This window comes from Thunnus maccoyii, chromosome 14, assembly GCF_910596095.1.
Source record: "Thunnus maccoyii chromosome 14, fThuMac1.1, whole genome shotgun sequence".
NCBI classification, from domain to species: domain Eukaryota; kingdom Metazoa; phylum Chordata; class Actinopteri; order Scombriformes; family Scombridae; genus Thunnus; species Thunnus maccoyii.
In genome coordinates this window covers 19,063,836-19,352,193 of record NC_056546.1, presented here as the reverse complement: position 1 = coordinate 19,352,193, position 288,358 = coordinate 19,063,836, and the positions used below count along the sequence as shown (strand labels likewise).

The 288,358-nt window shown below is 39.5% G+C and overlaps 11 protein-coding genes across 25 annotated transcripts; 5 read left to right on the top strand and 6 right to left on the bottom strand.

Moving 5' to 3' along the window:
• Window positions 1–12,083: 12,083 nt before the first annotated feature.
• Window positions 12,084–17,881, top strand: agpat4 (1-acylglycerol-3-phosphate O-acyltransferase 4 (lysophosphatidic acid acyltransferase, delta)). The gene is made up of 10 exons (XM_042433214.1): window positions 12,084–12,698; window positions 12,788–12,833; window positions 13,699–13,882; window positions 14,086–14,255; window positions 14,359–14,520; window positions 14,626–14,779; window positions 14,904–15,006; window positions 15,138–15,213; window positions 15,682–15,880; window positions 16,570–17,881. Exons 3-10 carry the CDS (start codon window positions 13,705–13,707, stop codon window positions 16,659–16,661), a joined length of 1,134 nt encoding a protein of 377 aa, XP_042289148.1. The 5' UTR covers window positions 12,084–12,698; window positions 12,788–12,833; window positions 13,699–13,704; the 3' UTR covers window positions 16,662–17,881.
• Window positions 17,882–20,071: 2,190 nt separating this feature from the next.
• Window positions 20,072–43,234, bottom strand: map3k4 (mitogen-activated protein kinase kinase kinase 4). Of its 4 annotated transcripts, none has more exons than XM_042433211.1 (27): window positions 43,101–43,234; window positions 35,973–36,163; window positions 34,441–35,861; window positions 32,467–32,727; window positions 32,132–32,284; window positions 31,794–31,951; window positions 30,928–31,044; window positions 30,722–30,821; window positions 30,484–30,567; window positions 30,113–30,382; window positions 29,876–30,025; window positions 29,284–29,445; window positions 28,626–28,759; window positions 27,426–27,504; window positions 27,231–27,309; window positions 25,891–25,984; window positions 25,410–25,532; window positions 23,559–23,659; window positions 23,384–23,464; window positions 23,059–23,250; window positions 22,902–22,972; window positions 22,687–22,803; window positions 22,421–22,580; window positions 22,189–22,311; window positions 21,654–21,760; window positions 21,073–21,252; window positions 20,072–20,470 (listed from the first exon to the last, which is right to left on the bottom strand). In XM_042433211.1, the coding sequence occupies exons 1-27, from the start codon at window positions 43,217–43,219 to the stop codon at window positions 20,450–20,452; spliced, it is 4,848 nt and encodes a 1,615-aa protein (XP_042289145.1). In that variant the 5' UTR covers window positions 43,220–43,234; the 3' UTR covers window positions 20,072–20,449. The 4 variants fall into 4 exon arrangements, with proteins under 4 accessions (XP_042289145.1, XP_042289147.1, XP_042289144.1 ...); XM_042433213.1 differs by lacking the exon at window positions 43,101–43,234 and adding an exon at window positions 41,716–41,958; XM_042433210.1 differs by lacking the exon at window positions 43,101–43,234 and adding an exon at window positions 41,426–41,593.
• Window positions 43,235–46,870: 3,636 nt separating this feature from the next.
• On the top strand, window positions 46,871–54,535 carry kcnk1b (potassium channel, subfamily K, member 1b). 2 transcript variants are annotated; one of them, XM_042434380.1, is made up of 4 exons: window positions 46,871–47,082; window positions 47,263–47,499; window positions 49,711–50,106; window positions 51,380–54,535. In XM_042434380.1, exons 2-4 carry the CDS (start codon window positions 47,319–47,321, stop codon window positions 51,634–51,636), a joined length of 834 nt encoding a protein of 277 aa, XP_042290314.1. In that variant the 5' UTR covers window positions 46,871–47,082; window positions 47,263–47,318; the 3' UTR covers window positions 51,637–54,535. The 2 variants fall into 2 exon arrangements, with proteins under 2 accessions (XP_042290314.1, XP_042290313.1); XM_042434379.1 differs by having other exon boundaries at window positions 46,871–47,499.
• An 8,754-nt stretch (window positions 54,536–63,289) lies between these two features.
• On the top strand, window positions 63,290–114,854 carry slc35f3b (solute carrier family 35 member F3b). Of its 3 annotated transcripts, XM_042432789.1 has the most exons (9): window positions 63,550–63,568; window positions 63,925–63,960; window positions 64,560–64,774; window positions 103,235–103,577; window positions 108,391–108,610; window positions 111,061–111,186; window positions 111,732–111,924; window positions 112,082–112,171; window positions 112,463–114,854. In XM_042432789.1, exons 3-9 carry the CDS (start codon window positions 64,564–64,566, stop codon window positions 112,702–112,704), a joined length of 1,425 nt encoding a protein of 474 aa, XP_042288723.1. In that variant the 5' UTR covers window positions 63,550–63,568; window positions 63,925–63,960; window positions 64,560–64,563; the 3' UTR covers window positions 112,705–114,854. The 3 variants fall into 3 exon arrangements, with proteins under 3 accessions (XP_042288722.1, XP_042288723.1, XP_042288724.1); XM_042432788.1 differs by lacking the exon at window positions 63,925–63,960 and having other exon boundaries at window positions 63,290–63,568; XM_042432790.1 differs by lacking the exons at window positions 63,550–63,568; window positions 63,925–63,960; window positions 64,560–64,774 and adding an exon at window positions 91,782–92,559.
• A 79-nt stretch (window positions 114,855–114,933) lies between these two features.
• Window positions 114,934–118,372, bottom strand: LOC121911384 (5-hydroxytryptamine receptor 1D). The gene is made up of 3 exons (XM_042432787.1): window positions 118,037–118,372; window positions 116,515–116,675; window positions 114,934–116,384 (listed from the first exon to the last, which is right to left on the bottom strand). The coding sequence occupies exons 1-3, from the start codon at window positions 118,197–118,199 to the stop codon at window positions 115,068–115,070; spliced, it is 1,641 nt and encodes a 546-aa protein (XP_042288721.1). The 5' UTR covers window positions 118,200–118,372; the 3' UTR covers window positions 114,934–115,067.
• A 78-nt stretch (window positions 118,373–118,450) lies between these two features.
• On the bottom strand, window positions 118,451–132,526 carry tarbp1 (TAR (HIV-1) RNA binding protein 1). Its single transcript, XM_042432783.1, has 29 exons — window positions 131,468–132,526; window positions 131,282–131,379; window positions 131,113–131,182; window positions 130,350–130,498; window positions 130,174–130,226; window positions 129,981–130,078; window positions 129,755–129,890; window positions 129,567–129,663; window positions 128,898–128,987; window positions 128,657–128,792; window positions 128,279–128,545; window positions 127,383–127,480; window positions 127,140–127,298; window positions 126,815–127,041; window positions 126,474–126,717; window positions 126,140–126,328; window positions 125,822–126,021; window positions 125,672–125,743; window positions 125,436–125,556; window positions 124,940–125,050; window positions 124,645–124,794; window positions 124,465–124,551; window positions 124,150–124,355; window positions 123,976–124,057; window positions 123,698–123,869; window positions 123,424–123,609; window positions 122,633–122,757; window positions 121,124–121,260; window positions 118,451–119,121 (listed from the first exon to the last, which is right to left on the bottom strand). The coding sequence occupies exons 1-29, from the start codon at window positions 132,384–132,386 to the stop codon at window positions 118,947–118,949; spliced, it is 4,854 nt and encodes a 1,617-aa protein (XP_042288717.1). The 5' UTR covers window positions 132,387–132,526; the 3' UTR covers window positions 118,451–118,946.
• Window positions 132,527–132,659: 133 nt separating this feature from the next.
• On the bottom strand, window positions 132,660–143,069 carry zgc:172136 (uncharacterized protein LOC566376 homolog). Of its 2 annotated transcripts, none has more exons than XM_042432784.1 (14): window positions 142,910–143,069; window positions 140,029–140,221; window positions 139,788–139,878; window positions 138,043–138,122; window positions 137,773–137,849; window positions 137,346–137,541; window positions 137,028–137,183; window positions 136,487–136,552; window positions 135,883–135,951; window positions 135,602–135,776; window positions 134,778–135,062; window positions 134,334–134,459; window positions 134,132–134,196; window positions 132,660–134,027 (listed from the first exon to the last, which is right to left on the bottom strand). In XM_042432784.1, exons 2-14 carry the CDS (start codon window positions 140,104–140,106, stop codon window positions 133,752–133,754), a joined length of 1,740 nt encoding a protein of 579 aa, XP_042288718.1. In that variant the 5' UTR covers window positions 140,107–140,221; window positions 142,910–143,069; the 3' UTR covers window positions 132,660–133,751. The 2 variants fall into 2 exon arrangements, with proteins under 2 accessions (XP_042288718.1, XP_042288719.1); XM_042432785.1 differs by lacking the exon at window positions 142,910–143,069 and adding an exon at window positions 142,018–142,227.
• A 1,543-nt stretch (window positions 143,070–144,612) lies between these two features.
• On the bottom strand, window positions 144,613–160,222 carry fam135a (family with sequence similarity 135 member A). 3 transcript variants are annotated; one of them, XM_042432945.1, is made up of 21 exons: window positions 159,968–160,222; window positions 157,807–157,936; window positions 156,247–156,326; window positions 155,416–155,555; window positions 155,144–155,214; window positions 154,851–155,024; window positions 154,481–154,607; window positions 153,318–153,471; window positions 152,615–152,692; window positions 152,149–152,198; window positions 150,732–150,887; window positions 150,560–150,633; window positions 150,240–150,394; window positions 148,162–150,118; window positions 147,899–148,059; window positions 147,705–147,796; window positions 147,363–147,460; window positions 146,796–146,947; window positions 146,569–146,679; window positions 146,347–146,460; window positions 144,613–145,742 (listed from the first exon to the last, which is right to left on the bottom strand). In XM_042432945.1, the coding sequence occupies exons 2-21, from the start codon at window positions 157,881–157,883 to the stop codon at window positions 145,537–145,539; spliced, it is 4,227 nt and encodes a 1,408-aa protein (XP_042288879.1). In that variant the 5' UTR covers window positions 157,884–157,936; window positions 159,968–160,222; the 3' UTR covers window positions 144,613–145,536. The 3 variants fall into 3 exon arrangements, with proteins under 3 accessions (XP_042288879.1, XP_042288877.1, XP_042288878.1); XM_042432943.1 differs by having other exon boundaries at window positions 150,732–150,890; window positions 159,968–160,221; XM_042432944.1 differs by lacking the exon at window positions 159,968–160,222 and adding an exon at window positions 159,573–159,663 and having other exon boundaries at window positions 150,732–150,890.
• Window positions 159,741–180,283, top strand: col9a1b (collagen, type IX, alpha 1b). Of its 5 annotated transcripts, none has more exons than XM_042432950.1 (34): window positions 159,741–159,808; window positions 166,211–166,294; window positions 166,970–166,990; window positions 167,412–167,474; window positions 167,569–167,604; window positions 167,695–167,757; window positions 168,872–168,925; window positions 169,345–169,380; window positions 169,497–169,520; window positions 169,650–169,703; window positions 170,781–170,834; window positions 171,058–171,090; window positions 171,180–171,236; window positions 171,337–171,390; window positions 172,945–172,998; window positions 173,121–173,174; window positions 173,321–173,374; window positions 173,467–173,520; window positions 173,619–173,672; window positions 173,765–173,818; window positions 173,940–173,993; window positions 174,619–174,663; window positions 174,759–174,812; window positions 174,905–174,958; window positions 175,049–175,102; window positions 175,672–175,743; window positions 175,917–175,952; window positions 176,052–176,096; window positions 176,205–176,237; window positions 176,347–176,493; window positions 177,871–177,925; window positions 178,821–179,009; window positions 179,090–179,167; window positions 179,251–180,282. In XM_042432950.1, the coding sequence occupies exons 2-34, from the start codon at window positions 166,226–166,228 to the stop codon at window positions 179,445–179,447; spliced, it is 2,055 nt and encodes a 684-aa protein (XP_042288884.1). In that variant the 5' UTR covers window positions 159,741–159,808; window positions 166,211–166,225; the 3' UTR covers window positions 179,448–180,282. The 5 variants fall into 5 exon arrangements, with proteins under 5 accessions (XP_042288884.1, XP_042288883.1, XP_042288882.1 ...); XM_042432949.1 differs by lacking the exon at window positions 159,741–159,808 and adding an exon at window positions 165,020–165,081 and having other exon boundaries at window positions 179,251–180,281; XM_042432948.1 differs by lacking the exon at window positions 159,741–159,808 and adding an exon at window positions 165,431–165,856 and having other exon boundaries at window positions 179,251–180,281.
• Window positions 160,406–165,321, top strand: LOC121911454 (collagen alpha-1(IX) chain-like). 2 transcript variants are annotated; one of them, XM_042432953.1, is made up of 6 exons: window positions 160,406–161,886; window positions 162,034–162,107; window positions 163,091–163,177; window positions 163,938–164,070; window positions 164,452–164,848; window positions 165,012–165,321. In XM_042432953.1, exons 1-6 carry the CDS (start codon window positions 161,870–161,872, stop codon window positions 165,072–165,074), a joined length of 771 nt encoding a protein of 256 aa, XP_042288887.1. In that variant the 5' UTR covers window positions 160,406–161,869; the 3' UTR covers window positions 165,075–165,321. The 2 variants fall into 2 exon arrangements, with proteins under 2 accessions (XP_042288887.1, XP_042288886.1); XM_042432952.1 differs by lacking the exon at window positions 165,012–165,321 and having other exon boundaries at window positions 164,452–164,914.
• A 5,081-nt stretch (window positions 180,284–185,364) lies between the features above and the next one.
• On the bottom strand, window positions 185,365–280,620 carry LOC121911328 (collagen alpha-1(XIX) chain). Its single transcript, XM_042432693.1, has 53 exons — window positions 280,525–280,620; window positions 277,531–277,652; window positions 277,111–277,185; window positions 276,924–277,023; window positions 271,528–271,651; window positions 271,118–271,393; window positions 270,369–270,449; window positions 269,698–269,817; window positions 269,005–269,049; window positions 263,101–263,145; window positions 259,748–259,792; window positions 247,476–247,511; window positions 245,686–245,715; window positions 245,553–245,579; window positions 244,995–245,048; window positions 227,839–227,883; window positions 225,980–226,015; window positions 222,076–222,129; window positions 221,957–222,001; window positions 220,091–220,123; window positions 215,992–216,030; window positions 215,802–215,846; window positions 215,139–215,174; window positions 214,608–214,652; window positions 213,521–213,565; window positions 212,987–213,040; window positions 211,949–212,020; window positions 210,206–210,247; window positions 209,643–209,720; window positions 209,237–209,272; window positions 208,991–209,035; window positions 208,692–208,745; window positions 207,875–207,916; window positions 206,067–206,171; window positions 205,835–205,888; window positions 205,309–205,362; window positions 204,420–204,473; window positions 204,196–204,249; window positions 203,335–203,379; window positions 202,149–202,199; window positions 201,921–201,965; window positions 200,883–200,909; window positions 199,646–199,699; window positions 198,845–198,889; window positions 198,476–198,520; window positions 198,316–198,378; window positions 197,841–197,876; window positions 196,163–196,207; window positions 195,484–195,627; window positions 194,295–194,361; window positions 194,029–194,166; window positions 190,494–190,571; window positions 185,365–187,775 (listed from the first exon to the last, which is right to left on the bottom strand). The coding sequence occupies exons 2-53, from the start codon at window positions 277,616–277,618 to the stop codon at window positions 187,672–187,674; spliced, it is 3,300 nt and encodes a 1,099-aa protein (XP_042288627.1). The 5' UTR covers window positions 277,619–277,652; window positions 280,525–280,620; the 3' UTR covers window positions 185,365–187,671.
• Between the last annotated feature and the right edge of the window lie 7,738 nt (window positions 280,621–288,358).

Sequence of the window (288,358 nt, the reverse complement as noted above, 5' to 3'; positions counted from 1 at the left end):
ATATTTTTGATCAAAGAGCAGTGTTGACTCCCAGGAAACATGCATTTTCCCTTTCTTCCCGGAATCCAAGTGAAATCAGCTTTAGTGTTCCCACCGGCTCCTTTAATGAGTGAACCTATGCTGTTGCTGAACAAAGTGACTGCGGGGCTGCCAAAGGCAAGTGTGCTAGTAAAGAAGTGGGTCTGTCAATTGAAATAAAGTAAGTCATTTATTTCAGGGTATGAGTTCCTCTAGTCATTGGGAAAATATCCATGGTCCTTCTCGCTGCCAACCTCAGGGGCGCACACTCATTGCTCCCAGAAAACAGAGTTGCCAGAAGTGTTGGGCTGCAGGCTGAGGTCCTGCAGCACACGGGCTCCAAGCTGTCTGCGTGAATCCAGCTCTTTGATATTACTCATGGATTTGAGATGCTTCACTTCAGATGCTTTAAATGACTGACATCAGAAAGTGGTACAGTGGTCAAGAAGCTAGAGAAAGTAGAGAGAATTTTCAAGTAGAAGAGATGGAAAAGAAAGACATTTTTCCAGCAAGCAGCAGTAATTATATATAATTATATATAAATTATACGTCCAAACATATATGTTTGGACATTTGCTCAAATCCAGGCTGAAAAAGGCACTCATCTTTAGGGATGTACTGTACATATTCAAGACAACCAAATGGAACTGCAGTTTTTTGTTGTTTTTTTCACCGAAAGTATGTATGATCCTCAAAAAAGCCCAGGGTGTCAGAGCGAGGCTTGTTTCCACTTAGCTCTTGATGGCACTGGTGTGAAACTGAGAACAGATGCATTGGGTCCTGTTAAATCAGGTTGTGAAGTCTTGGCCTGGCAGTAACCTTGCACAAAACAAAGCCAGGCAGTGCAGATAGCTGCAGACACTGTAACTTCTGATTTATCTGACTTACTAAAATAAACTCAGATCAAATGCAGCCTTCATATCTTCAGGAAAACAGACACAATCAAGGTATCTCCTTGTTTCCCTTTGCTTAAATCACCATTATTTTGTTCTTAATGGTATTATCCAACAATGCAAACATCCATTAAATTGTTAAATAATGTGATACTGGAGTCACATCAACATAACAGGAGGTTCAAATCCCCAGTTATTTGAGGTAATCTGGATGGAGTGACTCAGTCTGAAACTGTGCCGTTGAAGTGTCCTTGAGCAACGCACAGCCTCCACCTGCTGTAGTCAACTGTTCAGGTTAAATGAAGGTCAAAATGAAACTGAACCACTCTTAAATGAAACATAATTTGACATTAACAGCATGCTGCAAACACAGAGATCACACAATTTCCTGAATGTGCAGCGCACCTAAACACTGCGTCCGAATGAAAGTTGAAATGTATGTGACAGATTCATAAGTTCCAGCTGGGAAGCAGACCTGTGCCATGCTCGGTGATGGGCGCAGCAGTGTGTGCTGTCCACAGGAGGCATGTGGAGGAGTGTCAAAGCTTTTGGCACACATAAACACTTTTACACAGTCCAGACATCACATTACACACCACCTGCACCTGAAATAACAGTCAAGTGAAATCTGCATGTTGCTGAAGGCTGTGCCTGTTTGCTGCTTAAGCTGTAAACTAAAAGCACTGAGAAAAATAAATTAGACATTACTGTTATTTTGCATTGATAATCAGTATAAAATCACTTAAAATGGTTTATAGAAAACTACAGTATAATGTAGTTGTAAGTGTATAAATAATTAATGAATACTTAATAGCAGAGTGTAACATAGCTGAAAATTTATTTAATGATAAATGATTACATACATGAATCAGTCCTTCCATTGTGTAATAAATCATATTAACATATACAAATCACTCACAGACTGGTTTGATATACTTTTAGAAATGTGCCCAAAGCTCATGAGGATGTGAGGAGCTTGAAGATTCATTCTTGACATCAGAAATAACAATTTTAGAAAAGGTCCACTTACTAGATTTCTTCCAGACCTTTCAGCCACATCTCATGGCCTTTCAGTAACCAACATGGAGCTTGCTCAGCTGTCACAGAGTGAAGATGTGTAAGTAAATAGATATGTAAATAAATGAATAGATAGCATTTATAATAAAATACAATAAAACTTCTCTCTACCACATTAAATTATATTATCAATATATAGATAATACATAGATACGTCATAGTTCATATTCATTTTATATTATTAAAACTGTGTTTTACTGTCAACTATTTGTTATCTGTTCATACATCTATTGTTATCAAACAACTTTTTTTGAACATATACAAACAAAAATCCAATAATAAGCACAATGGCACATATGTAATACAGAAAACTAATAAAACTATACAAAAACTTAAAAACTGGACAAGACAAAAGATTAGTCTTAAGAGATTCAGAAAACATATATGGATACACACACACCAAAAAGGATATTTAATTTGATATTTCTTTTTTTACAAATGCTAAGAAGTGTGACCAGATAGCAAACTACTTTTGGCAACAGCAAAAGCTGTAGATACCACTTATTATGTTGTTTATTGGGAAGTCATACATTACAAATAAATAAATACATTAATAACGCTAATAACAATAATGTCTGCTTACTATTACATTATAGTGTGTTATAAACTATTAATTCATTATTTATATACTACTTATAAAAGCTACATAGGGCAGTGCTGAAATTGTCATCATTTAACCTTCTTTCTTCAAGCATATTCATGGTTTTGTTTAGAAATCTACAACTAAAATGAGAGTTGTGTTACTGTTAGTGTCAGAGCAGCAGAGGCATTGTGATAGAAGATGAAGGCAGTGCATCGCCTGCTCTTTATGAGCAGGACTACAATGCTACAAGCTCCCCTCCCTCTTTCACCAGTGGAAACAAGTGATCACACCATATCCTTTTACATCTCTGATGGCTTTTTCAGCCATGTTGCGCTCTGCAGTAATGGAACATCCACTCATGAAAATACACATGGCAAGCTATTTAAAGATATCAAACTTTCTCTCCTCTCTCCTTTTTTTTTGCCATTTACCCATTACACAACCGCAGGAAAATCTGAGTTTTCCACACTTCATGCCAAAGTAGTTTATTTTGATAATGCTTGAAGATAGGCAAATGAAAATATGTTTCCAACACATTTTAATCATTCTCTTCACCTAATAACTCAGTCTTTAGAGTAGGCTGTTAAGAAAAGACAAACCAGAAAGAAAAAAGCTTAACTTTACCATATATACAACATGTTTATAATATTATTCTGAAGAAAAACTTTTTGTTTTCAAGACAAGATTAAATTCCTTTAAGACAAGAGATGTGTGGTGGAGAGGACAAGGCAGTTACTCCCTCAGGAGTTCTTTTTGATTGACTTTATTCTTAAGCTCCTCATAGAAAATGCACAAAATCTGCTTGAAACTCAATCAACTTACCCTTTAAGTGATAAGAACACAGACAGCACTTAAAGTGGTGTTAACATTTTCCATGTGTCCTCAACTGACTGTTCACTTCACTGCCAACACTTCAGTTTACCGCAAGTTGATTGATTGAAACTGACTTATCTCAAAAGTGAGAAAATGAGAAATTGTAGCAGCTTTCAACGTGAATAATTCATCTTAAAGAATATGTGGTGAAATCTTTGACTGCACTCACCGCTGTGCCAGCTTGCACCGCCTCCAAAACTAATGATATAGCTGGATAGGCTGGCTGGTCGTAAAGTCAAGTCAGGTTTTTTTTATATGTTAACAGTCTTCCGACTTCTGTGAGAGGTTTGTTGGCTGCACACATGTCCAGAAGCACAGCTGGTGTTGGCATTGTCTGAAACAAAGCAATGTCAGAGTGTGTGTGTGATGAAAATTTGTCTGGGCAATCCTTTCATTACTGAGCAGTTGGAATACTCTTGGAAAAAAAGATTTGATGGCCTTTTTATGCTTGTTGGAGCAGTAAAAATAGCCCTGATAACTCCAGTTATTTGTAAGAATGCTGACACAGAGCTACAGGCTCACTCACTGTGTCTGGTGGTCCAGCAGACTTTAATATTTGTGAGAAGGAAGTTACTCAATTTTTATTTTTGGATTAACCTTCACTTCATAAACTAATCATCACTTGGAACTGAAGGGCTAAAGTAAAACGAAAAACAAAAAAACTCTAATGGAGGTTTTCTCACTTTGCTGTGTTGGAGTTTTTCTGTTTTATACTGTTTTTGTAATCTGTGATATAAATGAATGTAACTGTAGCTGCGCATAGTTGTATTTAATATGCAAGATTTTTCATCTTTCACATTTACATCCTAATTATGCTTAATGTGCACAGTCCCTGATAATAAATCAATACAGGCAATAAAAAAATTAAACAAAACATACTTATATTATGTCAGGATTTCATATTATAGCCTATTTCAGTGATTTAAAAATGGAAACTGATCTACTAACCATAATAATCTCCCCTCTACAAAAATATATCTTTCAATATTCATCATTTCCAGTTGTGGAAGTAAAAAGATCCTTTACTTACAGCAATGTAGAAAACTCCATGCCATTTGCAAGTAAAAGTACAAACAGTTGCCTGATTACACATCCAGCTGATGTGTAACAACATTATTCATTTGGAGTCATGTTTCTGGCCACCTGTCGAATGTAGGTACAATATTTGCTCTCTCTGTTTGGTCTCCACCAACTCCTCAGAGAAATATCTGGCTCTTTAGCTGCTAAATACTCCACTATGTCCACCAGCTAGTTGCTAACTTTGTCTGTCTGCTGTTTGGTGCTGGGCAGGTAAGGTACAATGAATTTATCAGAGCTTTTTTCACCACAAACAGCTGCCTTCTGCATCTGGATATGGCGATGAGAGCAGTGGCACTGGATCAAAAAAGTAAAGGTCTTAATGTTTTTTTCTTTCCTTTTCCCTCTCTTTCCCCCTCTACCATTTTAGTTTATAGGCTCAGTACTGTTGGCATATTTCATTTCATCTGGCTGTTTATTTCATTTTAATAATATAATAATAATATACTTTATTTATATAGTACTTTTCTTAAAAACAAAAGAAAAGCAAACAGAGATCATAAAACTGAGGGAAATAAAATGAAGTTACACAAAATATAAACTTTCAGAACTGGGATAATAAAACAGCAACAAACAATCATAAAAGCTTACCGATCAAAAAACGTTTTAAGAAGAGATTTAAAAGACACTAAAGATGTTTCCTGTCTGATCTTGATAGGCAGACTGTTCCACAGTTTGGATGCTCTAACAGTAAAGGCTCAGTCACCTTTGGTCACTGGCTGAGACCTGGGAATAGCTACCAGAGTGCCATCCACCGATCTAAGTGAACGCCCAGGCACATAGGGGGGTCAATAAGTCCTTGATGTAATTTGGAGCAAGGCCATTTAATGCTTTAAAAATGATAAGTAGAATTTTAAAATCAATGTGGAGTGTAACAGCCAGCCAGCAGCCAGTGTAAGTTGGCAAGTATCCGAGTGATATGTTCATATCACTTAGTGCCAGTTAAAATCCAGGCAGTAGCATTCTGTACCAGTTGGAGTCGGTGAAGGGAGCTCTGACTGATACCGGCATAAAGTGCATTGCAGTAGTTGAGGTGAGAGAAAATAAATGCATTTATGACCTTAATGTGAATTAGTAGGAGACAGAAACAATCTGAATTTTGAGATTATTTGAGTTGAAAAAAGGACAAAAGGATTGGACAACATTTTTCACTTTAGCTTCAAAACAGAGATCTGCATAAAAAATAGCAGACTGCTTAATGTTTTTGGTCAAGGGACCAAGCTTACGGTGAAGCAGGCTGGTAGAATTTGTGGGACCTACAACTATGACTTCAGACTTATCACCACTGATTTTTAAAAAGTTTTGGGACAGCTAACATTTAAAATCACTGAGGCAGCCAAACAGATTTATTAAGGCTGCTGGGATTGTTGGTTTGAAGAAGAAGAAGGGACATATAACTGTGTCATCTGCTTGACAGTGGTGGGAGATACTATGGTTCTGAATGGTCTGGCTGAGAGGAGGAAGCACCTTAGATAAAAATGATAATTTAGAAATTGGTCTGTAATTATTAATAGGGGATCCAAATCAGGCTTTTTCAGTAATGGTTGAATGATTACATGTTTAAAACATATGGGAAAATTGCCAGAAGTTAGAGAACTGTTAATATTTAAAAGAATAAAATGACCAACAGAGGGGAATATCTCTTTAAAAATCTTAGTTGGGATAACATCTACACCACAGGTAGAGGATTTCATTTGAGAAATTGTTTTGTCTAGTGCTGAGATGTTAATGGTTTTAAACTGGGAAAGTGAAGCAAGATCATCGTTGGAGGTGGGTAGATTTATTTTTTATTTTATTATCAACTTTAGTATTATTATTATTTATTTTTATTTTATTTGTTTAATTATCTTGTTAATTTCCATGCTTTTTTTGTTTGTGTTGAAGGACCCCTTGAAAACGTGGTGCATCTTGAAGGTATTTTCCAAAAAAGTTGCATTTTGACATAAAATAAACTTGTGCTACATAAAAACCAAAACAATGAGCTGAAAGATGCTAAAACGCTCTGTGGAGCTGAGGGGAACTACAGAGTTGATTATAAGTTCTTTTTAAGTAAAAGTACTAATTATGCAGTATGACCACATTCAGTGTTGTTTGGTTGTATATAAGGGTATTGTTTTATTATTAATGTGTAAGCAACATTTTAATATTTTATTTGGTCAAGCTGTTGCTAATGTAAACTATTTTAGATACTGTTGGCTGGTTTCATTTGTAAAAATGTATCATAATAAGTCGATCATATAATAAGTCGTAAGTTAAATATTAATCTGCAAATTAAATGCCTGCAAATACTCAAGTAAACTACATGTACAGTAAAATTGTACAATACGTGAGTAAATGTAGTTATTTTCCACCACTGGTCATTTTGAACTACAAAAACTACAATGAAGAAATCTTCAAAGGCCCATTATGCATTATATGTTTATAACATATAAACATATTCAAATGGCAAGACAACAAAATGCATGCTTTACAGCTCTCTTGCCACTTAAGTGTGGTTCAAGCCAGCTCAGACCAAGATGACTTTCCACACTGGAAAATCCAGACACATCCCTTAAGACATTTAAAAACCAGATATCCTCAGGTATTATCAACACAATATTCTGTTTGGATTGGCTTGTGTATGTTTTCTGTACAATATTGTGTATTCGCACAGCGCTGATCACTTTCACCAGGTGAAACCTCTTCTGCTCTTGCACTGCCCTCTGAACTGCTGCAATTACACTATCACATTCTGAACACTAGATTACCATCGCAGACACATTATGTTATTCCCATTTGGATACGTTACACTGATGCCACAAACTGCTCTCACACATGTGCTGTGACCAACATCCAACATCACATGTGCACATGTGACCTCATGTTGAATCCCTTTCTCATTCCTGAGCAATCAAATCCCAATTCTGACATCTGTCAAAGAAAGCAGGACTAAAAGTTGAAAAAGAGGACATGCAATTGCATAACCATGCAGTATCTTCTTCATCTTTGTGATGGCATTATTTCAAATAACTTCACTCAGGCCAGTGCTTTTTGGCACCTGAGTCAGGCCTCATGCATGGACCCCAGAGAGCAGCGCAGTATGTGTCTCCAGAAAAACCTCCCAGTGTTTCACTGACAGTCGGATGTGTCAGTGGGGCCCACCCTTACTTTGTCTAATGGACGAGGCTGCAGAGTCCAGTCACATGCAGGACAAACAGACACTGCATACATCAGGATCTCATTACTGGCTTACTGCACATATACACTGTGTCAAATAAAGTTTAGGCCCCAGGCTATGTTGTCATTTTTTCTGGTTTGTACTTTTTTCCTATATGTCCAACAGCCTGCATTCAGAAAATCTGAGCACACCATCTCCTTTCATGACATTCCAACACATAATCATCAAAAATTACTTAATCAGATTCTGTGCCTTATTTACCAAAGCTTGCACAAAACCTGAATGAACACAGCTTTTTCCATTTTTGGGTTCTTCCTGATTTATTTAGGCCATCTGCATAAATGTAGTTAGTCACAGTTTTCCAATCAGAATACCAACTAATGCAGCTGACTGTGATGTCTGCACAAATACTTTGCACCATGTATGTGACTAAACTCTTTTCCTCATACTTTCAAATCCGTTTTTACTATTACCTGCATATCTGTTACTGAGCCACACATCTGTTTTTAAACCACACATTATACTATAATAAATAAATTGACTGCATTATGTGGAATATGCACATAAGCTTCCTCACAGTGAGACCCAAACCCATTTAGTGACGGCTGATAAACCTCCACCAATTGACCTATTATTTTCAAGAGCTATGCAAAGGGTTTGAATGAGTGTTAATTTGTTTCGGGAGGAGTGAAAGCCAGTTACAGTCTGTTGATGCAGAATGGCTAATAAATCACACTTATGCAGTGATTTCACTTAATCCTCTGTGCATTCTTCATACAGCATGCTCATCCAAATCACCCCTGTGTTGCTGAGCCAAAAGTATAGTTCTCTCTAGCTGAAAGCTGTTGGCTTTGGCCCGTTGCATCAACCTGATTCCATCTTGACTGAAAAATGTCAGCTGCAACCACTGATTTTTATAAGAGTAAATATTTCATTTCACTAAATAAATAAATAAATACATAAATACATAAATGGAACAAGCCTCGGCTATTAAAAATTTGCTCCACGTCCCTAACAGGGTGACAGCAGAGAGATTTTCAAGATGAAAGCGGATGTTTTGATGCTGAGTTGGCCGGCTTTACCACACGTCAAAGAAGCATGTAGTCCAGCTTCATTACATCTGGTCTTTAGTTTGATCTAGCAAGGAAGCTTTTTTAAATTATTTTTTATAGCCTCTCTGCTTGATTTAACAGTGCACAATAAATAAGAGTAGGGGGATGTCATGCAACAAATGTCAGGAGCCGCACTCAAACTCACGACATTGCTCTTATATGGTATCCTATTGCCTGCAGTACCAAAGAAAGGCCCTAGAAGGGCGACTTTAACAGTAACACATAACTCATTTAATGAATGCTGACATTTCTTGGAAAAGGCTAACTTCTTGTGGTGAGGAGCCCCCGCAACACATCTTTAATTCCAGCAAACCTCATATCAACTGCACTTTTCCACTAAAGAGTCAGTGAAATGTGAATGAGGCCTTCCTGGCTACCCACTTTGAGTAGCAGGCACACTGATGGTTAGTCTTTTCAGTTCAACAACCAATTTTCAAGACGTACTGTATGTTTTAACTGTGATTTACATTTTCCATTTAACAGTCGTTCTCATGTGCTTTCCTCTTGCTTCAGCTGTGTCCTGCAGTGTTTCAGCTACGGCAGTTCTTAGAGTTCATCTATAAGACAGTCAGATATTGGATGGCTATTTCTGTTTATTTCAGTTACCTGCATTTATAAGCTTTTTTCATATTGAGGCCATGAACCTAGGACCACACTTTCATTTTATTGTAATGAAATGGGTGCTTGTGCTCCCTGATCCTGCACAAATGATTCTCTGTCAGTTTTATTCAACATACTATAACACATACTCCTGCTGATAAAGTAGTAGTTGTATGTATGTGCTTGAAACAAGAAATAACACATTGCTACTTGTGTCTGAATCAACTGTGTCGGCCAAATATGATGACACATTTAAGGAATTTGACTCCGGTTCTCAGTAGCTCCTAATACACAGAGCGCAGAAGACAAATTTACAGGATGACAGAGACAATATTCAGCTAAACAAAGATATGTAGGTCAAATAGTTACTACTCTATGTACAGGGTTGTGGTATAAATAGTGAAAGAGTGCAGCCAGTGTGAATAATCCTGGAATAAATACTGCATGGATAATAGATTACTCTGTTTACAAAGGTGGATTAATACTCCTATATGAAAATATATATACAGTATATACAGTTTGCTAAGACATGCATGTGGCATCCATATATTCACTGTCTATGTAAACTCTGCCCTCTCATCTTGTCTTCTGAAGGCAGTATATTCCCATTCTTAAAGGAGACTGTAACATCAAGATGATGACCTGGCCCAAGTAAACCAAATGTGAATGGTGTCTTTAATCTATCCCCACTTTTGCACTCACAAGTAGATTGAATTATACATCATCATCACCATCATTTGCACCCCTAAAACAGGATTTTGCCCAAAGTAAAGAAAAATCCAAATGTTACGTGTTTAATCAGCATTTCACTTGGCTGTAGAGATGATTACCTTTGACTAATCTCATTTTGTCTGACTGAAGTATTTGTCAGATGGGTGTCTTAAAGTTATTCAGATACATCAGTGTTGACTTTGGCGACTTTGTAAAGGTGCTACGGGATTTGAAATAGTTAACACATGTACTGAAACTCTAAGTGAGTCTAGTTTCTCTAACAGTTCAGTTCAAAGTGTAAAACCTGCAGTGCTCCATCACTTCTGAAGCTACAAAGAGTACTTGCACATAATATACTCACTGAACGTTATGTTATTATCCCCCTGAGCCCCTTCACACTCTCTGTCTTTGGTATTTGAACATAAAGAGCTTCCTGAGCTATTTTACTGTATGTTTGGACCTCTTCAGACATGCACGTCCTCTCTTCAAGGTTATTTGGTCGTAAAGGGCATGAGGACTAAAGCACTATGGGACCTGTAAAAAGAGAGCTTGAAAACACTTCTCAGCAACCCCCAAGGTGGAGCAGTCACAGGATCCCATTAACCTCCTTTTAGGGGTCTCTGAGTTAAAAGAAAAATGATCAAATAATGTTTGGTTTGGTTCGAATGCTCTATAAGGTAACATATCATAACAAGGTCTTTACTAACGAAACAGATCATTTTGTTATTTATGTGCAGGGATATTTATTGTTTCGTTTTTTGTTTTGTTTTTTTTCATTGAAATCATCTAAGGGAGCTGTTCTCAGTGAATCTCTATTTCCCTCTAGTGTTGGGAGGAGGAAATTGTCTGAGATATTCTTTTGACAGCGGATGTCTCTGTGTTTAACATCCACCCTTACTTTGATTAGTTTGTCAGTGAGATAGTGAGAGGAGCTTTTTGGTATTATTTTTTGTGAGAGGAGAAAGTCTTTCTAATCCATTATTTCTGTTTCTGTTATGAACTTTGAAAAACCTGATTGATGCCCTGGAGTTTGACTCACTTGAATGTGACTTTTAGGAACTCTATTGTTTACCCTGTTAATGTTACTTGTTTACTTCATGAATCTTGCTTTTATCAAAATTGACTTCATATCCAGAAAATGAGTTTTATACATATAAAACAATGTAACACAAGAGGCAAAGCTTTCCTGATTTTTTTTTTTTTTTTAATTTTAAATTTTGATTTAATTTTAATAAATTATGTAACAAATTGTGCAGAGGGTGTATGTAATGTTTCCATTTGAGATATGGTGCATGCATGAAAAATATGGCATCCTGGGTTAAGCATCATCAGTTGAACAAGGGCACAATATTTAACTTAAACCTGGACTACTTGAGAGGAACTTTGAAGGAAGAGTTTAACAGGATAATGAGTCCAGTAGAGGAATGACTGTAAATGGGATGTGTTTTGTAATTTTGGAAGACATAATTCTTACAGAAGTCATCAAGTACCAGCCTCTATTTTTTATTTTTTATTTCTTTCCTTCTTTATTTTTGTACAGTGTTTTATCCCCTTAACCTTACAGATACTAATAACCAAATCCTGTCATTTTGATTAATTACTGACTGCATTTTCATTTTGGGGTGAATTGTTCCTCTTAGGTAGTTTTACATTCTCTATTTTTTTTAAAACATTTTTTAATCGTTTTTAAAAAATCTTTTTTTAACCCTTAATGTTAATTCTAGTTTTAATACCTGTGTATTTATGTTACCTTTTCACCAAGTCCAATGAAACACAGTTTCATTTCTTCATAGGTAGAATTTGATACTGACAAGTAAACATGCAACTGTAGTGAGATTACAATAAAGGTCCTTGAATAAATAATAATAATAATAAATAGTTATATCAACTTTTCTTACGCACATACAATACATAACCAACAGGGGTCGCTGTCCACAAATATATAGCGCTGTTTACCACAGTTTGAATAAAACAGAGCAAAGACGAAGCTACTCTGCAGCCGTGGTCATTCAGATTTAGTCCAAATTATACAGTGATGCGACGTTATTGCTCAGACAGCAGTTATGTTTATTCTTGCTGAGATACTTTATTGAATTTAAGAAGAAGAGACCACTGTGCATGTGTCCCACTCCCAATTTAACGCCCTCGTGCCTTTCCTGTTACCAAATAAAAAGAAACGACTGAGAGGAGGGAAAATATTAAGAGGTCTCACTTGCTCACTATTTCGTGTGAGTGGAATAGCATTGCATCGGAATATGTTGCAAGATTTATGGCATCCTGTTGTTGACCATAGTTTTTCGTTTACTGGTTTACTTGGACCAAATTGCCAACAGAGTATATCCTGAGATGAAATGAACTGTTGTTTTTGAGGCTCTGTTGTTGAGAGTGATTTGCCATATTGGTCACCATGGTAACAGAGCGGCTTGCGGTTGGGGTGTGAGATCAGTGTGTGAGTGTTACGTGCGGTCTTGCTGAGCATAAACGATCTTTGTAGCTACCCTGGCTCCAAGGCTCATACAGCCTACAACTCTCCATCGGGTCTAGGCGTGGCTTTGAGATGGGTGTGGCACCTTGTGCCGGGAAGTTTTCTGTCAACAGTGAGTTGTGATTGAAATCTAAAGAAGAGCAAGACCTCCAAGTGGCATGGACATAAAGTAAAGACTGTTTTCTTTCCCATCTTTGAAAGGTTGAAGGTCTCTGAGGCAGGACAGCTCTCTGGAAGACAGAGAAAGGTAAAAGTGTTGAAATTAAATTCAAAGTTGGTATCTGTCTTTTATGTTTGTTACAGCCTAGGTGAGTAATAACATGACCTTTGTATTTAGCAGTCTGTAGAAATAATATTAATCATATTTTATATTTATTATGATAATTTGTTCAGCTATAATTCCTTCTAATCTCACCACCTAAATGCTGCTATAAGTCTTAAATTTCCTGGTGTGTGTGTGCGCGCGAGGTATTCTTCATGTTGTGTATTCTTCAAGTCCCCACATGACTTTACAGTCACTTGCCTACTTTATGGGGACAAAAAGCAAGTCCCCTTAATTTTAGGGTGAATACTTGGTTTGTGTGTGTGTTGCCACTTATTTTTCACACTTGCAGGCCAGTATTTTCACATAAAACCTTTGGTGGTAAATAATAAGGATAGTGCTTCATCAGTGTTGTGTAATAACTGAAATGGGACACTGTATGATTGACCTGACCTTTTAGAGCATAACGATCTAATAACACAGAGTATGGATGTAACATGATATTACCTTGACTTTTAGGAAATGCTCTGACAAAACTAAAGCACGTAGGTATGGGCTGGTCAATGAATAGCTGAAAGATGGCGTCTCAAATCTATGAAAAAGGGTCATGTGTGCTGTCAGTAGCAAACGTTTGCCCTGTGACTGGCAGTTTATGGTCACTCCAGCTCAAAGGCTCCATTCAGGAGTCTAATCAAAGGAAACCTTTATGTACAGAGCAGGGTGAGTGCTGTCCCAGCCCAGGGCAGCACTAGCTGATAGCTTTGTTTGTCCAAGCCAAATGATGAAATATGCTGTCTCAAGTAAGGTGTGTGGGAGAAGGGTTGGTTGCTAAGTTGTGCAATTTTTACAGGACAATATGAGCCTCCTGCAAATGCTGAAATCCCAGTTCTTGAGCCATCTGATCATCTGCTATGTGTTCCTGGTCAGCGGCCTCATTGTTAACCTGCTGCAGTTCTGCACTTTACCTCTATGGCTGGTCAATAAGCAGCTGGCCCGCAGGGTCAACTGCAGACTAGCCTACTGCATCAGTAGCCGTAAGTACTGTTCTTACTCTCTGCCACATAAATGACAGTGAAGTCTGTTAATATAGTTTGTTTTGCTGCTGGCAGGAAGAAAAGTCATGTTGGTGATCAGTTTCTTGCACTGATCACCAACATGACTTCACAAATGTGGTCAAACTACTCATTGCTCACAAAACACTGACTTGTCTACATCACGGTGTCTTCATGATCCTCAGAGATGGTAGCAGCCTTGGAATGGTGGTCTGGAACAGAATGCACGCTCTACACAGACCCAAAGAGTTATCCACTGTATGGAAATGAAAATGCAATTGTAGTCCTCAACCACAATTTTGAGATAGACTTCCTGTGTGGCTGGACCTTCTGTGAGAGATTTGGGGTTCTTGGGGTAAGAGAAAGTGTCCCAGAAAAAAAAAACAATGCTTTTTTGTATTTAGTGCCATTCATTGTTTTTTTAATATACATACCTTTCAATTTTGATGTTTTTCCAGAGTTCAAAAGTGTTGGCCAAAAAAGAGCTGGCTTATGTACCTATCATTGGTTGGATGTGGTACTTCCTGGAGATCGTTTTCTGCAAGAGGAAATGGGAGGAGGACCGGAGGACAGTGACTCAGAGTCTCCAGAACCTGCGAGATTATCCAGAAAACTTCTGGGTAGGTTTCACCCTGTTTTAAAGTCAAGACAACTGAGAGAGTGATATCACAGAGATCATTTCAGAGTAACACCGTTAATGAACTAATCTAATTTTCCGGGGCTAGTTCTTGCTTTACTGTGAAGGAACACGCTTCACACCACAGAAGCACGAGATCAGCATGCAGGTGGCTGAGAGCAAAGGTTTGCCCAAGCTGAAGTATCATCTTCTGCCCAGGACCAAAGGATTCTGGGTCACCGTCCAAAACCTCAGAGGAACTGGTGAGTTGTTGTTACCGTGGCAACCAGTAAATATCAGATAGAGGTGTGCTGGGTGTCTTTGAGAGGGGAAGGCACCTGATTTGAGAGTATAGTTAACTGCTGCTGTGTGTCTTTCCTTGTGTAGTTGCAGCTGTATATGACTCCACGCTGAACTTCAGAAACAACGAAATGCCAACCTTGCTTGGAATTCTTAAAGGGAAGAAATATCACGCAGATTTATATGTGAGGTACAGCGACATGTTTTGCTGTGAGGATGGTTGCAGTACAAGCAACCTTTTTATATCCTCTTAACTTCCCGTTTGATGTTTTTCTTCTTTATGCTTTATCTGAGAGATCTGACTTCCCTTCTTGTTTGCAGGAGAATCCCTCTAGAGTTGATCCCAGAAGATGAGGCAGAGTGTGCTGCTTGGCTCCACAAACTCTACCAGGAAAAGGTTAGAGTCTGTTGAAGGTGGAAATTTCAGATGGATACAGGGTTTCTGTGGAAGTCAGCCACCCCGATCCCAACGGCCTAAGCAGTAGTCATACTTATTAAATATGTGGCATTTACTGTGAGGAATAGTGCCTCTGCTCCTTTTCCCTTAATGTTAGTGTTTTATTTCATGAAAAGTTTGATGGATGTAAGTAGGATTTTAGCAGAGCTGGTCTTTATTTCAGGCGAGGTGGACGTCCATTATAAAGTAGAACCTGGACTATAATGTGTATTTTGGTGAATTTGGCTCAGTTCTGTAGCTTCTCTCATTACTTTTCTGGTCATGCACTTTAAGTAACTCATTAATTTGAAGACTCTAATGTAATACATTATAAGAGGCCGTTATATTTTGGCTCCAACCACTTTGTAAAGAACTTGACAGCAACATTTATTTCAAAGAACAAACATGCTAATTTGAATGTATCCACAGGACAGCTTTCAAGAGCACTACATGCAGACAGGGCGTTTTCCAAGTCCCATAGTGAACCCCCCATGCCGGCCCTGGGCCTTGATCAACTGGCTGTTCTGGTCCTGCCTGCTCCTCTATCCCCTAGGCCTGCTACTGGCACAACTGATCAGCTCTGGATCAATATTGACCATCTTATCTTCTGTGGCTCTCTGCACTGCAGGTTAGTTTCATGCATTCAAGCCCAAGGTGACGTCACTCTGAAATGGGTATGTAACAGTCCGTCCTTCAGTTTAACCAGCTCCTCTTTGTCCAAACGTTCCATAAAGCAGCAAATTTGACAGCTCAAATGTAAGTTAACTTTTTTGGAAAATATCAGTCTTGGAAGCATGTCCTTAACAGCATTCAGGCATGCCCTTAAATGTGTTTACAAGCAAAGTTCATCCATCTTAATAGTTTCACTGAGATTTTAAATGGAGAAATGATTTTTTTAACAGCATGGGTTCATGAGGAGCATGTTGCATTTTCCACATAAATGAATGCCCGTGTTTGTGATTGGGGTTAAATTGTCAAATTCTGACATCAACATTTTCACTTAAATTGTAACTACAGTAAATTCTGTATAGCATTGGTTGCTTCCAATCTCAAAGTAACAGATTACCTCTGTGATAGTTGATGTGTAGCACATGTATGACACTAATTTGGGCCTATATTACAGTCACTTCTTCTGACTTTATCTATTGCCTGATTTCAACTGCACAACTAAATTCAGATTGTTAAATGTCTTCATAAATTAACAATTTACTGTGGAAATAACCATGTCCTGTAAATGATCTCAAAACTGTCAGCACTTCTTTGTTACTTGCTTCTTTGTAATATTCTAAAAGTACTCTCTGCATCTTTCCCTCACAGCTTCACTGGCAGTTCGATGGATGATTGGCCAGACTGAAATTAACAGAGGCTCAAATTATGGGAATAAGGAGGCTCCTCTAAACAAGAACTAAGGGATCCTGACTTACTCTAGAGCTGCTTCTTTACACAGCTACTAATCTACAAACTGCCAAACACCAGTCTGACAGGCCTCTGATGGACCAACAAGTGCAAACATGCCTCAAAGCACAATGCAGACTGGGTGTTCTCGTATGGATACACAGCGCCAGAAGCTCAAGATATAAGATCATAAAACTGGACAGTGCTGAGCAGCTTATGTTCAACTTGCTTTGGAGAAATAAAAAGGAATGTGAGATAAGATAAAATATTCTCCTCAAATCAAATGCAAATATTTGAATAAAAACAAGACAAACATTTTTAGTGGTAATTCAAACTGAAATTGGAGTTCACTCAAGTGAAAAATGAGTTAATGAGTCAGTTTGTACATTGCAAATACTGTAAGAGCAGCAGAGAACCAGTTGTGTGTTGTGTGTCAGCGTCCTTGTGTCAGGGAGGGAGAGCAGGCTCTGTTTTTCCTCTTAGCTGGCTACGCTCCAGTCGCATGAACAGCTCGACAAACCTTGAAAATTGCTCCAAAAGCACCCGAAAGCTCCAACCTAACATTTACTTCACAGCAAAGGCAGTGTCTCATCTTAACAAACAGGTGGTGAAGCAGCACGCTCACTGTCCAACATTGTTTGGTTAGCTCTCCTTTTGGTTAGTCACAGAGAAAGCCCTTATCTTCTGCAATCAGCTTCTCTGGGATGTTTTTTTTCCCAACAACTTTATTGAATTGAATGTAAAACGGGAATATTAGTGAGAACAGGCATAAACACCAAACAGAATAAATACATAGCAGTTATAAATTAAAAAACATATTAGGTGCATGTTGTGATAAACATGAGGAGAGAGTCAACACCTGAGTCATTGCTGTGTGGTTTTTAGTCTTACACATACTTCTGTTTTTTGTGTAGTAAACTTCCTGAAGGGGTAAGACAGGAAGGGAAAAATGAAACCTAAAGTATGCGTAGCAAACATTTGCCTTGAACATACTGAACTGTCATTTTGTTTTGTGACTTTAACGGGTTTGTTGAAGGAAAAAACACCTCACAGCCAAACTTGTTTTAAAACCTGATTACTTTACACAGGTGCCATGTATGCTAATGAAGAAAAGATAACCTCAAAATCACAGTTTTGTATGCAGTGATACATAAATGATGTGGTTTAAACTATACAGGTCTGAGAAATAATAATAATTGTGACAAATATAACAATATTAATATATAATATGGATGACATTAATATATGAAAATGGTGTTATACAGTATGAAGCACTGAATAGTTGTATACATGAAAAGAGAGCATCAAGAGAGTGCTACAATTCATGCTAAATATATAATATTTTCAAATGTTTTATCACATGCTCAGCACCAGGACTACACAAGCCCACATATGCATTAAAAGGTAACTTGTTGGCTGATATTCAATGGAAATAGGGCCAAGAATTAAAAATATCAAAAATATAGTGACCCCTGGTGGTAGCAGGCAACCAACACATACAAGATTAATGTTTTTTTTACCTGCTATTCCAAGTGTGCTCATCACCATCCTGTCAATGTGAGTGTTGTTCCTCAACATGCCTGAACAGCCAAAGTAATACAGCTAAATCAGTTTGGCTCCTTAAAACATGAGTTAAATTAATGAACACAAAACTTTTTCAAAAACATCATAAATGACCATAACTAGATTATTCTGTTAGGGGGGCCTCCATTATAAAAAAAAAACAAAAAAAGTTGCCGTTGGACTTCTTTGCCTCCCTTGCCTTTGATGTAGGTACACCTTCCTACACCGGCCTCACCTGTGTTCATATACACATATACGATGCCACTGCCTGTATGTGTGTTAAGTTATGGAAGATTTATAACGCCTATATAATCAGATTAGAAGACAGACGAAACATTTAGCAGGTGTATTGTTCATCATTATTGTTCAACAAGGACCAGCAAAGACCATGCCAAGACTAAATGCAATACTGAATTATAGCCTGTAGGTGGACTGTTGATTTATTTTTTTTTTTGGTACAGACAATGAGAGCACATCTTGTAAAAGAATCAGCCCCCACCCATTTTTAAAACTAATGATGATGGTGTACATTCAATATTAATTGGTTTATGTTTATGACAAAACTTCAGTGCTATACAGTGTTTTTTCTGTGACAATCAAACATATCACTGTCCTATCACTGTTACTATTTTTGTTAGTTTTTATTCCATCTTATAAGTCCCCAAGAAAACTACCTGCCATCCAGTGAGTTTCTAACATTTTTCAGTCATGACCTCAACCTGGGCTTCGATCTGCTTTGATTTTGATGTAGCACGGCAAAGTCAAGTCTCACTGAAGAACGATTCATTCAGTTATTAAAGACAATAGGTTAAATAATTGAACCTAGTTGAGCCAGTCTAGTCTTTATTTCAGGCAAGGTAGCCGTCTCCTCTATAAAATATGTGGACTGTAACATGTTTCTGATGGATTTGGCTCAATTCTGTTGTTTCTCTCATTACTTTTCTGGTCACGCACTCCATAGGCTAAGTGACTCATTAATCTGAACAGGCTAATGTTATACATTATACAAGGTAGTTGTATTTTAGCTCTTACCAGTCTCTAGAGATACCGACAGCAACATTGCTTTTTAAAGAGTAAACCTTAATTGCCACGTTCTTTTGGTATTGAGTACCACTTTCTAATGAGGCACCATTTATAACAGGAATAAGTTGTAACAATTGGCTTTATTAATGGTTGATTAATCTATAACTAATGCTTTATAGATCATTCATAAGCCATTCAACAGAACAAGTGATGGCAGATTCTTTAAAAAAATAGAATACAAATATTTTCACTGTGTAATTAACAATTCTTATTTACCTCTTTGTAATATGTACATGGTGGAAAACAATAGACATGCCACTTTTTTTAAAAAAAAAGATTGGTTTATTAATATTGTTTGTACATAGCAAACACTGTAAGAGCAGCAGAGGACCAGAAGTTGTGTTTGTGTGTCAGTGTCTGTGTCTGTTGTGTGGATGTTTTGTGTTCAGCAGCAGGGAGGGAGAGCAGGCCCCGTTTCTCCTCTGAGTTGGCTACGCTCCAGTCACATGAACAGCTCTTCACCAGCAACTACACTTGAACATTGCTCCAACTTGACATTTACTCCTTAGCAAAAGGCAAAGAAAAATACATTAAAAAATCCTTCCTAGTGCCCGCTCTTGCCAAATGACAAGTGATAAATTAATTTGAATATTTGGATGGTGTTCATTTCATCAGGTAAACCATCTTCTCCTTCCATTCAGTGAGGCTTACCACACCTTTTTCAGCCTAAAAGGGTGACTGAAATAAGATTCCTCCCTCCTCTACTCAACTGCCCCCTTGGGTAAACAGTTTAAAAGTGCCATAGATTATGTCCCCCCCGCCCCTCCCATTTGTTAAAAAAAAAAAAAAAAAAAAGTATTCCTCAATGCCTTTTCAGAGGTCTCTTCACCAGTGAGAACAACAAATGTGGCAATAATTACTTTAACTTTACAATATTGTTTATACAAGAATTAAAGCCAATCCTATTCTTACAGTATGTACAATCTCCACCCCGCCCCTCCTCCCCCCAGTCCATGGGTACATAAAGACATGACCCTATATACTCCATAGGTCCAGTTGTCCTCTGAAATGATAATGTATTAGTTCCTCAGTTTAACTCCATGTGCCTTCAGCCGAAACTTCCACTTCTCTGCGTCCACAGTTCTTTTTTCTTTTGCCAACAGCATGTACAGTAGTGCTTTAATTTGTAAACGTAAAAGCCACAGAGGGGTTCCATTCACTCTTCATCCGTACAAACCTAAAAATAGACAAGAGACAGCAGCTGTAATGGGAACTTGTTGCAGGATCATTTAACCCATCTGTCATCAGTTTATACTCAGACATTAAAATATATTTCCTTAAATGTAGGTGCTTTGCTTTCACTACAAAGTTTGAAACTCATTTTACGCCACGATAATTAACTGGTGAAAGTTTTAATGATTTCACAAGGATTTAGTCAAAAAATGCTTTAAAAGGTACAGTGTGAGGAATTTAATGGCATCTAGCAGTGCAGCAGGCGCGTTGCAGCGCAGTTGCTTCCCCCCCCAAGTGTGTAGGACAACCTATGGTGGCTGCAAAACACGTGAAAGGCCCTCTCTAGAGCCAGTGTTTGGTTTGTCCATTCTGAGCTAATGAAGAAACATGGCGGTGTAACATGGCAGGCTCTGTGGAAGGGGACCTGCTCCCTCTGTAGATATAAAGAGCTCAATCTAAGGTAACGACTCTTATTTTCATGGGCTAATACACTAATCAAAACATAGTTATTATTATTTTATTCCATTTCTGCCGAGTCCGTTCCACTAAATGCCACAAAATTCTACACACTGCACTTTTAAAATACATGTGATAGTAGTGCCTCACCTTAACAAACGGGTGGTCTAGCAGCATGCTAGCAGTCCAGCGGCGTTTGGGTTCGCTCTCCAGACAGTGACCAAGGAAGTCCTTCCCCTCTGTGCTCAGCTTCTCTGGGATGGGGGGTTTATGGCCCATGCCCACTTTGTACATGATCTGAAAGTTGTGCTCATACTCATGCCAGGGCCTCTGCAGATTGAGATAAGGAAGTGAATAACATTATTTGCTTGTGGTTTTTCCTTCCCACACATTATTCTTTTTTTGGTGTAGTGAATTTCCATAGGTGGTAAGAGGGCAGGTATAAATTTAAGACCTCACACATGTGGGCACAAATTTGCATTTAACTAGCCTAACTAGGTTTCAGTTTTGTTACTTGATGGCTATTTTTCATAACCCAAATAAACCACTAAAACCACAACATAAAGACTGGATGTGGGAGCCACAGCTGATCTACAATGACTCCTGTTTGCGTTAAAAACAGAGCTACAATAAAAAAAAGAGAGTGATGCAAGAATTTCAGCCGGTTTTCCCTGTTCTGTAACTGAAAACCAAACAGTTTTTTTTTTTTTTTTTTTAAAATCACTCCTCACCTTTCCAGTCACCATCTCAATGAGGACACAGCCTAAACTCCAGATGTCTGCTGCTCGTCCATGACCTTCACCCTTTGCTCTTGTGATGACTTCAGGTGCCATGTATGCTGATTAAGAAAAAAAAATGGAGAAAATAACCAACAGTTACGACTGTAGAAGTTATTAAGCAGTGATACAATAACGATATGACACAATGCAGCATGTATACTGGATTGAAAAAAATATATTGCTGCATAATCACATATAATCATATGTTGTGACCAATATATTATTATATATATTATTATTATTATATTAATCATATGCAGTATGAAGCATGAAAATATATAAAAATGAAAAAGAAGAGTATATAAACATGCAGTTGTTTTTATTCACAGGATGTCCAAAATTTGCATCACGTAGTCATCACCATGACTACACTACACACACAACAAAACATGTGGGTGGACATCCAATGGAAACGGGGCAACAATAAAAATAACAGACGACAGTGACCCCTGGTGGTAGCATGCTGACACAATATATAATTTCTTACCTGCTGTTCCAAGTGTGCTGTTCACCTCCCCAGGCATGGTGTGAGTGTTGTTCCTCAACTTGACTGAACATCCAAAGTCACCCAGTTTAATCAGGCCTGATGATGTTAGAAATATGTTTGCTCCTGATATGAAAAGAGGAGAGATGGAATTACAAGCGGATTCTGAGTTTTAGATACACTTTCGAATAAAATGCACGAGGGAAAGGTATGAAAAAGAGTATTTGACTCTGACCCTTGATATCACGGTGGACAATGCCGTGTTCATGGAGGACATTGATGGCTGTAGTGATCTGTTTACTGTAGAGCCTGATGACATGTTCCTGCAGCCCCAGTCTGGACACCTCCTCCAGTGTGCCCTCGTCACAGTACTCCATGAAGATGTACATCTCCTCCTACAGGTGCACACGTGGAGATTAATACCCAACTGCTTCACCTGAGCCATCACCGACTGAGGAATCACACGTGTTGTCTGAACTGACATGAATATACGCCTCTTACCCGATGGAGCTCAACTCCGAAGTAACGCACCAAGTTTGGGTGCTTAATGCCTTCAAATATTTTCAGCTCGTCTGCTGTCTCCTTGATTGTTTTGTGATCATTTGGCTGGAATCGGATCTGGTTGAAAACATGGGAAATAAAATATAAGTTAATTCTATCTGCAGAAGTCATGATAATTCTGAAAACTATTAAACTGGTCTTGCAGGAGTACATACCTCCTTCATGGCCATTAGTTCTCCAGTGTCTACATTGATGCAGGTGTACACTTTCCCATACTGGCCCTCTCCTGTTATAATACACATGAGCAAAACATCACTTCCTGTATGTGCGTCAAATAACCCACGTCAAAAAACAGTCAGTAGTGAGTCTTACCTATCTTGTTGCCCCTCTGCCACTTGAAAGTCACCTTCCTGAGCCCAACGTGCATAACATTGTCATAGGACTTGGGTGTGTGACACACTTGGCCAATGATGTTGCGCTGCTTCATCACAGCGTAGCGTTTGTCTTCAAACTTGCGAATGGAGCGGCGGACGGCCTCCATGGGGCTTTGCCGTGCTGCTGTGTCTGAGATGGGAGAAAGGAAACAGGATTTAGTATAATACATATAATATATATTAGTTATTAAAAAGGTTTAACAACATTCCTCACTGTATGTTGCAGTCTATATCTAACATGCCACATTATTCAATACTCTCACCCTTGGATTGGCTGATGAAGGTGCGGAGCTCCCAGCTTCTGCGTGTGGCGCTGTTCGGGTCTCCCTTAGGGTAGGAGGGTTCTGGAGAGAGAAATCACAAGAGAAAATTCAGCCAATCAGGTGGATTAACATGCACAATATGGATTGTACTATGCAGATCACTGACTGCACCTACCTTCTCTGTCCTCTGTGGGGCTGGAATGACGGCTCAGAGATTTGAAATGCAACTCTGCTGCAACCGATGACAGACGGTCATTCTCATGAAAACTTGAACCCCTGCAAAGATGCGGTTGAAATTAATAAAAAAATGTGGTTCAATCAAAAACTAATCAATCAGATGGCATGTTTCAATTTTGGGATTTTTCTATTAATGGCCAAAATAAGAATTAACTCAAAGTGCAATCTTTGTCAAGCCTGCACTTTGTATGATCTCAAAAATACTATGTTCTGAAGGGGACTGAAGGTATTTTAAGACTTCATATGAATTTTAAATGTCTCGTGAAGTGCTAAGTGGTCCCTTTATGCTGAATTGTTTGTGGAAAATTACATAGTGCATGAACTTGTTTCCTAAAAGCATCTCAATGCAAAAGCTATCCCATATAATGGGACAAAGATAATCTCAAGCTAAAGGTGCTTTTAGGAAAAATAACAGACCTGCACTTGAAGTATTAAATACATTTAATAAATACTGTAAATGACATGAATCATACACTTCTATACTGAAAAGTCAATATTAAGAGTTTCAAAATAACAAACAAAAGTGACTAAACCATCTGACCATTCAAGGGAGACAGAGATTCACCTCATCCCCAGTATGAATTTGAAACCCATTAACAGTTCAGCAGGCATCAGAGTCATTATGCTGTTTAAACACGCTTGAAAGGTTAGATCTCTAGAGTGCATGTACTGATTTCAAAAGCACACAAATAATCCAAAAATCGAATTGCAGTGAATCACCAGCATCAAAGCAAGATTGATGTTAATAGCACTAAAAGCAGAATACCATAGCCCATTCTTTCAAAGAGGTAGTGTGTGTGTTTTGTTTTGTTTTTTTAATTTTCACACCATGCACAACAATCACAGTCTCTTCCTTTGACCAGTAAGACGACTTGTGTAAGGATATTGTTCTGATTTGGTGACAGTTTATGGAGTTTGTAAAAGGTATATTAACACTTTTAAGACTGAAAATAGTGATTTTAAAATTGTTGTTTTTGTTAAAATTAGATTTTAATAGGAATATATTTTGTATCTTACATCAATGCCATGCATATTATTTAGTTAGACTACAAGTCTACAGTGAGTAAAATAATCATATCTGAACTGCTATAAACGTTTTTGAATATGGGCGTGTGTCATAGAATTTGAAGGTTCAATAATCTAAATTGTAAATACTAAGATTAAAAAAAACAAAAAAACAAAACAACTAACTAGAGCTCATCTAGATTTACATCTGTGATGTGCCAATATAGAGCCTGGAAATGCTCAATATACGAATAATGGCGGACTGACTTTATGCATACAGCAGTTAATCCAATTTCTGTCTTTATTCAAATGTATAGTATATGTTTGGATGTAATCAGAAGACTAAAAGCAGGAACTCAGCACTCCATCAGTGAAACCTTTAAATCAAAACTATTCATAAAAACGTAATAGAAGTAGATAGAAACGTAATGTAAGAGAAACCTATGTAATATAAAAATATGGTCCTGCTTTCATAAGCACTATGTTTTATTCTTTCCATCTTTTGAAAAATCATTGTTAAAGCTATACATTGGCAAGACATCACAGATTTGATAGGAGGGTAAAATACTTTTTGGCTCTGGGCTCGTGCTAGTAGCCAAAAAGGATTTATTGAATCCTCTTGGATACAGAACAGTGTGTTAGGGCCTGGAATAACATTTTTCAAATCTTAAAGTGAAGCATTTCCATCTCTGGAAGCTTTCAAAATTAGCACTGGCTTTTGTTTTTGTATATGGGCCTGTGTTTTGCCAACATCTGCTACCAGGTGACTTGGGGGCAAGGCTACCTGACGTCATTGGGGGTGCTGCCGGGTGCTTTGGTGTGGCTGTGTTCCCCTGGGCCCTGCGGGACGGGGCGAGGGCCATTGGGGAACAGCTGGTTCCGGAGGTCACAGGGGAGACTTCGAGAGCTGTGTAGTGAAAAAACAAACTGAGGAGCTCTGCCTTGGGAAGTCGTTTGGCTTGAGTTGGATGTGTAAATATGTTTGTGTGTGTGACAGGATGGCTGGTTGAGGGACAGATGCACACACTCACTCACTCACTCAGACATCACACAAACAAAGAAAATAGAAGGAGTATTAACTCTCACAAGCATACACAAACACACACAGAAGCTCACATCACACACAAGCTACATCAGGACATCAGAAACCACAAAAAGCAAAGATAATGAAGCACGAAAAGCCATGCAGGACAGAGAATTAACATATTAAAACACAGTAGCACACAGATTATTGTAAAAACTTCAGCAGAACTGTCATCACTAACCTGAAACCTTCAGCATTAGGGATGAAAAGATTGGGGTTTGGAGGGTCACTATGGCAGCGAGGGACTTTGACAGGACGAGGGCTATTTCTGGGAGCTGGAAAGAAAAACACAAATGCTTAATTTAATCAAGAAGCATAAAAACGAAAAATACCTTGAACAGGCTATGTATTGATCCAGTGGAACTCATGGGTATAGACAGTCAGCAAGCTACAGTAATGTATAGCAGTACAGTAGGGTACCACTAGCAAGAATGCAAGCTTTATTTATATAGCATTTTCCAAAACTGAAAGTTTCAAACTGCTTCACAGAAAGAAGAAAAGAGAAAAACGGGAGAGACACAGAAAACAAGGAGAGATGTGATCAACCAATGTTTAAGTTATAAAATCAAGACAAAAGCAAAGAAAACAAATGCATTTCAGGAAACTTTTTAAAGATATGCACTGATTTGGCTTCTCTCAGACTTTGTGGGAAGCTATTTCAGTGTTGAGCAACTACTACACTAAAACGTATCTTAATTAGAACAGGTTCCCATTATCAAAAGGACTCTAGTCCACAAAATCATTATGCCAATAGCTGCCCACAAAATGCTTTTAAGAATTAATTATAAAATATTCTTTTATATAATTTTTATTGTAGTTGTGGAAGAATACATAGAAAAGAGACATAAGTTTGTCTCTAAGGGTGCTGAAGTGTTTTTACAACCACATACATTTGGTGCCAGGTGATTAAGTAACCACGTGGAAGCAGTGTGTTTTGTTGCTTTACTTAATCCGACCCCAAAACGGATGAGTTTTGACATTTAGTTCTGTGAGGCAATGCTGTAGTACCGGTTTGTGGCTTTCATCCTATTTAGAGCCTTTCCTTTGGAGCCATTAATTTTTTTTGTCTTAATTTGGTAGTCATCACTGTCTTTCATCAATTTCGATAACATCACTTTACTTTTGTGGTTGCATGAAATAGCAGGGACATGGCTGTGTCTGTCGTTCTTCAGTTGTCCTGTCTGGTTTAAATAATCTTTCATTGTTTTACCCCTAATAAAATTGCACAGGACAATCACAGTTTTCTACTTTTGGGCACAGAGCAGCAGCAGATAGTTGCTCAGGAGTCTGACGGGTAGCTGGAATTCTTCCTCAACAGTGAAGGGACTAAAACTAACAACACACATGATCCTTTGCTATTCTACAGGAACTGAATTGTTATTTAATTTCCTTTGTGCCTGCTTTGTGTAACAACCATGACACCCAGGTTATAAACTTGCAACAGAATGTAGACGCTGATCCGAATCCTGAACTCCAGATATGGAAGTCACTAGCAGTTCTTATCACAGAGGAGCATCTTACCAATGTACAGGCCGGTGACTGGGCTGTGAGGTTTTCCAATCACATGTCCAATGCATTCATTCATCAAAGCTTGTAAATTCTGCAGCAAAAAAAGCCAATCCAGTCAGTAGATAATACATAAATCCATTATATTTCAAGCATTCTCGTTGTGCAGTTTGTAAGCAATGACAATGGACTCAAGAGAGGTAATTTTACCAGGAAGTCATCCTCTGGTAATGCTGATATGAAGGCAGGTTCAATAGCCTGAAGAAAATCAAAACCCTGAGTTGCCCACCTGTGAATGGAAACACAGCAGTAAATCAGTGTGTCCTAAAACTCTCTGCTGTTCATTTCTTTCTTTCCTTCTCTACCATTTCCATTATAGCAGGATGTGAGCAGAAGGACAGAAAAAATAAATAATACTGAACACAGCAGAAAAGGCAAGGAATGAGACATTGGCAGAGGGGAGATGTCACTTGAGGTTTTGAAAACACTTCTTTGGTCAAGGTGTAGCAGCCAAAGTTTTCATCACTGTTCATGTAATGAAAAGCTAATATACAGATATGAAATGATAAAAAAAACATTTTTGAGATGCCATTTATGGTTTTCTAAGAAGAATGTCAGTTAATTGTGTTGTACAGAGCACTCGTCTAATGGTTGTAATTTATCATGGAACAGATTTGAGTATCCTCATCCTTCAGGACATGTTCTTAATGGTTCCTTGCCTCCTCCACAGTAAAACCAGTGGGTAACATGGTGGCACAGTTTTAAATAATACAAGAATGACAACTGACTCACTGATAAGTATGCCTATTTTTGTTTGCATAGTGGTCAAACCAGTTTTGTTCCATTAACCTGAAGACCTGACTATTATCATAATACAATGTTGCCATTGTTTCCCGTCACAGCACAAGGCAAAAGCTGTTGACAAATAGAGCCAAATAACATATTTTAATTAAAGCTTTTGCTTTTACACAGATGATAAATATATCTGGTTTTGCTGTTAATAATAGTTCTGAAAATAGCAAACAGAAGGGTAAATGAGGACTTTATCACACAAACAAACCTCCATTATCTACTATGAACATACAAGATAGAAAAAGCTTTTATCATACTAAGTTTGTTTAAAGTTAAGGGAAACATTGATTCTTGGCTTTTATTTTGATTAGATTAACAGTTCTAGTAGGACAACTTATTTTTTAGTGAGGTAAATGCCCCAGTCAGTGAGCCTGTCTTCAACTTCCTGTCAGCAAAAGCATCGTCGAGCAACATAGTCAAACTTTTAAATGTTCCCTTGGGACGCCACACTAAATGACTGACCCTGCGCCCCAACCAGGGCCCGAAAAAGAGAAGTAAATGAAGAATGACTTCATGTGTACTGTATGTGTGCTGAATTAATGGTAAGTGATGCTTTACCTGGGCTTGGTGCCCCTGCCACTCTCACACTTGGTTAGGACGTAGGTCATCCACTTGCGGGCGAAAGCTATGTAGCGTTCGCCGATCCTCTGCCTGAACTCCCCTGACATCAGGCGCACCACCTCCTTGTGGTACTGTGAATAACAAAAATGCAAATGAGACAAAAGTTTTATTTTTACAGTTTCACCTCCCACCCACATCAGATGACTTTACAATTAACTCAGTCCTCCTGCACCTGTATTTGGCTTTTGCTAAGTGTAACTTCCCTTACTTTACAGTGCCGACAACAGCCTTAATGTGTATTTTCGGTTTCACTGATATATTTGGTAGATGTTGCTAGAACCCAGTTGCTCTTAATCCGATGTAGGAAAATGTATTTCTGCATCTAATAAGTATTTGTCAGCCTTTAAGACTAGAAACCAACTATATCTCTAATTTGTCCATTTCTGATAAGCAGCTGTCATTAAATTACATGTATTATAACATCCTGACCTTTCTCTGAGGTTGTCTGAAAATTTAAACAATAACTGTAATATGTATTTGGAAAATCTTTACATTATTGCAAACCACAACTGGCCTCAGGTGCTAGCATGTATTACTGTAATAAACACTAATGCAGTTTTGTTTTGACAGCCCTCTGAACCCTGCAGGCTCATACCTCAAAGGCAAAATTGTAGCCCTGTATCATTGCCTCTCTGTAGTACTGCTGCAGAGTGGCTAACTCTGACTCCTCCACCTCATCCTCAAACTCTGTGGTGAACATGTACTCCACTCGGTCAATGGCAGTGCTGATCTTAATGCATAGCTGTAGTGCCTCATCCTGTAGTAGAAGAGAGAAAGAAAGGGAGGTGACGCAAGAGTGTGCAGGAGAAAGATAGAGAGAAAAAGACAAACTATTTTTACATAAAAAAGGTACTGTAGAGCTGTAACGAAACCGCAAATTCAAAGCAACCAAAAAAAAAAAAACCCAAATTAATACCATCCATGTGAGAAATTGCATGTGGTATTGGGTCTCTGACTGAGAAAGTTTTCAACAGATGAGAAAGTTTTGTGATTTCCCTTTTGAGAATTACTTCTCAAATCTGTTCCGATAGTGGTCTTTTTTTGAGGCAGCAGAAATTCCTGGTAACCGATAGCAGTTTCAGAAAAGAACAGAAAGTAGGACACCAACATGCACCTGTCTGTACAACAACACGAAATAAACCAGTGTTTTAAAGGTTACAAACCATAGCGTGTGGTTATGTGAGTACCTTGAGCTCCTCCAAAGCACTTGCGATGAGAGGCTGACTAGATGTTTGCTCCCGGCTAAGAGTGAGCACATCCTCCATGGATTGCTGAAAGGCTTTCCGCTGGGCCACCAGATGAGCCGACTGCATCACTATCAAGAGCATGTTCTCCACCTGAAAGCACAATGGATCAGTGGGAGGTTTGTAAACATCAGTCACACACATACGCACTCACACACCGAGTTAAAAAATGTCACATACCTTCATGGCCCTCAGCGTGTCGACAGTTTCCATTTGGGGAACCAGTTTGAGCAGCTCTCCATCCCACTGAGCCCAGTCAGAATCAGTCGTGGAGTCCCCTGCTCCGTGCTTACTCATGAGCAGGTAGGCCTCATCCTCTGCAATTTCATCTGGCTCTTTGGAGCAGTCTTTTCCCGCAGCAGCATTGAGAAGCTGCAGGATTAGAGGCCGCTGATCCTTCAAGCCACAAGGGACAAAAACTTGCAGCTCCTCCAAGCCTGGAATCTGAACCTGGATACAAAAGGAGGAAGTTAACAAGGTTTGATCCAAAAGACACAGGAGAAAGATCAGAAATATGAAAACAGAAATGTGCAAAATTCCCTGAAACACACTTTGACATAGTTTCTCTTCTTCAGTGCTTCCAGGAGACAAGGCACCCCGTTAGTGATACTGAAATCCGCAGCAACCTCTAAGTCCTGCAGAGAGGGAAGCAAGCAAAGTGTGTGTCAGGACACACAGTCCCAGTTCTTTATTGAGCAGAAAAAAAACAGGGTCACAGATAAACTGCATAGTCAGTGCTGTTATGGCTTCCTGTTTCAAGGGAATAAAAGTTCTTCTGCAGTCTCTCACCTTGCGAAGCATTTTGGCAAAGCCGAGAGCCTTGGACGCTCGTTCCCTGGCCTCATGGAACAACTCTTTAAGTGACCTACTGGTCTCAATAACTGACCGCCTTAGAGAATCAAAGTTTTAAAGTTAAAAACACCTCCAACAGGACAAACAATTTTTTAACACTGACTTGAAAAACAGAAATCTAATAACCATGTTATCGCCCTTACCTGATCTCATCTGAGGCTGTGCTGTCATCTGCACTTTCCCAGAATTCCCTACCACTCTTTTGCAGGCCAGCATCAAGGAACTCTCCAGTTGATTTGAGCAGCATCCCAGCAATGTCACTGCAAAGGAAGAACAGTCTTCAATTTCATTTAAATAATTAATAAGCATTTAACATCCTTAAAAGTGCAGTGTGTACAACTTAGTGGCATTTAGCAAAACAGACTTGGCAGAAATGGAATATAATATTCATAAATATGTTTTAATTAGTGTATAATCACCTTAAAATGAGAATCGTTTTGTTTTTGTTATCTTAGAATGAGAACTTTATATCTACATATCTTCCATGGAGCCCACCAGGTTGCACCACCATGTTTCTACAGTAGCCCAGAAAGGACAAACTAAACACTGGCTCTAGAGAGGGCCTTTCATGTTTTTTGGTTTTTCAAGTTTCGCAGCCAACATAGGTTCCCCTACATGCTTCGAAGGGGAAGGGGAGAGAGAGGGGTTATTCATTGGTTGCAATCTGCAACCTCACCACTAGATGCCACTAAATTCTACACACTGCACCTTTAAACCAAAAAAGTATTTATGTCAGTTTGGTTTCCAAGTACGAGATGTGACTGAAATGGGAATGGAATTTTTAACGATTTTTTTTGTATTTTTGCCTTTATTGGACAGTGGACAGCAAAGAGGCAGACAAGGAACAAGGGGAGAGAGAGATGGGTATGACATGCAACAAAGGTCCCTGGCTGGAATCAAACCAGGGACGTTGCGGTTATGTGGCATGCACAGTAACCATTTGGCTACCGGGGCGCAGGAATGGAATTTTTAAATCGATACATGCAAGATGGGTTGCAGAGCCACTGACCAGAAAAGCTTCCCGGACTGGGCCTCTCCTCCACGGATGTATGGAGTGATAACCTTGGTGAAGTGCCACTCCTCCTCTAACAGGTTCTTTAAGCTGTGAGAGGCCTGAGGCAGCTGCTGCAACATCTGGATCCAACTGTGCATGTAGTCAAAATAAACCTGCAAGAACAGTGACAGATGTTAGATGGATATTTCATTCACAACTTAGCTTCCAATAATGCATAAATTCACAAGCTTTTCTCTAACAATTATTATACACTAATGGTAAAAATGGTAATTTAATCTTTATTCTAACTATAGGGAATAACAGTGACAAGGAAGGAAAGTGAGGAGTCTTACCACAAGCATCTTGTGAAGATCTTCCTCGAACTCATCAATATTGGCATTAGTCTGCAAGCCCTGAGCATCAGCCACCACGCCACGCAGCATGAACTGATAGTACTGCTTCATCAGAAGACCACCTTTAAGAACCTCCTTACACTCACGCACCAACTGCAGAGCACAAACAACACAGACATTAGCACTTCAAGACAGCCCACCTGTGATGTAAACCATCATCAAATATAGTACAGGGCAATAAAATAGGAAATAGCATCATCGCATGACATGACAGCTTTTCATTCAATTCAATGTTTAAGGAAGTACTTGTAAGTTGTGATTTAATAGCTGCTTGCCTGTTTGATACTGAGCAGTGAAGGCTCTCCAGCAGGCCTCTGTTCAAGTCGCAACTTAAGGCATTCGTGAATGACGTTGAGAAGGACTCTGCAAAGCACGAGGAATGCTGGTCGGAAGGATGGGAGGTCCATGTCCAGCAAATCCTCCCAGGACACCTGGTCTGCTCCGAGTTCTGGTTGAGCCGAATCACTGCAGGACACGTGACGCGACAGCTCTGGCAGGTAATCACTGTACAGCATAGGGTCTGGGAATTCTGCAAACTGCAGGTGGAAGATAAGTCCAGTAAAATTAATTCAGCATGTCTCATAGCACAACATAGCTAACCAGTAGTATATTTGTACAAATTCCTTGGCTTTAAAGTAAAGTCAAATTTATTTTTAGTTTTGTTTTGGTATTACATAAATATAATTATTGTAGCTACCCAATCTCCACCAGATGGATATCTGTCTTGCCCCAGAGGGATACAAAGATTCTGTAAAGATTCATCTCTTTTGCATTGCATAACACTGTGAACATTACCAAAACTTTGACCAAGCCCAGAATTGTGCAAAGGCAGACTGCTGTTCCCACTTACTCTTGCTACAAAGTCACTGTTGTACAGCTACAACTTGTGTCTCCTCCTCATTATTTACTCCACAGCTTCTGAACATAATCACATTCAACAAATCAGCAGTCCAACAAGTGTTCACATTCCTCGTTCATTTCGAGGAAGGCAGTTCTGTACTTCTCTTGAACTCTCCATTAAATGGTCAAAGCTCACCATTCCTACCACCCACATGAGCTGATTATCCATTGCAATAAACTCAATAATGATCCTCTCTCTTTCCCTTTTTACTGCTTTTTTTCTCCATGTTTTCTAGCCTTTTCACTGTATGCTTATTGCTTGGCCTCAGACTTCTTGTAAGCTACTATCTGGGAGAACTCCTCCTAATACTGTTTCCTCAGGTGACTCATTTATTTACTAATATTTGCATAGCAAACATTACAAATAGCTGTTTGACTTCTTTTTCTCTCCACTTTACAGCGAATCCAGACTGTAGTCATATTGTAAATATTTTGACAGATATTGCTATTGCGATATGACACAATTTTAGAGCAAATGATCATTTTTACATCATGAGTTTCATTTTCTCTGAGAAAAAAACAATTAAAAACATGATGATATGATCTTGTTGGGGTCAGTGCCATACAAACATGTTTTCTTACATCTGAAGAATACAATTTCTTGGCCAGGGCATCTCTGTAGTACCACAAATGGCATTCACACATTTACCTTCATCAAAAATTGTAGTTTCTGCAATTTGGATATTGCACATGGACACATTGCAATTTCGATAATATTTCAATTAATTGTTCAGCCCTAGACTGTAGACAGGACTGCAATATAGCAGTGCACCATATTACCATCATAACTAGGATGTTTAATGGCAAATATTTAACATAAAGGGGGTAGTTGTAAATAATTACATCTATAAATAGTTGCTGACATATCTAATTTACCAGAATTGGCTTAGATTTTGTTTCTGTTTCTGAGCTGGCTGTTAATCATCTGTAACTGATCTCATGTGACCAGTAATACTGAGACATAATCTCCAGGGACAGAAACCTTGAAAATATTGAAGGCCCCCTGTAGCAAAATATCAGTAATAGTTTGTTAGTTTACCCTGTACGTGTATGCATGTGAGTGAGAGGGAGTACAAGAGTACTGAGAAGGAGCAGTCTGATTATGTACTTCTACATGGTCAAAGGTCAACAACACTCAAACAAGTTTTTATCTTTAAAGAACGACAGAGCACCTTAGTCATATATATATATATATATATATATATGTATATATATATAGAAAGTTTTATGAGCTTTTTCACACATATCTGTAATAATATTATGTTCCTTTTAGTTAAGTTGAATGCAATATTATTTAGAATGAAGTATGGTAATCATTAAATGCACAATTAAAGATATAAATTTCTAACCTCCAGTGCAGGAGTGTGGCGGAGCAGCGCTGCCCTGGACCTCTGAAGAGAGCGGTCCATCAGTTTATGCAGTCTTAGGATCAGTTTACGCAGTCCCATCTGCTTCAGAGCTTTATCCACAAAAGGTCTGTAGATAGCTGTGGGGCAGAATACGCCGCCACCCCCGGATGCTTCTGCAATAACTGCTGTAGCAGTTGGGAGAAATTCATCCTCTGACAACAATCGGGCAAATTTAGGAGTCAGGGAGGGAGACAAATCTTCCTCTGCTACATGTCCCACTCCCCCCTCCTCCTCAGCATCCCTGTCCTCTCCATCGCTTTCAGCTGTGAAAGTGGCTGTTGAGTCATTCTCCTCATCCTCCTCATTCTCCTCTTCGTCATTGCCGCGGGAGCAGCGAGGTGAAGGGATCTCAAACACAGGCCACCCGATACGGGATAGATCATGCAGGCCCAGCACAGTGGCCATAACCCGCAACTTCTGGTTGAGGTCCTGGGTGATATTGAGCCACAGACAGAGCGCCTGCACCCTGCCCTGGAAGTCTCGCGCTGCATACTTGTCATAGTCCTTTTGCAGGGCCTGCAAAGACGGGTACAAAGCTTCCACAGACTCCAGCAACTCCATAACCCGCTTGACCTGCTCAAATGCCAGCCGCTGCCGCTGAAGGTGATCCCTGCAATCAGCACCAGAGCCCAGAGGCTCTGCTGCATTCATCGCAGTCGAGGGGCAGGCACTAAAGCCCCAGGGATCTACTCCACAGTGGTTGGTCTCTGCTACAGCAGGCTCCCTCTCCTCACCACAGACTAGATCTGGGACAGTGTGATAGTCCCCCTGGATTGTTTGAGACCCTGAACATACTCTCAAGCTATCGTAGTTGACCTTAAAGTGCAGCACCTCACTGATGATGTCAGGGATGGCCTGGCGGGCAGTGAAAAGAAAAAGATCTTGGTCACCGGTGGAGCGTCGTGCATGCCACGCTTGCAGCTCCAACCAAATGACCTCATTGTTGTGACCCATGAAGGCCATGTTCTCCAGGCCTCTCTGCTCTTTCTCCTTCCTCTTGGAGGACATAGACGTGAGCTTGAGCAGCAGCCGCAGCGTCTCAAAGAACTTGAGGCGGTCGGCGGGACAGTCTGTCCTGGAGGTCTGTCGGTGAGTCCGGGCAATATGCGGCATAGACACAGGAAGTTTACAACTGCTGCAGCCCAAGCTCAAGTAATGCTTCCTGGGATCCATGTTGAGGGCACCGAAGGGGCTCGACTTTGAGAGTGGATCCAGCATGAACGAGCCTTCAAAGGTCTTCTTGTGGTCTCTTTCTGTGGAACGCAGGGTAGCCCTCTGCTTCTTGCCGTGCTTGTAGCTGTGCTCCTCAGGGGTCTCTGCCGGCTTTGGACTCTCTTTCAGGACAGATGTGCTGAGGTCCGCTGAAATACAAGCACACATTTCAGTCAGTAGAATGCAGGTAAAACACATTCACATTTTTTTTTTTTTTTTTTTTTAAAAAGCTATATTTTTTTCTTGCTCTACTAACATACTTTTGTTGGGTGAACGACCAGTACTCCTTGCCTGGCTGCTTCTTTGATGTTTGCCAGACATTCGTTTCATCTGACGGGGGGTACAAGGAGGTGATGTGCCATACAGAGCCTCCTCTTCCTCACTGGGAGAGTCCCAGGATTCATCCACTTCAGAGTTCTGTTGGGATGCATCTTCCACTGGCTTGGCCTGCCTATCAACAACAACACACAAGAACAAAAAGGACAAACTATTGACATGGGCTACCTTTGCATCTAAATAATAAGCGCTGTTGCCTGGAAGAGATGTCAAAGCAAGGAAATGTTTTGGCGTTATGAAACTATTTCAATCATTTCACAAGGAAACGAGAGAAATGTGTGAACAAGGTCATACAGTGCTTGATTGTATGCACCCATAACAGAGTGTGCAGCAAATCTCCTTTAATGCCACTGCAAACAGGTTGCTAAACTGCAACTAGACTGAATGTCTGCTGCTACCTATAGCAGACTGACGAGTAGTCTGTCCTTAATTGGAACCTGACTGACTGTCAAGTGTACAGCAGCAACGCTGTATGCATGGCCACAGCCGTCCAGACGCAGGATAATAAGCTGTGGGTTGTCTACTGGCACCCTTTCTTGGGCCAGGTAAACATAATGGCACAACAGAGAGAGAGAGAAAAGTAACTATCATTAACACTGTCTGCTAAGTCATAAACCAAACACTGAGACTCACTCACCCAAAGTGTGTAGAAGTGGTTAGACTGCATGCAAACACGGTGTAAATGCAAAAGAGTATTTCACTGACATGTGATTAAGGTAAATATTGAGCAACAATATTTACCTGTTGAAGACTTGGATACCATGGTAGCTTAACAACATATGTTGCCTTTTATTAACAGACAGACAGTGAATTTCAGCTAAGGTAAGGACACAGGGGAACATGATGCATCTAGTTCTGCAGAAAGAAAATGCCGTAATCACTAGAAACACTTCCTTCTGGGAAAAAAGGAAAAGGGAAAAAAAAAGAAAATCTGGAGTGCAAACGGCACGCCTTTCCAGATTACAATGTCAGAGCTTTGTTCCATAATGCCTTTCTGAGGGTTTTTTTTAATAGGATTAGAGAGAAAGGTTAGAGGGTCTGACCCTGCCAACGAAAACAAAAAGAGAAAGAAGAGGAGAGGGCATGAAAACGGGCGTCATTCTATATGCTGGCCACCATGTGTCCCTCCATCGATCATCTGACTGAAAGACATTCCCCCACACGCGCCTGTTAACGTCTGTGTAGACGGAGTTGAAAGGGGCACGTCTGTATCACTTTCACTGGGGAAGTGAGTGTGAGTGTTAAAGGAGGGGGGGTTAAGCTGGAAATCACTTGCTTAAGCTTTTCAAGGAGCCACATAGAGAGAGAGAGGGTGAAGACTTCTATTGCCCATCTGCCCCACTGCAGAATCTGTCTCTATACCCCGACACACACGTACTGAGTCCCCTGGGAGCAGCTGTGAAACTACATGGAGAGCAGACAGACACCTGCTGCAGATCCTTCGAATTTACATGCAAAGAAATTCCAGATGCAACGAAGACTTCATGAACTAAACATACTGCAAAAACGTTGTCAAATAGCGCAACCATCTTAACCACGACAGTCTTGAAATTACAGAATAACTCTTGCATAAAAGAACACTGGTGCCTTTATGAGTGTATTGTATGGGAAATTGTGAAGGGGCTTGTTCAGCAGGAGCAGGATACGACAGCGATCTTTTCAGTATGCAGGCACAAAAGGCACAGTAAGCAATCTTGCGTGTGACAATAAGGCATTTATCACAACATCAACAGACATATCACTGTGTTTTAGCACTGCAAAAAAAAATTAAGACAGGTATCAGGAAACCGCATAAAGAAAGCAGATACAGTAAAACGGTAAAAGCTAGAGCAGTAATCTATACCTGCAATAATGCAATTGAGTATTTAAAAAGAACTTTGCAATCAACCTCCCACTAGGTCTGTCACAAGTATGATCAGATTGTGCGTACATTTGTAAACATTCCAAAGCATGCTCGGGTGTGTGGTGTCTGAGGACAGAAATAGTACATGCATGAGAGAGGGAACGAGACCAAGTTTTAAAAAGACACTTCTCTACACAGAAGAGCATGACTAAATCACTCAGGAATGACAGCGGAACCAATGACGCCATCACTGCCAGTTGTTTGTTTGGTTGCCATGAGACACTTGAAGCACAGATTGTGCAGCAGTAAAGGCTGCACAAATTCCTCCTCTGAATTCTTTGCTTTTATCCTAAACCTACTTGCAGGCCGCGCAGAGAAAGTTACTGGCCTGCATGCCCTGCAGTTAACCATAGCAGCACCACAGTCTTCAAGCTGGCTGCCACTAGTGAATTATCACTGCAGATGGTGTCTGGCTGCTCTCAATGGCTCATCTGATGGCTCATTGGGGCTCCAATAAAGGCCTGTGGAATGCTAGAGCCCCTAGGCAGAAACACTGAGTGCATAATAAACAGCACAAAATCGAGAGTCTTTTCTGTATGGCGACTGAAGCAGTGATACCAAGGGCTGCCAGAGTCAGGGGGGCCTGACCTTTGACACCCAACCATCCACACTATTGTACCAGGAAGGGGCACTCTATTGTATAGTTGTGACACGTGGCCCGTGAGGCCCACAGCTGAATAGCACACAGCTGGTTAGTGAGCACGCTTGCTCACAATGCCCAAACTAAGGGGATTTTTTTTTTTAGGGAGAGGAAAAGGAGGAGAAGTTGGCCGAGGTTTTGTAAGAGCACACTTTCCACTAATTAGGTCATGCTGGCATAACTGATGCACGGTAGGCTAAAGCCAGATTTTGATTACCCCCCATTGCAAAAAAGGATGTGTCTCCTGGCTACTAATTTCAGCCCACAGTTAACTGGTGAGGCAGTAAGAACATAAAACCTAATCATACACATGTGAAAGTGTAGCTCAGGCATATAACAGCATGCATCTCTGATCAGCTGCCAATCCCTGGTAAACATGCAGAGCTGATCAGAATTTGTACCATAGGCTGACAGAGTTCAAAATCAACAAACACAAAGTACTTGACCCCACCCTTCTCTGGAATAGTGCGACACTGCCAGGATTGGACCTCCCAGACTCTATTACATGCAACTGTGCAAAGCATACTGTGCATGCACAACAGGAATTTTTTCCTTTGCAAGACATGGAACTGTATGCAAACGGCCACTTTGTGCATTTTAAATGTCTGCTGTGCTTTCTATTTGACCTTATGAATTACTTAACACCAGGGAACATCCTCAGTCTAAGAAAAGACATAGACCTTACTGTACCAGTGGCAGCTCATGCCATTAACCACAAGTCACGTGATCTAAATGCATCTAAATGTAGACACTGCTTGCAGACTGTGTGCCAGAAGTAAACAGTGTAAATTACATGTTTTTTCACCTTATGCCAATTGCACCATAAATGCAGTGCAGGCAGCCGTCTGCTCCTCCTTTTAAATATAATCTGAAATTGTAGAAAGTGAGGGGCGAAACCGTCATCAGCCTCAACTTGCATTTCAGTTTCTTTTGTGCTAATCATGAATGTAAAATGAAATGGTCGAACATGTTATTCTGCAGTGCTTAACCATATTTCCTTCCCTTCTCTACCATCTGTTATCTCACATGAACGTATTCCGGTGGCATTTTAGCAGCATCAATTGCCACAGTTTTAGATTTCAAAGATCCTATTGTTAAAAAGGAAATAGCGGATGAGAGTGACAGAATGTGAGAGCTGCATTAATTTCTCTAAAGCAGGTGTGGGCAGAGACAGGACGCAGTTCGGAAATGCTAGAGGACAGTCCATCTGTATTCCACAGCCTGTGCTTCTGGCAAATGCAGTCATTAATGACTTCTAGCCATGAGCGTCTCCAGGGCTCCAGGCAACTATCCACTGTGCACAGTACACCACATCCTGAAATCTCTGGAATGCATGTGAGCCACAATGTCTTCAGACTGACTTTGAGAACAAGACATTATTGACAAAGGACCTCTGTGCTTGCAATGATAGCGATAGCCTTCAATTGCCACACAAGTGCCTAACTCATCTTTCTCAAAAAAAAAAAAAAAAGTCAGCGTAAACTAACTTCACATTAGTATGAAGACAAACACTCAGGTGAAAAAGCAAATCTATCTGTCTGTTAATAAAAGGCAACATATGTTTTGCAAGTTGTGCAGCCTGTCATACCAGTCTGAAAATTGAAGTTTAATTACAGAGATATGCAATCTCAACCGAGGCTGAAGTAATGTGTTCCTGCAACTCTGGCTCTGTTTTGTATACCCTTATTGTGTACAAAAGATTGGTACATTTCTAATCCCATTACTATAGAAATTACAAGTCCAACATATTCTTCCATTGAACCAAATTTGGGCTCACTGTAACTATATTCTTTGCCAAATGTAGGCACAGATTTGAAGTCTTTAGAGCATGCTTTACCTTCCACCCCAAACACTGTGCACACACTAAATACACATGAACAATTAAAGTCTTGTATTCATGTCAACTTGAGATACAGACACGCCTCCAACAACAGCAGCAACAAAGTCATAAGTCATGCATTTTTCTTCATGCAACAAAACCGGACAGCAACCACATTAACAGGGCCAGTATTGCACAATCATGCGAGCTGTTCGTGTCCACTTCGGACTGAGTGGCCACAATGGTGCAACAGCAAAACAACTGGCTGGAACTAAATCATGGCTAAAATAGTCACCCAAAAAAAGTAAAACCGGGATTATTGCAGATGTCAGAGCTGACCCAACACGATAAATGCCCTCAAGACTACTCGCTCTGCAGGCAAACAACTGCATGTTAGGAGAGGGGAGGACAGGGGAAGACATAACAGCAGATTCCTGGGGTCTGTCGCCAGCGGTCAGGGGCAAACGGCGGCGTTTCGACTAGCAGATGCGCACATAAAACAATAACATTTTCTCAATGTCTGTCTGTACGCATTCCCCCGAAAGAAATGTAGTCGCTGTAACCTTGTTGCATTGCGAACACACATATCACGAAACATTTGTCGCTGCTCGTGCATCTGCAACGAAGTTAAACCACCTCCACGAGAAGAAAGAATGATAAAAAAATACGCTTAACGTTTTACCATTTACACAGTGACAACAACAACAACACGAGCGCCAAGTCTAGCTCGAGGATTAACAATAAACAGTGGAGCAGCATGCTAGCTAAAGCCAGTGAAGTTTGTGCCTCGGTGTTGTGGTGAAATGCATGGTCTGGCAGTCACAAATAATCCACAAAACACACCTTCACGTCCACCTTACGGGCCAACAATGCAAAACTATCTCCAGCTCGGTCAGACTCTGTTAGTAAACTTGCGGGTGAACAATAAACTGACAAGCTAACAGTAGATATTAGCTAGCTTGGTCTCTTGACATGTTGCACTGTTACAGCCGTGAATAACCGCTTGTAATGTTACCTTCTCATGTGGCGAGCATTTTTTGCCTCTCTTCCAAGCGAGCGGAAATCAAATGAGAAGCAAATATCTATTAAAAGAATAAAACACGCCAGAAAATGTTGCTCCAAAAAGTTTGCAACTCCCACTGTTGCAAATGCAGTAACTGCACTCGTACCACTATTTCGCAGGAAGTCGGTTTCTGCGGGATGCGCAAGCGCTCCCATAGAGCCGACTGCAGTGTCACGTACAGCTCTCTATTTGGCAAGTGCGAGGTCCTGATGGTGTAGTGTCTGTTCAACAAATTCGCATACCTGCTGGGCTTGTTACGATCCGGAGGCTCCATAGCAAAGCAGTGGCTTCTTCTTCCTAGCCGTGCATGGACTAAACCATGTCTAAGCGATATCAGACAGACTTTGCACCGTTAAACGTTTGCAAAAAAATGCGGATATTAGTCTCTTTGAAGCACTTTCTATCCGCCGGCACAGTTGACTCTCGCCTGTGCATATGCCGTCGCCATCTTTCCAACGTTCATTGAGGAGTGCCACAGTAGGCTATTGCATTACTACGGCAACTCGGATAGGTCATCTGCGGTCATAGCTTTTGCAGCAGGGCCCCACAGTACTTGTTTTCATCCACAGAGTACACAGTCACAGATACAGTCAGAGTGAATCAGTTATCATATGGTCACCACGTGGCTGCAATAATGTATTATAATACTATAAATCACTTGTTGTGTGGTGCAATGTAACATTTAACGCCCCCCTTTCACTCAAAAATGTGTTTTTCTTCTTGTTCCCACAGTTGAATGTTTGAGTTTCATTATGCAGAATGATGAACGTTCAGAATTAAAAACTAGAAGATTGTTTTCACATTAATCTGCTGTAAGTGGAAAGTTTCTCTGTGCTTGTTGAAAATCCAATTTTAAAGATGCTTACCAGACATTTATTAAGACATATAAAAATACTCTGCTGGGAACAATAATGTGTGTCTGATATGGTTTTTCCACAAAAAAGTATCATTTCCATGTATAGAATCTATAAATATGCAAAATTCAAATGTTTAACTGCTGGACACAAGATGTCTCATATTTCACTGTAAAGTTGAATATTGGATCAGGATTTGCTTCCAAACTAGTTGTGAAGTAACAAATCATGCTCATAGTCCCGCCGCTTAAAATTTGATTTACAATGAGCACAAAGAAACTTTCCACTTTCAGCAGATAAATGTGAAAACAGCCTTCTAGTGTCAAACTCTGCACATACATCTTTCTGTACAGTGAAACTTAAACATTCAACTGTAGGAACAAGAAGAAAAACATGTTCTTAAGTGGAGGGGGACTTTAAGGGGTGGGCCTATGAGCATGATTCGTGACATCACAACTAGTTTGGAAGCCACTTGTGCCAGTATTCAACTGGCACAAGTATGATGTGGAAACTTTAAGCCTCCAGTGCACATACACTGAGAGTGGACTTTACAGTGAAGTGGGAGACATCTTGTGTCAGCTGTCATACAGCATATTTTGCCGGCTTAGGCCATTTTGGGTTGTTACACCCACAGATGCTGACCGCAACACATGTTTGTGCAAAACACATAAGAACACACAACTCATGGCCAATGTCCTATATTGTCAACCAAAAGCATTGAAAATATGGCCAACTCAATCATGTGAGATTCAAAATCGAAAGCATGTGCTTACAGTGAGTGTGGGGAGTGCCTCCTCAATGCATATCCATTCCTTAAACAACCTGGGGAAACAGAGGTTGGTGTGGCCCAATGGACCACAGAAAGGATCCATAAAGAAGAAAAATCCTCCATGATCACAGTTAAGAGAGATCTTGTAACAGCAGGGTCTGACCTGGTTAGCCAATTTCAGAAAGACTCATCAGATTAAAAAAACACATCTTCAACATCAGATGGCAATAAACAGCCTACAGGCAGATCACAGATATGCTAAAAAGAGATGAGTGCATGCTGCACATTGATTTTAGTGGAAATTACTTGTGCAAATACAGCAAAGAAATTCAATTGTTCCACAACAGGCAACTCTCCACACACGTACTTTACACTGCTGGAGACCAGTCACCTCTTGCCTTCTGCTCCATTTCTCCAAGTCCATGGCATTACCCTGCAGCTATTTGGGCCCACCTTGACCCAGTGCTTGGGATGATAAGGCCCTGAAGTAAAAAAAAACTTAACTTCTTGAGTGATGGGCCAGCCACCCAGTATCGGCCGAAAAAAAAGATCCACAGAGCCATATAAACTAGGATTTGAAATTGTCAACTGGAATTACTCTGAGGCAGGACACTGCAAGGGGGTACCAGATGCTGTTGGTGGAGCGCTGAAGAGATCAGCAGACAGTGGAGTTATTCTGCATAAGTGAAGATGATGTCGAATCAAAGCCAGAGGTAAGAAAAGAACCTAAATGTACTTTACAATTACCAACCTATATACAATTACCAATGTACATTATATACACGGATTTATTCATGTCTGATGAAAATCAATTCAGAGTAAATGAACTGCCTATATATTTAATCAGTTAGATCTGTTGAAAGAGAATAAAACAGAAACTGACCTACCTACTTATCTATGTACTTACCCAGGTAGATACTTTGCACTTTATGTATACTTTGCACTTTACATATTTTATGTAACAGTCCAATGTTTTTAATGATTTTAATCCATGTTTATCTGTACTTTTATTACTTTATTTTATTTTGTTACATGTGCTGTGCACTTAGAGGGTTCTGCAATTTTCTTGTCTTGAACAATGACAATAAATCTCTATCTAGATAAACTGAAGCAGAATAAAACAGAGAGTGACCTAGCTACCTACCTACCTACCTATGAACTTACCCAGTTAGATAAACTGAAACAGAACCTACCTACAGTACAGTATGTGCTTATCCAGGTGAGTCTGCAGAAAAAAGAACAAAATAAAAAATGAATTACCTACTTATATACAGTGCTTATTCAAGTAGAACTACTGAATCAAAATATAAATACCTACCTACGTACTAGGGGTGTGCCCAAATACAAATGCATTATTCGGCAAAGCACAAATAGTGATTTTTTTTTTTTTTTTTTTTTTACATATATTTGTTTCATACAAATATTTTTAGAATTATTTGTTTTGGGGAAGAAAAAAAAATCCATGTCAAATAACAGTAATGCAGGTCGGTTACATCGCTATCTAAGTCTCTCTCCTCTGCTCTGCTGTTACGTCTATGTGCTACATGACACACATTTCCCTATGTGGACATCACTCCCAGATTTGGGGGTGTTCTCCAGAGATAAAGCTGAGCTACTGGCACATGTAGGTTATTCATGAACACTTATTGTAACACTTTAATTTTCTAAAATTAAAAGCGTAATAAAAAACAAAAACAGGATTTTTAAGCCTCTTTCCACTTTTATTCAAATACAAATACAAATAAATTTTGCTGCCTCAACAAGTATAGATACAAATACAAATACTGGGCTCTCTGCACATCCCTACTATGTACTTACCTGCCATTGCTCCAATAAAAGGAACAATGAGGGTGCATCAGGTGCTAAGTGTGTCAAAGGACAAACTCAAATCACATGACATCACATGTCTCTGCAAGAGAGGGGCAGGTATGTTGGACTGTTCCTGTTAGAGACAACTATGAGTGAAGAGGATAACCATGTCCCTGCATCTGACAGCACAACCAAAACCAGATGGCATCCAGAATTCATTGAGGCGAAACACATCGGAGAATGGTGTGTTTTGTATTATGATGACAAAGCCTATCCTGCATGGCTCATTATCACTGAAGTGGAAGAGCACAACATAATGGTAAAGTGCATGCCATGGAATGGGATAAACAAATTCTTCTGGCCCGGTCCCAGAGAAGACGTTAACTGGTATGCAGATCAACAGATTCTCTGTTACTCCAGAGCCACAAGTCTTCAATGAACGCTCTGTACAGGTGGACAAGGCTTCATGGAGGGATGAAGAGCAGTTGAGAAGAGCAGAGGAATTCAGTCTGTGCCCAGCAAGGTGCAAACTTTTTTTATTTTTATTTTTTGAAAATGCAGTACAAATTGAACGATTGTTGTGTTTTTTACAGCTCTATCACCCCACTATAGGTTAATTTATACTTCTACGTCAACTTCACATAAGCAACATGAAAGCACGTGTCCCACATGCTAAGCCTCCTCTCCCATATTCTGGTTGATCTCACAGATATTCTGCATAATTTGACTGTCTTTATAATCTTGAGATGAGGAGCTGTACAGATGGCTGTAACGCAGAACGTCTTCAGCTAAGCATTCTTTGAAATGATTTATTGTTTGTGAAAGTAGGTTTCTTCTCAGTTTCTCTCTGGTGTTTACCTGACTGTTAAGATGTACCTCTTCAAGAATGTATGTTTATGTGAATCATCACATAACCTTTTTATACCTACAAATAAATTCTAAAATGAATAAGCATGGGGGGAAATGATTAGTTTCAAATAGTTTGAAAATGTACTCATTTTAAAAGTTGAACAAATGTGTCCATCCTGTCGTCTTGATATTTTTAAATAATAAGTCAGTCATACTGTGTGTGTGTGTGTATATACATATATATATATATGTGTGTGTGTGTGTGTGTGTGTGTGTGTATGTATGTATATATATATGTATATATACACACACACACACACACACACACACATATATGTATGTATGTATATATATACATATATATACATATATATGTATATATATACATGCACTTTATAGTGTTAATAACACATCAGAACATCTGTCATAATTTATGCTGCTAATTTGTTGTGACCACGAACACTATAAAAAAAATCCCCACAAGAGCAGCCCTATTTAAATTATTAGTTTTAATGTCTTTCATCTGCAGCTTGATGAGCCAGTTCTCCCAAAATCACGACTAAACCTGTCTCCACTCCCCAAATGTATCTGATTTACAGTTATATCGGGACGTTTCTACTTCCTCATTTTATTACCTTCTATGGTGACAGACTAACAGGGAGGGAGACAGTAACAAAAGCTCTCTGACGTTTTTCGATGCTTTCTAAGCTATTGAAACCGAAAGACGTCTGAACCGTCTACCTGGGAGGAGAGAAAGGGAAGCTCTTACGTCACATGGCCCTTGTCACCGCCACATCACTTGCTGCCTTCAGGTAACACCGGAAGCTCGGAAATACGGGTACTACAGATTCAGGGATTTTTCGCATTCATGTTTTTGATCGGAAATAGCATCAAAAATGCATCCAGAAGGCTGAAACAAATAGTGTACTTATATCCTGTGTCATTTTTAGTAATGAAGTCTAAGTGCACTACTTTGTAGCCTGATATAGCGACAAAAGAAGAGCACTTAAAGCAGGGTTGCATTCGCTCCAGTGAATTAAATTTGAATTATTTTTGTAACGTTATCTTGCATCTAGTACTAGGTCCCTTTTATCTGCATACAAACAATTTCACACCACAGCTTCACAATTGGACTATCACGGATTATTCCCAGCCTAACAAGGCTACTCTTGTCATCGTGAAATCAGACAGCACCTGAATGCCTCAAGTGCTACAGCAGGTTTCGCGGAGGGGGTAGTGTATCCTCATTTCTGCTTTGTCTTTATCAACATCCCTCCGTGTGGGATATATTTCGGCGATAAACCACGTCAGGCGGTAAAATTGATAAGGTTAGTTTACAGGGTTATCATATTTATTTAAATCTGCTGTGGTATAGGCTATCTCTTCAAAAATGCTTCAGTCTCTAGCCAGCAATTCGTGTGTGCGCTTGATACAGAGTCACAAATCGACGTGGTATTTTGTATCACTAGTCTTGGGGTATTTACTTTATCTTATATTCGGCGCTGTAGTCTTTTCTTCGGTCGAGCTGCCCTATGAAGACCTCCTGCGCCAGGACCTGAGGGCCATGAAAAAACAGTTCCTCCAGGAGAATGAATGTCTATCCGAGGAGCGTCTGGAGCGGTTTCTAAAGAAAGCCCTTGATGCCAGTAATTATGGGGTTTCCATCCTCAATAACGTCTCAGCTAACTGGAACTGGGATTTCACCTCTGCGCTGTTTTTTGCGAGCACCGTGCTGTCCACCACAGGTGAGTCGTTGCTGCTTGAAGGGTTAGACTGGACAGTGCAGGTGATGCTGCAGGTTGGAGTCTAGGCTACATATTCTAAACCGTCTTTGTGCTTATTGGGATCCAATTTTTGACTTACTTGTGTCTGCATTTCATCATGTTTGCAAAACACCATTTCCTCTGACTTGCAGGTTACCACTAGGCCACACAAACATGGCCTGCTTCACTGTAAATGGGCAGGTTGTGGTGCATTTCACAATGTAATAATTGGTGGTGATGTGGTAATGTAGTGTATGTTCAGTAAAAGCCCATCTAACGTCCCCTCTTTCACTATTACTATATTCTATACAGCACTGCTTATCCCAGGATCAGACTATAAACCTGTTTGTATCATCTTCAAATGAATAAAGTGGGTTATCTTTGGTTGTTTGTGTACAAAAGCTATAGCTGTATGCTTTCTTGTCTTATATTTATGAGCACAGTGAACATTTCTTTTTCTGCCAGCACATCTATTGGTTATGATGACATTTCTGTAATCTACATCTGTTTTTTTCTAGACGTAAGCAAGTTTATCCCCAATTTGACTTTGACATTCTCGTCACCTTAGTCTAATATGTTTAGGCAAATCCTTTGAACAAATTGCTTTGTTTAGTTTGTTTTAAGGCAATGGGACTTGCACGCCAATGAGAGCAGAGGTTGTTGTCTTGTGTTACCTAAGCAGTGCACAAAAGTACATGGATTGCAGATGGTTGTCAGTCAGACTACGTGAAGAACTTTAGTCTGACCACACGGCAGTAATTATCTTTGAGGTTTCAACATACATAATTATGCAGATAGCATGTACAGATCTAGCTGTCTGACTGCAGGAAGCTCTTTGTGTCTTGTTTTTGTCTCAACATAACTGTGTTGATTGCTAAACAGAGACATCTAGATCAGACAGAGCCCTGAGTCTTTGTTATAGGTTTGGCTTATTTTAGACTCAAACTATTTTTATTTATCTCAGTGGCATTTCCAGAATCATTTTGATCCTCAATACTAATAATGATAAAATAAACGCCTGCTCTTGATTATAGTTGGTTATTTTTTATCAGATTGGTTGCGAAATACACAACTCAACACAATTAATTAAATTCTCACTCAAAGAAAAAGGGGTGGGAGTCAGTGTGTAGCAAAACATTGATCTTATTCCTAACAGAAGCATTGCTTTTACCAAATACCTAGCAGATGGTGAAAATACATTTCTTGGGTGGTTTTAAAGACGTATATCACAGACAAACATAATTTCCTCATTTGCACGCTCATGTTAGAGGGCTGTGGTATTTTTAACACTCTTGTTACGTTCACTTCTCTGAACTAGAACATGTGAGGTTTTAACAGCAATACCACATTCATATCAACGTGCAATAATGTAAAAACTGTTCTACTCATCCTTAAGAAAAACCGCTTTAATTGAGCATGCTTATTGTCTGCTCATCTGTTTAATGACTCTTCTGTTTAATTAATGACTCCATATGTTATAATAGTTCACAGTGTATTTGTTAAAAGGACAGTGCTATAAAGAGCACTTACGTTTAGCCAACATACCTTGTATAAAATAATATATACATGGCTTCTGTTATTGTATAGTAATATAGTCTATATTATATATGTGAATTGACTAATGGATTAGAATTCACGCAAACATAATGGAGCAAAGTAGGTTCAGAAGAGTCATGAATTACAGTAGGGCTGCAACCAACAATTACTTTCATTATCAGTTAATCTGCTGATTACTCTCTCGATTACTTGATTAATCTTTTTTTGTCTATAAAGTGTCAGAAAATAGTGGAAAATGCCTGTTGCTGCTCTAAATGAGTAAGTAAGTACTTACGTGCTTACAATCATGATTGTGATGCAATCTTCTTCATTTACTGATTTATCCTGGTACAGCATGTAAACATTAAATGAAAGTCAAAAGTTTGAGTTTAATAAAATTGTACACCTACGATTGAGTGTTTCAAAAACTAAATCATATGTGTACAATTTCAGATCTGAATCTATTTCTTTCTCATACTGTTTATTGTTCAAACAGTACTACATGAGATTTTGGAGTGAATACGCAGAAGATGTGACAGTGTGATTAGATAGTTGAAAAGTTCAATAGAAAAGTGTTGTACCTCCATGGAAATGGCTCCCACAGCAGCTTTCATGCCTGTAATCAAAATATTTTCTGGTATGTGTGTTTGCCTACAGGATATGGTCATACGGCACCACTGTCGGATGGTGGCAAGGCCTTCTGCATTATCTACTCTGTGATTGGCATCCCCTTCACCCTCCTTTTCCTCACTGCTGTGGTGCAAAGGATCATGGTGTTCAGCACACGGAGGCCGATCATGTACATCCATACGCGCTGGGGCCTGTCCAAACCTCTGGTGGCCATTGTTCATGCCACTCTACTCGCTATGTTGGCCGTCTCTTGCTTCTTCCTCATCCCTGCCGCCATCTTCTCATCCCTGGAGGAGAACTGGAACTTCCTGGAGTCCTTCTACTTCTGTTTCATTTCGCTCAGCACCATCGGCCTGGGAGATTATGTACCTGGAGAAGCTGCTAATCAGAGGTTCAGGGAGCTCTACAAAGTGGGCATCACTGGTGAGTGCTGCTTTACCGTCTGTTTTCATCCTGTGTTTTTAATGGTAATATGTGTTGCACTGTAAACAGCATTTATGATTTCCTGACTACATGTGATACTGGTGGTTTAATCACTGTAACCAGAAGAGATGATAAAAGCTGCGACTTGCAGGCAGTAGTGCTGTTCTCACATTTCTCGTTATCTTTATTGCTTCCTGTTTCAAGGAGGATGTTAAGACTTGGTTTGTTTGTATTGGAAGAACAGCTCTCTCTACCTTATATAAACTATAAAGCAATCCAGCAGAAAATATCCTACAAAATCAAATCTTGTGCCACAAAGTGTAAAAAATGCAGTGTAGTGCAGTGCAGGAGAAAAATTGGGCCTTTGAAAGCAGAAAAAGGCATTGATTGATTCTTCTGGGTGACCTGTGCAGCTTTCTGTCAGCTGCACTGCCAGGACTAATGGTGACTTGATAACAGTCAAACCCAATTTGAACCCATGGAGTTTTGAGAAGCTGTTGGTGTGCGTAAATGTTGCGTACTACTTGAATGAACTGTAACCTGTATTTGTGATAGGGGTGGGCGGTACGTATCACCCAGAGAGACGTCATTCAGTAGGCACAATGTGTCAGCCTGTAGGAGGAGAGAGGACTATGACAGAGTGTGTTTTTGTGCACAAACGGCACCCCGTACATTTGTACAACTTCCTCTGTGAGAAATTACACGCAATGCAATAACATTTGGAGCATATAAAGAGAAGATCTAAGCACGGTCTGCCACAAATAATCATCAGTTTGTGTCATTTACTGGAGTGTAAACTCACATTTGTATCACAGACTACAGGCTCAACATGCCTCTGATAGTGCTGTAATGCTACCACTATTTATGCAAGTAGTAGTAGTAGTGCTAATACAGTAGTAGTATTGCACTTTACCGGTCTAGACACACCTTGGTTTTTAGGGGAGTTTGGGGTAGTTTCACAAAGAGGTTTTTTTAGTTTTGTTTGTCAGGGCAGTGCAAGATCTTACTGCTGGTCCTGAGTAACAAGCATTTACATCTGAATGGGGGATTTCCAACATTGTCCGAAAATGTTCTCCTCCATTCTCACCATTCAAGGTTAGCTATCCACTGCCCTCTTGTGTCTGTGCATAAAAACAACAGGTTTTGTGACAATAATAATTCTATAAGCCTGGTTTCTTGTGAGGGTTATAGAAAATGCATGCTTATGGTTTGTTTTCAGCATTTAATCAAACTACACACTCATTACTCACTCTCTCTCTGTCTCTCTCGTCAGTCTACCTAATCTTGGGTCTGATAGTCATGCTGGTGGTGCTGGAGACGTTCTGCGAGCTGCAACAACTGAAGCAGCTGAGGAAGATGTTCTACCTGAAGAAGGAGAAGCCGCACGACCGTCTGGCCATCTTGGAGCACGACCACCTGTCCTTCACTACTGTGTCCAACAGAGCTGCAGCCCACTGTGAGGACAAAACCCAGCCGTTTGTTAGTGTCCCAACTCTGTCCTCTCCCAACGATGACCCCATGATCCAGTAAATAGCGACAGAGCAAGCAGCTATCGAAGGATCAATAAATCAAAGTAGGGGGTAATGCACACAAGACTAGATAAAATGTGTAGATCATAAATCTAAACTCTAGGTATCCTGCAAAGCTCCACCCTGCAAATTTTAGTATGTTAGTTGAGACAATCCAGATCAAGCAAAACTATCCTCTTTACAGGAACCACAATAATGACTATACAGTACTATGCAGCAGAAATAAAATGTATGTACATTAATAAAGGGAAATTTAATATTTTATCAGTGACTATAAAAACATAGTCACTGATAAAAGAAAAGCCTTCTGCTGTATTTATGACTCACCGGAGCTAAGCTCCTTTGTGAGCTGTATTATTTATAGCATATGTAGGAACATTTTAGAAAGTAATTGGTCTCTTAAAATCTAGCTAAAATATAGGACAATTCTCTGTAGTCTGTCTCAAAAATAGTACATAAATTACTTATGTATCGTACAGTATAAATACTTGACAGGTATGTGGAATGTGTATTATCAGGTAAATGTTTTAAGGTGTACAGTATAGTGTCATCTAGAATTAAGACACCTGTTAATGATGAGCAAAAGTAGACAAAAATATAAAAACAACTTAACTATAAATCAGAAATATTGTGACATTATTATTTGTGATATAACTTTGAAACGAAAACTTTGTAATGTATCATGGCATCTTTATTTAAATACAGTTTTTGGGAGCAGAGCTTGCTGCAAACTGATCAAAGTTTGTTGGTGGTTGCGCTCTGTAATGCTCAAATGCACACTTGTCAATTTAAATGCCTTCTATTGATTTTGAGAAAGTTCCAGGAGCCTGCTTTCTATTGCATGATAATGGTGCCTAGTTGACTGAAAGTGAGGTTGCAGTCAATGCTTTACAGAGCACATGAAATAATAGACAATGAGTTTTATGGTCAGTAAGTATTTGTGAATATGAAAGTTTGCAAGACAACAGGCTTTGTTTAAGAAACTGTCAAGAGGTTTTGAAATATTTTACTTTAAATTTTAAGCAGATTGTTTTTAAAAATGTTGTATGCCTTGTTGCTCGTTTTTGTCGAATCTCTGGCTCATCTTTAATTAAGGTGTTCAGTATTCTAGTTGCACTCCACATTGTCACATTTCATTGTGAGGGAACATATTTGTCTTCATGTACTGTATGTGTATTTTCTCGGCATGTCGCAGTGCTGTTTCAAAGTTGTCCATCTGTGATGATAAGCACTATAACTTATTGACTTGTCTGAATGGCCTTATGTGTGCTGACCTGTTGTGAAAAGGGAAGTGAGGTTAGCCCAACCTAAAAAGGGAACCACGAAGGGCTGGCCCATTTTACTGTTGATACAGAGAGCTTAATTTGCACATGTACAGGAGCCAGTCAGTAGTACAGAAAAAGAAAACAACAGTTTTGGATTTCTCTGAAACAAAGGAACACTGTTCCAAAGATTTCATCTGTATTAAAAAACGGGAGATATTTTTAATGAAACAGGTAACGTTACTTTTGTTGTGGATGATCTGTAAAGGCTTGACATTTGCTCTGGGCAAGAAAAGAGCAAGGAGAAACTATTTTACTGTTTGTAATTTGAATGTAGAGATGTATATTTTTAAATATGACATGAGGAAGGTCTTCAAATTTTTGGTAATTGTGTACTAGAAACGGTATATTAGAGAGACTTGACACAATGAATTAAAGCAGTAGGAGTGTAGCTAAGCATTCCACTTCTGATCATCTAAAACAGGTTTTCAATCTGCTCATCAACCAAGGCTTACTCACAATAATTGAAATTTAAATCAGTGCATGTACTCTTGCAAATTTATAAACCACTCCTCTATTTTTAAAAAATATTTCTGAAAATGTTCAGACAAAAATACTGATTTCATGCCATTATCTGTCCTCTAATATTCTGTTTGGCGCAAAAGGACGCCCACGAAAAGTGTAGCATTTCACATTGATACAGACTTATTTGTCACATATACTATTTAGTTCATTAAAAAGAAACACACATTTTTTCTTTTAACAATGTCTCAGTCTCTGTATGGAGCTGAAGTTCTGACCTCATCTTTCTCTGCCACAACGCCACATCAGGACACGGTCGTAGCCTTTTATGAAGTCTTGAATGTAATGTTTTTTATTATGCTGTTTGCTACAGTGAGATTCAAGGCCTGACCAGAGTGCAGCATCTTTCCCTGCTGCTCTACTGGCTCTGTTAGTTTAGTAGTGTCATGTTTATTGGAAATAGTGTGTACAGGTGGCAAGGTGCCTGCTTGCAAAATTAGCTATGACTGTGTCGCCATCTGAGTTACCGATCTCCAACGCTGTATTTTATACATCAGTGGGATTTTAGTTCATTTTCCTCACCAGTCTGGGCCTTCGTGTAAACTGTGAAGCATTGATACTGTGTTCATATTGTCTGCTGAGAAAAAAGGAGAACTTGAATTTTGCCAAGTTGGGTTTTCTCTATTACTGTAATATGTTTCACTGTTAAGTAGATACATTGAATAGATTGATGTCAAGGCTTTGACCTTTCAGCGTTACTGTGTTCATCATCGCTCACACACAGTTTGTCTAGAAAGTGAGAGCTGTCAGGTGAAGTAGTTGTCTAGGGAGTAAATATTGTGTCGAGGATTACAACTGGAAACAAACTGACATTATTTATTCATGCTGACAAGACTTTTGAAATATTTGGAATTATCTGTACATATCTCTTCCTTTGTTCTGGTGCATGGGTTCATATGCACATTGGAGTACTTTAGTGTTACAGTATCCATATTGTTATACAGGATTGTCATTGAGCAACCATGGAGGTTGTATGTGAAAAGCATTTCGTCAAAAGAGCTGCATCCAGGAACTGTATGATATCAGTGTGTCTTAAATAAAGTGTTGGTTTATTAATCTGACTTCTCATTTCATCAAAACCGGTGTGTGTCTGTTTTTTGATCTGTCTGTGGTGTAACTGTTTACACTCAGATTCTTCTTCAATGACTTTATTCCTCTTTTATCCAGAACTCCTACTGCACTCACGCTGAATGCTAAAAAGTATTGACACTAGCTGACAGAGTGGTGGCTCATGGGTGTTATGTTCTAATAGCAGTTCCAGCTGTCTGCCAGCAGCAACATGTGTGATTATATAACAAGTATTTACCATGAAAGTGTAATTCAAGTGAATGCAAGTAAGGGCGAGGGTTGTGGACAATTGCCAGGCTTTTGTACACACACACACCACTTGGGTGAACTAGAAAGAAGAGCAGTAAGAATGACAATGAATGTGATCATCTGTAGGGTTTTGGGTAGCTTTTTCAAAGACAGAATCTAATTATTGGCACTTGAATACACTATTACGGTCATTCATCTCCTCTTTGAATATGAAATGGATCTGTGTTTAGTACGCCTCCCACCACAGAAGAGAAATAATTAAAGTTAGAGGTGAACAAGAGGCTCAAAGATATCCCAGCAAGTGATTAACAGGAAGAGAGCATAAAAAGCAATGATTTGCACATCAGACTCATTATATGTGCACTTTTACAAGAAAGGACATTGTCCGCTAGTGAAAGAAACTGATTTATAATGAGAACCTCTGAAGAACATGACCCAAATCTCTTGAATTTGTAGGATATATTAGTGGCTTTGGTTTGACTGTGCCATATCTGGTGCAAGGATATATTTATAATAAAACTAATGGAAATGAAAGGAAAAACAAAATAAAAAAGCTCCTATCTAGCTATAAATATATATATTTTTTGTTTCTTGATCTGTCAATTATGCCTTTCAACCTCTGTATCCAGTACTACAGTATATTGTGTTTTATGGCCACAGGCCATAATGTCTCTCTAAGTAGAGTCAATCTTAACTGGGCTCCTCGCCTAACAAATTTTAAAGAAAGCCATGCAATGATTTTGTTTTATTCACCAGCTGTATTTCTTCTTGAACAGAAGTTTAATTACCTCTGACATGCAGGCAACTCTCACTGCAGAACGACTAAGCCAACATCCTTGTTATCAAGTTGAACCACCTGAATAAAGATGAGGTGGAAGGCAGCTCCTGGCAGAGTATTTATTGGATGCATGTTGTGAGAACACAATTTCCTGTGGGTGCACAATAATTGGAAATAGCTGTTGAGGATGTTAGCCAGTGTGATACAGTACAAACCTGCCATATTCAGAGACAGCAGTGCATAGTAATCGTGCCTGTTAATTTACATAATGTGATTGTAACAAATCACTGTAATCAGATCATAGTGCTTGTTTTAAAGAATATAATCTGAGTTTATATTATGGACTGTGCATATCTGGGAGTTCAACTTTAGAAAACCCTGTTGCAGAATAGCCTCAAAATACAACAACAGAACGACTAAAAACTGCATGCAACTGACGTCACGCCCTCATTCAATTTGTGCACTATAAATAATCATTTATATCAATGCACTGCTTATGTTTGAGCAGTGAAAGTATTGAGACACAGGAAAAGTGGACATGCTACATTCAGGGGTCACCATAAAGCTGCAAAATACTCAATTAATAAAATTTTGCTAAATTAGTGCAGAGCTAACTGTAAGCCCCATCAAACTTAATACATTCAGTAGGACCCAATCCCATAAAAGCTAAATAGACAACCTTCACATAGACAATAAGTGCATGCAATAATATAAAGTATAATTCCCCACTTAGATGTGTTTGATATATCAAAAAATATAACACATAATAGTTTTAAAAACTCAAAGAACACATTGACTCTATGAAGAAGGCTAATCCATACACTCCAATTCACTTTTTAGAGCAGTGGTCTCAGTCTTTTCGGAAGTTGTATTTATTTTTTCAAATGTACATTGTACAAACTTAAAATATAGAATATGAACATAACCAAACATAAAAAATAGCTATAAAAAACTGCAGTTATAACACCCATTACCTGCAGGTGGCAGTGTTGCTGCTGCCATTGCTTTCTTTTCCTGTAGGTGGCGCAGGTTGACATGTAGAACTACATTACAGTGCTCCCTTGTGAGAATCTGCAGCCTGCTAAATGGGAATATGTTTGTAGGTTTTAGGGTTTGTGGTTTGTGAATATGTTCCAAGGTACTTTCACAATATGGTTCCTATGTAAAGAAATGTTTTTAAAAAAGAGAAGAGAGGATCCCCTCATTGGAAATTAAACATCATGCTGCATGCACAAGCAAGGTCTGTACTTAGAGCAGAATGAGATTACATTTGCTTACTGCAGAGACTCCAACAAAATACTTTTCAGTGTTGGCATGTGGCCAGTTTAAGTGACCTCCACTTCAGGACAACATATTTAGTAATTCCCCACCCATCCTCGCCTTTACTTGCTTTCAGTTTGTTATTGCACATACTGTAAACACATACATGTACGATTGTCAGTAGACTAAGCCAGGCTGTCAGTCAGGAGTGTACTGGGGCAGAACAGGACTATCCCCTGAAGGCCCAGCTCTACACAGCAAACTGAAATGTACCAGCCGCTTTTTGTCATTAATATTGCTATTTGATCTCTCAACATGCGAACAGGAAACTACCTGAGCCTGAGCGGTGAAGATAAAAATAATTCAGCCTTATGTTTATACCTGGCAACAGGGAGGATTTCTAGAAACACATCATTACACTGAATCTATTTTTTGAGGAATTCTGATGCGGTTCTAGTTGCGTTATTGTACAAATTACGCAAGACTGTGTTCTAGCTTGTTGTGCGTGCATCAAACCCTCCAGCAAAGCCTAAGAGTAACACACACTACAGAAACGCCCAGGAGTGCGCAGTGCAATGCTTGACATTTCATCAGTCAGGTCCATTGTTGCAACTTTGGCTTCTCATATGCTAGTGCACCAGGGGCTTAGGGGTCATCCAGGACAGGGTTGTGGATTGGGACTGAGGCCACACTGGCATCTACCCTATAGCACTGCTTTCTGATGGTGGAGCAATTCTATTTATATCCTCACACCCACACACACACACACACACACACACACACACACACACCCACACACACTGGGACTATGGGAATGCAGGAGGCCTCAAGCGCAAACATTCCCCACTGCCAACTCTGTAACCACTCTCATTTGCTACTGCAAACATGATGCTTTAATATGTAATGGGAGCATTGATTAATATAGATTTGCTTATATTAATGTACCCAAGAAATAACTAATGCAAAATATGGAATTGTGCATTTGAGGGCCTTTTAGTCATGAGGGTTGTCCTATGTGCTTGGATAAAAACTGTACATATTTGTAGAAACATGCACACTGCAGACACTTAGCAGGACATACACACTGCCCCATTTAACTCTGTCTTGAATATGTAATAAAATGTGAGACAAACTGACAGGACCAGAAGGAGAGAGGAGAGGGAGGGGCGAATGGTAAGTGGGTGCTGCAGCCGTACTGTAGGCAGTCTCTCTCTCTGCAGTGAAACCTCCCTCTCTGCAGTGTGTGAGGTTTCAAGAACATCAGGGCTCACAGTTACCTCCCCTCATTCTTCTTTATGTCAGAGGGTTTTTTTCACTGAGGCACGAGCACATCCAATTAGTGTTTTTTCTTCAGGTGATGGATAACAAACATGAACACTGAAACAGGGTAACAGAAACAAACCTTGTACTCTGCTGTTGTTTTCCCAAGTGTTCAGACTTCCGATGAAGAAAGTAACAGGTTGAAACAACATCAGTCATGCTGAGATAGACGAATAAACTCTGCAGTCTGTCTTTTCCACTTTGTAATCCCACTAAAGATGACACTCAATCAGATCTGACTTAGCAAGCAGGTGAACATGCTGAGAAAAAGTCAGTCAGTCAAATAGCTTATGGCCAATACAAAATATAACCAAACATATCCATATGAAGGCTAAATAATGGCTTATTTAATTGCCATGTCGATTACTTTTTGCTATAAGAGTGCCTTTACAATAACCTCCAACTGGCCTGATCCCCCATGTCCATGTCCTTGCCAAGTCTTCACACCCAACAACTCACCAAAAATAATTGGTTATAAATATTCAAAAGAAGCAATCATTTGTTTCAAGTGGCAAATGTCAGACAACCTTCAGGTCTTCAGGAGAGGCATGGCACTGAATCGCCCCTCGTCAACATGGGGTGACCAATTACTCCAAATCCCTCTGGCAAATTGGGCAACAAAAATGCAAAGCAGACATTTATGATGGGAGACATGCACACTGCCGCAGACACAAAAAGCAGGAGGATTTACATATAAAGAACAGAGGACAGATTTTGAATGTATTAAAGGAATTACCCTATAATATGGCATACTTATGTGCTTTGTAAAGGAAGGAAACCAAGAGCTGTATGTCAGTTTTCATAAGATTTCTTCTATGCATTCATATTTATAACAACATGGCTGTGAATGTCTAATGGTCAAAAGTGATATGTTTCAATGGAGATGACCACTGATTATATTTATTTGATGGCTGTATGCAGAGCAGAGTTCATCATCTATGTGTAGATGAAAACATTTTACAAACTTTCTATTGTGAAGTCAGCTGAAAAGCACCTTTGAAGTGCCATTGTCCTGGTATTTCAGAGGTGTCTTTCAATATTAATAGCGACCCAACAGAGGACGGACTTTGCAAAGATACCTCCAGAGCTTTAATCATATATTTTTGACGTGTTTTCATTTGTCAGCACATCTAAAAAGGGATTATCTAAGAATGGAAATCAGGTCAGTTAAGGCTGGCCAGAAGAGAAGACAGAAGATACCAATCTTTCCCTCCCACTGGACCTGTTTGCCTGGGTTGCTAACTGGTTCATGATGTTGACACATAATAGCATCAGCAGGTCCTCTCATCCATAGAGATTCTGCTGGCTACTCCCCAGCTGTGTGTCAACCTTACCAATAATGGCAGCTGAATAACAAATATACCCTAAAGAAATCACACAGGCCCTTAGAACAACGGGGTGCCGATTTCATAAAGGTTATGTTTCAACAGACAAGTCTGTCTTCATGCAGATGTGTCTCTTTGAATTATATCAATACATTTCTCCCCTCATTAGCATATACAAATACAAAAATCACCAATCAACCACTAAGTAATGAGAAATAAACTGTTGTACTTAAATACACAGTAATGAATGTGACCTTTTTTACTGGCTCAGAGTTTCACTTCTCTTCCTGCATCAGCCAATCAGCAGTGGCTTGTCACACTGTTTCCAGGCTGAGAGCTGCATTAAATATTAATGGTAAGAAGAGCGAGGATTTACATCATACTTTTTTTATACTTTATGAAACTGAACACAAGAGGATATGAGAAATAATGGAAATGACTGAAAGTAAAAGTAAAACAAGATTTCTAATATGCTGGCGTTTGTTTTCTGACAAAGCACTGAAGTGTGCGACTTTTTGAGGTTAGAAAATAGCTAAAGAGGAGGTTAAAATGAAGGATTGTGAAATCTATTTTCACCATGACTACAGATACCACAAGTAAGCTGGAGCCCTTGCACATTGACATCCCTTGACATCTTGGGAATATATTGATGAATTCTCACAGGACCATCATATATTCAGAGAGAACTCATGCTCCACTGAGAAATGTGCCATATGACAAGAAACCTTTTGCACATAGGACATTTTGACATGTCACAGTAGAAAAAATACAGTTGTAAATAATGAAATTAATGATGGCTGAATTGCATTTAGCTGCTTCTGTTTCAGGGTCCTGTCATCGTGTATACTGGCTCACACTTAAATGAGAACAAAGCCATCATTAGTGTTATTTGTAACATCTGTGCTCTTCTTACAATAAAGAGCACAAAATGTCATATTGTGAAAAGAGCCACCAACAAGTTACTGCAAGAACTTGTTATTTTCAAAGAGTATTTCTATACTTTTCATCACAAACACAGTTTGATGACGTTACAATCAATTATAATTTAGATTTAGATTTTTAGAAATTAATTCCTCCAACAAAAATCATCATAAATCAAATAACTTATTTTTATATTAGATATAATTGATGGACAACAATAAATATGCTTTTGTAATATTAAAATTATCACAACACCAATTGAAATTAACAATCCAAAAGCTACATAGTTAAATTCTTATAAAATACAAGATACAAGAGCTTAAATTTGAGCAAAAATTTAAATGGGGCAGGTATTATGTGGAACTACATGTATAGTTTTTTTTTTACTTTTCACAGCAGGAAAAGCACAGGTGTAATTAATAACATTAATGATGGCTCCGCTCCTTTTAAATGTCTCTGTTACTCTGTTGTGGGAACACTTAAATGGAGGGCAGCTATTATACTGTTAACGTTATTACATGTGTTTAACAGGTCAACAGCTGTGAGAGATGTCTATAGAATTATTTCACAGCATCAATTTTAACATATCATAGCAGGAAAAGCACAGATATTATTAATAATATCAATAATAGCTGAATTATATTTAGATGAGTCAGATCTAGGCTCTGGTATGAGCATGCTGGTTCACTGGGATGACTATTGGGACACTTAATGGAACTGAGCCATCCATGATGTCATTAGTTACACCTTTTGCTTTTCCCGCTATGAAAAAAGTAAAAATGACTGCTGTGAAAAAGGTCCACTGGAACTACTATTTTACTCAATTTCTTATGTGTGAAGCAACATGTGGATCAACCTCACTGTGTTCATTTTATGATTCTTGGCCTTGATCTTTGGCTCTCAGCTCATCTCTGATCCATATTTAGAAAGGAGTGCAGTGCCCTGTTGTTTGGGGCACCAATTACATTGCTATTAGCAGCCTGCTGAAGTGGAAGATGATGTGCTGTGGATGGCTGTGAATGAGCTGAATATATCAGCACCTCCTTTACATCAGCCGTTCTGATTTTTATGAGTTGTATCTCCAGGCAAGGTGTCCACGTTATTTGGTTTTGGCAAAGCAGCAAGTTGAGCGGTGAGAATTGATTGGACTTTGGCTGAGCTATGAAGTTGAGAGGTGCATTATGCAAGATGAACCTGATACTCTCCACCCCATAAGGCTGTCGATGGGAGGTGTTGACCCGCTTATTGATGACTGGACTCCACTTTTTTTTGCTTGAGTAAGCACAGGTTCCCCTCCACCGTGTGGACCTGTGAGGTGTGGCTGGTCATTGATCGATGCAAAACCTGTCTTCGGAAAACAGTCGGTGTATTTGTGCTGCTCACTGCTCTCCATAGAATGCCGACGCAATGCAGGGAGTGGACCACAGACCTGGGACCTATGGGCAACACCACACTCACGCAAGGTAGAGCTCCACTCTTCTTGATAGCTGAAACTGCATGTACCGGGTACTGTGTAGGTTTATCTAGGGACAGAAAAAAATATACACTTTATCTAAACTTTTTGTCTTTAGATTATCTTTAGCTTCGTTACAACCAGTGCAAGGGGGGATTTCCCATGCTACAAATTTCACAATCATTTGAATACCTTGACAGTCATACGTTTTTAATCATGAGACAGCATGAAAAACTGAGTGTACTGTCATTGTTGCACATTTCGCACTTCTGAACACATGAGACAAAGACAGTCACCTGATTTCCAAGTAGATATAATCACTACCAGTGCACATAATTACGCCATTACTGGAAGCATTGCTCTGATTGGACGCAATCAACTATATCCTAGTAATTGTCTTTGATTCTGTGGGATTGAACAGAAACAAAATTTCTGCTGTTTCATTTCTACCATGCATTTCTCTGTTCACCCTCACCTTAGAAATACAGGGCCTCTTAAACTGACTGGATTGTGTTTTCAATAGTTCTGTGATATCCTGCACGATAATGAGGAATAACAAATAAAGAAAAAGTAACAACAACAATAGAAACACCAGGAAAACAACCTCTCTGGCTTTCCCTCTAAATCATTCAAGTGGGATTTGGCAATAAAAGAAAAAAGTCTAACTGATTCTCTTACAGAAATGTTCCATAATTTAGAAGAGGATAAATGAAAGTGATTTCACAAGAGATAAGCAGGGGTGTCACTGTCTTACAGATGGTGATATCATCATCAAGGCAATTATCTGATGTCTCTCTGTCCCACATTACCAAACCCTTTCATGCTTGATATATTTTTTTTAATAAAAACACCCAAAACTGTTCTGAGCCACAAATATTTTTTAGCATAATCAGATTAAAAATAAAACACTTACTCCACACTTCAGAGTAAGGTTATGCATGTATTTTGTTTTTTTCATCCTGAGCCAGTGAGACTTGCTGTGCTTGTCTGAAAATGACAGTTAAAGGGGGAAAGGAAAGAGCTCATTTGTAAAATGTGACTGCTGCAGATTGGCGTGTGCTTTGCAGGTTAGTCGTTGGACTTTTTGAGAGTACAGAGCCCTCAGAGACATAAAATTTCAGACATTTGAGACCAGCTGCAAGGGAGAGAGCTGAGTCAGGTGAGGTGCAGACTGCGATTGAGGGGTTCCCTATATTGCTCCAGACAGCAAAATCATCTTTATCTCAAACTTCACCAAAGGACACCATTGGAAGCCTCAATTTTATATTTTTGGATGGCCTCGTATAAAAATGTCATAGATGATAAGGCTCTGCTTTGGTATTTCAGATATCTGAGGCTCAAGGTATGACATTTCCTTTTCTGTATCTTAGACTCAGAATACCCACAGAAAACGATCATTGTAGATGAATCCGGCAGATGGCGCTGTTGCAGTGCCTCCAGCAACCAGCAGCATCCAGAGCAGCGCGCATCCTTTACTGTTGAAACAGTCTGTATTGAAGCTTTCCACTTCAGCATATGTTTGTAGGGGTGAGAAGGAGCAGCACGATGGTACTTGTCTCCGTCAACCCGGATGAGGATTTAGATTTACAGTAGCAGCCCCGCTCAGTGGCCTTAAGGATGTACGGGGATGGAGAGGGCACTGTGTGGGACCGGGTCGGACGGCCCCACCGGGACTGTATGTGCTACCTTGGACCTCCTACTACTTTGATGCCCATGTAAGATATTTAAACTTTTTTTTTTTTTTGAAATGCATTGCTGCCGAATGACAGAAGTAGGGACACCTGTTGCGCGCATGATTTTGCAGGTGCATCGATTGAGTAAATTGACTTTAATGGGCAGAGGTGTTGTGAATACAATTAATCTTTTTTCCCCAATTAATTTGATTGATGTTTTTAATCTAACTGAAGGATATTGCCTTATAATGTTTGCTTGGACTCCACTTTCGTCCACTTCTGTAAAAAAAAAAAAAAAAAAAAAGAGCTACGATTAGACAACGATATGGCAGCATTGGGTAACATTTTACTCACCGATTTCTCTGAGTGGTTCAGTAAAACATCTTCTGCTTTCACAGGTTGACGCTTTCATAACACCTGTGAGGTTTTATCAGGTACTTCAGAGTTTTATTGCTGCATTATTTAACGAACCTTTTTTTTTTTTTTTTTTATTGTTTTATGTTTTATCTCACCTGCTGCAAGCAAAGACACAAGTAGCCTATATATCTCCTCTCCTCTCCTCTGCATGACCAAAATGATATCTGATAGGCTGCTGTGTAGTATGAGCAGGCTGGGCGCAGTTTTGTGCTCCAGTGCCTACACAGGAAGCCCGGAGCTGTCACAAGTGTTTCCTCTCCATCTCTACAAATCACTTATGATCGATTCATTAGTTTCAAATTCCTATAAGCCTATAATATGAGTTGCACAGAACATAGTAGGCCTATACAACAGTTGCAAGACCAGTCACTTTCGTTTAATGTCTTTCTTATTGTTGCTCAGCGGACTCAGGTCCAGTGAAGGATGATGAGAGGCGCTGCAGGGGCCCTTAACGCTGGTCTCTGTGGATCATACAACACTGACTTCCCTGTTTTAGCCAAGGAGAGCTCTTATATCACCAAGTCATATTCAGACTTTATAGGGCCCCTTTCCCCTTTTTTGCCCAGAGCTCTCACTTTGTCTTGTACCACCGCCACCCCTTGTTCTCTCTTCCCAGCGGGATGCGCAAGTCGCCCGACGTGAGCCCCAGAAGGCTTTCGGACATCAGCCCTCAGCTCAGACAGCTCAAGTACCTGGTGGTGGACGAGGCCATCAAAGAGGACCTCAAGTCTTCCCGCTCAGTTGAGGACATCAACAGCGCGTCCATAGAGGAGCGGATTTTGCGGATCACCGGCTATTATGGATATCAGCCTTGGAGTGCGAGCTACAAAAGTGAGTCCAGCAATGTTGCAACACTTAACATGCATGGGGTTGTTAACTTCTGGCACTGTAGAACATGCAGTGTTATATGCAGTGGCCAATGAGATTTCAGGTAGCCTACATAGTCTATTAATGCACTGTTGGATCATGCAGCCAGGACTGGGAACATAATAATTGCATATAAAGTGTTTAAATCTGCACTAGTCTATGGACAAGCAATTGCAGGTTTCACACTGTTACTGTAAGAGTCCATATAGGATAATGGAGATCTCCCTGTTCTATTCGTTGGCCAATTAGAGACAGATTTAGACAATTTAGGGCCCCATGATGTGTCCCCCTGAATCCCAGCACTCAACTTTTTTCGATCTGTCTTTGGATCCTTTATATTAACTTGAATTAGTTGTTTATAGAAAGCTTTCAAGAGCAAGATATCTCTCCTAGATGAGAAAATAATGATGTAAACACAATGTCAGTCACCAAGATTTGCACTCTCCCTTGACTCTGAGAATTAGTTGCTAAAGCATCATTGTTGCTTCTGGTTGCCGCAGACTGTGGAGCTAATGTTTGCTTCAGTGGAGCTTATGGAGCTTGGAGTCACACAGTGGAAATGTTGCTGGGAGCAGTTGATTCTTTGAAGAAAAAAAAGGCTGTCGATGCAGCTTCTATTTCCCTCTCTCATTGTCTTTGTCTGCATCACTTCAGTAGATTTGCATCATTCTTTATGCAAAGCAATAAATGGCTGAGCTGTAACTGCTACTGATTCTGGCTGTATGGTGTGATGGGTACAGTCGTGCTTCACTTGTTTTGTGGCCATATTTTTGCTGTGGTGGTGTCAGCACAAACCACAATCAACTGTCAGTCTTTCGTTCATTTGTTTGTCATTGCTGCTCTGATGTAAGTACATTCAGTATGATTTTGCCAGCTGACGACCTTTGGCCATGAGCTGCTGGCAAATTTTGTGAATTTCATAAGAGAGACTGCAATATTAAACAGCTGCCAGGCTACTTTAAGATTCATAGACCTATACCTAACCTCTGAACACTGCAGACTTCACAGGACATGTACTGCCCAGATTTTAATTTGACTTAACTTTTTTCTTCTCTACTGATGACATGTTACGGGAAAGGATAGTCAAAAAAGGCATAATATTCCACATTAAGTATGACTCAGTTGGGGGACTGTGGGGACCATGACTCAATACTAAAATACTTTTTATTGTAAAAAGAATAGGGATATATATTCATTTTAATTTGATGAAATATAAGCATATAACACTTTATTCTGTCCCCTCTCGGGCCATCTGGGTGCCAAAGCAATGGTAGTCAAATATACTTAACACTATTGTATACATATTTATTAAGGTCTTTTGATAGACATAAGTACTTTTCATATTCTAATATACTGAACTGTTATTCAAGAGGGGCATAAGAAGCCGGGCTGTACTTCAACGGACATCCGGTTAGTCGTTGGTCACCAATACCGCTGAAATACCAAATAGATCAAATATATGAGATTTTGTTTTATTGATGTAAGCAGTAATAATCTGTTTAACCATCTAGTGTGTTTATTTGATTAGTCTGCCTAAATTCAAGCATGGAACCATGGCCATTTATCTGCAAGTCATTTACACTTAAAACTATGGTTTGAAATGATTCAAGCAACTCATTATCTATATAGCTGTTATTTTCCATTTAGCCACAAAATCATATTAGCTGTTATGGAACAGACTTGCAGTAATAGCGAGTATTGCTTGTTAGAGTGGGTTTTTATTAAACTGAATGACACAAGTGTCCATTCTCCCAAAAGCACAGACACTTCACCGTTAATGGGGAAAATTGGTTTTATTTAATTCTAAAAAACTCTGTCCATGTTAATGTTCACCTGAAAACAGACACTTCTTATTTTATATAGTCTAGTCCTTCCCCTTTAATACTGCTTTATGGAGTCATGTTGCCAATTAAATATTTCATGATGAGTTGCACTGTTGTATGAGACACTTCTCTGTGTGCATGGCCATCAGGGAATATGTCACTTCTCAATTAATTGATGCTGCATTTGCCTTTCAGGAAATGTTTGTTCAGCTTACTCCTATTTCAAATAAACTGAACCCAAAGCAAAATGAAAATCAGCCAAATCGGTTCACCGTGGCCCACCTAGTTGCAGCTGTGCTTTGTCTCACTTGTCACACATTGCACACAATTGCGTGCCATGTGTTAAACAGAAGCAGCCCACAGCCCTCTCCAACACGCAGGACCTGACTACTCAGGACCCACTGGCAACTGAGTAGAAAGCAATGGCAGTAATGGCTGGAGAGTGGAGGGCTGATGCTGAAGGCAGCCAATTTCAATAGAGGTGGGAGGCTGAGTACTTCCAGTAGAGACTGTTTGTTTCATTTACCACTAACCTTTTCCTGATTGGTGCACGTGCTCTTTCACACAGGAGTAAGCAGAGTGAGAGTGAGAGAGAAGCTAGATAGCCATGACTGAGGTTGAGGATGAAAGGTGGCTATATAGCCTGGATTTAATGTGCAACTCATCTCAATATCCTGAATACTGCAGGGATCACAAACGTGCAGGCTGCTGTAGAAGCCACCCAAGCATAAATGCATGTGTAAAAGAACCAAATACAACATGAAAACCCTGCTAGAGTGAGTCGCTTTCAAATGAGTAGTGTGCATGCAAACTCAAAGCACAATTAAGCAGGAGTTTTGCTTTTGATATGATGATTCAAGATAGGAGTTAATTATACTGCAGGTTTGTCCCTTTCATCCCAGAATGCCAGAGTTCTTTCTTCAGCCTGTGTTAAGCACATTTGGACCCGAGTATGTATGTGAAAGAAGCATCCTGCTGTGTACCTGCAGTGTCCTGGGTTTGAGTCTTGTCTGGGACTCACACTTATCTCTTTATCCATGGCAGTAAATCAATTGAGACAGAAATACAGCCAAAATGCCAATAATCAATTCTCTTCTCTGTGAGAGAAAAACTCAAAGAGGTCGTAGGTGGAGGCATTGATGTCTATATCAAAGAAAAGGTCACTGGTTACCGAGGAAAGGTTACTGGAGAAAAATATATTAGTCTACAATATCTATATGTCATAAAAAGCAACTTGAGGCTCATTATTTGATCTAGCATTCTTCTACTATCTTGTTGAACTCCATGGATAAAGATTTGTAGTTTTTTAGTTCAATCAAAGAAGCAGTTGACTGAGCAACTTGGAGCAAAGCTCCTCAGCACTAAAGCTGACTTTCACTGGCCAGCTTTGACCTAAAGTAGCAAGAAATGAAAGCAGTCCTGCAGAAATTCTGAGATAATATCTAACTCATTTATGTTCATCCACTATGGGGGATTACTTCCCCAGAATTCGAACAAAATGTCATCTTATAAAAACCTACCCATGACATGTTTAATAAAACATGAATTAATGTTCTCTTCTTAAACTGATTAGAATTTTGCCCGGACAGAGATTGAATTTATATATTGCTGCTGCGGGTTAACTATTACAGATACGAAGGTGCTCTTTTCACAGGCAGGGAAAATGAAAAGTAAAAACCTGTTTCAAGTTGCAGGAATGTCATCAGGTGATGGGACCGCTTTAAATCACCTGCAATTAAATATCTTTGGGCATTGACCTGATCTTGAAAAATGGCAGGGACAATTTAAACATTCTTATATTTTTTACAGTGCAAAAAAAGATGATTGTCATACCTGAAACAGTTTTTGTTTCTTTTGAATATTTAATGTTACTTGCATAGACAAAACTTTTGATTGTGTGGTATCCAAAAGTGAAGTAAAGTGTATGCTTATAGTTGCTCTTTTGGAAGACAACATAACATCAGGAGAGCTCTTTGCCAGTTGCATCCTTAATGCACATTTTAATGACAGAAGGTAGGTTTTTCAGTCATGAGTTAATTCCACGGTCAAATTTAGGCTGAAAAGCTTGTTTTACTTCTGATACTCATAGAAGAAAATGCTGTTTTCTAAGATTAGGCCTTTCTGAAATTGTCCCTTTAGGTTTGTCAAGTTCCACTGAGAAGCGAAACATTTGTCAGACAAAGAGACTTTGTTCTTTTCCTAATTTACTCTCACTATGTATCACAAATGTAGCGTCCCCTCTGGTGCAAATTTAGAGCTTCACGAGGCATGAAATGAGGTTGGATTCTATTTTGAGCTCAGGGTTTGGGCATGGTGAGACGCACAGCGGAGCAGGTTGGAGAGAGCCTATGTACCCCATATACACATTCACTGCTGGCAGTAGCAGGACAGCTGGGAGGGAAGGGCAAGGTATGGCCGACTGCGACTGAAAATGACTCCTTTAAACGCAGCTGGAGTGGAAGAGAAAGAAGGGAATAGTTATGCAGAAACACACTCTCGCTTGCTCAGTTCCTTACAGACAAATCCAGCTTGCAAAGATCATTGGTTACAAATTCCACAAAGTCAAATAGTTTCCTCCTTTTTACACCTACATCATTGAAGATGCAGAAATGGTAGTTTTTTTATTGACCGTATATCCTCAATAGACCACAGTGCAATGCAGCCACAAGATGTTGATTGCAACTGAAGGGAAAAACTAACCTTTTCTCACATGGAAGGACTGTTGCTCTCTTATAACACACAGCAGAGTGCAACACGCTCAAGCATGTTGTCTGAGGGTTGTGGAAAGGCACTCTGGGAAATGTTTTCAATCACATGCTGAAATAGATGAAAATTAGTGGAAAAATGAAGAAAGTGCACATAATATACAAAAGAAGTCACAGACTGATGATACATATCAGTGTAAGCAGGTAAAATTTCTCTTAATTTTGTAGCCTTGGCATTATTCAATTGATGATGTGTAAATGGTGCATTATATGAGAGAAATACTAGCATTTCAGCTGTGTCATCAAGTTAGTGGAGGATAAAATTGCAGTTTTATCCTTTTCTTTCTCCTTTTCACAGTGTGTATTAGATTGGAAGTGAAATCTCTCCAACCTTCATCAACTACATCCACATCTGTAGGCTTTATTCAAGCTAAGTGACTGCAGGCACAGGTCTTGTCATAGGCTGATGTTCAGTCAAGGGGCTAGATCACATACGTAGATACACAGAGTCAATATAACACACACACACACACACACACACACACACACACACACACAAAATGTTTCCATGCTCACATGCACGCGTTATTCACAAGGAGACAGACATTAAGGAAAAGGAGACAGCAACATTACAGTATTAAAGTAAACAATACATTACCCTGAAGAGTTTCATCTCTCCAGTGCTTCTCTGTCTTTATGCATACATTTTTAAAACACTGCTACATGTTTTAGTGATATGCATAACATACAACATACTAAAGTATATCAGTACCCAAAGGACTTGAACATCATGGTGTGTTTAATGTTTTATGTAAATGGGTTATATGACAGCGGGACACATATTTATGAGTTTTGGGTATATATCAAATCCATATGGTGCTCATTCCAATATCTGACATACTGGCTGAATGGGATTATTTAGACGTGCAGTTCTTTTTCACTTGTGGGTATTTATGTATCAATAAGCGTGTTCTCTCTGAACCCATCGCCAAAGGAGCTGAGGCATCGTCTCTATAGGAGTAGAGCTACTGAGCAGCAAATTATCCTGCTTCAGCTCACAGTCTCAGTCGACCAGAAGGACTTGAAAATCAGCAGCGAGAAGAACAAGCTCACAATTCAGTGCGAGAGATATTTCCGATGGTATCCTGTGAGCTTATCCTGATTTAAAACAAAAGTAACTACAGATTCAGTGGAACACTGCGAGCATTTTGGTCCCGTTCTGTATGAATTTAATAGGAAAATATTTTCAATTTGGTTCAACAAGATTAATAAGAATTATTTATTTCTGCAGTGTATTGTTACAGGTGTTACCATGTCATTAAAAGTTACCACTGTATCAGCACCAAAATCAAAGAAAGAGCTTTTAACTCCAACCAGTCCTCTTATTATTTCCCATGTTTCAAAAACTGTTTGAGCTGAGTAGTTTCATGTTTTGTCCTAGCGGTGCAAGCAAGGCTTCTCTGAACAAGTGTATTTTGGGCTTTTTTGTTGCCATCTCCAGTACAGAAGAAGCAGCTTCTGTTGCATAACATCACATCTATAATTGAATGCATAGATCATCACACACCTGCTACAGAGGTCCTTGCTTGTGCCCAGTGGACTGGAGGATCTGCAAATCAGCCGTCTGACTCTGAAGAAAAAAAAAACCCCATCTTGTCTCTTTTAGCTGCTTGTCTTTGCTGTCAGTGTCATCCAAAGTGATGGAGATTACTGACGATAGAGGGGGGCGGCTGCAGAGGAGCAAATGAGACAGCCAGTTCAGAGAGGGCTTGGAACAATATTGTAGAAAAGCTTTGACTATTTCTCAGAGGAACCTTTTGGTATTTTTTTTTTGCACAGGGACACTTTCCTTGATGGAAAGCAGAGTGGTAAATATATTGCATGCATGGACTTGTGGAGCATCTTTATATCTTATGTAATAGTTGAGACAACTGGTTGCCTTAGCCTGGTATTGTTAGTGCTTGTGTTTCTCAGAATTAATTCTGAAGACAATAGTAGTAACTGAATTGCAGCTGTAATGCTTCGTCCTCAGCGCTCGCTCTTCCTTGAAATTGAAATCCTGCCAGTTTATTGCCAAATCCTGTCCTGCTGTCATCCCTCTCTCCTCCTCACTTCTTTTATCTGCTGTTAATTAGAAGTTGTGAAGTGATGACTCCTACCTCTGCGTAATTAATCCCTGGTCTGCTGTGGCCATACACAGCACATCATTGTCAGTGTTGGCCACAGAAGAGCAGTACTGAGGAACAGAGTGAGCAAAGTGTAAATGGGGTTGTGCTAGTAATTAGGAGGCTTATCTGGACATCTTGATGGGAGAGGGTGAGTATTGATGGCAGCTAGCAGCACTGATACACACAAATGCAAGTCCTCACCTGCTGCGATTAATTAGTCTGAATCTGTTGGCCAGTTATTAAATTTTGAATATAATTTCGTGTCCATTATGCAGTTAGAACTAGTGCAGACATCGTTTAATACAACAGAGAAAAGGGTTCAAAAACTAGGCATTCTTGACGCTTGCATTTGTGCCAAGTGTGGAAAGTGTGGAAAGAGTAAAAAAAAGAAAGAAACAAAAGTCAGCTCTATATTTAGCTCAGTCATGTAGTTTTAACATTGGTTTGGGCAAAAAGTATCAACTGACCTAGTTATGAAAAGTTTGGCACCACTTTTCAAGATTAACTTTATTGTCATTCACACTATACACAGGACAAGTGCACAGCAGAACAAAATTATGTTGCATCTGGCTCAAGAATGTAAAAATTAAACACTAAAAACTGACAAAAGTAAAATATAATAAGTTAATCATATAAACATAATGTAAACAACCACGAGTGTATTGCACACAATGAATAAAATGGCACATCACTGAATAAAAGCAGTTACTAGGCCAGGACAGTCTGAGTGTGCGTGCATGAGTCAGTGGATGCACGGATGTGATGTGGCGGCGAGGGGGGGAGGCTCTGGGAGAACCTGGCAGTTCTGCACCGTATGCCATGGTATCTCTTGCCGGAGGGCAGAAGGGCAAACAGTCCATGATAGGGATGAGTGGGGTCCCCGGCAATGTTGGTGGTCTTGGTCAAGCAGCGTGATTTTCTCAGCTGTCCTTACCAATCTCTGCAGGGACTTCCGGTCTGAGGCATTGCAGTCTCCATACCAGAATGAGATGCAGCTGGTTGGTACACTCTCTAAGCAGCCTCTGTAGAATGCGGTGAGGACGGGAGGGGGGAGGTGTGCTCTCCTCATCTGTCGCAGGAAGTACAAGCGCTGCCGGGCTCTCTTGGCTAGATATGAAGTGTATAGGGTCCAAGTCAGGTTGTCTGTAATATGCACTATTTGCTAGAGCAAGCCTACCCTTCTCCATTTCAGATTTTCAATCATATTAAACCTTTAGAAAAAAATTTAAGCATATTTTGCCTTTTTATGCCAGTTTTGCATATCCCATCACCATCACATTATCTTCCTGCGGTTATATTGCTTTTCATAATCTATATTCCCCAAGCATTATGTAGGCTAGGTGTCAAAACTGGTGCATGACCGACGGCTGACCTTTTTGCTGCATCTGAGCCTCAGATGGTACTGAATCCAACACTAATCCACAGGTGTTAGTCACACTGTTTCTTTTTCTGATGATTAGGAGGCATTCCAATTAGAGAGATGGAGTATGGCTGCACTGAGAAAACATTAGAGAGTCGATTGGCAAACAAGTTGTTGTGTAGTAGGCAGTTATACTGAGAGTACAGTTATACTTGATTTCTAACTGTTTTATTACCTCACTAGTGTTTGTTAAAGCCACGTTACTCAATATTTTTATATCATTTTTGGGTCAAATTAGTGTGTGTAATGGAAGAGGGGTCGTACGTAGTGGCAAACTGAGAGAATTACAGTGCCTTTTAGTGTATTTCACCTCATTGTTTTGATTTTACAGCCACGACTTTAGTCGTTTGATTCACTCTCACTACTCTCATCCATGTCATTTACAACTGGAGCAAGGCTGTTGCTTTAAGTGAAAAAACTCCTATCAACGCACTGTGTGCTACCTGCCCAGCACCAAACAGCAAAAAGACATAGTTAGAAACTAGCTGTTCAAGCTAATATAGTATTTAGCAGCTACAGACCCAAACATTTTTCTCAGGAGTGGGTGGAGATCCAAAAAGAGCTAAAAGTTAATATTGTCAGGTATTGTTCAGTGTTATTGCATGTCTCTTGGATCTGTAGGGAACTGCTGGCTAAAACATTTGTCATAAAATTTTTATAATGGGATAAAATATCAATACTGTTCTAACAGCTTGTTCTGCTGACCCAACTGCCCCTCAACCCAGAAAAAAACAATCAATTAATGGTGCTTTTAGATTTATCAGATGGAAATGAGTGAGCCACTTCTGAACACGGCCATTTGTTTCAAACATGCGTCTACTGTATATTAACGCAATAAATTATGTGATATATTGTTGTTGTGAAGGGGTCTTGTAGTAAACATTACATTACATTGTTTTTCACAAAGTGTCTTGAAAGGATTCTTGTACATCTTTTGAAGAATCTTTATGCACTCTGACTGATGTTCTCAAGCATTACAAATATATCAAATACATGTAAAGGCCAAACATTGGCGAATAGAAGCATGAATGGTTTAACTGCTAAAAACATTACATAACATTAAAATAGACAAATGTTATTACAAAACACACAAACAAATATATTCGGGAATGGGACGTTAGCAAGAAAGCAGCTGGTGATTCTCATTGGTAGACAGTTTGATGATATTAGTGTGACTCAGACAGTTTGAACAGCTGAGCACATTAAACAAAAAACCATGTAGGAGGATGTACGACTGCCGCAATAAATATCACACTCGTTGTACACCCCATGAATCATCATACAGTCCTTCAGATAATCAGAAAATAGCAACCGCAATATAATCATTTCTCAGTAATGACCAACATCAGTCAATTTTCCACCTTCAAATCAGGAAACAAGGCAGTAAACATATTGTAAACAGTGAGTAAACATATTGTGTATGGTCTGCCTCCTCCAGGGTCAACGCTCATCTTACCAGCATTAGTGATTCATGTTTTTTCAGAGGCTGACAGTAAATAGGTGGTGACTAATTCTTGGAGTGTTAATTCATGTTTGTTTTAAACCTGACACTTTGTCCTTTTGGATAAATGATGACGAGAAACAATTGCACAAATAGTTCAGATGGAGGAGGGATGCATTGATTGACTCATTGACCTTAAGTTATGTTGACGCTTAAATTTATGTGGGTGAAAATTACTATTATGCTTGATTGTATTGTCAGCAAACTGCGCAATGCTGCAGATTTCTGTCCAATGTTCAATGTTCCTTGATAGATGATTTGTCTGTGATTAGGCTATCTGCTTGCGTCAGTTTAAAACCAGGCAAATCACTATTAAAACGTAGTTACATTAAACAGATTCATAACAATCAAGACTACTGTATATGCAGTAAATGCAGTGATTTTTAAATATATATCATGACTTTTTTGAGGTATTGTTTTGTATCAAACCACAATATTTTCACATTTTTGATTCTCATACATAGATTGCAGTTTGGTATGATACTCTAGTTGGTTCAATGAATACAGTGAAAATCAAATTACTTAAAATTTTTGAAACAACTTAACCATTGACCCACTGACAGTAACTGCTGTGTTGCACCACACAGCATCACTTTATGATACCAGCGAGCATTGCATGCTAGGATTACATACGGTCCAGATACAAGACTTTGCTGGTAGCAAAGATGCAGAAAGCCACAGTCACAAATAGTTTAGCCTTCAGCAGCACTCCTTGATCTTCAACTGTTTGCTTTTTTCCAGGTATCCCATGTTTGACTGTCCTCAGATCCTTTGTGTAGGCTACAGGAAAATAATGAAGAAGAATATAAAAATATTAGACTTGCAAATCTAGTTTGATTCTCTACTACGATCCTCTTTGAAGATGTTCTATTATTATCCTCTCTTCTTCCCTGCACAGTCATGCGACATCTGCTCACGCCAGCTACAGTATCTTCATATTTCACACACTGTTTGTCTGTTTTCATTTGTCCGAGTGGCATTTCCAATATACTGTATGTGGGACTGAATTTTTGCAACAGGGTGAGAGTGGTAATCCATCTGGTGCATACTCTTCAGCTTAAATCTATTCCAGTCCCATTCTCTGTGTCCTTCTTTGCCTCCACTATTTGTCGTAGTCACTTTCCTTTTTAAGGTAAAAGCAGGTGGGGAGGTGGAGAAGAGAAAGTGTTCTGCCGCCACTGCAGCAAAAATTGAGCGGGCTCAGCATGTGGCTCTTGAGATTAATTTGGAAAGGGCCTCTGTTGTCTAAAGCCAGAGAGAAACAAACAAGAGCAGCCATGCATGGCGGGTGGAGAATAGTTCTGTGAAGCAGCCTCATTTGTGGTTGTTTACTTAAAAGTCGGTATTAACTGTTAATGATGTAAATTTGGAAAGTGTTGCAGACCTGAGCTAAATTTTCAGCCCACAGTATAATACGGTGCTTTAGGTGTGTTGGTTCATGCTGTGGTTGGGAGAAGCATGTTTTCAAGTCTGTCCTGGCAATGATATATAAATGCAGTGCTGTTGCTAATGAGGTTTATCAGGGTCAGAGCTGTGCAGAGACCTTTAGAAGGGCAGATGCTCAAAGTTAAAGAGGGGCACATGGAACAAGATTTTAAAACACCATACAACAACATAGTTTACAGCATAACCTGTTGAATTATAGCAACCCATATTCAAACAGAATGTAACATGGAATAATACAACAAACCACATCATGTGACATCATAGTCCCCAACCCAGTGGAATCAGAGGGGGACTATGATTCGCTTTCTATTGTGTGTGTGTGTGTGTGTGTGTGTGTGTTCTGTTGGCACCTATTAAACATCTCACAGCCAAAGGCAACATTCTCTGCAGGCTGGATGAGGCACACTGAGAGCTGAGACCGATAACGGCCACAGTATATATTATAAACTGTGAGGTCCGAGGTTTTTTCATTGTAAGGGTGAATGAATGGCAGGATTAGCCCAAGGCTTCAAATATTTTTGTCTGAAGGACTCAGTTGGTAATGTTTGACTGAATGGCATATAAAACAATTTGCTTTCAAAATCAAAAAACTGCTGAGTGGTGAAAAGGCTGGTCCTTTAAAGATATTTAGCGCATATTGTTTCTAAACAAAGAATATACTTTTGATATGGTGACAGTCTCTCTGATCCAGAGCATAACATGTAGCTCTTCAAATCCCATATTTACAGAGACATTTCAAAAAACTACAAGGCATACAACAACTGGGATGGAAAGGAAAATGAAAATGGAAAATCTTTAAAGACTATAAAATATGGCTAAAAATAAGTTAAAAAGTAGTGCCAGAGACAGTTAGACAAAACCACACAGCTATAAAGTCTTATCTTTAAAGAAACCGCACAAGTTAGGTGCAAGCACCTCATGGCTGCCATTTCATAATTTATTTTAATTTAGGTCTTTGTTTCTGCAAAAGTAAGAAAAGATTCTGAGATCTATATTTATCAGTTCCAAGCAACACAGTGGAAAAATATTTATAAATCCTTGGACATCAGTTGCTGTATTTCAGAACATGTTTTGGCTGAAATACCTTATTGAATGTTGGAAATTTAATTGTTCTAAAATGTCACTGAATAAAGACTCAACTTTGTAGGATTCTTTAATATACATTTTTCCAACCAAAATGAGAGCAAAATGAACTGTGATATATACAGTGCTTTTCTGCTACTTCTGATTCTAGTCAGCATGTATTCAAGGTTTAAAACAATAAGAAACATCCATTGAGCTGGGATGTGTCATTCTCAGCTGTTACCAACATACTTTTGTCAGGAATGGGAAAATGGTCTCCCAATTTTTTTTTTTTTTTTGCCAGTGTTTCACCTATTTCGTTAAGATACAGTTACTGAGGTCAACAACCTTTTAACAGCTTAAGAAAACATCATGTTACAATAATAGTAGTAATAGAGTTGTTGTGTAGTGTTAATATCTATATTAAAAGAGCTCTAAGTCCTTTTATAACAAGTTTCAATCTTGTCCTACCAGAAGAGTAATTCATCTAGATACAGGTGTAAGTTCCTTACCAGTTTTCTTACTTTGAATTTGTTCATGTCTCTCCATCACCTGACACCTGGGTTGTTTCACATGTGCTTCTCTTTCCTCCTTAAACTTTTTCTTTAAATCTTGAGTCAGTCTTTACTTTCTCCTTGTTTTTCTTTCCACACCATTACATCCTGCAATTCTTCCTCACTTCTGTCTCCTCCTGATTCCTTCATTCACTCTGGAAATGTGAAAAGCCTTCCTTTTAAAAAACAGACAGAGCATGAAACAGAATTTTAAATTGTATGGTATAATTGTGATTGTGAATGCATCAGTAGTCAAGCTATCTAAACTATCAAGCTACATTAACATTATGTAATGTAAAGCAGCAACACCAGATAAATTGGATGGTTAAACAATACTAATGTCAATTTAAAAAACTTCTGCTCCACTGAAGAGTTTTTGCTTCTTACCTAGTTGTATTTTGTCTAACAGATTATTATTTGATGCTGCACATGTTAATGTCATATATCATCCTCTGAGCTCTGATTCATTCATCTGTCTCATGAAAGTGGATCCGGTCTGCCTTCTAGCTTTAGCACAGAGGGTTTGTTTGTTTGTAACACCAGCGTAGCAGGAGTGGGTGGTGGTTTGTTGGTTGCTCCTTGTTAACAGTAACAGCTGCCTCCATGTTTCATACGAGGATACAATGTTCAAACGGAAAACAAAATGAGCACTCATTTTGTTACAACAACAGAAGCTACAACAGAAACTGTGGTAGGAAGCTGATCTAGCCACAGCTATAAAGCAATGGACAGTCTGTTTAAAGCTAAACAAAAGGGCAAACATCAAGGGGCAAAGGGGCTTGATCAGGGTTTGTAAGGGAGGAAGGGCAAAATGGGGGCGGAGGGTATGCCCCCAAGACACAGCTTGGTGGTACCAGTGGAGGGTCAGATATGTTTTCTCACAGAGCTTCCGCACTGTCATTCTGCATCACTCTTCATTGCGAAGCATCTTCACTATTTTGTCACTGACTAAAGCCTGGGATTGACCAGGCGATGTGATTTATGATGTGATAGATTGACACACAAGCTACTGTACATGTGTGTGTGTGTGAGAGTTTCCTCCTGAAAGAGGTAAGGAAGTCTGAACCGATCTGTCAGAGAAAGAGGATGAGGCTCTGAAGAACAACAAGAGAACCAACTGGATGATAGAGACCCCCATACTGCCTCTGTAGTTTGTGTAGGCTGTGATAGGCCAGCTAATTGCTATGTCTGCACAGAAAAAAATTATCATCGGTGAATATTGGTCTGTTTTCTCTGAAATTGTTCAAAGGGGCGTATTTCTCACTGAACACTGCAGGCACTTTAATCCTTCTTGAAAGTTATCTTTTGGTTTCATGGGCTGGTTAGACTGAAATTTAATTAACATGGATGAAAATTTGGACTACAACCAGCTGTAGATAGGTGTCACCAGTTCAAATCACAAGAAATGCGAAATTGAAATACATAATATTATTATTACGTCAATAACACATTTGTAAGTAGTGCACTGTTGTCTAGCACAATCTCTCAATCTCTCATTCCATCTCATAGATTATTGGTGTGCTCGCAGGAGTATCACTAATGACAGTGAGAATATAAGCATTCAATTTCATTTGTAATGCAAAAGCCATGAGCAAGCGCATCAGACCATCTCTCTGGTTCGTCACTGCATGGAGAGTTTCATAAATAGTGAACAATGGCACTGTGTAAGCATGGAGAACTCCTCAGCTGACAAGTTTTCACAAGTCCTGACTGTCTCAGATCTAAAGCGGTCTCTATGCAGTACACTACAAACTGTTCAAGATGATGAGCAGGACATGACTTAAAAGATATTTTATGTTTCCCCTTTCATGTACTCGTTCAAAGCAAAACAACTGTCAGGAAGATATTTAAGTTTTGTGAGCGAGATGCTGTTTAGTTTGTTTTTGCAAATGTCAACACGGAAGAAAAGGTGCATTTTAGATTTTTTATGGTTTTATAAAAAATGACAAAGTAGAGCTGGGCAGTAATTTATTGTTATCATTTATCATATTTTAGTATAATCACATCAAGATCTGATGATATTGTCACAACCCTGGTGTCAAAATTGGAAATAAGCAATGCATGTACAGGAATATAGCTACATAATAGTATGTATTTATACGTAAATATATAAAAGAGTTGCAACTAAACTATTATTTTTAATAACTGATTAATCTGCTGGTTAATTTCCTAATTAATCAATTACTAACTGTAAAATTGTAGAAAATAGTAAAAAAAAAAAAAAAAAAAGTCCAAAAGACATTTCATTTACAGTTTGCAGCTAATTAGTTTTCTATCAATCAACTATATGATTAATCAACTAATTGTTTAAGCTCTAAATTACTTAATTTATTAATTGAGATTAATTTTCTGTCAATAAAGTTGATTAATTGATTAATCAATTTATCATATCAGCACTAAAAATGTTTATGATTGTTGTGATGGTTGGTTTATATCATATCATATCTCTCTGTCCCATGAAAACAGTTTAGTTTTCCAGATTTTCTCATTTTCCTACATCTGAATAGAAGTGAGTAAAAACGTCCCGCTTCATTTTGCACTGGTTTCATCTGAAAGTTTTGGTGTCACATAGTCTTACAGTCCTGACACAGACCCACAATCTTTTCTGTGAGAAGCACAGTTGTACGGCCGGATATGAGGATTTAATTTAAGTATTAAATCAAGAGCTCTGTGACGGGGCTGTAGTCAGTCGGTGCGAGTTGTGATAGCCAAGGGAGCGAGTCTTCCCCATGCATGTCACTATAAGTCATTATTATAACCCCCAGCCCCCAGTGTACAAAGTATTCAACGTGGGTCAAGAAATCAGGCAATTAAGGGAGCTGTGGACATGGATGAGAGCCGACAGCCAATGGGGGAGTGCAGAAGGAGCCAGGAAGGCTTGAACCTCCTCTCCCCCTCAGGGAGCTGACTGGTCCACATCCCTCATCCCACTACATGTACAGAACAACCACTTAATCACAATGCTTATTCAAATCAAGCCAATGCACAGGCCTCCGTTTGCTCAAGTACTGACTTTGCACAATCTCTTCACAGTTTAAGGACAGTACTATGATAGGACTGTTGATGACTGAATATTGTATTGAACATTTAAAAAGCTCTGTAATTATAATTGATTTTTTGTCTCCAGTGGCTGCTAAAAATATGGGGTTGAAAGCGCTTTTACTGTCTTTGACCCAGAATAAACATGGTCACTGTGACAATATATTACTTTAAATATTAGTAGAATTAATTTGGGTGTGAGGGCAAGTGTAATGTTTCTCACAGGTTATTGAGTTCATTATGCTGTCTACTGTAAATAAGAGTTTTCTTCATGCACTCAGATTTTAAAGGCTGATTCTATTCCCTGTCCAAATGATGCAAACGAGCTCAGACACAGACAATACACAACCTTTAGATGTAGAGCACCTCTCTTCTTTTCCTGAGTGTGAATTCAGGGTAATTACTGTGGAGAACGGAGAATGTCTCCAGGTGACATTTGACACCCATATTGCTTACACCACACTTATTATAAGGAGACTCTAATGAGAACAGCTCTCATAGGAATGATAAATTGCCTGATTTTTGGCGATTCCATCACCAGCTGATGAAGAAAACAGCTCTTCCATAAACCCTATAACAAGTGCACAAAGCTATGCGTTCACGACTTTGGCAACGCAAGGGCATCAAGTTCTATTTTTGTCCAACACTCGCTGCTCACTATTTGCCTGGGTGCTCTAGCTGTTTGAGGTTGGACTGAGAAGTGGAGACAGAGGAGAGAAAGAGTGTGAATTTTACACTACTGACAGCACACACACCTGCTCCTGGCCTTTTGAAGGGCCTCCAAACACCTGCTGCTGTGGTAGATGGAAAGATAGATTCGCTAGTGATCAGAAACCAGCTTGATCAGTGTTGAAAGCGACTTGGCTGGACCCGGCATCCAATTGAAACACTTCAAAGACAAGAGCTAACAGATCTGGAGCTCAATGAAAACGTGATTATACAATGCAGAATTAACACCCTTTTTCCATTAGGCAATCAATAAATACCATTCCCCTCTGAGAAAGACATTCATATTGTTATTGCTGCAACTGCCAACTGTATTTAACTAGTTTCTTTCCTGGTGTTTGGACCTATTCCCTGGCTTTGAATTATTTACCACAAACGGCAGAGTCCTATGTGCAATTTTTGTCAGTCTGCCACCTTAATTATGTTCAAGTAAAATGATTCATATCACCAAATTGCTGCGTAATTGAGGGGTAGAGTCCCAGGTGTATTATTTTACTGTTATTCACTGGTCACATTTGTGTACAAGATGTTCACACAATTCTGTCAGCAGTCTCCATGGCACCATCAAAGATAGAGATTAGTTGAATCCCTCCTTTAGGGTCTCATGTTGCTGGCAGGGAGATGGTCAGGCTGTTTCTGAGTAAAGGTGGCAACAGGTCCTCTTTTTCCGCAGTAGGATACTGGGCCTGGTCTCTGCTCTGTCTCCGATAATGATCTTTTCATCGGGTTGTTTAGGTGATTTAATGAAGAGTTGCAGGATGGCCTGGCAGTTAGTGAGGTTGTTTCCAAACTGAGGGATCCCATGTGTAGCCATACATATTAAAGTACCTTTCATCAACATAAATAACCACTCATTTCTTCACTTACAGCTGAATAATAACACTTTTATTAAGCAGTAACGCACTAGCTTTTCAGTGCTGCATCCCAACTAGAGAGGGGAAACAGAAGATTTCCTGCTTGAGGGATCAATAAAAGTATATCAAAAATTCAGAGAAGAAAGAGATTTTGTGCAGCCTTGTGGATATTCTTATTGCAGATTGCTGTTCATGTTAATTAACCTCAGCTAACTTCCTGGATGTAAAACAACCTGCAATGCACCACTACATAAAAATTGCCTCATCCTCTGTGATAAATGCAGACATTGCCCTGTAGATGCCTCAGACATGCAGAAGGTAGATAAAATACACATTCCAAAAGGACTTAACTTTGAAGTAAGTGCATCATTACAACACATATATAACAGTGGGTCATAGGATGAAAGCATATAATCCCCTACATCACTTTTCCCATGTTTCCCATGCAGTTTTACACATGATTTGGAGCTCCTTTTGAAGCTTGATTATCAAAGTACTTCTCATGAAACATGCTTTTTAGCTGACAAATATTGCTAATTGTCATTCAACCTGGTGTAACCCACCTTTCTAGCAGTGTTTTTTAAATTAATTCGAATTCAATTCAATGTTTTAATTTAATTTAATTTTAAAAAGTTATGTAAAGATAAATGTAATTTTCCATGATATGATTCCATTTTTTACACACACTGTACATGGCTGCTAATAGAGTTGTCAGTGCCTTTTCAGGTCCATCTGGATTTTCTGTAGCCTTTTGTCACCTCAGTATGAAGGAAAAAAAAACAAATCCCAAATCAAAAATGGGAGCGAGTGCCTCACAGTGTGACCCAGCGCTAACAACATCTTCTGAAAGGATAAGAAAGAGAGGCGAAAGTGAGAAGTGATCACAAAGAGCTGCCACAGTGTTTGTTAGTATTTTCCACCTCTGTGTATGTGTGTGCGTGTGTATATACTTTAGTGGTGTGTTCATCTGGGCTATATATATATATATATATATATATATATATATATATATATATACACACACACACATATATATACATATACATATACATATATATATATATATATATATACATATACATAGCTATAACGGTATTGTATATAACAGTTGTGTTCTTCTATGTGTCAATGTCTGTTTGTGTTAAAGTGTACTGTGAAAGTCTGTGTCTGTGTGTTCTGTATTTACTGTGCATGTGGGTCACTGTTTCATCACCTTTCATTACTGCTGTCCCACTTTTTGCTCTATTGCTGGGGTGTAAATTTGATTTCTTGGTCATTTTTCATCCAGACCCTGAGCAAGGGTCTTTATGTCAAGTTTTCATCAGTAAGTACATGTGGTCACAGTGCCCCCTGCAGGCAAAATGAGGCTCTGCAGTGTCAGAATATGTCATTTACAGAGATGTGTTGAAAATTGTAGATAATTAGACACAGCAGCACCACACATAACTACCTTTTATTTCCATTTTCTAATGGATCATATGCTGATAGCAAAAAACAGCAACATCATACGTTACTTTTACTATTTTTGACATGGTAGTGTTGTATCTACTTGGTGCTCTGCTATAAGAGCTAGGCATAACTAGAACAAAATGTACCATTCAGGAGTGTAATTTTTTTGTACAAGAATGAGAAGAATATGCAGAAAGAAAAGATTATATAACATAATATGTTAGAACTCCAAGCTTTTCAGACTCAGGTAATAGCTTGATATAAATGCAAGTGGCAGCGAGAAGCTTTTGGAAATGCTGCCCCATAATTACAGCAATTGAGAACAGTTTTAACAACGTTAAGTACAGTGAGATAAGTGCTGTTTAAAGAGGAGCCGATTCAGCAAAACAGCTGGAGGGGTTTTTCTATTTCAGAACCACAGACAGACCCTCACCCTCTGAATGTTAAGAATGCATAAAGTATAGAGGCAAATATTGGACAGGTGCAAAATGAAAATCAAATTTACAAAGAAATTACAATTACAATTAAATTAGTTTTTCAGACTATATTGCCTGCCGAGTAAAGCCTGTTAAAGATGAAATAGTCATTCTATAGCTTGACAACAGAGGGAGCTGGCAGCATTTATATTTTCTCTATCTCATCTCTCATCTTGCTGTTTTCATTATGTTTGTCATTACCATAACAGTGACACTAAGTGATGTCTAAGGAAATCAAAACGAGTACATAATGATTATGGCTGCATTATTGTCCACTGCATTTACTGTACAAAAAAGCAGTGTATGCACTAGTGTATGTAAATAATACAAGAGGTAATCTGTTTCTTTTGAAGGTGGGTCTCTGTCATATTTCCTAAAGATAAGGTTCACAAGCAGCCTCCAATTTGCCTGCCTATGTGTCAAGTCCAATTTTGACTCCCTCTTGTTTGGTATCATTGCATCAGGTACTGGTCAGAATCATTCTCATCTCAGTTTCAGCATCTCTGCCCTCACGTCTTTCAATAAACAAGGGCCTCTACTGTACCACAGTTGTACTAGAAACATCTGCACACAGAACTTTTACTCATCACATGTTGTGGCTCTGAAATGACCTTAATTGGAAATGGGAAATGTGCTGCCGGGGGAAGATTCCTCTAGTGGGATGTAAATTTAATGGAGACTCACTCTCCCTGATTAAACATGAGCCACCGGGATAGAGTGTGATTACAAGGGCTATCACCAGGTATTAGAACTTGACGGCATTTAATAGATGCTGCTGGACTTTATTAGCTGTGGTTGTAATTAAGAGGAATTCCCGCATTACTTCATTTTAAAGCGGCAGCCAGTCTGACTCCTTCTGTCCTCCTCCTAGACAGCTCTGTGCTGTGCTTTGAGTGGGAGGAGGTCACAAGCTCTGTGACCTGTACACTCCTCTGTCAAACAAGCACCCAGTCAGACTGCTTTGGGGTTGTTTTTTTTTTGTTAGACTGCATATGCGGAAAAGTCAATGTAGGAGCTGGAACTATTAGTTGATTAATTGCTCCATCAATCAACTGAAAATGAATTGACAGCAATTTTAATAACCAATTAAGTCGTTTCTTAAGCAGTTCCAGCAATTCACTAGTACCAGCTTATAAAATGTAAATATATGATGGTTTTCTTAGTCCTCTATGATAGTAAACTAATTATCTTTGGGATTTGGACAGCTGGTTGAAAAACCTGGATGCAGAGACTTTCTGATGGGCATTTTTCACTATTTTCTGACATTTTACAGAGCAAACAATTAATCAGTTAATCAAGAAAATGATGTTCAGATGAATTTATAATGAAAATAATTGTTAATCTGTGTGAGCGTTGATGTTAATGTGTTGTTTTTTTAGCATCGCTGATACTTTATGTAATTACCATGTGTAGTTTAGTGAGCCATCCTGCCTTCCATCTATGGAAAGTTTGGAACTTGATGGAGCTGCCACTGATACCTTACACATCCAGCAAATGAGCTAAGCTACTGGAGGCTAATTTTGTTCTCAGCATACATTCAGGCCGCACAAAAAGAACACACAAAAGTGAGTTTGTCCCATCCTGAGTACACAGGAAAAATTTAAATTCGCCCCCAAAACATAAGATTTCTTTGATGCAGTGTTTGTTTTGGGGGTTGACCATATATACCACCAACCATTGTGGACAGTGACATCACCAGAAAGTCAAGCATAACTTGATTAAACTGGAATCCCTTTGAGTGCTTTAACAGCGTTTTTACCATCAAGCCATATATAATTTCATGCTGTTCTTCTCCAGGAGAGACAATTTATTACATCAATGCACAGAGGTTTCCCCCAGACAACTAGGAATGGATTTGCAAACAGTTTTCTTGATGATTATATTTTATGTGGAAATTCTCTTTTGATCACAACAAAATTTCAGCCTATATGCTAAAGGAATTTCACTATGAGATCATTATTGCGGTTGCAGTATAAGTTACAGCTTCTGAGTATAAGGTTTCACATGCGTTTGAAAGATCAATACAAGTGTAGGCCACCATGTACTGTAGCTCTATAATGTACCTAAAATGAAAAAGGTGTTTGGCAACTATTTTCTCCCTCCTACCCCCCATGGGAACCCACTGAGGCTATTAATCCAATAAACTGCTGTTGGTTGCAGTACCTTGACAGCCGCTTGCCTCCACAGATGAGCTGCGTCTGCTGTGAAGATGTATGGGGCCCAGGGAGAGGAAAAGTTAATTTGACTTGACCTTTCTGGTATTTGAAACAAACTGTTATTTAGGACTTGATGCCTCACTTCTCACGCCCTGGGAGCTGTTATTAAGTGTGAGGGCAGCCAGACAGACTCCTCTTCAGTTTTGTAATGAACCCCCAACTTTCATGTTTATTGCTCTGCCACCCGTTTTCCATGCTGAGCACGAGCCAGAATTGAGCTGGACTGGAACAGTGGAGGAAGAGATGGTAAAGATGAGATTTAAACTTAATTAAAACTTTTTTTCTAGAGAGATGCAAACACTGAAAATCTCTCTTCAGTTTACTTAAAAGAAAACACTTCCGATATTTGGTATTACTGTAATATTAATATACTATATAATAGTATATTCATAGTTATATTAAAATGTATTGATCTATTTTGTGTACCTAGCCTCATCATCTTTGCTTATAGTGCCAAATCTGATTACATCTGATCACTTTAATGAATTGGGAAAAGCCTAAATAAGTAACCTAAAGCTGGTTCATGAGTATTCATACAGTCATTATATAAGTCAACCACTTTGGTTCATACTGAAATATCTTAACAACTAGACATTGATGGTCCCAAGAGGAGCAACCCTATTGACATTGGTGGCCACATGACTTTTCCTCTGGCGCAAACAGCAGGCTAACACTTTTCGTGGAATATTTTGACATATACTGTAGATGGATAGCCAGGGAATTTTGTACAGACTTTCGTGGTTCCCTGATGATGTTTCCTAATGACTTGTGTGATCCACTGACCTCTCCTCTAACGCCTCCATGAGGTTAACATTTGTGGTTTTTGGTGACATGTCTCAACAACAATTGGATGGACTGCCATGAAATTTGGTACACATGTAGCACCATCATCATGTAGTGTCATCATCAGCTAAATATATATAAATATCAGCATATTAGCATTGTCACTGTGAGCATGTTGATGTTAGCATTTAGCTCAAAGCAACACTGTGCATATAGTCTTAAAGAGCTGCTGCATCTTAGTCTTGCTTTCTGGAATAGACATTTGAAATTGGTGACTACTGAAAATGATGTTATACAGTTACAATTGTGCCCATTTTCATTTATCTAGAAAAAAGGATTTTGTGTCGCCCACTGGCCAAAACATTCAGAGAGTAATAACTTGTTTTACTTTAACTGGTGCTTTTGTAAGGAACCTTAATTTCAGCTGAGTAAGGCTCACATTAAGTAGTTCTTATTGGTGTTAGACGAGGAATTGATTTGTTTTAAATCAGGATTAGCTGTGTCATTGAATAGGAAATGCCAATAACAAATCTGTTTGGCAGAGGTAACTACAACAGCTCAGACAGTCTGTACCAAACAGCCAACAGCTGTACACAAATTAAACCAGGCACATTTACTCACATTAGCACTATTGGTTACTTCAGATCAGACAACAAGAAACCCTTAACTCTCACACACACCTTTTAGCACTCCAAGTCAATCATCTTCAACTATCAAGAGCTCTGTGCAGTCTGATTTGCAGCTGAAGCACTTTTATACATAATCAATAAAATAGATTTTCAGACCACCTCATTTTCCTCCTTCTCATTTTGCTCTGTACGATTACAGTAAACAGCTGATTTGTAATATTGAAAGTGGTGAATACATTAAGTACAGTACAAATATCAATAGAAATATAGCTATAGAGGTTAGATTATCAAATAAAGCAATTGTTACCTCCAATTACTCAGTGGTGTTGGAATGACAATGTCTGTTGGCCTATTGGTTGACCCTTTTGGTCCAGACTGAAGCCTTTGGATGATTGCCATGGTATTTTGTATAGACATTCATGGTCCCCTGAGGACAAATCCTACTGACTTTGGGGATCCTGCGACTTTTTCTCTGGTGCCACCATGACGTTTAGTTTAGTTTTATTGTGAAATAACAACTATTGGATGGATTGTCATTAAATTTGGTACAGACACTTATGTCTCCCTTGTGACTTGTCAGTACTTTGGTGATCTGTAAACACTTCATCCAGCACCGTAGTTAGGTAAAAATTTATATTTGTCCTTCATGACCAAATACCTGCAAAACGAATGACATTTCCATCAGCCTCAACTGTACTACACTAGTTTAGTGCTAACTAGCAATGTGCTAAACTGAGATGGTGAACATGGTAAACATTACCTGCTAAACATCAGCATGTTAACATTGTCAGTGTTAGCATGTTAGCATGCTGATGTGCTGACTCTTAGTCTTAGTATAAGAGGCATTCTTTTTAATGCCTTCATTTTTGTTTCAGATTTGGAAACAAACGTGACAGCAGCACAAACAACATAACATATATCAAATAGCTTCCCTGCTCAGACTTACTACTATTCTTATTTACACCAATTTTATTATCAAACAATTATGTTTTGCATTTCTATGAAACATATTTCATTTAACCTTCAAGGTCTACTCTTCCATCAAATACATTTTCTAAACAATATCAAGCAATTTCCTGTTGTATCGTTTCTGCTGGCTACAAGCTAAATGTTTGTCAGGTATTTAGTTTAGCCACCCTAATGATCCATATAGGTCCATCACAGCACAGTTGGTTGGAATGGCATATCACATAATGTCTTTTATGGTTGCATTTACTTTGTCCCAGAAACCCCAGAAAGATTGTTTGACCTGGAAACTGGCTACTCTAGCGTCCCTCATTATTCAGCATGAATAAACATGTAAGAAAAGCACAAGCCTTTCTTTGCGGTGCACTAGAACATTCACTGTACATGGAAGACTAATCGCCTCTCCTCCGGATCAGCGTCTATCAGTCTCTGGGTAGAAATAGGGATTCAAAAGACTGCACTGATGCAGGAACCTCAAAGGATACCTGGTTTTTGCACTTCTTTATTGCTCATACACACTTATCTCTATTCATATACAGCATGTGAACGTGTGTTAGAGAGAGAGAGAGTTGTCATGTGGTGTCTTGGAGCATGGACGAGTTTGATCCTCCTCTGTGTTCACAGATAAAAGTCTATGAGTCACTGACTGGGATCTTTTAATGATCTCACCCGCTCCACCTATTTCCATCTCCCTGTCTTTCTATCAATAATAGCACACTCTCCGACTGAATCTTCATGTTCTTACCATACTAAGCTACTGAAAATTGACTACATTAGTTCCCAAAAGACAGCTGGCAGCTGCCGAGCCCAAATGGGACTCACGCAGACACACACAAATCGTGACATGGAACAATATAATTCATAAGTGACATGTTTCTAATGTTTCTCCATCAAACATCCTGTGCTGCTCTTTTAGCTCGTTCACTGTGAGCTCTTGCACTTCATCCATTACCTCCCATCCGCTGCTCCTGACATTTCCCATTCTGAAACCCAAACACATGAGGAGTGGGAGGCAATGGAAAATAGTCAAGGATCCAGTGAATTTGGTTGCTGAGGGACGTCAGAATGGGTGTAGGCAGAGAGTGTTTTTAGAGCTCCCTGTCCTAGTTAGGTAGGGCAGGGGATTCTAGCTTGAGTGTGAGGTAGAGTCTAAGCAGTGAATTATTCAGTGCGGATTCCTTTAGGCATGCTCCCACTCAGCAGATTTTACACACACACATGTATGTCTTTAAAGACATTAAAGCAGGGTCACAGGGACAGCAGAGGCATTCTCGGATCAATACTGAGCGGCCCAATCTGTACCACTGACAGTGATCTGCTTCCCTCTGATGTATGATCTGTATGTACATTATGGCTTTAGCTTGGCAGTTACACGTGGAATGACATGGCAAAGCTATACATAGAGGGTGTCAAGCACAATTTCAGTTGACCAGCTGCTACCAATGAGTGTGTTGGACAGATCTCTCAGTTTGAGAGGGTTATGAAACTCGATGTGAAGCTCTGAATTGTCACTTCAGGTTTCAAAACCAATTTCTGTTGTTGGTGGAAAAAAAAAAGACCTAGCAGAGAAGAGTCTCGGGACACTCAGCAATGCGTTTTAGCACCTCTCACTCGCCTCATGGATGAGCCTGAAAATGTTGCCCACTTCAAAGCAGTGCAATTTGAACTGTGATGACTTTGGCAAAGTCAAAGACAGGACATGTAAACAGAAGAGGTGATGTGAAACGTAAAGTTACCAGAAGCCTTACCTGCATGTCAGTCAATCTGTTGGTCAATCACTGGGAATTTAAGTCTCAATCACTTACAGCTGACAGGACACTGAGACACTGAACAGCTGAGGTACTATTATAAAGATAATTGGCAATTTATTGAGGGCTGTATTGAATTAAAACATAACAGTTGATGATATATATTTGCCAGGTATCATAGGACCATAAGAATGTGTAGCGTCTCATCATTATCTCAATTATTTCAATAAATTACACCCCAACACAGACAACACTTACAGTAAACCGATCTTTGGCATGTTTATTTTACTCTCTACATTTTATTATGTCAGTAAATTTAATATGAGAATTATAATTTGATTATATTTTCTATATCCACAGACTTATGAAGGAGCCTACAGGCCTATGAATGTGAAATTGCATTATTCTCAGTGATTACTAATGAAATTTTGACCACTCTGCCTTTTATTCAGTTTTGAATTACATTAGATTAGTTTTTCAACCACATCATGAAATAAGCAGCACATGTTAAAAGTAGAAGATGTTACTGTGATACAAAATAAACAAACAAACAAACAAAATGTACAGTAAGAATGAATGCAGCTTCTGTTAATCAAAAAGTCTGATTTATTTGCCATAAAGTATGTATTTTTGATGTATTTGTGAGTAAAGCAGATTGCATTTGATCTCATGGGTCATTCTTTTTATGTGGATAATATTACCTGTTGAGTTACAGAGCCCCTCCAGACATGTTTTAAGATGTCTATAAAATACTCTAGTTTGAATGATCATTTGTGTCTAATATGTTTTTTCCACAAAAAAGTTCAGTTAATATTTTTTAATCTACTCCTTCTATCTCACTAAAAATGCCAGAATCTATGAATATGTAAATATTGCTCATTTCAGAAGTTGTTGCTGTGGCCAAAATATGTCTCCTACTTCACTGAAAAGTCCATTCTCAGTGTCTGTGCAGCTTCGAGTTTCCACATCACACTTATATAATTTAAATACTGGACCACAATTGGCTCCGAACTAGTTGTAACAACTTATGCTTGTAGATACAAGCCTTAAACTCAGTGCACACAGAGAACCCCATCAGCATGATGAATGTGAAAACAGCCTTTTAGTGCCAAACTCTGCACATACATCATTCTGCACAGTGAAGCTCAGCATCACAGTGAAGGAACAAGAAGTAAAACACATTTTTGAGTGGAGGGGTACTTTAAACTTAATATTGCACAGGAACATCTTAACACTCTATACACATCCAAACATAATAGAATACATGTGATCTGCTGTATATCTCTTTGATAACGAAATCAGCATTTTCAGAAAAAAAACAGTGATGAAAAACTGTTCAGGTACATTTTAAGTCTCAAACAAAAATTCAGGAACATAAAAGTAGGGGGGGGGGGGGGGGGAAGCCATCAATAGGCTGGATTACAAAGTGGGCTCAGGGGCCCTTAAATGAGCTTAAATTGCAGGGTTTCCACGTGGTACCCTAATAAAAGAAGCACTAGTTAGTGTCATTATTATTTAATTCACTTGAAAACACTTCAATTAGAGTATTTAAGAGCTATCAATCCCCTGCCCCACAACACCGACCCCCAACCTCAACTGCATCGGTCCCATCATATCTGTCACAGAGTTTGCTTGCACGCTGCCAGGTCAGTGCATCCGTTCCGTCAGTCCCATGCGGAGCTTCTTTTGCCCCGGAGGGGGGATCACACGGCCACGGGGAGGTCGGAGAGGACAGCCGGGCTCACCAGCTTCGGGACAGGGGGGTTGGTGGTGGGAGGTGGTTGTGATGCTGTAGGTGGACTGATGGATGTGTGACGTTGGCGAATTGCAGCAATTGCCAAACTGTACGTGAGGAGAGACCAGCCAGGACGCGCTGGATACAGCAGATTTGGGGAGGGAAGGCAAGTGGAGGAAAGGGGGTGGGGGGACACGACAGAGGAAGGAAAAAAAATCATCAACAGGGAGTTGGATGGAGGCGAGGGGACAGAGCGCAGGAGACCGGTCTGAAAACATTGAGGGTCCCATCAAGAGGTCTGGTGTCTGCACCAAATCAGCTTCAGGGATGTAGTCGAAGCGGTTTCGAGCTCAGCCCATCCGAGCTCATCACCATGAAGAAACACTCCGCAAGGGTTGCCCCGCTGTCCGCCTGCAACAGTCCGGTACTCACCCTCACCAAAGTGGAAGGTAGGGAGAGTTCATATCGATTCAGACCGTTTGCGCTGCGCACTGGGGCTGATGTGTCTGTCTCTTGGGCCGCCTGTAATTGCAGGCTGCACAGAATACCCTAAATTTAGAAACCTCCTTCTGTTGATCTGATGGGGGATTTCAGTTGAAATATTTCAGTGAATGCTACTCACGTTTCTCTTTCAAGCCTGGTGGATTTTTAGACAGAGATTAACTTTTGGAAAAATCTTACAGTGAGGAAGATAAAATAGAGTAAACGAAGCGCGCAAGTTACCGTTAAATCCATTTTGGCGCGGGTAGCCCAACATTTACGCAAACAATTTGCATCGGACACCACCAATTTTCTGCATGCAAATTCCGTTAAATCTCATTATCTGTTTACTGTTTCCTGTCGTGATGTGATGTGTTGCTGAAAACACAAAAAATGAAGCCCTGAAATATTCCTGTATTCTCCAAATTATGTTATAGACGCATTGATTCTTTTGACTCATGCTTGCCTGATGAATACTGTGCTAAATTTACTGGTCAGTAGGGAGGATCTTAAGTTGTTATTGCAGCAGGGATTCCCCTCACACTCTCCACCCTCCACTCAGTCACTGGCTACAAGAGTCCCAGCTAAATGCCAGAGCATCACGCCAGAGCAGCCAGGACAGGAACACAGCAGTAAACATGTTAATGGTCCCTGTAAATGACTGATCTTCAGTCCGCCTCTGGTTGGGTCTCCCTGCTTTGTCTGATCCGCAGGAGCACAATAATGAAACTGACATTTCCTGCTCACATCATTAGTAGGGACACCTCCTCTCTTCTGGTGTATTGATGATCCGTGTGTGTTGGTGCATCACCTCCAACACACCTGTCCTGACATCTCAAACGAGTATTGAGTCATAGCTTCCTTTCTGGCTGTACAGTGCGGCTCTTCCGATCTCCTCCTCAGCCTTATTCCTTGCAAAGGGGGCGAAGTTATGCATTTTTTAATCTACCCCTCAGCACAGAGGGCTACTGAATGTCTCAGTGCTTGACATAAGTGCAGAGTAAATACTGAATCACAGTGGAATTAGCTGCCCTTTTCACAACGCTCTTAAACAGAACAATGTTATGCCTTGCATCTAAGAAATCCCAAACTCATTTGCATCTCTTTGGGGGCCTTAAGAAAAAATAATGAATTAATAAATTATTAATTAAATAAATAAATAAAACGTGTATAAAGACACATTCTTAGCATGCATTTACTTCTACAGCTTTTATTATTTTATTATTTTTAATTACACGTCATGCTACATGAGAATAGAGGTTATGATGACTTACAGGTAAAATTACAGTTGCTGTTATGGAGATAATTTGCCAAAATGTCTGTGTGGCCTCTATAAAAACCTGTTTTCAAGTTAGATTTAATGTAAAAGTTAATTATGAGGACGAATATCATTTACACAGGTGAAATTGTTTACTTCTCACCCACTGTTACAGGACTTCTGGTAGTCTGAACTTAAGCTTGCTGACTAAGACCTGTCAGTGAAGCTTACTGTCTGTCTGTGCTCTTGTTGTTTGGGATATTAATGTGAAATTATCTGGAAGGTACTTCATTATTCATAATTTATGACTAGACCAGCTGCTAGAATATGAATGAAGCATTTCCATCCAATTTCACAAAGCACTGCAAAAATCTATCAGATTAATTTACAAGATTTTGCAGTAGTTTAAACTGTGTTGCATGTTTTCAGTCACTGTGAGGCCCCCGAATAATCACTACAGCTTTACCACCAACGATTGTAAGCTTATTAGCGTGAATGTCAGCTCAAAATATTTTATTTCCAGAATGAGATGGCAGGCTGTTATTTTACAAACTTAAATAGAGAGTATTAACAGAAGCAGCGGTGCAGTGACACACGGCTGGGGATAGAGAAATGATTGTAAATGTGTGTTTGTCGGGGGGTGATACAGTATTGTCAATTGTTGAAGGGAGTCAAAGCTGTAGAGTTTATGATGTGAGCGTTCGCCTCCCCATTTCAGCAGCTGCTTTGAAGAAGGAGGGAATCACAGGGGGCCACAGCGGATCAACACACAGCTTTTCAGAGACTGTGCTGCTTATGTAACACCAACTCCAAAACCTCTGTTCTCTGCACTAACAACATGCGCCTGACTGTCAAAGTTATTTTTTTTTTCAGTTAGGGATCTTCAGTGGTCCCCTTTTTTTCTCCTTCTTTCATGTGTCCGGTTAACATTCCCGGTTCAACATAGAATCAGTGTCTTTAAACAGCACATACAAGGCTGATGTCACACCAAATTCAGATCACAGGTTTTCTTACATCTTTGGTGCTGTGACTTCAGTTTCTACAGGAAGTATCAAGTCAAGATGTGTTTGGAGAGAAAGGTGGGGCTGCCACCCAACAATAGTGACATCAGGCTAAGTGACACAATTGCTACCTCGCGGCTAGTTACACAACAATCTATCATTCGGCAGTTGATTCTATTTTCCGTTAGTGTTGGCTGATTTTTCTTTGTAACAAAAGTCCATTTCTGGTCAGATGCTGCTGTCTCTTTCAGCCACAAGTTTGATCCATTGTCTTCATCTAGACTATTTATCTCATCCTCTATGTGTTCTTGTGACAAATTCACCCAACCAGCGGCCCATGGAAGATGATCATTGATTTCTCTTCAAATGTGTTTTTAGTGATGATGTCCGTGGGGAATGTCTTTGTTGTTCCTGTGCTGTCAGTGGCAGGGGTAAGAAGTTCATAAAAGTCCCTTTAATCTCTATAATCTCATTAAAATCTTTGAAACAGAGCAGGCATCTTTTACAAGAGTGATTTGGCGTGTGTGCATCTCCCAGGAAGCTGGTTGTATTTCACCACACCAAACCTTTCCCCAGGACTCCATATACCTTGAATGACAAACATATGTAGAGCTCTGGGTCAAAATGTCCAGATATTGAAACCATTTAAGATATTGAATCTTAGTGAAAAAGTGTTTTCCAGTGAGGTGATGCACATTACCTGCATGTTTCTTTAATTAAACCAATGCAAGAATTCTTATGGAGGATAGTTATTCTCTCATGGACAGTCCAATTTGCTTTATCCTGTCTGCTTCAAGATCTTAAAGATGTTTTGAGAAAAACAGAACTTGAAAATGATTTGTGTGGATACAGCTTGAAGTGATGGATGTAACGTTGGTTATTGGCCTCTCTGCCCTGCTCTTTGTGCACAGTTAATGATCGTCAAATTCATCTTAATAAAATATGAGCATTTAGCAGCAGGCCAGCAGCATTTACCTCTAAGCAAGTGAGCAAAAAGCGAATCATTCAATATGAATGATTTTGTCCATTTGAGGTGCAGAACACACAAACCTGAATCATCACAAAAGCAGTATGATTTGGGTACTTCATGTACATTCACAAAGCGCATAAACTCAATCTTGTGTGTACATTTGCATGTGTCTTATTTGTATGTAGATTTTCACTAAGGCCTTGTGTGAATAGCAACAACCTCAGCATGTAGATGAGGCTGCATCGAGGGTCAAACATACACACATGTATCTTAAACCTTCATTACTTGTGTTAAAAGATCACCGGAAGCAGTGAAGACGTTACATTTGGAGTTTTCCTCTCTGTGCTCTATTGATATGTAGGGTCGTACTTTTATCTTTTGAAGATAATTGATGTTGACTTTCATGATAGTCAAAGGACTAAAAGCGAGGCTTCTCCTTCAGTCTAAATTCATTTTAAAAGCAGCTGAAACAGGCCTCTCTTGAGCTGAATACACAATGACAGGGCTTTTACTTTATTAAGAGGTGAGCTTTTGCTCAGGGTAACCAATGTAGAGTGTGTGCAGAGAACGCTATCAGTTTACATTGGATTGAGAGAGATTTATTGAATAGATGAATTGATGTTTAGTGGTGATGTGAAATGCTAAATTGATTCATTGTATGAGTTCATTTGTGGTTAGCTGTCATGGCTTCCGTGCTGCATATCTCATTTGTGTGTTTCGCACAAGAAATGCCTTCTGTGACACTGTAGTAGTGTTTCATCTTTGAGCAAAACCCCCTGCAAAAATGTGTAAAGAGGAAGCTCTGAGCTATAATCCTAAATTGAGGGAGTTGATCTGAAAGCTTTCTTCACGTTGCCTATCCTCTCCAGATTTCAAATGCAGCCAGCAGACCAGATGGTACAGTTGTGGTATACCTACTAGAAGGCTAATTATTCCAAACAAAATATTTCCACCATGTCTAATGCCTGAAGCTTTTAGTAGTAATTGTGACCAGCCTGGAAAATATGTCAGCACAAATGTGTGCTGTGTGCTTCATTGCATTTCATCTGTGAAAATCACTGACTTAGCAGTTCATTCCATCTAAATCTTTTTTTTTTACTTTAATGAACTTCCTTTTGCTTTTGATGCCATTTAAAAACTAATCAGTCTTCAAACTGTAATGGTCATCTTATATAAGTGATGTAATGGGTTAAGATGTATCTGAAAACAGTAAAGTCCTAAGTCAGGTTTATGTAATTCTGATAGAATCCCTCCCTTATCAGTGGCCTTGGGGGAGGGAGTAAAACCGCTGTTTTTGGGCAGACACTCAGAGTACATCTGCGGTGGTTGCCTATCCATTACTTCAACAGGGATGCTGTGGCCAATCTTTTAAATATTGATTTGTCACGTTAAGTGCCGGGACTCTTGCCAGTCTGTTAAACTGCAGGTCCATCACACTATATTCACTGCTATAAGGAACTGCAAGAGAGAGGAAGGGATGCTTGGGGGACATACTGTTGGGCAGTGTACCCAGTGCCAAATATGAGTAATCGTTATTGTGCTGCTGTAACACACAGTGCATGGACACGCACAAAACATTCTGGGTTGCTTGCACGCAGTGTTTTGGCGTGTCACTAACCAATGAGGCACCATGGGGCGGCAGCGTTGACCTGTATCATGAGCATCTGTTGAACCAGCTGGGCAGGTCAGGACAGTGACAAACAACAAGTCCTCTATACGTGGTGAGGAACTCGCTCCGTTGTCCTTTGAGGTTGAAGGAGAAACCGGTTCGGGTATTAAGGAGAGTGGGATCAGTAACAGCTGTCCCGCCCTTGTCTGCCCTCCTGGGCCTTTGTCCTGTCAGCCCATGTGGTCCCACCTATCAGCCGGGTGAAGCAGCAGGGTGTGTTTTCCGCCTGTCTCTCTGGTGTGTTATTGAGCAGGACAGGCTCGTCAGATGAGCCTGCTCTGGTGTGTTGAAAGGCCTCCGACTGACAGCTTGGCCTGACCAAGCTGTCACAGTCAAGTATCACAGGCTCCCACTGTCTCTCAGGCATTAGAGATTACAAAGACAGTCACTGCTGTCTGTCTGTGTGCTGCCTGTCTGTCTGACCTGTCTGCCATGACCAAACCACCACCCTTCCTAAATATGACATCTGTAGTTCACAGTTCATAACAAATCGCTAGAAATTGTCTTACTTGGTAAACAAATACAGACTGTAGGTCTAACAGCTTTTAAAGCTCAGCCTTTGACTTGCATGTCAAAAATGACAAACCACATAAGTCATCATGGGTTTGAAGGATTTATTTTAAGGTATTGATTTCACGATTGATGTTGTGTGACAGCCAGAGAGTTGAACAAGTATTTTGCATTTCTATCTTCCATTTATGTAAAAAAGCTTTTAGTTTTTTTATCGTCTGAAAAGGCTAATTTATGTTAACTGTGCGTGTAGCCAAACGAGGACTTCACACCATAATGATTTATTATGAGCATGACAAGGTGAGTAAGATGCCCTAGTCAATTCATATTCATCACCAAGCAGAAGTCTAGTAGACAGTAAGACAAGTAGAGGAGTTCCTTTGAAGTGTGTATCGGTGATTGATCTGTTTTCGCTCTTGAATCACTGAGGCAGAGCGCTGCAGTACACTTTTACTCCCACGGAGGTGTCGCCAAACAACCAAACTGACAAACCTCTTTCTTTCCTAGTGTCTCTTAGTTGAGGTCCAAGCAAAGCCCTCCCAACACTTATATGACCACCCTGGCAAACCAACACTCTGCTCAGCAGCTGAGGCAAGCCTGATGCTATCCTCACTGCTGCCTGCGAGGATCTTTGTTCTCGCACTGGGAGAGGCAGGGCAACAGAGAGTGAGAGAGTGGGGGAAAGCGTGGGCGGTTGCCTGTTCAGGGAAAGAGGGACATAGCGGGGCTTTCTCGGCCTGTCATGGCCTGGTTCTGTGAAGTGTGAGAGCAGGCAGTCAGGCAGAGCTCTGCTGGCACGTTTGGGATTTGCAGCTATCAGCAGGAGAGATCTGCACTGCAGAGACTGCAGGGGGAGGGAGGAGAACGGAGTGGGAATGACGGTGGACGGGAAGCAGGGAAGCGTGGACTGAGATGGAAGAAAACTGGACAACTGGCTAGCTAATGGGCAGATAAATCTCAACACCAATCGGAGCGCTTCGACCCCACTGGAGTGGGACATATATTCAATACCCGGCCTAGGAGGTGCTCAGCTCAGTGAACTAAAACACTGGATGCAGACAAATGACCATATAAGATAAAGATTGATTTACTGTACCTTTAGTGGTAAAGAATTATCTACAGCTTTTCACACAGGGAGAGATGTCACCTCAAAGAAGCAGATTTTCCTCCTGAAATGTTAATTTAAGAAAAAAACAGACGTATGGTTAGCTGTGATAAAGACCCAAAAAGGCTGAAACATTGTCCTTTCTGTCAATTAATGCTTAAAGAATTATAGAAAAATCTTCTTTCTATAGTCTTGAGGCTACCTTTACCTCTGCATATTGAATTCCATGGCACTAGGATACCTTAATTCAGCTGAGTGGTTGGGATGAATACATTTCAGGAGGCAACAAGGAGAAGCCGTAACCAGCTGTCAGAGTGGATCCCAGGCCGGTCCTACGAGGATGCCAAACACTTCCCCCCTGTCTACAACGATTTCACAGATGCCTTTTAGTTTCATTAAGGTACATTTGGACATTGAATGTGTTGAATGAGTCAAGATGTTTTCATCCTATGTTAAATCAACCATCTTTGCTAGTACAGTAATGCACAGTTTGAGCCTAATCTGCTTTTGTATGCAATAGGCTCAGACAGTCTTTATTATAAAATGATATAAAAATACATGAAATGAGAGTAAGGATTGCATTGCAGTCACTGTACTGCATTCATCTTGGTGTCACCAGCTGACCTTGACAGTTGACATTTGATTAGAAACCGTTAAGGTTAAGAGCTTTCAGTTAATCATTTAGCAGTTACAGTAGGAGACTCTTTCTGGGTGTTTCAGTCATGGTAATAACAGCTTCAAATGTCATTAGTGGGGGAGCCTTTCTATCTCGCTCAGTCACTCCACTGACCCAGCTCTCTCACACTGATGAGTTCGGCGGGGCTCCATATTGTTCATCACCGGCAGTCAAGGTTCATACAGTATCATTTGTCACCGTCAAGCTATGTGTAAAAGAGGTGCAATCCCTTTAAATCATAAATGCTCCAGTGAGTAACAAATTAATATACATTGATGCCTCAGCATTTAATCATAGCAGCTTTAAATAATAATTTATACAAATGTATTTTATTTAATTAAAGAGAGAATGTGTTATATGTGAGTATCATAGTAATGCCTTCACTGAGGAGTGTGGGCTGTGTGACAGAAATATCACTAATGTTGTCGTGACACTTCGCTAAGTGTGTTGACATATGCCAGAACTGGAAATGCTTAGCTGGGCCCCAGTGCCTCTCTGGGGGCTGATTGGCTCGGCCCATCACTGCATTTGGAAGATTAAACCATACTGCAGTACGGAGCAGTGGCCAGGGCCACGGGATGTGGGATGGAGGCCCAGGAAGGACAAAAACTGGGCAGCGTAAACAAGAGATGACCTTCAGAACAAGACAAAGAGACTCGGAGCTCAAAATAGAGAAACTCAATTCTCACTCTTGTGTCCAAGACTTTGATAGACATCTGTGTGTGTCTGTGTCTTATGGGTCTTTGCTGATTCATCATTTTGTTGCAACAACAGACAATGATCTTGAATCATCTTTCATTGCTGCCAAATTTGCCTCAGGACTGTTAGTGCTGTCAAGTGCTTTTGCCACAGCAGAGAGTATTGTTAAGGGTGCCCAAACAGTACAGTATAATTTCATCTTAATTGCAACACGTTTTCTTTTTTTTTTGTAATATAAATAGAAAATGAATCTCTTGTGCATTCAGCAGAGAGCCCGGGGAAGCCAAGGCATTAGCATCGAGGGTGATAGTCATCAGGGAAGTTAATCTGTGAAATGATGAGACCACCTGGCAAGGTCATAGGCAGCTCTCCCTGGAAGAATGAGCCGCCTCATTGGGTGTGATGGATGCCCTCTTATTCAGCTATTTTGTAAAATGCACAGCGAACCTTATATTAGATAGTAGGTTTCCCTTTGATTACACGGATCGCCTCAACATGAAGACAGACTACAGAAGGTATGGAGCTAAACTGAGACAGGACAGCTGAATAATATATTAAGGTTCAGTGTCTTGCTGATATGAGTCTGTGCCAAACAATAATCATCTTCACAGTGTAAGGCCACATTCACACCGAATCTGGCAATGCAGAAAAAACAGCAGTCCCCCCATTCATTTGAACGGGGGTAGTGCATTTAGGCTGCGGTAGTGGGGACTGCTGGGGTTCAGCAAAAAAACGCAGCGGCAGTCTGGCAAGAAGTTGAGCTGGAATCCACTTTTGCTGAAATGCAACCTAACACTGTGATGGCCAATCACGTAAGCTGGCAATCAGAGTGAAGACGCCCATGCGAAGAAGAACCTTGTTTACTTGTTGACTTTGTTATCGGCTTCCAGACTCATTTTAAAAAAGATGAGAGAAACAGAGAGAGAGAGCATGAGGGAGCTGAGTGCACGAGAGAGAGAGAGAGAGAGAGGGAGAGAGAGAGCAGCGGTGATCGAGCGAGCTAGAGAGTGAATGAAAAGAGGGAGCGGCGGTAGCAAGAACAAAGCAGTGAATCAGAGAAATAAAACGTTATTTTCTGATTGTTTCATGGCGGTTACTAAAGCACAAATAAACACGCGCACACATCCGCACACCTCCGCACACCTCCGCACACCTCCGCACACCTCCGCACACCTCTGCACAACCCTGGGGGAAGGTGCCATATTTGATGTGACTGCAGCCTAACTCCAACTTAAGTTAGATTTATTCTTGTCTCATAGAGGCCTTTTGAAATGTGTTCTGTATTCCAGTCAGCAGTGTACAATGCAGATGAATTGGCAAAAGGCTCCCTGCGGCACATCATTACCTCTGGAAACACCATTAGGGAGATCCCTCATTTTTAACTTGTTGGAAGGCAGGAAGCTATGAGGGATGCATGGAGCGTATTATACATTAATCATTATGAAACATAGCTGATATAGGGTTGTTGTCCTCTGGCTGCTCTGATTGTAAAGTCGTGGTCTTGGAGTTTTGTTCTCTGTCTGTTCGGCTGAAAGATGGTCAAAATGATTTAGTAGGGCTTTGCTGGTGATAGTGTTAATGTTCTTTGTTATCTTCAGTCTTAGCCAAGATATGTTCATGTATTGACAATACACAATGTAATCGAGAGATAAAGAGAGCCTGTCTAAATTAAGTGCTGCTGCATGAATAATGTAGCTTGTTTTATCAGCAGAGTAAATGTCCATTTAGAGGACCTGAGGAATTGAAGGATCATCTTGGATGTTGTGTTCTAGACAATGTATCCAGAAGTAACTTAAATGACTCGAGGGAACAAAATGACCTTGGGAAGTGAATCAGTTTTGAAGCACAGAGTGGGTGTGAGTGGGACAGAAAGCAACACAGCAACATTTTGCTTGGATTCACACGTTATTGAAGAAGTATGGAGGCTATCAGGTTTTGACAGGAGCAGTAGAAGGTTAAGTGTTGTTATGTGTGTGCAGTCTGGTACACACACACACACACACACACACACACACACGCACACTTCAGAGGACATTACATTGACTTACATTCATTTCCTGGAGACTTATCCTAACCTTAACCATAACCACCACATGCCTAACCCTAACCCTTACCTTAACCTTAACATAACCCTAAACTTACCTTAACTTTAAACCAAGGAAACAGGTTTACGTCTCCACATACCTGGACGACACACACACACACACACACAGACACACATACACACACACATACACACGGACACGCACACACACGTCATTGTAACTCATGAGGTGGAGAGGAGCTGAGGTCGTCTTGGATTGGATATCAGATCTGCCCTCTTTTGTCCTTTGTTTGTCTGCAGCCTGTCACACTCGATCACCACACTTTTAACTCAGATGTCTGATTGATTACCTTCAAGTTCAATTAAACTGTGAAAGCAGCTATTTTTATCTTGAAAAAGATTTCAGGACCTGAAGTGACTCGCTAAATAAAAGAGATGGATAATAGAGTCTCAGGGATGAGTAGTAAATTCAGATTTAATGCAAAAGATAATAAAATAATGTATATATGTACATGTATAATATTATTTCTGCACAAAAGCAGTTGTAGTTAAAAGGGTGTTTGAATCAGAATGGCCTAATGTGAAAACAAATTTAAAAGAGACCTGTATTCTCTCAGCTGGAATAAAGGTCTCTACATATTTCCAATCTAAAATAAATTTACAGTGCGAATGTGTACACCTGTCAAGCTAACACATGTGTGTCCACCTATAGGAGAAGACCGCACCAGGGAGAATGTGGTGGGCACCACAGACGCACAGTCGACTGCAGGTGTGGCGGGAGCAGAATCCGGCTCCAACAGACGGAGGCTCCACTGCTGCATTAGAGTAACAACCGTTCAGGTGCAGAAGGCCCTGTGGGGGGTCGCCATGGTGATGTGTGTGTGCTCGTCCTGGGCAGGCTCCACTCAGCTGGCCAAGCTGACCTTTAAGCAGTTTGACGCCCCCTTCACCCTCACCTGGTTCGCCACCACCTGGAACTGCCTCTTCTTCCCCCTCTATTACATCGGCCACCTGTGCAAGAGTCCGGAGAGGCAGACGCCCAGACAGAGATTCAGGTGAGAGGACACTCAAAGTAAAAGTTATAAAATCAACAGCAAAAGCACGATCACCTTTAGTTTTCAGCAGTAACCTTGGAACAATTAGAGGTCCCTGCTCTGAAGACCTGAGGCTCCTGCCAGTGGTCAAACAGTGACAGAGAGCCAGGGAACAGTAGCTAAAACTGGAGTAATGTGTAATCTATGATCAAGTTTTGTTAAAAGCCTTGCTGCTGAGTTCTGCACCAGTTGGAGTACTGATAGAGAACATTTGCTAAGGCAGGTGAACAAGCTGAAAAGCATTAATTTTCACAAATATTGAGACTGAAATAAGATTTTTGTGTTGTGTCTTAGTTGGAAAAAGCAGGACTGAATCAAAGACTTCACATGGAGGTTGGCATCAAGAGCAAGGGCACAACTGCATCTCAGTGCCCTGAGCAGTGCTATATTGTAGCAATGATGACAATACATCAATGTACCATTATTAAAGGGGAGAATAACAGAGAATTTTAGTGCATTGGGGTCTTCTTAAGAATCCACACTGTCTTTTTATTTCTTTGGTTTATTTAATTGCTAAATATGTGTTTTTCTCACAGCTTGTTCTTATTATTCTGACAAACAAGACAAATACATAAATGTTATGTCAGTTCAAAATTTCTCTTCTGCAGCTGCAACAGAAAATACAAAAAAAGCTTTAATATCAAGAAAATATCAAGGAAAATATCCGCAGTAAATGTCAAATCGACTACAGTCAAAGAGCATGATGCTTGGTCGCACAACAAAGAAAATATGTCATAGAAGCGAAAGGGATTTTTCCACCTCCGTGAGCTTCAGTAGACCACAGTGCAGTGCTATCATTAGAATTCATTTTACAGAGGGGACACAAGTTGTTTTCTGGGTTGTTCTTTAAAGAGATGAAACCCACCATTTGATATGCTCAGACACAATCTCTAAAAATTATTGAAAAGCCTTTTGGGGAAATATATGAATGAGTTAAGATGAGCAAGTAAAACAGCATAATATAAGTATAATAAATCCATGAAATATGTTTCCAAGAAAGAAGTCAGTTACACCACATTTCATCACAAAGCAACATTAAACTGTACAAGTGAAGAAGAAACACACACCTTAGGTTTAATCAGCTTAGCATATTGATTACAAACAGATTAACAGTATTCTCATCTACAGTTGTTTACCTTCCATTTTTGTTAGTTATGCGTAATCATCCCCTGTTTATATTTGATTTCTAAGTGTGTTGGAAAACGCTTTCTCAGTTGAAACAGTCCATTAATCATAGCCTTTAGACAAAAGTCATAACTCTGCTACCTGCTGCATTACTTTAGTACAAAGAGACAAAGAAGGTGTAAGGTATAGTAGGTGGGTGAGCCGGGGGAATTGGCACTATATTTCTGATGCACATCTGTGATGTAATTTTTCCTATTTCAGGGCTTACACGAGAATCTGGGCCGCAGCTGATGTGCTCCGAATATCAAACACGCAGTTTCCTTTGTGTTTATTCAAATCGCACATTCTGGTGAATCTCAGCCAATGTGGAGAAATAGAGACCAAAACTTGACATTTGTAATAGCTGTCCTGTCGCTTTATTTAAAAATTGTGGCCAAAGAAAGAGAGACCTGAGACTGGTAATAGCTACTGCAGCTTCTTTCTTCACAGTTGAGTTGAGAGGATTTTCACTGTAAGGAGATGATATGACAAATTGGTGCTGTGTGAGGCAGATAAAAAAATGATCTCATCATAATGCTAGATATAAGTCAGGGGAATCATGAAGTTATTACAATTCATCCTGAGGGGAACATGAATACCATTCATTCACCATTCTGTACCAAAATGTCCGGCAATTAATCTGATAGTTTTCGAGACATTTCACTATTTCTACTGCTTACCTCGTGATCGTCGGGACGAAAGATAAAACAGTTGCTGTCATGATAACTTTCTGTGTGTCTGATTAGCATTTGAATGCAAAATCCTGTTACTCCAACTGGACTTCCTGGATCATATTTCACTGTCTCACTGTCAACTAAACAACAACCAACAACCGATGCCTTTTTCAATCTTAATCCTCCAGACAAGAAATACACACAAGTATGTGAGCACCAAGTAAAACCATGCAGGTATCAGTGCATACCCATGTCCCTTTTTGGTATTTAGACTAATTTGAATACTAAAACAAGCCATAAACAGACTTTAGAGGAAGATTCTCCTGCCAAAGTGTGTGAAACAATTAGAAAACTTTTCATTCTTCCAAGATTTATTTTGATATACAGTACCAATCAAAGTGCATCCAATTTTTGACTGGTACTGTATTCAATCCTGTTGTCTGCTTTAAGTCAAAAACAAGTGATATATTTAAAGAGAACCTCACACTTCACATCTTATCTTTGTTTCTGATCCATCTATATTCAAAAAGACATACAGAGGCAGATGTAATTGACTTTAAGTGAAGTGTGTTGAACTTTTTCACAACAGACAGTATTTATATAACAATATTATCATTGTATGCTTAGATTTGAAGGTGTTTCTGTTGTGTTTAATGAAATAGTGACAGACTTTAATAAGATATTGACTGAATTTGTGTTGCATTTATAAAGGTTCATTTTCCATGCAGACTCAGCTATCAGGGGCTGATTCATAACAATATTACTCCTCAGTATTCAGCAGGATAAATGTGCTACCTGCCACTCCTCAGTTGTTGCTGCTTCATCGGTTTCTCAGGGCCAGATGCTTTCAGGGGAAACTATGTGACACAATGTAAACAGTAGCAGTTAAAATGCCAATATCTCAAAAATGCATTAATGTTATTTCTTGGCAGAGGGGGGAAAGAGGGGAGTTGTGTAGTTTGAGAGTGGAAGAATAAATCTTATTGTTGGCTCACAGCAGTGTGGTGCAACAAAATCTCTTGTGAAGCAGAATATTTCAAAACATAGTAAGAGAGTGGACAGGATTAGGGATCAAGTATATTGATAGAGTCTTAATGTCACAGTTTGGTTCCTCTCTCACATTGCAAGGAGTGTGACGCATAGACTGTCAGGCCAGTTGCTTGTAGACTGGCAGTATGTTCGTCCATTTCAAATATTTCAAAACCTACAGTTTCTTTTGTACACATTTAAAAACTCCTCTGGACTGGGATCAAGTCCAGACTCATGCCAGAATTTAGTGAAGATATTGGATGAAAAATGACCTCAGGACTAAGCCTCATACTTGTCTCAATTATCAGCCTCTGAAGTTGAATCACTTCTTAGAAGATAACATTTACTAAATGTCAGCACACTGACTGTTCATTGTCTTTCATCAGATTCAGTTTACAGGCTTTTTTGCTCTCAGTACCTCCATAGAGACCCAGCTGGCTATGATTCCTTATAGACTTTATTCCTTATTTGGATCCCCATTACCTTCCATAAAGTCGTTGCTAGTCTCCCTGGGGTTCACACAAAAACAACAACAATAAAAACAATAATTAAATCACACTGTACAATCTAACCTACAATGAAACAAAAACAAAATTGTCACAAATACACAAAGAGAATAAAAACAAAGGTTCCAAAAACAGCAAAAACACAATAACATCTATATGAGATTAATCAATTTTTGTTTCAGTAACTTTTAAAAGAAAATCTACGTTTGATCTGTTTGTTATTGATGGGGAGCATATTCCAATCAGAAGCCTCCACAGTTAGGCATGATAATCGTTTATGCATCTCACAGACATGAGCTTGGAAAGAACAATGAAGGGTTAACCTGGCTGCTCTGTTCTGTGCAATTTAATGTTTTTTTTAGATGTTTCTCAGCAGACTGAGTCATCATGCATAAATACCAGACACAGATATATGTGCACTGTATGTCCCTGGTGGATTTATAAAATATTGACGTGTTAGACCCTCCAGCATTACACCCACATGGAACTTAACATCCAGAAACTGAACTCACAGTCTTTTCAAGTCACGCTGAAAGAGGAGGAAGACTTTTTTTTTTCAGATGTGTCAGTCTCATCTGACATTATGTAACGCACAGTCAATCAAACTTATTATTCCATAAAAGACATGCTTGTTGTATTGGACTTAAGCCACTGCACTTTCACAGGAGCTTCACTGAAATATGTGGTGCTCTCCTTGGCAGCCGCAGCAACAGCCTGGATCAGGAGACAACAGACTTCTAGCACTGGTTGAAGTGAACTGCCAGCTTTTTTTGTGATTCACCAATATTTTTTTATGCCATGCTGTTGCAGCAGAAACTATCCCAGTACTTGGCCATGCTGAGTGTATTTGTCAGCTACTTTTGCCCCTCAGGAAGAGCGCATGTATCTGAAGTCTGACCAAGTGTTGACAGACTATCAAATTGTTTCACACAGTTTAATAACACAATGCACTTTCCTTTTTTTTACGTGGAACCTAAATATTGCCCTGATTTATATTTACACTCTCAAGTGAAAACAGCATAACCAGATTTTGGCAAAGACAAATCATATAAAATCATATATAAGAGAAAAATATTGTTTTGAATTGAATTTTAGCTCATTTATATTTAACTGAAATACCTTTTGGCAGATCTGATTGTATTCGTTGATATTTACTTTTTTCTTTTTTAGTAGAGGGGATTTGGTCCCACATGCACTGCAGTGCAATTTAAGTGGAAATTACTTCACAAACCGAACTCATCACTGATTAGAGTCTGTGGTCTCACTGGTATCAACAAAGCTGTTTATATTCATAAATATTGATTAAACTCCCAAACCATAATACTATTTATCAACTCTTAAATTAGTTGTACCGCATTTTCAATATGCTAACACTGTGCTCTGTGTGATGTTTCTGCACAGGGAGTGTTGTAGGTTTTTCGGGGACGATGGGCTGACCCCCAAGGTGTTTTTCACCAAGGTAGCTCCCTTTGGCGTGTTGTGGATCCTCACCAATTACCTGTACCTGCAGGCCCTCAGGAAGATCAACACAACAGATGTGTCAGCACTCTTCTGTTGTAACAAGGCCTTTGTCTTCCTGCTCTCTTGGATTGTACTCAGAGACCGCTTCATGGGGGTCAGGGTGAGTAGCTTTGTGTGTGGGTTGTTGTCTATATTGTCATCCTGGAAGAGACCACTCCCATCAGGATAGAAATGTTTCATCGTAGGATAAAGGTGATCACTCAGAACAACTTGGTATTGATTTGCAGTGACCCTTCCCTCTAAGGGGACAAGTGGACCCAAACCATGACAACAAAATGCCCCCCACAGCATAACAGAGCCACCAGATCCCCTCACTGTAGGGGTCAAGAATTCAGCATTCTGTACTGGTTTTTCCTTTAATTTGTCACTTGTCTGTATGTGTGTAGCTTTTGGTTCTCAGAAATGACAATATGAAGTGATATTATCTTTTAATTGAATCCCCTTTATCTTGAATAACAGTCTCAGATGGACTAAATTTACATAAGATTAGAGCTTGACAAACGTACGAAATTTTGAGGCTATTACCAATATTATATATTGGCAATAAAAAATATATAAAAAATATTTGAAAAAAAAGAAAAAAAAAAGAAAAAATATGGGCTGATACTTGATACTGTTTATGTCATATGTTCTATGTCTGTTTGCATTATCTGCAGATGTGTGCACCAATACAGGTATATCTGTGATAAGCCAATATTATCTGATAATATATCATTCAGGTATGTATGTTAGATAACATGAGAAAACAGGATAACATTCACTTGCCATTGTGCTTCTTACTGTCTTACTTTGCTTCAGTGGAGGGAGATAATTCCACTATTTCCTCTAAGCTATGTGGTTAAGGGTGGTTTTAAAATGTGTCCTCTATATAATCTCTATTGTGCAGCAGTTCACTCATGATGACAAAAAAAACTTAATATGTAACTCCCAAAGGAATGCAAATAATCTGTGTCGGGTTTCTCTGACTGAGTTTACAAGTATATGTGTGAGCTTACACACGCAGCACAGTCGAGCAGAGAGAACGTTACTGTGACAGCGTCATTTCCCTCCAGTGATCACCATGTCATTCAAAGGTACCCCCTGCTGTGAGTGCCTGCTTATTTGTCGCTGTTTTTGTCCGGATGAGGAGAGAGAAGAAGCAAGAATAACGGCTTAGCTTTGTGAATTAAGGCATCTCCTGCTGTCCTCCAATGGCACGCCTCAGCCATGCTGCACTCTGCAGAATGGATTTTCCCCCCATTTTTTTTCTTCAACACACTCACAACCACCCAATATTTCTCCAGTGCTGCCCCCTTCTTCCCACCCCCATTATCTGCGAAGAAAGGCCTCAGTAAGAGACAAATACTGTAATAATCCTGCTTCTCTCTCTCTTACACCCCCAGCCTCTCTCTCTCTCTCTCTCTCTTTTTCTCTCTCATTCTGGCTTGGTGGTGCAGATTGCAGTGCTTGAATGTCTGCAGCAATGCAGGGGATGTTGGACGAGTTTGTCATGAAAGTGAAGGAGGAGAGAGAGAGAGAGATGGGGGAAGCTAATTCGTCCTTGTTAAACAGAGATGCCAGCTGTTTCAGTGATACACTGTAATCACCTAAGCTGCCTAATGTTCAGGTGTGTCATAAACATGTTGAGTCTGCGCAGGATTAGATGTAGTCATGATCCTTTCCCCCTCTGACCCCTCACATTGTCCTGAAACATCTTGAGAAACTGAAACACTAACACTAGCAGGGTCGCTGACACTGTAAGCAAACAGTCCTTCTCTAGAAATGAAAGGTGTAGCTGTGACTGACAGGCAGCCTGCAGTGCAGAAAGAGCCATTTCGCCAAAGGTGCCCAAGGGCTTTGTCCGAGCAAAAACACTCGGCTCATTTATCTTCCTGACACTTCCTTAATGCAGAGCTAATCCGCTCAGCTGGACTGCACCTTGTCGCTATGTTCTTCAGCCCAACACATTTGCATGCACAGTTAATGGCCACATAGACCCGAACATGCAGCAAAGACAAACACTGTAAACGTGATAGGTGAAAGATTTCGGTTCTGGTAGGAAACAGAACAGATGGTTCGGTGCCATCTTGAAGCTGTGATAATCGCAGAGACGGGGGAGGAGTGGGAGTGAGTGTGTGAGAAGAAGCAAGGGGCTGGTGGATCGAGGGGGATATTTGGTATGTAAACATGATGGCAGAGCAACGGAAATCAATGTCAGACAATCAACCCAACACTGGAGAAGCTGCCTGTCCTGCATTGGAAGCACTTGCACTGGGAATCTGAGAACAGATTTTATTCCAAGTGTGTCATGTGCTTGTGTTTGCCTGCATAAATATCACATCAACAGTCTGCTGACTATAAAATAAAACCCATATATTAATTACAACATTACAAGTCTGGTCCTGTGAAGCTTGTGATTTCTGCAGTGAATAACAAAGTAGAGGCCATGTGTGCCTGCTGTGTCCCTACGCAGCAGAGACGGCTCAGGCGTCTTTATCACCACACTGTGAGCAGCATGTTGTCCATCCGTCTTTCACTGATGTTCCTCCCTTTCTGTCTCTCTCTCTACAGATAGTAGCTGCTATCTTGGCCATAGCAGGCATCGTAATGATGACCTATGCAGATGGATTCCACAGCCACTCAGTCATCGGCATTACTTTGGTCGTCGCCTCTGCTTCAATGTCAGCACTCTACAAGGTATTTGTTTGCATTTGATTTACTGAAAAGAGCGTTTAAATCAAGCTTTATGTAATAAATAGCGTTCTACCATAAAACTCCCTTATAGTGACACCTTCATTTGCAGTGGAATAAAAAAAAATGTAAACATAGCTAAACATAAGTATGAATAATTCTGTCTTATATAAGAAATCCTGGACCTGCTCCATTCTACTTATGTAACCAGGTGGCAGAAGACGGGAGGAGATTATGAAGCGTAAGGCTCAGCTGACAGAAGCGTGTGATATGTGCGCGTTTGCTTGCTGGCCTCTGGCTGTGATGTCCTGATCAAGGAGGTTACGGGACAGATAGCTATATTTTGACGGGCTCTGGTCTCCTCTGCCCTGATGTCTGTGCTGCCTAATGTGATAAACAGACAGCAGTGGCCCTGTGCCAGACACATGGCAGGTACTTGGCAGGTTTGCCCTCTGCAGTACCTCGCTGCTCCTTAGGGGGGCAGATTCTGCGCATTTTAGCTATAAATCTTGTGCATTCTGTTCATAAGTCTACTCGTTCCTTCTCTTCAGGTACTCTTCAAGATGGTCCTGGGCAGTGCTAAATTCGGAGAGGCTGCACTCTTCCTGACCATCGTTGGAAGTGCCAACTTTGTTTTTGTCAGCTTTGTGCCGGTCATTCTGTATTTTACACATGTGGAGTACATTGGCTCACCTCAAGACATCCCCTGGGCCTACCTCTGTGGGGTTGCAGGCCTGCTTTTTGGTATGCAAACATATATAACACAACATTGTACATGAACCCGATACTGTAGTGATGTAATCCATAAATATCATTTTGCCCAGTGTAGTGGTTTGACACTCATTGTGTGTGTGTGTGTGTGTGTCTGCTGCTGATGGTCTGATTCTGCTTCTTCACACAGCTTTCAACGTCCTGGTGAACTTTGGTATTGCGATAACCTATCCAACGTTTATCTCCCTTGGCATCGTCTTAAGTGTTCCTGTAAATGCCAGTAAGTGTCTTGGCTTTCCTCCCAGACTTAACCTTTTTTCTGGTCCCCATTTAATATTTATTGACACTGAAATCCCCCAAAGTTATCATCTCTATTAATGATGTATAAAATTCAAATTGGGTTCCCTTTTCATTGTATATTTGTCATTTTATGTAACAAGCATTCAAACTGATTTATAGTGATTGACATACCACTTTGGTTTACATGAATACAGTAAATTATTATTTGTTCATTGCAATATTTACAAATTCCTGCATACGCTCATACTAATGCATCCTCATTCATGTACAGTGGTGGACCTCTACACATGTGAAATTAATTTCAACACAGTGCGCCTCATTGCTGTGTTCATCATTTGCCTGGGCTTCCTCATGCTGCTGTTACCAGAGGACTGGGACCAGTGTATCATCCAGCTCAGCACCAAGCTGCGCAAACGTGATGAGCCAGCAGAGGGCAGTGGAGAGGCAAACGCCACCACAGGGCTCAATTGGAGAGGGAGAACCAGGACCTCCATGTCAACATTTGCACATTGACACCACGAAATATTACCACGCAAACACACACACACACACACACACACACACACACACACACACACACACACACACAAACACACACACACACACACACACAGGGAGGGAGACACATTTATACATCTTAGTGTTAATGTCAGGACATTTGATTGCCATGACCTGCCTGGTGCCCTGCCCTCTCTTTCCCGCAGCTTCCTGGGTGAAAAAAAAAGAAATGTTTTGGACTGCCTCTGATCTGTAACGTTTTGGCCAAGAGGAGCGACGCAAGAGGCACACATTGTGTATCATTGTTCCTTCATTTGCTGTCCATTCCACTCAGAAGTTATCGGAGTTGGTGCATGGACTCATATCAATCGTAATCCTTCCTACCCAAAAAATGATCAGGTATAACTGATTAAGTAATTTATAAATTTTGTTGTACCTCTAAATCATTCCATTGGTTCACTATATACTTGCACCTGGGAAGACTTGCCAACTTGCCTGATATTCTTCAGCTCTGAGAAAAAGAGACAAGACACTTTTTTTGGGCAGGCTTAACACCTTGTGGACTTGCTGGCTTTAACATGTACACATTTACACACCTTTAAGATCCAAAGACGAATGCCTAAAAATGCTGAATGCCTGAAAACAAAAGGGAGGCCCACAGTGGCATCCCTCAGGTGTAAACTTCATGACAAATACATGCCTTTCGTGCACTGTACATAGCTGTATTTCACACCTTGGATGTCCTGGAGCTGTCAACTCGATGGGCTCATCTGGTGTGAAGGGACCTGTCTGGACATCTGAGGATCAATCTGCACTCAAGAAGCTTCCACTTCGCCTCTCTCTCTCTCTCTCTCTGTTCAACCAGTGAGAGAAGGTCAGGTCCTTTTTGACCACACTGATTGGCCCCTTGTGGTTATGTGCTTTCCTGGGGCTAAAGTCCCTAAAAGTCAATGCTGATATTGGTTGCTCAGGCCCACAGTTTAGTCACAAGAGATCTAAAACCAGTATCTCTGCTGCATAGCTTTCCAATGCATGGGATGGTTGAGATTTGTCTCAGCCTGGATTGTCGTGAAGTGTGAGTGCTTTCAGTCCACACATAAAGCGATTTTCTTTCGATCATCCATTATCTATCTAAACTATTAAGTAGGTTTCACAGTTAATGCTCCAGGTATCCCAATCTTTAGACAGACTGAAAGCACTAATAGTTTATAAAAAAAAGGCAAATAGGCTTAATGAAAACTTGGAACTACCCCTTTAACTACTTTGAACATCAGTCATAGCTAACACTGAGTCTCCTTTTGAATTCCTATCACATTTAGCTTTCTAGACTCATATGCCCACAAACAAATCTGCAGCAATTATCAGTTAAACATATTTATTTTGAAAATAACAGACAGTAGATTGAAACTGTCTCACTGTGGCTTTAGGAGAGATATGTTGACACAATGGCTCACACTTGTCAAGTCCAAAAAAAAAAAAGTCTTACTGTATCTGTTTTCATTTATCACATTTCTGAGGCAATTTAACAACCGAGACGAGCCTGACAGCAACGGAGGCACGCGCCTTGTAAAGTGATCGGTGGAAACTGCCTTGTTGTGAATGTATGAACATCACTCGACCACACATGCTCGCTATGTGCTGTCTGTTTTTTACAGTGCCACCGCAGACTGCTGCAGAGAGACTGTTAATACTACCCCTCTTGTACTCATCTGACCACGTTGCTATTTTTTTGGGGGGGGGGACAAACTCTTGTCGCATCGTAACAGCCTTTTCTTTTATATTTTTGCATTTGGTTGCTGACTAACCCGAGGGGACAGTGAGTGACATCTACAGGACGAGCATGCACATACTGTACAAGCAGATACAGCTGACAAGCCCACTTCACTGCCTTTTCTTTGTTTTGCAATAGAGTACATTAGCACTGTTTCCCATTGTCATTCTCTATGACAATAAATAATAATATTGTATTCCTCTGGAATTATTGCTAGACATAAATGTAAACCTTTGTAAGGAATGATGATTTTTACACTGAGATGCAACATATGATTATCACATTTGAGGAAGAAATATTTAGAGTGTGAATAAATGATGGGTTTATTAGATCTACTGTTGGGTGTCTTCAAGTGTAATCACATGTACTATATAAAATATTTCTTTTCAATACATTTCATTGTCCAGGTTTGTTTTTTTCTCGCCTTTGTCCATGTAGTTCTTCACCTGCTATCACAAGGTAGCAGTAAGTTGTAGAGATTTTAGCTATAAATCTGTTTGATATTTGTAAGTTCAATGTTGCAAACCAGCTGTGGTTCAATGTATGCCAGTAAGATATATCTGAATTCCACTGGTAAAAGTTTTCTTGCAACAGCAACTGAAGAAGGCTAACAAACATCATGCTCCACTCTCACTGTAATCTGTCCGTAGAAGAAAGTAGCCTGCCGCTCCTTGGTCAGAGCAGAGAATGGTAGTCTGCTGCCCTCCTGTAGCCTAGAGGGGACCTGCAGGCAGTTCACCCTCCTGTCACCACTAGAGTCTTGCCACATGTGGGACGGGGAGGTACTTTCAGGTTGACACACTCTGCAAAGATGCTCATCAGAATGACGTCTGAAGTCCGTGCTAACAGTAAAAACTGAGGAGCAATACTTAGAGTCGTCACATATTGAACTCTCAGAGATGGAGGGAGGACCCGGATGGGTGGTGGTCAGAGTGCAGGGGTCGCTGCTCCGTCCATCATCACCCTCCGCTCTGACCTCCCCTCCCCTGCCCACCACACTCCCCAGGCGGGCTCTCAGTTTTTGCCTTAGTCCCTGCAGAGCGCACTGGAAACGTTTGCTAAGCAGAGCATAGAGCAGAGGATTGATGTCAGAGTTCAGCAACACCAGCCAGTAGGAGAAGGTAACAGCAGACGGTGGGACCAGGCTGGATTGGCCTGAGATTGCAGTTTCTGTGGCTTGAACCAGAGCAACTCCTATGTAAGGTGTCCAGCACAGGAAGAATGCTGAGATGACCATAAAGAGACGCACCAGTCCATGGTGATTGTGTTGCTGCTGGGAGTTCTGCAGGGGTGGCTGGGAGGCGCTCTGAGCCAGGAAGGAGAACAAACGTCTGGATGAAGGGTTACTCTGTTCTGTAGTAGAATCAGGGAGAGCAGGGTTGTGATAATTTCTTTCCTCACTACTGAACTCAGAAACAAACTGTCCACTTATATGATTGATCAGTCTAGAGGGTCTGTGGAGGCTCCCACAGTGCTGTTGAGATAAATCACCAGGAGCAAAGGCAGAGTTTGGATTCCTGCTGCGTTGGACAGAGTCCTCTAAAGTATGAATCCTTCTGGCGTGGCTGCGGGCCACCTTGACAATGTTCACATAGCAGAAGAGGATGACCACAGCCGGCACGACGTAGGAGAGGGCAGCCATAAAAGCCGTGTAGCTGGGACTGCTGGCCCAGTTGACTGCACAGCTGTACATAGGAACCACGTAGCTGACAGAGCTCCAACCCAGCAGGGGAGGGCAGCTGGTGGCCAGCGCCTGCAGCCAGATCCACAGGACCACAGCAGAGGTCCTCCACAGGGTGCAGCGAGAGCTGTAGCGCAGGCAGTCCATGATGGAGTGGTAGCGATCAAGGGCAATAGCAGCCAGTGTCAGTACAGAGGCTGTACAGTACACAGAGGAGGTGTAGCCCACGTACAAACAAAGGTCCTGTCAAACAGGAGAGGGAGCAACACATCAGCATGAAACAGAACATCATCACCAGTGGACCAAAGGAAATGTCAAAATGAGAGTCAGACACTAAAGCTGTGACTGTGTGTTTCAGACAGAGGTGACGTACAGTACAGTCCACCCATCCACGGTTCATGATGGACAAAGCAACAAATGGCATCACTCCAACGCCCACCAGGAGGTCACTGATGGCCAGGTTCATGATCAGCACTGATGTCACTGAGTGGAAAGTCTTGGTTGTGGCCACGATAACAATGACAAGTATATTACCTATACACAAAAATACAATACACAATGACACAGAGATCAGACTGGTTGGATTAGACCACACAAGCACACCGTCCAACATCACAAATAGAGATGAAAAGCTTCACAGTAGTGAACCAGCATTTAACTACTCAATTCAGGCAGTTTTGGACAGTTTGTGATACTCTTGTTTGATCTAAATACAACAGTCACGGACCTTGACTTTTAATGAACTGAGCAGTCAGGCAAGTATATTTTATCTCTGTTTAATAAGTCTTACTAGATTTAAAGTGCAGATAGTTCTGGTTTAATGGTCAGATTTTGAAACGTGACTGATATTTTTGTGAAAGCATTACACTTGAAAAATTAACAGCTCACTCTCCAGAGACAGTGCACTCATTTCTCAGTCTCCAGGTAATATTCAGGCCTTTCTACAGAGGAAATAATCCCTACATGAATTTATTTTTTCTTCACTATTTTATTCTACTTCATGTATTAGTGGATATTGCTTTATAGATCAGTTATAAGCATTATTAAGAACTACTTTTTGGTTTTGCTTTTTTCCAAATCATTAATGAAAGTTACTTGATCTAATTTTTTAACATCAGTTCTGCAAAGTCATTATAAAGGATCATGAATTTCTTCTTCTAATAATTAATAATAAATCATTTCTTCTAATAACTCATCAAGTCTGATGTCACACACGTTAATGAGTCATTTATAAAGTGTAATAGGTCTAAACCATCAATTCTACAGTTTTAAATAAGTCATTCATGTCTAATGCTTGCATAACAATCAATCAAGTCTGCTGTTATATGCTAATAGGTTGTTCATAAAATACATTTTGGTTTAGATACTCTGTGGCTTTATAAGGTCAAAGGTTAAATGGTCTATTGGAGTATTCTTCCAACTAAGACACTGTACCATGCTGGAGGAGAATAAACACAAGCAAAAGCAAAACCTGATAGTTCTTATTAAAGCTTAAAGCATTAGTAAATGATAACCATCAGCCTAACCATTACTAAAGCTATTAGTTACAATGCCTTTTTCATAAAGGGTGTGTCTTTTGAGTAGTGCCAGAATTTTAGTAGTTTAGAATTTTAATATCCAAAATATTTCACGCTGAATTACAGGAGAATGTAACTAAAATTATGAAAGATTAAAAGATACAAATTGAATATGATCACTGTGTTAGTCACGTGAACTATAAATAATGCGCTGGAAGAAGGAAATACTGTAGAAATACTGTATTTATGTGAATTTGAAAAAGTAAGTAAGATGCCCTTTAGGGACAGTTTGAATATAAAAAGGTTGGAACTAGAATAAGAATAAGTTAGAAGTTTTGTTAAATAAATAAATAGATAACATTTCAATAGTTTCTATACCTGTCACAGCGCCCAAACACATGATCACCATGAGGATCTCAAGGATCAGCTGGGAGCGCGGAGACAAAGCTGGCCCTGCACCCTTCGGCCAGCTCGCATTGAACCCCGCTTCTGCCTGCAGAAGCGACCCAGGTCCCGACCAGCCGCCATCCAGGTCATCCATGTCCCTCTAAAACACTGCTATCCTCACATGATGTACGACGTGCAAGCGATACTTGACGGAAAATAAGAGAAGCATGATCAAATGTACTCCATCTGGTCTGGACTGTATTCATGTGGGCCACCTGTTTCTCATAAGGGGAGTGGAAGGAAGGAGGATCTATGAACACCTGTATCTTATTTAACCCATTCAGTTCTCCCCTTGTGTTAATGGAGTCTCCTTAACCATAATTAATAACAAAAAACACACGCAAAAAAGTTCACAATGTCCAACTTTTATTTATTCAAATGTATAAAACAACAACAAAAAAACTGTAACCACAGCTTGCATTAAATCACTGCTCAAATGGAAACAGTATTTATATACTATGTATTATCATTTGCTGGGTATGGATATTACAGTCTGGTCCCCAGGCTGTGAGGCAAAAACTAATTGCTCACATAAACAAGACACTTCCACCTCAAAGGAGAATATTTTAGTTTACTGCTGCTCTGCCAACAGAGGTTGCCTCCATTAATATAACAGCATGCCCAGAGGAAGATTTAGGTCATAACGAGTGCTGATCTCTATTCATGACTCTCGTTAAGGCACAAGAACAGCGCTGATGAATGCTGACCACATTCAAATCTGGATGAAAATCTAAAGTTTACATTCAGACACTTTTCACACTTGCTACCAGAGATGAGAGAGGAAGGTCAACAACTGGAGGAACAGATGACATGTTAACACTGCATTGGCTGCTTTCTTTTTTCAGTTATGTTTTGAGTTGACTTCACTTGAGGTAAAATGTTGCCGAGTGTATTCCCAGATCAGCAGGGCAGCGCTCACGTGCACGTTGAGTGAGCGGATGACCCCTTGTTGAGGGATCTCCACACACACATCCAACAGCTGGAGTAAGTTGGCAGGAATACCTTCTCGTTCATTGCTGTGAGGAAGGAAAGTGAGACACAATATACTGAAGAGTGGGAAAAGGTTACATGAAAATTGATCATCAAGTCCACATTTATCTGAAATATTCTGCTGATTTTTAAAGGTTTTTAGAGTTTGGTATTAGTATTTTTGTAATAAAGCCACTGATAGTTGTATTTGGTAGTAATATGCAATTCACTTTTTTCTTTGTTGCAGAGAATTGAGGTACCACTCTCATATCTGTCCATTAAATATGAAGCTATAGCCAGGAGACAGCAAGCTTAGCTTAGCTTAACAGAAAGAGTGGAATCAGGGGAAAACTGCTAACTGAAGATAACAAAACACAGCTACCACCACCTCTTAAGCTCAATGTGTTCATTAGTGAGCTAAAGAGGTGGTATGTGTGTTTTGTTACCTTCAGACAGAGCCAGGCTAGCTGTTTCCTGTTTCCACTTTCTGTGCTAAGCTAAGTTAACTGGTTGCCGCTCCAGCTACATATTTAGCATACAACATGAGAGTGGTGTCAGTCTTTTTATCCAACTCTTGGCAAGAAAGTGAATAAGTGTGTTTCCCAAAATGTCACAATATTCTTCTCTATTTGATCATTTTCAAGCCTACTATGGTGAGAATTATACTCCAAAGTTGAATTCTTGTCAGGGAGAAACAGCTTCTCAAGAGAAGTCAGATCAACACAGGAGACAAAAAAAACCTTTCATTGAAATACAGATAACCTCAGAATGGGTTATTTACTCTGCCTATTCAGTAGCAGGGGACATTTGGGATAAGTTACTGTTTTGTCTACATTTATTGCTAAAAACAATAACTGAAATATATTGAAAATGTCAAGAAAATAAATACAGGATTTAAACTGGAATCATGCCATCAATAAGACAACATTGACTGCCCAATATCTGCTCTATAACCATAACTATGCAGCACGACATAAATTTTTTGTTACTGGATATTTTTAATTCCAGCTTTCATTTGGCTTAATGATGCTATGCAGTTGATTTAATTTAAGAACCATTACCATGAGCGGCCAATCGGTTACTCCTTCATTCTCTCAAGTCCTTACAATTATGAGGAATACGCTTTTTATACAGATGACTCATGAGCACAAGTCCAAGAGCTATTCAATCTGTAATCAGCTGCGTACATGAGATCCAGCAATATGGGTCATGCAAAGCAAACATAAAGGGTTAATGAGTTTGGCAGTTTCAATGAGTCTACAGAGGGTGCCACCCTGTAAGAAAGAGTGATTTGATGAGCTACATTTATCTTGAGTGCAACTGGGTGAGATAATAGTGACCTGATGAGAGATTAGAGACGGTGCCATGCTGTGCTGGGGAGAACACAGCTGTGAAAGCACTCAAAATTCAGCTCACACAGTGTGTTTAAGCTAACAGCACTGCTCACACCTCTGTGACTGAACAGGGTAAAACAAAACAGGACACCTACACTGGCATGATAAGTATTCATCTCTCCCAGTCTTGCCAGGCCAGCTGCAGAGCTGCAGCACACATTCAGGAAGGAGAGTGAATCATAGGACTACTATCACAAACTGCACAAGGTTACAATTATGTTAATTTCTGAGTAGCTACAAATGGTTGAATAAACTGAAAATGTGTGTGCCACTGACCCCTGATGAAAGCCACGGGGCAGTTTCACGACTCGATCTACACTAGAAGAGGGTTAAAGCTTTTCTGCTGCTGTCATCAGTCGTGTGATTTATTTTCTGTGCTCTTCTTCTCCTCCTCAGGGAGAGCCAATTACAGCCCAGCATGCCCTGACATGAGATGGCGAGGAGAAGAGCAGGTCCCGCAGGGAAACACACCAAACCAGTGAGATAACATTAAATAGCCTCGTCAGCTCACACCTTTATCTGTGTGAGAGTCACTAGGGTATGGGAAGGAAGAGGTTTGTACGCATTGATGTTACAGTTTGAGTGAAGGTGACTGCACTGAATGAAAAAACTGGACTTGGAGCATTTTTGTACTTTGACTTTGATTCTGTCATACCCCAGAAGTAGTAGAGTCTTCTCAGGAAACTGGTAGTCCTGGAGGCTCTGACTGTTGGCTGTCTGCTCCACTCCAACAATACAGTAGCCCTCATTCTTCTTTACCTGCAGGAAGTCAGTGAGCTCCAACGGCTTCACCTGACGGGAAGACAGATACAGTTTATGATCTTACACTTGAAAACTCATTTTACAATGAGGAAAGTAAGCACAGTCAACACTTGGGAAAAGTCTTTTAATCCCCTTTCACACATATAACCCAGGAACATTATGTTTGGCCGTTTAAGGATTTCACTCACACTGAGCCTGCGGTGTGGAAATCTGCTACAGGCTGTCACTTTATAACATATGTTCACTTTTTCTCCCCCATATGGTGGATGGAAACACCAGGGTAACACAAAGATTCAGAGAGCCAAATGTCAGATGTTCAAAGCTTTGTTATAGAATATTTTATATAAACTTAATAAATTAAATTGATCATTGTTTAAATCTTGAGTTTTGGTTTACTGCTCCTTTTCATCCAAGCTACTATAGACAGTAAAAACTAAACTGGGGGACAAGGAGGAGCCTGGCTGAAGATGAAGTTGAACAGGCAAGTAGAAATACAAATATCTAAATAAAGCCCTTAAAATTACCAATCAAGTCACACTTTAGAAGAGGTGAAATCAGGTTTTTTGATATCAATTATCAGAATCAGCAATTCATCAGCAAAAGCTCATATCATAAAAAAGAGAAAAAAAAGAACAGACAAAGAAAAGAGAGTAAGGGAGAAGAAAAACATGACAATAATAATGAAAGCAAAACAAAACCCGCCCCGCTGCAATTCCACTCCCTCCCATCCTCCCCCACCCACCCACCCTAGGATCCACTCCCACCCATCCACCCAGAAACCAGGCCACCCATCCCAACATGCGGGTATAACAGTAGTGTTTGGAGTTACTCAGAAATGGAACTCCACAGTTCTGTCACTGATTCCTTGGCCCCATGCATACAGGCGGTTGACAGCTCCAGATATGCTACATCGAGATATGTTAAAGTCTATGCTTGAAAAGAAAGAGTATGTAAGGGTTTCCAGCGGCTAGCCACCAGTTTTTTGCTGCTGTCAGCCCAGCTAGAAAGACTCGCTTTTTGGGCAGTGTAAGCTAGTTAAAATTTAACAAAAATATAAAAGGCGAGTAGGGAACAGTATTCTCAAAAATCCTGTAAAGACTGGATTGATCAGGGTTTCTGGAGGCTATTAAAATGTTAGACCAGACTTTATGCCAATCAAATGTTGGGTCCAAATCTGGGAAATCGGCTCTCCATAAAGGATCTAATGTCAGGGGCCTGTAAGAATGCTGTGAAATCAACCAATAGAGTCTAGAAACTAGGCCACTTGTGCCTCTAATGGAATGTACAGTTTTGTGAAGTGGATGTAATGGAAAAGGACTTTGCCATGAAACTAGTGGTAGTGGAATCAGTTATTGAAACCACAACATCATGTAAAAATGTGAGACTGTTTTATGCACTTCACCTCTAGCAGAGGAAGCCACAGCTCAGAGGAGACGCTCAGGGACTGAAAGTGTTTGTCACTGATGTGGCGGAGGCTATCCAGAACCAGAGCGCTGGCACCAAAGATCTCACAGGTCCTGCACAGACCTAGACGCACAACATACAAACAAGGATGAATCCTTAAAGGGACATCTGTCTAAATGTAAGCAGGGAAATGCCGTGAAATCATCATTTTGTTTGAAAAAATCTAAATGGAGAAAGGGGACTCTTCTTTATTCAAGTTTTTTTTTCCTAACAAGTGATTTTAATAGGTTTTCAGGGGTAAGATGACTGTTCTAGTGCTGAGTAATGTGTGGCAGTGATGACTTAGCAGAATATGGCCACTAGTCTATCATCATTGGCACAGACAGATAAAGCAAGCAATTGAGAGATATTTCAAGTAAAACATTTACAGACTGACCAAGCTAATGTTCTCTCTTACATCATACAGTATCAATATTAGTTTTTTAAAATGGGTCTTTTCCTCTATAAACAAATTCTGATTGATTCAAGCCCTTATCATCTGAGACAACAGCACTGGAGTGCACTTGGGGAGAAAATAAAATAGGAGTACCTATGATGAAAGCTGTACGTTCCCTGTATAAACTACGATAAGGGCTCAAGTGGTTTTAGTAGCAGCTGTGTTTGACCTTTTTGCCCAGATCAGCACTGTTAAAACCAAACAAAAAGCCTGTAATGTTAGTGATTCACATGAATCAAGAAGAAATTCACAGACAAATCACTGATGAGTATGATAACTGCGCTGCTCCTGACCTCCTAAATTGGTGGGTTTGTCGATAAGCGAGGCGACCACCAGCAGGGCACCGTGCAGTTTGCCCAGTCGAGCGGCTCTCTGCTGTGGCACCAGCTGAAGCTCGGGCTCCTGCTCCTGGATCCCCAACCTCCAGGGGGTGATCTTCTTCTGCACCTCGGCCCAGCGCTCCTCCTTATCCTGTTCACCTGGGAGATACAACACCGCGACCACTCAATCAGAGATGAGGCCTGATTAATGTATTCTTGTATGATGTAGTTCTGCTGCTTGTGTAACCTTTGTCTTGCTGGATCCAGTCTCCAGGCTGGAGCTGGCTCAGGTCAGGTGCAGGATTCTTCAAAGGGAAAGTTGAACTTTCAGAGAAATGTGACAGTTTTTCAAACTTCCAGGGTGGAATCCACTCATCATCAGCCAACTCTGACAGACTGGGAAAAGTATAGAAGATGGTCTAGGAAGGCAAAACGTACAAAGAAAGAAAATAATGGTTGTTATAACAGCGTAGAATTAGAAAAGTTAGCAGGCTTCATCTCTTCAGTAGAAATATACTAGCTCACCTCAACACTGTAATCCCTGATGGGATGAAAAGCACCAAAGAAGAAGTGCTCTTGAATCCTAATCCAGTTCTTGTTGGCATTTCTAAACGGTGAGACAGCAGATATGTTCTCAAATAAATACATTACCATACTATAACAAGCTTTTTGCAACTGTTGTAGCTGTTCTGCTCTTACCCGGTGTTTTGCATGGCCTCAGCCTGGTTCAGACAGGCCTTGATCACAGTAGACAGCTCCCCAAAACCATCAGCCCCCTCCTCTCCCCGCGCTTCTACCAAGCTCCACACCCTCTTCAGGGCCAGTAAGGCATACAGCCGCACGCTGAAGTTATGGTTGAAACACCACTGCAAGATGATATCCAGCGCTTTACGCAACTGCACTGCCTTCAACACAAAGAGAGAGAGAGATCATGTAGGTACTAAGGCGGTGCAAGAAGAATAGTGTTTAAGTGGAGGAAAAAAAAAAAAAAAAAACATCAAAGACGCTACCTACCTGATCCTTAAGAAGAGGAACGATGATATTGAAATGTACCAGGACTGACAGGAAGGTGCAGATGCTCGTCTTGGTTCGTTCGTGATCCTGCAGAGAAAGCACAGAAATTGGCCATTAAATTAACTGCTCAATTTCAGAACAGTATTTTCTGGTGGATATGTGTCCAGAGTGGGAGCTCACCATGTTGAAACAGGCCCAAAAGCCGTCTATGTGCTGTGGATATTTCACAAGGATCAGAATCATCATCCACTCGATCAGGTACTTGACTGAGGCCTGGTTGCTGCAGAATCCAGCCTCAAAGGCACCTTTCAGCAAAGTGGTGACAAACTCCTGCACACACACACACACACACACACACACACACACACACACACACACACACACACACACACACACACACACACACACACACATACACACATAGTTACTTTCTGAGTGGTTATTTCCTGTGTGACTGTGAGTGTCACTGTCTTACCTCTCTGAGTTTGGGCAGTAACAGCAGCAGCGTTTGCCACACTCTGTTTTTGACACGATGTTGCAGTGAGTTGCTATAGTAACGTACTTTTGACTTCGATATGTTATTATCCTGGAGAGAAGGGGTGAAGGTGGGGGGGGATGGAGGGAGATAATTGAAAATAGTGTTAAGTGTTGTTAAATTTTCTTAATGAAAAGACATGTCACCAGATGTCAAGAGCAATTCAGAATATTATATAGCAAAATGAATATTTGTTTTCCTATGAATGACGCAAATTACATATTATTTGCAGATCAGAGCCTGACTCATCTTTAGCTCTGCTCTTTTTATTTGGGGATTAGAACATTAGAGGATGGGTTAAGATCATTTTTAGGTTGCAATATGAAATATCAACATAAAAATACATTTTTGAAGTTTTGAGAGAGAAAGAGAGAGTAAAAATTCATATTGTTGTGATACGATTACATCACCCAGCCTGAACTTATCTATAGCCCACCTTTTTTAACAGATTGATAACTAGATCCTCCATCAGTCTTTCATGCAGTGGGTTGGAAGAATCCAGCCGACTGAGGAAAGCCAGCGCACATGTCCGGGGCAACTGATCGTCCCTGTTATCACTGGGGAAAAAAGGGCATTAGTGCAACTGTGAAAACATCTGCACAGCAAGGGAGACCTCTAGTGCCAGTATTTTAAATCACAGTCATGACAGAGATATTGGAACAAAGAGCTCACCTTGCGACCACAACATTAGCAGGAAATTCCTCACCGAGTTGTTCCACATATGTTTGGACATCCTGGATGAGCCTTTGGGAGATAAACAGTTAACATACAGTAGATCTGAGAAAAACTTTGAACAAACCATTGAAACGCTGTCAAAGTTACCGCTGATCTCTCCTGAACACTGGTCCGTAGACACAAGCCTCAGTGAGAATGTTGATGTGGCTGAAAACACTAGAAAAGTTGGTGTCAGCCTGGTCACCGCCGCCAGGGTTTGAGGGCAGCCATGTCTGACAGCAGTGCTGAAACAGCACACTGAACACTCCGCTCTTGGACTCGGACAGCTCCATCAGCTCAGTGGCGATCTACAAAATAGTCACAGAACACCAGTGTGTTTGCATAGATTACATAAAATGTATTTTAAAACTGAAAATCACCATTCTCATCCTACCGAGGTCAACAAGCCTTTTTTCGTTTCATCACCTGTTTCATGGCTGCTGTGAGCATCGGAGCCTGAGTGTCTGTCAGTTTGAGCAGTTTATGGTGGAAAGCCATGGAGATGAAGCCTTTGAGGGCGGGCCAGAAGTCATGGGCATTAGTGCTCAGTCCCTGCACCAGCTGCCAGCTCAGAGTCACAGCCTCCACACAGAGGGCCTCCTCATCATGCACTAACTGGGATCAAAATATCACCAAAACACACATCATCAGAAATGCATTTTATCAGATAGTCTTCATGTTATAACCATAAGACACCGAAAGAACAATACCCAAAGACCTCATTCTTGCTTCAATTTTAGCAGAATTGACTGAGACTCACTTGTGGCAGCACTGTCTCCATGAAGGTGAGTACAGGCAGCACCAGGTCACTGGGCAGCAGAGCCAGTGCCTCCACGCTGCAGCTCAGGGCAGCATTGAGAGTCTTGGACACTCTGGAGATCTCTACAGAGTCAGGAATCCCAGCGGCCTTTATTAGAAAGCTCAGGCAAATCCACTGGTCCCGCATGAAACGGGCAGCTGTCCGTCCCCAGTTCTGTAGCACAGTGCCTTGCACTCCTTCTTCACTAAAGAAAAAAGTGATTGTGTGTTATCATGCCAGGCGAGTGCAAAGACACTGGGTATTTTCATTCCGAATATTATTTTTGACAGACTTTCACTCACCTTGAATTATCTGTCTGTGGTTTCAGCAGGCGTTTATTGAAGTATCCCAGAGATGACTGACTTTGTGAAGAAGATGAAACTGGGTTGTAGAAGAAGTCATTCAGGGATTTGAGAACAGAAAGGGTCTCTGATTGCATGTCAACCACTTGCTGTTCCACAAGACCACATACCATGGCCAGGGATGCCATGGCAACTGCTCTAGTCACCTGGTTTGCCACAGAGGGGATCTGCCAATGGAAAATCAATGATGAATAATCAAGCAGAAAAACAGATTTTAGGTTAAATTCCTGCCTGATGACTGGATTGTGAATATTTATCTAAGTACCTGCTGGCTTGGTTCTTGCAGGACCTTGAGGCTGTATCTGATGAGTTTAGGGAAATAGGTCTGCTGAATTTCACTGTGGTGCTGAGGTGTAGAGCTGTACATGACCACCAGCTGCGTCAGGACACACAGATACAGCTCTGCCCGCTCCACGTCAACCAGCTGTAAAAAAAACACATGTATGCATCAGAGTTGGCCACTAGGGGGCATCTTTGCTAATTGGAGTGAGGGTGACTTGTTGGTTACCTCCTGCAACTCCCCACACAGCCGCCTCAAGATAAACTCCTGGATTGGATCGACAACTTTAAAGATTAGCTTCTTCATGGTAACCATCACGTTATCCTCTGTGAAAAGCAGAAAGAAAAGAGTTGAATGTGGCACATTGCTGAGTCTCTCAATAACTTTTAACTTTTTATATGGATACAAGTGCCTGAAGTTCCCTAAGGGCATTAGAGAAATTAAGGGTAAAAATCTGATAAATTTCTGAGGGTGGAGAAATGTTTTCATGACAAAATTATGATTAAAGAAAAATTTTTTTTTTTTTTAAATTTACACTTTTACATTTATAGCTACAAGATAGACATATGTACAAAAAAGAAAACAATTAAAACAAACCACGACAACAAAATGTACAGAACGGTAACACTGACACATTATACAACAACATATAACATAGGAGGGGGGTACACGGCACAGTGCCTCACAGTTAATCATTCATTTCATTATCATAGGGTCTACTTGACTTGTATAGGGGGAACCAAGGTTAAAAAATAAACTCACAAATGGCTGCTCAGTACTAGTCTGTGTTAACTGTAAATACACATGCTGAAATGCATTTCCAAACTTGATCCCAATTGATCCCAGAATTGTGTTTAGTATCACTGATCATATCAGCAATTTGTTCCATGCCAAGAAGATTAAAAAATTCATGTTTTTTAATTTCTAAAACGCCAACTGGATGTTTAACCAAAACCTGTCTGATTTTCTACATAGCTTAATTTTCCAAACAGAAATTAGTTGGGAGGAGTTGTGTAATGATTAATTTATTGCATGAATGCACATATCCATCTACTGTATCTACTGCATATGGATGAAGGTGGACCTGACAGCTATAACAATGGATCAGTATTATCATTACAAACCTTGCTCCTCTCCAGCATGCTGACGACTCGGTGATGCTCCGAGCTGGAGCAGTCGGAGCACCAGCTGCAGGCTCTTGTCACTCTTACGCAGAGGCAGGTAGATATTGGTGCTGACTCTGCTCAGGGTGTCCAGCAGCGGAGACAGTAATGACTCCAAGATGTTACTGACCTCTGCTCCAGCTCGACTCCTCTCCATGTCCACACACAGCAGAATGGACCTGGACAACTTGTCAGCCTCTCGGGAGTCAGGTAACCCCTCTGTCTGACCTGAGGAGCAAGACAACTGCCTTAAACCAACTCTGAAAAGTAGAACCTAAATTATTGTATCTGCAAACAGAATCATTCACTTTCATTTCATTCATGTCACTTCAGACATACCTGTGCTAGCTGGGACTTGGAGATAAGCATGTGTTTCAGCTTGAACATAGGCTCTTACAGTTTCTTTGTTTGTGGTAGCACAATCCTTGATGCTGGGTTTGAAACTGCCTTCATTGTCTGATATCCAGGTGCACAACTGCAGCAGGATAGCAATCAGTCAGTAATATGAACTCACTAATGTGCCATTTTGACATGTTAGATGGACTGCTGCGTCAAAAGTCTCTGTGATGTGTGAGCGTACCTGATTCCAAAGCTGCGTCCCTCTGCACAGTGACTCATCTGCCCGGAAATGCATAAGGAAACTAAAAACATCATCTAAGGTCACTGTGTTCTGAAAAGATATGTTAATGTTATTGTTCTCAACTTTTAAAGCTGTATGAAAGCACAGGGGGTGGACAGCATCACAGAGAAAATAAAGACTATTGTTGAGGCTGTAGTTTGCAGTGTCGTTAAGCAAATCTCTCATTTACTGTCATGCAGTCGTTACAGGCGAGGGTCTACATGTGACCACTGTTCCTCTTTGCTCATGCAGTTATTCCTGTGTTGGGCATTTGATCGCACTTTTGCCTTCATCACTTGATATTGTTTTAATCTATTTCCTACTGATGAACCAATGATTCATTTACTATCACATAAGACAAAGAAAAAATGAAAATTTTCACAACCCAGATGCTGGAACTAAGAAATATTTGGCATTTTTGCTTAAAAAATGTCTTAAACAATGAATCAATTATCAGAATAGTTGCCATTTTTTAAGTCCATTTGACTTGCAGCCCTACTCAGAAATGACCATAAAGTTGAACATCTTTAACAGTCTCAAGAAAAAAAGAGCTTTAATAAAATGAATGTAACAATATTGTCCACCCACTGTACAGTATGTTCACCATGTACATCATTTATCATGTCTTACCACATCTATGAGACAGAGGGCGCTCTTCAGCAAGAAGCACTGGGCAGCACCTCTCAGGAGTACTTGATGAGTGATCATGGTGCAGCGCAGCACCTCCCTGTAACCCCCAACAGATGAAACAAGCATTCATATCAAGCATTACTGACTACAGTGCAGTCTGTCTAACTGTAAACATAATGTTGCACCACCTGAGAGCAGTGAGCCCGTCGACCCCCAGCAGTGGACCTGGAGAGAGTTTGGACAGGGCCTGAGAGACGAAGAGGAGGGGTACTGCGCACCAGTGCTTGGAGCCCAGCTGCTGGATCAGCTGCAGCAACACAGGGCCTACAAAGCAAACACGATAGTCAGAGATAGACGGGCATTTTAGCCATGAGAAGTGAGTCTGAGCTTTGTTAACAAGCATTCTCTCTGTACCTCTATCTTCTGACGGCAGGCTATTAAAGAAGTTGGTCATGAAGACTTGGAGTTTAGCTGCCAGTTCGGGACAATCTCCAACACTCTGGCCAGCTGCCCTGAATGTAAAGAGAGACTGAGTTGATTAGGGCTAGTGCAAAAATACAGCAGTGTTTTCATTATTTTGCTTGGTGTATTGATTTTAGACCCTTACTTGTAGAAGAGCGAAGTTTCAGACAGAACATCCATAAAGGGGCCAACGATAAACTATGGAGCAAAGTAACAGAAACAAAACTTTGATCCACACATTTCATCTTGGGAGATTTTAATGGAATTAAAAGAAAAAAACTCCAGTAAATCAAGTTGAATGAAATATGTGTGAGCCTGCACCTGAGAAAAAGCCAAAGCAAAGGCCGGCTGTCGGAGGACCCGCAGCTCTAACAGGTGACACACTCCCTCTTTCATTAAGGATTTATTCTCACTGTGGAACATCCGCTGGTACACACACAACAGCCAGGAGGGATGGAAAAGACCATGACCTGAGAGTGCAAGTCAGAAAGTTTAAGAGAAAAAGCAGGAACCAGGCTGGGCACACAACATTTTTTCTACTGAGTTTGAAAGTGAAGCAAAGCTTAAAAAGGCCGCCCAGAATGTTATTAAGAGTATTTTTCTCAAATTAGGTTTTTAATTCAGTGAAAACTATTCTTACAAAATAATAAAAGACAATCAGAAGTGTTGATTAAGTAACCAGTCCAATATTTATGATCAGTTCAGCCATTGTGATGTATATTGAATTAATGTGATGGATTTATTGTCCTTCTGTCATAAACTCCAACATCCAGAGCTAAAAATGTCTCATTATTGATTAATCTGATGATTGTTTTGTCTATAAAATGCTAGAAAATAGTGAAAAATGCCTGTTATAATTTCTTAGAGCCCACAGCGACATAAGCTTATGTATGAAACAAAAAAGCGTAAAAGCCTAGTAGTAAACTTTTGTCATTAAGCTTAAAAATGACTAGAATGACTATTCAATTATCCAAATAGTTTTCTGTCGATCATCTGATCAATTAATCGACTAATCATTGCAGCTCTAGCATAAACAGAAGAACAAAAACATCTTTTTCAAGACCTTGCCTAACTTTGTTATTACCTTGACTATCATTTGCTGTTGTTTGGATCAACGTATCTATTCTGTTCAGCACTGGCTGGACGACATGAATCTGTGGAGGGAGAAGAAACAACAAGCAGTACTATTGAGCTGCACCATGATGCCCACCACTCAAACAGTTGTAAGACAACACTCAGATGGGATTTTCTACCTGATTTTCCTCTAAGGTCTCCATCACCAGCGCATAATCCTCCCAGAACTCTCTGAGCAACTTGCTCCTGTTTGAAGCCCATCTGAACAAGGTCTCATCTGCAACATTGTCAAGAGCAGCGAGGAATCAGAACCATACAAACACCAGTGGACCTTAACACAGTGTCGGAAAATCTGAATATATTACCTTCCTCTGATGGAAGGAGCGGACAGTCCAGCCCCTGCTCCTCTGACAGGGCTACACACCTTTTCAGCAGGTACAACGCCCTCTTACGTGACACGCTGTCTCTGTGCGTCAGTCCATCCTGAACCATCCTCCAGAACTGGAGGGACTGACGAGGGTCGGACACAGAGGATGAGGATTGCAGACCATGAGGGTTCAGCAGGTGGTCTGACAGGGCGGTCAAACACAGCAGTGTCCGCTCTGTAACCGCAGGTGAGCGGTCAGTGGAGTGCCAGCTGCACAGATCATCCAGGATCAACTTGAGGATGCTGCCGAGCCTCACACCGCTGCAGCAACTCAGGAGGGTCAAGAGAAGCCGGACGGTGATTTTGGAGACCAATGCGTCAGGGAGAGTTTTGATGCAGGACAAGGCAGATGACAAGGTCTTTAATGTGAGCTGTTCATCTGCTGACAGAGAAGGTAAAACAGCAGCTATTACTTCACTGGCAACCTCCACACCGAGTCTTCCCACACCGGGCAGCTCCTCCTCTGACTGCTGGAGCGACGGCAGGACGGACAGAGCCACTCGCCCCGCTACAGCCGCGTCACACAGCGGGACACAGACACCTACAAGCCGGCAGACAGCGGCGGTGCTCTCCCTGCACCGTATGCCTTCAGCTTCTGCGGATATTCTAGCGAGAAGAGGCAGACTCTGCGTCCAAATTATTGACTCGATTTGATCTTTAATACGTCGTTTTTTCGCGTCTGTAAAAGGAGTCGTGTCCGAGTTGGTCAGAAGCTCCCCGAGTCCTTCTATGAAAGCTGTCAGCGCCTCCGTCCGCTCCGTCTCCGGCCACGACCCACTCGGCCAGGACAGAGACTCAAACAAAGCGTCGTAGTCAGGAGAGCTGGACAAGACTGCGTTAATCAAAACGGAATTCATTGTAGGTAGTTACCACACTGTCAGGAACAAGCAAGTTAAAGATACCCAAATACCGGCTTTTCTCAATGCTGCCATGGGCCACACGTTTTCCTAAACGGAATGTAAACTTCCGCAAACGTAATCCCAAACTCTCGCGAGAAGTGAAACAGTAAAGGACTAGTACCTTAATGTTTTGCTCAAATGGAAAAACAATAGTGGATATCAAATTATAACATAAATATGACAGCATATAGGTAAAACAGAACAGAACGAAAAAATGACCAAACACCCGGTTTCACTTAGTGGCATAAAGAATTTATTTTCACTATTATAAAAAAAACAGTGCTTTAGATAAAAATGAACTGTTCAGCATTGTAAAGTAAGTCAGTTGTTCATACATTATTGGCATTGAGAAAAAGGTTTTTTTTCTGTGTTTAATTATTATTATAACATTATTTCCAAGTGAGCTCATATTGGCTAAAGACATCAGTTTTTTTGCATACCAATTATCATTTACAAAACAGTTTAAATTATGTCTGAGAGAGGCTCTTTGTTTGGGGAGGTTACATAACACAAAAATACTGCAGATTCATTGTACACTTAATGGTTACAGAAATAGTGCTTTACAGATAATACTTTTCTGTTGTAATTACGACAGTGGGAGGAGGGTATAGAATGGGGAAGCTTTGGATGAATGCATTACCAGCGTTAAAGAGGTTCAATTTTCCACATCAGTAGCTACTTTGCTGTGGCAGACTAATAGGAAAAGCATGATGGAGCACACTGTACAAAAATAGAGTATATTATAAAATATGACTTTAAAAAAAAAAAGATAGGAATACAGGAGTACAAACATTAGCACCATGGCTTCTGGAGATTCTCCTGAATAAAACAAGTGTTCACATTAGGAAATAGGCTACATGGCAAGTCCCATCTAATGAATACCCAATGCAGCATGAGACAGCATTGCCTTCAACTTTTAAAATATCTGTTAAGTCATATTTTGTACCCAACATCAACCTATTTAGACATTTTACAAAAGACAATAAAACTGATTACAAATGTGTTTGTTTGGGGAAACTGAACTGTAATAAAATAGTGCAAGTAGTATGTACAAAATATACAATAACATCAATAAATATGCTCTGTTTGCTGATTGAAATGTTGCTGGATTAGGTTTGTTATCTAATCCACAACTTTCTAATAAAATGGTAAACATACTAGAGAAATGAGGAGTCCCATCATTTTCAATAATGTCTCTCTGCAATTTGAAGCGTACACATGGCAACGCATGGCACACATGGCATGATATGTTGGCAACCTTTGATTTATGTTGCACTGTACATGAACAAAAGGCAAATTTGTGGACATCTGAGCTTAATGTAATCAAAGTATGAATTCCAGGAACTGTTCATCCCCTAATAGGTCCAGGGAGAGGCAGTTGGTAGACCTGCGACCATAGAAGGAGGGTTTGGGGGGGTAATAATTGTGATCTACAGGGGTCTTTGTGTTTGTTGAGGCGTCGGGGAGCCCAAAGGTATAGCTGTGGGAGGAATCAGGTGGCAGTGTCGTCCCCAAGGGTGCCGGGGGTGGGAACAGACGGACATCATCTAGACTGTGGCTGTGCCGATCCACACATACTTGTGCCCTTGAGTTCAGCATCTAAAACAGGGACAGGAGGTAAAATGAAAGGTAATCAAATATGACATAGATATATCCAAGGAAGACAAAGAAATGCAGCAAGTGACAGAAAAAAAAAGACAAACCTGTTGTAATGTATTGTTGCTCTGTAAGTTCGTGAGATCATCATTGTCTGGGGGACACATGGTCTCTGTAGAGCACACAACATTATTGGTCAAGTTTAACAAAGATGAAAGCAAACACATTTTGACAAAACAAGCTGTTGTCAGTGGAATGTAAGAAGAACAAATTAAATATTGTTATTATTAACAATCAAATTATTCATACCTGATGTTGGAGTCTCTGAGGTGAGTTCTGAGCAATCCACTGATATGCCCTCCAGAAGATCAGCCAACTGGAACATCTCATCAGGATCATCCACAAGAACTTCCTTTCCAACATTGGTCTTCATCTCTGGAAAAGATGTTCAGAAAATCTGAATAAAGAACTGTATCAAAAATAACTCATAAGCCCTGTAAGAATATAAAGTATTCTGTGTAGATGCAGATGAAGCACAAATCTGTGGAATAATGAAACCCTATTCTACTAGATCATGGAGGCATTTTGCATTTCCACAAAAGGTAAATACAAGATCAGCATGGCACACAACTGCATTCATGTCCATCGACTAATATATTACATTCTGCAAACAAAGCATCAGTTTACCCGAAGAACATTTCAAGAGATGGATAAAATTTCCTGTGCAAATGTCTATAATAAAAATCCTCTCACCTTCCTCTTGCCACTCCTCATCTTCTATTCGAGTCTTGCTGCCTGCATCAAACCCAGACGTACAGGAGCTGCCGTGGCTGGCTACGGAGCGGAAACACTTCTCAGCGTGCCGCTGAACTTCCTCCTCCATGGAGGCCATCTCTGTGGAGATGCTGTGCTGGCGGGTGTCTGCTTCAATGCCAGAGCTGCTGGTGGAGCGTCGGGACAAACCAGGGCTGCTCTCACTGCCTGGGGGGTCCAAGTCCAGGTCATCACTGATGTAGGACTCTCTGTAACGCTTTTTCTCTAAAAAGGAAGAAAATACATAATTTTTTAAAAATATATGAGCATAAATAAAGAAAATTAAGTTGATTGTATTTGTTACTACCATACATCTAAAACTGAAGCGGATAGAAAGAACTGAATATATAACATATATTACCCTGAATACATAACATATAATACCCTAGATAAACTGGAAATTGTTAGAAGTTAATACAACTGTTGTCAGTGACTCCTCTTAAAATGCTGGATATAATTATTAGGAGCCCTTTTAGGGTTTCTGTTCAATGAAAAGCAAAACCAAATTGCAGCACTTACTTATTTAGTACTTATTTTCAATTGAGGCAAGGTTTGTGTTTTCATCTTATATGATGCATTTTGTCAAGTTTGCACCTTCTGTCTATTTGCTGTTAATCCAAAATGTACCACAGACGTGCAAAATGTGAAATATTTAAACATCTCGACTACAAATTAAATGAACCTTCTGATGATTTGTGCAGGAAAAAGCGACTTTGTTAATTTAATATCCAGTGTTTTCCAGAGTACAATTCACTCCTCCCTACCTTCGCTCTCCTCCAGCAGGCGTAGGTGTTTAAGGGCAGGCTGGAGGCTGCGGTAGAGGCGATGGCTGCTGCTCAGGTGCAGGAGGAGGTGGCGGGAGCGGAACGATGACCCAGTGTAGTAAACCAGCTTCCTAGCTGATGGCAAGCCATCTGGCTGGATCTCAAATTTCTTACCCTGAATAGGAAAACATATTATAAATAGTGTACATAGCTAATGCCCATTAAATAATTACCACAGTTGCACTTGATCTTAACAGAATGAAAAGGAGCAGTGTGCTTACGAGGAAGGTGAGACGTCCCACATTTGACCAGGGGAAGTCATACAGCAGCTGTCGCACGTTGCTAACCTCCTATGAATACACAACACAAACAGATAATTTAAGAGAGAAGAAACAATGTGAGTGCTTGTGAGTTGTCAATTTTGGCATATTTCACTGTGTATTGATGAAAGGCATTGTGTCTGAAAAAAAAGCAATAATGATTTCTGCATGTGTAATCTACTTGGATATATTTTAAAAGGATGGATTAATAATCAATAGTCTTTTTGTTCACAGAAGACATCTGGACTTGGCGAGGAGGGCATAGGCTTCTCAAGGTATCTCACGGTCTGTTGGCTCTTTAATCAGCCAGGCCTGAAGCCCTAATCCCCCCCAGATGGCCCCTGATGGACAGATCAAACAACTGACGGGCATGGCAGACAGCTCCTATCTCTTGATGCACTGCTGTTGGTGGCAATCCCACACATTCCTCACACGTCTAGTCAGAGGTTTTAAAAGGACTACAGATAGAAAGACTGAATCTTTGAGCAAATGCAGATTCACTCTTATGTATGTATGTGTTGACGTACACACTGTGCATTAATAACACATTCACACATGCACGCACCTGATAAACCTGCATTCCTCGCAGGGTCAGACCGAGCAATGCTGTTCCTCTCTCCGCCTTTTTGTCCTGGACAAAATGAATGATGAGATGTCAGAGAGGCATCTGAGTGGTTCAGATAAGAAAGCTATCCCACTGTTAAGGCCCTCTCCTAGTTCACCGTGAAACACTGGGTTGCTGCTAACAACAAATTAAAAGTGATAGCACATTACGCAATGGTTGGGCCAGCCTTCAAAATATCACTCGGTAGATGGGTGATTTTGAAATGGGGAGGACAACAAACTGGAATAGATAGAGGGTTACATAACTGCTCCATAGTCATTTGTCCTGCACAGCTGAAACGAAGCCAGTGTATTTATGTTGGGTGAGACAGTATTTCAGTCAGAGAGAAGAAATACACCTGAAAATTGCTGCAGATTAAAAATGAGCTGAAACAAGCAGCATAAACATCATCATGATTGTTGATGAATGCGCTACAAAAGCTAAATTCAACCGACTTGACATGAATGATACTGAAATCTAAGTTTTGCCTTTGACTCATGACCTTTTGAAGTCTGTAATACGTGACAGGTACATCCTCCAGTCGACATGACTCCCTGATGAAGAGCAGGGTGGCGTCACGACTAGACATGCCCCACAGCTCCTGATGCACCTTGGGTCCATGGCAGAGGAGATAGTTCACTCCACGCTTGGCTACAATCTATAGAAGGAAGAAGGAAAAGACATGCTGTAGGCAGAAAGCACAACCTAACCTCAAAACTTAAAACATTAAAATCTAATAAGGACACAGGAATGGCAATTTTAAAGATCAAGACTTTTTTAAAAGTGTTGTTACATGCTGCTGCCACATAGTGACACTTACCCATGGAGGAAAGTACTCCTTGGGTTCAAAGTAAGGGGTGATCTCCATATCCTCCCTTGTCAGCTGGTGGTCACCGAGGTCAGCCTGCAGGGCGTAACCTGCCAGCTGGAAGTACACCTCCTCCTGCTGACGACATTCAGACCGTAGCACCCGCTCCCGCAGGTCAGAATAATATAGATGCCGTGCCTTTCGTTCACTGGTACCAGACACACACATACACATACACATACACACACACACACACACACACACACACACACACACACACACACACACACACACGCACACAAAAGTGGTAGGAGGGGCACAGAAAGATGTCAGTGGGGAGGACAAAGATGGATGGGACAAAACAGAAGTACAAGAGCAATAACATGAAAAATTGAGCTTGTCAGGAAAAAGTATATAAAAAATATGTAGAGGGACATACCAAATGAGTCTACCATTCTCTACGTAGTACTGCACTTTGAGGCAGAGTACCATAGGCAAGGGTCTCTTCTGTGATCCCTGTACAAAAGAAAGAGGCATATTAGAGTAGGCTTGTGTGCTAGCATCTTTTTGTCATGTTAAATGAAAAGTTGAGGCATGTAGGCCACTGAACTGTGCCCGCCAATTAACCGACATGCACAACAGTTTGAAGAGTGGGTCAAAGCAAAGTGCACGATTAACATTTGCTACCCTTCGCCACATGCTGTCTTACCTTTGCTGTATCTTGCTTCCATTCCTTAGGAAAGTACTTGGTCAATTTCTCCTCCATGTCTAAAAATATATGCTCATTGTCTGGGATGAAGAAAGACAATCAGGAAACAAGCAGACTGTTAGCAAGCAAACAAAACAATAATGCAACCAAGCGTAAAATTTGCCCAACAATGGGATTAATTAGGGTGAAAGAAAAAAGCCCTTGTTTTTCCGTTTGTGAACGAGGCTACTAGGAAGCTAAGGACAACAATGCTAATGTTAATGTATCTACGTATGTCGAGTGATGGATAGATGAATGCAGCATAGTATAGCTTTTATCTTGCCATTTATCTATTATTTATCCTCCATATCCCCTGAATATAATCCTTTATCCAATGTTAATGTTATTTTATCAAAAACTAATGTGATTTCTGTTTCAGTGGAGGGGCTAAAAAGCTGTTTGCAACCTTCGTTGTGAACGAGGGTGTTGTATCACTCTCAGCCTGGTCCTATGAGTCATGACATGGGCATTTTCTATTTGATCCACCTTATCTCTTTTGTTCAACTTTGCATAGCCAAATCATGCTCGCTGAGCTGTTTCACAACTCGTTCCCTTTACCATCCATCTCTCTTTTCCGCTTGTCTCATTCCCACTCTGACTCATTCCAACTCCTTCACCTCTCATCCCACACTGAATCCTTTGAGTAAGAGGTGAGTAAGACGGGCCTGTGTCATGACGAGTCCCCCTACCTCTTTGCCCTCCACTCCCAATCTCCTCTTCCCATCATCAATCTATCCCTCCCCTCAGTGAAGAAGAGGAATGCAAGGGTGCATTCCAGGCTTAATGAAGTTAATATTGCAGGAATCCAGGCCTAAGTGATCGCTGAACCAACACCACAAAAACAAAAGGCTGCTTGTTCAAGAGGTGAGCCACACAAGATTACCAAGGCATTTCAATGTATTTATACAAAGACAGAACGAGAACATGAGGAAACAGCGAGTTCAGAACTTTGCTCGGTGGCTAAAGTGGATTACGCCATTTAATTATGCAGACTGGGAGGGCAGAGTGACATTTTCTTGGTTTTAGTGAAATAGTCTTTTGGCAGAAAACATTTTCAGCGACAACATTATGTAAACATGTACCACAAATAGAACAGCAATGCCTTGCTGTAAATGGCTGACATAATTCAAACATGATGCTCTAGTTTATGGCTGCAATTAGTCATTATCGATTAATCTACTGAATAGTTCTTTGATTAATCAATTAATCGTTTAGTCTATAAAATGTCAAAAAGGGGATGGAAAAACAGCCCAATAAGTTCCCAGAGCCCAAGATGACATCTTCACATATCTTATGTTCGACCAACAGTCCAAAACCCAAATATATGCAGTACAATACAATATAATACAATGCAGTACAAATACAATATAATATAATATAATAATACAATATAATAATAAAATCATCACATTTAGAGGTTGGACCCAGATGAGTTTTGGTGTTTTTTTTGCTTGAAAATCACTGAAACAACTAATCAATTACTAAAATCATTGCCTTTTATTTTTCTTTCGATCAAATAATCATTGCAGCTTTACTCTTGTTTACTATCTAACTGAATCAGTGTTGAATTGTAAAAATGTACCCGGTCAACAAACTTCCTACACTAGGATACTATTTTTCAGCCTTCTGATAATACTGCTGTGTACTCTAGTGTGAACAATACTTTAAGGTTCAAAGGATGAGGGACTGATGTGGAGGGAACTTACCCTTCACCACTGTGAGGCCAAAGAAGTGCAGCTCCTTGATTCCAAGAAGCTCTGCCACACGATTGCAAACATCCTGCCCTGTGGACTTTGGCTGGAGCAGGTGAACAAACAAAGAGCACAGTATTCAATATTAATTCACAATTTGCAAAAACAATGTCCTGATACACAGAACTTTAAGCATCTGCTAAGAAACCTCTTGGTGACAGTCAAGAAGACAGCTAGAAACATATTAAACACCCACCCCGACAGTGATGTCCAGCTGGTCTTTGTTGGGGAGGAGAACACAAACGGTTCTCTCCTGCTTTATCGAGGCGGACATGATGTCTTGTGTGCGTTTGTGATAGGTATTCTCTCTCTGTTAAACTGCTTCAGTCTCCTCTTCCTCTCTCTCTCTCACATTTTATGTGATCCAGGGAAGTTTGTCCATATTGTATCTAAAAAAAGATATATGACATCAGAGTGAGGGAGGCAAAGAAATTAAGAAAAAAAACCCATGATCCAACAACATGTCAATGTGAATGATGAAGAAAGCAGAATGGAATTTACAAAAGATTATGAAGACCTGATACTGAACTGCAAGAAACTCAAAAAAAAAAAAATCAGACCTCCTGTTATATTGACCCCAAGCCCCAACTGGTACGAGGCTCATCAGATTAACGTCTCAGAATCAATTAATCAGGTTAATTACTGCTGCGCGCCGACTCTGATCCCCTTAAATCCTGCTCTGGTGAATAATCAGTAAAAAAAAAAAAACATAAATAAATACAAGGAAGGGACAGAGAACAAATAATCTGGAACTGGAGCAGCCCACCCTTGTGCCAATCTCCTCCAAGTAAGAAAGTAGAAAATATCTTTTAGCTTTAGCTGAGAAAAGAAAAATCCAGTGTGTGGTCAGGGTAAGATGTCCTTAAATAAACAAACTGCTGTTTCTTTGTGTATATATGTGTCATTCAACAACCCTTCAGACGTTTGGCATTCACATCAGGAAAAAGATGTGTACATATGTTTAATAGCACCAGATGCATGCAGCAGACATCTGCTGAGATAGACTGTGAGGAAATAAAATACTATTAAAAGATATTGCCATATACAAAATGAGTTGTGAGAACTACAAATGTGAATGTTCTAGTCTCAGAGGCAAAAATACTTCTTACCAAATATGATTTATGGACATGTTCGAACAGAGCCTCACTCACATCTGAGTGTCAGCGCAAACAGACATTAAAAAAACCTGAAATTCCAGTAGCTTTAAGAAGCCAACTTGTTTATGACAGAGTCAAACTTTACTATACTTACACAAAGAAATGCTTTAAGAGCTCAGCAGAGCAAAGTATGTCTTCATGCCAACCAATTCATATAATAATCTTTTTCATAGTCAACTCTTTACAGTCTTCTCCTCTAATATAATCTATGCCCATAATGAGAATGAGATCGCTCTATTTTTTTTAGTTTGTTTGTTTTCTTGTTTTTATTATAAACATTTCAATAAACACTTTAAAGAAATAAGCAAAAGCCGTTTTAGACATCTGAGCCATGCTTGCAACTAAAAATTATTTTCTTATTTGATTAATCTGTCGATTACTTTCTCAATTAGTTGTTTGGTCCATAAAAAGTCAGAAAATGGGGAAAAATGACATGTTACAGTATAACCTACAACGTCTTGTTTTGTCTTGACCAACTGTTCACAACGCAAAGATATTCAGTTTATTATCATAGAAGAAAACCAGACAATATTCACACATCCAGAGGCTGGACCAGGAGAATTTTAGCATTTTTTCTTTAAAAATTACTCAAAATGATTAATCGATTATCAAAATGGTTGGCGATTAATTTTCTATTGATTGTTGCAGCTCAACAATGTTTGGCCAATCATTTTCCCCTCTTGTAGAATTTGATTTGTTAACATTGAAGACAGTTTCCATATTTAAACGCAACCTACATTTGCTGTGCTTAAGAGCTCAGCTGGAAGATACTGTAAACAACAGATACAATATGTTTCAATGCACAAAATCTTCAATTTATCAATCTTATCAAGGGGGATTTCTTTAAAACAAATAACTTGTTATCAATAATACACAGCAAACATAAGACTACTTTAAAATAATAGGCAGCAGTAGTTTACAATGCTGTCATATTGCACCAAAATAAGCCTGAGATATCCAAGCCAAACAGCTGGTGTAAAGTATGAAAACTACTAAGCAACTAATGAATGAAATGAAGCAACACCAACCTTACTAAACCACAGATCCAGAGCACAATCCGGTATATAAACTACACTAGTCTTCACTGCATCTCAACTCCAAAACAAGTTTACTATCAGCCCCCAAAGAGTCTTGGCTGACGTCTTTAGACATCCCCCTTGTTGCTGACCAGGGTGAAACCTGGCATCACATGTGAGCAGCCATCTGCATGCTTTAATACCCCTCCAAGACTGTTATAATCCCTACTTCTGACCACACTGCTGGCTGATAGAAAAACAACATCCCCACTGCACTGTGCAAGCTCTCTGATGTGTCAGGGCTCCTGACTGCCCGCTAAAACCATGAAATCGTGAGAAAAGAGGAGTGCATCTGGATAAACAGGGAGACGCACATTTACACTCATCCCGCTTCAAATGTTGAGACATAATTTTCATTTTTTGAGGGGAGCAGTTCATTTCTTATGTTTTAAGTCAGCCCCAAATGAACATAAGGGTTCAGTGAGTCATTTAACAAGCTACTTTTCATGAACTTTTCACTTGAGTTTAGAAGACGTACGAGAGATAATTCATTTAAATTTTCATTTTTAGACGAGTTATTCCTTTATTATCGGAATTATCAAACGGTCGGTTGAGATAACGTTCACGCAACATCACGTTAAGCTAGTAGCCGTTAGTTCTGTCAAAGTTTTAGCGTAACTAAGTGAATTACAAATATTTATGAGTGAACTCCTTGAAAACAATAAAGCAGCTGCAGTTTCAGGAGAAAACAAGAGTTTTTCCAGTGTTTTTAAAAACATTTTCCAATGAGAAAAGTCTGTGTCTGGTTGGATGAGGTCGGAAAAGTTACAACCCGAGTGCAACAAGTGCATCACTTAATTAAACTCTACTCATTTAGCTAACCATGAAGCAGAAACTCACTTACCTTCACACGAGGGAGAGGAGTTCAAATTTCAGTCGCAAGTCTTCTCTAAGGTTGTTCAGACAGACATTTTATTAATTTCATCCGAATAAAACATGACAGCAGTGGGAGAAAAATTCCCGTCTGTCCCCCTCCCCATTGCGTGTTCTAACTTCTTCGATAACCGACCGTGAAACCCAAAAGATTGAGCCATACCATTTTGGATACGTGTGGGGGTGCTCTGTTGTGATTAAATTACTGGTGGAAATATTCGCACTATTTTCACTTTGTATATAATAAATATATTAGTTTTAATCGCATGTATGCTGCCATAAATATACATTTTTACTCCTTTGATTAGGAAAATTAACAAAGCCTTTTTTATATGCAGTACCAAACTGACATATCTCCCCTTGTTTTGCGTTGGTATTACAATGTCGTGCTAATTAGAGACCCAAATAGCAAGTGTGGTTTGTAGTATGGGTTGAATGTGGTTGGGAGTGCCCCCATTTAGTGATGAATACTTCCAGTTTCCCTTTGGAGAGCAGGGGCGTCGTTTTTTAAATGTTTCTGGTATCTTCACCAATACTGACTGAATTGGGAGACTCTTTTTTCTGTTTACAATATCATGCGCTTTCAAAAAGGATGAAGTGCACAGGGTCGCTGCTGTGTCCCTCACAACACCGCGTATGATCAATTACTATGACACTTGTTATGGTGAATGTATCACCCCATGACCCAATGGGTCCACTTGTATTTTGTCTCCATTCATGTTGGGAAAATATAAATGTTTTTCTTGGACTTCATACTACTCCTGCTCTTTATGCTTTTCTTATATGTATATCTGTAGGCTCTATTTCTATGAGCTAAATAGCCTATTTTCTTTATACCTACTTCTTTGGGATGGCATTCTTGTTATCCACATATATCCATATGTAATCCATATACATATACATGTGTGGATATATTTGTTTTAATTACCTTTGTTTTGCCATTTACACAACATACAATACCAATGTGAGACCACAAAACATTCTTGACCTTTCTGACCTTTTCCAGTGATTTGGGAAAACCGTCTCCTGTACAAGACAGTGAAAGCAACAATTAGGCCTAACTGTATTTTTCAAAATGTCAAATTTTTTAGGTGTTGTGGAGAAGAGTTGTGCGATTTGTTTGAAATTTTGATGGAAAAAAGAACCTCTCAAAGGTTGTTTTTCTTTTAGAGATAATATCCCTTGTGACACTCCTATGAAAACAGATTTGACAAAACCTGTTTCCTAAGATGCACACATTTTTAGCATCTAAACAACTGATACTTTAATGTTTTCAGCACTACTCAATAATTGTTATTTTAAATTGAAATAGCATGAGCTCTAGCATACTCTACTCATTCTCATTAGATAAGATAATGCGCTGCAAAATATTCCACACCAATTCTATGCAGAGTATCTTACTGTGATGACACTGCCATCTGCAGGACAATTTGATCCAAGACAAGAGCAAGTACATCTTGAAATTTATTGCAACATCAAACACTAGGTTAGCTCATTCCAATAAAAAAAACAAACTCAACGAACATCCCATTCAATCATGTTTTGTCAGCTAAGCTTGTACTGGTAGGTGACATGAAATCATATGTACATATAGGGTGCTGTTTCAATTTACAAAATCATTTGAGATCAGATAACATAACTATGAACTAAAGATTAAAAAAGTCAGTAAACAAGTTTCATAATATGCATATTTAATGGTATAGTATGATATATAAACAACTGTCAGATAAACATTTTTTTAATTCCAAGCAATACTTTCCAGTTGAAACACATAAATAATCACCAAATGATACCAACCAAATACTTCCTAAATAAAACAAGTTCATATTACCAACATGTGCTTTTGCTGAATTGTGATCATTGCTTAAAACCCTTGTAATAAAATGTTGTATGTTGTAGGCAAAGCTTTATTCTCCCAACACCAGGCTGGGTAAATGTTGTGCAGAATGCTGCAATGGCAAAGAACAGCATAAAGTATTAAGAACAAAGCCAAGGCTGCAGAGTCTGAGCAACAATCCTATTTCAAATGCATTCTTTGCCTTTAAAAATGATGGAAAATAGTTGATAAAAAAGTAACTTGTACAAATGACTGTTTTCAGTACAAAAGCTTGTAAAATGTAGTCGTGGTGCAAATTAATGCTGTGAAAACTGGTGGAAAAACATTTGCAATGGTGAGGACAGTATGTGCAGACTTGACTTGCCATTTTACTTTGTAGCAGCTACATTTCCAGTTCAGCATCTAAAATTAATTAAAAAAAAAAAAAAAACTTGGAGAAAAATAAAAGTAGAAACATAACACATAAATAACACTGAAAATATAGCATATATGATGGGGGTAAATGATTTCCCAAACACAAAAAACTAAGTGTTTAAAAAATGGCAGTAGAAAAATAAAAATGGCGAACTCCATATCCACCGTGATTCCATTATGAGCAACATGAAACAAAAGGATTTGTGATTTTGCTCATGTTTTTGAAAAGTAAATACGTATTTAAAAACTACGTGATAATCCAGATACTCTAATCAGAATAAGGTTTAGATGCAATGAGGTATTAGCTCCACATTCCTCTCGTCCATGTGTTTGATTCTGCTGCAGTTCTACTGAAAGAACTTGAGGCCTGCAACAAGGAAGAACTTCTCCAGGAAGATCTCAGAATCAAGGACGGCAATGTGGGCGGCCCGGCCGATAAGAGAATTGGCTGTGTTGGGCAGGGCGTGAATGACATCATATCGCACTAGATTACAGTCTTTGTTCTGAAGTACTGGCAGCAGCAGGTTCTCAATCATCTCAGCATACACAGGACCTAGTAAAGACAAGAGTGAAACAGTCTGCTTAGTCCATTTGGTGTTCATTGAGGCAGCTATATCAAGAATTGTAGTGTGATTATGGCATCTTTCAAATGATTCTGATGGCAAATTAAGCAATCCCCATTTAGTCTATGTTGCTTTGTGTCTTAAAAAACACATTGGTAATAGAAGGAAATTGAGAAAATAAGGAAATAACTGGGGAGACCAAGATGTAAGAAGCAACAAAATAAAGCAGGACATAGAAAAACAGAATGAACACTCCCAATCGCGCTTAAAAAGTAGCACCATACAAAAGTTTTGATGCTGTTCAAATGCTTACAGACTGCACTGTAGATTGCAAAAAAATAAGAACTGCACTAAACGGGTAAAACACAGCTTGGTGTCAGAGCCCTTAGGATTGCCCTTGTTCTGCTTTTTTGCTCCTCTCCACTTTAGAATCTGAGCAACACCTGCATTTATGAAAGACATTTTGTCCTGGTAAGACATTACATCAGTGTGCCCACCAGACAGAATACACACATGAGAAACCAACTATGAAAGACAAACCGAGTAAGAGGGTGATAAAATTCTAACTGCTGTCTTAATCTTGCCTCAGCTCACCTGTCTGTTTGTCCTTTAATGCAGTTTTGCACATCTCTATTCGAGCAGAATGATAGGGGACGTAGCGATCCTGCAGCGACCCCACCAGCACCACATTCTTGAAAAACTGCAGACCTTCAAAATCAGATCAATAAACAGTAGTTATCTTTACAATCTTATATTCAACATATACAGCCTAAGCTGTCCAAAAACAGCACAGCAGGTGAAAAAAGCAAAGCTAACCAGATTTCTTGCTGAGCTTGTAGAGAAAGGTTTGACGAGGATCAGAGTGATCACGGCAGGTCAGCTGCAGGAGTGACCCCGACTTTTTCCACTTCTGCATGAACCAAAGGCCTAGGAACAAAGTTTAACAGTTATTTAACATGATCCAACGGCAACTAGCAATTAGCTGACTGAAAGTAGCATTAGTGGAATCTCTTCAAACATCAGCCAAGTGTTTGGACACTTACCTGTGTTGACAAGAGCAGAGCTGTTGTACAGTGTACCCAGGTGGGGTCCAGAGAGGGAAAGGAAGGTGTGCAGCCTGCTCAGGTAACATTTAAACCTGGGTCTGGTCAATACTGAGCGAACTATAAGGTTCCCCAAGGAATGACCCACAAAGCTGCAAAAGAAGAATACAGAGATTTAGAGGCTATAGAGTCATCAAACAACAGTTGAAATTAATTAACGACCAACAAACAAATGCTACATTGTCAGTGGCATACTTTAAGTGTCTGACATAAAATTTAAAAAACAGGATGTTTTGCCTTAGTGATAAAGTGGGCTTTAAAAACACATACACTGCTGTGTCTTATAAAAACTGGAATTAGTTACTAAGGTAACATTTACTTATGCTTTTGAGAACACACAGCTGACTACTACAAACTGCAGTATCTCCTCAGTGTAAATAAAATATGACAGATGGTTATCATGCTTACTGTATTATGAATCTACGTGATAAATCATTAACCTGACCTCAAGTGTAGTAAAACTGAAGACTTAAAAACAAAACAAAAAGACACTAGGGTGCATCTTACCTTATCTTTGACACTGTGAGGTTGTATATTTGGATGTACTGGACTATTTCATCCAGCAGACGGTCTGTCATTGACTCAAAGTCAGCAAAGGTGTCATTCTGTGGATGAAAAAAGCATTACAATAGAAGAGCAGACTATGTTTTATGGTGCGTTTGATTCTTTAACAGGTGTTTTAGCCTAGTTGGCTGCACAGCTGTGAACTGCTGATCATTAACAGGCTCAAGGACTTGTTCTAACTGAAGCTGATCCCAACAGCAAATATAGATTTTTCCAAGCCGCTTCAGTGGGAAAAGTGTTTAATATTGATATCCAACATCAGTGTCTTTGTGTTTATCCAATCACCTGGTTCCTCTCAGACATTAGGAAATCTATACGAGCACCGGGGAGTCCAAGCTCCAAGTAGGTCTTCACCAGTCTCAGGTCTGCGCTGTTGCCTGCAGCAATAAAAAGGAACACAAGGATGGCAATGTATTTTTAAACACACACAAAAAAAGACTCAAAGAAACAAATTTACTCCAAAAAACAAGGTGCCCTACCATCCAGGCCGTGGACGCAGACTATGAGATGGATGCCCTCTTCACAGCTTTCATCTTCCTCCAAGCTGAAGTAGGGCACAGTGGATGCCAGCTCTGGCACTTCACTGTACAAGAAGCCAGGTAGCCTTAGCTGCTTCATTTCTTCCTTGGCCTTGATGAACCTACATAATTATAATTAAATAGGTTGGTGAATATTAATTTATAATGTGTGAGACAGGACAACGTTACGTGGGAAATGAGAAAATTTGTGCAAGATGACTCACGCTTTCATCTGTGGTGTGGGTGCACATTCATACCACCGCAGGCTGGAGGAACGGGAGGCTGAGGGACAGGGAGGTCTTCCCAAGCTATGCTCAGCACTGCTGGAGGCTAGATTGGAGCAGATTGGAGCTTTTGATAAATCCTTAGCTTCATGGAGGTAGCCCATTCCAAGCTGTTCAAACAGAAGACATGTCTCCTGAACGGCTGTGTCCCCGACCCCGATTCGCTCCTCATCGGCAACACCGTTCACAAAAGCATAGCCATCTCCTTCCTCGTAGTAACCATTCTCGATCATCTCATGCTCGGGCTCGTCCTCATCCTCCTCAACCGCAGGTCCTGTCTGGATTCCCAGCGTGATAGCAGATGTTTCTACAGGACTGATCTCAGACACATCTGTGCTAGAACAGGAGCCAAAATAGTTCTCTACCATCCCACGTTTTACCAGGTCAGTGCTACTGGTGGCGGAGTTACTGGAGGGGCAGGCAGTGTGGGGTTCACTCCGGGATTCTTTATTGGCACCAGGGCCAGATGCTCCCTCTACTCCAACTTCAGAAATACCTATCAATTTTGGGTCTGTTTCCAAGTCTAGGGCTGGTTTTGCAAGTTGGGAATCAACTGTCACAGAGTCTGAGGTGCAGGCCACATTGATGGCTGGTCTGTTAGTGGTATCCCCAGAAAAAACTACACTCTGTTCCTGCACCAAAACGCTGGACTTCCTGCCACGGACTTCAGCTCCACTAGAGCCCCTGGAGGAACCCTCGCCTTCATCATCTGAGGGCAAGGAGTTGATGGAAGTGAGAGAAGACTGGACTCCACTGACAGCACTGGTATTTTCTGCGTAAAGAATTTCTGCTGCCCCACTGGGCTTTTGAACTGAACTTGGCTGAGCAGGCCTTGGTGCAGGACTCAGGAGGGGCCTTTCTGGCTGTGGAGCAGCGACAGCTGATTCAGCTACACCTAGCCCTGCACAGGTCTGTGGTCCGGGAACAAGCTGAGTGGCAAAGGAGCTGGGCTCACTCTCAATGCCAGAGTCTGAGAGGCGGGAAGAGGCACTGGGGGCTCCTCCATCTGGCAGCCTGATACAATCACTTTTTACCTGTAGTGACACCAGAGAAGACTGGCTACGCTGTGCTGCCTCTTTACCAGACTTCTCAAACACAGAGTCCACCACAGACTGCCTTGAGTCACAGAGGCTTGTCTGGGTAATCTCAGGAATATTACTGCTAAGAGCTCCATCAGTCCGACATGGTAGAAGAACTGTAACTTTGTCCCCTTGGTATGGGTCCTTGTGACTTGGTTTCACCTCAATCTGCTTAAGCCCAGCAGACCACTGTGGCTGCTTTCGGCCACAATGGTCAACTTGCTCATCTTTGTAAAGTGGTTGGTTGCATGTAGCAACAGCCCCAGTACCTGCCTGAGGACTATTCTGTGCATCCAAGTTTGTAGGATTTTTGAAGAAACCTTTTTGACAAGCAGCAGTAGTGATATTGTCATCTGCAACAGAATCAACAGCACTGTTTCCACAATGTGCTGATGTGGCACCAGGGTCAAAAACAGAATTGGCATTAGTCCTTGAATAACTACTTGAGTACCCCTGCAAGGTATCACGTTCCTCCTCTTGGTTTAGGGGGGCCTCCCCCTCCTTGTACTTTGCGCTGGGATCGCCATAAGGAGCTTTGAGGTTCTTATAGCCCACCAGAACTACAGAGTCCTTGGAGCCCTGTCTAATCAGCTTCTTGGAGTTGTCAGTCTTTGAATTTTTCTTCAGTTTGACCGACTTGCCTTTGGACTTAGGCGGTGGATCATAGCTGTCTGGCCAAGTGTTATCCGTAGGGGCACACCGAGACTCAGGTAAGGGGCTGGCTGCTGCACTGCAGTCCTTGGAGTTGGGCTTGTCTGTTCTATTGGACGCTGAACCAGTCCTTGTATTGTGCATGCCCAGCCAGGGTCCATCGCGATCTTCAGAATCACACCAGTGTGAACATAACATAGGCAAAAAACAAAACATATTTGGTATAAGAACTTGTCAATGACCCTAACGACTTTAAGGCGAGTTAAACAGCAATACTGTGTTACTGACCTTCAGTGATGGAATCAAGGTATCTATCCTCAAAGATGATTGGCAGGGAGCTAACGTCACCATCTAGGTCAGCACATTCCACTGGAAGTGGTGGCAAAGAAAGAAAGTAGCTGGAGCTTTTGATAGCATTAGTCATCTGCTGGTGACTGTGAGCACTGATGGAGGAAGGAAATGAGACAGAAAGAGTCAGACAGAGAAAAAAAAGGAGTCAGGGTTTTCCAGACCTGGGGTATAGTATTTCAAACAAGCTAGTACTGGCACAGGCTTGATAAAGCAACACTATGTTTCACAATCAAGATGAACATGCCATTGCAACTTACTGTAGCTCCTGATACGCCAGAGCAGATTGTCTTGGATGTTCAAGACAAAAGAAAGCCTCAGCAAACCGCCTAACCTGAAATACCACATTATTATTCAGAATATACATATATGGATCAGTGATCAGAACAAAAAAGGATTGTCATTCAAAGATAACTAGAGGTTGGGACTTACTCTTAGTGTATGGTGCTCCATTGCTAGAAGGGCAGCAACATGCTCCTGCAGGGACACTACCTCTAGAAACTGTCCCCAGAGGGCCATGAGCAGAGAGCAGAGCTGAGCCAGGTTCATATTCACCAGTTCTGCCAGTTCATCAGGGGACTCTGCTTTCTGCTACAGGTATAAGACACACTAGTCATCCACCAGAGGGCTCATGTGAGCATATTTCCTTAACATCAGCATGAAGAACAATGGTACGATGTTCTATGAAAGAGAAGACTTTGCTTTACAATAAGTAAAATAAATATTAAAAAATGTCTTAATTGTCAACTGATTAATTTGATTTAATTATTACTTGACCAACAAAAAATGAATAAGTATCATTGACCTTTGAAGCGTCAAGAGCAATAGGGTACTGTTAAGCTTAATTTCCACAAGTTTCTCTAACATAGTAAATCCTTCAGTAATTACAAGTTGAACATTTTGTTTTTTCACTGTCACTTTTTTGCATGACTTACAAAAAATAAATCATAAATTGCTGCTTTTTAAACAGAGAAATCAATGAAGTCTCTAACATAAATGCAAGTTAACCTATTTCCAATCTCGTCTCTGTCCATCCTTTTTGTCCTTGGATATGTAACTCGAAATATTATATTTGGAAACAAACACTGACGAATACCAGAGGCACTTGACCTGCATAATGTGCCACCATCATCTACAGAAATTCCTATCATTCCCCAGCTTTGCAAAACATTATCTATCACTCCTAATCTATCTCCTAAACCTATCAGGACTCAAGGACTCAACCGCTAAAAGCTGGTTACTCCACCTCCACAAGTATGAATAGCTTTCAGAGACTAGTTTTAAACAACATACTCATAACTGCAAGCGACATCTGGATACTTGCCAATCTGCTCACAAACGCTCTAGCAGCACAGAGGATTCAATAGCAACTCTTCCCCATAATTTGCTGACACTCCTTGAGTCACCTGACAACTATAAAGATTAATCACTACTGACTCCATTTGAGCTTTCTGTGTGATTCAGTATCATTTGCTAATCAGAATACTTATATCCACCAATATTACATCCCTTGCTGCAGTTCAAACCATGTTGTTATGTTTTTGCCCTCTTACATTCAGCAACAGACCCAGTTGGCATGTATGGTACCATTTGTTTCCTTCCTAAAAAAACAAACTGTCCAAAATAAAACAAATAGCATCAGACTTGGCACATTCATCAAGAATTTTCTCTTTGCAAACAACTTCTATATGGCCCTCTGCCAAATTTCCTCTTAACCCCTCCTGTCACACAAACTAAGCACCAATTTGATGGCATGCCAGCCTTGTTGCTTCCTATAAATGTTTTGCATCATTGCCTACACAACAACAATCATCAGAGACAGAAAATAGCAGTACTCAACAGGCCTTACCTTGACTTGTTCAGATAACTCAGCAAGACGGGCCTCTAAGTCGAGTTGTTCTGAGGACACAGAAGAATAGTATTAAGATCAACTTTAGTAAATTATTAAATGATTATAAAGAAGGATGTCAGAAGAACCTATAATTTAGGCTGAACAAGGAAGTGGTGTCAGACAGTACTGGGGTCAAGAAGCACTTTTCATTAACATTTATTTGACAAGACCAGAGACAGCCTACAAACTCTACAGTACCACTGCGTTTTAAGACTCTTTGACCAAGTCCTAATTTAAAAGATGGAAAGAAAGACTGAGAATGCACAGTGGGTAAAAGATGAGCATGACAGCAGTTTATATATGTATATTGTCTCTGGACAGTGTGGTATAGAGGAAATGGTGTGTTCTACAAGAAGGAAACTGAAGTGAAGAGTAAAAAGGGAGAAAAAGGCTGATTTGAGTTTCTGCAAGGGTCAGGACATACCTATGTAGACGTGCCTTTGACTTCGGGGATAGGGTCTTCTGAGTACTCTCTCATAAAGGACTTGCATGCTGGGCTTGGCTAGTAAGATTGCACATATAGGCATGTTTAACCTTTTTATTACTTGGTTCTCTGGGATGGGTTAATATCTGTCCACTTGTGTGGATTAGGTTTGGTTAGCCAAAGTAAAAATGGTGAGTCATGTTTGGGAGCTATTACAATTTGGCTTTAGTCTAGGGGTTAAGAGACTTATCTAATGAATGCAAGTATGAAAACTTTTATAATTCTTTATATTAGTCAACCACAGTTGGATCCCTAAATTAACTTGGTGGGTTCCTTGGTGTGTAGTCTGTTTAAAGGGTAAAATATGTTAATGAGTAGGGATCAGGTGAAATAAACACAAACTTGTAATAAGCAACACAAACACCAATGCTGAAAAGACAAAACAATGGAAGTCGATACAAAGCAAAAAATGAATCAGAATGTATTGTATAACATTTGAGAATTTGAGTGCTTGTGAGTTTTTAAAAAAAAAAAAATCACCTCTTTGGGTTTGGGTTAGTTTTCAGGTTAAATTATTTTGCACTTTTCAATTATATTAAATGGTTCACATATATAACATAAATGGCAAAATAGAACAGACGTAACCACCTGTTGTCACACCATGCCTTGAAACGAGATGATGTGAAGCTACAATGCAATATACCTAGTTCCATACGGTGCGAGGAGGGCAGGTCTTTGGTAACAGAGGTGAAATAGCCAAAGAGGCCCTGGTAAGCTAGCAGGAGACTGGAGCACAGGTTATGGTGTAGACTGAAGGCATGCTGCAGACAGTGGTCAGATACCAGGAATGTCCTACCCTGTGGGATCACGAGGGACACAGAGAAGAGGCTATATAGATGATTTAATTCTGTAAACAACATTACTGCTGTTCTGGACATTCTAGCACTTGTAGACATTGGATTTGTATCCATTACCGTGAGAAAAGACAAACTCAGCAACGTGATTTGTAATGATCTAGAATTTTTCTAAAGCATGATTCTTGTTGAAGTTAACACTGATCTATAGCAGGATACCTATAGCATTCTTCTATAGGAAATGCCACTGCATACTGTGTTCCTCATTACTCTGGTATTACATTAACCATTACAGCACTATAAATCACAACAGTTATTTCCAGACATTTATTTTGTGTGCAATTTCTACATAGCAATGCTTTATAGCGGCTTCTGTAGAGAAATGAAAAGTAGTCAATGAGTTGTTATTCCTGATCTATTGGCAATGCATCAAGAAGTGATGAGGGGTATTGCCTCTGTTCTGCCTGAATGATTTTGTACATTCACACCATTGCATCTCAGAGGCAGCTCTAGTTGGCTACCTTTCCCTGTCAGGAGAGGCCAATTACTCCTGGCCAAATGTGACAGTGGTCTGATAGTTTTCTCTTCTTCAGTCCTATCTGTCAACAGCCTGAGACATCTCCCCTATGCTTCAGATGCAAAGCATATAATACATCATTCTTCCTGAGGTGTAGAGCTGTCTTATCCAAGTTCACAGCCTTGTCCATGTAATAATTAAAGCCTGTATTAAACAATAAATACCAGACTCTATCTTTTCAGCTTTATTGTTCCTGATTAAGGAAAAACCACCCGAGTTCCACTGCATATCTTCAGTATCATTAAGTTTATGAGAGTCGTTAACATTTTATCAGGTACTTTATCTATCCTGATGTAATATAGTTTCACTTTTTTAAAATCATACAATGGTGGCATCGTTCAGACTTTTTAGGCCTTTAAGACATTTAGTAGCATCTACTAAAAAAAGAGATTAATCAATTATTATTATGCTTCATATAAAGGGGGTTTTACTTACATCTGGTGATATCTGCTTAACATAAGTGCTGCCAAACACCACATTCTCCAGAGGTGGGATGACTGAGTCTTTGCTCTGTGCTGGAGCATTGCGGTTAAGCCATGTGGTTTTCACTGGTCGAGGAAAACTAGGTAAACAAACAGAGTGAAAGTTAAAATTCAGTATACTTTAACTGTCATGTTAAATTTGGTTTGTGAAGTAGGCAAAAAGCTCTGTGTTGGAACTTACTGCAAACAATAATAATAAATAACATGATGGAGATTTGAGAAAGAGCTACATCACCCATGAGTGTCTAACTATAAATAGTGCAAAGAAGTGGCCCTCTTCTGTGAGTGTCTATAAGGTTTCTTGAGTTACATAGCTGTCTGACCTGATAAGGGGCTGATGAAGTGCCACCAGGGAGGCGTGGATGGCTACAGAGATGACAGAAAGGTGGAAGTAGTCAAACATGACATTGACATGTTGGTGGATGCCTCGCTGAAGGCTAAAGTGCAAACGAAGTGTGCGGCCACTGATATTCTGTAGAGAGCTTGGGTCATCTGGCCTATGGAAATAGAAGAAGGAAGACACATAATAACTTGGGATTAATTTCCATAAGAGATGCAAATATCTATTCATGAACACTGATACAAGTGGATACAGTTCAAATCTATCAACACCTACGAGTAATCGCCATCTGTGAAGTACAAATCCAAGAAGAGCTGGAAATCTATGTCATTGAGGGACTCTTCCACCTGAAGATATTTAAAAAAAAGACACTCAAAATAGAACCTGTGCATAAAAACAAGGCAACTATATCACATACAAAGACATTAGGACCTCGTACTGGCAAATACACAACAATAAAAATTTTGGATTGGCATCAGAAGCAAAAACATGAAACCCTTAATCCAGAAATCTCTACTTAAATCACCACCTTTCTTTCTTAAACCCACCTTCTTCTCATCTAGTAGCATCATCACTTTGAAGATGAGGACATCGTTAACGACAACCTCTTCATTCTTGTACAGGATTTGGAAAGTTTTGCTGGAGATGATATCATCTTGGACTGAAGCAGGGAATGCCAGATCGGAGCCTAGACAAAAATATCACTGTGCTTAGTTGTGTGTTAATGAAAAAACATTTCAGAGGCCAACCTTTAGAAACACATGATGTGGTGCTGTTACCAGGCACAGAACCATTTATATGCCAGGGTTTTTTTTACACATGGGAGATAGTTCAGACAAAGATGGACAGAAATCCAAATTAGAGAAATAGTGAGTGGCCTGCGAGATAAGCCAGGCCTCTACCAGCTCCCTGCCAACAGAACAATAAGTAAAACATTTGCTCTAGCAATAACTATTGCTAGATATTGCTAGACATTTCCTGAAACATCACTAATATATGAGAGCTGAGATGAAATTCAAGAAAACAAGCAAGTCTTCCTGACATATTAGCATAGACAGAGAGCGTCATCTGTGTTTACAGGGAGCAGCCCTCTGACAAGCAGTGTGTTACTGTCTTTATACTGCAGATTACCAAAATATTAACAGAAAATATGAGTTCAGATGATGTTACTTAAACTTAAGTAATGAGTGAGTTCTTCCTTAGCTGTAATTGAAACTTTGCAGGGAAAAGGGCAGGGCTTAGGTTTGACCAACTGCATCCACAAAAGGTACCTGAACCCTTTCAAACTATAGAAAAGGTTTCACCAGTGTGTGTATATACAACCTTGTGCATTAAAATATTACCAGTGGTAATGCACACATCTTCAAAAATATATTTACCTCCGGGGTGAAGTAGACTGGTCTCAACTTTGTGTGGAACCCGGGGTGGGACCTTCAGACTGCCACGAATCTGGTAGAACCTGAAAATGCAGATTTTTTTTTTTTTGAATAAACACAGGAATGAAAAACTAGCCCTATTAGTTTGCTCCAGAGCATTATTGGAAGCTTGGTGAAAGGAACAAACTGCACAGGTTAGCTACAAGTGCCTCTACTCGTAAAATGACACTACGCCTTTCATAAATGATTAATGAGCACTTTCTTTCTTTTGCAGTCACTCATGTAGTAAACCTGAGCCCTTAAAGCACTGATGAGCATAGAGCAGGAGTTTTATCCCACCACAGTGAAGTATCATTACACTGCTGCTGCTGCAAAGAGAATTTCCAGATGTTTAAGACCACTACTGTTACAGCCGTGAGTCATTCTTCCTCCTTAGTTTTCCATGAAACATGGCAAATATTGTATTTTGGTTGGAGTAGTTTTCCTGAGTTTACGCATCAACACAACTCGTTGGAACTTTACTACAAGTAAGAAAATGGAAGAGATTGCAATCATATATATCATTTGATTGGGTACAGTGTAACAGGACACCATATGACACAGTCTCACAACCACAACTTTATCAGGTAGCAGGAAGTGACACTTTTACTTGGATGGGAAAATCTAGGCCATAGTTTGTTTCTCGTGAAAGAGAACCAAAGCCACTCAGTAACAGCCACATAGTTTATTCAATGTGATATGCTGTACTACACTGCAACATGGGCTCAATATGTTTAAACAACAAATGCTTGTCTGTTTCTGTCTTATAAGGTCTTAGTCTTAATACCTCATGTCCAAAACATGCATAGTTTTGCTAAAAACATGCTTATCTTAGTATTAAAGTTCTGCAATGTCTGTTCTCCACTGCAAATACATTATCTATGCTATGCTAAGACATACAGTTTCACGTTTCTTTCAACACAGACAGTAAAATGATAAAACTATCTCTACAATACTATACATCAAGATGCAAATTCAAATTGAGTGACTCAGAAAAGAAGCACTTCTCTGTACTTGTGCACTGCAGTTCAGACTACTTTTCTTAATTATCTACATCCTTTACTGGGCACTTGATTCTTTATCTTCTGCATTTACTGTGTCATATAAGAGAACAAACCATCATCATCACATAGAAACAGAAAAAAGTTCAACTAACACTGATATATAAAAGGTAGTGTACTCAAACACTACTCAGAATATTTGATGCTGTCTATATAAAGAGCATTTGTTGAGCCCCCTGAAGCTCTAAACAGATATTGCCAACTGTCCCAGATTGACTGGGACACACAGAATCCATCCTGGTCCTCCTCTACCACAAGCTGCAAACCAAAGCTCATTCAAGTCCCTTTGAAGCACACCATCAAAGCTGACCTATTCTTTATTAGCAAGGTAAAATTGTCTGTAATGTATTCTTGACAAAACAAAATGTATTTTAAAGCATTTGTGAATTGCCACCTGCTGGAAACATGTGCCAGAAAAGGTTGAGAATATTAAGCAATGTAGAGAAAATGAGACAATACTCACCCTCTTTGGAACAGGTCCACATTGTAGAACTTATGGAGCTCCACAGAGAACTCCACCGTGGCCTGGACTTCAGTCATCTTGGTCTCTACAGGCAGAAGTGCCTTACATCATCTGGGATACACCTGTAGGCCTAAAGGCAAAAGTAATCAAATTAGTAATTTCAGTTCCTGCACTCAACACACAAAAATCTTGTCCAAAGCAAACAGATGTTTGTTAGTGTTTCTTTCCATTTCATTAAAATACAGTTCTTCCACTAAAGACATACAGATAAAAACTAGCTAGAATTTCTGTGCACTATCAATACACTAATTTGTCCAAGGTCATGGTCAAATCCCATGACTTAAAAAAAATGGAAAGCCATTGGTAGTGATCACACAATCACAAGATCAAGTTTACGATCAAGAATTAAGGTAAGACTTGGGTGATGGTCAGCTTTTTAGGGAAGTTATTGCAAGGCCATGAAGTCTACATTCAGCATAGGAACAGTCCTGTGTTGTGGGCCTAATTAGTTAACAGCTCAGACAATTATAGCATTAGTATGACATGGAAAATGCTATGAATAACAATGCAAAAATAGGCCTGAAACATAATATCAACCAATTGGCTATTAGAAATAAACATAGACATCCTTGTCATTTAATGCAAACATTTTTAGCTCAAGATAAGCCTAATGTAAGAAGCCTTGTTTAGTTGTTTGTGGCTGTAGTGAGGGAAAATTAAATTGGCAATAACTACCATACAGACGCTCCTTAAATTAGTCATGTATGAAATGAATAAATCATCCACTGGGTGAGAACGTGTTATTGTGCTCATGCCAGTGAAAACCAATATGGAGACACAAAAAGGCATCATGAATTTGACCTGGTCGACACAGGCGCCTGGTGTAGAGCAAATAGTAGCAGGTTATGTTAATATCCAAATAGCCTCTCTTCCAGGAAGAAGTGATCTTTAAAAGCTGTCAGTTAAAAAGAAACTACACTGGGCACGGCACTGAGGGCATACAAGGACACAAATAGTATTCACTCAATTGCTGAATTACGTGTTCCTATCACATTTAGGTGTTAATTACCTTTATTTAGACCTTGCAATAACCATTTTACCATTGTTTTACAAAGTGTGACACAAGTTTGACAAAGAATTCAGCAGCTCAGTCATAAGATTCAAGCTACCAAGTATAATGTATCTCAAGCTAAATTATATCAAATCAATGACAGCTGCCTTTTTGTTGAGCCAGCTTTCTAGTTAAGCTGCAAGGTAAGGAGTAAATAGTTAAAGTATAACATGTGCAATATGTAGAGATGTGTAAATGTTTGCACAAACGACTCTGTCACAAGCTATCTACCCATAACAGCACTTTAAATCTAAGGTAACACTATACGCAACAGGTCTGTCAGGTCTGGTCTTTAGCCAGGAGCTTTGTCTGAAGATGTAACACTACACTTATGTAAAGGCTATTAATATGGATAATACCAAAAGGTTAAGTCATGAGTGAACTCCGTTGACTGCTGAAATGTTGCTCTTAATAAACCGGTCAACACGATATATATCAGTTGAAAGGTATGTTTAAGCCTAACGTTACAACAAATACAAAATTGTATTCTTAAAGCAACAATCAAGCAAAATGCCGCGTTTCCCTTCAAAAACTCCAGCAATTGGCTGATAAGGACATGTTACTGGCGCTTAAGACAATTAGGGAAAACAGCCCACGTCAGATAATAAAATCAAAACATTTAGCCGTAATCAAAAAACATTAGATAAGGCCTTACCAGTGTCGGCTGATTTCTTCTCTACAAAAGAGGAGAACGGCTGAGACCCTCCACTTGATACAGTTCAGAAACAGCTGTTTAAGTTATAGCTGAGCTAAGCTACGTGATTTAGAGGCTGTTAACTGGAGTGACATGATAAAGGTCCCTAACTGCTGGGCTGACAATCTCAGCATGGGCATCTGTGGGTTACAGGTGGGAAGCAACCAAGACAACATTTAGCCAAGGGCCCATTAAAGGTCAGAAACGATCCGACAAAGCCACAGCATTCTTGAACCGACCAACGATGAAAAAAAAGTCTGCCCTGGTAGCCACTTAGCTATCGGTAACGTTAGCCACCCACTGAACAGTTGTCGCCGGTCTAACATTAGCCGCACAGGCAAGCTAACGCTACTTACCATTGCGTTGGCAAGCTAACGTTAGCTAGCTAACCAACGTTAGCTCCGATTTCAGTTCTCTCGTCGTCCTTTCACTGTGAGGTGCTAACAGAAAACACTACTCTGCGGGAGTATTTCACTTCCTATTCTGGCGTACGCTGCAGGAGAAACACCCGTCAAATGACAGACTGGCCACGTATCTCTCAGAATAGTGGTGTTTGCTAGCCATCGAGCTAATGCAGCTAAATCTGAAGCGCAGCCCCAGCTGCTCGCTTATGAGCGTTTAACTGCGCGTTACTGCACATATCAGAGGCGCAGCTGACGCCACATGCAAAACTGCTCCCTATAAATGTAACACAGCTCAGAAGAGTAGTGTACATAATAATAATAACAATAATAATAAACAATAATAATATCCCAATTACACTGCTAATCATCCTTTGTGTTAATATAAGTATTAGAATTATACTTATTCATAAAAGATAGGCTATATACATCTTTCCACATCTTGTGCTACTATGAATGACATTGTCATGAGTATAGAATTATAAAGTGCTTAAGAATGCCTACTACTAAATAAGAACCATGTTTAAGGGTCTAAGGTTGATCAGTCAAGTCTATAGGGTGGGTCTCTGTGCATGTCTCTGTGAAATGGTATTTTCTGTCACTAAAAAGACTTTAGTGCCATGGGTTTTGAGTGTTCAAATTAGAGGAAAGAGGTGACTCATCCCAAAGAATCCTCAAATAAAATGTATACTGCAAATAGGTTAATAATAGGTGATAAAAATCTTTAATTTCTGTGTGCCTAGTAGATGTACTTATAATATCCTCACAGGGTTGTAATATGCAATTATCAACAGTCCTGTATAAATGCACTTCTCTGTGTATATGGATTGTGTTCTTGCTATATTATATACTCTAAAAATGAAAACTGAGGGGTTGTTTCAAGAAACAGGGCACAAGTAGCTATATCATTTTCCACAAACACCATTAAATAACACCTTTTTGATCATTAAGTCATCACATGGGTGCAAACATACACAGCATTGTTAAAAAAGAAAAATACAATCACCAGAGTTACTTGTGTTCAGATAGTCAGATTTGGCCTTTCAGCGCTTGAGGCTACTTTATCACTTGAAAGAATTGAAGCATGGCAAGATAAAGGAGGAAATGTGGGGGAGGAACAAACAATCAGCAGTTTCATGTCTTATTTCCCTGCACGCACATTTCCACACATACAAATTCACTATATAACCTTTCCTACCTTATAAAAACATCATCATGGATATACTGTATATAGATTATTGATTCTGGATAGTATCGCAACAATGCAAAATATGATTCCTACAATTTAAAAAAAGGAATTAGAACTTTTTTTTTCTTTTTTCTTTTTGTTCTGCCACTTGGCCTGACACTACAGACACAGCTTAAACTGCCTCTTAGTCAGCAATGATTTTCAGTTTACACTGGAAACAATTCTTTCTTAGTACTGTGCAACCATAGAGATCACAGAGAATGTGGCTCCCAGTAGTGTTGAGCAAATAAAGCCACTACAGGTTAACATCATCTTTTTCACAGATAATTTACTTGGTATTATGTATAATACACAATCATGAATGTAGAACTGCAAATGTGATGTATTACTGTAAGTGTGTGCTTGAAGAAGCATGGACCTTTAATCTAAGATGGGTGCAGGACAACTCCAGTGGAATGTAAAGTTGACACTGTGGAGACTGTTGACTCACTTCCCCAAATAAATGACAACAGTCAAGCCTATAAGAGACCCTTCACTGCTATGACCTCAAGTTTTTCACTCCTGCTGAGGGAGCAACTATCTAGGGTCCTGTAGTGTCCTGGAAGCCAATTTGAAGAAACATCCAGCAGCAGGTGTTTTTTTTTTAAATTTCCAGATCAAGCTATGAAATGGGTGGAGTTAAAAGGTAAATAATTTACTCAAAAGTGTCATATGTAACTGATACCAGTATTGTCTGACAGTTTTAATTCTACACTGACAGCCACAATGCAAATGAATACAATTACTCAATCATAATGCATGTTAAGGTTTACAATTTCTGATTGCATTCCAGAAATATCCTATTGTACTCATTGTGCTGCTGCTATGTGATCCCACAATATCTCTGCACGGGACTCCATTCTCAGAGTAAGTATTCTATTGCACTTCATTGTAGGTGCAAATGGTGAGAGAACGATGACAAGGATGAACAAAATAATGTGAGCATTTCAACAATGAAGGACTTCATCCGTGCAAATGTTGCTGCAAAGGTGGCTCATGTTTACTTGCATGTCTATTAACAGTATCAGTCAGTCCCCTACATACTTCATATGTTCATCCCTGCTAGTTAGTTTCAGTTTGTGACCACTGCTCCTCTCTGTCAAAGCGGTTTCTCTGTGGTTGACATGCGCTATCGCATATGTTTTAACATATTGAATAATTGTGAAGTTTTTCTTTTATTACTCATACATATACAATGAGCCATCTCATATTGCAGAGACCTCATTGAGAGCTGACAAATTCTGCTAATTGGCATTCATTTATGTAAGACACTTATTATCTGAACATTGCTTCAAGTCCTTTTCCATTAGGTGTTTGCATCATTCTTGTCTTCCTTCTGTACATAATGTACTGCTGCTCTTATCTATATTTTATGACATGTATGTGTGGGTCAGTGTAGCAGCACTAACATTGGGTTGTGTGCATGGATATAGATTCAACAAAATAGAAATCACTGAGTAAAATGCACTGGTCAATTACAATACTGGCAAAGCATCAGATTAGATCAGCATCGACCCTGAGTCACACATTTGAATAGTGTCAGGTGTTAAACACAATGCTGGCATCCTAATTGGCAAAAGGAGAAATCAAGGATGCTGTAATCAGTCATTGGCTATGTGAATCATCTACTCAAACTTGATAAAGAACTTTAACTTCCTGTCCAGATGTGTAAAAACAGGACAATCTAGAGCTTAAGTGTTAAAGAGGAAACCACAAACAGTTAGAGATAGCCTAATATTTATTCAAGGCAGTGTTGCAGCTTTCCAAACACTGAGCTTTTATTCTCTCTCCACAGCACACACACACGCTCTCTGACTACTAACGGGCTGCTTTCTGTTTCCATCTTGCAGCTGTGAGATTTTCATCTCAAGTTGGTATTCATATGGAGCAGCAGTCCATGTGCCCTCAGATCAACGTAGGGGAGGATCGTTTCCCAGGTGGATTCACAAAAACTAACCACCACTTGCTTTTTTTATTTGCTTGACATTTGCTCTGCTCTTAGAAAAAAGAACTACATATTAGTCCTATATAAAAAATAGAACAGTAAAAACTTTAAGATCCCCTCCAGAAATATGATGAAACATTCAAAATATCAATTTTTGAATACTTCTGAACAGTAATTTATGTTTAATGTTGTTTTTCCTTAAAAAGTTCAATTACCTTGTTAAAAATTTGTAAAATTATACTCTGTCTACCTATCTAGAAAAATGCATAAAAAGTTTAACCACTAGGAACAAGATCTTTCCTATACCTCACTGATTCTCAGTTTATATGTGCTCGAGGTTTCAAGTTTCCACATCACACTTGTGTAAGTCGGATAGTAAACCACAATTGACTTCCAAACTAATTGTGATGCCATAAATTATGCTCGTATGTGCACGTCTTAAACTCAGATCTAAGTTAAGTGAAGTCAAGTAACAATAAGTAAAACAAACTTTTGAGTGGAGGTGGACTTGAAAAAAACTGTGCAGCTGCTGTACATTTAACTGTAAACATTTTTCTCTTGCAGCTTGATGATAAAACCCTTGCCCCATAAACAAACATTATGGGGATACATTGACACCATAATAACAATTTAAAAAAGGAAGTAAAAATCCTTCACTGTGTAGTAGCATTTGCCCAAGACCTTGAGGGGACTATTACAAGACCTCTGAGATGATTTGTGATTTAACCTCTCTTCTGTCCTTGCATCCTCAGGATTTTATATCGTGTCCCAGTTCCACATTGCTGAGCTGGCAAGAAGAGGCACTGTTAAAAAGGTTGCTGGATCGTCTCCTCAGCATGTTGCTTATCAAATAGGCCCAGCATTCAACTTCAGAATAAACACGAGGTATGTGGTTCTGCATGGAGCAGGGTCTTTAAATAGAGTTGTACCAGTAAACAGTGACACCCAGTGGTTTAGCTGGTACAACGACAATTACCCTGTCCATGGTCCTGAACATTTTAGACTGGGTGTAACTGCACCATCACACTGCACCATTTTAATGTGAGTGATATATATACAAATATGACATTTTATATTATCAAAATACGATAAATACGATTGGATCACGATAACCACACAAGAGCCACAGAAAAGGTAATTATATATAACAATTATAACAATATGGTGATAAAAGTAGTGTTCAGTATCACAGAAACATCATAAAATTTTAGTTTTTTTATTCGAGATGCAAGCTGAGGGCTTAATAGTCTTCTCTCTTTCTTTCAGATCAGCTTATCCCCTGGGTCTACCGGAGGAGTTTGCCTTTGTGTCCGTGCTGCGCATGAGTGGCAGCACCATAACTAAACACTGGAATATCTGGCAAATGCAGGATGTGAATGGCGACGAGCAGCTGTCAGTCAGACTTAACGGGGAGTCTGAGTCTCTGGAGTTCACCTTCACGGCGGCGGACACCGGGAGGCAGACTGTTGTTTTCAGCTCTCTGCCTTTTCTTTTCAATGAGCAGTGGCACAGAGTCCTGCTGGACGTCAATAGGCTCTCTGTAACACTCTTCGTGGACTGTGTCATGATCGGTTCTCAGAACATATCACCCCGGCAAAAAATTAGTCTGGATGGTTTCACTTTGATTGGAAAACTAAAGGACAACCCGGTGATAGCCGTTCCGGTACGTCTGTTAACACCTTCATCACATCTGTTGCAACCAAAGCAAGACCTATGCATTTTTTTTTAATTTAAGGGAGTCAAATCCAGTTGTCATTGTCTCATTCAGTTGTCTGTCACAATTATTCACATTCAATTGCCTCACTAACAAGTTCACCCATTCTCAGACCTACAAAAGGCCCCTGGACATCCAGCGCTTACAGAGGCCTGAGAAGACCCTCAAGCACTAAAGTTAAAGTACAGGGAGACTACTACCACTTTTCATGTCACTTTACAACTACAACTTATAGTTCTATCTCCTCACATTTCATTGAGGAATGTCGTGACCATTTTTTAAATTAACTATTTATTTTATTTTAATTTATTTATTTGACAGAGACAATGCTCATTAATAATAAAAAAAACAATTGTAAATGAGCCAGAGTTAGCCTAGATGGCTAATTTTCTTTCTATTAGACCTACCTGGCTTAAAGACATTTTAAATGTCAATTTGTTTTGTCTAGTTAATATATCATAAATTGACATTTTGTTCAATATTATTCTGATTTTTTTTAATTAAGTTTAATTTTGTGTATGTATATATATGTACAAATGTATTTATATATTTATTTTACATGACACCATTGTGCTCGATTTGAATTGCTTATTTATTAGTCATTCCTTGGACAATGCTAACCATATGCATGAGACCATTATCCACGATGAGAAGTTGTACTCTTGATTCTTAAACTTCTAAACCCTTGCTTGGTTGTGTATTGTACCTACACCATGAGTATAGAAGCAGCGACTTCTTAGGTTTCATTCGTGGGTCCTTGACATGCAAAAGTTTGGGAAACCCTGCATTTTCTCACCAGCCTGTTTGGTCTGTCTGTGACATGTGTAGAAGCTGCAGTCTGCTGTCTCTTCATTCAGGCTGTACAGACAAATATGTGGAAATTGTTGCAGGTTCTGCCTAAGAGCACAAGCAGTGCACAGGCCATACAATCCTGCAATACCACACCATGCAGTTAAGGTGCATAATTTTCAAAGATTTGTCATGAACGCCTTTGTTGTGCACGCATATGAATTTATTTACCAGCTTTGACCACATTATAATTCTTTTATAAACTTTTATAGCCCATAGTCATGTTTCCATAATGAGTCCCAGATTGTTACTAATCTACAGTGCAAACATCGCCTTCTTTCTGCTCTTCCTGTATGCTGGAAAAAATGCAGACGAAAGCTTAATTAATGGAAACAGCTTCTTGCACTTCGGGCGCAGGCCTAGTGGATCTTCAACATATGTTCCGGGATTAGGGGACACAACGCACACTTAATGCTACTGCCACTGCTGATTTATTATTTTCTTTTCTGTTTATTTGTCAAGTTTGAACTCCAATCGATGCTGATTCATTGTGATGTGACGCGAGCCCGGACAGAAGCTTGTTATGACCTCCCTGCCAGAACATCGGTAAGGAGAATGAAATTAACTACAGTGCATAATGAGCCACATTCTGAATCTGCAGTCTGCAAAACTTCAAATAGGCCTATTGGTTTAGCTATAGGAGCCATTAATGGAGAGGCAAATAAAATCAAGCACCATCCAACTGTGTGCGTAAAAGAACTGTTTGTTGACCAAAATGTTATCTTTGTCTTTGATCTTGTCGTCCTCATGAGCGATTTTTTATGATTTGAGGGAAAACTTTAATTTGCCACACTCGGTTTTAGTTGAAATAAAATCATTTTGGGTCACAGCAGAGGTTAAATAACCCGCTGATCCTGCCTATTGGTGGGGTCTGCAGTGTGACCCCTCCCCGCGGTGTCCTCTCTGCAAACCCTCCAATCCCTTCCTGTAACCAAACATTGCATGAATATACATGAGCCCCTGATGGCTATGGGACCTCGGACGGTCTAGATAGCTGAAGCGGATTCAGTTTGGCCGTTTTGTCGGGGGCTCCTTCAGCCCAACAAATCCCAGAGAAAGGACTACAATTTTTTACCTTTCCTGCCCACGGGGAGATCATGGCTCGGGCCCCCAGCCTCAGAGGGCCACTTCTGGTGCTGCTCCTGCAGCTTGTCCTTATTTGCTCCGCTCAAGTAAGACTTATTCTGTTTCTGCCTTTCTTGTCTCTCCTTGTCTCTGTAGGCTGATGTGACAGAAGTGCAGGTGAGTGTTTTCTTGATGCTTCGGCTAAAAAAACAAGATTGATTTCACCTGCAATTATGGATAGAGTTTGGGACTGTTTCATTTTGAAAGTTTATTGGACATCTGTCACGGAAAAAAAGTTTAAGTTTGTCTGGAGTTCCTGTTATAAACTCTCTGTTTTTGTAAACTCTAATCTATCAAATGCTGGTGAATTTATACAATCAAAAACCATTTCTGTAGGCTGTAACGTATTTAATGTATCCAAGAGACAGTTTAGTTTTCTAGCAACAAACATTAAGGCGGTGCACCTGTTCCCATTTTCCCATTTTCATATTGATAGTGTAGCAGTATGGCAACAGCAAACATGGCAAAAAAAATGGTTTTCAGATATATTAACTCATATTTTCTTTATTATATATATATTTTTGTTTTTATTACTCAGAGGAATCAAGGATCTGCTGGCCCTCCTGGACCTGCAGGTGTCCCGGGAATTGATGGGATTGCTGTAAGTTCCCTCAGCTCTATGACATTGTTCATATCAAGTGGCAAATAGTTCACTGTTTGTGCTCCCTGAAAACAATGAATCTCTTTTGTTTCAGGGGGAAAGGGGAGAAGATGGCGAGGACGGTTATCCTGTAACTATAAAGTTTGATAAAAATTTAAATAATATATTGTAGGGCTCTTTATTGTAGGGCTTTTCATGTATGTGGGACCTTTGTTTTTAGGGACCTGATGGAGATGCAGGTAAACCCGGGTCTTCAGGGTTACCTGGAATTCCTGGAAATGATGTAAGTACTCTATGTTTTATATTCATATTGCATATCTTTTGTTTTTGCCTCAATGAGGTCTACATGCAACACTCCAGGCTGCAAGGAGGTGGAACCACAAAGTACGATCCTCCCACCATGTATTCATACTTATCAGTCTCCTAGAGTGGGCCAATGAAATTTCGGAGCAGGGGATCTTGGATAAATGTGTACAAAAATGTGAGGAATTTATTAAACAGGATGAACAAATACAAATTTCCTTTGTAACAGTGAGGCACTGCTTTTGTCCAAACTAGGGCCTGAGTGTAATCAACTTTGACTCGCTTCAGAGTAAAAAACAAAAAGGGTTAGAAAAACATCCAAACATAATACTGGTGCAGATGATGGACATTGGCAATACTGTAGGTGATTTTAATTCACCTTATAAGTTTAGGCAAATGAAATATCAGTTAATATTGGTGATTAATGGTTTATTTCAATGTCCATCCAGAATGTGTTTCTACATTCAGCAATTATAAAATGTGTTTGTTTTTATACATGAATTCTGATTCATTGTCTGTGTTCTTAGTGGATACATTGGCTGGGATTTTGAAAACAATAGCAGCTTTGTTGGCTGGCTGCTGTTGGTATCTCCTGTTGAGAATCCTCAAAACAGTGTGGAATGATTTCTGTCGGTGGGCTTGTTTGAAATGAGCCAAAGGAATGTTGCTCTTTGCTTGGTTTGTCGTCTGAGACTTTTGCCCTCTGCCCTGCTGCTGGCTTCTCTGTGTGTCTGATAGGTCGAACACGATCTTATGGGCGTCATGACGTGTTCGTAAACTCTTTCATTTCAATCTGACTGAGCAACACTAACCCGCAGTGCAGTATGTATTGAAACACTTTAGAGGAGGGGGTTATTCAAGTTAATCCCACTTGTGAATATTAACATCGTAGGGCTCCTCCCATAAGGAGTATGCTTATGTTATGATGACGTAACATATAGGGGTTGAATGTTGAATTTAGAAATATTGACAGAGAGAGGATAGTATTTCATGCTGCTTTTCAGATTCACACGCAAGGTGAAAATATGCAGGCACTCAAGCACTCTAAGGTTTGTTATGATGTATTAGTTAAGCCTGATGTCTCTTCTCTGCAGGGTTTGACCGGCCCTATTGGAGATCCTGGGCCCGACGGTCCCCCCGGACAGAAAGTGAGTGACTAATGAGCCTTTGCTTTTCCTGCTTCAGAGGCCGTCAGTGAAATGGTGCCAAGCTGCTGTCCGGTTTTTTGGCATGGCAGGGAGAGCTGCAGTGCATAAACCAATTCCTCATGACAAATGAGACTTAATCCTGCAAGTTTTCTGTGTAATCTCCGTGGGGAGTGAAGCCCCAACATCGCTCCTCATTAAGCTAAACATTGCTGGGTCAAGTGTGGCCAGCTCAGTCATGTGATGAGCTAGAGGAATGTTAACTCAGACCGTCTGCAGTCTCACACAGCTCAGTTTTACCTGAACATAGTTTTTGCCTCAGTGTACAAACAGTAATAACTGTAATAAACTGAAATAACGTGTGTTTGATGTGATTAAAGAATATTTTTGCTATCTATCTAATGTGTTTTCTTTGATTTTAGGGTGAACCTGGAAAAACTGGACCTCGTGGAACAGCTGTGAGTTACACATAGTCTCCTCACCTTGATCTAGTTCTTTATCTAAAGTTCATTCTTGTCACATGTCCATCAAACTGTACACAATATTGGGTCATACTTTATATGTTTCTCCCCAGGGTGTTGGGCCAGATGGACCCCCTGTAAGTCATTATTTTATGATACACAGTCAATGCCCCATTTTCTATTGTGCTACCTCAATTTTGTTAAGTTGCATCAAAATTGTGTTACAATAAAATATTTCAACTCTATCTGAATGTGACTTTTAACAGGGACCTCCTGGGCCTGGAGGACTTCCAGGTGAATTGGGAAAAGTTGGACCACCTGTGAGTACAGAGTTACAGTGTTTTAATTAATATAATTAAGACTGAAACATCAAAAACTCACACAAGCAGTGAAGTGTTGGTAAGCTACAACATTATATTGGCCAATCACAGGACATATGTGTTCTTTATGTGTTAGCCAACAAAAAAGAGAAAGGCAGTCCAAGTTGACATGATGAAGACTTTAAGTACCGTAGTGTCCATGAACTGAAAAAGGTGTGACTCCTGAAACTTCAAAAATCTTGTGAAAAAACACATTTGTGCACACACATACTATTAAAGAACACGTTAACACACACATACAATGTGCACTATATACTGTACAATCAAGTGCTCTATTTTACAAACATTTTCTTGTCAAATGCATTTTGGGGCCTTTTTTACATATTCTAAGAAAATTTAGGAATTGATATAAGACTAGAAAATCAACACAAAATAAAGAATACATAAGCATTTCATCTGAATAAATTGCCTAAAGGGTCAGTTTTTTATCAGCACTTCATATCCCAGAAATCATGTTTACTTTAAAGTTAGGACTGTGATTTATTTTATTATAATTCTGCCCTTTGGCTGTAGCTGTCAGTACCAAATTAAATTGGATTTCAGGGTAGTGAGTGTGGACATACAGATAGGGATAGAGATCTCAATGTGTCACAGTACATTTCAATCACCATATATGAAAATAGTAAAAATAGTAAAGTACTTTTCCTCTGCATGACTATTTTCACATAAGAATATAAGAAGTGAGCCAGCTATGCTACATGGCAGACTCAAAAGCAAAATAAACTGTACTGGCTAAAATCAGGTTGAGTTACATTTGAGTAAGAAATGAAAACTACTATACTAAACTATAAACTATACTTAAGATATTTATCAAAAAACACTATGCTTATGCTTTTAGGCTAGCAGAGTCTATATTTTTTATGACACTTGACAGAACATCCAGGATGAATGTATTTCAGCTCTCATCTTTCTACAAGCTGATCTAGCTGACACTAGTTTACTATCCTGCTGTGATAGAGAAAACTGTATATTTCCTCTTCATGTGTAGCTTTTGACACCATTTGTTTCTTACCACAGGGGGCGATGGGTGTGAGAGGGCCACAGGGACCTGTTGGACCAACAGGGCCCAGAGTAAGTGACACAACTTCATTTGACAGCTCACAAGATGTGTAAATTATTACATTTGACCTGATATCTCACAAGGGAAAGAGCATGATGCAGGCAAAGAACTGAAGTAATGCTACCGCTGCACACACACGTCCTCTCTCTAGTGATTTACAAGCTACTTAGATTCATCGTGACGCTGATAAACTGTGATATGAAAGCGTTAACACACATTTTCTCTCAACTGCAGGGTGCAGCTGGAATGCAAGGCAGTGCTGACCTGGTAAAGCTTTGCTCTCTGAAGATTATGACTAAGATTTTTTTGTTGGGCAACATACCCTAAAATATTTTCTGACTTATGTTGTTATTTAGTGTCAAAACTCCTGTCCACCTGGGACCCCCGGACATCCTGGCCTTCCTGGCATGAAGGTGAGTTGAGGGCAAGACTGTTGTGTTGTGCTAAAATCATGCTTGTGACATGATATAATGTGTTTAATTGGTGTTCCCTCTTTTCTCTGTCTGTTTCCAGGGCCACAAAGGTGTAAAAGGTGAAGCAGGGGAACCCGGGAAACAAGGACACAAGGTAAAATATACTCAATTTTGGGAAAAATAATGTTTGCAAATATTCATAGTCCAGTTAGATCAACACAGTGAACGCATTCACACATAAAACTACATAAACGGTTACATAAAAATACAAATTTCCCCCCACAACTGTCACACATGCCACATCGGACAAAAATTATGCACAACTTAAACGTGAAAAAGGGGATTCCTGGCGCCTTTGAGACAAGTATTATTTGCGCTGCTCTATTTCAAGAAGTGATACATGCCTGTGTGTAATGCCCCTGACTCCTTGTAATGCACGGAGGATGATTTATTTGAAATGATGTTCAAGCACAACTACCCCCTTTCCCTGTAATGTGTCCATGCACTATATAAATGGAAATGAGTCTGGGCCTATCTCCCTTTATCACCCCATGCCAGGATATGATTTACTGTCAGTCTGTGCTCTGTCCCCCGGAATGATTTTCTCCTTCACTGAAAGTTTCATTTGAGGGACCTTTTGCCTGTTTTTCCATTCACAAATTCACATATGTAAAGATATTTACAGTTAACAATGGAGCGGCCACATTTTGTGCTGGGGCTAAACGTATTATCCCACAGTATTGGAGGAGAATATTGAAATATAAAATTAGTATTTGAATGACTGTTTAGTGGCACATCCTGTAGTTGTAAAAAGATGTGAGTACTGTGTGACCCAGTTACACACAAAGCATGCAGTGCTTCAGAGTGCATTTGTAAGCCCTCAAACAATGAACAGAAACAATGATATGCCCCAGTAATTACATTCAAAATACAACAATATCAGTGATCTTTATTCACTTGAAAACCTAAGAAGCAAAAACGTGAAGATATTCCACTTCACCATTATCAAACTGCTAGAAAGTGAAGACATTTCTTTTAATCATTCAGCAGTCTGGCTGACTCGAGCTTTTATCTTCCTCTTTTTGCAGAACAAAAACATTGTCTCTATTAAAAGAATATGGGCTGCTTAATTTTTCAGTAGAGACAATCAAGCAGAATTAAAACTATGTTGAAAATTCTCTCTCTGCTCTGCTCGGTGATGTAAACAAATGCTGACCTGTTTCACCGTGTTCACTTGTCTGTTGTGTAATATTTGATTGTCAGATGTGTGTTGTTTACTTGTCTTAATAGCCACTTCTAATACACACAATTAAAAGAAGAAATTGCCTTTTTTAACGACAGAAAATATGCAAAGCCCGAACACCCCTACTGCTATCTATTTTAATGAATATCCCTCCGCAGGTCTACCACTGAGTCAGCACATAAATTATTTGTAATTTGCAAGGCAGGAGAACAGTAATTTGGAGTTAAACCGTCTGCTTTTGCCCCCCTTGCAATCCATTAAAAACTAGGTATTAAACACTTTTAAGAATTGCTGGCTCATTTTCTAATTAACTCACAGCTGATAGGAACAAACAGCCTCCGTTTGAAAAGCGAGGCACAGATGAGATGCCAGTTGCATCATGTTTTAAGATATGGTTTATAATGATGTTTTTTCTGTGTTACTGCTGCTACTACTGATGTTTTTGTTTCTCATTTACACACTCAGGGTGAGGAAGGAGACCAGGGAGCTTCAGGGGAGGTCGGATCCCAGGGACCAATGGTTAGATGCTGTATTTATTTGATGATTTTAGAGCCTTTCAAGTTACAGTTTGCTCTCTGCTGTGTCAGGTTCTCTCTTTTTTTTTTACTCTGCTCACTTGTTGGATCTGTTTGTTATTTCAGGGCCCTCAGGGGATTCGTGGAGCCATGGGAATGATAGGCCCCAAGGGGGAGATGGTAAGTGGTTTTGCGATTTCTACGCAAGCTCATGATACCTTTTATACACATCAAGGTTGTTTATAAATCACTTGCCAATTCAGGGTCAATCACATTAATATTTGTCTTTTAAAATGCTTATCCTTTAAAATATTGTCCTCTGGCAGGGAGCTCGAGGTCCCGATGGAGATCCAGGTCCCCAGGGTGTTGCAGGGGCAACTGTAAGTTTGTCCAATAATGTAGATGTTTTTGTTTCTGCAACAACTGTGGGATGCACTGTATGAGTCATATATGGTTCTTTGCATTATTTCAGGGGGATCAAGGCCAGAGAGGTGTGATGGGTGAGCCTGGGCCTAAAGGTGAAACGGTCAGTAGACACATCATAATGGACATGTTGGTAGGTTGGATTTTGTTTCTATTGTTTTAACATATGTATTGAAAATGTATTTCTGCTTTGTTGTTCAGGGTATTCAAGGGCCAAGAGGAATCACAGGCCTTCCAGGTCCCAAGGGAGAGGCTGTGAGTGTCTGATCAATAACAACAAACAAACTTTAATGTTCGGATACACTGTCTGCAAAAAACTAATTTCAGTTTCCCCTTTCTTCCACCAGGGCTTACCAGGTGTTGACGGTCGTGAGGGTATTCCTGGGATGCCAGGAGCAAAGGTATAGCATTATTCTACTGTTTTATGTGTAAAACAAATACATCTTATTATTACATAAACACTTCCATCGAGGCGTTGCTGTTAGGAGCAGTATTATCTTCATTGTCTGTTTCCCTCCACAGGGAGATGTTGGAAAGGCAGGCGCTCCTGGAGAGGTTGGGCTTCAGGGGCTTCCAGTGAGTATGACCTTTGACCCCCAAACTGTCAAGACTGACTCTGATTGGATGCACCTGAGTAAACTCCTCTGAAGCAGTTTAAAGTACCACAACTCATATTGCACCACAAACTAAACAAGCAGCACTTAAAATAATTTTATTGCATGTCTTATTTTTAAAAAGTCGACAATATAAATTGAAGTTGACCTATTTTCTCTAGATTAACCTTTAAAGCAAATACTGAATTCTCTTCCTCTATGATATTACACACATACAACATGTTAGTAATTATCGTCTTCCTCAGACAGAAATGTGAGAGCAAATTTTTCCCAGCCCTCTAATCTGTGATTAGCCGAATGAAAGGCAGTAATGAGAATCAGTTGGCAAACATGAGCAACCTGACTGTGGCAGCATTAATAAAGATTCTGTAGGCGTGAAAGTCACCGCCTGATTTAAACACCAAGAGCACTTTTTTATCACTTGAAGCTTATTATTATTATTTTTTTATACACAGTGTTTCTTGTAGTGAGCTGAATTTTCCTTTGAAAAAATGGCACTTTGCTTGAAAGTTTTTCTTCCTTTTTGTCATGAGAAAATGTTTACCTGGTTATTGTTGCATCTCTTCTAAACGTGTTCTCTGTTTTAGGGGTTGCCGGGTTCACCTGGACCAAAAGGACAGAGTGGCGCTAAGGTTGTCTGCTTGATTAATTATTAACAATTAGCTGTTTTTTAATTTTCTTTTTTAATTTTCAAAATATGAGAGCTGCTTTGGTTTTCTTTGTGCAGGGAGATGCTGGTCAAGGAGGCCTCCCTGGAACATTGGGTTCTGCTGGCAAAGCAGTAAGTATGAGCATCATACATGCAGGAAGAACAGCCATGATTTTTATCCCCTCTCTGATGTGTCTTTGTGTCATTTTACTGTCACACCACAGGGAGAGCGTGGAGAACAGGGAGAGGTGGGACCTGTTGGACCTATTGGTGAACCTGTGAGTATTCATCCTGGTTGTTTTTCCATTGTTTAAATTCTATTCATACATCTATTTTACTTTCTTATCATTTCCTCTTCTTCCCTACAGGGAAATGTGGGAGAACAAGGCTATGTAGGTCCAGCCGGCAAGCCAGGAGCCAGGGTAAGTTATCAGCTATTAACACGCAAGCTGCGGAACACAATTTAAATTAATTTGTATTTTTCACAAGGAGAGTCACCCTAACAATAATACACTGAATGAAAGACGCTGAAAAGGGGGAAAAGCCTCAGAGGGGTATTGAGTCCTGGCTGTTGTTTCTCTGGAATGTCTCAGAGAATAGACCTGGACTGGATCTCACATGAGGTCTATTTTCACAGTAAGGGGAGACTAGTAAGCAGCGGGCTGAAAGAGCTCTCTGTTCTCCTGGCATTCCTCAGACAGTGGGTCAGCGATCAAAGCCGAATGGCACACACAAACATGGCCGAGAGAATAACTCGCAATGCTGAATGTTAATTATGAGCACATTGTGTGGAAATTATGGCGCACAACATATCCTAACATTTAAACTTGAGTTATTAACAATGTTGACATTCTTATAATTTCAGAAATCTTATCAGGTGTTATGGGTTATAAAGTAGCTTGAAAATGAAGAGCCAAAGTGCTTTATTTTGAGATACATTAACCCCGCTTGGGAGTTTTACTTATCAGATGTGCTTGTTTATTTGTTATAGGGACCCAAAGGTGACCCCGGCCTTCCTGGTCTTCCCGGTCCTCCTGGCCTGCCAGGGGTGAAAGGAGAGAGGGTAAGACAACACCACAATTCCATTCAGAAAGCTTTTCAGATTGAAAGCTATTGTGTTAAAGATTAATTCTCACCAACAAAAAGCTGACCAGCTCCCTCTAGTGTGGACAAAAACACTCTGACCTGTAGCAATGAGCATTGAGTTACTTAGCACATTTGTTTTGTTCATTACAGGGAGATCGTGGAGAAGCAGGACCTAAAGGAGAGCAGGTATGAAATCCTGATATTAATCTTATAAACACTAACATGGCATTTAAATAAAGAAGTGGGCTGCTTTGCATAAATCACTTACAGACTGTATTTTCATAGGGTTCGCCAGGTGATGAGGGAAACCCCGGAGACAAAGGGGATGTTGTAAGTTGTTACACAAACACAAAATCTGTTATTTTACTGCAATTATTCTGTCACAGAAGTACAATTCATCCTGTTTCCATCTTGTTTGTTTTACCAATTGTCTTCTAGGGTGAAATTGGAGAGAGTGGACCAAAAGGAGATGTAAGTTCAAGCAGATTATTTTAACATGGTATCTGAGTGTTTCCTGTGGTGTTAAACCATTAAGAGTTTTGTAATAATTCTCTGGTCTTGTACCCTATTTTCTGTCCAGGTTGGTAACCCTGGTGAGCCTGGCAGACGAGGTCCCGAGGGAAGTCGAGGCCAGCCTGGCATCGAGGGGCCACCTGGCACACCTGGACCTCGGGGCATGCAGGGAAATAGGGGTCTACCTGGAGTGAGAGGGACCCAGGGTCCTGCGGTACGTCCAAAAGAAAACACATCTTACCCTATAGTATCTGTATACCTACAATACCTGAGCAGCAGAGTGCCATAGAGAGGAAAACACAAGCTAACTGTCTTTGACCGAAAACTGAAGCCTAAAACCTTTATGTCAGCATTAAGACTTACAGAGGGTAGACAAATTAATGTAAACAGTCCCTTTTTATATAGAGTGAGTTTTACTCTCTGTGTAGTGCAGTAGATGAAAGGCTGTTTCCTTGACCGAACTAGGGGATATATCATTGGTTTTGTACACAATTAAAGATCAGAAAATGGAAAACTATGCCTCCCTGTTAGCAAACTGTCCATATGTATGCACCAATTTGACAGCAAATGCCACAGGTTAAACAATTAACTTGTAATTCCTACTAGAACTTAACCCGTTAAGAAACTACAGAGACAAAAGTTCCTCTCAAAAAGACATGACAGAGTTTTGAACCCTCACACTCCTAAATAAGAATTAATAATTGTGTATTTGAGTTTATTTGTACAGGTTAAAATCAAAACAACAAACAGATAAGCATAACAAAGACACACAAACTCTGTCTAAATAATATACATATACAAATATAAAAGAAAAATTGTAAATGAAAAACTTTCCTGTATCTTATGCAATCATTTCATGTTTTACTTTTAAATAAAGTTACAGATCCACACATCTAATCTTCATATTCCTAAACACTTAACTAGTTGAGGCTAGAAGATATAGGAGCACTAAATAACTCTCCCTCTCATTTGGTTAAAATGTGTACTCCCTTAAAGTCTACTGAATATATTTTTAAAACTATTAAAGTGGAGGCCATGCATAAGCCCCTCTGGACTTCTCCCTGAACACTTTTATCTCTGTTATTCTGATGTCCTTTTGATAATCTTATAAAATATAAAAATATTTTGCAGCAGCAGGGGAATACAGGGAATTATGTCAGCAAGATGCTCCAAAAATGGTGCTTCATTGGGATTTAAAGTTTTTGCCTCAGGAAATCAGAATCCCAGCTCACCTGCACTCTGACATCCTTGCAGAGGAGGCGGGTAAAAAGAACACTTTCTTATCGAGATCGGTAAAATCTCAACTTAAATTCAATACCTGTGTTGTTGTAAAAGGAGATCCATTTATCTCCACAATACCAACCTGTCAGGGGATTTGAAGCCTCGTTTTTAGCTTCACCAGATTGCATTTTGAGTTTATCAAGTATGTTTTATAAGTGCATATACCATGAACTTTAAACTGTGATGAAAACAGGCAAGTCACTAAAATAGTAGGAGTACTGTTTTCACTGGATAAATGCACTGTGGAACCTTGATGTAAATGTTTTTAGACGCTGTCATGACATATATTATGTCATCTTTTTTCTTCCAGGGTAAAGAGCCAAGTGATCAGCACATCAAACAAGTTTGCATGCGAGTCATGCAAGGTAAGAACCGATAGGCCTTTGACCCCGTTTATCATTCCCTTTGCCTCATTTCATGACTTTAATCTTTCCCAGAATGCCTCATTATACAACCACACATAGAGCCTCCCCTCCATTGTGTCATTGATCTGGGCGGTTGAATACTCCCAAGTTCAAAAGGGAAGGTCTCATAACCAAAACATGAAATAAGCTTCAGCCTTTGTTTATTTGATGGATGAAAGATTTTTCTCTTTGAGCTTTAGAAATGTTTCACTGAAGTCACAACCACTGTTCTCTTCATTCTTTGCTCTTACGTCTTCACAACTCATCTCCTACACTCATGACTTTTTTATACCCGATGTGCTGAAAAATTAATTTCACCTCCAGCAGACCTGCACTCCTCCGCTCCGAGCAAAGAGTCTGCCTGGAAAGGAAATCTTAAAAAAGAGCAGTCAAGCAGCCACTGCATGAATTTTCATCAGGAGCCAGAAAACTGGAATCTTTAAGTGCAAAATACCATGCAGCAAGGAGCCACAGGAGATTAATATTAGATCCATTGTGCCACGAACATAAATTTCCTGTCGCTGATTGCTTGAAATAAAGAGTATTATCTCCTTTCTGCTCAATTTACTGAGGTTCTGTGGAAAAAGGTTGAAAAACAGGAGAAGCTCGAGGGATACCATGAACACAGTTTCACCTCGCTATGCTTCTCTCTGAAGTGAAGCATAAGAGCTCCTGGACCGTCTCTTCTGTCAGAGTTGCTTTGGGCTTTCAGAAATGAGCCTTTTTATGCTATGGCATAAGTTATCACAAAGCATTACTGTCTTAAAATTTCCCTTGATAACAGTCGACTGCAAATATTTAGCTGCCAGTTCTGCATCTGATGGCTCATCATATTATTTCTGTTGTGCTCCAACAGAGCAGCTGGCTCAGTTAGCTGCTAGTTTACGAAGGCCAGAGTCTGGTGTAGCTGGTTTACCTGGCAAACCTGGACTTCCGGGGCCTCCAGGGCCTCCAGGAGACAATGGCTTCCCTGGGCAGGCAGGAGCAAGAGGCCTTCCAGGACTCAAAGGACCACCTGGACCTCTTGGAGTGAAAGGACCAAAAGGTAATGAATGTACAGTATTGTAAGGTGTCATTGTTGTCAAGTGACAAACGTCTGTCTTCATTACATGATGTTTGTTACAGGTGAAATGGGTGACAGAGGCTCCAGAGGGCCCACTGTGCGCGGACCTAAAGGTCAGCCAGGACCTCCTGGACTTCCAGGTGAGTACATTTTGCCTTTTAGATCTTGTTATGTTTAAATCTAGCAAGTAACATCCTGTATAATAAGATTTTTGTGATCACAGGTGAGCCAGGCAAACCTGGCTATGGTCAGGATGGTCGGGATGGACAGAGGGGACCTCCTGGTGTTCCCGGACAGCCCGGTGTGCCTGGGCCTCCCGGTGCAGCTGGTCCTAATGGTTACTGTGACCCCTCAGCCTGCAACCTGCAGGCAGGAGCCGCCCAACAGTCTCTGGATGTGAAGGGGCCTGCAGGGAACTAAGAGCCTCTATGGCAGAGACAGAAAGACTGTTGGATTATCTCCCCTGAGCACACAACATTTTTCACACTTTCGTCTCAGGAGCTGTGGTTTGTGGTGCCTTCGATCCATTAACCTCTAGTCTTGCGAGCATGTTTTGTGCCAACCACATCTCCATCAGAAGGAGCCTGCCTCTTCAAGTTGTAAAAAACACATGAAACATAGTTTTTTTATGTGCTGCAAAAAAATCTAGCTTGTTCTGGTGTGTTTTTCTACCCGAGAGATATTTTTGATATTTCAGGAAGGTGTGCTCACATTTCTGAGACGAGATGAAATGACCAGAAATGTTTGTTTATCCCACTCTCCTCGTACCTCTGTCTGCGTTTTCTTTTTGTGTTCGCTATTTACACTGTTTTCTCAAGTAACAGTTCCTCTACTTTCTCACAAAACATTTCCAATAATTCCCTGAAGCAAATCAGGATTGGACTACAGTATGTTTGGTTTTAGTGCCTTTTTCCAATTACTTTATGCTGTATGTGCTAAAATACCAAAGAAAAACCTGCTGAAAGCTCCATTTTCTATGTCTACATGTCTGACCATCTTTTCAGCTCTGCAGTTCAAAATAAAAAGGAGAGAGGATGAAACTGTCATCAAGTCACACTGACTTCAGTGTGTGTTGTAAATCTGTAAAAAAAAATGTTTGAATTGTGGTTAATTATATTTCCTACAAAACAGCCTGATGTGAGATTTTGCCTCATTGTACAGAATGACAACAGAGTGCCGGTGTGCATATATGGAAGAATATTTTTAATGATGAGGGAAATCCTCATTAATGGAACAAATAAAAAAAAAACACATGCAGTGTTTAATTTATTCTGCATACTGGTACCATTCTGTGATTATTTTATTTGTTACAAATATGAGGAATGTAAAAACTGACATTACTAACTGCTTTTCCAAATTTTGTTTATTTCATTGCTCTAAAATAGAGAAAAGATAACAAAATTATCTCACCTAGCTGTTCTGGAGCTTCCTATAACAACTTCATGAACAGATGGAAATGTAGATTTCTGACAACTTTAAGGACTTTCTGTCTACATTTCCATGAACAACTATGCCAAGTCCTTCTGATGATGAAGACCATGTGATATGATAAAAGCCACAGAACAACTACTAAATTGACTTTGAGGTGAGAATGTTTTGTCACCTGCTGTTCGCAAGGTCAAGAGTGAACTCAAAAATATCACAACTGTTTAATATGTTTCATTCAGAATATGTGTTTTTTTAAAAATTATATTTGCATTTTATTAATCAACTAAATTCCATTCTGAAGGCTTAAGCTTAGAATCTCAACTGTTTGGCAGGACAAACCTTGGATGTGAGTTTTTTTGCACAGCAACATAAATTATCAGAGTTATTAATGCTAACACAAATTTAATATTCAAAACATAATCCTCCATTACACACACAGGAACATCTACTGTGCTAAAATAAAGGACTTATTATAAAAGAACTGTCACTCCTGCTGTGTTAGTGCAGAAAATACAACAGAACACAGGAAATAAAGCACTGAATAACATTTATTGCAAACATGTGAGGCAGGTGCCATTAAATAAAAGATGTAAATAAAAGATTCTACAAAGATATGTGTAAAATATAACCTCTGATACCTGGTAACCACATACAGACTGGATGTGATGTTACATGTAGGTGAAGAGCATTCTAGCAACTCCTTGCAGTTGCTTTAAAGACTGCGGTCAGCTGAATGTACTGTAGCTTTAAATTACATTGTTCTCTATTGGTCATTAAGGATGCCATGTTGTAGAAATTTTCCCACCGGTAAATAAACTTGTGACAACACCTGTGTTGTAGGTTACACTTGACATTTTACAAGATAGGATATTCATCGATGATGCTCAATATCTGTAGAGTGCTTACTTTGATCTTTAATGTTAGATTTTAGTTTAGATCTTCTCTTTACTTAGGAGTTAGTGACAACAGACACTTTCAGTTTATAATTGTAGCGTCCATCGTCCAATGAAGTATTGATAACACCCTTAGTATTTTACAAATTAGAGTTTTTTTATTTGATGAACATGGACGCTGATACACAAAAATGAACTAAATGGATTTTATTTATATATATATATATATATATATATATATATATATATATATATATATATAAAGCAAAACAACAGTGGGGCCAGAAATTCCTACTCCTGACGCTGCCAAACACCACTCTGCCCTTAAGCCTATTGCACACCTCATCCCTGAACTCGACCCTGATGCATGGATTCTCCTTCTCCTTTGCTGGGATGCCTTACAAGTCTACAAGGTGAGAGACCAGCATAATGGGCCAAACAATGCCCCTTATGCCCAAAGACTTGACCTTGGCTGGGTTGTAGTTGGAGAAGTCTGTCTGGGTGCAGCTCACAAGCCTAAGGGAGTCAGCACATACTGGACTAATGTTCTGGAGAATGGCCGCCACTCTCACTTCAGCCCCTGTCCCAACCACCTCGTTTTGAAAGAGAAGCTCATAGTAAGGACAAGCACAAAGACTTTCAGCTCTCAAAACCTTCAGTGCTCTCATTTCTCTGACAGCCCAGTTCAAAATGCTGGTGATTGTTCAGTTTCGGCGTATACCACCCACGCAAGCCTGGCCAAATCTGAGTCATATTTGTCTCCAGTGCTCAACATCTCAGCATCTCATTGAACAATTTGCTGCTCACAGGACCAGACTTAAACAACAGCTTGCTGGGAGTACTAATGTGCTTTAGGTGTGAGCAGGTAGCCATCACAGCAGATACTGATAAATTGTTCCACAGCTTCGTTGTCAGGAAGGACCACAGGCACTTCCTCAGAAGACTGTAATTCAAAGACAATGACACCACCAGAAAAGTTGCGGAGTACAGGATGAAAATCCATGTATTTGGCAATTGCCCCTCTCAGGTGATTGCTACCTATGGGCTATGGTGAGCAGCTCTATATGGGGAGGATGAGTTTGGAGGAGATGTGAAGCAGTTCATACACACACAGGGACTTCTACATTGACGATGGATTCAAGTCACTGCCATCTGCAACTGCAGCCATCAATCTACCGAAAGCAGCCCAAGGTATGCTTGACATTTCCAACCCGAGACTCCATGAAATAGCATTCACTGCATTCCCATCAACAGACCATGCAAAGGACTTGAAAGACCTTAACCAAGAAATCTACTCACCTCCTGTGTAGCACAGAATGAATTGCTTGGATAGATTTAGTGTGAGATCTAGAACAGTTTGAAACCCCTTGAACCTACACCGCAGCCTCCTTCTCCACTGCTCAACATACAGAGATCCACATATTTTTAGACACTTCCATAAAGGCCATCACAGCAGTGACATGCCTCAAGGTGATGGATGCTGAAGTAAAGTGCCATGATGATTTCATCATGGGGAAAGCCAAGTTAGCCCCCATGTCGGTCCATACTATTCCCAGACTTGAGTTAGGTGCTGCTGTCCTGGCAGTGGAGATTGCTAAGCTGGTTGCGAGTGAGCTGGACATCAACCCTGACAGTCTGAAGTTCTATACCGACAGCAAGGTGGTGCTGGGATACATCTATAATGAAACCAGGAGGTTTTATTTGTACATCAGCAACAGGGTGGAACGGATAAGGAAATCCACATGTCCTGAACAGTTGCATTATGTCCACACCAGTCAGAACCCTGAAGATGTTGCCACTAGGTCAGTGCCTGCAGCTCGACTCTCAGACACCAACTGGCTTACCAGTCCAGATTACCTCGCACATTCTGTGGAGACAGACAAAGCTGAAGAAACTTCCTATGACCCCTTTTCAGTGCTATGGCCTCTCTCATCCACATCGTTCAGTCCTTTAGGTCTGAGAATGATAGCAACAAAGAAGATTGCAATGGTTAGCATCACTGTTGGAAGCCTCACACAGCTGATACACTGTCACAAACAAAGGCTATCGTCTTTGGATGTGTACAAAAGGAGGCGTACCAAGCTGGGGTGTCCTGTTTGAAGAGAGGGAAAGTCATTTCCAAAAATAGTCCCCTGAGGAAGCTTGATGGCAATGGACTCCTGAGACTAGGTGGTCGACTACAGCATGGTCTGCTTGAGATAGAGGAGAAACACCCTCTCATCAATGAGTCCAGTACTTTGCAAATGCCTTTGGGAGAGATGGAGGTGAGAATATCTCTCTGCTCTCCACAGCCAAAGCAAGTGGCAGTCAGCCCAACGTCAAGGAAGGAGACATGGTGCTGCTCAGAGACACTCAGGTGAAAAGAAACCAGCAGCCTATGGCTCTCATCACCAAGGCTCACTCTGACAGCGATGGGAAGGTCAGGAAGCTTGAGCTAAAGGTCACCAAAGGGGGCACTTTAGGACCTTCCTCACTGACTGAAGTAGTGGTACCTATCCTCCCCTAAGTCCCCCTAAGCCTCTACCATGGACAGTTCCTTGCCTTATTTTCTTCAGCCTGTTGGACTTTACTACAAAATTGATAGTGGTATTGTGTACAATACCAAGCGGGGAGTGTGATGTTACATGTGGATGAAGAGCATTTTAGCATCTACAAGTGGTTACTTTGAAGACTGCGGTCAGCTGAATGTACTGTAGCTTTAAATTACATTGTTCTCTATTGGTCATTTGTGATCACATGGGTAGGGTCATAGTTTGAGACCAGCCATTTTGACTTTAGATTTTGTACAGTAAGGCACTCTAGAACTCTCTCTCTAATCCTTTGCATCCACATGTAGTTCAGCCATCTGTCTAATTATGTGGTATCAAGCGGGTATTTACATTTCTACACTCTTTAACTTAAGTTAAGAACATTTTCTTGTGTATTTATTTTAAGTATCGCGGTTTCGGAAAAAATACGGAAAAAAAGCAAGTTGACGAAGATAAGTAAACAGGCCTCAACTTCACTTCCACGTCTGAGTCATCATTTAGACCTTTCAGTGCCTAGTACATCTGTTTAGCTATCTTTCAATTTGTGTAGAGCCACGCACACAGGATACAGAATAGTGGATCATCCTCCACCAGAGGAACATTACTACCCCTCCTCTCTATCAACAACTCATTGATACTGATGTGCACATTCAGGATGTTTTTCATATACACAAGGTTTTAATTGCTTTTTCAGTGAAAGGCAATAGTTATTGTTGTGATATATTTTTTTCCCAAAGTAGCTAATTGTGTAGACATGTGGCAAACCAAGACTGAGGTAGATATTCAACGAAACAAAGACTTTCAAAAAACACGCATTGAAGTCACTCAGCACGACATGAGCTTATGAAAGGAGTAGAGCGGAGATACAGAGAGAGCAGCAGGCAAACATTTTTAATCCGAGAGACCATGCTGAGAGGCTGATCCATATTCTCCCTCATTACAAGCTTATTTACAAGATTAGATTATATGTGGCAACAGGATCAACTTACATTACTGTAAAATATGCAATAATGAAATATGTGGATGACGTTATTGTTCTAAGTGAATTTTGCATTATTTGATCAGCCTATCTGAGGATGTATAACAGCATTTCCAAAGGATGCTAAAACCTGCCACACCTCTATCCTTTGAGTTTGCGTTCATCTGACATTTTCCACTTACAATAAATGGATTTTAACTTGGAGCGATGTAAAATGACTGGCACAAAATTGCAAGTGAAGTGGGCTGTGACATCAGCAGCCATTTTGTGTCCTCTCTAGTTATCATACTGTTTAGCTAAATTGAAGTCACAAACCAGTGCACATTAATATTAATACAAGCTAAATTCAATATACGGCGAGAGTTGCTCTCATCAAAAGCAAAACCAAAAAGTTCAGATCACATTTAGTTTGCTGATGCTGTCTCATTCGAATTTGGTCAAGGTCGGAGTTATTGTCTCTGAGGGGAACCCATTAAGCAGAATATGAAAATGAGTGTGATGAAAGGACAGAAGCCAATAGAGGGAGGGGTTTTATGTAGCCTATAACCCAAAGAAAGATTGTTTTTCATTCACATTACAAGCAATAAGAAAAAAAAAAAAACATGTCCAGCAGGGGGCTCTTTCAACTCACAAATGAAGTCAGTGGCACCTTAATACCCCTCTAAACCCACTCACACTGATAAAATTGAGAAGAGATAAAAAACCAAGCCGGCATGCTGAGAGAAAATACAAAAAAAAAAAAAAGTCCTCTGTAACTTCAGGGTGAGATGTAAGTTATAATTTACATGTGTAAGAGAAGCATGATGACTTTCTGTGATGTGAGACATGAAGTAAAAAAGTGTCAAACAGATCTGAAGGATGAAATACAGACAGAATTGAATTCTTAGTTAGAAAATTTCAGATACACCCACATAGCTTTTCAAACATTAACCACAGCAGGACACTTAAAAGTAAAATTAAAGCCTTTGAGTCCAACTCTATTAAACAGCACTCAAAATGAAAAGCTTGAGGAAAGTAATACAGGCCAATTATCTATTTATATAAAACTTAGATTTACTTTATTGTTTTGAGTTATTAAAAAATTTAGGCTATGGTTCAATGAACAAATTGGGGTTTTCCTTTAAAATCTTCAAATAAGGTATTAATTTAAATCCAAATTTAAGAGTTATTTTAATGAATAACATATTATCTCTTATCTTTTTATCTTTTCAGATTTAAAGATAAATCATATGGCCTGTTTAGGTAAAGTTGACTCAAAACCTTCAACTAAATCAAAACTCCAGTCTTACGGCACCCAAAACTCAATGATACATAGTGACACACAGTGCTGGTCAGTGAAAGAGAAAAACCAGGAAGTTACTGTTAAATAAACAAAAAGAAAGTTCAAGTAGATTTCTGAGTACAGTGTTTCACCAAAACAAAATGTCTGACATTGCAGTGTAGTATTCTGATTACCTTTGTGTGGCTGGAAATCAAAAATATACATATAAACCATGCAGAGGAATCATCATACACCACACCATGTAAACAATAAATATTAATAAATCACCTCAGACACAAAAAAAAATCCAACATTTGCAAACGATGTATGATCAATAACAAAAGTGAGAACCTTAATACATCATTACAATGATATAACTTGCTTATGTAATTATATTGTCAGGTCCCATTACAAGCCCCATTAGACAGGGAAAAAAGAAAAAAAACAGTCACTCGTTTAACTTATTAACAGATTAATTAACAGTAAAGTTAAATGTGAGGTCACGTCACAGTCGTTAAACATAAACAACAGTTAAAGTACATTCTTTTCATGTGTAGAAATCTGCCCTTGATGTGTGTGTGTTTTACAGTATGAGTTGTAGGTTTTTCTATTATAAAAGCTACGGAAAACCTCACTGATGAGCAGTCATGTATCAATGCATAACCTAAAGAAAATGGAAGACATCTTTAATTATGATTATACCAGAGATTCTTTAAAAAAAATGATTATCATGCACAATGCAGATCTGTCATGAGTAATCGTTTAAAAAAACTATTAATAATCCAGAAATGTGTGAATCCACCTTCTAGTAGTAATATTACTCAATGTCCATGCTACATTTACTACAATTATTAGTACCATCTTTTAAATACATTCTTAAAATAAATAATTTCTATATCAGACACATCGGCTGCACTTTGGTTGCAAAAGGAGTTTCAAAAATCCTATTCTCTCACACCCACACATAAAACAAGTACATTCACTCAGTTAATCTCTGTCTCTCACACACATACACACACACACACGCACGCATGAGATGTACCTTCTGCCAGCACAATGGCTTATCTGAATAAGAACAGAAGAGTGCATAGGCATGCCCATCGAGGAGGCAAACAAATAATTAAGATCATGTTTTCAGACAGCACTGCACTTGATGAAAAACAAAGTCATTTCATGGTCTTGAAAGACATAATGAGAGCTGACAAGGAATGCATTACATCACAGTAGGGGATGTGAAATCAAGAAATAACTTAAAAGTAAAGCAATGCAAAAAAAAACAACAACAAAAAAACAAAAACAAACAACTCAAAGGTTTTCTATCACATTCAAAACAAACCCAATAGCAATCCTAGAAAAAAAGCCCCTACTGCATCCAAATGTTATAGTGAATCGAACAAAAGAGGTCAGTTGTGAGTGTGTTTGATAAACCAGAGCGGAGGAAGCTGTCAGATACAGTGAGGCCATCTCTCTCCTGTTCTGTATCGTGTCTGGCTGCAGTACTGAGCTCGGAGCTGGACGGCCGTCATCGCGCCAGCTTAAACCGCTCTGCTGGGGTTCATAAGGATGGAAGAAGACAGTCACTGGGGTCACATGTCCCGGGAGGTCCGCGGGGCCCCGGAGAGCCAGGAAGGCCCTGAGAAGAAGTGATCCCAGGAGGGCCTTGACAGAGAATTAGACATTATTAATTCCTGCTGCAGGCTGCACTTTATCATTGTTCAGTAGAGCCATTAGTGATAAAATTAAAAACTGTGGTTTGGCAGACGCACACGTTCAATCACACAAACACACACACACACACACACACACACACACACACACACACACACACACACACACACACACACAGTCATACACTGTCCATACACACATTAGCTATTTAGCTATACAGAATTGGATTTGGGATGTTGTGAGAAGCTGCATATAGCACTTTTTTGTCCCATGGAGGCACAGGGTTGTTTTCTTTGTGCAAATGGTAACACAAGGAAGTGTGTTGTAGAGGAACATTGCTATAACTGATTTTGCATACAGAGACACATCGATATCAGAAAAATATTCTTAGTGACATCCCGATATTGATTTCACATGTCCATCTATCCTCCAGCCCAGGTTAGGGTGAGGTTATTAAGATGGCATAACCCTGACAATAACATATAATGTGTTTTGCTTTAACACCAGCAGGCATTTTTAATAGTAGTTTTCTTTTTTCTCAAAAGCTGTGTATCTAATTTACAATTATTGGAATTCTTTAATGTCACTGTAATGAAAATGAAGGACAGAGAAAGTACATTTCCTCACTCTCCAATATGATGAGGTCATCGTAGCAGATGAGATGTTACTTAGCAACAGCTAGTACGAGTGGCAAAGCAATCCACATGGCTTCTTTGTCTCTCAAATTACTGTAGGATGTCCATACAGCACAAACACAAACATACAAAGTCTTTGTTTCTTTCTGCCAAACTTAACACTTTCTTCCCGGCTTATCTCTCCAAGCCTTTAAAAAAAGCCCTCCACTGCAGTCCAGGCTTAGGAGTGTCCATTACATCAGTCAGACCACTCACAGCACAACACGGGAGCCTGCCTCCTCTACAGTTTATACAAAGGGAATCACAGGTTCTGCCTTGTCCTTTTCCTCCCTCTGAAAACACAACTTGCCCTTTTCATCACTCCCACATCCATCTCCTCCTTAGCTGCTCACACACAGTACTATGGCTACTCATACCGTCAGTATCAGTGCAAATTCGTTCCATTTGGTAAATCAGTGTATTCAGGTGGCCACCATCAAAGTCAAAAGTCCATCAGGGCACAAAGAGATGAAAGCAAAGACGGCAAATGGATATCGTGGTCACTCTCACAAATTACCTGAAATTATTGTTTTTTTTTCCTCCATTCACTGAGATGCTCCCTGCCTTTTCTCCAGTGTTGCAAAGTCCTCCTGAGAACCATCGACAAAGTTGTGACCTGCCACGAGTTCTCTTGCTCCCTTATAGTAAAACTGATAATGAGGAGTTTTGTGAATCTGCTGTATGTGACTCATACAGTCCACATGAACCTGTAGGTGATCCAGAGGATATCAGCTCTATGTGGATGTCAAGGAGTACAAGCTGTCCCTCATTAGGATTGGCCAAGAAATGGCAAAGGAAACACTGGCTGGCAGAAATGTTATGGTGTTATAGCTGCCTCTGTTATACAGGGCCATGTAAATCTAAGAGCACAGGGAAAACCAACACAGTCGGTCAGCACATTCATAGCAGAGAGTTCAAGTACTTTCCAACTCTCTCCACAGATTTAGCTGAAGGTGCTTCCTATCACTGCGCTTCCCTAGAGATGATGTCTTTCAACAGCTATGATTTGTCCTCTCCAGAGGACATATAGCCAAGTTCCCTTTGCCCTGCACATACATTATGCACATACTGTACATACTGTAGATAGGATGAGTGACTATCTGCCAGTCTGTGACTCCTACTGTCACAGGCTGGAAGTCAAGTCTCATCTCTCCATCAGGGTGTGGGAAGTTATTTTTTAGTTCACAGGAGCAGGGGACAAGCTGACATCTCAGGATGTGTTCAGTGAAAGTTTGCAAACTGTGCTTTTACTTGACAGAACATCACCGCTCTGTCACCGCAGCATTTTGTCCTCTGCTGGGGTCCCATTTATGTCACAGCAGCGCCTGAGTTTTGGAAACATAATGCAATCTGGGAGCTGTGCTTATCTCCAATATGTTGAGATATTAAATAAAGACTGAAAAAGACTTTAAGATTTGAGGCTTGACATGGCCCCAGCTCTCTGATATCATAGTGAGGTCTTACACCACACTTCCCTGTCTTCAGTAGATGGGTACTAGGAAAACCTGATATATCATGGTAGATGTAGGGGAGGCGAGGCTGCCCTGCCTCCTTACATTTTACTAGGCAATGGATGGTAGTTATTACATGGCTATATACTCTAAAAGTGTCAGTACTGAAAAGGCTTGGAATTAATATTTAAAGATGCATTTACTGATTGTTTGACAACTTCTGGGCAGCGGAACAAGTATGCTCTGTTTTGGTCTCCACCAACTCCTGAGGGAAATATCTGACTCTTAAGCTGCTAAATGCTCTACAGTGTTTAGCAGCTAGTCACTAACTTTGTCTGTCTGGTGTTTTTGTGCTTCGCAGGAAGCCTTCAGTGCATTTATCATTTTTCAGAGACTGAACCAAAACCAAAACCAAAGGAATTAATTAAAAGATGCTGAATTGCTCTGTAGAGCTGAGGGAAACTGCAGAGTTTAGCTCAACCAATAGCCCAAACATTGGTTATGGTTTCACCATAAACTTCCAAACATATACTGTAAATCACATTATTTAACTAGTATGCCCTTTTGATGCTAATATGTCTTACCTGGTGGCCCAATGGGTCCTGGATCACCTGGTAACCCCAGACCAAGCTGGCCTCGTTCTCCTTTCTGACCCCTGTATCCTGTAGACAGACACAACACTCTGATTGGACAAAGTACATATACTGGAAAGATGATGAAGACCTGTATGGTTTCACATTTATGGAGAGTGTACAGTTAGTAAGATTAGTACAAACGCCACAACACGTTGTAATCCAAGGACTTTCAAGATGAGGATACACTTATGCAACCTTTTCATCTGTCCAGGGACTCATACAGGTTAGCTTCTTGATGATATAAATAACACCAATACCACAATAATGTCAGGCATCAACTCTGCACTTATTTTGAGAAGAGAAGCTTTGGTAGTTCGTGTAGAAACAGGCTACTCTGGATTCCCAGTTTCAATCCCAAAGCTTTGAATAATAAAAGATGTACTGACATCCTGTCAAAATAGAAATCATCAAACAAGCCATCTGTGTGTTAGTGTTGGAAGAAGGAGGCGTCGTGGGCTTGTACAGCTTTCTGTCAACAATAGGGCCACAAGCAAATATCTTTGAAGATTTCAAAACAGAGCAAAGAGGCTTTTTTTCAATTCGAGGTCAGACACGAGGGTCACTAAAGGCATTCAGAATGAAAAGACAGACCTAATCAAAGGTTGGTTCATTCTAGAGGAAACAAATAGATGCAACAGATGCAGAAAACAATCATTTCTATTCATGATAACAAACTCTGATGCTCATAATGTTCAAAGGAAATGTAATTCTCTTTTAAACATAAACATGATCATAAACTGAAATAAAATTCTAGAGCATAAAAACTGATTTGTTTCTGTTTGACTACAGAAAGAAAACTAGATTATCTTGTGTTAATATATGTTATGTATTTTCTGTGATGGTGATTGGCTGTTGCATGACACAAAGCAGTGATGAACACAAGTGCATGCTTAGTCTGTCAAAAAAGATGCTGATAAGTACAGATATCAAAGCATTCCCACTAATCTTTAAATCAGTCCAGCTTGTGTTTTGCTTATAACAATATGCACACAAATGTATTTTTTTAAAGGCTTTCTCACTCCATGCAAAGCCGTTAAGTCTTTACAGTTCAAAAACAGCAGCATACCAAGTAAGAATTTGAGGGGCTGTGAAAATATTTCCCCATGAGGCACTTAAAGTAATGGAGTCTCAGGACCAGTGGTTGCATGGTGTGCATCAGAAACACTGACAGGAGTATCAAGCATTGCACCGCCTGGCCCAAAGGGGAAACGCTTCAACGCTTGCATGTCAGAGGAAATCTCAGAAAAAAGGCTTATGAATGCTCCAAAACTGAGTCTCAAAGAGAGAGGGGCTATCCACACATTGCCGCAATAATGAGACTTCTTTCAACACTCACAGAGCCTGGGGCATTCATTCAGGGAGCAGACGTTCCATGGAGAAAAGAACACTGTACCTTAAGCAAAAAAAAATACTGAATAGCACACAGGGCAATAAGCTTGGGTGGCACGCTGTATTGGTGCACTCTGATAAATCGAAAATGCCATAGTGTGTCTGTACTTGGTTGAAAACAAATTGTTTCTAGGGGCACTAATGGACAAAATACATAAATAAAAACAATCATTTTGCCACAGAGTTGCTTTTCATGCTTGACTGATAGGATTGCAATCCTGCACCTGTTGTGCACTGTCGTAAACAGTAAAAGGAACACCTATTTATTCATGCTATGCCTTATAAAAGGGAAAAAAACACCTTTCTTTGAGCAGCTGCTCCATCAAAGACCAATTACTGTGGGATATTTACTGATATTTCCATATTGTACAACACAAAGCAGAGCAGCTCTGAAATACACACTTAACAGCCTGATATAATAAGAGACACTTTGTTTCAGTCAGTATTAATGAATATACAGAAGACACTGAGATACAAAATAAAAAATGAATGTCAAAACAACAAAATGTAGAATTGATGAAATTTGCACTTAAACACAATGACTTACATCAGTGAGTATTTTCATAGCAATCTCAAAAGTAAAAAATGAATAGAATGATAAATGAACACTCAATTACAACAAAGGAGAAGGAAAAAAACAAAAAAAGAGAGAAATGATGCTCTTCAGCATGCATCCTTATGGGTATTACCCAACAGCTTGAGACTTTCACCCATGTGAAATCAAACCATGGCGAAAAAAAGACTGTGAATTCAAGAGAGGGGTTATTTTTCTCCATAAACAATTCATTTTGGCATATTGGAGAAGAAGTCAAATTGGATATTCCAGAGGAGCACAGTCTCCAGCGGAGGATGACGAGAAATAATGAGGAAATATTACCCCAAACTCTCTCCCCAGCTGAGTGGAGGCACAAGTCAACAAAGAAAAAAAATAAGAAGTTGTTGAATTTTTGATTTATCAAGGGAAATAACTTTCCTCTTTATTTTTCAATAAATATTTATTGCAAAGCTGCATTAAGAATCACCTATAAAACACTTTTGAAGCAGTAAAAAATAAAACAAGCAAGACAAAATCCAGGACATGTGTAATGCAAACGGCATTGACACAGCACAAATATTTATAGTCTAGTAGTTGCCTACATTAATGATATTATTCATGAATGAAAGCATCATTTTATATTATAGCAGTGGGTTAAAAGTGTAAATGGTCTTGAATAATGTGAGGTAGATACAAAGCTCAAGGAGAAAGGCCAATGCAGTGGTGCTTTGATCTGCACCAACAGGTAACACACCTCCTCCTCTTCAAATGTTAAGATACCATAGTTCTGCTGCGGACACAATACAATTCTAAACGAGTTTGAGGTATAAAGCCTGACCACCATTAGTGTAGTATGAGCAGTCAGAAAGTTGTATCAGTTTGATAAAGAATGTCCACCCTCTTTCCTGACTAAGCTCCTTTTGTATTTTAGAGCTTTCTTTCCTGGAGTGAGGTATCAATACTGGGGCTCTTTCCTGTCCACATTGATAATTCTTTCTCTTATTCACAGCCAATTCTTCGTTTGTCTTCATTTTTCCCAGAGAGCCGCTGTGCACCACACTCCTGGCCTTTCCTCTGCTTCCCGCCCCTCAGTCTGCATTGATATATGGGTCTAAGCAAGAGAAAAATACCCATGAATCCCTACAAAATACAATTGTCAGCCTGCATTGGTTCCCCACTCCGAATATAATCACCAATTCTTCATCCCAGCTTTTTATGTTAAACAAAACATCTTTAACTGAAGGCTGCTGCAGTTCACTTTGAAAAGTTCATGTCAACCTGCAGCCTTGTGTATATAGTTGTAAATGATGCCTCCTTCAAATATACATGTTAGGTACAACATACTGTATGGTAGTTGGACTAATTGGTATATTTAAAGCACAAAAGAGGTGTACACACACATATACATACATAGATAAATTACATCAGACAACAAAGGGTTAATCCAGTTTCACCAATAGTTTTGAGGAGTCAAAGGTTAAGAGTGTTATTTCTAATTCATATTTTAAGAGAAGGTGGTGTTAACATCCAGCACCTCACCCTGACAGCCTGAGCTCCTACCTTGAGGACCAGGAGGTCCAGGCTCTCCTGGCGGGCCTGGTAATCCGTCCTTGCCACGAGGTCCTGGAGGACCTTGGACTTGCGAAGCTAAGATGCCTGCAGGTGTCTTCTGCTGCATGGCAACGCTTGATAGCTTTTCTACAAGGCAAGAAAAATAAAAATTGACATTTAGAATGTTTGGATAGATAACAGAGGGCAGAAAAACATAGAATACAGATGGACAACATAGAAAAAAACATGTAAAATACATTTTGATCAATTTGTACCTTCAAAGATCCTCAATACTTCATTTTTGATAAACATTTTGAGTTCTTCCATGAAGCTGGAATCATCCTGTATTTGGGGAGGGAGAATAATACACACTTTACTGAAGCATTTTTAACAACAGCAATAACAACAAGAAAAAAATACAATTAAGAGACAGCAGTAAGTCATTTTTCATTCACAATGAAGTGGCAGCAGAGGTGATACAGTAGAGATGATAGTTATCACAGTATGAAAATCAAGTGGATGTCTGTCATGAATCTCAACTCAACGATCTCTTCTAAACAGCTTGTGGAAACCATCCATGTTGAACACAACTTCAGGAAGAGGAGATTACTGTTAAAATTACATTTTTAAAAAATCCTTTTTTCTAACTGTTCAGTGAAATCCCCACTGCATTATACTGTAACACAGCATCTGTGGCTTAAACCCAGCTATAAATAAAACGGATTCAGAGGTAGAATATTAACTATGAAGAGATTTCATGGTGTTACTTAATGTCTACTTCTGCAGTAATATTTTTGTGTCTGTGCCTAAGGCCAAAATTATAGGTTGTCATGCCAGCTCTGTATGCTTCTAACATGTATGTACAGTAAAATATAGGTAGTATATATAATTATACATGCTCTGCCACTCAAACGATTTGAAAAAAATAACATGGTTTAAATAGACGCTGCACTTTGTGTCAGTCATGTGCACCTTTCTCAACAGCACTGAGCTCCAGGGCTGCTACACCAGTAACAATGGAAAACAATAGTAGCCTTGGACCTTGAATCTTTGCATTCTAAACACTTTTTCATCTCTGCTGTGAATGTTATATAACTGTTGTGACTGTGTACAGTATGTGTAAAATGTCTGTGACACACGGAGGTGTTTTTAGCACTTTGCAGAGCTCTGGGCACACCCACATATCTCTGTCTTTCTGTGTCTCCATCTCCCTCCCTCTCTGACCCTCTGTTGCGCCTAGATGATCAGGAGTGGGAAGCGTTGAGCAGAGAGAGAACAGCAACCTCCCTAGCCTTATTTGATGTTTCATGCAGAAATCTGTGGCTGCACCATTTTCCATACAGGGAGCAAGAACTGAAATAGTTACACAAGCTTGGGGAAGGAAGTAGGCAGATTATGGTTTTTATCATCTGGGAAGATAGTCTTTGTTTGCTTTGTTTGGTAATGGTAAAATTTACAACTCACCAGGAAGCCTTCACTCCCTAACTGTCCTTGAAGGCCAGGTTCACCTTTTTGGCCCTTTGGTCCGATCTGTCCAATTGGGCCAGAATCCCCCGTGCGTCCTCTCTCGCCCTGAACACCTCTTTCTCCAGGAATTCCAGGGTCACCCTGCAGTATTGAAGCCAAGACAAACAGTATCTAAAGTTTACATGGTGAATTACTGAACAAAATGTTCAGAACTGGTTGAATTCTACAGTATAAAATCCACAGCTACATTTCCTGGCTGGCATAAATTGCACCACAGTCACTACTATTTTCAGGGTTGACTCATACTCAATATTGTATCACTTAACATGCTGTGCACATTGAAATGTTTCTCTTAATGTGTCCAGTCTGTCACCTGTCCTGAGTTTGTGTTGCCAACTATAAAGCTAAAAGCCTCATTTTGCATCCTCTATTACCAGCATTTGCAATAGATTACTGTGGAAGTGTGACAGAGCTCTTTAATTTTGCCTTTCAAATACAAAAGGAAACTGTATTGAGCGTTAAATGCCTTTATCTAGTGCTTATGCGCTTGTGGGGATTAGTCATATTTGTGCGGAAGTGAAGACTTGCATTACTATTCATCAGAACCTTTTTTGTGTATTATATTCTGAGTCATAAAACAGCTTCTTTTTAGGAAAACAGGAATGATGCTACTTACACGTTCACCTTTGGATCCTCTGTCCCCTGGTCTACCTGTAGCTCCCTTAGAAAAAAAAGCAAAAAAAAAACCCAAAACAATCAAACAAAACATAATTGAATGCTTTGCTCTCATTGAAAAGGTGAAACAGTAATATCTGAATGACTGGAGGTAGAAATTATGCTAACACTAAAGCTTGACTTAAAGCTTTTCCACCACTTTCCAATCCAAGTATTTTTCTTCACTTACATGCAGGAGCACAAACAATACTCCATTATTCAAATCTGTACATATGCAGCAAAAATATGTGATTTAAATCCACCAAATTGCCATATTGCTTATATTTACACTGATATTTGCAGAAGCTTCTGTTCAGTTGCCTGACAAAAACCCCCCCAAAAACTACGAATTTTTTGTCATGCTTTTCCCTGAATTACTTGACTTTGAGAAATGTATACTTTTCAGATGACTGTGCAATGATTGCTTCTTACTCAACTCAGGTGTATTGCTTGTATAATATCTCCCAGTATAGTGTTTCACCTTCTGCAATGTCATGGCTCCTCTGCATCACTCCTATTTCTTTTGAAAAAACGCCTGCTTTCCCACCAGCTGTCTCTACTGTATGGAGGAGCTGGGAGAGAAAATACCTGTCTCTGGCTTCATGTCACAACATCTTGTGTCTTCCAATCCCTCCCTGTCACTCCTCATTGCTTTCCTTTACTGCGTTCACAGCAATACCTCTGGGAGCATCTTTGTATCAATTTCCTGCTGGATTACAGGAGCCATGCAAAAGACAATCTGGCATGATGTGGTTTTAAAGCGGGCATCTCTTTGTGAGGCTGTTCTCCCCTGCCTGCTTTAATCTGCAGTACTCTGTATTCCCCAATGCCTGATGGGAGGCTTAAATCTATCATCTTGCCCACTGAAATCTGCTTCCCTGAGCATTACATTAAACCACAAAGCAATGTGCAAGGAGTGTGGGTAGAGGAGTAAAAACAACCTGCTAGATGGCACTGTTGCCACACCAAAATGTCAGACAGCTAGGCAGAAAGACATGAAGATAAGACTGTAGAATGGCTCTGTACAATGCTGAGATTTCACTGGAAGAATACTAACTAAAAATAATAAGAAAACAATAAACTGTTGGGATTGTCATGAAGGTGTTAGGTGACAATATCTTGGAAATCAAAGACACAACAGTAATATAGTAACATAGTCAACCCAGTTTGGGTATTGTGTATTGTATAATGTGTTGGAAATGGCTTCATGGTGTATTTGTTCTGCAGGCTGTGAGCTTATTCTGTGTGATTACACAGTAAATAGTGTATAATATATTTGATGAGTCACCTAAAAGCAGACTTTGCTGCAGTATTTGTTTCAATTTCAGCCAGGTTCATCAGGCAGGAAAATGCATATTTAATCGAAGTGTCTACTGCCCTCTATTACAAACATTTTATCATTGCCTGAAAGCATTAACTGTATAATTAGGGTAAAAAGACTAAAAGTCAACAAAGCCTTAAATCTTCAGGATTCCATTTAGTTTTTATCGTTAAAATCTCAAATATGCAAATAGGTTTAATGCACTCAGGATGCTGTAGCTTGAGGGGGGGGATAAAAATCTGCTGTGCCATCTTTCTGTAGCTTGGCTGATGTAAAGCACTTTCTATAAGGGGATTTGCGACGTGTACGCACAACTCACCGTGTATCCAGGAGTTCCATCTTTTCCAGGTCTCCCCTGCTCAAGAAGTGCAACACAAACAAAGACATTTTGTATCAGCTCCCACCTTCGATTGGATCAGCACTGTTGCACTGCTAGTAATCTCCACAGTTAATGAGATATCTCATCCAAGGGATAATGATCCTGATTGCTGCGCGAACACTGTTCCATTGTGCGCTTACAGGGAAATTACAGAGACCATCTCTGATGGTAATTACATAAAGGAATGTACTCATCTACAGGACATGTCATAGCAAACATACATATTTTATCCATATTGTCCTTGACTGATGTCCTTTTTTGCCACATAATGCTAAAACAACAACAGGTAAGGAGCAAAGGAGCAGTGTGTTAGTCTAAGCCCTATTTCCAGCCTGGACATCATTGGAACGTGCTTTGGCAACATCTAGTAGTGATTATAAAGGAAAGAGCAACTGAATTCATGTAGCATCCTTACAGGAACACCTTGGGGTCCCTCGGGCCCCGGGAATCCTGTCTCTCCGAGCGGCCCCCTCTCACCCTGTCAGAGAACAGAGACAGCCAATGTGTCAGTCGGCAGTGACAAAGGAATGACGCATGGATTGACAGCTTAAAGAAAGTTAGAGGCTGCGGCTCACCGGCTCTCCTGGGATCCCTGGCTCTCCACGAGCGCCGGGCTTCCCCTGTCAATCACAAACATATGAAGAGAGCAGCCTGTGTTTGACAGGCCCTCAATGGTGTCATATCTACAGCACCTCTGCAGCCTCCCATTTATAATATACCAACCAGCCTACTATAGCTTCAGAGAAAATCCACAGAACACAGCACAGGTTTATATCTCAGTTCTTAATCGAAGTAGCATATAGTGATGTGGGACTTATGTTTTGATAGCTGCTATTCTGTGCACTTCACGAAACATCATTGACTTGTTGCCAGCAGCAGATGATTGATTATGGAGGAGTATGAGTCGGCGTAAATTAGTTGAAAAGAAAAAACATCTCACTTACTGGAGGACCTGGTATCCCAGGTGGACCAGGCAAACCAATATCACCCTGAAGGAAACATTGCAGACATGTCAGACAGATGATACACACATTACATAAAGAACACACATAAATCACTGTCATGTCAAACAGACACATAGATACTGATATCAGCGACTGTGTAAACCCAGGTATAATGAATGCTCTTGGGGTCCTTCACTGTTGGGACAAAATGCAGAGCAAAAACACTTTTCATTTCTATTTACAATCATAAACATGCATTTATGATAAACAACCTCTTTATGAACATAAGCCTTCTTTATATTTCAACAGCAATCACTTCGCATATGTCACACCTGTGAAAGTATTCCCCTACAGGATAAATTACTTGGGATGTCGAACTGAAACAGAAACTGAAATGTTCCAAATCCTCAACACACACTCACACAAACATGCACAAAAACATGCAATCAACCAGTGCCAACTTTTCCATACTGACTTAGATGTTGGAAGTTGTGAAAAGTTAAATGCAGGGATATTTTTATTCCATGGAGGTAAATGGGCTTTGGTATTACTGCAACCTGAAATCCCTTCAGTCAGTATTTCAAAAACGACAAGTGATTGAATTCTCTTAAACGTAATTATTTTCCCATAAGTCGAGAATGTGTTGCACTTTCACACTGGCATTTTTTCAAAAGCTGGATATCTTATTTCAGAAAGAAACTCTTGAAAGAGGGTGAATAGAGAAAGCTCTTTCCTTCACTCAGTTAATCAGGTTATATCATGGTACAGAAGACGCTTCTCTGAGCCAACACTGTTGCTTACCTTGGCACCAGGCAGCCCTTCAAGCCCTGGTAATCCCATGGCCCCTGGTTCCCCCTATGAGAGAAAAACACACCACCTGCTGTGTCAAGACAAAAAAGTCACCACTGATGTAGACTTGCTGCTGTTTGTTCCCCCATTATTATTTTTGTCTCACAGCCATCAGTAAGAGAGTGAGTTTGGTGATGAGCTATTGGAAGGTAGAGGTGTTATAATGCTGTCAGTAAACATTAAGCATAAACAAACAAATATAGATCTAAGCTTCCTGAAGGACGATAAATTAAATCCTACAAGAGCCAAGATTTCACACAATTCCATCTCTCCTCTAGAGATTCTCACTCAGGTATTAATACAACCCTTCATCTGTCAATATGAAGATAATCCTTAGAGGACAATATTTCAGCCTCAGTGTATTATATTATATGATCTATGACATGTGCTGTCATGCCTTGTAGGCTATAGATGGGACAGAAAAGGAGACCCATTTGACAATCACAATCAGACTTGCTTTCTGCACTAAAAATAGAGACCCATTCCCAGTGCACGAACAAGTGATGGCCTCTATCTACCTCATCTTGCTCAAGCTGCCATAGTGAAATGCCATTACACAGAATAGAGGGGCAACCAGTGCTGACATAGACAGATTGTGCAGGTAATTGTCACACATGTAGATTGTCATGAATAAGCGAGTGTGGCTAAGGGGAGAGTGGGCCAGCCAGAGGATCAGCTGTGAGACGGATTGGGGCAATTCCACCACAGCACTGGAGCCGCTCACACAATTTATTAAAATGTCAAATTAACATCCTGGTGAAAAATCACTGTGCAACAAAACGATAAAAAATGCAATTGGCCCCATGAGAATAAAGAATTCAAGTTGATGGCAGAAGCATCGAATTGTTTCCATGTCTGTGTGGATTGTTTTCAGACATCAGTATGGGGTGGGGTTGGGGGGAGGGGGCATTAGAAGTGCGGAGAGGGTTCATAGGTTCCCACTGGCAAGACAATATGGTACAACAGTTTCATATTTGCAGGAGACATGATCATTTTTTTCACTGTGTGTTGGAGTTCTGGAGTGGTTAAGTGCTAAAGCTTGAGGGTGTATTGACTTTTGTTGTAGAGGATCACAGAGACAATGATAGAAAGGAACTGGCAACTCTGACTTCTCCATTTTTTGGCCAGTACAAAAACTAGACAAATATTTCATATAAAATATATTCCAGAATGAAAAGCTTCAACTCACTGCAAGTCCTTCATCTCCTTTGGGACCCTTAAAACGAAAAAAAAAAAGGACAGATTACTCCAATGAATGGGACAACTGCTACCATAAAAATCATAAATATGGTCTGAAATGACATGCGGCTACTGTCTATTATTGTCATTAAAATTTTATGGTGTTCATTATTGCTTCTCTTTTCTCGCAAATTTATGTCTGTAAATCATGCTTGTACTGTGTTACATGTAACTGTGACCTTTTTAAACACCATTAAAAATGATCAAGATAATATAATCCAGCCTGTTTATTATCACACAGGCTTTATAAAACACTGTCATGCATGTTTAAATTTTTGGTGAAGCATTTCTGTGTCTTTCCACATTAAAAAACAACTAGGAATTATTTATATAAAAAGAAACAATCTGTGACTTATTGATAAATTGGATGCCTTGTCCCTGATAACACTGATGAAGATGCTCTCTTATTGATTGCTCCAGTGGAGCTGTTGTGCTGTGATGGATTCAGTACAGGCAGAGGCGTCCTCAAGATGTAGCTGTGGTTCATGTGCATTGTGCACCGGGGATATTGGATTGTTTATTTTTTGTCACCACCTTAAGTGTTTGTTGTGGTGGATGGATCCCTCCAGGGCCTGTGAGTGAATGTCTCTCAGGACTGGACAAGATTACAAACTGTCTGATAAGGAGGAGCAGGGGGAGCTGATAAGCAAATCAGGTCACTTCTGCTTGGCACTGTGCACAGCGGCTGAACTTCGAAGTCCATTTTTGCATAACAATGATGTTGTGTGTCCTGGGGCGGGTCAGAGACACCTGTCTGAGAGTCAGGAAGCCTCTTAGCCTTCACCAAGCAGCAGCTCTCAATGAACATGACTGACTGTGATATAAAGGCCTCAGAAGCTGCGATAACACTGGAGGGTTGGTCAGGTTGTTTGTTATTCTGCTCTCTCAGGTTTTGCGGCTCATACAGTATCAACATGCCTGTATGCTAGTGCTTCTCCAACGTACACTGTAAAGGATTTGCTTCAGGCATAACAATGATTATGCTTACCGGAGCACCAGGAGCTCCCGGGGGTCCTAAAATAGCTCCACCACTCTGAAAAGACATTTTTTTTTAACTTTATGACTTTATATTTTACAATATGGGTCAAACACATTTTAACCACAAGCACAGATTCTTTTCTGCCAATATGATTGAAGGCACTGCACCATGCACTCAATGAATCACTGTAACACAATGACATTATCACAGAGTAATAGTCACTTAAAAAGTCTTTACCTGGAGCTTGTACAGACTGCTCATCCCATTGCCCTCCACATAGGGTACACCCTAAAATACAATCAACAGTAAATCAGACATCTCCTCTTAGAGACTTTCCTCACTGCTCTGTGAGTTTTAGGCACCGAGACTCTTTACAAAAAAAAACTATACTGTAGGTCTGGAGCAGTTATACACTGTTAAGCCCTTAAAAGCTACATGAGAGAGATCAATAGCTCATTTGGTGATTACACAAAGAGAGGGGAAGAGAGCGCGAGAGAGTGAAGAGTGAAAAGAACAGGAAAAAAACAGAACAGTAGACTTAATAATCCTTGAGCCACTGGTAATTAAAAAAAAACAAAAAAAACGAGAGTATCTGAGAAATACAAAAGAGCATACTGATTAAAAGAGATCTGGATATGAGAACTAGGTAAGCTAGACTTCTTGGGTAGTATTAGTACATAAAAGAATGTTTTTTTTTCCCTTAATAGATTGGTAGAGGGCAGCTATTGTAAATGTAGAAGGAGTCAAGGTTCTCATTTAGAAGCAAGCGGATGCCTGTGCCCTTTTCAGGCCACTGAGCCATCCCCTGTCCTCCCAGACTGCAGTTTATGAGACCAGGGTGCGTGTGTATGTGTGGGTGGGAAGGGGGGGGTGGCATGGCAGGTTCAAGGGGACGGCTGATGAATTATAGATTTGCCTTTGGAAGTGCTTACTCACTGGCCTTTTAAAGGGAGGGAACATGATTCAATGCCAGTGAGCAGGTCGCCACAATTTCATCATATTTGTACTTGTTTGTCAGTTATGTTTCTCGTGTTACACTAAATACCGTTAGACTGAGTAAAATAAAAGCACACTGATGGTCATTTCAGTAGGAAGAGATGCCAAGGCAAGGTTTTAGCTCTAACCTTTACTTCATCATGGGAATAGAATAGTTTTAAATAGTGTTGCTTAAAGCAAACAACGTCATGTTTGAATGTTTTAATGTACTAAGTGTGCTGAATAGATGATTACCAGTCTATAACCTTAAGAAAATAATTCAATAAAGTGTAAAAGTCAGTTTATGCCATAAAATAACAATAAAATGAACAACATTAGAAAGTATATTTGAGTGTACATATATTATATACTACCAACTTGTGATGCTAGGGAAGGTTTTGAGATTCGTTATCACCAGCTGGCACTTGTTGAGGCAGGAGGAACTTACCGGAGGCCCTGGAAGTCCTGGTCTGCCTGCAGGGCCTTCATTCCCCTGCCAAAGATAAACCAGAGGAATGCTTAAACATGTCTTTGGAAACTGAAATATTTACCAAGCACAGTCCAAGGCTAATGTAATCCGATGATATGGAACTTCATATGCCAACCTAAAGAAACCCATTCCTGTTAATATTAAGTGTTGTCTTTTCAAAAATACAGTAAATGGTGGGATTTTTAGATTCCCCTCCAGTCAAAAATATTGTTTCCTTCCTTCAGTTGGATGTTTGTGCTTCACTGTGCAGAATGATGTATGTGCAGAGTTTGACACTGGAAGACTGCTTTCACATCCATCTGCTGAAAGTGGAAAGTTTCTCTGCGCCCACGTTAAATTTGAGTTTAAGGCGTGCACATACAAGCATGATCTGTGACATCACAACTAGTTTGGAGGCAATCTTGGTCCAGTATGCAACTTACTTAAGTGTTATATTAATAGATTCTGCATTTTTCCATGAGGAAAAGGAGTAGATGTATTTTTTAAGGACTTTTAAGGAGGTAATTGATTGGAAATTTTGTAGAAAAACCACATAAGACACAAAGTTTAGTCAAGTATGGAGTCATTTTGTTTGTCATTTTACCAATCAATCTTCAAAAAAAATATAAAGAAACTACATTAGGGGAAAAACTTGAAATGGTATACATTATACATACTCCTGGTCACAATTATCTATTAATTTCAGGTATGAGTCATGGCATTTGTCTACACCTATCTAACCAGCAATTATAAAGTTTAAGCCATTTATCCACAGTACCCTGTATATAAAACCCAGGAAGACATGCACAGTGCCTACATTATAAAGACAAAAAACCTTACTTTTTCTCCTTTAGATCCTTGTTGGCCCATTGGACCGGGTCTACCCATAAGCCCCTGCAAACAGAACGGAACAGTGAACTCTAATCTGAGCATTGACTCAAAAAACCCCCAAACTTTTCACATATCATGATAAAAGAGACCTGCAGTAATAAAAGGGGTACTCTGTGTTATAAAAATATTGATACTGATTCTGTATAAGACCACATTAAGCACATTCTTCTTACCGGGGCCCCTGTGCGACCGGCCACACCTGGAAGTCCTGGTACTCCATGAGGCCCCTGGAGGAGAAACAGAGGATATCAACATTTTCATCAAATAATTTGTCACTAACATCAAAATAGTCACATTCACATTTAACAGCAACACTGGACCTACAGCATACTGCCTTGACTTGACACGCAAGGATAGATGGGAGATAAATACAGTCTGCTTTTCTTTAAAATGTAACAAATGTAATGAACCACAAGCAACTAACTAACTCTAGTGTATAGAGTTTGCAACCAAATGGATGCTGTTCTATTCACTGCTCTGACTACTGGGATATGTTCATATTTTCTTGTTTTTGCGGTGCCTTTGAATGGAACAGAAAAAACATTCCTGTATTTACTGTGAAATATGTGTTGACACTGTTAGATGCAGCATGTTTATTTCTCCCAATGATTTCTTTAAGCATTGAAAAAAAAACCTGTAGCAGGACTATAAAACATGTTTTTATTGAGCCTATAAAATCTAGTAACAAGTGTGCCTATTAGTGAAAATCTCCCCCTTTTTCAGTTCAATGCTGAAAGTTGACCTATGAAATGCTTCTCAGCTCCTCTAAAGGGTTTTCTAATTAGCACACATACACACACACACATCCAGGGCAGGCTACGTTCTTTATAAAGTAGCTCCTCAGAGTGCAAAAGATAGGGCATGGTGCACACACAGCATTGTAGATAGCTTTTGATAGCTTACTTTTAAAACACACTCTCAGTGCAGACAGGATTTAAGATGAGGAAGACATTACAATATATTTACATTCTTTTGAAAACCTACCTCTCAATGTCACAGTGACTTCGGGATGGCTACATAACTACGGGCTTAATATGTTTAGATTAAACTTTTTTCACTCACCTCATCGCCTTTATCTCCTATAGGGCCTGGGAACCCTCTCTCTCCTTTTACTCCCTGCAGGAAGGCAGAACCAAGAAGGGAGGGAAAAGTGAATGTCTTTCACCAGACATGAAAAGGCCTAAAACTAAAGGCTGATGGGTATAAACTTCAAAATGTCTGCTCTCCTCTTACTGCACATGACTTGAAATTGCCTAGTCTGTTTCACCGTGGTACAACACTGTATCCATAGCAACAACTTCTACAGCAAGCAGGTAAGAGTGTACAGAATATTGTGAGTTGTAGAACAGCTGGTTAGGCTTCCAGAGATAATCCAAAAAGCAATTTATGAAAAGCGTTTGTCAGTGTAAATCTCTATATAGCAGATTAAAGATACATTTCAATAAACATAAACTTAAAATGACACTATTACTTTTGCATTATTTTTTCAAGGTGAGTAACTGAATAATTCATTAATATCCATGCAAACACTTACATAAAAATGTGTTTTATGGTTTACTGTATTTATGCTTGATATTTCCTTGCCTACCTTTGGGCCTTCTTTCCCAGGATTACCCATAGGGCCTCTTACACCTGGATCCCCCTGTTTAGGACAGAATTATATACTTGAATATGCACACAGATGCACACAAAGTATCTAATATGCAACCCCAATTGGATATACAGTGTTGTGTATTTGTAATGCAAAGTAACATGGTCAGATAAATATGTTTACAATGTCTTCTCTTAATTGCCCTGCCAGGCTGATGAGTTACTTGTACCTTTTCTCCCACCATGCCTTCTACTCCCTGCTCTCCGGGGGACCCCTTCTCTCCCTTCTGCCCTGGCAGCCCCGGGACTCTCATCTGGCACACACTGCAGGCATTCTGCCAGCGAAGGCGAGACAGGAAGCAAAAGTGGTGGCACAGTTAAGATTTCATCAAATTGAGCTGAAGCACTGCATTTTCACCCTTTATTATGTCACATCCCCTGGGTGGAGGACAAGACCCCAACTGACACAAAGTGTTCCCTAAATGTCTGCAGAGCAGATATAATGTGAACCCACCAAGAGCATCTCTCATCTAGGTGAGTGGTGAACTTTGTCAAACTCATTGACTGTGACATTTAGGTGAGAATCTTAAGTATCATTGTCCCTGAACCAGTGTAGATATAGGCACTGCACATTCCAGACAGAAGAAACTGGTGTACTGCACCACGAAAAAGCAGCATTAAATTAGGACTGAGTCTGAAATACAGAACGGAAACAGATCTATACATCCTTGTCATCTAAGTATCTCCCAAGAGCCCAAAGAAATATTACTAATAAACTGAAACAAAGCAAAAACATCATTATTGGGTTTATGAATAAAAAGCCAGAATAAAATGTCAGCGTTGAATGTATTTAGTCCTTTTTTGTAGGTGTCATTTAAGTGTTGAAGTTAGTGCCACTAAGCAACTCTGATGACAGCTGTAAACAGTAGGCTAATCTAACAGGGCACTTAATGGAATAAAAACTAGCTGACACTGAAGGAAAGGGCAACAGGATATTGTAAGACTACTGGCATCTCGCTTTATCTGTCAATAATTAGTCATGTAAAGGCATTATATTTACTGTCACACTTGACGTGCATTAAGTATTAAAAATGAAAAAGCTTTAATTTAGCTAAGTGCTGTCCTGCAGGTAACAACATGGTGTAAAGTGACTAATCTCCTTCAATAAAAAGGAAAAAAAAAAAAAAATCAGTAATTTGCAAGAAATATAACAGCCACAAAAGAAGAAGTTTCACATTATCTTAAGCCACAGTGTAGATTTTGCATTTGGTCAGAAATGGTAAGGGACCTTGTGTGGCATTTGCACCAAGTGATGACAAGATTGGGGGCAATAACCTTTATGTGTGATGAACATGTTTGAATACAGTTTCAAAGAAAGAGAATAAAGGTACAAGCGTCAAGGCTTATCTTAGAGTGTTTTAGCATTCTTACCAAACACTTAAACGGTTGATAATTGGGGATGAAGGAATAAGTGACAAGGGAATCTACCTGAGGAATTTAAATCGAACCATTAAAGCAGCAGGAGAAGTGAAAGCTATTCTCAAAAGGCTTTTTATTATTTGGACTTTGCATGACTCTTGATATGCTGGGAGGAAAACTGCCACACAGTAATAAGTACTTTAAAACAGTATTTTTGCATATCTGCCGAGGGTTTAATGTATATTTTCTGATAATCCCTGTATGAAACTGTCTTGCACTGAATATTTACAATACACTGTTGTGATATTCCATTCCACTGACAGTCTTTATTACATTTGTTGTCATATGGATGGACTGTGCACATGTGGTGAAGGAGGGAGCCTGGAATTATTGTGAGATTATTTGAATGTCTTTTCTACAGATACTTCTTCCAGTCATCCTGATGGAGGCACTCGAGGGCTTTTATTAGCTCTCTATACTGATTTTATCCATATATTAGTAGAATAGTATGTTTCAAATGAATAAACATTGATCATTCTTAAATAATAACTGAGCCAAGCCCTTGCATGTTATTGTTTCTGAAAAACAGTAATTATCATTAACTATGAAGATAAAATACCTTAAGTAAAGCACCCATGTCTCCAACAATTGGCAGGGCAGTCTGTCAAAAGAAAAAAAGAAAGAAAAATCTATGAAACATAGTGACAGTCTTAATTTCAGAGTTTTGTCATATTCTGCTGTTGTTTGTTTGGTGTTACACCAGCTGATCTGGTGTAAATTGCTCAAAACATCAATTTATAAGCCCATCTTATATGTCTTTAAAGAATATGATTTTACTCCAAACATTTTTAACAAATTTCAGTTTCAGTGTTTCATTTTCAGCTTTTATCTGCAACGCTTGAGGAAACAGTTTAATAACTTTGTTGCTGGAAGACAGAATCCTCACATCTTCAAAATATTGTTGTTCTCCGGAGTGGAGAAAAACACTCTGAATTGCAGCCCATGTATTTTTTAAGAACATAAAATGGACTCTAAATGGGTTTCATGGGTCTTTACAACACATGAATATAAATAGGTTAAAATGCTGAATTTACAAGGCTTTATGCAAAAGCAGCAGCAGCAGCAGCAGCAGCAGCAGCACTCGTATGGAACTCACACTGCAGCTATCAGTACTATATTAAGTGCTGCTTGCTTGAAACACATGAAAAGACATGAAAACGTGCAAACAAACAACAGGGTGCCGCCAATTTGTCATAAACTGCAACATTTTCCTCAAAGTAAGGTAGGTTAGTAAACAGTAGGAGTAGCTGCTAATTATCCCAAAACTCAAGCTGCACTCTGAATAGTGACTTTTATTTCAAGGTGAGCTCAGGAGTTCTTATTGCAGATAAGTGATGCTGAACTGCAGAAAGCAGAAATGAGATTTTCTTACTTACTGGTTCACCTGGGGGTCCAGTAGGGCCTGGGGGGCCTGGTCTGCCAGGGGAACCCTTTAATTGAGACAAAGAAAGGAGTTAACAATCCTCCCGGCTATGATATCAAGCAGACATGCCACGCTATAACTCTGCTTTCACACCCATCTCAGTTGGTGGGGATTTGTGTCCAGGAGCTGTGATACATCGTACTTGTTCATCCGCAGTAGGTAGCTGACATTCTTTTATGCTTCCAGCTGTCTTTTATCAGCAGATGTGTGAGGGAGTGAATAAGAGTGGAAGGACAGACTGATCTCACTTACCTCTCTTCCTGGAGCTCCAGGGGGGCCAGATAAACCTGGGGGTCCCTGAAAAAACCCCAGACACTGATGATTTTAACAATCTTGCTTAACATAACTGACTAACAAGTGACAAACACTACAGATTGTTATTTGTAATGTAAAATAATTGCAATACTTCTGGCCACAGCACCAGTGAGCTGAAAATCTGTGAAAATAAACTTGAACATGTTGTTTGTGTGCTGTGAATTCAGAGAATTTTCCACAGACCTCAATTCCCGGCTTTCCTGGGGGTCCCATGGGGCCCTAAGAACACATCACACATCTTGTTAACACCATTTGCCCTCTAGCACCCAAGATCCAATAAAAGAATTGTGATTATCGATTCTCTGTCTCCTACAATCCTGTATTTCAAAAATGAAAGCAGACTCACTCACAATCAAATCTGTAAGGTTCAAACTAGCAGTGCAGAGCATATATGATAAAGGCAGAGGGCAATACAGCAGCACCTCACAGTAATGACTGTCGTTTTCATCTGAGACAGTTTAATGAACACTGATCCTCATATTCAAAGAATAGCTCTTTCATTCCGCGCACAAAGACAGGAATTTTGAAGGTATCAGTTTAAATAATGAATGTGGGAGACAGAGACCAATCAATACAACATCATACTCACAGGTGCTCCTGTGACACTCTCCCCAGGTTCACCTTTTTCACCATGATCTCCCGGTAGTCCTGGGACACCTCTTTCACCCTGGCATAAGCACAAGGGATCAGTCAGAAGAGTTTCAGAGATAGTGAATCCAAGGCTCATGGAAACCTGCTGCACCGCATGATCATTAAGTATTTAGACTCTGCTGGAACTCATTTTCCCTTTATGTTTTGCCTTTAGTGCTGTAGCTTCAAGGATAAGAAACACAACTATATTCAAGGCCAGTGGCATGCACATGTTCATTATCAGTTTCATTTGAACTCATGCATGTGTTGAGGAACACAGGATATTAAAGTGTACCACTATTTTTTTCCGTGACAACACCATTGATAATTGGGGCATCCTCAGTGCATTATTTTCTGAGCTTGGTGTGATATTACCAGTAAAACCTTGAGATCTCAACTTCAGTGCGCAAGGGAAAACAAGCATAGTTACTACAAATATCACTGATTTGTCTGCAGATGTTAAGATATTGGGTACTATATAAATGGATGTGTTGGATGCTCCACTACCACAGTGCTTCCTACCTTGGGCCCACGAGACCCTCTAGATAGAGGCAACCCATCACCCTAAAAAACAACAGGAAGAAGAAATCAGAATATGGATACACTGCACCTTCATCACCAATTCACTTTGAGACCCGAGGTGCAGCCTGAAAAAACCTGTTCTCTGCTCTAGTGCTGGAATTTAAACAGGAATATTGAATCTATATGAGCTACAGTAGACTCCACAGTGCAAACAGTCCGAACACAGCATTGCATTATGAGCTCATGTTCAATACTGTTTACAACATTTCTAATAGTTTCTATGTTCAGGGGTGGACTGATAATGCCATACCACAGAGAAAAACCTTGATTGGAATTGAGGCCACAGTAAGCATTATTTACTGTACAGTTCGGATGAGACATTGATTTCTGTGGTCAGCATGTATTAGTGTTACAAGTCCTACAGTACATTGCACAATGTAAATTAGCTGTGCAGAAGTTGGATTTGAACTAAAACAGCAATTCTGCAGATTTAGGGAGAAATGTTTCAATTCATCCAAACATAAAACAGAGTGAAGTTTAAGAAATTCAGAAGTTTTTGAGATGGATAATATGATCCTATAAAGGCTTTTTCTTTTGGAAGAATAAAAAAAAAGGTCCATTAGACATTATGCGCTGGCACTCTACTGAACAAAACCTTTATTAGTACTTCATGGTATAAGGAGATTGCTAATCCATGCAAATAATAACAGTAAAAAGAAACAAAGAGTAAATTGCTCATTATTCATTTAAAGGCAAAATCATTGAAGAGGCTGACTCATTAAAGATGCTCAGACAATCTGCATTGGGCTCTGTTTATTGCTTTTTTTCTTACATAATAAAGACCATAAAATGTTAAAAATTCATTTTCCTTCAATACCTCTAAACAGAAATGACGTTAATGAAAAGACTCAGGATTTATGCATAAGGACTTCCACTCTAAACGATGGACATCTCTCTTTGTGTCAATTTTGGACAACGTAAAAGCATGAGAGGCCATTGGCCTGCTGTAAACATCCCCCTTCAACACTTACACACGCGTGCACACACACACACACACACACACAAACACACACACACACACACACACACACACACAAACACAATCACACACACAAATCCCTCTTGTCCAATCCTGCTCCAGTTTCCACAGTGCTGGAGTACATTAAAGAAGTTTAAATACCTCTCCCTGAATGCAATCTTTCTCTTATTACTCTGCTCTACTGAACACAGTAGCCTTTGCTTGATGAGTAAGTCTGCTGTCGGGCTTAATGTTCAGTTTAGCGTTTCAACACACAAACAAACATGATTGTTTAAAGCCATAGAGCACTTGCTGGTGATTGAGGAGTGCACGCCGTCAACCAGGACTGAGGCCTTTTTGGTAAAGCTATAATGAACTTTCTATATGCAAAGCCATGTTCATAAAGGAGAGTGCTTCAACAGCTATAAGCTCCAAAGTGGGAGGATAGGTGATTACCCAGGCTGAGGTTATCCAGTGTTGGATTACTTAATGGCATTGCATCTCCATAATGTCATGGCAGCTATGCAGCCAGAGGAGCTAGTTCCCTTTAACTTGTCTGTTGCTGATCCAACTGTTTGTAGATGATCTACCCTTTGTGAACTTCTGTTGAATTTTCTGTTTTTTCCTGTTCTACACTAGCAGCTTTTACTTTTGTGTCCTGTGACTCAAGGGCTGAAGCCAACAAGGTCAGATGAACATGTCTAAACTCTCAATATGGTACCCACCAAATATCCACCGCCAGGCTCTCCAGGCTCACCCTTGGGTCCCTGTGGCCCCATCACTCCACCTGAGTCCCCCTACAGAAAGACAGAAAGTATTCAGATGTGTCCACATGAACAAAACATCAGACTGTCTGTCATCGAAACAATGAAAAGGATGTGCTGGAAGAGTCTGGGGGTTGAAGCAAGACCAGACGCCATTTACCAGGATCATTTTGCACTTCAATAGGTATAAACATTAATATTGTTTGTTACAGGGGACAGTTTTTGTCACTGCTTGGACCCTTACAAACCCATAAAACTCCAACATTAGCTTGTAATGGAAATTGTTTTCCATGTGGCATAAACAAGGTTGTTGGTTTTATGTTTCCTGCCTCAAATAAATTAGTTGACTCAAATGTTTATAATGTTCTACCACAAGAAGAAGTTTTACTTTGTTTTCATTTACCCAGAAAATATTTACTCTTAACTTTCCTCATGCGCTTTCACTACATAAATAAGTGCATGTTTGCTCTTCTTTCAGCTTTATACTTCAAATGAATGATTTGTCTTACTCGTGGGCTACCACATGAATGTATAACCACAGCTGCCTCTTGGATCACAGTTGACAGTGGTATAGCAAAGATGACAAAGGAGGATTATGAATGTGAATGTATGTGGGAGGTTTAAGCACTTTAGGTTTATTTCTTTGCCCTGGAGTATAACAGAGTGACTCCAGTGGGTGGGGAGTCGTGAGTAAAGCTTCATTTATTTTGACAAGTGACAAACCCCATCAAACATGCATGTCAACTGCACATTTTTCCTCTTCTTGCTGCTTTCAACGCAGCATTTGGAGCAAGTCCTACTGCAAGAAGAAATTTGTGTACAAATAACAGAGTAGCATCAAAAACAAGAGCACAAAGTTACAGCGTGATTGAGGATGGCGTGCAGGGTGAGCAATCTGAAAGGTGCCTTCACAAGTTGTCTAGCATGTTCAACCTGTGATAAAACATCATAGCCTCATATTTTTCTTTGAGGTGAGAACTTGATTTGAAGTTTGCCTACCTTCTCTCCTTTCAGGCCATCTCTCCCAGGCACTCCTGGCTTCCCTGGCGAGCCCTGTAAATAGTGGAGAAAAGAGACACATCTATCATCAGGCCTTCATCTCCTTACACACATTTATCTCCTCCTCCTCACTGCTTCAGCGGGCTGCCGTGTTCCAACATAATTTCCCTTAGCCAGGATTTATGAAATGCCTCTTTTCCCTCCCTGCTTTTGAATAAAGACAGATGCTCATTACGGAAGCAGGTGTGGAGAACAGATTGGGCCTCTGCCTCCGTTCCTGGCATAAAGCGCTTAGATTTGCCTCTTTCCACTAATTAATTCTTAAATTTGATTACTGATCGTCTGTGTAAAAATTCTGGACTTTTCTCCCTGCTTCCTATCTGTCGCTGCCTGTTGAGGTTTATCTGTTTATCTCTCTCTTTCATTCTGGCAGGCTGAGTTAGAGAGTAGAGGATATGGCAAGGTGACAGATAAGGCAACGAGAGAAAGGAAGGCTTGACATGAAGTGCTAGTGTCTAGTGCCAGTATACTTACTGGCTCGCCTGAGAGTCCAGTGGGTCCAGGCAGGCCTTGCTTCCCCTGGCAAAACACAAAGGAAAAACAACACTTTAGGCTATTTTCTCCCTTTGTTTGGTGACAGAATTGTCAGGGCTTTGAACGTTATAGCCCAGCCAGCTACACTGTAGACACCGACTTTCAAGATCCTTTCAAATGGCAGTGTTTTTTAAGTGCTTCCCCTGCTGCCATTTTAATAAATTATGGTTGGTTTCATGACATTTACTGTATACATATACTGTATGCATGTATCATCTTGACTGAGCAGACCAGTTTCAAGTAGCAGTAGGTTTGCATGCACATGTTATTTCAGATAAAAGTGTGTATACCCTTGTTATGCTGTTATTCTAGATAAGCTGTTTATACGCGTTCCCCTTTTTGACTCATTTTTGTCTTTGTGTACACAGATGAAGTGAGCGTTCAACACATTACCATGGAAACTGAGCTCATGTAGTAACAACAGAGAAAAGGAGTACAAAAGCATCAGCATACTGGCTGTTATCTTTATGTACGCCATTTCATAAAAAAGTATCTGTGTTATTGTAAACATTTTATGATATTTTCATGGACTATCTTCAAAAGAATACTTGTGTGTCCTCAGTGATGAGTTTTCAGTTTCATTTATTTCAACAAGTGTGTTAACAGTGAGTGCAGTACAACAAGACATTACCCTTACATTTATCTCCATATTGCACTTACAAATATTTCATAACTATTACCATGGAAACACAACTTCCACCAAAACCAGCTGAAGAAACCAACAGGGAATAATGACACGTTCAGCTGTTAATATTGGCCTGAAAGTTTCATACATAACAACATCAGTATATCCAAAAACTACAACTGAGATCCAACTTTTAATGAAACACGTAAAGATAAGTTTTTTTCTTTCCTAAACTTGAGTAACATTGTTTTTTTCACCACAGTCACAGCTGTGGTACTCTCTCACCTAGGTGTATCTGGGTATCGTCTCACTGTTGCTTATATTCAGCAGGAGGTTTTTAGAGTCCTCCGTTTGACCTACTGTAAGTGGCACAGCAGAAATAAGATAAATAAAAAGACTCACCTCTAGTCCTTGATCTCCCTTTAGACCTGGCGGGCCAGTGTTTCCCTGTTACATTACCGAAAAGGGTGAGAAAGAAGTGAAGGGGAGGCAGGAGGATGGAGAGAAAAATATCAGACTTTTGACTTGAGATTTTTGTTTTTGCCACTCTGACTCTTGAACTAATACTACAGAGAGAAAGCCTATAGACCCGTATATACCCCTATAAAGGGATGAAGGTCTACTCTAGTTGCAATTGGAGGACAATTAGTCTCATGTATCACCAGTCATTTTAGGCCCTCTGACAAAAACACCTCTGACAAAACAAATAATCATCTCTGGTATGTTCTACTGTCTCGCTCTGGCCCTGGAACAACTGTAAGTCAAAGAAAGATCTATTTTACAATAAAAATGGCCTTGTTTAGCAATCTGTATACTCCATAGAGCAGGCAGAGGGCTACTCATTGGACATAAAGGACTGTGGAGCCTTATTTTGTTGTCAGTGGATATCAATGCTCAAGTTTTAGTGTAAGTGCTCGGTCTTAAAAATGTTACCTTGAGGCCTTGCAGTCCTTGAGATCCTTTCTCCCCCTGCAGAAGGGAAGGAAGGAGATAGACAACCATAATTTCTCAAGACATACAAAAAGAAAACAGTTGAGTAAGTCATTCCTCTCGCTGACTGTGGTTAGGTTAAAAAAATTACCTTTCTCAAGGATTGGCTTTCATATTATGTGAAGGTTACGAAGAACAAGAATATTTTCTTTGCCCAGTTTGCTCCTGCGCTCTGAGAATATGAAAAACTAAAAAAAATCAAAAAATTTTAGTGCCTGCCTAATTTGATTTTTCTTTTTCATTCAGCTGATCGTCTTTTGATGTTTGGTCAATAGCTTCCTCAGTGACATTTGTAATCTGCTTTTGTCAAGTAGTTGCATCTGTTGTTTTAAGATCCAAACAATAACTGTACGCCAATTTATTCTGTGCTCCACCCTTGCAGAGCACAAAGACGACATTGAACTCTACATCTGAACAGCAGGTGATGTTCAATAGCTTTTTCCGAATCAAATGTCAGCATTGCTTTTGTTGAAGTTACTTAAGAATGCGAACATATTCCATGCTGTGGTTTCAAATGTTGGATGTAATGTTTGAAAAGTAATACTGAGTTTCTTTTGGTTAAATTGTCTTCACTGAGAAAAAAAAAATAATGAGGAAAATACTTACCATATCCCCCTTTTCTCCCTTCTGGCTCTTCTCCCTCATTTCATCCTCACACACAAGACAAAACAGACCACTTAAAAATGCAACTCAGCTGTTGATGAAATTCTACAAGTGTATATTGTGTACGATTTGAAGAACCACACACAAGTGAGATAACAGGTTAATAGGTTTTATGATATAAACAGGTGCTTACAGTTCCAGAGAGTTGTCTTAATCCATGAGCTGTCATCACCTGGAATTAATGAAAGAGACAATGTTTTCTAAAAAGAAATAAGTCAAATATCTGATAAGTAAAAATCAATGAAAAGTAAAAATAAACTCCTCTTAGAAGTTAATAGTTTTTAAAGGAAATATAGAAGTAACAACTACATCTTGACTCACAAACACTTATTATACACTAACACTAATACTACACTAACATTTTATTATACAGCCCGTGATATACAGTGTAATATTGCTATAATAATCAAGTACAGATAAAATACTTATAGTAAAATTTATTTTTCCTTTCCTCTAAAATGTCCAGTTCTTACACTCTAATTCCTCATAGTCTTGTTTTCTTTCCTTGTACCTCCATTTCAATACCAGCAGGTAACGGTAAGTATTTTATTAGTATATGATTCGCACACCAAATTACACTGTAAATTGTGTTACCAAGGGTTTTTAAATCTTCAGAAAAACCAATAAATGGGGTGACAGGGCCACTGGGCAGGGGGCCTTTAACAACAAATGAAATGAAATGGAAGGGGAAAGGTCAAGACCAACAAGCTACAGTAATGTGGACTGATGCCTGAAACTACTACAGGTGACTACATGGAGAAACTTTCCCAGCTGTCCGCGGTGAATCTCAAATTAAAGCAGCAGTTAACAAGAGGCAAAGTATTCCTGCAGTGCTACTTCCTCCTGAAACATCCTTTGTACCGGATACACATCAAATAACAAACTCTATTTACACCTTGCATGAACATACTATACATTATGGATGATCAAACTTGAATCTAACACTGCTAGATCAAATAAAAAAAATACAGTAGTAAATAAGACATAATGGGGATTAATCCACCCAAACTACTGACATAAGTGATAAAAATAAATTGCGTGTACATGCAAATGCATTTTTAATCCACAAATTTGTTAACAGAAACTTGTGTTCAAGTGCTATCTGGCCTTGTCTTTTCCTCTGCTGTTGCCTTAAAAAACAAAAAGAAGTTGGTGTTTGAAGAATGGCCACAATTATCTTTTAAGGCACTCTCATACCAGGTATAGGCAGAGACGTGCAGTCACTGATGTTAAAAGCAGTTGTTTCAGTTGGACTGATCATGATCAGATTTCACACAGATGTTAAAATTAGGTGGCACAGACACAACTAGATACAACATGTATATCTGATTTACAACAAAATTTAGTGTCGACTGATCAAATGGTTTTAATGGCAAAGCTGATATTTTAAGGCCTGATGTTTTAAAAAAACACTCTAGAAAGACAATCTAATTCTAAATCTATCTATAATCATCAGAACTCATCAAATCTAAATGTCCTCAGGCCCTTTGTGTTGTACATGTTTCACCCTGACGTATGCAATTATAACTGGTTCAGCCTTGGGTGGTTTTAGCATAATGATAAAAGAAGCAAGAGACAATAGAAGCTACGTTGGAAATGAAAGCAATATTCAGGTATAGAAAATTTTGGTGCCCCCATGGTACCTAAACTTTGAAAAGGGGTGACTTCTATTGAGAGCACTGCCATTGTTTTATTACCTTGTTTTTCCAGTTAAAGGGTTTTTCAGTTTTTCTTTCTTGTTCACTTGCACGGGTGTCTCTGTTTCCTGTTTAATGTCTGCCAATGAGCTGTTTGAGAGTGTTACTCTGATTAAAGGCTATACAAATAAACTTAACTTGACATGAAGCGCTCTTCCCACCTTCAGCAACAATGGTCAAAGTAACCTTAAACAAGGCACTGAATCCCCTACTGTCCCAGTGGAGCGTGTGCATAATCAGTCAACCTTCAAACTGCAGTCACTCGCCAGAGCAGCTTCTGTCAATTTTCCTGCTGGATACTGAACAATGTCTCAGTGCCATCAGTACAGTATGTGACCAAATCCTAGAGTTCTGCCACAATTTCTCTCACTTGCAGTGAAAAACTGCATAAAACTCTTTACTCAACATAATTTGGAATAACAGATTCTTTTTAATAGATTATGAAACTCTATTGTAAAGCAAATACTTGTAGCTATAAATCAGGACTGTCTCAGAGCTGAAAAGACCGCTTTGCCACTTTAAGGGCGTTGGGGAAAGTGATGGTCATGCATGCCTGTAAGACCGCTGCTCCTCCCTGTCACTAATAAACAGAGGCACAAGAAGGTTTATGAAGGGAGGGTAATGATCTGAACCCTTGGTTCTGCTGTGTAAGGGAAATCAATGCTTAACTGCCAAAATTATCTGCCACAGGAAAGCAGAGAGCACAGACAGAGAATGGTACTAAATATTCAAACAGCCTCATTTATCAAATGACTAATGTTTTCCTCTTGACTGTGTGCTATAGAATACATCTCCTACATCCAGGGTGGCTCACACCTCACTACACAACATTGAACACAACTGAGCATTTTAGTTTTGATAGAACATTTTGTTATCTTCCTCTACCAGTTGAAATGAAATTAAGGGAAAGGAGACAACTGTTCAAAAATAATTGCAAAGCTAGGCCTCAATGTTTTGAAAAGCCATTAAAACCGCCTACATTGATATCTATTCAAATGAGCAGACTTTTTGTTGGTTAGACAGAAACCAGTGAAACCAGTGTGAGTGAGTGATATTTGTTCGCTATGTAATTAAGTTGTCTAATTTTCATATGAATCCCTCACTAACAAGCAATAAGAGTGAGGGTAATAATGAAAGCCATCAAACCTTGTTTCCAAGCGCATGTCTGAAGCCTTCAGAGACTCAATAGGCAGCAGATCTTTTGAACAAGACCCATTATCATAGAGCCATCTAAATGTCAGACCTGCTTGTGACACGTGGGCTACAACATCATTTTTTAATGTGACACTTTATTATAGATAAATTCCATTTTTTAAACAATGGCACTCATTGTTGCAGCATTTCTTTGGAGTCATTACTACCCGCTTGCAGATCTTTAACTGATTTGTCACAGTGTGTTTTTGACTTTAAAATGTCTAAACACCCACACTGTTACCTTCAACAAACATTAGACAACCACTCTGACATCAGTAGTTCCCACTTTTTGTCTGCTTCTCCACTAAAAGAAGGCAGGGTCGTCCAATAAAAATCTTTCTCTATAATTTATAATTATGAACATTAGGAAGATGTCATGTGCTCTATGGCCTGCAGGATAAAGATTGTTTTGTTCTATGCAAAAGATTATGATATGATATGAATATGTGGGTGATGGTGAGTATTTTCATATATAGATACACGGGAAATCAAAAGTTCACAACTTTTAATGTCCATGCAAGCTATCTTGTGCATATTTCTTTACTGTGTATATTGCTAAAAGAAACACTCACTGGGAGCTTGCTGCCAAATATGAGTGAGTTTATTACTTGAAAAAAAAACAAAAAAAACAATGCAAGGAAGCTTTTCCCCGGAGAAATTCCACACAACTAATCTCAACTACCTTGAAAAAGCTGCCCATGTTTCATGCCCTCTATCAACACTGATCCATGATTTTTACAGAAAAAATAAAGATTTTTAAAAGAATTATATATCTAAAGATACAACAAATCTGCAGGCCTGTCAAAGAATGGAAATAGGTTACGTGCCACCATGCTGGAAGTGTGACAGCAAAGGTAAATATAGCACCGCTGTTGCTTTTTCCTCCCTGTTCCCCAAATTCTTCATGATAGGATGTGAAATTTGGCATTTTCTTTGGTTTGTCACAAAGAACAAGGCACTGATTTACTGACAATGAATGTACATATACTGTAAAACTAGAGTTATACATGCATTAAGGGGTTATGTACATTAAGGTTACGCTGTAGGTGACACTGTAGCTGATGTAGATTCTATAAGTATGTGTGTAGCCCACCATCACCATGTATAACAAAGTGAAAGAATATTAACACTTACTGTGTCGGATATAATTAAAGCATAATACAGCCTGATCATGTACAATACATGCGTCTAGTGCTGCGGTGTTGATATCACCGGGCAAAACCTGATGCTCAATTATAAATCAAGACCTAGTCTGAAGGTATACAGCAGGACGTCTGTTAACTCTTTGCATGGACTATAAATGCAGCTTAAAGTGGGCTTTCTGCACTATATTGTACTTACAGAACCAGGAGGACCAGGAGGGCCAATGTCACCCTAAAAAAACACAACAGAAACACAAAATCAATCAGTAAGTACTGTTTGTGTGACTGACAGACAGAGGGACAAGCAGACAGACAAAGGTACAAAAAATACAAAGAAAGCATAAAAATACACTTGAGAAACTACTGCTGAAAGCAAGTTGCTACAGGTGACCTCAAACAGCTACATCAGTAGGTTTTGGAGCATCAATAAAAGAGGCAATAACAAGTGATGTGAAGAGAGCCATGAGTGGCAAGTAAACATTAAAGAACTCTTGTTAAAAACATATTGCAATGGTTTGAATTTCATGTGCACAATACTGAATGTTGCAGTGCTTATAGTGTGAGTATATCGCATATAACCCTTTGTAATGACTGTGTTCAGTGCCCCAGGGAACCTTAGAAGGTTCTTAATTGTGATACATTGGATTTAGGAGCCTCCATTATCCCATTCATCATTTACAAGCTATTACTTTCATGCTTTCAATATAACAAGAAAACACAGGGACAACTATATACATAAACAACTTAAAACCACTCAGAGGAGGCATGCTGTACATAACCATCCTACACAATCCTCTACATTTGTAGCTTTAATACCGGAAAAAAGGTTTAGAAGTTTTTAATCCCCATTTGGATCTGGATCTAAATACACATGATAGATATCATGCAAATTTCTGGAAAACATCTAAATCCTGCATAAGGGCTTCCTCAATATTTTTTTTTTATTCCTGTGTTATTTATTTAAACATTTTCAGCTTCCTTGTTATCATCAAGATGCTATCTAAGATTGTTTCCAATTTTTCTATATAGTTCATCAAGACATACAATCACCATAAATACATGACATACATGACGACGTCAGAATCCTGTTTTCCAAAGGTTTGTTTTGAGAAATAATAGAATCTATTCAACTCCACAAAAAAATCTAGTTTCTCATTTAACCATCTTGGGATTAAAGTGGCCAATTTCACTCTTTGACTGTGGATGAATTCTGCAAAATGCAGTTTTCAAATGTATTGCAATACTTTGAAATGACATCGAATTCTACAGGGTTTTATATGCACCTGTCATCTAAATTTGGTTGAAATTGCATAATGCATTCAAGATTTTTGTAGATTTATGCCAAATAGACCACGCTTACAATAACTGGATGCTTATTTGTTGTGTTCCAATTTTGGTGAAGATTGCAAAAAAAAAAAGGCGGAAAATGGCCATGACCTACAGTATATGGAAAGATGCGTGTTGCACTGAGAAATCTAGAAAAATGTTTCTTAGCCTCACAGTTCAGAAGCGATTAGAAAAAAACATGTGGTGTGTTATAAACAGCCACATATTGCCACTGTCTGCAGCAAATAGGAATACGTTCTACCGTAATACAAAGCCTAACTTGCTGACAGAAACAATACGATTTATCTTATTAATTAAAGAAAAGACATAAGGGTTAATGGTTCTTTGCCTACTGCAGAGGGTTCCCACTGCAAAGTATCACTCAGACAAAATTATATGAACGAGCATAAGCACAAAAAGATGCACACAATCAACAAAAAAACTATAAAACACAAGAAATAATTGGCTGCCAATTCATTATTTGTTGCTAGATGATTTACAAAGATCCTTGCAGGATAATCAGACTTGAGAAAGATACTAACTCAAACGGTTTAGTCTCTGTATTCTGGTGTATCATACCAATTATATCACTTGAGCTACCATATCTCCACCATCTTTCTCTGCTCTCCTCAGCAGTGCTTCTCTTTCCCATACACACACACACACACAGAGGCAGAGTCTCAGGCAGTGCAAACAGGGGGAATCATCATGTATGACACTTGACATTGATGTGACTTACTTTTTGTCCTTTCATCCCACTGGCCCCCTCGGCACCTGGCTGACCCTGTGGGAGGAAGCCTTGGTTAATGGCTCTGTACCACTATGGCATTGTAAATGTCACTGCAGGAAAATACATACAGTGTCTCCTTTCTCTCCTTTCACTCCAGGGACTCCGGGCTCACCCTTCTGCCTCTGTATTTGAACAGAGGAGATCTTTACCAGTGACAGACAGCAAAGACAGGGCAAAAAGACAGAAAGCTTAGAGAATGAAACTTAGACAAGGGCAGTTGTTATGAATAAGTCATCAGAAAAACATACTGTATCATCTCAGAATCCAAATACTTTGTAATCATGATTACAATAGTGGCTTTTGAGACTATGATATAGTGTGATGTGAGTCTAGCAGGATAATGAAAAACTCAAGCCCCTGTTGCACTGCAGCACTTAGCCATGCATCTATGTTAAAATCATTCCTCTGTCTGCCAATAGATGGCACTTGATGACTGCTGATGAGCTGCCCTCAGAGTATGTTTTAATAGGATTTCTTCCCATTAGTTATGTGGAGAATACTCTAAGTAAATATAACTGTACAACAAATGTACTTGCACCTTGTTCAAGACATACAGTGAATGAATAATTAGATATATCTGTGATAGAAATCTATGTTATGTCATCATATATATATATATTCAGGAGAACTTCTCAGTCTGTCAAGGCCTCAGCAGAAGACTCATCATACTAAATGCATTTCTCACCTTCCTCTGCTTTCACACTCATATTTTTACTGTTTCAAAAATGCACTAGGTCTTGAACTATAGATGTTTGGCATTATAAGCTATTATTTCAGCTATGCAGAAAACGTGTGGTAAATTATTAACCAAATGCGTTTGAACTACTCGTATGATAGATGAATCATTTCACATCTCCAGGCAAGTTTAATAAAGCTCACCTGTTCTGATATTTTTTCCCCCTTTTCAAACAGAAACACACATAACAATGAACAAAAAAAAAAAAAAAAATAGGTCGCTCATCAGAAATTATTCTTGTTTTCTATGATGTGTGAAGGGAACGCTTCAGATACTCTGTGCTGAGATATTATGGAGCATCTGTTTAGCGATCTGAGAAGACAGAGAGACGTTGCAGCATATTTCTACACTCCTTAGCAGCGCCTGGATTCTAACAGACAATAATTGCCATTCAGTTTCAGCCCCTCCCCCGTTTCTTCGACTCGTTAACGACAGCCGCTGTGATACCATTCATTTACTGAGATATAGTCACTGTTTCCTTGTCCAAATTATGAGCTGCTATTAAGTCAGTAGACTGCTGCTATGTATGAACAGCTGGATCGTCTTATTAATATTTTAGGCAGGGAGGGGGGCTAGTAGCAAAATTGACTTTGAGTACTAATTGAATTCTGTTCAGCTTTATCAACCACACAATTTTACCACCATAATCTTACGAGAAAATTAACTATATCATTGTTGTCATGTAATCAGTCAGACACCTTTTTTTACTGACAAACATTCCATACTGTACATGGAAAATGGTTTCCAATTGTTGAGCCAGTTTGCAATCAGTTATGAGTGACGTTCAATGTAAGTGCCATCTGAGGGAAGGTTAGTATTAGTCCAGGATGTCCCTTGCTGTAAAAATGATGTGCCATATTCTGGCACAGAGTCATGGAAAACATATTTTTTGTCATTATCTTTGTTAAATCTCAATGGCAGATCAGTTCAATTTATTGGCAGAAGGCTATGGAGGAAGTTAGTAAACCTTTCAAACTAGATTAACTGCAGCACAGCTACTATTTACCCAGATTATTACTGTATTTACACAATGAGAAAGCCCTGCGTGTATAGGACAGGGAACTGGTCCACCTGTGGATGTCTGTGGGTGATATGTTGACTCTGAGACACCCCGAGTCATCAAAGTGCAATTAAGCCTGTCTGCATCCCTCTTCGTCTCTCCATCAATATCTGCAGTGTCTGTCAGAGCCCATTTGAGACTGTCAGTGGGAGATACACTTATGGAGATGTGATTCATGAGAACACCGTCTTCCTGGCCCATCATGCAATGCACAGACATCTTTTTTTTTTTTTTACTTTAACATATTCACACTCTGCTGAGTGAGTGAGACGGGGCTCAGCTTACACAAGTTGCAGTTTAGTCTAAGTTGTATCTATTTTGTCCAAGCTAAAAAATGCACAAGGATGGCCACTGAGAGGTGGTGAGAATCCCTGATGTTGCTCAATTATTACTGCCCATGCACTGTTACTTTCCATTCCTCTCCGAGAGGTGATGGTTTAGCTTCACTCTCTCACTTATGTTGGGTTGTGTAAATTCCTTTAAATGCATGGCCATACTTGTTCCATTATAGAAGATTAAAATGTGAAGTTATTCTCTGGGACAAGAGAGGTTGCTTGTCATTCACAGTAAGCATGAATTTATAACGATAAAGCAAAGATGTATCTGTAATGTAGGGGCATGAGTGATTCATGACAAGGGCAAGGCTGGCATGCACATTTAATGATAGCATTAGAGCAATGAAACAATGTTTTTAACACCGTATTGCTCAGCTAAAGTAACACCAGCATGATTTATGCTTTAATCATATTCTTTAATCGTAATGCAACATCTAATCGAATCTCAAATGGCTAGCTTTGTTTCCCGAAGACTTTATCAACTGGAGGCGTTACTCTACATTTCATCATTCTGAATGCAGATTAATGTTGTAAGTTACAGTGAGCCCACTGGTTTACTTTTTCAAAAACTTGTAAACTTCAAAACACAGTGCTGCACAAGACGCATTTGTTGCTGTTTCATGAAATTAACTTTATGTTTCTGTTACATCTCTGTGCTCAAACTCCTCACTCATTATTTAACACGAGACCTATGAAAGAGAAGCAGTTAAAATTATGCTGAACCCACAACCCCAGAGCTATTTTCCTTTCTGCCAAGTTAAGTTTTGAGTTTTACTGCTTCGTTTTATGAGAGCAAAGCTGAAACTCAGCAGCCAATTACAGAAAAACTCATGAAAACTTAATCAAGGTAACCTCTGTTTGTCATTTCATTCTTAAGCTTGACTTACTAGGACATGGTGTCATTTTTCATCCAAACAAAACTACTATCCATAATACCTCTACCTATGGTATACCTTCAGCAAATCCCATTTGTTTTGAGGTATAATAAGTATGTCCTCATACAGACAACTTTCTTTTCAAGGTTGGCCAGCTGACACTTCTCCTTCCTCTGGGCAGAGGGAGCAGGAGGAATTCTGCGGCCTGAGCTGACACCCCTGCAAACTACGCACCTATACATCAAATGAACAGCTGCGGTCAAGAGGTTGTCCACTACACAATAGCTTTCACTCTCAGCATGATCACAAGTGGGCCACTGAAGACTTGGTGGGTGGTGGGGGTGGATTTGCGTAGGAAGCAGGTAGCAACAGAGACAGCGGGAGGCCTGGTTGAGGTCCATGTCTCAGAATTTTTTACATTACATATCTCATGTGCCTCCGGTGAGCTACAGCACCCCTGGGCTTCATGAAAATGATGGCAGACCCTTTTTGCAAAAGCACTGTGTGTAATGGCCATCTGTCTGTTTTGAGTGTGAGCACTGAGTCATGCTGTGCTGCACTGCAGGAGGTGTAGGGTGGGAAGAGCTATTTAACTTGCACAGTAGATAGGCTACAATTGACTGAAAGGTGCCATTTCCGACGAGGGAGTCTGACTACAAACACAAAAAATGTCAGTGAAGGACAGAGCAGGTTCTGCCTCTGGTCACACATCTGTCTGACTTGTCTGGGTTGGCTTCTTGGGACAACTAGTTACACATGATACATCTTTACATCTTTATACAGACAACACTGTGCAGATGATTAAACTTCTCGCCTATTTGGAGGTCTGCTACATTGAACACTGCTCAGTCATTTTGACAATTCACCCTTGCTGGAAGTGCAGGTAAGGGCCAGTATATCAAACATGAAGACATCTCAAATTAACTTTAAATGCCACATGTCAGTACTTTGTTTTGTGATGAATACCTTGATATTTGCTCCTTCTGAGGTTCCTGGGGGACCCTGCAATTACAAGCCATGAAAAAGTCTTTTCACACAGTGAAAACATAAAAGGATCCCCTGTCACATAAAGATGATGTTTGATCATTTTATGAACACTCATGTGAGCAGTATGTATGTTATTTATTTTTATCTTTACTCTTTAACCATCTTAAGCTTTTAATAATCTTTATTTAAACAGGCAACTCTTTGCTTGAAAAACATCCCACTTCACAGCTGCTATTTGTGCTATTTTTTTTCTAACCTTTGCACTAGTGCTGGCTCTCATAGAGACGTGGCTGCCCCCCAGCAGCCTATAGATTATCTTTGAGTGCGTCTTTGTTGTGTCCCTTTCACAGACTCTCCTGATATGGTGCAATGCTAATTTGACTTTGAAAAATAACTGCTGCCCCCTCAACTGCGAGCACTGTCCTGCTGCCAATGGACAAGAGAGAGTGATGCCCTGGTGTGTGTTTTGAATAGATGATTTTGCCCCTGAGCTCTACCTCAGAAAAAACAGGTGACTCATAAATGCCAATACCAGGGGACGGAGGCAAAGCTGGCACATGCTAAGGATATCAGGACATTGCCATTTAGAAATGTCACACCTTCTCCATCCGTCTTTCTTTTCTCCTACAACTTTGTGTCCTACAACTTTATGAGTTATTAAGAAGGCAAGGGATACACTGAGTCATGCAGGAGAGGTTTAACATTGAGTAGCTCAATTATACTAAAGATAATTGAACCTATTGAGCATAACGGTGATAGAAGCAGAACGGAATCTTTCTGGATTTCTGGACGATGTGAATTAAGACAAACCCTATGTCCCGATCGAGAGTGTAATCAGGGCAATAGTGCATGAAAATAATTGGACACCCAAAGCATTTCAGCTACATGATGCCTAAACACTCCTGTTTGTCCTGACATCAGAGCAGTTTAGAGTCTGACAAGCTGTCTCCTTTAACGCATCGTGGTATTTGTGCCCTTTAGTGTGTGGGTCACTACACAAACACACAAACAGTGTCTGGATGCCTGAGGAAAACACCATAATTCAAGGAGTCAACGGGCCTTATAGGCAGAATTGTCCTGCTCATCAATACAAGCGTTCTCAAGTGCTACCTTAATATACCCCTTGTGGTTTCATGCTAATAGTATAGCCTGCTTGCAGCAACACGGGAGAGTGGGAGAAGACTTTAAACAGATCAATAAAGCCTAAGCACGGAAATAATGGACAAAGTTTACACAGATGTTTCATTATGAAGAGTGTAATTGCACATTTTAAGCTGGATTCTGATTTTGTCTGCTTGTTTGCTTTAATATGCTTACATAATTATGATGACTCAATTTTTGTAATGTGCCCTGTGAAGAGTGTAATTACACTTTTTAAGCTGGATTTTGTATTTTGTCTGCTTGTTTGCTTTAATATGCTTACATAATTATCATTTAATTTTTGTAATGTGTTCTATTTTAGCCAGGACTCAATTGAAAACGACAATGATCATCTCAAGGGAATTCTCTGTCAAACAAAGGTTGAATTAAATTTGATTTTGAATGGTAGAAAAGGAAGAAAACAAGCTACTGATCAAAATGCTGCTGTATTGTAATGTTTGTCTGTCAATGTTTGTCTTGTTGTTTTCATTTGCAATCACTGCAGACATGTATATGAAAATAGTGATGATTTATTGGATGCATAAAAGGAAAAAGATGTCTATGTCTTGTTATTTTCAGAAAGTAGTACCGATTACTGAGCGCTATATTGTGAAGAAGTTCATCTTGTTTTGCAAAATGTTGCAAAATGTGTGTGTATATACAGTATGTGGGTGTCTGTGTTACTATATATTACTTACAGGCAGGCCTCTGAGTCCGGGCTCCCCAGTCTTTCCCCTCCGTCCCTAAGGTAGGCAAAAAAAAAAGATTAAGATGAGTGAGTGAAGATGCAACAACAGGTGTGGCTGGGCATACATGCTGCCAGCAATTAAGGCTAGACAGCAACTCCTGTCGCAGTCTCTAATTCGCTTTTAATTAACAACAAGAAAACAGCTTAATTGCTGCACCCCGTGTGGCCCACTACTCTTTGTTCCCTCCTCTGGTTTACTGCCTCCTTTCCAGCTGTGTGAATCCCTCGGTGCATCAATCAACCCCAGAGCAGATACAGCAGCAATCGGGCCAAACCAGCCGATGCTGTTCACCATTGCAAAACAAGGTTAGCAGGAAGTGACCATTTTGAACTGTTTTCCTTGGGTCTTTTTTTTTTCCTGACATTTTTTGAATTGCAAAAAGCCTTAGTACTTGAAAGTCTTTGAGTCTTGAAAAGCTGACATCTTAATGAGATGTAATGCTATCTGAACCAAACCAAAGTTGGTATAATTTACATCAAGAGGGTTTATGTCCTCGTGAGAAAAAAGAGGATAAAGCTCTGTGGATATCCTTACAGCTATCCTATAAACTGGCAGAACATCACTGGCTCTGTGTTATGAGGACTCCCTGGAATTAACTGGCTTTCACACGCATGAGACGGATGTAAAATCAACTCAATTAGGAGATGGTAATACTCTGGCCAATATCAATTCACTGTACAGAAGTGTAATCAACGGCAGATGTATGAGACAATACAGATATCTGCCTAAATATGATTACTTCTTTCTGATAGAAGTTTCATCATCCGACACAGTTGCTACATTGAAACAATGTAGTTCTTTCCTACTGTATGTCTCAGTATTGGTGGCATAAATATACACTTCTTTCCTCCACTGAGTTAGTGGCGTGTAGATCTGTGGAGAGGAAAGGATCACTGACTGCTGAAAGAAAAGTAGAAAATCACAAAGCAACGCCCCCGACTCTTTCCTCTGACACTCCATGTACGCAGACTTTGGTTAACTGGGTCGAATTTGACACATACGTTTGCCTGCAACAAAGACAAAGGAAGGAACTTCACTGAGAGCTATTGCTTTTAATCATCTGTTTGCGTGTGCGTTCGTGCTTGTATGCTGTGCGTGTTCCTCTGTTTGTAGTCCACAGATTACTGGATTATGAAAACAGGAGAAGCCAAGGTGTAATACAGTAAATATTAACCTCAATAATGACACAATGGAGCCAGTGCCTCCTCACGGGAATTGCGCACTTTCCTCTGTTCATGCTGTTTGATGTACCAACACAGCCTTGGCCAGCGTCTTTTGATCATCTGTGTTAATGTAAGCTCTGAGGCTACCGCGAGCAAGGATGAGTGCTTTGTCAAGAAAGAACCGGAAGATGTCGAATTGCGTTGATGTGTAGGAAAAGCACCTTTAAACCTTAAAAATCCTTCGCTTCAAAGGACTGACATTATATTACATTGGAGTAACCATTGAAATGTAATTGAACTATGTTACCTTTGTGTTACTAAAAGAGCACTCACAGTGGCAGCCAATGTATTTTAGTGAGAGCTCATGCACTAGGGTGCCACATATAGATTCAAAAAACATCGCTTTTATGTAAAAGGTCTATTTCTCACAAACAAAGACAGTGTTTTGTGAGGGTGGAAGGTGTTATTTTTCTCTTTCACTAATAATGAATAGGCAGACACTGAATCATTGCTACGTTTGCAAAAAGATCAGACTGTTTGTTCTAGCCTTAGCCCCCGCTGCTGCCCTTTCTCCCCTGAACTCGACAACAAAAGCAGATTACATAGATAAGTAATTTAGCTAATGAATATTTCATATGTTATTATTCCAAGCAGGTCATGAATTATGCAGTTTCAAAATTCTTTCCTCACATTTGCCCTTATATCTCTTTTAACTCCAAAGTACATACTAATTTTATGTCCATGTATTTGCATATTATAATCAGAATAAACAGTGATACTCTGGATCACAATGCTCAACAAATGAAGTCAGAACAACTGATGATGGTTTGCGGTTAACTCCATATTAATAAATGTAGGCCTGAAGCTTACTAGCACAGTTAACTACAAGTTATAAAATGTTTCTTAATAAGGTGGTATGATTTTGCTTAGGACTTTATTTCCACACCTGACAAAGAACTCTAGGAAGACTTTCCTTCTGTTTAACCCTTACATACTCTTCATTTTTACATTTGAGAGCAGTAAAAACACCCTAAACAATTTTCTTTTAGCCTCAAATGTTATGACTTCATCTAATGTGACCCAAAATATAAAAAAATGGAAATATTTCAACTTTTAAAAACCATTTTTGTGCAGCTGATACACATTTTTGTAGAGAGCGTTTGAACCATATTTATTTAAAAATTAAAAAATCACCATTCAAATATATTGTTGCATTCTTCACATTATATATAATTCATTGAAATGGTTTTGTTCTCCTGTTTTATGTAACATAGGACCATCATGTAGTGTGATTGTAAATGTTTTTACTCCCTAAACAAAAAGCATAAAAACTAAAGAATAAACTCTCTCTGCTCTGAACTGAAAGTTTCATTAAGGATTAATCATTCATTTATCTGTGACTAGAGGTATTTATGAACGATTTATGGTTCAGAGACTAATTATAAGGTGATACAGTGATTGGTCAGAATATGAACAGTATGTGAGGGTAAAAATATACTGTTCTCTATTTCTTATAGAGAAACTTTATACTTTATTAGTTACACCTTTCTGAAATGAGTCAGTCAAGTACAACAGCCCTGCTATAAATCCTACCTTCATAAAGGTTATAATACTCATTTTTTGTTAAAACTGTTTCAGAGAGGTGTTGATTAAATGTTATGTCATTTTAGAGGCTGTAGTTTATGGTGGTATTGAACTGTATTGTGTCATAGTGAGAGGTCTAGCTTATTTGATACAAATGGGGTGGACAAAACATTAGAAACACCTCTCACTATCAGCTATGTATACCTAATAGGCTGGCAGCTGAGTGTTTCTCTTCTTTGATAATAAATACGTATAGTCACCAACATGTCAGACAATCATTTTCATAAAAAAGCAATCCATTAAAAGACTACACCAGGTGACCTTGGCGTTAGAGTGACACATTTCTGTCCAGAGGACCTCTGATTTGTACACCGTCCCCAACAAATCTGAGCCCACTGACAAGAAATAATTAGTCCGGCGCACAGCTGCCATCACCGTTTGCACTCAGTTGACTCTCCAAACTGAAACACCTGCCAGTGACACAGTGAGATAACTGCCTCTGAAGGGGCATACAGGCTCTGGAATATTGAGATAATCAAGACGCCAACAACTACTGTAGTGTCCACAAGCACCCAAACACTCCAACAACAGACTGTTTTAAGTTGAGTTCTGTGTTAATATCATTTTCAAGATTTGATCAGTTTTAAATGTCATGTTTGGACCTCCTAGAATTTCACAAAAGTGTGACTAAAGGGATACTCTGACATTTTGAATTGAGGTCATTTTAACCATGTTTAGTCATTTTACAGAGTGTACTTCAGTAGCTTAATTACTCTAAACAGTGTTACTATACAATACGTACATATGTGCGCAAAGTAAAAAATACTCCTGTAAAAAATAGCTTGATGCCAGTAGTTGTGTATCTATTGCTATAAGTGCAGAGTGACAATGTCAACATTTTTCTGTCCTTCAGTCAGGAAAATAACGTCAAATAACATATTCTTCTTTTACAATAGTAAATTATGCTTTGTGTTCATATTGCAACAACCTCTCCTGATGGATATACTGTACGATATTTAAGTGAAACCACTGCATTCTCAGTTTATGAATGTTTACATGAGAAAAATGATAAAAGGCCACCTGCAAATATCCTTCTGGTTAGTCTATAGACACTACATCAACACAAAAGTTTGTTTAAAGCTAGATTTTTTCTTTAACTCTCTAAGAATATTTGCAATTTCACCACTGAGAGAAATGAGGGTATATTAGATGCAAAATAAATCAGTATGTTGTTCTCATTGTCAACAGTGTTTTCTAGTTTAAGAATATATTATCAAAACTGCTCATTTCACAAAGCAAAATTCAGAGAGTTCTGCAACTTTATAGAAAGTGTTTTTTTCTGTTTTTACTGTTTTTACTGTTTTCCTAGTGAAGAAGGTAGACATGACACCAGAAGAGCGATAAGTGTCAGAGGTGAACTGCAGTCCAAAGTAGTCTCTAGGCAACAAGGATGAGCAGGAAACTGAAACTGAGGATTTCAACTTCAAACAAAGGAAAAGAAAAGAAAAGAAATGTGAGACAATGTGAAAAGCAGAACAAATGTTTTTCACATTGTCTCAAAAAAGTTCATGAGCTAAGAAAATGTTGTTTACTTGGACCATTAGTTAAAGCATTATTTTACTCTGCTACAGTATATTCAAGTCACTTTTAAACTCAATACCACCTGTGTGTGCATACAGTCCATAGTAAAATATGTAACATGATAATTATAACTTACATACCCACAAAATGGCAACCACACAAGATAACCCAGCAAGGTCTGTGGATCTTTTCTTTCAGCTAATTCAAACTTAATTTTCTAATTTCCTTTCTTGTTTTTCTATCTCTCATTTATCTCTCCCTTTGTGTATAATATTATAATTATTTTACTCCTATCTCGTCCCTCTCTCCTGTCTGCCTTGTCATCTCTCTCTCCTTCTCCTGTCACTCGCCCTGTTTCTCCCTCACCCAACTTCCAGTGCCTGTTGGATCACCCTGGCAATCTCTGTTGCTATGCAACGCTCAGTGTCCTATAAATTTGACAACATCCTAGTGCTTGATTATTATTTGAGCGCTGCAGTGTGAAGCCCTCCTTCAGGTCATTGCAGTAGATTAGAGGGAGGGAGAGATAGCGGAAGGCAAGGAAGGAAATGAGGGATGAGAGGGAGGGAAGGAGGTGGAGAAAGATGAAGGGATTGTGGAGGAGAGGATTGGAGAGGGAATCTGAGTGAAAAGATGAACTAGCTTCTTGAGTAAATGAAAGATGGGCTGGCAAGACCAAACATATATTCACATGTTCTATTTATCTGTTCCACACTGAAAACCTGCAAATCATATAAAGGGAGTGTGAAAAGCACTACACATTAACTACTGATGCAATAATGGTGGCAGTAAAGCTGGAGTGGGTGCACATTAGAGCTGGGGTAAAGAGGCCTCAGCAGACTCACAGCATATTTTGAACTTCTGACTTAATCCACACGGATCCCGGCCTCCTCTGGCTTCAACTCTGCTGTGAGTTGTAAAATGTAAAAGGAAAGCGCAGACATGGGGCCCGGCTCAGTCCTGCAAGACAAGCCCCAATCTGAGAGCAAAGTCAACAACGACAGTGACACACAGCAGAGGCACTCGTTTATGATGACTCCATAATCCTTATCCCAAATGTCAACATGTTCTCTGAGACGTTCCATGTCCGACTACCCATACTGGGATAACACAGTGGTGTAAAATGGAGAAGGCAGAATGTGTCACATTTTTCGCAATAAAGCAGATATACCATGAAAAAGCCACATAATCCACCTGACAAATGCCTCTGTCAAGTGGGGTCAGTAGATAAGCTGGAGGAACCTTCTGAAATGAACACCGCAGGATCAACTCAAACCTGACACACAACACAGAGGGACATGTAGGGATAGATATCAGTGGGCTAATCAATTTTAATTAACGTAAGCAATATTAATTTTGTATTTATGTCATATTTCAAACATAAGACCACGTCTTTCATTTTTACCCTTTTGCCTTTCAATGGAAAACACATAAAGGTCTTTGGTGCTCCCAAAAGTGACTATCCCTACTGTATTTCCTATTAACGATACATTTGTTCTCTACAAAACTGCAAATCTATTCTGTTTTTACTTTGGCATCCGCATTTATTTGTTGGAGCCACCATTTGATATATTTTGGCCTTGAAGTTTAGGAGAAAGCTGCTTTACCTTGTGACAACAATTATCAGCCACACATTGTACATAACCACATCTTCCTCTACCAAACCTTGACCTTTAATCACATGAGCCTGGTCACAGCCTACACACTTACTGTAGATGGCTTTTGTAATCACCAGAAATCTTTGATGTACTGCCTTTCTTTCCTCTGCTTGTCTTATGTATGACAAAGAAGTTTCATGTCCTGAAGGGGAAACTATCTGACATTACCGAGCCAAGTTGTTTTGCGACAATGTTATGTAGCTCATGGGAGAGATGACCTTTTCTTGACTGAAAAACTCACATGCCACTCTCACTCTTTCTGCCTGAGCAGAGTTCCCATCTCCCTCTGGGGACATGTACTCAGGCCACCTGAGCCTTTTGTCTAACTGCTGTATAGGATTTAACTGGAACTGACTATGTAGCTTATGAACAGCAGCTGTATTTGCTTGGTAAACAGATGTGTCATAATATCCTTAGGTCAATTAACTATTCACAGAACAAAAAGTAGGTGGTATAATGCTTTCTATTATTACCTAATGAAAACCTTGGGGTTGTTGTGTGTGTGCATTGTGTACTTAGGCATTACAGTAAAGAGCCAAAAATGAAAAATCATGTACCTTGAGCTGACCTTTCACATCCGTGTTGGACACTGGCCCTCCAAAATACACATGGACACCCAGGAGTGTGAACTTGCACATTCACACCAAAAAAAGACACAGCCAGATAAATGTGCACATGCTGCAAGCACACACACAGAGGTAAGTAATGGGAAGTTTGCCTGTTACTTGCTGTCGCAATATTTATTGCCCAGTGAAAATGCTTGTCTGTGTCTGGCCTGTGAAAGATGGAAAAAAAAGAGCTGAGACATTACAAGCAAATGCATTTGATCCCCTCGGTCACTTAGGAACACTTAATAGATCTAGATTTAAACAATATACAGACAATTATTCAAACTGCCAGCAAAAGCTAATTTATTCTGTAATTAATTCTGAAATCCTTCCCCCTTTGCAAAAATTTTCCCATTTCTCATCTAAAAATTTACACCATGAACCATTAAGAATCAGCAAGACTAGGAAAAACAGTATAAAGTAGCACAATGGATCTCTGAAATACCAAAATGCAGCAAAACCTCTTAAACCTTGAACCATATTTAGCTCAACTATGTGTTTAATTATCAAATAAGATGTTGGGAATGAATATGAATTTTAGATGCCTTCGAATGTCACCCTTTTACAAAAAGGTGTTGTGATTCTCTATTTATAAGAAAGTAAATGTCCATTCTCAGCTCCACTTTAAATAATAGTGCTGTTCTTTCTCACACATACACTACAGCAGCTGGTTCTGGGCGTTAGCTTCAAAATTCTGAGTATCAGCTTGAGAAACGGACAAATATTCAGTGAATTCACACCAACTATGCAGCTCAATATGCTGCAGTTGTCAGAATCCTCAACAAACATGTTTTCAATGTGTCAAATCAGCCATCAACGCTTCTGAGGTAAATATCGATTATACTGCTTTCCTGAAATGTCACAAAACACACTGCAGAGCAGAGACCGCAGCCTCACCTGCTTCTAAATTAAGGATCCAATTAGAGACAGACAGTGCAAATTCCCTACTTCTGACTGCTCTCGCTGGATGGCATCTTAGGACATTGCAAAAGCTCAGAAAATGCCTGGGCACTGGAGCTTGCAGAGATCCCTTGCACTTGGTAAAAGCCTCAATAAAATAGGATTTGTTCCAGTTGTTTACTGAGGGTTAAGAGGAGCGGCCGGGGCAGGAAGAGAACGGCAAAGCCGACAGCTGCCTGGCAGGGGCTCAAATGCAGCTTAGCATTTTACCATTCTGACTGGCACACAATGCTCTCTTTAACTACCAGCCATCTAAATATTCAGGGACGTATAAAGAGATGGCTGACACCGCAGCCGACTTAAGACACAGCTCAGCTGGCCAAGATTGCACCTATAGTCTCTGGCTAAAGCTTTCCATGAAGGCTCTCCTCACAGAGACTCAATCATAGACCTCATGTGACTAAATGGTGATTTGTACGTGTGCCACTAGATGGCAAACTAGCTTCATCACAAATCTTGTACATGGCAGGGGATAGAGCCAATGAGGAGACTGTACGCTCTCTCTGAGAGAGGATGGATGTCCTCAATGCATGAATGTATGATGCATGTTGGGTAACATCTCTAATTAGGGAGTCTGGCAATTAGGCACTGAATGCCGTAAAGGAGATTTTTCTGTAGAGGGCTTACAACGCCGAGAAAAGAAGGAAACAGTCAAGAGCAAGAAGCTGTATGAGAGTGACAATAATTTTCATACTGCATGATGCCTCTTTTCAACCGACATACAATACAAAGGGACACAGGTGGCATTACAAGGGTACCCAGTCATAGAGCGCAGCATATCATTAGGTAAAATAACCATTACTGAGCTATTTCTGCACTCATCCAGCTCCTCACTACTGCACAGTATGCAAACACTAGAACCAAAGGAAAACACAGGAAACGCAGACAGTGGATGTCTATGGAAACTAAGGCAGTCCCATGAGAGCCTCAGAACAGCTCTTTACAACAGCCACGCCTCTACCACGTCTTCAGCGATGAGTTTTAAGAGCTCATTGACTTTAACAACTCCTAAGGAGAGGAAAGAGGGCTGATGATATTATCTGAATTTGCATTTTTATGTGGTGAAGATGATAAATCTATATTAAACTATGAGCTCAATTCCCACCGATCAGCTGAATGTCTGTGCAGTGTTTCCATGCAAGATGGGTGCCTACTGCGTTGGCTCCTGACTAGACCGACATTGCCTCTTGAATGTTCCCATCTCTTAATGGATGCTGTTATTAGTCTTGGCTCTTAGAAATTTCACAGTCTCATCTGGACTTTTGGCCATATTATTCATCCCGAGCAGATTGCTCCCTTCCTATGTTTACAGATTCTGAGTGTTTCATTAATACATTATCCAACAAGTGAATAGGAGAGGCTGAAAATCTACTTTGAATAAACCCTGATTCATTTTACAAACCAAATATTTGAGGTCAGAGAGAATACACTGTGCAAAGAACCACAGGGCGCTCACTCCTGGTACTGTAGCCCTTGGCAAGTCTTATGCTTCATATCACTCACAACAGATTACACTAAGGTCCCACACACTACCATCTGTATAATATCAGGCCACTGTCAATGCGCTGCTCCCTAGCATGCCATTAAAGTGGACACAGATGAATGTATCTAAATTGGTTGCGGGCAGGATGAGAGTGTGGAGAATTAGAATATGGATGGCAGGCTGTAACAGTATGCTGTAAGATGCAACCTCCTACTACCACGCCTCTGTGTTCTCAAGTGTTCAGGGCTACATCTCCTCCCCAACCAGCCTCCTTCCCCCTGCACTCTGAGCTCTCTGTGTCCTCCTCCTTCGCCTTGACCGGCACACACAGACAGAGTTTACCAGGGGTATGCTTCAATCCAAGCATCCGGGATACGATACGCCCTTTTAAAAGATATTTACATTCTGAGGATTTCTCAAACTCTGCTTCATCTTTTAACTGACCTCAAATGCCAGGAGAATGTCTTTGTATATTACTAGACTGTTTGGAGCCAGAGAAATCCCTTTGTTTGGATGACTAAAGCCGTGGTGTGGACCTCCATACCTGGAACAGTCACAGAGGCCAGTCACCTCATATCCAGTGACATAGCTCGATGAGTCAAATGAATTCAGTTCAGCTGACCCTTTCTGACACGTGACACTCCATTAGTGTTGGTATGACCTGGCAGACATTGAAACAACATTTGAAAAGGTATTAGACCCAGGCAACGCAGAAGCAAGGCCCTAATGAACTCGGACACTGTAGCGGCAGGAACATGTATATTGTTCCCTGCTGTGTGGTACAACTATATCTCCTGAGAAAGTCATGAGGTTGTACATGTGTGAATGAGGGCCCTGCTCTATGTATACCAAGCCTCTAATGCTCTAATCTAATGCTCACAGGATATGTTGACCTACATTACCCCTTGTTGAACATCCAACTTTTCACACGTATACATACACACATCAACTAACAGACACACAAACGCGCATACACAGTGACTATAAAAGCCAGTGAACAAGGTGCAATCAAAGTGGCACTCTCAAAGTCTCGCCCCCTGTATTCGTCCCTGTAATTAATTGGCCAATTAATGTGTGTTTATTCTGGACACCCATGGATGTAGCCATACTGGGGCTCTCTGGGAAAGATGAGAGTCAGACAGATAAATCAAAGCTCCGTGCATCTGTCCTTGCATGAGCCAAACACTTCCCCTGTAACCCTCCACTCTCCCAACTGGGCTCAAACGTGAGACCTTTTCATAGCCAATCAGGTCAAATCTTTGTTTCATCCTCCCTCCCAATGCACTTGACATTGACAAGATTAATTGCCTTGTGCACTGGGCAAACGTGTTACCTCCTGGTGTAATACAGGTGTCAAAAGCGTGGCTCTCTGGATTTCTTCAATAAGAATTTGGAGACAGAAAGAGATAGAGGGAGAGAGAGGGAGAAGAATAACCCATTCCATATTGTTCAACGAAGGGTTAACAAATCCTCCCCCTGCTTGTAAAATTGCACAGGGTGTAAATCTTGCCATAAAATCTCAGCTGTGAGCCCTGTTGACCTGTAAATTCTTCTCTCCGTGTTACTCTGCCATTGAGCTTCAACGGGTCGGGCCACAACTGTAGCTACACATCTACATCACGCTACTGTATTTAAACACTGCTTTAAAGACACAGACCATCAATATGATCACCAGCTGTGTCTCAATAGTTAGGCTAAAAATGCTGTGGGGAGTTTTATAGGTGCAATGTTTGTGTTTGAGTAGTGCACACTTGGTTACATTGAGTCACACAGAATTTAACAGACATAAATGTGCATGTTTGAATATAGGATATACTGTATATCACTCCAGTGTGTAATTATCCTATTGTGCCAAAATGCGGTTAAAATGCATCATTATGACACATTCTTGCTAGAAACATTGCCTCCAATTAAGTTTACAGTACATTTACATTTATTCATAATTTCTGATCTTCAATAAAATGATATTTAAGTATACACCAAGATATTAAAGCATTATAAACAGGTTAAATTTAAATGAAAGCAGCACAAAGCACAACAAAACAACACAAAATCTTCTTGTCTCAATGTTAAATACTGATATATAACTCCAATATAGGCCTCTGTTAGGAAAGCCTTACAGGGAAAAATGAATGTATTATTATATTTTCTAAAGAAAATTGGATATAATTATGCTGTATACTGAGCTGGATGACACAAAGCATGGCTCCAATCAAATAGCTGCTGTAATTTCATACATTTACTATATCACCCAAATCAGCGGCAGCCTCCCATGGAGAACTTCTGGCAGGAAGGCTGGTATTCTCACCAGGGACTCGTTACTCAATAATCTCCCCCTGCAGGTGCTCTGGTAGAGGTCAACAGCCTGTTACAGTTGCATCGCTGTTCATGTCTGCCTTCACCTATGGAGCAAGAAACCTCTGCCAAACGTTCCAGTTCCCACAAACCAAACCATAACTCCTTTCCTATGACTGTCACTGCCTGCTTTGGTCTCTGCAGACACACAGACCGATCCAAATGAACCTGAGCCAAGTCCATAACATATAATATGAATATTATATATACTGTGGTGGCTCAATTATCTCAAAACAACATTTGCTCGGTCCTGTAGAGGAAGATGCATCTAAATTCCAGTTACAGCATGCATTTGGTTTTCGGAGAACTGCATACTTTTTCAAACCAAATTAGGTTAAATGACAAAAGCTATTAACCGTGCAATGGGGATACATAGATTTAGTTTTAAAGTAGATTAATGTTATTGTATCTAATCTGACACAAATGTTCTGACCTCTGTGCACCTGCATAATGCCATCCAATAGAGAGCACCAGTAAGATATTGGTGCCTAGTTAAAATGTTCTGCTTCCATGATGATACTGTCTGGACACGTGCACACATTTGCAAAATGGTCAAGCCAGGCACACACAATGTGTCTTGTGCTGAGAGGAAATGACTAACAATCGGGTGGGAAAGAAAACGACATGAGTGCAAGATTACATAGTTGTTTCCTGGGCTGGTAGGAAACATTTGACCAGTAGTTTAGCATTAAGTGGACAGGCAACCTTTAAGACATGTGTGAGCACAAGGTTCAAGGAAGAAAATATGGGAAAAAAAATATGCCTGTGCTTTTGGTCAGAAGGTACAGACAGCTGTCTCAGTCATTCAGCACGGAGCATGAATGTAAAATGTAAACACCACTATCATTTCCCAAAAGAAAGCAATTATGTCTCTCTTCTTTGGAAATGTGGATCAACCCAGTTGCCAAAACAAACCACAAACAAGACAGATAATCTTTTCTACTGTTTTGACAGATTATATCCATGCCACTTTAAAATGTTCAAGCAGCTGCTGTAGACGTTGGTTTCATTGTTTCAAACTTCTGACACAAGTGAAGAACTGAAACTGTCTGCACTACAATTACAGACGTGCATTGATCTGGGACTGTGCTATCACATGATCTGAAGCGATGACAGCTGACAAATGTGATGTGACAGCAGTTGAGGTTTTGAGATACAGACTCGTATTATTCTACAAATAGCCATCTCTCCTAACTGGAGGAGAGTCTCTTTACTGCGAAACTGAGAAACCCAACAACTAACAAGTGGACATCATGTTTACACCAAGTTGTTCTCTGGTTTCATTCGACTTCCTGCATAAGGATCACCTGTCTAAGCGGTCTCATGACTTAACTGATATGTGTTTGTGAAAAAAAATAAAAAGCTAATACGAGGCTCCATGCTGCTGCATATCTACTGTCTGAGGTCAGATACAAATTCATTAAAGCCACTTGAAGAGGAACCTTATGCGTCTGTTACATAAAGCTATGTTATCTATCTATCAATATATCTCTATTTAAAAAAATCTTAAGATTCTAATAACTATAATTTGAAACTGAACAAAAGATGTAAGAACAAAGTGACTTGGAAATATATAATTAATGATCTGTCAGACTGTAATTAGTGGCCATGGTGGGTCTGCTGCATAAAAGCCAAGAAGGGGAGCTGATTCAATGTAGGAAGAATAACTTGTTAGTAAAATCAAAGTCCTGCCATATCTTAGACCTCAGGTCTGTAATGGTTAATCAATTGCTATTGATTGTCTGGGTGGATCCTTTTATCAGTAGTATTGATGTGGCCCATCATATTATTTAGTGAGAAAATGATTCCTTCCAGGTTAAAAGTCTCCCTTTTAATGGCTTTTCCTTCCAATAGGTCATTTTGTGTTGACTGGCTAGCAACACTCTCCTGGCCTTTCCACCTTTATTGTCACTTTTGTCCTCTCTTATCTCCTTGACATATGAGGCAGGCATCTCATGTGGCTCAGTGTCATCCACCCACATCCCCAGCTGAGGTATGCCGACAAATATTTCTATGAGAAACATGAGCCATTTTACAGCAGAGAGATACTAGAGACACTCGGAAGGCAGTCAATTGAGAATGCCACCTCTCACCTGATAAAAAGTTGTTCTTGGCATCAAAGATTACAGAAATCTCCTTAACTCATGCACAATAAATGACACATGCATGTGTGTTACTGTGCAGCAATTCACAATCTACCAATCCATATCATTTACCAACTGTAGCAAATAGCTCATTCTCTGAGCAAAATTATTAAATAAATTACCAACTAACTAAATTTAAATAGATAAATAAATGAATAAATCAGTAAGAGGCCTCTGCATAATTCATTTGAAGAGAACACATCCGTAGACAGAGCAGTTGTACTGTTCTGCTTCCTCTAGGGCTTGCTGAAGTTTCATCATCTCTGCACTAGCGCAGCTATGTCTAATAAGAACAAACACTGTGCAGCACATCTGTCAAACGTGAGCATTTTCCAAAGCAGGAAACAAGGAATCCTTGACACTGTTGAGGCCCTCAGCTGATTAACGTGGATTTCAATTCTTTGCGTTCATGTTATTTACATTCTGCAAAATGCATCAAAAGAAAATGTGCATTGTTTATCAATGGAAAAAAATCTATGTATGGAGATAATCTATATTGAATGCCAAAATATTTAATTATTACAAATGCCTGTCCATTATGTATGACAAAATCACATAACTTTCAATGACAAATCAAAGGAAACAACATGGAAATTGTCAGTGATTTATATTTAGCAAAGACTTATTTTTCTATACAGGTATATATATACAGCTAATAAGGCTTAATGTGGTGTTAGGCATGGATTAAAACTCCAAGACCCACCTTGTAATGGAGGATTTCTTAAGGTGATTATTTATTAATCCAAGGGAACCTACTGCTTTGCCCAGGGATGAACCCATGTCTGCACTGAACCCACTCACAACCCTGTGCCAACAAGCGAAGAAGAGTATGCTGGGAAGCCTTGGCACGACATGAATAAACCAAGCTTGGCGTGGCGTTCCTGTGTATTTTGGCTTTAAGGAAGCAGTGTGCATTGACCAAGCGTAGATTTTCAGTCCTATTTTGAGCATACAAATTTACATAATTTGGTACCGATCCCACGTCACTTTTGTATGCATACAAGACTTTATTATGCAGTCCCTAATATTTGTTGATGCATGTCAAGTAGGCACTTCTCTGCATTGCATGCTGTATGAGCGTACTGTAACTAGTACATAGCTTGCAAATGACTACACTGAAAAGTTCCAAGGTTGTTCCCTTCACCCATCAACCTGTGTAGGACAGGGCAGCCTACGATGACAACACAGAGCTTAGCACATCATTACAGCACCCAATGAATATTTTAGCAAACTACAGACAGCGAGGGGGACGTATCCTTTTTACTGGTGCTCCTCATCTTCTTTTTTGATCTGCTGTAATGTGCCACTTGCTCCCAAAGTCCTACTCTTTGCCTGTCATTCTGTGTCAATGCCATCCATAATAGATAAAACCAAGCCATTCACATTACTATTAATGGTAATGTGTAATGTGGGGGCAATACATTCCCATAAATTCCTAGACATGGTTCGATTGGCCCTTACCTCCACCCTGACAAACTGAACCAGTCATCCATCAAGGTAATAAGATAAAATCAAGATTCTGTGAATGTTAGACATAGGGTCACAGAAGGGGTTGGGTGACTGCCCTTGATATCCTCTCTTGCATATGTTGCTTTAAGCTTCAGAGAAGGATCAGTGCAAATGGCATCATTCCTCTTTCCCCACTACAATGTCCTCCACATCTCCTTGAAGTAAATCTAAATGGCTTAGAGTGGTCGTATTTTCCTCAACAATAAATTGAAGTAGACAGTGTGAGAGATGGTCTGGCTTGAATCTAAGGCCTTGTGAAAGCTTTCCACTCCCGGCTATTCTATGAAGGTTGTCGAGTGGTCAGTCTACGTCAAGATATTCTGCATCATTTGTGCAGCAGCTATGGCTCTTAGTAAAACAAATAAGTTACAAGCATGAACAAGAGTTGCTAATTAGGTGAGAGTCTCTTGCTGTATCAGCTGGCCACTAGCGAGCCCCTGATAATGATACATGTCTACCTTCCTAAAATAGGCTGTCAAACTGCAGAAACACAGGTTGGTCAACAACTTGGAGGCCACATGTGACTCCTAGAGCTAAGAATAAGCAGAAACCTTAGCACATTAACAGTCACCATGAAGTCAGCAAGCCATCAAAGACAAGGTATTAATAGATCAGGACTATGTCTTCAGAAACAACAACAGCAGAAAGTCTGAAATGCAGTTTAAAGCCCTAAGTATCTTCTACCTACCAAACATTCAAAGAAATAACCAGTGCAAGATATATTAGAAACCACAAAGCCACTACATCAAATGCAGAGTGACATTCCATTTCCTCAAAACCAATTATGATTGAAAGATTCATCATAACACTATATTCTAGAAGAAAGGTGTAGACCACCTTGATGCCTCTGACACTCAGCCCCTTTGACGCTCAGTCCCAACTTAAGTCAGGTTAGATATAAAATAACAGCTAACTAATGAGGTAGAGAGACAAATGATTCAAAAAGACATCTGCACCAGCATCTGAGCTCACTTTTGTTGACCGAGAATACTTTCCCTGAAAACATTCCGTTACTTCATGCATTGGGGGGAAATGATCCATTGAGAAATAACACAACCAATGATAGGCCATAAATTGTTAATGCTATTGGAACAAGTTTTGAGTTTGAATATATTCACACACAGAAGGATGGAATTCTTGAGATACTTGTGTCCAGATGTCTCGAGCATTGTGCACCATCTCGGCTCTAGTTCAATCTGAAAAGAACATTTGCCTGACCCACTTATGGGTGCTCTATCTGCTGGATATTTCATATTTTGCTGTGGTGGAGCTGAATGTTTTCTTGTTGTTTAATGGCCCATTCACTGCAATACAAACATGAATACTCTAGTCTTCTGAAGAGCCTTTTTTTGATCACTGTGACAGAGGTGAAGGTGTTCACACCAAATCAATAAAGCAGGACACAAAAGGACATGCTCCACATGCCTTTGAACACTACCTTTCCGCCGTGATGTCAAGGAACAATAGCATTCTTACTGTCGAGCAATCTTCAGCCTTTTATCATGTTATAATGTTTAAGTCAGAACAGAATAGATGAATTAAAAGTACTTAACCTCTATACTATTCAGATGTCATCAAGTGGAATTCCACATCCTTTCCCACAAAGACTGTGAATTTTTTTGTTACAAAGCTTTGAAAAGAAACCCTCATGAGTTAACAATATTACAGTAAATGCATGCTTTTTATTCAGACATTACATTACAAACCCTGACACTTGAATTCCTAACTGGCATCGTCTCTGTCCAAATGTAGCTGGAAACTGAAAACTGTCCACCATAATCACCCAGTGGGACATAGCCATGTGTGCTGCCAGTCATGGTGTGAGTGTGTGTGACCCCTTGACCATGGAGCCCATTCATTAATTGTCATCCAACTAGCCCCCACCACCTTGTTTCTCTTTACAGGCTCACTGCAATCCTTTTGCCACAGATCATCTTCTCACCCCCACAGCAACAACAGCCACTCAGCTGCTGTTTGGCCTTTCCCCAGGCCAGGTCCCCTCATGCCTGTACAACCACCAGCCAGGCCACACAACTGGTGGACTGTTTCTGTTTACTCACCCTTTTGCCCTCTTTGCCTGGTTCCCCTGGCTGACCTGGGACCCCAGCCAATCCCTAGGGAAAAGACATGTATCATACTGAATTGGGTGCTACATTCATAGGCATTTGGCATTGCAGGAAGAGATTATGGCTTGCTTCTTACAGAAACTGATGCAGACAGATGTTTGTGTCACATGTTCTAGGCAGACCAGTGGATAACTAGTGGGCTTATTTGCAATGACAGGAAACAGTACTAGCTCAGTTAAATTTGTGTGAATAGATAGGATATATTTAGGTGCAGTTTCCTGTCTTACTCATGAACAGTTTCTAGGTGAGATCTCCGCCATTCCCTTAATAGGCAGTTTGCAGCCTTGGTTGATCATTATTCTACACAGTATCTTGATAAGGACCTATTTGCAAGTTAATCATCACAAGTTCTTGTGTAATGATATACTTATGCTGGCTGCAATAATTGCTTCTTGAATTAATAGCTGTGCTTGATTATTTGAGAGCATGTTATATGAGCAAGAAACAATGGAAATGATATACAATAACTAAATGTGATGTTTATTTAGTTACCTTCTCTCCTTTGTCACCTTGGGGGCCCTGAATGTGGGTAATAAAGATTTATGTTTACAGGAAAATAAAAGCATACGTTTAAATCTAGAACAGTATGTTTAGGTATTTTCAGTAAAAAGTTTTATTAAAGTACCTGATCTCCTTTAAGACATTCGTTGTCAGCCTAAGAATCAAACAAACAATCAAAAACATGTCAGTCAGTATGAAAACATGAGGCACATGATTCAGACATGGTAAAACAATAAATGTTTTCCAGTTACAGGCAAGCAACACAATTGGTCATGATTATCCTTGGCCTAAATGACCCGAAGAGAAGTTAGGGCATGTCTATTACAACTCCCCAGACACCCTGCTGGCCACTGTCAGGAAAGGGCAGACAGAGTCGTCTACTCACCAGGCCAGAAAATGGACACAAGGCCACATACAACATCTCAGCTTTCAAATACAAGCCAAATAATTGGTGTCCTCTTTCAATTGGTATCCAAAAGTCAAACACTGTTGACATTTCTTGGAAACAGCTGCAGAAATGGACATTCACAACATATGGCTCTCACGTTTGTCAGAGGCCTCATGCAAAGTTAAAAAATAAATAAATAAAAAAAATTAACTAGGAGGCTGACAGCTCAAAGATATTTGCAGCTGTATCTAAAAAAAAGGGGAAAAAAAGAATGACAGCTCTGACCTGTGACACCCTAAATAAAACATACCTCAGTCTTCCTGCAGTGCTTTTGCTAATAAATCAATTATTCATGCACAATAGTACATCTTTTGTTCACTTGTGAGCACAGAGTTTTGACCTTGGGTAACAAGCAATATAATACAAATCCACTAGCAGCAAGTCAACACTACTTTAACAACTTCCCTCCCAACATTTTCGGCTCACACTCACCAACCAATTTACTGGTATGATGTGAGAAAGTTGGCTAAAACCATCTTAACTAGTCTAGTCAGAGACAGATTGTTACTTTCCCTGTGAGTATAAAATTAGCATTAGAGAATACCTAATGGATGGTGGCAGTGTTCTGTGGGTATCGCAAGCAATTTGGCGACATAAAAGGGGCAAGCCAGAAGCAGTGGGGCACAGTCTTTGTATCACCCTAGTGCTGATTAAAACTGGCAGGCTGATCCCCTCATGATGTGAACATCATTAGCTAACCACCTGCTGTATACCTTTAATCTTCAGTAGCTGTCAACTCCCTGGCTAAAATATATTGAGAGTGTTTGCATCTGTGCCTACACATTCACTGTATGTGTTGATAGGTGACAATGCAAGCATCCACCAGAGCTTGTATCTGCTGTCTGCTGACATATGTACTTTCAATTTGTGTGAGAGTATGTGTCCGGGAATGAGTACATTTCTAGGTTATGTTCTCTGTCCCCTGGATTTTACAAGAACACAGAAAAAGTCAGTCCAATTATAAGATCGAGGTACATAAAGTATGATGTAGTTCTTCCCAGGTGTCTGTAAATGCAGGAAGTCTGCAGAGACAAGCCACCAACCCAATAAGTGTACATCTCACCCTTGCAGGATACAGCCAGCTACTACCTGTCAACCTCCACCCCCACCCTGGTACTTGGAGCTCTATTTTTCTCTGCCTGGCTGCTCATCCCTATCCTTCTTGGCCCAAGTGAGGATGCCCACTGAGCCCTGTCTATCTGCTCCTTGTTTGACCCATTCCCTGGTGATGGTAATGTGACACAGAGACTGCTCACCTGAGTGCCTCACTTTCCATCTCTGTGGGCCAGATGTTTAAACACTGCATGTAGTGTCTGGTAAGCCAAAAGGCTGTCATATTTACAATGCTCAGTCCAGCCATTGCAGGTCACACCCACATGAGTACATTTCAACATTTCTACTTCTTCTGCATGCCTTTACAAATATAGACAGGATAATGAGATGGAAATGAAATAGTGTGAACTTACAGGCTGCCCCGGGGCTCCAGGCAGACCTACATCACCCTGTGAAGGAGCATAATAATTAGTGAAAACTCCTAAAACTCCAGTCAATAATATATTTAACATAAACTAATCCATAAAATGTATTTCAGACTTTTAAACATTGAGCCCAAAGGCTAGCCATCCTTTTTATGATAAAATCTGTCGGGTAAAATAAGATTGACCATGCGTCGCAGTAATAGCTCAATGCACTATGGGCTATAGAAGACCATTAACTGGTATTTACAGTATGTCATGAAATGAAGCCTGTCTGATGACTTTCACACTGTCAGACAACTGGCAGGTGGGCTTGTGCTATTAAATGTGACAGGCCTTAAAATAAACACAGCCGTACTATATCATGTAAAAGCTTTGCAGTGGATGGACAGGTATGATAACATTGTTTGGTGACTGTGACATACAGGCAGTCATGAAAAGTCATATAAGGAAAGAAGTAGTAGTAGTAGTAGATGTCTTTTGACGCCAGCATAACCGAATGTAAGCAATGATCTCACATCTCACATTTTACTGTCTCACTTGTTTTTTTGTCTTTTCAGATAAAACACATGTATCACTGTCCAATATTTTTGCAGTTCTCTCTCTTTTCACCATAACCCCAACAGTGCTTCATACTGCACAGAAGGAGCTGAAAATCAGTGGACTTTACAACCAGCAATACCTTTTTATCAGACGTGGATGAAAAAAATAAAGTGCTTGTAGTTCATCTATTTTGCTGTCTAAATAAATGTCACAGCTAAAATATGCCTGCTTGGGATATTCAGGGGACTCGTTACTTTATGCTTCCAAATCTGCCTCCCTCTGTCAGTTTCAATACAAACAAACGTTCCCTCCACCCCCACCCCCACCCTCCCATCCGGAAAATAGGATAAAATACCCTGTGATTCTCTGTTGTCTTCACAGAAACACACAGACCTCATTATAACTTCAAGGCTGGCAGACAGAGCATTGCACCTACAATTATGCGGTGAGTTCTACCAAAAGACAAAAACAACAACAATAACAAAAAAAAAAAAAAAGCCCCAATACGGGAGGAGAAATAAAAGAGTAGGAGATATGGCAACTAATTACAGGAAAAACATTTCATCTCATACATGGAAAATAATCCCACTGTGGGATGAAAAGAAAAGAAAACTTTAAAAAGACCAATATTTTCTGCATTGCAACAAGAGTTAATTTAATTCATGTCAGTGATGACAGTGAACAGACTGTAAAGGGGCTGCAGATAAGAACAAGGTTTTGCATCAAATTCCTCTGCTGCACTTCCATCTTTTCAGTGTTTTAATTCACAGGCTTATGAAACCAATCACAGCCTTCTGAACAGTATATACCTATGCAGCTGTTGGATTCCTAATATTTGAGTCCCAATGTCAAATATATTCTAAATCAAGAGGCCCTATGAGCAGTCCCCAAACCAGAAGGCAATAGTATGCAATCCACATTTTTGCTGTCGGCTTTAGTCCCATAGAAACTGTTTAGAGAGGGCAAGATAAAGGGATTTTGTTGGGTATGTCCATTACAAACAGCTATGCCTATGAATATACAAATACTCTGCAAATATAATGAGTGGAACACTTTCTCTCAGCCAGGATGAAAGCTACTATATATGACCATCAATGAGGTATTGCTAGGTTATGATAGCAATAACAGTATTCTTCAGCAGACCATGTTTGGAGTAGCAATCATAGCAGCACTTCAAACAGATGGGCAAACACGTTATTGAGACTGGGATTACAGCTCATGAAAGTCAAATACATTCCCTGAAGTATGTATTTTCATTAAAAAAATAAAAATGAAAACAATTACAGTGTAATTTTGTCCAGCCCAGAATGAATGGCAGACTCACTCACTTTGTCTCCTTTGGGACCAACTGGACCAACTGGCCCTAGGTCACCTTTCAGACCCTGGGAACAAAAAATATACAATATATTGAAGTATATTTCTTTTCACTGAGAATGACGGATTAGAAATTTGTTAAAAAAAAAAGACAAAGCCCAGCGTGTGTTACTGTATGTCAGTATGTTGACACCATTGTGGACTCATGCAGGTGTGAGATTCTCATGCCTGTCACAACCAGTCACTGAGAATACAGCAGATAATCTCAGTCCCAGCATGTGCCAATATGCTGAGAGATTCACAACCAGCTGCTTACATAGTGTCTACCCCCAAGTCCCTTTCCTCTGTTTTCCCTCATTGCATTTAGCTTTAGCAAGGACTGTGGTTGTCATTGCCTTTACACCTTGAAGCATAGGACCTGGGGGTGGGATTGAACTACGCAAGCTTGGGGCAAAGTCAAGCCCCGCGGTGGTGAAATGTGAAAGAAGAGGGACAGCTGAGATAAAGAGTGATAGCTGATAAATGAGGCTTGACACATATTGACAGGCTAAATTTGCAGCAAGCCTTGTTAGGTGTGACACATTTGGGCCAGTAGCAGCAAGTCTTTGAAATAGGTTAGGGAAGAACAGGAAAGACGGGGAGTGTGAGCGGTCTGTAAAATGACTCAGAAATACAATAATTTGTCATGGTTAAATATAGAGTTAGAAAGGCTATTAATAGTGAATTATATATCTGCAGAAGATGATTACCTACCCTTATCACATTAAGTCTGGCTCCACCAGTGATGTGACTAATTCATTGCCTATTCCCAGTGAGCCTCATCTCAAACACCACCATTCAAAAAACAGAACCCACGATAAAACTGGTGTAAAATAATTGCTCTTGTGGTAATGCCAGCTAATACAGCTTGCTGTGTAAGTTGCACTTATAGTGACATGATTTTATCAGATTGTATCACTTTATGTGGGCCTCCAGCACATGCACACAGTCAATAATAGGGCCGCTGTCTCATAGCTGTACATGAGAGCCCAAGTCTTTATTTAAATCGACAGCCTAACCACTTTACTGGGGCAATATGACACAAGGGAATCCAGAAGCGAATTCCCTTTGACTTATTACCAGATGTGTGGCAGAAATGAAGGAGCATCAGGGTGCAAGGCTCATCTGATAACAAGCAAGTAAACAACTTCAGGTACTGTTGATTACAGAGTATTTGATTAATCTTGTAAGACTTTTGCCACCATTTGCGTAATAAGCAGATCTTGTCTCATTATCATGGTGAACGGGTCCTACAATAAATATGTTTTCTTGTTACTGTGTTCCTCTTACAGTCATTACGTGATTTTCTCTTGTTATTTTGACAACAGGACCACAAGGCTGACGTCGGTTCCCAGTCACAGCTTTACTACACATGATTCACTTCAGCCATACAGAATGACATGCTTTATCATCATCTATTAAATAAAAAAGGATCAGCAATTCACAATGATATACAGTAACAACATACTCATTAGACAGAACATCTGTCAACTTGGAAAAAATGGTGTAACTCTGAATTTGACCGTACATTTGAAACATCCAGCATAAAAAGAAGCCGTGATTTTGACAGCGTGAAGTGCAAATGAGAGAATTATAAATGATATGTTCTGCTGTCCAGAACAGCATGAGATCTGCATTTTGTTAGACCATAGTTTTCTAGGAGTACTGTAGGGATATTCCCTTTGATCCAAACAAGTTAGGAGATGTAAGAACTGCAGTTTGCATGGCCCTGAAACATTAAATTTAAGAGAATCATCTGTTAGTATACTCTAGCAGAGCTTGATAGGGCATCTGTCATATTGGTGGTCAAAGATAGTCCTCGATATGATACAAACCTGCAGCCAAGGACATAAGAGATTGGAGTCATGGATCAATTATTTTATCAGTGGCCTCCTGCACCCGCTGACTCCCACAGGATTTTCAACCATTAACACGTGCTCCCGCAAAACATCATACCAGCCCTTTTCACTTCAATAGAGCTTGTGATCATTATCAACCCACATTCATGTTGCAGCCCAACTTAAAGTCGCAGAAATTGTATATGACAACAAAGTATCTGTCCATACCAATATATTTCAACTGAGTTTACAACATGTATATGTCTTATGGCATAGTCTCTGACTGCTTTGATTCCATAAAATGTGTGTTTTTCGAATTTGTGGGCTTGCAATTCACCTGAAGTGAAGCTTGACTCAATCTTCTGACAGAGGAAGTTCTGATCACCTGAACTGGAGTGACCCGCAAATAGCTGACAATTAAAAATCCAAAAAATAGGAAATCAAATAAATCTAAATTAGTGGATTCGTTACAGTGGCACTAATACCTGCTACAGTACTACCTATAGTATGTACAGTATATACTAAAACAACATGTTCTGACTAGTACTGTCATGTTAAAGTTAGAATTAGTAAATATCATATACTGTTACGTAGGTTATGTAGGATATTGTGACCATATTGTTATAGGTTAAGGTATAAATATAGATAAGATATAGATAAATATAGAAAGATAACATTTCACATCGCTGTTGCAAATCGACCTTCCCTTTCCCAGCATCCCCTCCTGCAGACTGCAGAAACAATATATTAACAGAGGAGAAGGACAGAGAACTGCCTTAATTCAAACAGAATAATGCAACTGGAATAAACTTGTCAAAGGTGGTGAGTTATTTTTTTCCATGGCACAACATGTCCTTATCAGAAACCAAATTCAGGTCAATCAGATGCTCACTTATTCAAAAACACCTACTATTGAATGATAGTTGCTCTGTGCCACAAAAAATGCTTTCTGTCGGTGAGCAGTTTAATTGCAACAGTCAACAAAGCAGTTTTACATAAGAGATCCAGAATGCTAACAATGCACTCTTACCTCATGTTGACTGATGCTTCCTTTCCCATGTGTGAGTTTGTGGTTGTTAATTTGGTGTGACAAAAGATACTTTCACTCAGAAAACCTGACTGAACTAAATGAACAGTTCTGTGCAGGTGTGGAAACAATGCTGATAAAACATTTCAGCTGAAAGCTAGATAATGATCCCAAAAGACAGCTAACCTATAGAGTGCAACAGATAAAATATCTTCGATAATAATTGTCTTGACTATGGGATTATCCTGATCACAACAGGACTACAGTAACTTCAGTGGCAGGACCGACAGTAAACAGTAGACAAGTCATACAGGACTGTGCAGACATCTGGGCTCGTCTTTAGTATTTAAATAACAAGAACAAGGGCAATTAAAAGTGAGCTTCCAGTACTGCCAAAAACCTGGCTGAGGTTTTTGGCAGCACTGCAAACTTTGCATTCTTACCCACAGACACATAAAATAAACACATGCAATAAACTATTAACTACTTATTCTGATTGTCTAAGTTGTTTTATTGCTATTACAGTACACTGTGCTTTCCGAATTAATTCAGAGCTGGCTCTTTGGATATGTTCACTATCTCTTTTGGTATTTTGTATTAGAACACATATTTGTCAATAATAGAGACAAAAAGCTTTTATGTGATCATTTTGAGAAGTAATTCTTAATTTTGTACTACACTATGTTAATTAACCTGCCATTATTTGGTTCTCACATCACAGAAAACGTTTCCAATTCATTCATTAGAGTCCCTTTTGGCAAAGTAGAAATTCAGCTGATAAACAAATACTGTATTTAATAAAACTGATACATGACAAGGTTAGTTCCAATTCCCCAGAGCAAAATCAACAGTTTTTTTTTTTTTAATTAAAACTTACTTGCTGTCACTGCAGCAAATGTTGCACAAATCTGTGCAGTCAACTGTTACCTGCCAATCTCATACACTTGTCAGTGTTTGAAGTTTTGCCAGAACACTTTCTCATCTTGTTTCTCTCCCTACACTGAGCCTCTGCCTATAGAGACTTTGAAAACTCTGATGGACTTGTTCAAGTGAAATTACATCTCAGAAACAAAGCAGACTTTGGTGATAAGTTAAATAATAGCAAAACTGAAAGTCTACATCAGTTCTAGTCTAGAATGGGGAAAAATATACTTATATTTGACTGGTCAAATATCATTATTTAAAATCTAAATGTTTGAATGTAGTTGTTAGAAAAGCAGAAGCTGAAATGTTCATCTTAACTGAAATGTTTTTAATAATCTTAACTGACCAACACTAAATTCTACAATTAAGATGTACAGGTTTGTTGATAACTGTCAAGATGGTTCCGCCTCTGAAGTAGGAAACATCTAATGACCCCTTAAGGGAAAAAGCTGATTTTTCCCCCCTTTTTTTTTACCACCCTACCTTACACAGCATTCCCTAGAGTAAGTTGCTGCCCTTCTGTCTAATGAACTCAGTTGTGTGCCCATAGGCCCAATTTGGGTGCACGGCAACACAGAGGGAGATGTAGACTAGAGGGGCCGGATATATTGTTAGCTTTTGTTGCAAGCTGTGGGCTTTGTTGCATTCATGGGGTGGGATGAACGAAAGGAGAAGGAGCTGGCAATAGGCTGATGCTGGTTGTGTGGCTGCCGTTCCTGCAGCATGAGGTCAGAGCACTGTGGGGAGCTGTGTACACTTGCCTGCTAATTACACACACCACTGTGTCTCGTCACTCCTGTAGCGGTGGGGCCACAAGACAATCTGGCAACTCCCCAGCACAAGATGACTAGCGCAAGCAAATAAACAGAGCCAGGGAAGCAGGGGTGTACAAATGCAGTCTAATTATGTTTACTTATACCTTTCACTAACCAGAGCAGCTAAGTGCCCTTGTCTGACAAGCGGAAGAATTATTGTAAGTTACTGTACACAGTTTAATCATCACAATCTGGGTTTTACCTATTGGGGGAGAGGCTAAATTAAAATTGTACGTGTAATAAGTATTCAGAACATTCTGGTGGAGAAATGTTGTTACACTGAATGACAGGACTTTAAAGCTCTGTGGAACAGGATCTCCAAGTAACATAGATATCTTGAGTGCCGGCCTACAAATGCCAGGGAGGTTACAGCAGGAAATGCCTTTTGTGACTTTCCATTTGGTCAGCGATACACCACCACATACAGCATAGTATAAGACTAATCACATTGACATTGAGTGCTGGAAAAGATAGCTTATTAGCATGTCTATTACAAACTATGAATAAAAATAGTAATACAGAGGCAACCTGAACAAAGGGCCATTGCGTGAGGATATCAGAGTGCACTGTCAGAGATCCTGTGGTGCAGTGGATATCATGTTCTATCAGTGCTGCTTGACTCCTTTTTCTATGACACTTCACTCCTCAGCTGAACATCATGTATCCACAAATGTAATTGGGATTACTCGCAAGATAACACGGTGTACACTCCTCCTGTCCCATAGGACGTGTATCTGCAAAACGATACTAGATCACATGCTCATACATAGAATTCTGGCTTCTCAGGTGTCTACTCGAGCCTTAAATAACATACTAGCTTTAAAAATGGAATATGAGCTAAATGCAGTAAAGGGAGAGAGTAGAGTCTCGTAGTCAAGGTAAATAGGTTAACTGAAATAATCATGAAGGTTTATTTGCACAACATTAAGGTCTTTGATATGTTGTAAACATATTTACAATCAGAGATAGTAAGCGACCTTACATTTTTTGTTATTACATCTTTACTATCCTCTAGTGCCTCTCTACTGGCTCCTTTTTTACCCTCTAAATAAATACAAGGAGCATTGCAACCACAATTTACTGAAGTTAAAGTTAAATTATATGTTTTGACGGGAGAATTAAAAGGAACAGAGTAATATTTAATTCACTAGCTCAGCTTATTATCAATATTGAAACAGGGAAAATGAAACTGAACCAAATGAATCAACTCCCATTTGATGAAAGATACAATTACATCTACCAGTATGAGCATGACATTATATAGAGTATTACTTATATGTATTATGACCACCTTTGTAATGTTAAAAAAATCTCTCATAGAGCTCTAACAGACCAAAGAGAACCATCTAATAGCCAAGAAAATTAATGTAATGTCTACATTATAGACCTAGAACATCTAGGATGGGCAAAAAACGTCTTTGGGACTTCTAAGTCTCTTATAACTGATTACTGTAAATGATTAACTGGTTAAGGAGAGCAGCCTTATTGCAGCCTGATTCAGTCGATGAGGCTTAACTTCATTCACTTGGAGGCACTGGGGATACTGGTTTTAACCCATTAATCCCATACTGCTAAATGCTCACTGGCAAGACCGGGGGCTAGGCATGTCATATATTTTATTCCAGTATCCTGCCTTCATATTAATCTAAATCAAATACAAGAGTTAGGTCAAGGAATCAAATGAATCAGAGAAAATAGCACAGCTGTGGAAAAGGCCAATAATGAACATCTCATCATGGCTTGATTTATGCTGTCATTTCATTGGTAGGGAAATTGTGTAATAACTTAAATTTACTTCATTTCCAAAGAATTTCCAGAAAGGTTGATTCAAGAAAAATGTAATATATTGTATCAATTATAATCAGTGGCTGAAGGTAAAGTTGGGATTACTTACTAAGAAAAGAAAACCACCAGGGCTAAAAGTGACCAATTCTGTTATATTTCTTCACTATAACCAATATTCTTATATTAACAATGGATTACATGACATGAAAGAGGTTGCTTGTAGTGAAAAACTACGACTGCAGATAATTATCACCAGTTCTCACCAGCTCTACAGAGCGCCTCAGTGTTTTGTGGCCCACAATGTTACTGTTTTGGTTCACTTTCACTACCCTCATTAGTGATATTTCCAGCTGCAGCTGCTGGCTGTTTTCAGCAAAAAAGCTTTGATAAACCCATGGAATCAGCAGAATGTGTAAACAGTCAAGTGTTTGCTAACATTTTAACATATCAGCTTATAAGGTGATATTATGTCATGTGATGTGTTTACAGCTTGTTTCCACTTCCCCCAAGTAGCCAAAAAATCAATTAATGCAGATTTAAATAAGCTGTTACAGCTTAAAACTTTTAAATCAGTAATTTGTTTTTACTTAAAACATTTGTTTTATTGTATGTTACTGCAGTGTAGGCTTTCTAAAAACACCAGAAACTGGCCACTCTTTGAGGAACAGTCTGACATTTTGGGGAATACACTTGATTGCCATTTTACTAAGTGTCAAATGAAAATATAGGTGTAAATCTCTCATCTTTGTGCTCCTGGCACTAAGACAGGTTAAGAACATGTTTAAAATCCTCCTCCACACAAAAAATGTGTTTTGCTTATTGTTACTTAACTTGAATGTTGACTTGAATGACTTTCACTGTGCAGAATAATGTAGGCGCAGAGTTTGACACCAGAAGGCTGTTTTCACATTCATCTGCTGAAGGGGGAAAGTTTCTTTGTGCTTACTGTGAAAATCTAAGTTTAAGGCGTGTATATACAAGCATGACTTGTGACATCACAACTAGTTTGGAAGCCAATCGAGGTCAATCGTGGTCCAGTATGCAACTTACACAAGTATGATGTGGAAACCTGAAGCCTCCAGTGCACTTACACTGAGAATGGACTTTTTAGTGAAGTAGGTGACATGTTGTCTCTAGCAATTAAACTTTTGAAATGAAAATATTTGCATATTCATAGATGCTGGTTTTTAATGAGGTAGAAGGAGTAGGCCGATATGCCATTTTAAGAATTTTTCACAAAGTAATTGAACTTATTTTAATGAGAAAACATATCTAACACAAATTATTATTCAAAGAAGAGTATTTTTATGTCTTAAAACATGTCTGGATGGGGTCTTTAACTTAGCTTAGCTCAAAGATTTGAACAAAAGCCACTTGACTCTTGATTATATTGGTGACTAGTGTGCTAACTAATAAGATATAGCAAGCAGGAAAGAGAGCTTTGGGTTAAGCTAGGTTAAACATGTCCCAATTACAAGTTTGACTCCTACAGAATGTATGTAACAAGCCTGCTACAAGCAATGCTTCAAAATGTAGCCCCATTTATCTACTTTTCTCTTTGTTTCAAATCATTCAAGGAAGTGCAGCACAGTTTAATAAATCCCTGGAGGGTTTGCATGGTGAGCTCACTGAAGGCTATCGGAGCCATGTCAGCGTGACCAAAGAGAGAAAAACCACCCATATGGGATGTGCACAGATCAAAAACAAGCCACCTTTCCTGCTAACCTCCTAGGGAAAAAAAGCATATGCCCCAGACCTATCCCTGTACTGGACACACTGAGATGAAATTGATATTGATCTTTTCATCTGACTGTGGGTTTGTTGGCATAAAAGCTTATATCTCAAAAATGGTGGAGTGCACCTTTAATTGCACATGAATAAATTAATAACTGTGATTGATGGCAGAACATTTGGGAAAGATGGAATTGGTAGTTTCTATATTTCTAATTACTGAATAAGTACTGACATGAGATTCAGCATCTCATTTCTGTCAACTTGGAGCCCCTGGCGATGCCTCCCATACACACAAAGCAGGAGAGTCAGGGAGGGCAGAACAAGCCAATGCTGCCACAACTCACTACACTTTTCAGACACCCTCGGGTGACTTTACTTCTCTAAAACGACAAATCTTGCAACTTTTTGACTCCCACTGTTTCCAGCTTATGTACCGCTGATGTCCAGTCAACTGGAGCCCAGTTAGAACCAATAAAAGAAGCAGGAAGAGCTGCTCACAGTCTCTGTCACTCTTTCCTCTTGATTGCTGAAGCACCAGAAGCAATCGGTGAATAAAAACGCCTGAACTGAGGAATCACTCACACTCTTTCATAATAGTTTGTAATATTATGACTACCATTTAGTCAGCTTTGATGTGCATGGAGTTAATTTCCAGTTAGGTGGTCTTGCTCCCCTTCAAATTTCTATGTAAATAAACTTGACCATGTCATTCATATGCAAATGTACACATGACGTCAACTGGCTTTTTGAGCTGCCAGTAGCTACTTACCTTAGAACAAAGCGAGTCACGCTGGTTGTGGGGGTACAAACTAATGCTTGAGTTTACAACCTGCCAATTTTGCTTTTTTCCCTTCAACCAGCATTTTACTTGGATTACTGCATACGTATCACTTTCAGGGTAATGCAGGGGAAATACTGATGGGGTTGAGGGAACACAAGGTACAAGTACAAAATCTATGCTGTCCAAATCTTCTTAATCAACTTCCTTAATTTATTTAATAAAAAGTACAATGAAAGTGGACTACTTTTGTTTTCTTATTATCATCAGTAATGTACCATTAACATAACAGAAATATTATTTAGTTGCCTTAGAATCTTAAATTCTTAAACATTAATGATATTATGTCATTATAGAGCAGTCTGTGTAAGGGGATAACAATGTAAAAGTTTAATCCCAGTAAACTATTTTAGTTTTGCAGAAAACCTAATTTAACAGTTTATTCATCATATCCTTCCTTTTATCACTCCATGCTCAACAAAGAACAGACTTAACTTCTACTAAATCATTTATTTCACCAAATACCAAAATACCGCCAACTTTTCAAAGTATCCAAGTATTAGATCGTTTTTAGTTATTTTCTTTTAACAAATTCTTCTAAACTCTCTGTCCTCTTGTAACTGAACAGTTAGTACATCTTAAAACAGTAACTTTCCTACATGTTCTAATTCGTTTGGGGATACAAGGTACTTTTATTAGTATAGCTAAATACTCTTTGGCTCGATATACTTATGTTCAGTCTTTTCTGATTTCTCTCAGAGTTGTGCAGGTCCACAACCTCTGCAGGGAGGCGGATTTCTGTGGCAGCAGTTTGTCTACTCAGGGGGAGATGACAATGAAAATAAGTACCTTTATTAAACCACTTTAAACTGACCATCTGCGCAGCCATCATCTAGTGAGATGTGCCACTGTGGGCAAACAATGCTTTACATCATAAAACATCCTTTTATTTAACTAATACTTTAAAGGAATGTGCCCTACTTTGATCTTGGCTGGAATTGCGATCCATTTCTAATATTGATTTTAGTTAAAAATAATATTAAAATAATTATTTACAAGTACTTCTTGATGAATACTGTAGCAACACTGTGGTTTATAGTACATACATTAGTTAAATCACTGCAGTCAAATTTAAGAGCATGCAATAAAGATTAACCTGTAACGACATAGAAGGGGCTTATAGTAATCTGAAAAATGAGTTTAGTCCATTAGTATGCCAAGCCAATGGTAGCATACATATCAATTAATTTCACCACAGAAGGACATTGAGGGCTAGAACACACTTAGATCTACTTCAGATATGACAGGCACCTGAAAGCAGCCACACAGAAAATTCTGCTTCGCTCCTACCCCCAGGGCATCACACAGAAAATGAAAAGCCTATAAGAATTGATTCCCTGACGAAACTAGATCTGGCTGATGTGCTATGTATGGAATATATGTCTGCTGGAGATAGTAGTACTTACCTTCTCCCCATCGATTCCCTTTTGCCCTTCTGATCCAAGTTCCCCCTGCAATGACAAGACTGAAAGTTAAAAGGCAAAGAAAAGACCCTTGAAAAGTTTATACTTCAATCTCTCTTTTCTTTTTAGTTGTCCATACACCAGGTCTATACAATTTGGCACAGTTCTTTAATACCATTTTCTGTAACGCATTATTGGAATCAACCTCTCCATATTCCAAAACAAGATTAAAGAAGAGACGCAGTCACTTCAAAAACCTTGATTTCTGTGTTGTGACCAGATGTTAAATTAAGCAAATAAATACATGAATCCACATTTATTTCTACTACATGTCAGCAGAACTCTTTTTTACATGAGACATGAATAGTATTTATATGAACTCATTTAAAACATTAGGGATTTACAGCAATTTCAAGAAAAAACATTTTTTCTCAGCAGCATGCAAATGTAAACACCAAGTGACTCCACAATCTAATTAGACTATCCATACTACAAACGGATGTGTGTTGTTGGTTTTGTATTTCAAGTTTTGTGGTTACAAGAATGTCTCTACATCTTCACAAACAGATACACAGATGTCACCAGGGAAACACTGTGTCCCACAAATGGCTTTAAAAGTTTGTCATACAAACTTTGAACTGGGGAATACTGGTTTCCAGTATTATGCACCTTACTACTGGAATGACTGCCAAACAGACTGAAGTTAGAGACACTCATTCCTCTGAGGGACTTAAGATAGTTTTATGAGCTGATATTCTTCATAATGATTGTGAATGTTTTCAGTTGTGTGTCTGAGAGTGAGTATGATGATTGTTTTACGATGATCTTATTGTGAACCTGTGCTCAGGTTGCTCTCTTGCAAAAGAAAGATTTCCTGAATAAAATAATAACATAAACCATGTTCCATGGTAGCAAGACATAAAAAAGAATCTTTTTTAACTTTTTATCTTTTAACTTTCAAAATGCATCTATTTACTGAAATAAAACTGTGCTAAAGGTGGTGAGAGTATCCAGAACTACTTGTGCCATTAATGGTACAAAAAAGTCAAATCTCAAACTCTAAAACTCATTCACAGTTCCTTTAAATTTTGCTTAGCAATGAATGACACACTTGCACCACAGTGACACTGATACAGAAACACATTTGGGAACCAGATACCAAATTCCAAGCAATGTTGTTTGCTTTGTGAGCTCACTGCATCATTTCAGTTTCTGCAAAGTCTATGGCATGCATAAGATTATGTGTAGTCAGAGAATAAACTATTGGAGGCTTATTTCCAGAAATATAACATCTTAGATGCTTTGTGATCACTGATTTTTCTAAAGCTACCCTGCCACCACTTTATACACATTTTGCCAGAAATGTGTGAAATGTCTTGTCTTTGTTGACTCTGTTTTTAGAGTGTGACCTATACAGTTTCATGACCTTAGCTGGCCAATGACAGTCTTGCAAACTGCTTTATTATAGCCTTCACGGACAACCATATCATTACTCTTATGATATCAGCAGTTGCAGGAAATTGTTGTTTTCAAAGTATGGGTACCAAAAGAGCCTGAAAAAGTGTATCTTTTAGATTTTGTCCAAGACCACTAACTAATCCAGAAGTGCATTGTGTCATCTTTACAGAACACCAAACATGTCATCGCCAGGTATATCAAATGGCTAGTGTATACAGGCACTTATACATAAACATAAGAGGCCTCATGGACAAGGAGCTGAGCTGATGCATAAACCATTACAAGACACAGCACTGTATATTAGCATCAGTATCAATACTACTGCTTTTGACTTTTCTTGTGCACTGTTGTGTAACGAAACAGCTTCAGCTGGCTCCTGAACCTCATCTCAGCAAGCACAAGTGGAGAGAGCTGTAAGTGTTATTCCATATTCCATGTATCAAGGTTCATGAGCAAATATGTCACCCCACAGTGAGCTTAACATATTCAATGGATATAGGTTCAGGATTAAGCCGGCTTCCACATCTAGGAATGATCCTATTTATTGCTGATGCATAAACTGCATCCACAATGATCTACAGTACAATTGCATGCAATGAAATATGTAGTGGATATGGATTTTTTTCTTCTTGTTATGCATTTTCCCCACAAACTCCCACTTACTGGCATTACCCCCACTTACTGGCATTATAGTAAGTCGGGGTTCCTATAGTGGCTGGACCTGCCCTCCTTCATGGCAGGAGATTAACACAGATTTCCACATAAGAGATGCCTGATTTGATGCTCAACAAGCTTACTGGTGACAATCAAACAAACAATAAGAGTGAGCAGGTCAAATCTGCTAAATCTGACAATTCTCTGAACTCTTCAGGACAGCAACACTGAATTACAAGACAAGCACTTAGAAAGTCTACAAACTTCCATTAACCCTCATCCTAACAACATACTTAACATACAAGGACTACTGACTGGGATCCCTGAGGACCCCAGGAATTAACTACTGTAAGAAACAACCAACATAACCACCTTTTGTGTTTTAATTTGTGTTTTTTTTGTTTGTTTTTTTAAAAAACACAAATTAAAACAGAAACAGAAAACAATGATACGAAGTCATTAGGACCAAACTGATTGATAAAGTCATGAAAAATTGGAATGATAGAATAAAGCACCTGTGAGATATGACAAAAACGTAAACCTCTGGGGTCTGCAGGTACCCCAGTTGGTAGGATTAAGGTTAAATGTATTTATCTCTCTTGACCCCCACTGTTGGCCCAGTGAGGGTGTAGACTGTTACATGTTACCTCAAATACACAGAAAGTTATGCCTGACTGAAGAGTTTCACAGGGAAGGCATAACTGAGACACTGAGGTTCACACACAGATCCCAACCCCCCTCTGGACAGACAGCCTGACCATCTAGTAGAAATTGCTAGTGTAGTGACAAGGACATGATCCCTTACTGGCTTTCAAACTAAGGAAGACTGCCAACTGTTTCCAATGGGGCTCCTGGCCAAGGCAGAAGTGCCGCTGCCCAGGACTGAACTCAGGTCCCTGCAGTGGTATATTTTCCCTTGTGCCAACCAGGCACCACTTGTTGATTTAGTTTGATTCTGAGATTGCTTTTTTCTTTGTTGTTGTGACTGGTTTGATACAAAGCAAGCCAGTGATTCAATCAAATAATTGAGAGACCCAATAAATCACTAAACAAAAAGTGCCACATGTGGTTCACTGGATCTGGAAACCATGCTGTATAAACAACATCAATTTGAAATTAAAACAAAGTTCATGAAAAAAAAAGAAGTATCCAACTGAGTCCACGTCAATCACAGCTTTAAAAACAGCTTTAAGGTCAAATAAATACAATGGAAAGTTGCGGGTATTTAATCAGTGAGTGGCTACCTTATGTCCTGGATTTCCTTGAATCCCGGCCTCCCCTGTGTCCCCCTGAGACGGAAACAACAGACAGAACAGTTAGTGAAAGGTCTCTCATTCACACATTAGTGAATAGCTTTATGAATGCTTGTCATTTCATCAGCGATCTTCTTCCTACAGCTGTTCCAAAAGTTCTTGCTGACACAGAGGCTCAGCAGCTGCAAATGTGGATACAATTTCCCAACAACTGGAAAGCAAAAATCTGAACCTTGTTAAGGTTCATTGTATTATTCTAATAATTGTATTATTTAAAAATACAATAAATAAATAATATAATAAATAGAAGGACAGGACATAACAAGGAGTGGAAGAAAAGCTTGATTGTCTTAGAGCAGGAAGACAGGATGAGAAAGAAAAGAAACGGGAACTTGTTAAGAGAGAGCGAGAGAGCTGGGAATACGTAGTTATTCCACAAATTAAGCTAACAGAGAACTTGCTGCAAGCTAAAAATCCAATTAAACATGATGCCCATTCATGGTCACATCTTCATTACAAGCCCTGTTTCTCAGAACTTAATAGGCTTGTTTAGGAAGAACAAGAAAATGTGGCCAAACCTCTTAACTGAGATGCTGTCTCTATACTATGGATTATCAACTCATTATTCTATCCATTATTCATAACAGCATGCACAATCTACTTTTTGCAAATACTTAACATTTGATACAAATAAACCCCACAACATAGTTCTTCTAGTGAAATGAAGACATGACCGGATAATACATATGTGGAAGGATGTAATACTTTCCATGAACTCAGCAATTAGATTTCTTTTGTATGAGACAATCTGAATTCACAGCTGCCGAGGAAGTTCATTAAGAACAGATAAACCTCCTACAAAATGCACATGGGAATGAATGTATATTTCACAGTACAGCCATCAATGTGGTCTTCAGTAATTTGAATTTTCTATTTAACCATCGACACCAAACCCCTTTTAGAAAAGCTAACAATATTTAACCCTCATGAATACAATAGGAACAAAGGGAGGTTTTGACAGCTAATCAAAATTCAGTGTCAGTGCAATAATAAACTGTCTTGAATAAAATCCCTGGAATTATTCATTTTGGAGGTACAATGTGTATAAATTGAATAAGAAGGTACTAATTGAAAACACAAACCATAAGGGCAGGAGAGTTGTAAATGGTGCAAAACAAATTAATGGTATTGTAAAAGGGGAAGAAGTTTTAATTTCACCATTATTCCTGTGTTTTTTTTTTCTTGTGTGTACATGCAGGAGCTGTAAATCTAGTAATACCAGGGTTTATGTGCAAGGCCATAGAAAATGGATTTCCTTTCAAGTAAGCTGCATTCTTATAACCCACTACTTATCTGTTTAATTTCCTGAGGGATTCTGGATTAATCATAGCAGTTTAATCCCTTTGCAGTGCATTAGAATCCTCCATCAAACTCTCACTGTAATGCAGGATAGTACTTTCTGTTGGAGTAACACAGCCAAAGTAATCCCTGCACACTTTCCCAAGCAGCCCTCTGTGTAGGTCACAATGATTGGCCTGCAGTTCTCATTATGGGTGTTTTAAATGCTCTAAATTGCCTAGATGTCTTTGATTAATCTCTACAAAGTCAAGCTCAATTGCTAATAAGTATACTCTGACTATTTTTTTAATCTTTATACAGAATGAGATTCTCATGTTGGTAATTGAAAGTCTCATGAGCTTACCTTATTAACATTATTTGCTATGACTCTGTTACCCCATTTCAATGTATTATAATGTAAATCTAAAAGAGTGCAGCATAGTTTAATCACTTGAACTCCTTTGGAAATTTAGGGATCAATAAGAATTAAATATGCTTTAACAGAAGTGCACTGCTACTTTAATTTACCAGACAGATTCATGTGCAACAAGGTCAGAGGGAATAAGAGGAAAGCAATTACTATGACTGTGTCAAAGCATGGCATTTCTGATATACTGCACAGGTGGCTCAAAATACATCACTTTTCTAATGCTTTTCTCTCAGCTGTAGCGACACATCAACATCTGCAAATCCCACAAGACATGAGAAACATTTTCACTCAATTATCAGTGACATTTTGTTATCTTCAAGTATGGGCTGTTCTAGCTCAGAATGATAATTATTTTCCAGTCACCTACTTGGGAATGCTGTACTGCTTTTCCTGACCATATAACCTGCTTTATTTAGTTAAATATAATGTGACCGCCTACCACAGTTAAACCACGATGGTTTATTTCTAGTTATTTACTGATAAAATAAAATGTGTCACCTGCACATTAGTCAATAAAACACAGCAAATGTAGTTCATGAGGTCTCATTCAAACTCTAAATTGGGTAAATTAAATTATCTCAAATCACAAATCAAACAAATGTAAAAAAAAATTTTAAAAAAATTAAACAAATGTCTCCCTCTCTGAGATTTATTACATCAAGATTTAATCTGAGATGACATATGGTAATTTTCACACTGAAAATGTCTTAACCTTGCATGCAGAGGCAAACTGCTGTTGTGCTCTGCAAGCTCAACAATAAATCATTACACTATGCACGCGTAAGGAGATGAAGGAGATGAACAAGGGGATTAGGAGGAAGAGGAGGCAGAAATGAAGAGGATGAACCTCTTGAGACCCAGCGTGGAAGAAAAACATGGGGAGGAGTAGGTTGGAAATATACATCATGATGACTTTGTCTTTACAATAAAATAAATGTCAATAATAGAATGCAAAACAGCATTTTTTTCTGGCACATTAAGCTATAGATTAAATGTATTGTTTGACATGGACAATCAGCTCAGAAAAGTTGGGCTTCCTGCTTGTACATTTTGATTTATGAATATAAAATTTGGTTAAAATAATAAATCCATTAATCAAAGTAAAACTGTCATATTTAATGAATCCAAACAACAAATGTTTCCAAAGTATTGTAAAGTGAAGGTAGATATGATCACCAGTAAATTGTGACAATTTAATCCACAATTGCTTTATATGCGTAAACAAATGCACCAGTGTTTCTCCCCTTAAAAAGCACAGCTAATGTCTTTCTTAAGTCTCTGTAAAAAGTGATTGGTTGGATAAAACCTATTAAGCATTTTAAACAGTATCTCTTTGACTTTGTTAGTCAGAAAAAGTATATATAACTAATAAGCAATAACCAAACTCTATCCCAACAAATATTTCCGACAAAATTGGAATAATTAATTAATAAAAGCTAGATCTGGAAGTGGGTACCAGCTATATAAGCTAGTAAGCTACTGATATCATGGCCATCCACTGGAGCGAAACATGTTGTACTTGGTTTCAGTAAATTGTCAATTTACTTTTGAGATCCTTCAACGTCCTTGCAGAACAAATCACATATACCTAAGCATCTGATTAATCCAAAGTGGAAGACCAGGTCCAATATAGTCTTAAAAATTAAAAAATACAGAGATGCTGTATTTCTGGGTAAAAACAGCATTGTGTGTTATCAGCTGACAGAGACAGTTTATCATCATCAATCTAGAGGGCTCAGTCTTGAGTGTGCACTCCTTGATCATATTTTTCCTTAACTTCATTGATTTAGTGTTCAATCCTGTAATAGGATTTGTTATGAATTTTGGTGTTCCATAAGTAAGTAAGTAAGTAAACAAATGGTGCCAAGTATTGATTTGTTGAAGACCTGAAATTAGATTTCAGGTGTTAACAGTATGAGCCTGTGGCTCACAGCACAAGACATGGTCGGCAGAAATAATAGAAAAAAAAGGAATGGCCTGTGCTCCTGAAAAGCGTGTTTAAGACACTGTTGAGTATTAAAACGTAACAGCTCAGTAATCTGCGACTAATTGAACTTTAAACATGCTTCAAATGGATGATGTTTGCAGATAAAAGGTATGTACTGAAGACCTCTGACAATCCTGCTCAACATTAATTGGTTGTTTATATGACTATTTACAAAAGAATAAGATACTGAAAACATGCCACAGAGCCTGCTATATATGCTGCCATTTGTGAAATGTAAAATTACCTGACACATTCTTGCCTCCTGAATATAGTCATATTAATTAGCTGCAAGTAATTAATCACCACCAGCACCAGCACACTCAAGTGCATGTACACAGAGACATTACAGCTTGAGAGCTGATCCCTGCTAGGTCAATTAAGAATCATTAGAGGCCAATTATAACACATTTACAAACCTGATTAGTACAATCTGTTGCTATACACACACAATTTGGAATTTAATATTTTGCATTGCTAACTGCAAAATGGAAGAAAAAGGGTTCCCACATAGCATGTATAAATACAAAGAGCTATGACTGTTCTAAAGAATACAGAGTTTGTTACAATGCCACAAGAAATGCAAAAAATACCAACAGGAGATAAAAACTATAATGCTAAAAAGCTCTACATACATACAGTAGCTATATCAATAGTTGAAAAGAGCAAGATCTATTGTTAATGTTACCTTAAGGCATATATACTCATTTGCGAAGTACAAAAAGACAATGTTTATTATTCATAATGTTACATTGACGATGTAATAATTGTGAGCCTTAAACATTGCAGTTAAATGCAAAACCTGAACTGCTTTCTTAATGATTTAAAAATCTGAAATGATAGCATCAAGGATTAATTTACCACTAAGATCTATATCCACATCCACATTAAGATGAAACAGTAACCTTAAAATGCAGGGTCAATCTAAAGTATAAAGACCTGCAGTGTGTACAGTATTAGATCTGGTTGGTTCAGTTTATAGAACTGGTGAAAAACTGAGGCTCGCTCTGGCTAAAACTTCTGTTTTTATGCTTTTGAACCAGAGTTAAAAACAATGCCACATAACAATAAGACCAAAGCCCCATGACGACAGTTGAAAAATACCCCACTGCCAGAACTGTGCTCAACAAGTATAATGATTTAACATTCATATACATGTCGCTTGTGTGTCTTCCAGGAAAGAGAGGGTTTCCAGAAACAAAAGTCTAACAGTCAACCTGCATATCTTAATCCCACAGCCACAACACAGTAATTAGGACACTGACCCCAAAAGCCATCTGGTCTTATCAGGTATACAGTACCACCACCTGTTCATCCCTGTGAATTCCATTCACACATTCTCCCTCACTTCTTTTTTTTAACCTTTCACAGACAGCTAAAAGGGGATTTCACAATCCAAATGATGTGATTTGTCTAGGGGAAAATAACACTTTTTTTGTCTGGGTATTTGGTGGTTCATTTATGTTTTTGTTGTCCTCCAACAAACACAACACCCACAATTTTCAGCGATTGGGCATTTACCATTTACAATTCCACTTGCCTATTGAGCTGTCATTGACCAAGGATCCTTCTCTTTCTGAACTACACTTATTTCTCTAGCGTTTGAACAAATGTATGATTTCCCAATTCAAACGTCTTGGGAGATTTGGGAGAAAATTCACCATGTGAAGGTAATTGTATGGTAGCATCTCTGAAGGACCCTCGACTGTGGAACATGAAACTCTGTTGGATACTACAGCATAGACATTTGCTGACTAAGACAGAGATTAATTCCACTTTCTCTGACAAGGAATTCATGACAAAATATACATTTGTCATTTAGGGTCTCCAGGGAAACCAGAAGTACTAGACACAGAGAAAACCCACAGCATCAGTTTCGAGTAACATTAAAAAAAACAAGGTATGGTTATTCAAACCAAGGGAAAGCACAGTGGCCCGGTGATAACTCTCTCTAATTAAACTATTTGTTTGCATTATGTATGGCTTACAGTGACCTGTGGTTGTTGGACTTGATGCTGCCCACCTACTTAAGTACTGACTGTAGTAAAAAGTAACTCTGACATTCACTTCACCCCTGCATGTTGCCTTTACAATAATGCCAAGAACAAATAAGTGCATATATCAACATCATATTAAAACGCACCTTGTCTCCTCTGTCCCCTTTTTGTCCCGGCAGACCAGCATCTCCCTGTGCACACAGAATGAAATGATGTGATTAAAACAGGGGTGTAAGATTTCTTCTAATCAAATTGGCATTTTAATTTCTCATATGAAATTGTATGTTATTTGTTATATTGTAATTTTGCTTTTTCCAAAATCGAAAATTGATTTCTATAGATAGAAATTAGCCATGTTTTCTTAAAAACATCATCCTAATAGGACTCCAAAAGAGAACAGCTGATTTTGTTTGTAACTTAAATGCAAAATTTAAAAATCATAAAAAGCTGGGTGTGGAATTGGCCATCTCCTCGGAGCTGTACCATCTGCTCCCTTCAAAGAGGGCCCGAAGCTTTCAGGTCTGAATTTGCATTTTAATCTAATATTAATATTTGCAGTTGAAAGAATCCTTTTGCATTTTCACACATTTATAGCAGGGTGCGGATTAACCATGCTTGAATGGTTTGGGAGAATTATACCTGTGTTTACTAATAGATTATAGCTATACTGCATTTGGTTGACTTCCAAGGAAAATACTTTTTGGTATAAATGTCCTTTAACTGGTTGTTTAGTGCTTATAAAGGATTGAGTAGATGTAGTGTAAATCAGTGCTGGTTCAGTTACAATAGACATTACACTTACTCAATTAGGGGCCCTTGTTGGGTGGAATTGATTGTACCTTTTCAGCTGGACAGTGACATCTGTCAATTGACTTTGGGGCTGGCTGAGACAGCATCTGTGGAAGCTGGGCTGTAACCAGGGGAGGGGAAGTCCCATTAAATGTCTTCTTGGCTTCACACTGGATCAATACAGAAATTTCACCATTTAGACACCATCCTTTGTCTTGTTTGCTACATGGCAAAAATACTGTATAAAAAATCCACTATAAAGAAGCAAATGTGACCCGGTGTAACCCTGATTTAAGGCGGCATATATGTACATCATGCTGCAAATAACAAAATATGAAATGCATAGTGTACAGTGAAACAACAAACAGTGATAAATCCTTCTCAAACCTGTGACAGTTCCCTAGGAGTAACTTTACACTGATGTGACAACATGCTTATGTAGGCATGTAATGCTAAGGGGGTCAAAGGTCATCTCTCCATTTGGAATTACTGTAACATTAGCTCTTATTGATTAAGTGGTGATGGAAGGTCTCTGTTATTAAGTTTCCCCTCATGGAAGAGACAAAAAGCTTGTTATACTTTCATTGTCTGCTCACACTGCATAGGTTAAAGTACGCCATTTCAGTGAGTAACAGGCAAGACATTTATCTTATCATTTTATTTACAACAAACAGTAGGTGTTAGTACTGTAGTACTGTACAGAGACATTAAAGCTTTTTACCTTTGGCTCCAGAATCTCACAGCAATTTTCCATCTCAGCCATATAAGGGTCACAGTAGATTAGAATTTGTTTCAGCTCAATCTGTGGAGAAGAGCTCTCATTAAAGGACCACTCAAGTATCAAAAAATAGTTCCATCATCACTTCATGCTCTCCTATTAGCTGACATAAAGGTCTCCTCTTCACTGGTGAAAACTGTTCAACTATTTTTCTAGCATTCTGTTGTCCTAATGTTGCCAATTCCTTTGTCTGCAAATCACTTCAAAAACACATCTAAACCTAAAATAACAAAAAGGGCTTTAACCTCTATGTGAATTACAGCTGCTGCAGAGCAGAACTTGAACCCTCCTACTTTTTATGATGCACTGACTTACAACTTTACAAATCACGCGGACTTCAGCTGTTAATGCTACTTAAGCCATGTTCGACTAAGAAGCACTGGTTGACCAAATGGCATAGCTGACCTAATGTTTTTTTTAGCACTTTGGGCATATCTGAGAATGAGCGTAACACATATGACACAATAGAGGATTTACACAGATTAACAAAATATGCCCCTGAAGCATGCTTTAAATTCCTTTTGAATTGAGAGAGCATTTCAAAATGTGTCTGACAGGAAGTACGCTATTCATAGAGACTGGAGATTAGTAACAAAACTACTGTACCAAAAACTGGTAAATCCTTCAATGACACTGTGTAGATTTAGCAAAAGACAAAAAAAATGTTTTGACAAAGTCAGCATGGGACATACATCTACAGGCCGTCCATCCTCCATTCGTGTAGTGATGAGTGTGCGCCCAGTGGGGTCAATGCTGTCTTTCTCATCTGTCAGTCTCCTTTCTATTAGCTTGCAGTCCATGTAAATGGAGACTATGTTGCTCTGTACAGAAATGCTCAGCTTGTGCCACTGGCGATCAAAAAGGGCATGTAGGTCACGGCTCTTAAATGTGTAGCGTAGAGTGTTCTTTAGCAGTCCCTGGGAAGAAAACTCCACAACCTTCTTGCCACCATCGACCACAACAGAAACCTGAGGAGCAAAGACAAGTTTGAAAAAAGTTCTTATCACAAACACACATCCATTATCATTATCATCATTATTTTCTAGCACATGTGTAGATACTGAAACTGATATATGACATTACAACATACAGCGGGGCCCACCTGAGTGCCTCCTGACTGGTCGAATATCTGCCAAAGATACCAGCGGTCTTTTTTTGTAGTTTTTCTTACTCGGAAGATGGTGACAAGGGAGTATTCACTTGAAAGCCCGTTTGGAAATACTGATCTAAAAACAAACAAAAAAAAACATATAGCACTGTCAGATTCTTACTGAATTTAAATTTTAAATCTATCATTAGAATATTATAAAAATAAAAGACAATAGTGTCATTTCTCAATATTGAATGTAAACCATTTTAAAGCTTTCAGCAGCTGGACAATGAACAAGCCTTCAATGAACGTTGAAGTTGACAATGAATCAACTTCAATGATTAATAAAAACATTTCAATATCCTTCTGCTATAGAAAGACGTTCACATAAATAAACCTGACAAACTTGATGCCATTTAGCTTGATGGATTTTATACGGGCTTCCTTGTCATTCAGATAATGAAAACGTATAGAAATTGATTCAAAGTCACGGAAACCAATCTTTTACCTCGCTGGGATACCATGTGCTACAGTTATAGGGTTACAGATGCCTAATGCAATGCAGCTATAGGTTTATGTGTATGACCTCAGCTGCTCTATAAAGTCGAACCACAATTCTGTGCTCACAGCTGAAAATGTGTTCCAGCAGAGGCAAGATATGTAGAGAAAACAGAGACTATATGGGGAAAACAATATCATATTTCACATCACACCCACACTCAAATGAATTACAGCTTATTCAGTAACTCATCACTCAGCCCACATCCCCACACCCGTCCTAATTTTATACATTGTGCAAAAAACCCCCCCAAAAAACATTGTACCCTTCAAAATACTCAAACACTAGCCCTAACTTTAAACTCAGATTAACAGTCAAAAGTAGAAGAGCATAAACATAATAAATCAAGATCAGCAAAAATAATAATAATGCAATAATAAGGTCATTGCGAAGGCAGAGCACAGCCTGGAGGAGGGAGAGAGAGAGTTTCTTCAGACAGGTTGGAAATTAGTTTTCACTCCGATATATCATCTCCTATTCTCTCAGAGCTTCATATCCTCTTCTATTGTGTCCCTCGTATTCTTTGAGATTTCAGTGTGAACGGTACATGACTAAAATGATAAATATACCAAGTTAAAGCTCCCGAAAAATCAAATGCTTCTGTGATAGGCCTAGGACTGGGAAGGTTATTTGTTGCCCAAGGGCTAAAGGACTATTTCAGCTGCAGTTCAATATGAAATGTGACACAGCAATTTATAAAAATGAGGATTTATAAAATAAATTCAACACAGAATGATTTGATGCCGCATATACAGTAACTGCTTGTACCAAATGTTTTGCACATTATAATAAGAGGCAGGAAATAGCATAAAAGACAAATGCAAGAGAGAGCTGATGCACTACACTGCAACTTATGGAACATAATGACTTTAAGCAGGTTTAATATAACTGAGATACTCTGCAGAATAAACTGCTAGGTTGTTTTCTGTTCGGGCCCCGGAGTTCACACCTTGCCTCACAAAGTCCTCAACTAAGTCTGCTCTTATTTCAAAACACGGTCTGTCTACAGTGCGGTACACTTGATCTCTGAGGGCTTGGAGGGTTAAAGTTCTTGACCTCATGTTGAGTGCCATCTGTGTCTAAATGGCTAAACCCAGAGCTTGGTGTAGGCTGGCTTGAAAACTGTTTTTCTGATTTTTTGAAAAAACGCTACACTGCATGTTTAAGTAGCCGATAATGAGTGAATAAAAAGGATCTGCATTAATTTTCCCTGCTCCTATGCTACTTTGCCAAAACAACTTTTACAATATACAGTAAGTGATTCTTCAAATCCCATCTCTTACAATTTCCATTTATATACATTTATATCTAATTTACATTGGCAAATATGTTTTGGAAAAAACATTGATGGATTACCTCATGGAGTACATTCAGTGACAATGTTTTGTGCCAATGCAAGTCATGTGACGTTCATATAATTCAGGGTTGAATTCTACAATGTGATTATAGAAGTAGCAGGGCCTGATGCCAAGCCAAATCACTGAAACAGCCGCAGCAGTGAAGAACAGCAATACATGTGGAAATGCACAGTATAATGTAAAATAGTGTACATCCGTAACAATAATCCAGTGAAGCACAAAAGACCACAGAGCAACTTTCTGGCTGTCACATGAGTTATAATCAGAACTAATTCCATTTTTATAAGGTACAGCTATGCGCTTTCTGGAAACTGTCACCACTCTTGGAACATGTCTTTGACTATGCATATTGCTTGGCTGAAAATACACCTTGTATAATCAGAGACAATGGTTTGACAGAATGTCACAGCAACACTACCGGTCTGGTGGAGAATCTCCCGGAAACGGCTTTAGTGTCCTGGCTTGCAAGAAATCCTATCCAGGAGGATTCTTTTAAACGAGTCAGCGGAATCAGATTGCTGTCGCTGAAACAATCAAACCTCAAATGTTCGCCTAGTTGGCTCACATCCCTATCACTGACACTCAATCCTCCAACGGATCAAAGTGGGCTCAACCATGTCAGTTTATTCGCTAAATGCATCATTCATGCTAGCAAGGACTGTAACTTCCCCTCAGCATGAGTCCTCTTTCCTGTTTAAATGGAAGTGTTTTGCTTGCCAGCATGATAGAATACTGCTACTGATAAAGCCAAATCAAATGCATGCTTGGGATCTGGTAATAGGATATTCTTCCAGAGAAGAGACTTAATACAACTCAGTGTGCATGCATGTAGCTGAAATGGGTAAATTTGCTATGTTGTTCCATTGCAAATAAGAGTTCCTCTACCTTTTCATAGACATACCTTTTTACGCATACCTGAGAAATAATACTGCAGTAGCAATAGGCCACCAGTAATAGACCCATTTCCAAAAATGTGTGATTTGCCAATGTTCATATTTTAAATTAATTCATATTAATTTGTTACCTCAGTTCAATATGCAATTGTTTTAATACAATGTGCATATGGTCTTGCATCACAAAAACAATCCTGCTGTGACTTTTACACAAGTTACAATCCCTGGATGTGGATTTGACAGTAAATACTGGTAGCATTTTGACACTACTATCATGTGTGAGGGTACAGGCTAAAAGGTATATGGTTACATAATATAGGCTATTTCTAACAGGAATCCAGAAGATAAAAGCAACAGAAGAACACCTTTAAACTATATTTTCCCAAAATAATTTGTTCATGGTGTAAAAAAACTATTAGTTGGATATACTCTATCGATTGCAGTAAGCCCATATGATTAATTCACTGAAACGACAGCCACAAACCACTGAAACCACAGACTGATAAACAAACACAAACCCTAGTGATTTGATACTCTGCTACTCAGTCTCAGTGGCTCCTTTGTTCCTATATTTCTAATGCATCTTTAGCACCTACACATTATGTGGAAATAGAGTATCCAGTGTTAAGTTTTGAATGTATCATGCTGATCACTGAGACTAGAGGAGAACAAGCCACATAACTGCAAGGTGCAGCCAACAAAAATATTGTGTGAATAAAAGTATAAAGATAGGTATGTGTATATTATACTACTTGGTGATGTCTTGCTTTGCAAAAAGTCATCAGCCAAAAACAATATAATAGTCCCAACATAGCTGCTACTGTATGTAAGACTTGACTAACCTCACTATAAGACGATGTGCAAAGTGGTTAGTGAAGATGCATTTTTTATTCTAAATGTAATGTCATTTATATAAATGCCATTTGAGTCATATCTGAATACGACACAGAAGTTAATACAAGATGTAAAGCAAGCCAGGCCAAACACAGATATGCCTCTAAAGACAGACAGTCACTACAACACTGGGCTTTAATACTGTATGGAAGCGTGTTAAGAATACATGTTGCGTTTTGTAGAACAATTTGTCATCTCACACAAATGTTTCCTGAGTGTGTCAGCTCTGATCTATGCAACATAATGTGTACTGTGCCAAAGAGCTGGCAGAACATTAGCCAGATCTAGAGAGAGTGGAGCATCTATTGCTGCATATCCTGCGAGTAAAAGGAGCAATGTTTTAGCGGTTGTGGCAGGGGCAGAGGGGCCTCCTGCTTCGTGCAATAGCCCTCGCTTTCCTTCCTCAGCTGACATGCAGTATCACCTGTCAAAGTACTTAGATAATTGGATATGAGAGGGATCGCAGTCTTGCCACCATAACCAATGACACTGTCAGCAGTGTCATTGAGAACCAGCATCTTCTTGCACTATGGGCCCCGACCGCGGGAAGGGCTGAAGTAAATGTATTTTCGTCTGGCTGACTGAACAGGGAATCAGATCACAAATCACCTGGCTCAAAGATTCTTTCACCTAGCCAGAAGGAGAGTGGCAGTAAATGTTTACAGTTGCATGTCATGTAAAAATACTAAAAATATCCTCCCCTCCTGGAAGAATGACAAAATGTTCCCTCTCACTGTTATAACTCAAGGACACAAAACAATGAACCTCAATGTAAAGACAAGTTTGGCAAATATTATTGAGTCATACTGTGTGTTCTACTTGTCACAACTGATGGGACAAAATGTAAAAGTGTGAAAGGATTTCATAAATATTATATCAAATTCAATCCCCTAATACATCATCATATCAGCACTGAGGTGAAGTCACACAGTGGTCTTACCAGTTGACCAGGGAATAAAGGTCTCAGTAAATGGCACCTTAGTGTGTCATTTATGTAGTTATTTTAATATTCCTGTCTTATTATACGTGCTCAGACTTTTTTCATTCCTTTATGTCCCACTTTTTGCCCTAAGGAGATTTCTAGAATAAACGCAATATATATTAATTCTGTTCAAATTATTCCCTGTCTAACAGCTCACTTCACAGCTTGCCCTTATTAGCTAAGGCAATTGGAACTATTGCTCTAAGCAGGGTTTATCTGGGTTGCCTCAAGTCAACTTTTTATGAAATCCAGTTATGGCAATGCTTCTTTTTTTCTGAGAATATCAGTGGATCTGAAGGAATGCAGGCTTAAACCCTCATCATGGTCTACACAACAGAGATTTACATTACCTGTACTATATGAATTTATTTGAGCTATTTTTACAATATTATTTGGTCGTAGGCAGGGCTTCTTTTAAGTAAGTAAGAAAACTGTAAGAAACTCCATCCTTAGAACCTGTACATAAGGGAACAAAAAAGTAATAGCCTAGGTGTCTAAATGAACACTGCAGTTTAAGAGTGTTTATAGCCTTGGCCACACATGAGCGGCTGCCTCTTGCTTGCATTGAGCTGTTGTGGTCCCATTGCAGGTAGGAAGAGGTAGGAATGAAGCAGTATATCGGCAGATTATTTACTGGTTCCATGCAGGCCATCTGTCTGAGTTATCTTCAAACACTATAAGGAACCAGATTACAACACGTGAACCATATGCATACTACTCACTTTGTTGGCTTAATGAGTGGACTGCTTCCCAAACGAAATGAAGACAGGTCTTCTGTAATTGTTCCCTTTCGGAGAAGAAACTTCTCTGTGAGATCAAATCCTGTGAACAGGATAAAAATGCGTCAGTAGATTTAAACAAGTTGACAGTGAATTGTTTAAATTGCAACTGTCTTCATTCAGGACATACCTGTGATTTCCAGGGGACGATCTAAAATGTCAGAAAACCTGCGATCCTCTACATTCAGAGAGGGGCATGAGCCATCTAGAGGAAAGCCACCAAGAAGTTATTTGTACTGGGTGCACATTTATACATTTTATAAGAACAAAGCCCTCATAAGGAACTCATAAGAGATTTAACCTGCCTGTCTGTCATATGACTTTTTTCTGTTCTTTATCTCAACTTTAATAACAGATCATTCATTTAATGGATAAAACTTGTCTTTTTTATGTTAATAAGATTATTTTATTGATGTAACTTTATGTTTACACCAGAACATTTAAAAGAGAAACTTTTATGCTAAAATGTATTAAATTTTCATAATTACACTCTATTGAAAGACAGCGAAAAGTTGCTGGACAAAAAGTTTAGGACAACAAACATACATACCTGTTCGTTCATTCACTGCCATTCCAAAAGTGCAAGGGATGGAATTTACAGTCCAAAGGAAAGCAGTCCATCTTAGCAAGCAAATCATGGCTCTGACACTAGAGAGCAGTCCACTTGAAAACCTAGACGCAAATGGAAGAGTTACATTTTCTAGGAAACATTTTCTGTTAAAAAAGAAATGATGAATCAAACAAGTGCCCTAATCTTACCGACATTTTTTTTCTGGATTCAAGTGCCAACGATGGCAGAACTAATAGAAACAACTGCAGACATGAGCAAACAGTGTTTCTGTGCTGATTTTCATTATAAACTCACCTGCTGGTTGTCACTAAGCACAGCTGTAACTTTGACTTTTGTTGGACTCATTCAGCTAGCCTGCCATCGAAACAATCTGGTTTTCCGTGCGATCACTATTCAGTTTTAAGCAAACTAGAATATAGGTAAACCTTTTGAAAGTTTCACTATATATATCTGGCTGCAACCATTTTTCACATTATTATATCAAATTGTCTTCAAATCAGGTTTGTTCATTTTTCGCAACATCCACTAAACAAGATTATGTTTTAAGTTGCATTATTGTGAATTCAATTTTAACAATAAATCATATCTGATTCTCCCATTGAACACCCCCACTCTAATGCCCACTCACGTCTCTAAAGCCTCTTTGTGTGTAAAGTTACTCAACACGGTGAATGTTATCCTGAGTCCTTCATTGATTAGTTTTCATGAACACCTACCATACAGTGATGAATGGACATGCATAGTGTATACTGCAGCTAAATCATTATACTCTAGGCTTACTTTTCTACTCTATCGACAGTTTGTAATTCATTATGTTTGTACGTCATCGCCACAAATTAGCTGTGGAACTGTGCCGATGCACTTGATTAGTCCAGAATACTAGCAACGACACCTGTTTTAAGAGATGGAACATAATGGGGAGATATTACTATGTGTGATGTTGAGCTGAATGCAGTATGTTGCGTGTTAAAAAGATGCAACAAGTTAACAAGTTTAAGCAGTTTTACTCAGTATTTTACTTTCTCTACAATGCGATGTGATCTTCTCCTCCCAAAATGCTATTCATATTTATATTCCAAATTAACTTTTAGTACGTGTCACAAAGCAACTGTACGAGAAATTCAATCCTTTTGTATTGTTTCGTCTGCTTTTAGTCACACTGCCAAAGCCTTGAGCTTTGTTGTTGTAGTAGGCTATTCTGTTAACACTCTGTTGTGTTTTAATGTGTAAGCTGTCAGCAGTGTCTTCGTCAAGGACGTCACATGCGAGGATCAAACCTGGAAACCTCCAGTTACGACTAAGTCTCAAACTCTTTGGCTTTGCTGCCAACCAAATCTTCTGCATCACTATCATGCCTTTGAAACGAGGGCAAGAATTTTAAGGGCACAGTCATCCTGGATGGTAAGAGTCTCATCCAGATTACAGTCAATAAAGATAATAATAATAATAATAATAATAATAATAATAATAATAATAATAATAATAATAATAATACTCAGGTGGACTCTTCCAACTCAAACTTCAGTTACTTCTGGATTACTTTACCAGCAAAATCGGTGCACTTACAGAACAGTGATTCAAAAAGAAAAAGTATTTCAGGTGTTTTTCATTTTTTCAAGGACTTTCAAGGACTTAAAAAATAATAATAATAAAAAAACAAGAAATATGTGAATACATCTAATCAATTTGGTTTTGCAATTCTTATCTTAAAACAGGAAGGTAGGTTAGATCTGTTTGTCAATCCTATACAGGAAATTAAGTGGCAGATTATGACTAATAACTACTACGTGCTTTACCTGCAATGTAGTTTAGTGACAACACAGATGTGACGCTATTACTAAGACTATAATCCTTCTTTCCCACATGCACACTGATCTATTTCCACTGAGGAACAAACGGTTGAAGACAGAGCTGAACTTGACCTCCACAGACCATACAGCCACATTAATTTATATGCACAGTCTTACAAAGTGTGACAAATACAATTTTTCATGATACCCTCCTTATTTAACTGCAGCTGTCTGTCTTATCCAAATTAATTTTGCACCAATGATTAATTCCTACTCTGCCTACTGCAAGCACTTGTACCTTCTCCCACTGGATCATGAAGTTTTTGCATGCAGGCCCACAGTATCATGGCGCTTGGAGATGAAGTGACCATGCCACTTACAACTACAACCATGCATGGGCCGTAGACGAGTAGCACTACAGAGGTATCACATTCCTTGTCTGCGTGAAGGCTTAATGTTATTCACGTCATTTCTGCAGATGCATGCAATACACGCCGCTCTAAAGCCGAAAAACAACTCTTATTTTCCATCTTTACATGCCAATTTCTCACAAAGATTCTTTAGCATTTAAATTGGCACTTTTAACCCACATGTTGTGTTGCCTCACGCAGCTTTAGCAACGCCTTATGCCGCAAAACCTGCATGGATTTAAATCCTAAATAGATTATTTTCTAGGGTTATATCACACACATATTACAGTTTGAGAAAAGAGCAGGATCAACGCTAAATCTTGGACACTGAAGTTATCTATCCTGTCTCCCCATCATTCATTCAGCCACTTTCGGGCAATAACTTCACTGTAACACTTTGCAATATTCAAAGAAGCGTGTTTCTCTGCGCGACCGCTGATTGGCTGGATGGTTTTAATTTTTTAATGGTTAACGGAATAAAGCGGTTCCTTTTCTTTCAGTGCCCGGCACATTTCGCACTTTGCTGTTAACAAGTGATGCAATACGGTACATGTTTACTGCTGCAGAGCGTCCATAAATCAGAAATAACCTGTTCGTAAGGCATGTGTCCCGGTTGGCACATAAGTTGGAAAGATCAAGCCAAAACACTTCATGTCGAGCGACAAAAGGTGCAAAAGGTGTCCGCTACGGGGGTTTTTTTCTCATGGGACACACACGCAGAGATGCTGATTTTTCATTCTACTGTCAAATGAATTTTGTTCACAAGTACTTACAGTTGCTGAGAAAGTTTCCTCTAAGGCAAAAACAAACAAAAAGCAGCGAAAAAAGCATAATCCATGTGATAAGATGTGTGATAACGATCAGTCCGATTCCGGATTCCAGGACTTGGAAATAAAAGTCACAGTGGGATCGCCTGCTAGATCGCGGTCCTTATTAGTTGCACCGAGTGGCCCTCCCACTCTGTCATTATTACTGAAATGCACTGACAGAGAGACTCCAGCAAACAAGAGGAACACACTGAAAGCTTTCATATGAGATAAAAATACATGGCCAGTTCAAACAAACTCTCTCATTTAACTCGGCCAGGTGCGAGAATTAAAAGACCGTTTGATGCATTATGAGCATATCAGATTTTCTCAATAAAATAATTCATATGGATTGACTTGGCATTAAGGTGGCTTCATGTGTGTTATTAGCGGTCCAAGTCAAGCATAAAAGTAAGTATTGGTTAATGCAAAGAGTCTTAACACATATTCATCTTGATAAAACTCAGAAAATGATCAAAGCTAAGAAATCAGTCATGTATTATGAGAAGAATAGGCCTGACATAAAGTGACAGCTTTCAGCTATACAAACAGGCCTAGAGCTATGGCAACATACTCTCATGCACATACTATTTTAGTCATGAGAAGCAAATGCCAACTCTATGGAGGAGGCAACAACCTCAACATTCACTATACTGTGTGCAAGTGTTATGTTGAGTTTCAAATGCAGATTTAATTTTCTTATTAGTGTAGTGTAGCTAATTCATCATTCAAAATCTAAAGTGTCTGCTCATGTTGAAAATGTTACTTTCCATACTGTTGTATTAAAACTAAAGGTATTTGTGAAAGCTGTGAAGGTTAAAGCGAGCAGGTACTTTGTCCCCCCCCTTTTTTTTTTTTTTTGTTGAAACAAGCGCACCAACAGTTCAAGAGACTAAGTCCACGGAAACAGGTGTTAAGGCTCTACACACATGACTGTTTAGACAGATGATTTTAACGCACCCTCCCCTTCACCACAGGGACACACACACACAGACATACTTTTCAGCAGTGTGATGAAAGAAACAAAGAGTAAAAAGTTTTAAAGAACAACTGTAGATTAAAATGGAGCAGATGGCTGTATTTCTCTTGTTGAACATTATACAAACAAGCATTTCACTTTTTAGTGGTTGCTTTGAGTCTTTTGTTAATTCTTTGTTTTTTTTGTTCTAAGTGAGGGCTGAATTACTTTAACTGTTGGTAGTTTTCTCATTGTTCACATATAAGGGTGACCTTTACTAAATAGATTTCTCTGTTACTATAATGTTATAAAAACATTAACACTTTGCAAAAAAAAAAGATATCCTGTGTGCACGGGATATTTAATTTCAATAAAGTCATCCATTTTGAGCAAACCGAATGCCTTTTCAGCAGCTCTGCTACAACTGTGACATAGTTTCCATTCTAACTGCATGTATTTATTTCAACTCAGTCCCAGATTCTGTGTCATGTTACCAGCAGCTAAGAAGTGTCTCTTACCACTGAGAGTGGATTGATAACAAGGTTGTGCACAGACATTTAAAGGGACCAGTTTTCCGTTAAACAAAAGTGACACTTTCTCCATCTGCAATCAGATTCTTTAACATCCAATAAAGTTATTCTTTAAGCCGACACACTCGGCGGGAATCCCTGCTTCTCTTCAAAATGGCATCTACAACACTTACAACAGTACGGTTTGCATTTGGACTATTTCTTCTATACAAAATACTTGAGCTGAAAACTGTTCACTGTGAGGTCTGTGAATTGTTGACTCTATTAATTCTGAAAAAAACAAAAACAATGTCCTAGTTTTCTATAAAATTAAATTTTCTTCACCTCTGTTGTATTGGGGTGGCAGCAGAAATCTCAGCGGTGAATAACAGCCCCGGTTTATACTCCACACCAAATCGAGTCACAATCTACTCACAGTGTTGTGAAAAGCCATGTAGTTGCTTGGCCGGTGCTCTCTTGGCAAAGACAGATTGTGTTGAGTTTTTGTTTGCCAAACCTATATGAAAAAAGCTTCTGTATGAGCTTTTGTGTGCCAAATCTGTATGAAAAAAGACCCCTAATACAGTTTTATGGACATTCTATTATGATTTTTTTGACTTGAATTAAGGGTTCGGGCTCCGCTTGTATCCTCACTAAATCATAAGTTGTCAAACATTTTCATAAGTCTCAAGTCGTTCCAATGAAAACTGTTCACTGTGTGGTCTGTGGATTATCCAGTGTAACTAGGACATTGTTTCTGAAAAGACTGCAGTGTATTTTTTTCAATGGTGTGAACAACACAAATTAAATTATATTCACTTCCATTGTGTTGAGGTGGAGAGAGAAATCTCAACAGCTTCCCAATATGTCTTTTTCCATTTTATATAATTAAAAATGTAATATTTTGGTATTTTAGGGGTTGTTGGACTAAGTCACTTTGACCCCTAATACTGTTTTATGGACATGTTTTGTTATTCTTTGACATTTTGTTTGTTGATCATTGCAAAATCGAATTACTATATTAACATATGAAAATAATTTTCTGCAACTCTAATAGCAACACAGGCTGCTATTTGCAATCAACACATCCAATATAGGGTTCTTGTTTCCTGGAACACAGAAACATGAACTAAGACAGATGTCAGAGGTCAGAAATGCATTATATCATTTAAAACTTCAAAGAAATTAGTTTTCAAGAGTAGATTTTCAGAAATTTTCTCACAGGAGAAGTGTGTCTCTAAACCCTGCTAGCATTTCTGGGGAATTAACCTTTGAAAGATTATTTTCATGGCATTTCAGCTTTAATAGACAGTTCACTCTTCACGGTGAAAAGTCAGATAACAAGGGAGACATGGGGGATGTGGCAAGCAACAGATGGTCATGCTGATTCTGACCCCAAGACATTACATTTACATGTTTGGCTCCCTCCTGACATGACTCGAAAATATTCCAGACATAATGCCGGAATGTGCTCTTTAGCGCTTCTTTATTTCTATGATGAGAGCATTTGCAGTTAAAGCATCACATGTTTTATACTAACAAGCAAAATCTATCTATCTAAAAGCACTAAAAAAATAAAGTGAGGATGCTTTCAAAAATAATGCCATGAATAGTTTTTATTTACTTCATACAAAGCAAAGTTCAGTAAACAGAAGAAACCTAATATCAACATCTAAACGAATATTTGGTTCAAGCATGCTTTTCCTTTAAAACAGCAGCAATTCTCCTTAGTACACTTGCACACAGTTTTTTAAGGTACTTGGCAAGTTGGTTGTTTCATGCATCTTGCAGAAGTTGCACACAGTTCTTCTGTGGATTTAGGCATCTCAGTTGCTTCTGTCTCTTCATGTAATCCCAGACTGATTCCATGATGTTGAGATCAGGGCTCTGTGGGGGCCATACCATCTGTTGCAGGACTCCTTGTTCTTCTTGACGCTGAAGATATTTTTTTATGACTCTGGCTGTATGTTTGGGTTTGTTGTCATGCTGCAGAATAAATTTGGGACCAATCAGATGCCTCTCTGATGGTATTGCATAAGATTCTTATCCATCTTATCGATGGATAGGAATCTAAACATCTAAATTGCCTAAATTTTTTTTGCACAGTACTGTATATACTGTATGTACTATACATATTCACTGATCTCTGCTCAGGTCTGTGAACATCAACAAGCATCACCCAGGTTATCAAGCTTTATTATGCTCATTTTGTCATGCCTGAATTGAATTATTGCTGTGTTTGCATTTCGAGACACTTGAGCTGACTTTCCAGCTGCCCAGGCAGCCATAACTGCATGTGGAGAAAAGCCCAAAACAACATTTTGGTGTTATTCCAAGTTGCTTTTCAGATGTTGTGGAGGTGGTGTTTTGATTTATGGGATGCATTTACAGTATATTGATCTGACTGGAACTGCTCTCAGTGATAGTATTCACGACCTGCTGGTCAGAGCATCCAAACAAAATGACTTCTCGATGATACACTAGCTGCAGGACAAAGTAGAGTTTCAACTCCCTGAGTCCAAGTATGTCCTGTATAATATGTTTATGAATGATTGTTTTCACACTTTTTTTTAATTCAAAATAAAAAAATAATGCTATCAAATCACTGAGTTACGACACTGATAAATGTTTAAGGTAGCATGCTGGGCAGAAGCTGCACACAGTATTATAGACCATCAGGTTTGAATGTGCTGTTAACATCACATGCTCCAGCCTGCAGAACAGCATCTTTGCTAAATCTGTTGATGAAATTAGTATTTGGTGCTTGAAATACAGTAATAAAGTGTTGTGATGTTGAAATGATAATAAGAATATAATACAATGTTGATCACACCATACCACCTTCATTCTATTGAACATGATGCTGTATAAGTGCTCTGAATCTCATAATGAATGTGCTTAAAACTGGGTATTTCTGTGTGTGTGTGTGTGTGTCCATGTGTGTATGTGTTTCTGCATGTGTGCAGCATTAATATTTGTACTGGATATGTATATATGTAAGCTCAGCAAACACTATTGTTATGGGCAAGCATTCGTTTGCCTTCAATACAAACAGACTAATCACTATTCTGATTCCTCTTTACGCCATTCTAGTCACTATTGTTGAAGAGGTTCAGGGGCAATACACCTGTCAGTTTTACAGGATCATTTACTGAATTGACATATGGCAATGCACTAGACAAAGACAGCATATTGTGTGTCACTAATCTGTAAGCAGACATAACCATTGATGTGTACCTTTCATTGGCTCATAAAAATCACAAAAGCCATTGAGGAGTCTGATTCATCATTTCTAAGAGCTCACCTGGGCATGAAAGCTACCAGTATGTAGACAAAAAAAAAGAAAATTAAAAAGATACATTAACATGTCAGTTTGGCCTGCAGCTATTAGTTCTGTGGAGTCCTCTTGAAATATGATCATATAATTGAACCACCTATTGAAAATTATCAGTTGGTGGCAACCACATTGGGAAAGCTGTATAAAACTGGTTCTCTTTGATATCAGCTCAAACATTGAGTGGTTTGGACCAAATGCTGAACATAAGGCACAAGAGTGAGTCTGATAGGCATGGTATTGTTTTTTTATCCTTCAGATTTTTTTTTTCTTTTTTTGACTTTTCTGATATCCTCATCACAGCAGTTGCAGTCAACAGTACAATGAAGGCATTGTTAGTCAAGTCAAGTCTGTTTTATTTATATAGCGTCAAATCACAACAGAAGTTATCTCAGGGCACTTTTCACATAGAGTGGGTCTAGACTGTACTCTTTATTTTACAGAAACCCAACATCCCCCATGAGCAAGTGCTTGGTGACAAGGAAAAACTCCCTTTTAACGAGAAGAAACCTTGAGCAGAACCCGGCTCTAGGTGGGCGGCCATCTGCCTTGATCAGTTGGGTTGTTGTTCTCTGTTATTATTGTACAATGTATTTCGCCTAGTATTTGTATACACTGTACAGTATTCTGAACTGAGTTTGTTCTACATTTTTGCATTTTAATGTGTTGTCTGTACAACAAACTGCCCTTGGTTTACATTTCAGTGAGGGTGTTCCTAAGCAACCTGCTCTCATGAAATGTTCACAAAATATTTTACATAAATTTACCTATAATGGCCAGTTGCATAGACTGCAAATAATACACACACTAAGTTAATCTTCTATTCAAGGTTAGAGAATGACTAACACTTAAGGTTGCAGTGTGGCTTTAATCAAAGCTATTTTAAAAGAAAAAGGCCTATATTCAGAAATGGACCCTGCATCATCACATCACACATCACACTGACAACATCCATGCAAAATCCCAGTACTTTATCACTGTCTGTTTCCACCAGATGAGCTCCACTTATTTTATCAACCAATAAATGGGAGGTTGCATTTGATGGTGGTTTGCATATAGTTTGTAAAATTTGGAGCGGATGTGGATGAAAGTGGATATGATACCATAATTGTGCTGTGACAACTTCCATCCACTTGAGGAAAGAGGGAATAGCCTATAGGTAACATAGACTTTGTGATCCGCTCATTGCAGCAACCCCTCCAGTTGACTACAGTACATTATGAAATTAAAAGAGGGATAAAAAAAAAAGACATATACACCAATCAAGTGTCAGTCATCTATTCCCCAAATCCTTCACTGACTGACAGAAATCCTGACAATGTCCTACCTTTTTCTCAGCAAGCCTCTTTTAATAGACTTAGGTACATGGCTTCTATTAGGGCACATTGCCAATCTGCATGATAAAGGCATTTGCAGGTTTGAAAGGTTGCATGAATTAAGTAGACCTACCTCCCTTTTGCACATGAATAATGGGTTGTGAACAAATTACATTAGTTTAATTAAAAAATTTTAAAGTCAGGGGCACAAATTAAGTTTAGATATATGGTTATTGATTTTAGTGAGTTGAATGTAAAAGTGTCCAAACCAATAGCGACCAACTAATTAATTGGTAAGAATATTCTTCATTCCAATTAGTAATAGACTAATTTCCCCCCAATACAATATACAGAGAAGTATTATTTTCACTTTCAAAAACTTTAGAGCCTCAATGTCACTATGGAGTCTTCCCCTTGCAGAAGTAATTACTCAAGCAATAATTTAATTTTGTCTCAATAATTCCAGACATGGTGAAGCATGACTGCACACTAGACTGTTGTAATTTAAAGGACAATATACTTCATAAATGGAGCAGAATTCCTTGACACAATGCACTCAGATGTGTAAAAAGGGTTATAGAATCAAAATACAGCAACTTCTTTATATTGGGATGCCATGAGGTTTGCCTGCACGCTGAATTTGATAAGAGCTGAAGGAAACAGTGAGTGAGCCTGGCATATGAGTGGATACATGCACACACACACACACATGCACACACACAAAACCCAAGCTGATTGTTATAACTTCACACAGAGTCTGGAAAAGTTAATATACTCCCATCGCTGCATAAGTTTGGATTCCCTGCTGAATGAAAGAGAAGTTCATATCTCTAAAGATTCAACTTTTTGAAAACTTGACTGGTATTGCTATTGATGCATTTTCCTGCTTCAATCAAATACATACAGTAGCTTTTAGGGATTCATGGCACCCTCTACTCATTGAGCTGAAGCATATAAAAGAAAAACACACCTTAATAAGTTTCTCAAGTAGCAGATCTTATTTCTGTTCTGCTGTAATGCTTATATTAAGAATGACTATGTTGGCATTATATGACACATAACAGGAGGCAGAGAGAAAAAATCCTGAGGTCCTAGTGGAAATTAAAGCAAATATGTCAGACGTACAGTACAGCTAACCTCAGTCTCACCCAACCCAGCAATCAGAGGCACTAATCTTTGGTTTAAAGTACTAATGAAAGAAGAGAGATGAATGTATATTTAATGTATGTATATTTAAGAGACCAGATCCAAGAAAAGAAGCCAGAGAAGCTAATTGCAATGCTGTAGGAATATTAGCCTACAGATATCATAGAATTTTGAACTTGCCTCATTAATTAGGCCTATATATAAATTGTTAATATGCACACTATAATATCATCTGAGGGAATACCTTCAGCTCCACATACAGTGCCCGTTTGCTGGTGTGGGCCACTGTGGTAGATAATTGATAACAAATTTTACCCCAATGATCTGCTCTACACATGGGAATGCAGCCACAGGTGCACTGCACCCTAATTTCCAATGACCCACTTTTACTTTTTCAGCCTATATAAAGCTTAATGAACAACAACTGAATAAAAGTACGGTGCATGCAAGAAAAATGCACAAACTCCACTACTATCAAAATTCTGTATGTGGGCTACTGTTTGTATATGCTGTTGTCATGTTATATATGCTGTTGTTT

Bases quoted from the DNA above. Each gene is read 5' to 3' on its own strand.
- agpat4 (XM_042433214.1), top strand. From the start codon at position 13,705: ATGAGCCTCCTGCAAATGCTGAAATCCCAGTTCTTGAGCCATCTGATC. The intron at 14,780-14,903 runs GTGAGTTGTTGT...TTCCTTGTGTAG, and splicing joins CCAAAACCTCAGAGGAACTG to TTGCAGCTGTATATGACTCC. The intron at 15,007-15,137 runs GTACAGCGACAT...TCTTGTTTGCAG, and splicing joins CACGCAGATTTATATGTGAG to GAGAATCCCTCTAGAGTTGA.
- map3k4 (XM_042433211.1), bottom strand. From the start codon at position 43,219: ATGGAGGATTTTTCTTCTTTATGGATCCTTTCTGTGGTCCATTGGGCC. The intron at 30,383-30,483 runs GTGTGTTTCAGG...TTTTGTATCCAG, and splicing joins AGAAGAGAAACTATGTCAAA to GTTCAGATTCCAGGCTTGGA. The intron at 27,505-28,625 runs GTAAAGCATCAC...TTCCATTCACAG, and splicing joins GGCAGGGGCACCAAGCCCAG to GTGGGCAACTCAGGGTTTTG.
- kcnk1b (XM_042434379.1), top strand. From the start codon at position 47,145: ATGCTTCAGTCTCTAGCCAGCAATTCGTGTGTGCGCTTGATACAGAGT. The intron at 47,500-49,710 runs GTGAGTCGTTGC...GTTTGCCTACAG, and splicing joins CACCGTGCTGTCCACCACAG to GATATGGTCATACGGCACCA. The intron at 50,107-51,379 runs GTGAGTGCTGCT...CTCTCTCGTCAG, and splicing joins CTACAAAGTGGGCATCACTG to TCTACCTAATCTTGGGTCTG.
- slc35f3b (XM_042432788.1), top strand. From the start codon at position 63,471: ATGTACGGGGATGGAGAGGGCACTGTGTGGGACCGGGTCGGACGGCCC. The intron at 108,611-111,060 runs GTGAGTAGCTTT...CTCTCTCTACAG, and splicing joins ACCGCTTCATGGGGGTCAGG to ATAGTAGCTGCTATCTTGGC. The intron at 111,187-111,731 runs GTATTTGTTTGC...CCTTCTCTTCAG, and splicing joins CAATGTCAGCACTCTACAAG to GTACTCTTCAAGATGGTCCT.
- LOC121911384 (XM_042432787.1), bottom strand. From the start codon at position 118,199: ATGGATGACCTGGATGGCGGCTGGTCGGGACCTGGGTCGCTTCTGCAG. The intron at 116,676-118,036 runs GTATAGAAACTA...TTTTGTGTATAG, and splicing joins GTGTTTGGGCGCTGTGACAG to GTAATATACTTGTCATTGTT. The intron at 116,385-116,514 runs GTACGTCACCTC...CCTGTTTGACAG, and splicing joins GTGGATGGGTGGACTGTACT to GACCTTTGTTTGTACGTGGG.
- tarbp1 (XM_042432783.1), bottom strand. From the start codon at position 132,386: ATGAATTCCGTTTTGATTAACGCAGTCTTGTCCAGCTCTCCTGACTAC. The intron at 129,664-129,754 runs GTGGTGCAACAT...TGGGGGTTACAG, and splicing joins GACGGGCTCACTGCTCTCAG to GGAGGTGCTGCGCTGCACCA. The intron at 124,795-124,939 runs GTAAGACAGTGA...GTGTGTGTGCAG, and splicing joins TACTGCCCAAACTCAGAGAG to GAGTTTGTCACCACTTTGCT.
- zgc:172136 (XM_042432784.1), bottom strand. From the start codon at position 140,106: ATGTCCGCCTCGATAAAGCAGGAGAGAACCGTTTGTGTTCTCCTCCCC. The intron at 137,542-137,772 runs GTATGTCCCTCT...GTCTGGTACCAG, and splicing joins GAGAATGGTAGACTCATTTG to TGAACGAAAGGCACGGCATC. The intron at 136,553-137,027 runs GTCATGAGTCAA...CATTTTGTCCAG, and splicing joins CGTATTACAGACTTCAAAAG to GACAAAAAGGCGGAGAGAGG.
- fam135a (XM_042432943.1), bottom strand. From the start codon at position 157,883: ATGACTGAAGTCCAGGCCACGGTGGAGTTCTCTGTGGAGCTCCATAAG. The intron at 156,327-157,806 runs GTGAGTATTGTC...CTGCATTTTCAG, and splicing joins GTGGACCTGTTCCAAAGAGG to GTTCTACCAGATTCGTGGCA. The intron at 148,060-148,161 runs GTGAGTCATCTT...ATAATTATGTAG, and splicing joins CCCACACCACAGATGAAAGC to GTTCATCAAGGCCAAGGAAG.
- LOC121911454 (XM_042432952.1), top strand. The intron at 162,108-163,090 runs GTAAGTATTCTA...TCCATCTTGCAG, and splicing joins CACGGGACTCCATTCTCAGA to CTGTGAGATTTTCATCTCAA. The intron at 163,178-163,937 runs GTGGATTCACAA...TTGCATCCTCAG, and splicing joins AGGGGAGGATCGTTTCCCAG to GATTTTATATCGTGTCCCAG.
- col9a1b (XM_042432947.1), top strand. From the start codon at position 166,160: ATGCTACTGCCACTGCTGATTTATTATTTTCTTTTCTGTTTATTTGTC. The intron at 171,237-171,336 runs GTGAGTTGAGGG...GTCTGTTTCCAG, and splicing joins CTGGCCTTCCTGGCATGAAG to GGCCACAAAGGTGTAAAAGG. The intron at 173,521-173,618 runs GTCAGTAGACAC...TTTGTTGTTCAG, and splicing joins CTGGGCCTAAAGGTGAAACG to GGTATTCAAGGGCCAAGAGG.
- LOC121911328 (XM_042432693.1), bottom strand. From the start codon at position 277,618: ATGATTTGCTTGCTAAGATGGACTGCTTTCCTTTGGACTGTAAATTCC. The intron at 247,512-259,747 runs GTAAGTACTACT...GCTCCTTCACAG, and splicing joins AGGGAATCGATGGGGAGAAG to GGTGATGTAGGTCTGCCTGG. The intron at 227,884-244,994 runs GTGAGTAAACAG...TGCCTACCTTAG, and splicing joins CAGGCAAAGAGGGCAAAAGG to GGACGGAGGGGAAAGACTGG.